The sequence below is a fragment of the Caretta caretta genome, chromosome 2 (assembly GCF_965140235.1).
Source record: "Caretta caretta isolate rCarCar2 chromosome 2, rCarCar1.hap1, whole genome shotgun sequence".
NCBI classification, from domain to species: Eukaryota; Metazoa; Chordata; order Testudines; family Cheloniidae; genus Caretta; species Caretta caretta.
In genome coordinates this window covers 22,294,926-22,583,283 of record NC_134207.1, presented here as the reverse complement: position 1 = coordinate 22,583,283, position 288,358 = coordinate 22,294,926, and the positions used below count along the sequence as shown (strand labels likewise).

Below are 288,358 nucleotides of genomic sequence, written 5' to 3'. Positions count from 1 at the left end.
GATTGCATTAAAGATGCTATTACATAAAAATATTTTGCTGGTAGGGTGCCTTGAACCTTTCAATATGTTTTTGTAAAATGGTCACCGATACTTTCCACCAGCATTACCTCATTCTGGATGCCTCTTTTTAAAATGATCCAATAGACCATTAATACTGCATTTCCATAGTTAAATATTAAACTGTCCCAGAGCTACACACTTATGTAAATAAACTGGAGATAGACCAGATGTCTGCAGTGCACCCTTGAATTCCTCAGATTAAAACACAAGCCCTCTCTTTCAAACCAAGTTAGCATTTATATTTCTAGAGATTTTATATACTTATCTGTCAATTCTCTATGGACTGAATTCTGAGGTCTGTACTCAGATAAAATTCTCATTAACATCAGAGGTGCCCAGATATTACAGTGATGGATGTGATATTAGAACCTAGATAAACAAGACTGAGTAATGGCTTCATGATTTGGCCCAACTCCATGATATCAAGCTTAACACACAAATTTTATTCCAATTCCTTATTCTGTCTATAATTTAAAACTTGTCAGTATTATTAGAGTCTACCTTAAGCTAGATAAGACATTAATAATTATATCTTGCACTCATAGTACTCCTTTAATTCAGACAGGTCCCAATTTATAAACAACAGACCATATGCTCCGTACTCCATTATGCTGCGTGGAAGGGAGCAGTTTGTAGTACATAGATGATAAAGGAGAATGGAATAAACAGTGCTGACATTAAACTATCAAAATTATTATATTTAGAATTAACATCTATTGAGATGAATGAGGCAATTCAGACCTCTCAGAGCTATTGTTTCAGGCTTCCTGCAGACTCAGGCAGACATCATGTTATTTGTTACACTTCATATTTGCAAAGGATTTCTTTGCAACCATGAGGAGGAGCAATTTCTTTTAAAAAATCAACAAAGAAAGTTTTGATTTTGTAGCACAAAATGCAGCCATCAGGTAGAAGTACTAACTGTTTAATCAGTTGTTCTAATTCAGCCCCTGATCTTGCCTATCTTAAACTATCTATTTTGATTATAAGATCTTTGGGGCAAGGAATATGTTGTAGTCTATTTTTGCAAGGCTTTGTGTAAATGCAAGGCATTTTCTAAGTGATCAATAACAATTATTAATAAAATACCACTCATTGATCATAAATAAATTATTAAAGATATGTATTTGTTAGATGGTAATTAGGTTCGAGTTAATTCATCTGTTTATCTGATAGATTGTAATGCTTCTGTAAGATTTGTTTCAGTGTAGTATCCACTTCAGTCTGTGATATCAAGTTGGAATGTTATGGCCCTGATTAACCACTGCCCTGCACCTTGCAAAGTGAGGGAAAGGAGGGTGCAAAAAAAAAAAAAATGCTGCCAAGGCTTGGTCTACATTACAGACTTCTGCCGGTGTGTGAAAAGGTGTGATCTCTGACCGACATAGCTATGGTGGCAGAAGTCCCTAGTGTAGACACAGTTACACTGGCAAAGCTGAACTTTTACTTGAATAGCTCGTTTCACTTGTAGCATTAGCATACCAGTACAAAACCAATATAGTGGCTTATACACTAGGAAAGCTTTGTAGATAAGGTATACTGTCAAGGGAGAATGGCACAGTTATAGACTCACTTTGAACAGGTGTGACTACACAAGACATGTTGCAGTGAGGAATCAGGCCCCAAGTCTGAAAATTGTAAAGAATCTGGCTAGCACAGATAATAAAATGCTAATAAGAGACAAAAAAAAATAAAATAACATAAAAGGTAATAAAAGAAGAGGCCCCAGTTAGGATACTATTCATCTTGCTTATTCTTCCCAAGATATGATGTATCTGACTTGGCAGCATGCAATATCTGAGACACCAGCAGCTGCATGTCTCTCCTCAAAAGGGAATGTATAGAAATACTGTTATTCTACAAAAAGGCACCTATCACCCTGCAGTTGGGGGGTGTGACCACATGAAGAGAATAAAATGCCTCTGAAATTTTCAAAAATATCTAGGAAAAGCTGATCTCAATTCTCCAGTGTCCCTGAGCAAGGCTCCTAGGTATGGAGAGGTGGTTAGGGAGCCAGTCATGTCTCCCTGATTTTTAGTGGCTTGGCCACAGCTAAGTTAAAGGAAGAGGGGGGCACCTTTAACTTACAGTGCTGGTAGAAATCTTTCCACCAGAAAATAATTGGGCATAGCAGAGTCCTGCCCTGACACATCCCCTCCCTGCCCCAACATGTGGTGCAGCTCTGGCAAAGGAGGCAGGAGAGCTCTGCTGCATCTGGCTCAGTGTATCCAGAAGCCTGTGTCGATTGTACAGCTCACTCCTGATGGTGACCATTCCCTCCCATAAGCAGTCCCAAGGAAGGGTAACTGCTCCTCAACATCAGTGACGTGTGCATAATCTAGCCTAAAATGTTTGTTAGGAAAGAAAAACCTTCCAGTGCCTAGAATTCAATAAACCATGAACCACTGTCAGGGCTCCTATAATCATTTGTTCAAGCTGTGTTCTCATTTACAATTCAAAAGAGTTACTTCAAGTGGTTTCACATTTACTTCCATGTAACTGAGGACAGAATATGATCAGTCAGCTCAAGAAATGATGCTAGTGGTTCATGGTTTATTGAGCTCTATGGGCTGATTCTCCACTGCCTCATACCTTTTTGGAGTCATTTTCACCTGGGAAAGAGAGAGGAAAGTGGTTGTAAAATGGTACTATTCTGATTTGTCGTGGTTTTGTTCCCTCTTTTCACTTATATTGTAAATGTCTACACAAGGTACAAGGCAGTTGAGAATCTGGCCTAACATGACTACAGTAAAACAGATGACATAGCTAGCTAGATTTTATTTTTAATTGACAGCTGTGTCATTTCATCTTTCAACAGACTTTAGGCATGTAGCTTGTTAATATATCTTGACTGCTAATACATTATGTCCAGGTCTTGAGGAGTTTATAACTCATCTCTACAAACTACAACCCATTGTGTGCAGAATAGCACTAGTAGTTAGTCAATTTGTAGCTCAAATGACTAAAATAATATTATAAATGGAATGAGTCCCATGCATTTATCAACCCAGTTTATGAATGAATAAATGAATAAAGATATTTCCTGTGAGAGAGAAATTTCATGGAGAGCTGACACAACATGAGTTTGCTAATGGTGGTCAGAATATGTTTTTTTTTTCCTGTACCAATTCCATGGATGTAGAAATCTTTTGATTCTCAGTTCTCATTGCACTGCGACCCCCTTCTGAGAACAAAAATTCTGACACGACTCCGGGACAAGGGAGCTGAAGCCCAAGCCCCAACTTCAGCTCCAGGCAGGGAGGGGGGTTGGGCTTTTGTTTCAGTCCCAGTTGTGGGGGCTTGGGCGTCGGCTTCAGCTCCAGGTCCCAGCAAGTCTAATGCTAGCCCTGGTGCCCCTTTAAAATGGGCTTGTGACCCACTTTGGGGTACTGACCCACAGTTTGAGAACCGCTGGCCACTGCACTAAAACTTTAATCTTTAAATCACAGTAAAGCATTAATTAATTAATCCTGGGAACACCCTTTGAGTGACAAATCATCAGATGGGAAATCTGAGACAGAGGTTAAGTGAACTGCCCAGGCCAACAACTGAGACAGCTACAAAGCTGGGAATGGAATTCAAGAGTTCCTGGCTCCAAGTGCCATGCATGCACACTGACAAGACATTCCTCTTCTGCATGGTAGTCCTCCTAAAGTCTTATTGCTTCCTGTACTCTTGATATAACAGATAGGTATTCCTAACCCCATGGAAACAACACATCAGCCCAGTAGCTAGTACTAATGAAATCTTCACAATGCTCCCTAACCTAAAGTGACTGAAGTCTGAAGATGAGTCACTTGGGTCACTGTGGCTCTGACACAACTCATGACTTTGCACACATTCATTTAAAACAACCTGGGCAGAGTCACTGCTTAATTTATGACATTTTTATGGTTATTACTACATTAGATAATCACTTCCTGCACTGTTGTAGTTTTGTTGGGGCAATAATACTTTGTTGACAGTGTGAGAACATAGCAAGAGTATCAGATCATCAGATTACAGGCATGCTTTCCAATGAAACAATGCTGGGAATTTTTTTCACGTTGTTCTAAGTGGCCCAGGACATTACAACTATTAGTGAGTTTTGGGGAAATAATTACAACATGGATTGTGTCTGACCTGGTTACAGAATGGTTAAAATTTGTGGTGTGGATGGGACATAATCATGTCATCCTAACTGGACTATGCCTTGGACTGGCCAGTTTCACCTTTGAACTTTAGTCTGGTGAGGCCCTATCCACACTACAAATAAGAATAGTTTATATGAAGCACATTTATGTTCTCAATTACTAAACTGATTCTCAGTAATCTGAAAAGTTGGGTTACCTCTGAGTGTACTTAGCAAAAATGTCAGGTATCCAAGTATGAAATCTGCCATAAATGTAGGAAACAGAATGCAATAAACAAGTGAAACCACATAAGATTCCTGGTTGTCCTTCATCCAAGGTTGGCACAGATCTTTTTGAATTGAATGGGATAGATGACCTCATATTAGTGGTCGAAACTGAGCTGTTGCACAATACATCAAGTAACAATTTACTAACACATTGTAAAGCAATTTGCTTGCCAGGGGATTTCAGATGAGTCGATAACAGATAATGACCCACAATACTCAGTGAATCATTTTAGGTATTCTCTTTGATCTTTCAAATCAAATCAATTCAAGCATGTATGTCGAATCTTACAGTGCCAAACCAAATGGGTTGGCAGAAAAGAATTGAATAAAAAATAAAAGCCCTGGCAGATTCAAGGGAGCTATACTTAGCATAGTTAATATTGCAACACACTTCACTTGTGTAGACACTTATGGCAGAGACCCAAATTTGGGACCAAAATCTAACAAGTTTCTTGAGCTAATGACAATAGCTTTGAAGTACTTACAAAAGAACTATAGATCGGGAAACTAGAACAGAAGAAACACAACCAAAAAAAAGGGACCCCTAATGCAAAAGAGAGGGAGAGAGTTAGATTTCCAACAAAAAGTACCTTGCAACATATCAAAATAACAACTATTTTTATCCATCCATACCTTCAAGTTTAGCGAGGTCCCACAAGCTAAACAGAAGACAAGGGAATAGCAATATCTAGAATGCTAATGACAATGATCATGCACTGACAGAAATAACACACACCCACTCAGTCATTGACAGTGTACAGCACCAGGAGCAGCAAACTCAGGCCACTGCAGAAGGACTTTTTGAGAACCAGTGCCCATGTGATGAGAAAGCCGCTGGGGTTTGGAGATCATATCTATTGGCAGATGTTTAATAAGAGTTGGAATAATCCTATCACATATTAGAGGGGCTCAGGTGTTTCACCCTGACCTTCACCCTTGACAGCTCCTTTTGAGTGCTTTATTAATTGACTGCCTTACTTTTTGATTGGTTTTGGTTGATTATATTTTATTTGCATTTCACTTTAGGGAAATAAAAAAGGAATATGTAACTGTAACCACTCAAATCAGTCTATACTGACCCCGGCCATCTGATGGAAGTATTACCTTTTATAAACCTGATCCATTAATGTGAATGATGTTAGTCTTTTACCAGTAGTCTTATGTGTCACATACATTTGATCATTATTATTATCTGCTGGGCTACTGCTGCCTTTCATTGCCCCGTGGACTGTTGGGATATACCTGACCCATTTAGCAACAGAGCAGATATATGCATGTTCAACTGGAATACATGAAAGTAGTTAGAGAATAGAGATCAAATAAAAGCCTGTTACAATTGTTGGGCCAATTCCAGTCTCAGTTTCAGAGGTACAACTCTGGTTGAAGTCAAGGGGGCTGAGTCAACAGTCTACGACAGGGAACAAAAGGCTAGTGTTTAATAGAATTCTAAGCAAACAATTTCACTAACAATACAAATCAGTCTTTATGGCTTAAAAAAAAAAGAGCTGTCATTTTCATAAAATTAAGCACAGGTAAAAAAAAAAACAACAAAAACTATGAGACCACCTCAGAAATCCTGGAAATTAGTATTTATATTCACAAATTTGCAGTATGTTTCATGGTAGCCCATCTGTCAGTTTGAGGATCCAGAGTCCTTCACACATGTCCCAGTTCCAGACAATGAACCAGTTCTCTTACTAATCAGCAATCCTGGATATTTGCAGGGTTTCCTTTTCTCTGTCCATAACCACATAATATATTATTATATAATATACTTGTTAATACTGTAACAACTAGGAATTAGGTGCTAATCTAATTAGTAAAGTTGTGTATAATACATTGTGCTCTCAGAAGACAACCTTTAGCAAATCAATGCCCACATAATTAATTATTAATTGTTGCATACATACATGGGATTAATTATTCACTGTAACAGAAGCTTCTAATGAGCTGTAATGTAACTGAAACAGTACTGAATAGAGGAGGCATTGTGTTACATCTTGAATTCTTAATATCCCATAATGTCACATGGGAAGTGCTAACACTCTGTGTTATCAAGATGAACTTTAAAGCTTTGTCTAGAAGGGATGGTTTGAATTATCAATAGCATAACTGATGTGACTCATACTTCCATGCAGATTCTTGAGTTAAGAGTAAAATGCAAAATTATACTGTTCTCTCTTAAGTCTGGCACATTTTAAAATACAGGCTGAAAATATTATACCATGTCCTCCTAGCCTTATCAGGAAGCTCATCTGTTAGCCCAGAACTAACGTAGGGTTCACTTCCCTGTAACCTAAGTTGTGTTAAACCTGCATTTACTTTAGCTTGGGCCCTTTGAACCATGGCAGTCATTGCACTATATTTAAAGTCATAAATCAAATGGGATAGTCCTTTCATTTTTAAAATATCTGAATAGAAAATGTATCCCATTGCTTCTTACAATGTACGTGTGATTGGAAAGAACAGAGATGGATGACACATTGCCTACAGTTTTGTGACATTTGGAGGGGTAGTAGGTGAAGTCAGAAAGTGCTTGGGCTCCAGAACATTAACCAGCAGGGGCAGAAAACAGTGGGAGCCTACTTGATTACCTTCATGGGGAGAAAATACAAGGTCGTAAAGGTCTCTTGGATCTAGTGGAGAAAGGCAGAATAAGAACTAGTGGCTGGAAGTTAAAGCCAAACAAACAATGAAAGGCAGCAGGAGCACAGCAGATAATAATAATGATCCTTGGCGCCTTCATGCAACTTGCAGCCCTGATTTAACTCTCCCACTCACCAAAAGGGTCGTTCACTTGACTTGGTCTTCACAAGCACTACCCTCTGCAATATCTCTTTTGCTGGGTTCCCCTCTCCAACTATCACCTGGTCACTTTCAGCATCCACCATTAGCAAACTCCTCTCCAACCCCATGCCCTGTTGTTCAGCCTTTCCATGACTTTCGGTCCATCAGCGCTGATGACTTCTTGTCTGCTCTCAGTCCCCTCCTCCTGGCCCTTTCTTCCCTTTCTTCCATGGTTGTTGATTCTCTGCATGTTTCACTCTCCTCCACCCTTGACTCTTTTGCCCCTCTCTCCCAGATCCACTCTCCCAATCCCCAGGTTTCATTCATCCCCAACAACCTCTTCCTTTGTTCCTGCTCTCATGCAACAGAGTATCTGTGGTGGAAATCCCATGACCAGGCTGACTTCCTCTACTACAGATTCATTCTCTCCCCCTTCAACTCTATCATCTTCCTAGTTAAACAACTCTACATCTCCAACTTAGTTGAATCACATGTCTGCAATCTCAGGTACCTTTTCATCCCATTGATTCACTCCTCAAACACCTCCTGCCTCCATGTCTCTCTCTACACACAGGCTCTTTCCTTTGTCTTTAAAAGAAAATTGACAAAATATGACATATCTTTCCCCCTCCCCTCAGCTTGTCCTCTCTTCTTCTCCTACAATTCCCTCCTCCCTCTCCCCATCCCACATACAAAAGCTTCCCATCTGCTTTCCTCCTCTAACCACTTCACTTGCCCCAGTGATCCCATCCCATTCCGTCACCTGATCTACCTTGTGATGGAGAGTTTCAAAGCATGGTGTTTTTGTTCATCTTTGTGATGTGGCTGAGAAACACGCAATACTGCTTTTGAATATAGTGAGCAACTGAAGGAAGGCCAGATCATGACATTACACACAAAGTCAAACCACTTTATGCTCAGGATTTGACACCGACAGTGCATAAGGAATGTTTCTAGTTGTTCCAAGTCTGTCTGTAAGAGTGTCTAGGTTTTGCACTCATAGAAATACAGGTAGTACACAGGCTTGATAGATCTGGAATTTTGTCTCATCACAAAGATGTCGCATCCATAAGCAAGACATGGAGTTCATTCAGGAAGTGGCAAGACCTATTCATCGAAGAACATCCAGTTTTCTGTGACAATTTGAACTCTGCTTGCAGCCTAGGTAGATGAATGCATTAACACTCTCCATGGTACTAAGCCCTACCTGCATTGGGGGTTCTGATGCTCCAGTTTTGAGATTCTGGACTTTGATGTTCTGCCATGAGATGTTTTATCCCATATTGAGGGTAGCATCTTGGAGACCTGAGAGAGCAAGGGCTGAAATTCTCCAACTTCTCCACAAACAAGGCAGTGTTGTTGGTGTTATCTTAGTCAGTGAACACTTCATGACCCACCTTGATTGTGATGTATAGAAGAGCAAGTCCTTATATCCATTTGATAGCTCAACAGAATAATGCAAGGTGAGAATGCATCCCTGATGCACACCTCAGGTTGAAGAAATGAGTCGAAAGCTATGAACCAATGTGCACTCTTGCACCAGTACGGTGGGAAGGTCATGGAAAAGTTTTAGCAGATCGTTTGGAACACCAACACCTTTCAATGTGAGCCAAAGTGCTGACCTGTTGACCATATCAAAAGCTGCTTTGAGATACAGTAATATGTGCCACATGAAGCGGGCAATTAAATTCTCAGTGCAGCTCAACCAGAAGCTGGAGGGTAAGGACAGTGTCCATTACTGACTGCCTAACAGTGAAACTTGATTGCTGTGGACAATGATGTCTGTCGAGAAGCAGCTGCATCATACCGAGTAGAATGTGAGCAAAGACCTTTCTTAGGATCGATAACAGTGAGATCAGCTTGTAGCTGATTCTCTTGGTGCAAGATACTTTGCGCTTATACAGGGACACTGCTGTCTTTCCATTCTCCTGGGTTAGAAGAGACTGCAAGGATCATCTTGTCTAACCCCTGCCAAGATGCAGGATTTGTTGTGTCTAAACCATTAGACTTAATCGGTTCTTCCTTTGCTTTTTTCGAATCAGCATACCTATAATTTTTTCTTTGTTTGGCCAGTTTTCTCTTTTCTTGTTATACACTGTGGCAGACAGCTACATCTGCTTCCCATAATGTTCAAAGCAATATATCACCATATCTGAATGCCATCCCCCATCTGTCATGTGGACTGTCACTGATTATCTCAAAATACAAATTGTTAAGGCTGTTTTATGCCTAATAGCAGCAGCTGCAAGTCAGCAACTGACACTATCAGGCACTATGCAGGCAATGAAGAGGCCGTCCATATGAAGTAATAAGAATATACAGTAGATACAAAGTAAAATTGCCATATAGATACATCTTTTGTTACTGCTCAACAATTCTAGCTGCAACTGAAAATTTCCTAAAAATAATCAGGTGCAAATAAACTTTTTTAAACTTGTGAGTAAAAATGCAGTTAATTAGCCATTTTAACAAAGTCAAAATATACTTATTTGTTATTTATTTTTTCAGAATAAAAAGTGCTCATATACCGGCTGAGAGCCCTGCCCTTTATTTAGAACTTCAGAATTTAAATACCCATCTGACTCAGCCTCACTCCTGCTACAAAGTAGCAGCTGTTAATTTAAAATATGAGTATCTTGCATTTATTCACCCATCATCATTTCAGCTAGGCACTCATGTCATCCTACTATAACAGACAATAAATAAAAAATGTTTATCATTTCCACTCATTTAATTTGATATTGTACAGCTCCAGTTTGACCAAATACAGTCCTGGAATATTAAATTCCACCGATACAATAGGAAAGCATTATTTTTTTATCAGTATTATTCCTGGAAGTCACCTTGTGGGGCAGGTAGAATTGTATGGCTCCAGAACTGTAGGTTTCATTACTGAGTCACATGTGTTTAGGTCAAACGCAAACCAAGGCCGCAAATGAAGGGCTTTATTCACCTAAAAGTAAGTTTCATTTCAGTTACACTAGGGATGAATTTGGTTCCTTTAATTTTGCTGATCATTTGATCATAATATACCATATGATGAGCCACTAGCGATGCTAACCACCACGAAGCATGTTTTCAGATTCAACTGACATTGTTTTAGGGATATGTATTAGTCCTGGGGGAATTCTGCACCACTGCGCATGTCCAGAATTTATGTCTGCCACAGATTTCTTTGCTTCCCCGCAGAAAAATGCTTCTCTGATGGGGAACCAAAGGGAAGCCACAAAAGTGGTCATGCGAGCCTCCCCAGCAGTGTGTTTCAGGTGCCCAGGGCAGGCGGCAGAGAGGTAAATCATTGTGTGGCAGGGGGAAGGACTGGGGAAGACCTGGCTGGTGGCTTCTACCCTGAGCCAGGCTCAGCTGCTAGTCCCGGCTAGGCTGGGGAGGACGGGACTTCTTCTTCCCTTGCATAGCATCTGGGGCTGTGTCATACTCATCCACAGGTTTCTCTCCCGGTTGTAGGAAGTTCTGCAAACTCCCCTCCTCTCCCCCGGCACTTCCTGCACCTATTGCTCCTCAGCTGCAGGGGGAGGGATCACTGTACAGGTAGCTGATCCTCACTCCGCCCAACCCCTGTGCATCCAGACCCCCTCATATCCAGACTTTCTGGTCGAACCTCAACCCCCCTGCACCCAGAACCCTCCCAATGAGCCCCACTCCCCCTGCACCTGGACCATTCCAATGAGCCACCTGCACCCGGATCCCTACCCTATCAAGCCCCAACCAGTTGCACCTGGATCCCCACCCCACTGAGTCCCAGTCCCCCAGCATCTGCCCCCCCATGAACTCCCCACACCCAGACCCCCCTTCTGAGTTCTATCCTCCCCAACCCTCGCTGAACTGCAGTCACTTCACCTGGACCCCGCTGCAGAGTCCCATTACTGTTGCACCCAGAACCATCCAACAAGCCCCTGTGCATCCAGATTCCCCCCGCAGCCGGATCCCCCATTGAGCTGCTCGCACCCAGGTTGCTCCACACAGAACCCTCTCAACCCAAACCTGGATCCGCCCCATGGTAAGCCCCTCCACACTTGGATCCTGCCTTGCTGAGCCTGCCTGCCCACACCTGGTGCACCTGGCATGGAGGGGCAAAGCTCTGGGGTGTTTCTGGGGCAGGCCCAGTCCTTGTGGTGTGTCAGAGTTGGGTGCAGCCTCACTGCTGAGTCCGTGTCCCAGAGGGGAGCTGCACTGTGATTTCCCACCTCTGTGCAGCCAGTGGCCTTTGCTCCCCAATGCCCTGCTGGAGTTTCCACATTTATTTGGCAAATAAAATTTGCAGAATTTTAAAATATTGTGTGCAGAATTTTTAATTTTTTGGCACAGAATGCCCTCAGGAGAAGTGTATTCTATCACCTTCTCTAAATCAGCATATTTTGCCTCTCTTTTTTGAGCAAAGGTACAGCTTTACCAGTCTGAGAGCTAGAGCAGACAAAGCTTATCTGTTTTCACTATTGTATCAAGAATTCTTCAAAGATTTATATACGTTATCTCACCTTACACCTGGATTTCTGTCTTGAGATAGTGCTGTAAAAGTTTGAGTCTTGTCTACACAAACACCTAAACTAATACTCAAAAAGTAAAGGGGGACTTGTGGCACCTTAGAGACTAACAAATTTATCTGAGCATGAGCTTTCGTGAGCTCCAGCCCACTTCATCAGATGCATTCAGTGGAAAGCTTATGCTCAAATAAATTGTTTCGTCTCTGAGGTGCCACAAGTCCTCCTTTTCTTTTTGCGGATACAGACTAACACGGCTGCTATTCTGAAACCTAAACCAATACTGGCTCCAGTGCAGCTGCACCACTGATGAAAAACATGTACCACAGCTGCAAATGCAGAGACACGGTCTCTGGGGTTGTAGAGCTGAATAAGGGCTGTCATGATGGTTTAGTTATTTTAAGAGAATGGCACCAGGTGGTGGCAGTGGCATAGCAAGGAGAGGTTACATTTGAACAGATGCTGTTAACATTTTTGAGGCCTCAAAATTAGAGTTTAGACACTTATTACCCCCCCCCCACAACTTCCCTTCCTCCCCCACCCCAAAACAGCAAAACCTTTAATTTTCATGTACTGTTTGTATGTCACTTTTTAAGCTGATGGAGTGATTTTCAGTTTCAGAGTGTTCCCCTGCAGGGTGTCTGACTCAAACACTGTGTAAGAAGCGTTTGTAACCCACCTCAGCATCATTCACCACTCTGCCTAAGTAGGAAAAGGAGCAATGTATATACTAGAGAAGTGGGCCCCAGGGAAGGAACCAAAATCTGTCATTGGTTCTCTCCCAACCTCCCATGGCTGAACACAAATCTATTGCACCTTCTGCTGAGATTGGGTATCTGGCCAACAACTGCCATTGAATATCACCTGTTCCTAGAAGAAGAGGCAACAAGAAGCTACTGTTGGGCTCTGTGAGAAAGCAAAACACAGTAACAAACCTCCCACTGCAATAAATAATATTTACACTCAGCAGTGGTCCCTACAGGGTTATAATTTGGGAGGAGTATGTAAAGGCAATGCAGAAGTTCATGTGATGTTTATAAATTCTGCATGAGGCTCTGAGGAGAACCTCCAGAGTTACTTGCTCTGCCAGAGTCAGGAGGTAATCCCTGCTTGGTACTTGGATGTTTTCAAACCACCTATCCTATGCCAGACTCACCCTCTCTTTTGTGTTGCTTAGAGCCCGCCCTGATGGAGGAAGGCAATTAGTCAGAATCTGAGACTTCATGAGATTCTCAAAAAACAGATCAAATTAAAAAGGAATCACTTTCCTTCCCCAAATTATTCAAAGGCACCAATACTCATTAGGAAAAATAAAATACATAAGATCTGGAGTTTCTTGGCTAAGGCATTTTTGAGAGATGACATTTGATGACAACGTGAACCAAATTTTACAAAAGTGAAAATGCCTCAGCTTTGCAAACGGTCATATCATCAGAAAACCTTTCCTGATTATCCTGAAACCTTCCCCAAAGCACCTCTACTGGCAGCAGAGCACACATGCAAAATTTTAGACTGATTGATTCCATTTGGTGTATTCTGTGTTGTTGTAGCCGTGTCAGTCCCAGGATATTAGAGAGACGAGGTGGGTGAAGTAATATCTTTTGTTGGACGAATCATCTCACCCACCTAGTCCATCTGATTCCATTTGGGGCAATTAATAGGGAAATCAAAATTACAGATAGGATGGAGGGTACAAGATTGCGAAAGGAGGAAACAGTTATAGACTTCCAAAGTATGGGAGTGTTTTGATCCAGGGTTTTTCAGTCAATTGCAGAAGCAGGAACCAGATCCTGTTCAGAGAGTGAAACCCGACTGAAGTCTGAAGATTTTGGATCTGGAATTGTGGTTCAGGCCCATTTATAGCCCAAATTAGATTTATGAAAGAATGCTAGTCTCTAGAGCTGGTTCGAAATTTTTCACTGAAACTTTTTTTTGATGAAAAATGCCCTTTTTGTAAAAAATGATATGTTTTGAAAAAAAATTGTTTTGGAACCTCCCTGTTTGAAATTAAGCATGTTGATAACATCCTGTTTCAATATTTTTGGAATGGAATGTTTCAGCTTTTATTTTCAAAATGAAATTCATTTTCTTTTATATTTAAAAGAGGTTTAAGAAGTTAAAGGTTGAAATCAGAACTAATGTTCTGATTTTATGGAAACAAAATGTTTTGATTGACCCCAAACTAATTTTTTTTAGAATTTCATTTTGTGGGAAATTTCAGCTTTTTTGGGCTTTATTCTGTTTCACAGTGGAAAAACTATTAGAAATCATGGAATTTCCTGCAAAATGGAAAATCGGGTTCCTGCTCAGCTCTATTAGTCTCAACCGTAACTAAAGAGAGAGAATAATGCATAATGCAGAGTCCAAAATAGCCAGGCTTAGGTGAGTACATGTGCTGTAGTAAAGTGTGCCCTCTTGCACCCCTCATAATAAAATTGCTTACTGGCTCATTTGCTGAAAAACTGGGGGCCCCTACTGTTGAATCCCGCAGTTTTTCTGTTAAGTTGTACGACTTGCTCTGGGGATTTAAAACACAACACACAAAGCACGAATGAAAAATATTGTGGTGAAATGTGGAAATAGGAGAAGAACAAACTGCTTGCTTAAAATCTTTTATTTACAGTGACAGATTTTAAGGGTGTTTCAGATGTGGTTCTTGGAACCAGGAGTTGAGCATATTTCCAAGATTAGTTCCAATCTCCTGGGGCCAAATCCCAAGGGAAGCTGAGCCCCTCTATTTCCCACTTGTGTAAATGGGCCAAGTCTTGAGGTCCCTAAACAGCGTGGGCATTCTACTGTTCCTACTGAAGTCAAGGAGAGTTTTTCCATTTACTTCAAATGGAGCAGGATCAGCCCTTTTAGGCTCACCTCACTCAGGAAAAATTGAAGTGATCTGCCCTTACATGGGTGCGCAGGGGTCTGTGTGTGGGGAGGAGACAGGGTGTGTACAAGAAGCCTCCCCGCCCTAGCCTTGTGCGGCCCATGCAAAGGCTGATCCAAATAGCAGTCCCTGTGAGCAAGGGCTGCTTGCTTCTTCTCCCCCCAGGGAACAAATGGCCCAGAAAGGAATGGGGAGGATGAGCAGGGGCCATTTATCTTTCCCCAGGACCCTTACAGAAGTCTTCAGAGAGGGACCGACACACCAGAGCAGCAATCTGCACTTCCTAATGGTATTGATTCACAGTCTTTCTTGGTGTAGTGCACTGGCTCCCACACAGAGCTTTGTGCAAATGGCACACTCAAGGGAGTGGATGTTTGACTGAGGCAATAATGAGTAAAGACCTCAAGATATGGCCCTTGGGCAGTGGCAGGTGCTCAGCACCTCCTGGGACATGGCTCTTTTATCAGTGTTTAACTTAACTCTATCAGAATACACAGCAGCAGAAATAAATGTTGTGCTAATTTGTGAGTTTCAAAAATACAAATACAAACCAGAGCTCCTTTTTATTACCATACAACTTGCTTAAATGACAGGTACGCTGAGCACTTGCAACTCCCACTGAAGTTCTTTGAAAATTATAGAATCAGAGAAAGGTAGGGCTGGAAGGGACCTCAAGAAGTCACCTAGTTCATCCCTTTCCCTTACTAAGGCAGGAGCACTCTAGGTTCATCCTGGCAGGTGTTTGTCTCCTCTGTTCTTAAAAACCTCCAGTGATGGGGATTCTACCACCTCCCTTGGTAACCTATTCCAGTGCTTAATTATCTCTGTAGTTAGCAAGTTCTTCCTACTCTCCAACTTAAATCTCCTATGCTGCAGATTAAGCCACTTACATCTTGTCCTACCTACAGCGGACAGTACCTACATGTGCAGTTAGATGTCTAATATTAGGAATCTAAGCATGGATATTTTGGCCAAAATTCTCTCAGTCAAAACCCTACAGCGATTCTAAGGGGTTTCAATTTATGGATTTGGATCAGGTCCCACTGTGGACTACGCAGGTCTCAGAGCACTTGTAGATGACTACTTAGTCACCCAATGACAAACTAAGCCAAAGTTTGAAAATGTTGGCCTGTGTCATTGGAGATGTTGTCCTAGACCCATATGGAGTTATTTTAGTGTCCAGCAAGTACATACACAAGTTCACAGGTTACAATGAGGTTTTCCTTAACACACCGGTTGTTGCATTTTTTTAATCCTACAATACCACCCCTATTTAACTGTGTTATAGTCACTATTAAAACACTCAGAACCTATATTACAATTGTAGTTTTATATGGATATGCAAGGATGTAAATATTATCAGGTACACACAACAAAGTCACAATACATTTAAAAACATTCTTCCGATTTGAAATCCTAATTCAGATGTATATTACTGCATTTAAACTGATAGTGCACAAATGCAATCCAAGAGGAATAATTACTTACATGAAAGTTGCCCATTTTTGCTTAGCTTGAACGTGTGGAGGATACAATTGCTTTGTTGTTCAATAAGGTAAGTATTTTCAATATCTGAGTCTTATTATAGCTTCCAAGTATAATCCCTGCCCTGATGGTTCCTGGATTAATAAATAACTTTTGACATTTTCGTAATTTGAGTCATTTATAGATGGGCGTGTGTGTACATCAATGTAAATGGACTTTATTTTCCTAAACATTTAGCAGTTAATCCTTCAAAGTGCTAGAGTTTGGATGTGCCTTTCAGGAGGCAGTCAGCACTTTATGGGATGGGGCCATTAGTCACACCGTTTTAAAAAAATATTATTATTTAAAATATATGATTATGGTAAATGTCAATATGTGCTTTCTAAACATTTAAAAAAGGATGAGCCCTGCTCTGAGTTCACAGTGGTTTGACCCAGTGAAATGCAGAGTACCCTCAGCTCCAACTGAATTTATAATCAATAATCTTAGATTATAAACTCTTTGGGGGCAATTCTGCACAGCGCCTAGCACAATGGGGTCCTAGTCCATGGCTGGGGCTTCTAGGCATCACAATAATGCAAATATAACAATCTGAGGACAGCCATATAAACAGACAGAGATTAGAGGAAGGGAACAACAGGCAGTTAATATAAATTCATTTGCATTTACAATACCTCTAGAAAAAAAAATCCAAGTTTATAGGAGTTTATAGGATTTAAGTTTATAGAAGATCCAAAAATAGTAACCAAAACCAAATTCACGGCAGGTAACAGAATGCATTACTGACTCTAGCAGTATCATTGGGAACCTCAGTAGTTTATTTAATGTTCAGTGTGCTAATTCTTAAAATGCCAGGGCACGTTTTAAAGATTTAGTCAGCTATCAGTGCACTGTGGCATATTCTGTAAAGACTTTAATGATGTTTGAATGCGCGCAAAAAGTTAAGAGTGAATTGTGACAATGAACATTTGTGTCCAGAATTTAATAATCTGTGGTAATCTATTTTTGAAGAATAAAACAGATTGTAGATGTAAGCAGTGTCAGGATGAGCTCCACCCTGACATCTGGTGGTGAGGTGTGGCAAGTTGTGGAAAAGAACTTCAGGGGCCGATCTCATTTGCATAGGCACACCCACCCTGCCTAGAATGAGGCCATAGCTAACCAAATGGTCACTTTGGCTGCTGTGGGATCCCCAGTGTCTCTGTTATTGGGGCAGGAAGAATAAATTGTTATTACCCTGATTATGGGAACTGTGCTTGGAACTGTACTTGGCCTTTTGTTATGATGGAGGGACTCACCATCAACTAAGTAGCACTCGCTAGGCAAGGGTCATGGGTTTTAAAACTCTGTGAATTGAGAGAGGCTGGGGACATGTATTAATACTTGGTGGCATAGGCCCCTTGGTGAGGGCCTTACATGCTAATTGCACTTCCTCCTCTCTCCACTATGGAATATCAGAGCTAATTTTGATTTCATTAGAAGTCTAGTTACATGCTGCTGAGCTCACTTTGGGCTAATGGTGCACTAGCACTGGGGCTCCCCTACAACAAGCTGAATTCACCAAAGAGCTGAACTGACTAAGAGCTGAAATCACTGAGCATTGTGTTAAGTAGTGGGGGAGCCTGAAGATATATTGTGGAGCAGTTTGTGGGCCGGCTGGAGTGCCTTGTGGACAGGCTGGTGGAGCAGTTTGTAGGATGGCGGGAATCATAGAATCATAGAATATCAGGGTTGGAAGGGACCCCTGAAGGTCATCTAGTCCAACCCCCTGCTCGAAGCAGGACCAATTCCCAGTTAAATCATCCCAGCCAGGGCTTTGTCAACCCTGACCTTAAAAACCTCTAAGGAAGGAGATTCTACCACCTCCCTAGGTAACGCATTCCAGTGTTTCACCACACTCTTAGTGAAAAAGTTTTTCCTAATATCCAATCTAAACCTCCCCCACTGCAACTTGAGACCATTACTCCTCGTTCTGTCATCTGCTACCATTGAGAACAGTCTAGAGCCATCCTCTTTGGAACCCCCTTTCAGGTAGTTGAGAGCAGCTATCAAATCCCCCCTCATTCTTCTCTTCTGCAGGCTAAACAATCCCAGCTCCCTCAGCCTCTCCTCATAAGTCATGTGTTCCAGACCCCTAATCATTTTTGTTGCCCTTCGCTGGACTCTCTCCAATTTATCCACATCCTTCTTGTAGTGTGGGGCCCAAAACTGGACACAGTACTCCAGATGAGGCCTCACCAATGTTGAATAGACGGGAACGATCACGTCCCTCGATCTGCTCGCTATGCCCCTACTTATACATCCCAAAATGCCATTGGCCTTCTTGGCAACAAGGGCACACTGCTGACTCATATCCAGCTTTTCGTCCACTGTCACCCCTAGGTCCTTTTCCGCAGAACTGCTGCCTAGCCATTCGGTCCCTAGTCTGTAGCGGTGCATTGGATTCTTCCATCCTAAGTGCAGGGCCCTGCACTTATCCTTATTGAACCTCATCAGATTTCTTTTGGCCCAATCCTCCAATTTGTCTAGGTCCTTCTGTATCCTATCCCCCCTCCAGCGTATCTACCACTCCTCCCAGTTTAGTATCATCCGCAAATTTGCTGAGAGTGCAATCCACACCATCCTCCAGATCATTTATGAAGATATTGAACAAAACCGGCCCCAGGACCGACCCTTGGGGCACTCCACTTGATACCGGCTGCCAACTAGACATGGAGCCATTGATCGCTACCCGTTGAGCCCGACAATCTAGCCAGCTTTCTACCCACCTTATAGTGCATTCATCCAGCCCATACTTCCTTAACTTGCTGACAAGAATACTGTGGGAGACCGTGTCAAAAGCTTTGCTAAAGTCAAGAAACAATACATCCACTGCTTTCCCTTCATCCACAGAACCAGTAATCTCATCATAAAAGGCAATTAGATTAGTCAGGCATGACCTTCCCTTGGTGAATCCATGCTGGCTGTTCCTGATCACTTTCCTCTCATGCAAGTGCTTCAGGATTGATTCTTTGAGGACCTGCTCCATGATTTTTCCAGGGACTGAGGTGAGGCTGACTGGCCTGTAGTTCCCAGGATCCTCCTTCTTCCCTTTTTTAAAGATTGGCACTACATTAGCCTTTTTCCAGTCATCCGGGACTTCCCCTGATCGCCATGAGTTTTCAAAAATAATGGCCAATGGCTCTGCAATCACAGCCGCCAATTCCTTCAGCACTCTCGGATGCAACTCGTCCGGCCCCATGGACTTGTGCACGTCCAGCTTTTCTAAATAGTTCCTAACCACCTCTATCTCCCCAGGGAGCTGCTGGTGGGACGTGGAGCAGTTTGTGGACCGGCTGGTGGAGCAGTTCGTGGGACGGCAGGAGCTGCTTGTGGGCCGCGGAGCTGAGCGAAGGAGTTCGTGGGGCGGCTGGTGGAGCGGAGCGAAGCGAAGCGAAGCGAAGGCCTATGGAGCTGTGGGGCGGTCAGCTTCAGATCATGTAAGGTGCCTCTTACCCCCGTCCCATCTCCACCTAGGTTGGGAGGTAAAGCTCCACAGATAAACTTTCGAACTCTGGGGCTGCCCTGACCAGGGACAGAGACTTTTGGGTCATTGGACTTTTGGGACTTTGGGTGATTTGGGATTGCTGGACTCAAGAACCAAAGGGAAAGGGGGATGCCCCAATTTGCTTGGGGTGGGTTTTTGCTCAAGGGTTGTGTTATGAATCCTGTTGGTGGTGTTTCCCCAACATAATGCCACATTGTTTCTCTCTGTTATTAAAAGGCTTTTTGCTACACTCAGACTATGTGCTTGTGAGAGGGGAAGTATTGCCTCTTGGAGGCGCCCAGCGGGGGTGGTATATATTTGTCCCAGGTCACTGGGTGGGGGCTCGAGCCGGTTTGCATTGTGTTATTGGAATGGATCCCCTAGATATTGAACCCGGCCCTTGTTGCTGCCAACTCTGACGGGCAGAAGGGTTACATAATATATTTTCCTCTTTGCTGATTTTGAAGGACATCTTGAACACCTGGCATTGCATGAGCGATTTAGTAGATCTCCCCTTCTGCCATAATATTTTTCAGAGCTCCTCTCAAAGTGATCCAGCACCCATTAAGTGGGGGAGCAGAATGGGGAAGAAAAGCACTGAACTTAATTGCTGAACTATATGTGAATGTTCCAGGTTTGAATGCACTCACTGCACTGCTAATTGCTGCACGTTAGGTACAGCCTTATGCGGCCATTGATTTCATCGGGAGGCACTGGGAGGAGCTCATGGGGGGCTGCTGACATATTACTGTGGCTCTTTGGCAATGTACATTGGTAAATTCTGTCTCCTTCTCAGGCTCAGGTTGGCCACTGTTATGTTGGATCATATTAAAAAAGTTCTGTATTAAAATCACAAATGAGTTTGATTCCCCATATTTTAAATTCCAGGGTATTACTAATTAAGAGGCCTCTTGGTTTTTGGTCTCTTGTTTTTACTGTTTCTCTCCCTCTCTGTGTGAGGGGCTGCTGACATATTACTGTGGCTCTTTGGCAATGTACATTGGTAAATTCTGTCTCCTTCTCAGGCTCAGGTTGGCCACTGTTATGTTGGATCATATTAAAGAAGTTCTGAATTAAAATCACAAATGAGTTTGATTCCCCATATTTTAAATTCCAGGGTATTACTAATTAAGAGGCCTCTTGGTTTTTGGTCTCTTGTTTTTACTGTTTCTCTCCCTCTCTGTGTGAAACTTGCAAGCTGCTAGTTGTGTTAGTACATCCTAAGACAGAGTCTGTTCTCAAAGCAATACTTTCTAACAACAACTACTCACACAGAGAGAGACTCAAAGCGATACTTTGTAACAACAGAAACAGCACCCAGAGACTCCCCGATCTTTTGTTGTATTCATCTCACTTTGTTAACAATTGTGATTAAAATAGAGATAGAGGATGTATGTGGATGGATGCTTGGTGTGGATAATAACTGAATGATCAGGGAGGTGCCAGCCTAAGAATGCAGTGTCGATCAGCCGAAGAAGGCGTCAAGTGGAAACAACCAGAGGACCCCCAGAGGGCAGACTGGAATCCACCCAACAGCCTCAAGAATGGGAGAACCGAAGAACAAGATAACATCTGGCAGCACGGAGCCGTCAGGAATATGCTGATTAATTCAGCAACAGCATGATGAAGCAATTCCCGTGGACTGGCATAGGAATAAATTCCTATAAAAATGGACTCTAGAAAGTGAGAACTTTGGGGTCTTATTCTGCAAACCAACTTCCAGGAGCATCAGATAAGCATCTGACAAGGCCCTGCTCCCTCCTCATGCCCAGGCCACCTGGCCAGTGGCTTGGCACGAGCAACTCTAAGGCTGGTAACTATGATAACAATGACAGGTTTCAGAGTAGCAGCCGTGTTAGTCTGTATTCGCAAAAAGAAAAAGAGTACTTGTGGCACCTTAGAGACTAACCAATTTATTTGAGCATAAGCTTTTGTGAGCGACAACTCACTTCAGACATTGATGCATCCGATAAAGTGAGTTGTAGCTCACGAAAGCTTATGCTCAAATAAATTGGTTAGTCTCTAAGGTGCCACAAGTACTCCTTTTCTTTTTATGATAACAATCTTGCAGAACCTGTGTGTGTGTGTATGAATGAATGTGTGAATAAATATGAAATTGAATGGAATGTTATAGCTATAACTAACTGCTTACTATGATTCTTTCTGGATTCACAATAAATGTGCATTTTGCCTTATTCCCTTTAATAAGATGCTGCTGGTTTTTATTTTATTGGTATAACACCCCCCTGCCCTAGTAGGAAGCATATAAACTCAGGAGGCAGACTGTTATTCCAGATAATAAGTGCCATCTACAGCAATGGTGCTACTTTAAATGAATAGCAGTACTGTTACACCGGATTTTGTTAATGGCTTCCATGGAGTCTTCAGTCCAAAGACAATCATGGACCTGGCCAAAGCCAGTGGGTGTGCTAATCACCATTCATTCAGGGTAAACTGAAGGAACAAGTAAGCTCTTTCATATAGTGAGATAGCTGAAAACAATACAGGGTACTGCCCAAGGCACTGAGCAGCATGGTGAGGCCTGAGCAAACCTGAGCTTTGTAGTCTGAATTGAAGCTGTGTGTGTCTGTATGTGTGTTAGAAGCAGAGAGCTAGAAAAAAGCAAGAAGCAGTTGTGAGCATGACCCCAAGAAGAACAGAGATACACAGTTTCTTGGGCACAGAACTCACTAAAGAGACAGGCTTGGGGATTTCTGAGCAAGGAAAATGCCTGCTGTAGTTTGTTTCTACTGTATTCAGGGAACCATGACTATGTATACATTTTTTGTCAATAAACAGGATTGTACCGAAGAATATATTTAACACATGTAATCAATTTCTCCTCCTAATGGAAACAATCTTGCAAGGCCCTAAATATTGGCTAACTGCACAGGCAAAAGGGTCAACATTAGCGTGACAGTGGCTTAGAGATTCCAAGGAGAGAAATTGTGAGCTGGTATTCCTGTTCAACCCAGGAGGAAAAATAACTGAGGTGCTTGCAGAAATCAAAGATGGCCAAAATGATTTAAAACAAGAGCGGGAGACTTTGCAAGAGGAATGAAAACAAAATCTGGAAACTTCCTGGAAGGGACTGGGAGATGTCCTGTGGTGGGAGAGAAAATCTTTGTTGGGCAGCAGCTACAAATTCTCCTAGTGGATTGGGAATTCCCACTATAAAATTCCCAGTCTGGGCTGGCAAGATGGATCAATGAGGTGACCAGCAACCTGATGGTCATGCACTAAAAGATTTTTCAGGAAATAGAAATTGAGGAGACAAGAAAACTTTGGCCCACTTGGAACTTGCTAACAGGAATGAGCTGCAGCAAGGATTTATGGAACTAAAAATTCAGCTTGAGAAGGAATTCAGATCACAGTGGAATTCAGCTGTCTCCATGGGGAATTAGGCCAGCTAGAGAACTTGGGTAAATTAGGACATTTACAACACTTTTCTACCCTGTTTGTAACTCACAGAGGCCCAGAGGAGAGAGGTTGGATTGTCCCAGCTCGGGTAATACAAAAGGCCACTATCTTTGAGTGAAAAACTCCAGGGAGGCTTATTTGGCTTAATATAACATTATAGCCCTAATGAACTATGGTTGGAGAGATGAACAGAGATGTGAGTTTCTAGCAGCCAACTTGAGTGGCCCAGCTCTGGTGGTGCTGTATAACTTACCCCCAGAAAAGAGACTGAGTTATCCACATCTGGGACTAGCTCTTGATATATGGTTTGGAGACAGCCATCAATCTGAGCAGGCCAGTGCATAGCTGAGGGCTAAAAGAAGAGGGAAAGAAGAGACACCACCCAAATTGGCAGAGGACCCATAGAGACTTGTGTTTCTGCATATCCCTATACCAATGAGCACTTCCAGTATAAATTAGCAATGGACCAGTTTATAGATACTCAGCTGGACTTGGACTTGCTGATCACGATCAGTGAAAGGTGACCAATGGCACTTCAAGAAGCTGTGAAATTTCCCAGAGAACTTGAATCCTTTCTTGAAGTTACATACCAGAGAAAGAAATAGCCACTAGTGAAGAAAATGGAAGCTGATCACCAGGAGCCCTGTCAGTACAGGTTTGTATCTCGTATGCATGATGGAAAAGAGGATTCTAGTCTGGTTTACGGCATTTTTGAATGATTGGAGACATTGTTAAATTTGGTTTGTAAAACAAGGGAGATTGGCAATCATACAAAAATTGGGGGAAGCTGCTCAGTTAAATGCTGATACTGTGGAAAAAATGGCTAGAACAGGGATTGTTATAAATTTAAAGCAGATAGAATATCACAAGTGCCTAGTAAAGATAGGCAATTTGGAAAATGGGGGCGGGGAGGGGGATCCCAAGCTGAAGGCTCAGAGCTTGGAGGTACAAGAATCAGCTCCTCTGTTTTTGTTTAGATCTGGCTAAACAGATCCAGATATACAACAATTACGGGAGTTTGGCTATTGAATGTGTAATCAGAGCTGTGAAATTCACAGGAATACTGGGTCAAACATATCAGTTGTTAGACCAGACATGCTAATAAATAGGGCTGTCAAATGATTAAAAAAACTAATCACGAGAGAATTGTGAGATTAAAAAAATAGCATTAATTGTGTGAGTTAACTGTGATTAATTGACAGCCCTACTAAGAATGCTAGGGAATAGGGGATCCAAAACTGAACTGGCTAGTTGGTCTAAAATGGAGACAGTGACTGGGGACCACATATCTATCCAAAAATGTGAAAAGTGGGTTTGAAAATTGGACCTCTAGAATTTGAGAAAAACTCTGGGTAGCTGAGATAGCGGATGAGCTAATAATTGGTTTGGCTATCATTATGGCTAATAACTGTATAATAAATACCAGGAAAGGTGTCTTACAAATTCCGTCTGTAGAAATTCCTTCAAAAGGTGTGGCCCAGGTGAAACAAATGGTTATACACAATTGGTTTGCAAGTAAGCCGGCTGTTCTACCTCCTAGGGCAGAATCCATAATAACAGCTATATGCTATGCTAGCTTTTCAGCAAGGGAAAACTGGGGAATGGTTGATACCTACTTTGAGACCGAAGGTCTTGGGGAAATTTTATCTGTTAAAGTTCTTGCAGTGCTGAAACAGGAGCGGGTTCCTGTTTATTTTCTCAATATTTTAGAAAACAGCCAATAGTAAATAAGTGTCAATATAAAAGGAAACTATAAGGGAGAAAGGGGTGAAGGTGAAATCCCAGAGTTTCTGTTGGAGCAGTTCCAAAAATAGTGATAATACACATTGGGCACGCAATCAGTGAGGAGGGAGTTTCCACCGAGAAAAAGAAAATTGAGGCTGTGTGGCACTGGCCAACTCCTCAGACACTCACAGATGTACAGAGTTTTGTCGAGCTCTGGTCCTACTATAGAAAGTTTATTTGTGTGTTTGTCAAAATTGTGAATTCATTGCACAGGTTGGACAAGAAAAGGAAACAATTTCAGTGATCAACAGAAAATTATTTAGCATTTTCAGAGTTGAAAAGGGCCCTAGTGACAGCTCCTGTCTTAGCTTACATGTTTCAACCCCTCCTCACTCCCCCCAATCGGATTAGACATAGACGCTAGTGCTTACGGACTGGGGCAGTATTGACACGGAATATCAGGGCTGCCTGAGAAGGTACCAGAGGGACAGAATCTCAGCTTGGCTGCCCCCAAAAACTGAGAATGTAGCTGTAGAAGCTCAGGCTGAAAGAATCGTGACAGTGATGAACTCAACAGAGCAGAATGGATGAGGACTCTCCCATCTAGCAGACTCCACAGAATCAACAGACTCTCTTCAGGAGCCCACTGAAATCAGCCACTCCCAGTTGGAAAGGAAATTGGACAGGGAATAGAAAGCTCCAAGATTTGGATGGGAGTAAAATTGATTTGGGTTGGCGATATGTAAGTGTCCTGACAGAAAATCATTATGTAAATAACTAAATGTGCATAATTTTTAACTTTTTAAATTACTTCTTTTCTTTCTGTCTGGGATATTACTCAGGGTATCAACATTTTAAACTCCATTGGGATGATGGGGCAGGGCTGAGATGCAGGGTTTTATGCTGAAAGTTGTTAATGGCTGCCATCAAGTGAGTCTTTGATCCAAAGGAAACTTGCACAACACTTTCAAAAGAAGAAAAGGAGGACTTGTGGACCTTAGAGACTTAACAAATTTATCTGAGCATAAGCTTTTGTGAACTACAGCTCACTTCATTGGCTAAGTGGCCAAAAATGAATGACTGTCAAAATTAGCACTGACTTTTCGCATTACAGTTTTAAAAAAGTTAATACATTGACTTTTAATAGCATACTATATTACTCTTCATTTTTTACTATACTTTTGTATTGTTGTATGAAAAGGTTTCAGTGATGCGGCCCTTGGGCCAATGTACTAGGCCTCATGTGGCCCTCGTGGTGATTTGAGATTGAGATCCCTGCTATAGATAATTACATTGTCCAAGTATGCCACCGTGTATTGATTATGCTGTTGGAGTAATCAGTCTATCAAATGTTGAAAAGTAGCCACGGCCCCATGTAACCCAAACAGCATTGTCTTAAAATGAAATAGGAAGAGTGTAGGGATGTAAATATCCATTAAAAAAGTTTACCGTTTAAATTATTAAAATTATGTCATTTAATCGGTTAACTAATTAAAAGGAGAGGGGCTGGGGCTGCTGTGGCTGGCTGGCCTGGCTGGGGTTGGCCGGTCGGCTCATGGCTGGGGTTGGCAGGCCAGTGTGGCTGGAGCTACTCTGACCTGAGGCTCCCGTGGCCCATTATACCCATTGCCCATGAGCACAATAGGACTCCTCCAGTCACCTTGGGATTCCTCTATTACCCTGAGTTTTAACATGGTCCTTTTTCAACCATCCCCCTCAATTAGTTGGGGATTGGTCACAGCCCTTCCTGTATTACTTTACCAGGTTCCACATCAATTTGATGGTGTGCCAAGGACATCTTCCCAGAGAGAGCTGAGAATACCTTTGGAAAATACCAGTTGGAATTCCTGTTCCTTTTGTTTCTGGTTTAGGTTCTCTCTGAGGGGCACTAAGCTTTCTTTCAGGCAGTTGTTAATTTGGGGTCCCAATTCTAGTTCCTCAGAATATGGCAAGATGAAGTTTTCCCTTGTTTTCCAGAGCTCCAGCATATTTATGTGGTAAATTTGTTGTTCCTTCCCCCCTCCCCAGTTGTCTGATTAAGTAGTCCATGGTTCCTACTTTCTTAACCACCTCATAAGGTCCTCGCCACTTGGCCATTAGCTTTGATTCAGAGCATGGAAGAAGTAGGAGAACCCTGTCACCTGGCTGAAAGATGCACATTTATGCCCCTTTATTATAATGTTGTTGTTGTTGTTCCTGTGCTTCTTTGAGATTTTCCTTCAGTGTATCCCTTCATAGTCTCTAGTCTCCCATGTAACTTTAAAACATATTGTACTGTTTTCAGCTTTTGGCTCCTGGCTTTCACATGTTTCCCATACCTCTGGTATGTCTCTTGACTGTCGCTCATATAGCAGTTTGAATGATGAAAACCCCGTTGATGCTTGTGGTACTTCCCTGATGCGAAGAGTAGGGTTGGGAGTAGTTGGTCTTAATATTGAGGGTCCTGGGTAATGAATTTCTTGAGCATTCTCCTGAGTGTCTTATTGAATCTTTCCACTAGGCCATCCAGACGGTACACAGATGTAATACTTTGACTTTCAATAGATCAGACCTCTCTCATTAGCCAGGAAGTGAAATTTGTCTCCTAGTCTTGTCAGGATTTCTCTGGGAATTCCTACCCATATGAAGACTTTCAGCAGCTCATTAGCAGTAGTCCTGGCATTTGCTGACTGGCGAGCCATGGCTTCCAGGTATCAGGTGGCATAGTCCACGATAACAAGTATATACTCATGTCCAGATGCGCTCTTCTCTTTGCGGGCTTATAAGGTCAATTCCTATTCATTCAAAGCGGATCTCTGCCAATGGAAGGGGCACTAGTATCAGGCCAGGATCTTAGACTGTGTTTTGTCCTTCCCAGCATGTCTGACATGTGGAGCTGCATGTGCTAGATGCAGGAGCTTGCAATGATATAGCCAGAGTACTAGTAGCTGTATCCGTGTGTCCTGTGTCTGCTTGTCCTGGTCTATGTGATATAACAAGTCCATGTTAAGGTCAAAATGAGGGTGCTGCCATGCTCTCGGGAACAACCTTTTTGTCATCTATCGCTGCCACTTGTTCAAAGAATCTAATGAATGCTAAGACATCTTTCATATGGTACAATCCAAAAAGCATGAATACAAAACAGAAATAATATGCTACAAGAATGCTCGAATCTTTCCACTAGGCCATCCAGACGGTACACAGATGTAATACTTTGACTTTCAATAGATCAGACCTCTCTCATTAGCCAGGAAGTGAAATTTGTCTCCTAGTCTTGTCAGGATTTCTCTGGGAATTCCTACCCATATGAAGACTTTCAGCAGCTCATTAGCAGTAGTCCTGGCATTTGCTGACTGGCGAGCCATGGCTTCCAGGTATCAGGTGGCATAGTCCACGATAACAAGTATATACTCATGTCCAGATGCGCTCTTCTCTTTGCGGGCTTATAAGGTCAATTCCTATTCATTCAAAGCGGATCTCTGCCAATGGAAGGGGCACTAGTATCAGGCCAGGATCTTAGACTGTGTTTTGTCCTTCCCAGCATGTCTGACATGTGGAGCTGCATGTGCTAGATGCAGGAGCTTGCAATGATATAGCCAGAGTACTAGTAGCTGTATCCGTGTGTCCTGTGTCTGCTTGTCCTGGTCTATGTGATATAACAAGTCCATGTTAAGGTCAAAATGAGGGTGCTGCCATGCTCTCGGGAACAACCTTTTTGTCATCTATCGCTGCCACTTGTTCAAAGAATCTAATGAATGCTAAGACATCTTTCATATGGTACAATCCAAAAAGCATGAATACAAAACAGAAATAATATGCTACAAGAATGCTCGATTCTTGGTCTCAAGAAGAGCAAACAGATATGACTACTGCAGTGGTTCCCAAACTTTAACAACTTGTGAACCCCTTTCACTAAAATGTCAAGTCTCTTGAACCACCTCCTAAAAATGAAAATTTCCAGGGATTTTCTCCTTTACCTGAGTATAGATTATAAAAGCAGTGATTCTGGAAATATAAAATTTGGTTTTATGACATGCTTACTACACACCGTTTATAATTAATTATTATTTAACATTACAGTATTTTTATTACATTATGAAAATGGCAACACCCTTCCAAGATCTCACTTTCGTAGCCTGTATCACTTTGAATAACCCTGTTATAAGGGTTCCTATGTTTCCTCAAGGAGTATCAGATGTGAAACAGCATGAAGGTATTTAAAAAGCCAACTCAAAGAGTTCCTCCTACACAAGCATTGAGGTCTTGAGCAGTCCAGGCAAACAACGCACGTTACAACAAAAATTTGTTGTTCATAATAATTTTAAAACCAATACTAGCTGCCTATTTAATTTTAAAAACAGCAAAAATATCCACCTCCCTTTCCATTTCTTATAAGAAGTCTTGAAGTTTAAATCTCCTCAGTGTGATAGATATGCTTGCTTTGATCTGCTTAGCTCTTGGAAGTCCAGGGGCTCCGTGCTGCTGGCCCCGTGCTGCCCGGAGTCCCTAGGGACAGCTCTGTCCGCCATTTGGGAATTTTCCCCCCGAGAACTCCCTGTAACATTTTGCAGACCCCCAGGGGTTCATGAACCCCAGTTTGGGAACCACTGGATGGTTTAAATTACGTACTTGTAACAAACTGAATAACAAGGTCACAAGGCACGACATCACATCTGTAGACAGTAAAACACAGACATGAGGAGTACAGCTGGACAGAGAAAGGTAATTCTGTTTTACAGAGGGTCTCCAAAATTTTGAAATTCTCTGTGAAAGGGAATGGAACCTGACTCCACAGCAATCCACCTGATGGGGCTACCCTGGAGCTGTGGACCCTGGAAGCCCCAAGTCTGAGCCAGGCTGGCAGATGGGCAGCCAAAGAGCCGGGTTCTGATGGAACTTCATCAAAATCTAAACCTCTCGCAGAGACAAATTGATTCAACAAATTGGTAAATGTTGACAAAAAACGTTTCATCGGAATTTTCCGACCAGCTCTAATATGTCTCCTGCCTGGCCTTCACATGGGGACTGTTTCCACTACCTCCCCCAAGCTCACATGGCTGGGAGACGGATGGACCACCTGAGGCCTGCTACCCCAAAAGTGTGTGTGTCTGAGGTGAGGGGGGAAGAGAATCTCACAGTTTCCGGATTGGGCCCAAGCAGAGGGTAATATTTTCACATGTGATGAAACATCTGTTACTCCACATTTAAAATAATTATCTAATAAATCAAACACAAAGTGCAGTAGCATTAAGAGAAGATATTGTAATGGGACAAAACTTAGGCTGTATGTGAGGAATATGTTCCAGACAGTGAGACTGATCAGGCTATGGAGTAGGCAAGAGAAGAAAAGTGATGGAACCCATGCTCGAGTCATTTAAAATTGGACTGGTCAAAGCATTATTTATTGTTATGTATATTGCAGAAGCAGCTACAAGGTTGGATTGAGAGCCCACAACATATCCTGGTGTGCTAGGTGCTATGCAAACACATATACAAATACATAGGCCCTGACTAGAGGGGCTTACAATCTAAGCCTTGGTCTACACTAGGAGTTGAGGTCGAATTTATCAGCGTTAAATCGATTTAACCCTGCACCCGTCCACATGATGAAGCCCTTTTTTTCGACTTAAAGGGCTCTTAAAATCGATTTCCTTACTCCACCCCCGACAAGGGGATTAGTGCTGAAATTGGCCTTGCCGGGTCGAATTTGGGGTAGTGTGAACACAATTAGATGGTATTGGCCTCCGGGAGCTATCCCAGAGTGCTCCATTGTGACCGCTCTGGACAGCACTCTCAACTCAGATGCACTGGCCAGGTAGACAGGAAAAGGCCCACGAACTTTTGAATTTCAATTTCCTGTTTGGCCAGCGTGGCAAGCTGCGGGTGACCATGCAGAGCTCATCAGCAGAGGTGACTATACAGAGCTCATCAGCAGAGGTGGCCATGATGGAGTCCCAGAATCACAAAAGAGCTCCAGCATGGACTGAACGGGAGGTACGGGATCTGATCGCTGTATGGGGAGAGGAATCCGTGCTATAAGAACTACGTTCCAGTTTTCGAAATGCCAAAACATTTGTCAAAATCTCCCAGGGCATGAAGGACAGAGGTCATAACAGGGACCCGAAGCAGTGCAGCATGAAACTTAAGGAGCTGAGGCAAGCCTACCAGAAAGCTAGAGAGGCGAACGGCCGCTCCGGGTCAGAGCCCAAAATATGCCACTTCCATGATGAGCTGCATGCCATTTTAGGGGGTTCAGCCACCACTACCCCAGCCGTGTTGTTTGACTCCTTCAATGGAGATGGAGGCAACACGGAAGCAGGTTTTGGGGACGAGGAAGATGATGATGATGAGGATGTAGATAGCTCACAGCAAGCAAGCGGAGAAACTGGTTTTCCTGACAGCCAGGAACTGTTTCTCACCTTGGACCTGGAGCCAGTACCCCCCGAACCCACCCAAGGCTGCATCCCGGACCCGCCAGGCAGAGAAGGGACCTCTGGTGAGTGTACCTTTTAAAATACTATACATGGTTTAAAAGCAAGCATGTTTAAAGATTAATTTGCCCTGGCATTCGCGGCTCTCCTGGATGTACTCCCAAAGCCTTTGCAAAAGGTTTCTGGGGAGGGCAGCCTTATTCTGTCCACCATGGTAGGACAGCCCGCGTCAGCGGGAACTGACCAGCCGCTGGTTTTTCTTTGCTGTGAGACACACCTTAGGAGAATTGGGGTCCCAATGAATTTGAGCACATAACTCCCTTAGGCAACTTTGGAATTTCAGCCTACATTTTTAGCAGACTGTTGAAATCTAGCCATGTTTAAAGCGTGGTTGAGCTCGAGAAGCAACAACACTTCTCAGAAGAATGAGGGGGGACTTGACAGCTGCTTTCAACTACCTGAAAGGGGGTTCCAAAGAGGATGGAGCTTGGCTGTTCTCAGTAGTAGCAGATGACAGAACAAGGAGCAATGGTCTCAAGTCGCAGTGGGGAAGGTCTAAGTTGGATATTAGGAAAAACTTTTTCACTAAGAGGGTGGTGAAGCCCTGGAATGGGTTACCTAGGGAGGTGGTGGAATCTCCATCCTTGGAGATTTTTAACGCCCAGCTTCACAAAGCCCTGGCTGGGATGATTTAGTTAGGGATTGGTCCTGCTTTGAGTAGGGGGTTGGAGTAGATGACCTCCTGAGGTCCCTTCCAACCCTGATATTCTATGATTCTATGACAGTTTACCACTTCAGGCCAGTAGCACGTACTCGGGAATCATTGTAGAACAATGCATTGCAGTGTATGTTTGCTGGTGTTCAAACAACATCCGTTCTTTATCTCTCTGTGTTATCCTCAGGAAAGTGATATCATTCATAGTCACCTGGTTGAAATAGGGTGCTTTTCTTAAGGGGACATTCAGAGGTGCCCGTTTCTGCTGCGCTGTTTGCCTGTAGCTGAACAGAAATGTTCCCCCCTGTTAGCCAAGGGGTGGGGGGAGGGAGGAGGGCTAGCCACACGGTGAGGGGAGGCAAAATGCGACCTTGTAACAAAAGCACATGTGCTATGTATGTAATGTTAACAGCAAGGTTTACCGTGAAAGAGTGTACCCATTCTTCTATAAAATGTGTCTTTTTAAATACCACTGTCCCTTTATTTTTTCTCCACCACCTGCATGATTTTCAAGGATCACAGGATCGTCTCCTTCCCGGAGGCTAGAGAAGATTAGAAGGCGAAAGAAACGCACTCTCTGAGCTCTTGCTGTCCTCCCACACTGCCAGAGCACAGACGAATGCGTGGAGGAAGACAATGTCAGAGTGTAGGAAAGCACAAAATGACCGGGAGGAGAGGTGGCAGGCTGAAGAGAGTAAGTGGTGGGCTGAACAGAGGGCTGTAGCTGAAAGGTGGAGGCAGTATGATGAGAGGAGGCAGCATTCAATGCTGAGGCTGCTGGAGGATCAAACTAATATGCTCCAGCATATGGCTGAGTGGCAGGAAAGGCAGCTGGAGCACAGACTGCTGCTACAGCCCCTGTGTAACCAACTGCCCTCCTCCCCAAGTTCCATAGCCTCCTCACCCAGACACCCAAGAACGCGGTGGGGGGGGAGGGGCCCTCCGGCCACCCAGCCACTCCACCCCAGAGGATTGCCCAAGCAACAGAAGGCTGGCATTCAATAAGTTTTAAAGTTTTAAACTTTCAAAGTGCTGTGTGGCCTTGTCCTTCCCTCCTCCACCACCCCTCCTGGTGCTTCTCTCCTCCACCACCCTTCCTGGGCTACCTTGGTAGTTATCCCCCTATTTGTATGATGAATTAATAAAGAATGCATGAATGTGAAACAACAATGACTTTATTACTTCTGCAAGCGGTGATCGAAGGGAGGAGGGGAGGGTGGTTAGCTTACAGGGAAGTAGAATGAACCAAGGGGCGGGGGGTTTCATCAAGGAGAAACAAACAGAACTTTCACACCGTAGCCTGGCCAGTCATGAAACTGGTTTTCAAAGCTTCTCTGATGCGCACCGCGCCCTCCTGTGCTCTTCTAACTGCCCTGGTGTCTGGCTGTGCATAACCAGCGGCCAGGCGATTTACCTCAAGCTCTCACCCCACCATAAACGTCTCCCCCTTACTCTCACAGATATTGTGGAGCGCACAGCAAGCAGTAATAACAGTGGGAATATAGGTTTCGCTGAGGTCTAAGCGAGTCAGTAAACTGCGCCAGCGCACTTTTAAACCTCCAAATGCACATTCTACCACCATTCTGTACCTGCTCAGCCTGTAGTTGAACAGCTCTTGACTACTGTCCAGGCTGCCTGTGTATGGCTTCATAAGCCACGGCATTAAGGGGTAGGCTGGGTCCCCAAGGAGAACTATAGGCATTTCAACATCCCCAGTGGTTATTTTCAGGTCTGGGAATAAAGTCCCTTCCTGCAGCTTTTGAACCAGACCAGAGTTCCTGAAGATGCGAGCGTCATGTACCTTTCCCGGCCATCCCACGTTGATGTTGGTGAAACGTCCCTTGTGATCCACCAGAGCTTGCAGCACTATTGAAAAGTACCCCTTGCGGTTTATGTTCTCGCCAGCTTGGTGCTCCAGTGCCAAGACAGGGATATGGGTTCCGTCTATGGCCCCACCACAGTTAGGGAATCCCATTGCAGCAAAGCCATCCACTATGACCTCCACATTTCCCAGGGTCACTACCCTTGATATCAGCAGATCTTTGATTGTGTTGGCTACTTCCTTCACAGCAGCCTCCACAGTAGATTTGCTCACTTCAAATTGATTCCCGACTGACCGGTAGCTGTCTGGCATTGCAAGCTTCCACAGGGCTATTGCCACTCGCTTCTCAACTGTGGGGGCTGCTCTCATCTTGGTATTCTTGTGCCTCAGGGCAGGGGAAAGCAAGTCACAAAGTTCCATGAAAGTGCCCTTACGCGTGCAAAGGTTTTGCAGCCACTGGGAATCGTCCCAGACCTGCAATACTATGCGGTCCCACCAGTCTGTGCTTGTTTCCCAAGCCCAGAATCGGCATTCCACCGCATGAACCTGCCCCATTAACACCATGATGCCCACATTGCCAGGGCCCATGCTTTGAGAGAAGTCTCTGTTTATATCCTCATCACTCTCGTCACTGTGCTGATGTTGCCTACTCGCCCGGTTTCGCTTTGCCAGGTTCTGGTGCTGCATATACTGCTGGATAATGTGTGTGGTGTTTAATGTGCTCCTAATTGCCAAAGTGGTCTGAGCGGGCTCCATGCTTGCTGTGGTATTGCGTCTGCACAGAAAAAAGAACGATTGTCTGCCATTGCTCTGCTGGAGGGAGGGGCGACGGACGACATGGCTTACAGGGTTGGTTTACAGGGAATTAAAATCAACAAAGGGGGTGGCTTTGCGAGAAACAGAATGGCCCCCTCAAGGATAGAACTCAAAACCTCAAGGATAGAACTCAAAACTGGGTTTAGCAGGCCATTGATTTCACGGAGGGAGGGAGGAGAAAATGAATAGAAAACAAATCTGGTCTATTTCTTGTTTTGAGCCACTTCATCTATTTTTATACATCTTGCTGGCAGCAGATTGTGCAGCATGACCGCTAGCCATCATCATCTCCTGGGTGCTCAGCAGAAGACGGTGCAGTATGACTGCTGGCTGCAGATTAAAAGACAGTGCACTGCCAGTAGGACTGAATCGCCATGAAAGAAAACTTAAAGGGAAATGACTTGGCTGAATCACTCCCATGTTTGCCCAGGCGCTCCTGACCTCATCGAGGTCGGTTAAAAGAGCACCCTGGACTACGTCGACAACGGCTACCAGTCATACTGCACTGTCTACTGCCAAAATGCAATAAACTGTTGCTGTGTAGCAATGCAGTACCGCGTCTGCCAGCACCCATACAGTGATGGTTAGCTGAGCAGGCTCCATGCTTGCCGTGGTATGGCGTCTGCACAGGTAACTCAAGAAAAAAGGCGCAAAACGATTGTCTGCCCTTGCTTTCATGGAGGGAGGGAGGGAAGAGGGGGCCTGATGAGATGTACCCAGAACCACCCGCAACAATGTTTTAGCCCCATCAGGCACTGGGATTTCTACCCAGAATTCAAATGGGCAGTGGAGACTGTGGGAACTGTGGGATAGCTACCCATAGTGCAACGCTCTGGAAGTCGATGGTTGCCTTGGTACGGTGGACACACTCTGCCGATTACATGCACTTAGAGCATTTGTGTGGGAACACACACAATCGATTGTATAAAAACGCTTTCTGCAAAACCGACTTCTACAAATTTGACCTAATTTCGTAGTGTAGACATACCCTAAGAAGACAAGTGATATTCAAATGTCTGGAGAAAGGGATATAATGATATAATTTGCATTTTAGAAAGTATAGATAGCTGTAAGCATCAAATTTGCCCCTCAACCTAGTCAGTAGTATTATATTATTAAATGTAAAGTAAGACAAAAAGAGTAGCACAGCGAAGCACAAGTAGAATGGAGAGAGGGGACTGTTCTGTGAGGTATGCTGTTATGGCAAGCTTGTGTAATGTTAGAGGGCTTAATCCTTCACCAGCTTACTTCCCTGATCCTTCTCACATGAACAGAGAGCAACAATACCCGAAGTCCAAAGGTGCAAACAATTCAATGTTTATTGGGGTGAACTTCCAGCAAGCATGATTCCAGTTTCCTTCCTTAGTGTCCCCCTTCCCAGCTCTGACACCACAGAGCCTTACCTGTGTCCCTATTCCCATTCCCCTCCTTAGCAAAACATGATTCCAATTTCCCCACCCCCATTCCCTGTTCCTATCTCCCCCCCCCCCTACTTCTTGACTGACTGCAGACTATGTAGTAAAACTTGAGTTCTGCTTAGCTATACCTTAATCAGTTACTGAAATTTAACTAACCAATCCTAACATATTGTAACATGATTATTTAACCAGTTATATCCCACCACCTTAATTAGTTAACATCCGGCAAAATTAATTACACAGCAGACAGAAACAATCACAGAACCAGACAGAGACCATGCAAATAAACAACAGCAAAATGGGAACAATAATGACAAAACAATACAGAAGTGAGGATTTCACATCTACACCTATAAAGACATAAGGGTTTCCCAGCTGTGTCTATTGATAAGTGAGTTCTTACTGAATAGAAAACTATCAAACTAAACTTCCTTTTACATCCACTAGGCTCTTCCCTTTCTCTGGAGATGATAGATCAGATCACCTTTCTAACAGCCCCAGATTGCCTTATTTCAATGTGACTAGTTTGGAATGTGAGGCTGTGACCACACACTTCCTAGCTTATGGCTGCCTCTGCTGTTTAGCCAAAGATCTTAGCCTAAGAACAGGGCCTCAGACTGTCACTGTAAGAGAAGACCTGTAAACAGGCAGACTGTGATTTTGATTCTTTCTTTTATACCTCTATAACTAGCTAAGTGATAAGAATATACCTAATTTCTTAAAGTATAGGCCTTTGCATACAGGCCTGAATATCTATATCCTAACATGTAATTCACAAGGAAAATAGTTGTGAAAGTTACTGTTGTCCAAAGAAACATTAATTTACCTTTGGTACTCCCTCAGAGGGGTCATGCATGCACACCCATGGAGGAGAGAGCCAACAGTAGTTCAGCAAAATAGCTGGCTGTGCTGCCAAAGCTGAGGGAGAAGATTGAAAACACATGTAGGCACATACCCCCTAGGCCTGATCCTTGGAAGTGTTGTGCATCTGGAACTCCCAACAGGTCTGCTTCTAAACTCATATTGTATTTTACACATCTGGTTTAGCTAACTCAGATTAGAATCAGACTGACTGACTTCAATCTGAGCTGAAGGAACTCAGCAGGTCTGAAAATCAGACTTTTATTTAGGAACCTAAATTTAGTCTCCTGTCTCCATCAGGGTATCAAAGTCCATGACAGAAGCTGGCTCCTACAGCTTGAAGAGAAAAGATCCCATAGGAAGCAAGCAGCTCCCAACCAAGACACATATATTTGCAATAACTGCCAAAGATCACAGAAATCTTGGATTGGACTATTCAGTCACATGAGACATTGCAAACCATCTACATCATAGGCTGCAATTCCCACTGTCTCTCATAGATGAAAAGATACCAACAACTGTTTGAAAACCTTGACCAAAAATACTAAATAGCTAAATGATGAAACTTCTTTTTATAACGCTTTATTCTTGCAACAGGTTAAAATCTCATTTATGTTCAAGTAAATCCATTTTTGGATTCTAATCATGGCTTTGATAGCCCAAAAACACTTTTCAGAGTAAAGCTTGAAAATTAGTCCCAATGATTTGAACACAATGCTTTTAAGCAATCTAACGGCTAGTCTACACTGGCAATGCTAAAGCCATCTCCATGGCACTGGTGCACTGTCTACACTGGCACTTTACAGCGCTTAAACTTGCTGTGCTCCGGGGGGTGTTTTTGCACACCCCTGAGTGAGAAAGTTGCAGTGCTGTAAAGTGCCAGTGTAGACAAGCCCTAAGAGGCTTTTGTACTGTGCCCACCATTGTGCTTGAGTTTCTAGGTTGCTGATTTTGCAATCTGTGTGTTACAAAGGAATAACTCACTGATGTTGGTTCACTAACATGAAAATTTGGTCCCAAATCAAAAGCTTAAAATTGCCATGCCCTATCAACAGGTGTGGCCTCTTGCTGTTATCAATTGCAAACAGTTAGTACCAGCTTAAGACTTGTACCAGGTGATGTTTTATATGATAGCAAGCAAGATATAAAGGGTTTCAGTCTAATTACTTTTCATAGGTTACTTATATACTATATAAACCTGTGATAGGATAGGACACATCGAAAAACGAAAGCCTTGATTACAAGATTTGAAAAATTGCTTTGGAGGGATGAGTGTGTATACATTAATTTATTGTAGGGACAAGGCAAGAAAGCAAGCCAATAAGGTGTTGAGTTTCTTTCTACTGTTATGGCTTTCATTTTCTTACCAATATTATCACTGACTAAATATTATTATTCATGTAAGATAATAGACACATTAAACTGAACGAGTAACCATGTGTTCCCTTTCTTTCAGCAGGTATTACTTTTATGTTCTGATTGCTCATGACATTTCAAACAGCAATCTCTTAAATATATTTTAGTAGTAATACAGTACAGCTAAAGCAAAAATTAAATAGCCCTATACTTTTATTTTCAAGAAGTTCAAAATAAGAGCACAGGGCTATTTAAACAATCTGCAACCTGCTTGAGAAAAATACTACTAAATAGAAAGTTGGTGTCCGTCTCAATAACAGTATCTATAAAATTCTAAAGGACTGACAAAACCTTACATCTAAACCTGATGCAATGCAGCAGTTAAGAGTTTTATTTCAATCGACTTCCATATTTACACTGATCCAGTGGTTCACTCTGTGTGACAATGTACAATGGAATGCTCACCAACATCAGTAGGTTTGCATAGAGATGAATGGGAGAATGTTCCGGCTTTTATGCATTAACTACACGTTTAGTTATCAGTCATTATTTGTTCAGTGCCCTAATGTCAGTTAGACAGATGAATGGCCTTTAGGCCATGATTATTTCTACCCTTCTTCCTTTCTCTCCCACTTCAGTCTTAGTGAATCTCTTGTTTTTTTCCTTTGCATTTCCTTCCATGCAACAATTACCAGCCAAGTGGGACTTCACTTCCACTCCACTGAGCCATTCCATCCATTACAATGGTTAGTGATTAAATAGCTAATGTTGACATGCCAATCAGAGATACCAGTGACACTCTAATCAGATTAATAGGATACTGGAAATTTCCCACTGCTGTCAGTTTTAAGATATCTGCAGACTCAGGCAGACAACATTTTGGTTACAAATCATTCACATTTGGAGTTAGGCTTTCGTCAGTAAAACTTTCGTAGTTCAATGGTGTGAAAAAAACACCTCCCTGAACAACAAAAGTTTTACCGACGAAAAGTGCTTGTGTGAACAGTGCTTTGTTGGCAGGAGAGCTCTCCCTCTGACAAAGCTACCACCTCTCATTGCAGGTGGAATTTTTTTGTCGGCGGGAGAACAAAGAGCGACTACACTGCACACCTTTTAGCGGCATGGCTGTAGCGGCACAGCTGTGTCGCTAAAAGGTGCATAGTGCAGACATAGCTTTATTTTGGCAGCCATGAGGCTGCGAAACTTTTTTTTTTTTAAAAGACAGCTTAAGTTCTGGAGAATCTGAGTACATCACGCAGGCCATATGGTTGACACCCCTAATTTATATCAAATGCACACTGGAGGACCTGTACCAAATTTCACGGAGTACACTCTTCGCCTTCCTCTGCAGCGTGGTCACTTGTGGGAAGTTTCTCTGCACCTTGAAGTCTTTAACCACGAGTTGAGGACGTCAATAGCTCAGATATAGGTTGGGGTTTATTACAGGAGTGGGTGGGTGAGATTCTGGGGCCTGCGTTGTGCAGGAGGTCAGACTAGACGATCCTGACGGTCCCTTTCTGACCGTAATATCTATGAGTCTAACTCAGTTCAAATAATGGAGTCTAGTTCAGAGTCCTGTGGTAGTGGTCAGCCGGGGGCAGCGACAGGAGGAGGCACCTGAACAGAGAGGGAGCTGAGACTGAACCTGAGGCATTGGAGGGAGGCGGTCAGGACTCAGCTCTGCAGCACTACTGGGGAGCGGAGGCAGCAGGGGTGGGGGCTGCAGCCCCGGAGCATTTCGGGGGAGCGGGTCGGGGCCAGGGAGTGAGATGTGGGGAGATTTGTGGGTCAGGCTGAGGGAGGCACGACAGAGGCTGAGGACGGGCTCAGGGCTGAAGCTCTTCGGGGCAGCGCACCCGGGAGCGTAGCCGTGGGGGGCCGCCGGCCGGTGGAGCGGGGCTGGTGCACGGGGGACAGCGGCTGGGGCGTGGGGGCGCCGCGTTGACGTCTGGGCTCGGCCCGAGTCCGGCGCGCCAGAGGCAGAGCGCTCGGAGACCAGCGAGTAGGAGGGAGGCGCAGGCGCCTCAGCACGTAGAAACCGAGGGCAAGGGTTAGGGGACTGAGAGGAAACGCCCCCCTGGCTGCGTCACACACTGCGTGCGCATCACCACACCCGCCTTTCCCACTGGGCACGAGCCCTGTGGAACTGTCCTCGCGTTCAAGCCCAGTTACAGGAAGTGACGTAAGGGGCCGGGGGCGGAGCTTCCGGGGGGCGTAACGCGGAAGTGGGGAGCGCCGTGTCGGAGGAGGCTGCGCGGCTGGAGGGAGGAGCCTGTGCTGGAGCGCCCCCTCGCGTTGGGGCTGTGCGCAGCGGCTGGCCGCAGCCTATCCCGGCCCCTCGCTATGAACATAGACGTGGAGTTCCACATCCGCCACAACTACCCCTGGGCCCGCCTGCCTGCCAGCGTCCGCCAGGTACCGGCATGGCGGGGGGGGGAGTAGCCGGGCCAGTCCCAACCCCCTCCCGCCAGCGCCCCACTGGGCCGGGGGAGGGGCGGCTGGGTGGGTACCAACCCCCCTCTGGCCAGCATCTGGCCGGTACCGGGGCGGGCGGGGCAGCCGGGCCGGTACCGCCTCCCCTCCCGCCCGCGTTAGACAAGTTCTGGTCCTCGCCTGGGCTGGTACCAATCCCCCTCCCGTCAGCATCTGACCGATACCGGGCTGGGGGGAGCGGTCACTGTACCAAAGCCCCTCCCCCAGCATCAGCCCATGACCGGACACCAGCCTCCCCCTGCCCGGAGTGTTGGACGGGTGCCATGGACAGCGCGGACCCCTCCCCTGCCGGTGCTACACTGCGGGGAGAGGCGGGGATCGTCAGCCACTCGCTGGGCTGCCGGTGACAGCTAGAGACATTGGGAGCCTAGTGAGAGGGGAGAGGCGAAAGCATCGTCCTGCCTCCCACCGCCAGGCGGGGCTTCTGGGGGCAACACCATTCCCTTCTTTCGGGCCTCAGCTGCCCCTTCCCCTGGCTCTGCCGTTCCTATTATCAGGCCCTCTCGCTACACCGGCAACTGGGGGGCTTACCTACCTCTGTCATCCTCCCATCCATGCTGCTCCACCTGTCTTCATCTTCCCCATGAAGGGGACTCCTTGTTCCCCAATCACCTTCTTTGGCCCCTTCATCTCTCCTATTGGTATCAATCCTTTGTCGCGTATGCCATCTTACAGAATCAACGCATCCTGTCTTCATCACCTCCAGCAGGGGCCCTGGTGACTCTATCGCCTTCAGGTTCTTGGCAAGGGGTAATTGGGGCCCCCACCCTTCTGGGACTATGGATCTCATCTGCCTCCTGTCTTGACATTGGGGAGTCGAGATTTATCAGACAGACTCCAGAGTGTCATGCGGGAAAAACTGCGCTATTTAAGCATGTGGCTTTAGTGCTGTAAGTGTCCTATTAACAGCATGTGCTTCTAAAACTAAATCTCAGCTCTCAGTAAGTGAACCGAGAGAGAGAGAGAGAGTGTCCTGTCTCCATCCCTCCCTGTGTGGTGCGTGATCACTAGGTGCTCCTGGAAAGCACAGGTGGTTCTGACACCTGTAAGGTTGAGATGAAACAATCATAACATGGAGGTGTGATTCATAGTGAAGCTTTAAGCGACTGAGGATTATTTTCTGGGGGAAGTTCAGATCCAGGGGAGGACTCCCCACTCAACACTGTACTATGTACAGTAAACCAGGAGTGGTTTCAAGAATTAAGGATTATACTGCGCTAGTTTTCAGCAGTAAGGGAAATGTCACAATAAGCGTTAATGAAAATGGAAACCCCATGAAATTTTGATGAGTGCCAGGTTTAATGGGCTTCTGACAGCCCAAGTGATAAACATTGTTTAAAGTCAAGAAGGAAAGTCTCTTTTCATCTTAGGAATCTTATGCTACTTCAAAGCAGAAACTGAAAAATAATTCCTTCTCTTACGCAGGAGAAAGGGAGAAAATGTGTTGGAAGAAAGATGAACATTGATTGTAGATCCTGGTATACGAATTATTGAGCTCCTTAGGGAGACTTCCAAGAACTAGTTTGTAGCAGGAACACAAGTGATTTTATTTCTCTTTACCTGTAAACCTGAAAATGCACTGCTAATGCTCATGTAAATCAGCCTAAAATAGTCTCTTGTTAATTTAAGTCTTGCTACTAGATAAGACATCTGTTAAACGTAACTTCTGCAATGCTTTCGGAAGAACACCTTTTTTTTTTTTTTTTTAAAAAAGGAAGTTTGAGTAAAAGTATCTTTTCCTGTTATTGAAAGTGGCAGTACTTACACATTCTCTTGTATCTGGACATCTAACAAGATGTGGAAATTGTCTGCAACGTAATCCATTTCTTTTCCAGCAGCTGATGCTTTAAAGCTGTGTGTGAATTTACTTGCTTTAAGGTTGGATCTGTGCACACTGTGCAATTATATGTTACGTTTTATCTAAGGATTTCAAAGCATTATAAAAGACTTAAACAACGAGGAGTCGGGTGGCACCAAAGTGTGGGTTTTTTTACTCACGAAAGCTTATGCCCAAATAAATCTGTTAGTCTTTAAGATGCCACCGGATTCCTCATTGTTTCTGTGGATACAGACTAACACGGCTACCCCTCTGATATAAGACTTAAGACTTTCAGTGCCATTGCAAGGTGTTACCTGACAATGAAATTTCACTGCTGCACAGCTAAATTGTAGAAGAAAAATAATTGAAGGGTCTCCAGGGCAAACCTGTTCAATGCTTGCCTTCAAGTAGTTGAAACAAATGGTTTTTTGAAATGTGGACAGTTTATATCGTATTATATTCTCTCTTGAAATGGTTACTTACTATTGGACTTCACAAAATATTGAGTGAATGTCAATTTGAAAGTGAAATTGATTTGAAATTAACATTTCTGCGGCAACACCAGATAAAATTTCTGGTGCCAAACATATTGAGAAGTGTGTGATATTAGTACCAGGTTTTTATTCTGTTCATGCATTAAAATTGTTTGATTAGCTCAGTTCATGATAATAGCCTTTGAAGACTAGTAAATATACTGTCCCGCAGAAGTAGTGACTGGCCATTAGTCTTTCCCTTGAGCTTCAAGTTATTATACTTAATCTGAGGAATAGCGTTAAGTTCTGTTATTAAGGATTATGTAGTTCAGTCCTCAGCAAGACCAGTTATACAACTATACTGGATAAAGAATTAACTCTTATTCTTACAGAAAATGGGCTTGAACTGAATAACTTTTCCTAAAATGTAACATCTGTTCACCTTCTGTAAGAGTAGTAAAAGCCTCAAATAATTTTTATCTGTTTTCTTCTATAAAACCTTTTGTTCTAGTAAAATTATAGATGAAAGTATCTGAAAATATGCTCACTACAATATTTTCGTTGTCTGCAGTATTGGGAAGGCAACAATGCATCAGTTTAAACTTGGGTCACTTTTGTAAAATTATGTTCAATCATAAGGGCTAGAAACCTGAGTCCTGTTTTTTTCAATCGTGTGTGTACGTACATATGTACACCTGTTGTCCATGCGCTGTCCCATTAAACTCTTTGGAGTACGAGACATGTAGATTGAATTGCAAGATTGGGACCTTCCTTCCTTCAACAAATTAAGCCTTTTTTTTTTATTATTATTAATTGGTGATTTTGTCCTCCAGGCTTGTTAGGGAAAGCTTCTTGCTCACTGTGGCTAGTTGATTTTTTTTTTTTTCCCGTCAGGCCCAGACTATTGTCCATGTGAGATTTACTTCTGATATCAGGACTTATTCAAGGAGCTCTGTAATGCAGCCTGTAGCTCTTCTTCTTCTTAAGTGCTTGCTTCTGCTCAGAGTTGCACTGGTTTAACTTAAGATGTGATTTTTAATTTTTTTTTTAATTTTCTTTCAAATCCAGTTTGTAGAGGGTTTGGGGGACACTTATTTCGATTTTACTTAAACCTGTTTCTAATAGCAGATCTAGGCTAAATCAAAATAAGCGACTGTGATAGGGCCAGTCACCTCACGTGAGCCCCTCCTATCGCATATGCGTGTGCCTGCTCTCTCTCAGCTCTTATGGTGCTCTCTGTTGGCAGCATCACTTTTCAGGTGGATTTTCAGTGGCTCAACCCTCCGGCAGAGTCACACACACTCCATTTGTGAAACAAAATAGACTCCTTCTGGCATAAACAGTCCAGTGGGGCCTATCACAGCACCCTTGTTCGTCTTTTGCAGTCCTCCCTGGGCTCAGACCTTCATCAGTCCAAAAAGACCTAACCCTAGTACCCTGGTTGGTATCCACGGCCACTCCAAGGCTAGATCTCAAATAGTTCCTTCTCTGGGATGGAGCAGTGCCCCCAGGCTTCCTCTCTGGAGACTCTTCATTCTATAGTGAGCCTCAAGATCTCCAGCTGAGTCGCTTTTTCAGTTCAGTTCATCCCCCTTCTGGGGTATTAAAGTTCAGTACATAATGATCCCTTTGGCGTCTTCAGCCCCTTCCCAGGGCCTGTGTAAACTCCCTTCTCAAGGCACTTAGTCACTTCCCCTCTGGCTGGTGGGGGGAACCTGGGCCCGCCCACTACACCAGGTCCCAACCCAAGGACCCTGCAAATAGCAACCACCTGCTGCATCCCTTTAACCCCAGGGTCTCAAACTCAAATGACCATGAGGGCCACATGAGGATTAGTACGTTGGCCCGAGGGCCGCACCACTGACCACCCCTGCTGTCCCGGTCACGCCCCCACTCCACCCCTTCCTTGAGGCCCCGCCCCTGCCCCACCTCTTCCCACCCCTTCCCTGAAATCCCCACCCCAACCCTGTCTCCTCCCTGCTCCCAGGGGGTGCAGGAGGGCTGTAGGGTGCGACAGGGGGCTCAGGGCATGGGGTCAGGGTGCAGAGTGGGGCAGGGTGTCAGGGTGCACAGGCGGCTCAGGGCAGGGGGTTGGGGTGCAGGAGGGATGTGGGGTGCGGCAGGGGGCTCAGGGCAGGGGGTTGGGGTGCTGGAGGGGTGTGGGGTGCAGCAGGGGGCTCGGGGCAGGGGGTTTGGCTGCAGGAGGGGATCGGGGGGCGGGTCCGGCCCGGTGCGCACTAGGGGCAGGGCAGGCTGCCTGCCTGCCCTAGCCCCGTGCCGCTCCGGGAAGCGGCTGGGACCTGGGGGGAGGGGGGGCACAGGGGTATGTGTGTTGCCCTGGCCGCACCTCCAGGTACCTCCCCTGAAGCTTCCTTTGGCTGGGAACAGGGAACCGCGGCCAATGGGAGCTTCGGGGGAGGTACCTAGAGGAGCTGCCAGGACAACACACAGACCCCTGTGCCCCCCCTCCCCAGGTCTCGGCCGCTTCCCGGCGCGGGGGCAGGGCAGGCAGGGAGGGAGGCTTCCCTGCCCCTGGTGCTCACCAGGCCAGACCCGCTCTAGGTAAATGCTGGGGGGGGGGGGCCGCGGGGAGCTGGCGGGCCTCAGAAAATAACCCCACAGGTTGCATGTTTGAGACCCCTGCTTTAACCTGTTGCTGCTACTGTTCCCTGGACCACTTTTCCCCATGCTCCCAGCATGTTCAGCTTCACCCTTACCTTGGGCTGAAGTCTTGCTTGAGTCCCAGCAGCCAGCTAGAAGCATCTTCCTTGCTCCCCTGGTCCCTTCTGGCAACTGCTCTGTCCAGGTACTGGAACTGCTGCAATGAGCCAGGAGGACCACCCATGCTCTTCTGGCTCTAGCCAGCAACTGAGTCTACTTAGGCCCAGCAGCTCCTTTCATGTGAGGCTTCTGGGCTCTGGTTCCTTCCCTGCAGCCTCTATTTTAATTGACTGCTTTTGATGCAGTCTCTCTCTCAGCCTTTTGGGAGGACAAACCTCTTCTGCTCTTTTCCTGGGGCAGGGTGTGGTAGGACTGTGAAACCTCCAAGCGGTGGGCCTTTGGGTTTAGTACACCTTATCACAGCCATTCTTAAATTTGAGTGTCTACACTGGACTTTGCACTGGTTTAACTAAGGGCTTGTCTAAATACACAAGTTTTGCACCAGTTTAACTAAAATTGTGATGTTGAACCAGCTGAGTTAAACTGGTGCAATTTTGGCCATGTCTTTACTAAGGAAAAAAGACATTGGCTAATATGTTAAAATCCTAATATAGACCAGGCAAGCTGTAGTTTTAATATGTATTAGTTGGTCAAAGTGCAGCCTAAGGGGGAGCCAAGGGTATACTTTAACCAGCTAGCACATGTTAAAACTACAGCCTGGTCTACATTAGGCTTTTTACGTATTAGCTAACATATGTGAAAAACACACCTCTTTTCTGAGTGTAAACCTTTATGTGGACATTCTTACATTCAGGTTTAAACCAAACTATGTCTATACCCAAAGTTGCATTAGCTAAATCAGTTTTACATCACACTTTAGTAAACCCTATGCAACTTTGTGTAGATATGGCCTAAGAAGTTGATCCTGCAAGGAGCTGACCACACTTCACTCTAGTGCTTAGCGCTTTATGAGATGCTTGACGCTTTGCATGATTGGGTCCTAATAAGTATATGTGGCCCGTACAGACTTGTTTTCAGGATTTGATTTTTTCTCTTGATGAGAATAGTGGTGCAAGGACACTTAAGCTTGTCTGCACTTAAAATTTATATTGGCATATAGCTATTTCAGTCAGAGTGTGAAAAAACCACATCCCTGACTGACTTGACTTAGCCAGCAAAACTTCGAGTGTAGATGCAGCTACTGTGACAGAAGAGGGCTTCTGGTGGCGTAGATAATTTTGTTTGGGGAGGTGGTGTTCTTACACCAACAGAAAGTTTTTCTGCCAGTGTATGCTGGTTTGCAGTGGGGGCCATGCCAGCATAGGCTCTGTAGTGTAGACATAGCCTTAGAAAAGTACAGTTCAAAGGTACCCTTTATTAATTCAGTTAGATGGATAATCTTGACCTCCTATTACTGTGACAGATTAGGAGAATTCAGTAGCTGTAGTAGAATATACCTGTCTTAGTACAAGTGGCACTGATTTAATTAAAGGACTATACAGTTCAACTAAAATAACATTTCTATTTTGTTTCATAGGGTCTTGGAAACTCTCAGAGGGAGTATGAAAAGCAGGTTGTACTCTATAGTATTCGTAATCAGCTACGATACCGAAATAACTTAGGTGAGTGTGGAAGACTGATAACTTCAATTTGATAACTTACTCTACTTATAAAGCCTTCGTTTGAATGTACTGTGATCTTTAATAGCTTACAAAAGTATGTCACTGAAATTACTATAGACCTGTCAGAACCAACTCAAGCCTCCAAATTTCCGCCAAAAAAGACCCCAGCAAAACACCCTTTTAATGCTAGAACCCCAAAAGTAAATTTAACTTTGAAATCCACCTAACTGCAGTGACTTCTTTGTGGAATGCACCTTTCAGACTCTGCAGGTTTCCAAGTGAAGCTTATGATGGCCGACTTAGTAAGTCTCATGTGTGCCATCTGAGCCCTTCAAACAAGGTTAGGGCTTGTTAATGGAGGACTTAACTAATTTACAGCCATGATGTCAAAGGAAGTATCCCTGTAGAGCAGTCGTTCCCAAACTTGTTCCGCCGCTTGTGCAGGGAAAGCCCCTGGCGGGCCGTGCTGGTTTGTTTAGCTGCCGTGTCCACAGGTTTGGCTGATCGTGGCTCCCAGTGGTCGCAGTTCGCTGCTCCAGGCCAATGGGAGCTGCTGGAAGCGGCGGCCAGCATGTCTTTCGGACCATGCCGCTTCCAGCAGCTCCCATTGGCCTAGAGCAGCGAACCATGGCCAGTGGGAGCCGCAATCAGCCGAACCTGCGGACGCGGCAGGTAAACAAACCGGTGCGGCCCGCCAGGGGCTTTGCCTGCGCAAGCAGCGGAACAAGTTTGGGAACCACTGCTCTAGAAGGAGCCCAGACAGGTACAAAGAAGAAGGCCTGGGGTCCAAGCTGTTTGACATAGAATTCTCATTGGATTCACACCGCTTTTACTCACTTTCTCTTCTGTAGTGGACAAAGCTCTCGCTGCTTTAAAAGGAGGTGTGCTGGCAACTCCAGGCATTCTAAATCATGAACATGAGTGTATATTTTAGCCTCTTTTCATGTCTGTTTATGCCAGAATGGCATGTCTCATTTAGAAATGAGATACATAATAAACCAAACAATAAGCTTATCTATCATTGCTGAAAATGGATTGCTCCATACAATATATTATTCAGTGCTACGTTTTAGTTAGCTTTACATTACTCTCATTGGGTTTTCACTATTTCCTGGTGAGATTATTTAGTAGCTTAATAGCTAATCTTATCACAAGTAATCTTTCTGGTTTCCAACCTTATCCTGAGAGGCTCTGAGCACCTGCATCTCCTATAGAAGTTAATAGCAGATGGTGGTGCTCAACATCTTTGGATCCCCCTTTTATTTCTTAAGTCAATTTCATAGCATTTTACGACTAACCTTTTTTGTGTGTTGCCATGCAGTTTAAGTGTAAAAATATAATCTCTGCACCATTTTGAGAGAACAGTGTAACAGAATATTAGCCTGACCTTTTCTCCCCCCAGTTAAGCATGTCAAGAAAGAAGAACGAAAATACTATGAGGAACTGTTAAAATACAGTAGAGATCATCTCATGCTGTACCCTTACCATTTGTCTGACATCATGGTAAAAGGCCTGAGGATAACACCATTTTCGTATTACACAGGAATAATGGAGGTGAGTTTGGGAACAGAATTAAAACAAAACATGTCATGCTCTGTCCTTTGAGAAATGCTTTTTGTAGCATTGTAATGTCTGCCAGCCAGTCAAATGACTGTTATTGTTTGCTCTTGGAGAGACTGCTGCTGCTAATGAGCCGCATGAAGGAAAGCTTCTTCAGAACTGTGCTGATAATCACAACTCAGCCTACCCCTATGTATATAAATCTCCCCACTGTATTTTCCACTGAATGCATCCGATGAAGTGAGCTGTAGCTCACGAAAGCTTGTGCTCAAATAAATTTGTTAGTCTCTAAGGTGCCACAAGTACTCCTTTTCTTTTTGCGAATACAGACTAACACGGCTGCTACTCTGAAATCTGCAGAGCTAGGGATTGGCAACTGCAGTTGGATGGGAAATTGTTTTCCAGTCCTGAATCAATTGAAAACTCCTAATTTTTTGCAAACTGAAAATCCCAAAAATTTCAGATTGAATCAATCAAAACATTTTATTTCAATTATGACCTTTTAAACTTTTAAGTTAATTTGCAGTAAAAAAAAAAAAAGTCAAAACAAAAAGTCATGCTGACCTGAAAAAAATGGAACTTTTTCATTCGGAAAATGTCAAAACAGCCCATTCTGACAACTTTGAAACATCTAAAAAATGTTCAAAATGAGAAATTTGTCAAAACTGACTCTCTTTTACAGTTTTGGTGAATTGGCATTTTTCATCAAAAAATGCCCAACCAGCTCTGCTGGCAACCTTCTGTCATTTCTCTTGGGTGCAGTACACATAATATTTTGTCATTTGAGTAAAAGATGCATACAGTTTAATGTAGAACAAATTGATAATTGTTATTGTGATTACTATTAGCTACTTTCATTAGTGCTTTTTTCTTCCCCTGTTTGGTTGAACATCTCCAGTTTTACGACTTTAATGGAAATAGACTTAGACCCTTAGTAATTTGCCTGTCAGGCTTTCTGGGGTTTTTACAATATAACTTTTTAAGGGATCTGATCATCATTAATAGTAAGCATATAATTTTTGGTACAGTTCTCACATCACTTTTACAGTAAGCCAGATCTCTCAAAAGTGCTAACTGATTTTAGCAGGCTAGATTTTCTTCCTCAAATTCTTCAATTTGAGGGATAGATTTTTATATTGAAAATGCACACATTATTTTAGGTTTTAAATGCTCATTGATATCAAAGAAATGCCCCTTTCTGAAATAGTGGACTACATTGGTCCAAAACTGTGTTTCATGCTACAAATTAAGCTTTTTTCTTTTCTGTGTGTTGTTTTTTAAAGGATATAATGAACAGTGAAAAAAGCTACGATTCATTGCCTAACTTTACTGCTGCTGACTGTAAGTATTTTCTGGCTGCATTCTTATGTTTAGCGAGGTAGATAAATGCAGTTTCTGAAAACAGTTTGAAGGCTTCAGTTGCATCGCAGCTTCTTTTTAAAGGTGTAGCACCTGTAAGTAGTAGTTTTGAAGTAGGGGTGTCTCTTCATGCAGAGTTATCCTCTGCTGTGTCCTCATTGGTACTGGATTCCTGTGTTAATAGGACTTCTGGGGACATAATCCATGGTTCTGTGTGCTGCCGTAATCTGGGCTGCTCTGTGATTTTCCCGGTGAATTGTCGGAGAACTTGTCTGTCCTTCTGGGCACATGGTGTGAGAGAATTGTAGGAAGGCACAGCAGGAATATCAGCACTCAAGTTAGCTGGTATCCTCACCATAGGCACCAACTTCCCCGCTGCCTGGTGGGTGCTCGACCCCGCCCCTCTTCCATCCCCTACACCGCCCTTGTCCCACCCTCTTCCCCCAAGTCCCCACCCCTGCCCTGCCTCTTCTCCACCTCCTCCCCTGAGCACAACCCTTCCCCGCTCCTCCCCCTCCTTCCCTCCCTCCTAAAAAGTCCTAAGCACCACCAAACAGCTATTAGACGGTGGGAGGGCGGGAAGTGCTGGGAGGGAGGGGAGGAGCAGGGACGCGGCGCACTCAGGTGTGGGGAGAAGGAGGCGAGGAGTGGGGAGCTTGGCTGCCAGTGGATGCAGAGCACCCGCTAATTTTTCCCTTTTTTAAAATTTTTGTAACCTTAGTCATGGAAGTGAGTATTAAATGTCTAGCCGTTTTAAAAATCCAGCTAACTCAGTAGTGTCTGGTGTTGGCATAGTTATTACTACCAGCTGACTGAAGGTAAGGCTGAGGTGATGAAGATGTTGGACAGATCTTGGTGATTCTTTTCTTTCTGTGCTGTGACTCTTGTGTCATAAAATAAAAAACATAAGTTTACATTTGTTTTTCTTCTGACTATATAAAGTAAGATGACAGGGAATCATCATCAAGTGGGTGTGTTTCCAGTGGGGTCCTGCAGGGATTGGTTCTTGGTCCTATGCTATTTAACATATTTATCAATGACCGGAAGAAAACACAAAATCATCACTGTTCAAGTTTGCAGATGACACAAAAACTGAGGGAGTTGTAAATAATGAAAAGGACAGGTCACTGGTTCAGAGCTATCTGGATAGGCTACTGGGTGCAAGCAAACATTATGTGTTTTAATATGACTAAATGTAAATATATAAGAGCAAAGAGTGTAGGCTATACTTTACTTTATCCTGGGAAGCAGTGACTGAAGAAGATTTGGGGGTCATGATCGGTAATCATGAACACGAGCTCCCAAGGTGATTCTATGGCCAAAACAGCTAATGTGATCCTGGGATGCATTAACAGGGGAATCTTGTGTAGGAGTAGAGAGATCATTTTACCTGTGTATTTGGCACTGGTGTGACTGCTGCTGGAATACTGTATCCAGTATTCCAGCAGCCCACAATTAAAGAAGGATGTTGAAAAATTGGAGAGGTTTCAGAGAAGAACCACAAAAATGATTAAAACATTAGGAAACATGCCTTACAGTGGTAGATTCAAAGAGCTCAATCTGTTTACCTTAACAGAGAGAAAGTTAAGGGGTGACTTGATTTACAGTCTATACGTATCTATATGGGAAACAAATATTGAATGATCGGCTCTTCAGTATATCAGAAAACATAACAAGTATAACATGATCCACTGTCTGGAAAGTGAAGCTAGACAAATTCAGATTGGAAATAAGGTGTGACTTTTTGACAATTTTTGCCCATTAAATAATCAGACAATTTACCAAGGATCTTGGTGGATTCTCCATCAGTGACAATTTTAAAATCTAAGTTGGGTGATTTTTAAAAAAAATCTGTTCTAGAAATTATCTTGGGGAAGTTCGATGGCCTGTGTTATGTAGGAGGTGAGACTAGATGGTCACAATGGTCCCTTCTGACCTTGGAATCTATGAATTCCAAGCAAAAGAAATGAATGGGGCCAAATTCTGCTCTTGGGCAGAGATGTAGCTACCATGAAGTAAGCAGGATCTATTTTTGGTGCTGTTTACCTCTTTCTTTAGAAAAAAAGAAGGAAGTATTGAAAACATTCTTGATATTCAGAACTACTTTTAAAAATGAGAATAATATGTTCTCACATCTTCAATTAAAAATAGACTTTTTTCCCAAGTAAAATCAAACATTTACTTTTCAGGTCTACGGCTTCTTGGTATAGGAAGAAACCAGTATATTGATCTAATGAATCAGTGCAGGTCATCAAAAGTAAGCTTTGTTCTTAATTTTCTTTCCGTGAGTCCTGCCTCTCCATGCCTGGCTCCATCTTGACAAAACTGTTCTAGATGGGGGTAGGATGCCATGTGCCTCTTTAGTAAAATTATAATTAATCAAATAATAATACACTAACATATGTATGTTTCTTCAAAGCTATTAAAATATCTTTGTTAATTGTGGTAAAAAGCAAAAAAAAAATTAGAAAAAAATTTCTGCAGCTTCTTGTTATTTTATTACTACTTAAGTGCTACATTTTGTCTAAGGCCTTCTCTAGACAAAGACAAGGGGCTAAATTCTCCGTTGACTAGTATAAATCTGAAGTAATTCCATTGGTATTGGTGGAGTTATTCCATATTTATACTGGTATAATTGAGAGCAGAATTTTCTCTGGTGTGTGTCTCAAAAAGCTTATCAAAGTAGCTAATGTAAATTCTATTTAGTTTCAGAGGAACAGCCGTGTTAGTCTGTATTCGCAAAAAGAAAAGGAGTACTTGTGGCACCTTAGAGACTAACCAATTTATTTGAGCATGAGCTTTCGTGAGCTACAGCTCACTTCATCAGATGTTTACCGTGGAAACTGCAGCAGACTTTATATACACACAGAGTGTATATAAAGTCTGCTGCAGTTTCCACGGTAAACATCTGATGAAGTGAGCTGTAGCTCACGAAAGCTCATGCTCAAATAAATTGGTTAGTCTCTAAGGTGCCACAAGTACTCCTTTTCTATTTAGTTTGTATACTAGTCACCTTGTTTGAGAATGCAGTGTTGGGTCTGATCATTCAGCCCTTTTTTTGTGTATGATCAGTTTCACTGATGACATCAAGATTAATCTCATGATTGATGTCTGCATGATCTGGCCCTTTTACAAGCTCAGTTTACAATAATAATTTCCTTTTTAAGAATGTAATAAGTAATTCATAAGTGCTCTGTCTGCAGTTACAGCATTGCGCCTTTGGCCAAAGGATTGTGTATCCAAGTTGAAAGAGATTTAGTGTAGGCTGAGGGAAGCAAAAAGGTTAGGGGCCTGCTTTATAGAATGTGAGAAGAGTAATCTTAACCATATCAGTACAACAGTACCCTCTAGCTGTTCTTTCATGAACTGAAGTTTATAGTAGCTTGTAGCTCATCTGGAACACAGTGTAATCGTTGTCTGTTGATAGAAATAAACAGAATACATGTTCTTATGATGCATTGCTTATTAGTTTTGTAAAGTATTCTGCCTACAAAAACACTCCATTTGATATGTTGTATGCTATCCTGTATCTTCAGGCTCTGCTTTTTTGCTAATAAAATGCTAGTGTGCTTTTAATAGTTAGGCCTGGACTTCATGCTAGCAGACTTGAGTACACACACAAATGGTTTGTTTTCATTTTCCCATTTTTATTTGGTTTGGAGTGGAGAGAATGTATTTTAAAAAAAAAAAAAAAAAAGTCTGTATCCCTGTGTGCTATATTCATGTGCATTCCGTGACCTTAGGGGATTAGGAATAAAAATCGGCAGCTTTCCCACATCCCAAGGTATCCTGCAATGTTTGTTTAATGCCTAAGTATGAAGTACTTAGAGAGTAATCATTCACAAGTAGCTGTTTTTATGGTGTAAAGGAAACTGGAACATCTCTATTTGTAATCAATAACATTTAACATGTACAATCTCAAATGGACTGTACCACTGCAGAAATTTTTCAGAAGGAAAACTGCTCGTGATCTGCTACCAGTAAAGCCAGTGGAGATTGCCGTAGAGGCCTGGTGGGTGGTGCAGGCTGGCTACATCACAGAGGATGACATTAAGGTATTGTGTGTTTAGCCAAATTTAGACATTGCTAATTACTGAGAAAATGGGGGAAGATTATAAATCTGTACTGTTTATCTCTTAATGCGGTAGAATCTCTTATGGAAATAGTGGTAAGGGTATTTTTTATTGGTATACTTTCTCTTTTCCTATGAATTCTGACTTCTGGGTTATATAGTATGAGGAAACTTATTTCAGCATGAGTGCGAAAGACATTTTTCCCTGAAGGAATGTCCATAAACTGTATGATGCATATGTCTTAAGAAACAAAATGAATCAACTATATTATGTTGCTGGTTTCATTTAGATTGTAAATTGTTCAAAGCAGGAATTGAATGTTTGGATGGAATCTAGTACATTTCAGATACAGTTTATTTGTATTCCAAAATCCCATAACTGTAAAATGATTTAAATAGAGGTGTTGTATTTAGATCTGAAACTTAATCTGTTTTAGAACTGTTATAGTTAAATAAGTTGTATTGAAGATACACAACCCTACTTAATGGTTGAGCACTGTATCATCAGTGAATTTTAAAATCTCTCTTTTAGTCTGAACTTCACTTGCTAAATCTTCAGCAAGCAGTAAACTAAATACAGATTCCAGAGGTGTGCATAATCTTGTGATGAGGTTACTTCTGCAGAGATAAGAGTAACAAACTAGACAACTGTGGCAAGCTTAAATCTGTGGTTCATATACTGACTTCCTTGTGTAAAGATGCCTTTATTAGTTTTCACTGACTTAAAGCTGAAAACTTTTCATTCTGAGTGACGTATGTAAAAAGCGTAGACAGATCTTACTAGAAATTAACATGTTTTCTTTTACATAGATTTGTACTACATCTGAGAAATCTGTTATTGACAAGATAATTGATTCAGGTCCTCAACTTGCTGGATCACTAGACTACAATGTAGTTCACAGTAAGTGTTTAACAAATGTGGCATTTCTTTCTACTGTAGAATTTATTGAGGAAAAATTTGAGGACTAGTATTTTAAACTAGTAATAAAAGGAAATAGGAGGCTGAAGCATTTAGGACAGCTAAGAGATGAAGCAAAATATTATGGAATAAAACAAGAGTGGAGGAAATCACCTATAAATAATGTTTTCTAAATAGTATAACACTGATTCTTAGCGGTATATATTTATTTTGGCAGCTGTCACTCTATTTCTATTTGAAATGATACAATGACTTTCCCACAGCGACATCTAAAAAGCTCATACTTATGCAATTTGTAGATATCAAGGTTGTGTTGACCCAAATGAGGGAGAGGGACATTATTTCAATTTGCTGTTATTCATCAAATGTATACTATTTGGGGAGGGGAGAGCTTTTAAAATAGTAATTGATTCTGTTGTGAAGAGCACTATTAGATAGCAAACATGGGACTCTTTTAAGAATATTATGATCTGGTGAGGACAATCTCTTGTTGATTTCCCAAAGGTCTACCACTCTATTGCTGAGAACCTGTGTGTGTTTCCATTGTTTTTGTAGAAACAACAATATTCTGAGTCATGTCCTCATGCCAGCAGAGGGAGCCCAAAATGACTAACAAACCCTCTTCCCTGAGCTGTCTGTATCTAAATCATTGGTGGCATTGATGCTGCTGATCTATACTGTATATTTCCCATAAGAAGAGCAGGAAGAAATTCAGTTTCAGAGTAGCAGCCGTGTTAGTCTGTGATTCGCAAAAAGAAAAGGAGTACTTGTGGCACCTTAGAGACTAACCAATTTATTTGAGCATAAGCTTTCGTGAGCTACAGCTCACTTCATCGGATGCATAAAAGTGGAAAATGCAGTGAGGATGTTTTTATACACACAGATCATGAAAAAATGGGTGTTTATCACTTCAAAAGGTTTTCTCTCCGATGAAGTGAGCTGTATCCGATGAAGTGAGCTGTAGCTCACGAAAGCTTATGCTCAAATAAATTGGTTAGTCTCTAAGGTGCCACGAGTCCTCCTTTTCTTTTTAAGAAATTCAGCGTTTGCTAAATGGAACAGGACAAACTCTGTAGAAAGAGTGAGGGAGATTAATTTCAAGCTTCTGAGTAGATGTAAGAACAGTAGAGGGTTTAAGAAAAGCAAAAACTATGAAAATGCTTGACAGCGACCCTCCAAGGTATTTAGGGCTAAGTGCTGCCTGTACTTGACGAAAGAAAATGGTGCAAACTCAATGTACAAATAGCAGTGTGCCCAACGTGGGTGTGCAGAGGGATCGTGCCCTGTCTCATGGGTGGAAAAAGCAAATGTGGACCACCAATGGCATGGGCTTTTAAGGGGACAAGTGTTTGGTTGGCCTAAAATCTGTTGTGTGTACGCTGCCATACACAGCAAGTGAGAGCCTGCTCCAGTAATGAACATGGCACCTTGAGAAAGCAGTAAAAAGCACGCCACTTTGGGTTATGTCAGCTTGCCGTGTGTCCTCCTGGCCTATGACAACAGGCTGTCTTGCATTACATGTGCTTAACAGCCTGCCTGGGTATGTGTTGCTCCCTACTCTGTGCAGGCTTGTCAGTGTGTAGTCCATTATATATTGTGTGTATCTTTATTTTTAGAAGGCAATGCAATTCCTAACATAAGCCAGAAGTCCAGTCTGAACTCAATTTAGTAAATCTGTATTATTAAATACGATGTACAGCTGCAACTCAAATCCCTACTGTGCTAAAACTGTATCTTATCAAGCTTGCTTGCCTGGTTGGCTGTTGACTTGGCAATTTACTTGTGAAAATTTCTACTGTTTCTCATAATATTTTCAGTGCTAAATAGTTAAGAGTAAATAAATGATTCTTGGAGGTGTTAACTTTTGAGGTAGTTAGCCTCAAATATCCTATCATGGGCTAAAGAAAACACTTGGATACAAGAATGAGTTAAATAAAAACACACACACACATTTAAAAATTGAGTGCTGATAGTGTCCTTTCTGCTGTACTGAACAGGGAGTAGATAAGTTCTCTGGCCTAAGGTCAGAGATAAACAAAAGGCAATAAATCAGACACCTAATACATTGGGTGATCAAGGTTTGTGCTTTATTCGCTCATGATACAATTCTTAGAGTTAACGGTCAGGGTTCTCAAGTTATGCTGAAATGTGCTCTCTTGGTCTTGCCCTTTGAAATCCCTCTCCATAGTTAGGTTTATGCTGCACAATTAACCTGGGTGATTGGCACCCAGGTTGAGCACTCAGGTTATGTTAGTCTTGATGTGAATATCACCACTACAAAGGCATGAGTATCCCCACTACAAAGGCATACCTTCATTACTGTGACCTCACTATTTATTCATGCCCGTGTATATTGGGGGCACATGCCATGGCTGTCTGTACTGAGACGCTGTAGGATTGGTTCCCAGTCATTTGTGAGATAACTTGTCTGTCCTTCAGGTGGGGGTGGATTGTGGGAAGGCATTGGAGGACTATCAGCATTCGAGTGAGTTAAGTCTGCGTCTTCAGTGTGGGTTCCTGCCCAATTAAAAGTAGAGCCCAGCCTCTAACCCACACCCCCAGCCAGGAAAAGAGGTCTTTCTGTGTGGATGGTAGAGGGTAAACGCTAAAACTCAAGAATCCAGATTAACTGTTGTGTAGCTATACCCCATGTTTCTGCAATAAACATAATTGCCTCAATTTCTGATCACCCTTCTTTCCACACCCTGTTACCTTCCTAATCCCTGTTTCTGAAGTAAATATATGGTTGAGAGTCAAATTGTACCTTGCCTTTATGCTGTGAATAATTTAGGATTCTGCTTCAGTGTAATGTAGTTAATGTTCTGTTTAGTCTTCTGGTCTGTGCATAGCTGTATAATTGTATATCATTCGGGAGAGTTGGGTGGGAGACGTTAAACCTTCCTGAATTGTTTGAAAAAAAATGTAGCGTCTACTAGTATCATTAGTACTTGGGTAAACATCTTTGTAAAATGACATACCTTTTTTATTTTTAAAGGTTTATATAACAAAGGATTTATTTACCTTGATGTACCAATATCTGATGACAGTTGTATAGCAGGTGAGTGTATGTTTTAGCAGTAGTAGCTATGTTTTTTGGAAGAGATTCATTCCAGATAATTTAGGTTTCCTTTTTTTGGGTGTTGCTTGTCTTTTTCTATTAAAGTGACCTATTTAAACATAATACCAAGATGGATGAAAACTCTTCTTGTTTATTCAGTGGCTTTCCAACTTGCTGCTAAAAATGTGTCCTTTATCCTGATGCTAATATTTATTTATTTTCAATTAATATTTCTGTCTGAAATAATTAAGCTGCTTTTAACATAGGTAGAGAGGAAGACATGTCCTTGAAGACATTTAAGTATAATTTAAACAATTGTCCTTGTTTTGTTGTATCTGCAGTTAACAAGGATACTATAAATGTAGAAACTTAACCATATTAAAAAAAAATCTGTCTAGAAGAGGGACCTTTTCCTTCTGATTCAGTTAATATTCATAGTACTGGTTGCTTATTCACTTCCATCGTTCATGCCTCTGTCACCTCAAAATTTGATTACTGTAATGTGCTGTCCTTTAGGACCATGTGGAAACTTGAGCTTCTACAGAATGTGGCTGTCCACTGGATAAATGGGGCAACATTCAGGGAGCAATTACTATTATTTTGAGTACTGCACTAGCTCTCAAGATATTTGGGATGGAATTTCAAGGACAAGGTTTAATTGTGTTTGGTTTAAGTGGTTTGGGAGCTGGTTACAGAGGGACCACCTCACACTGCTACAGTTTAGACCTGGCAAGACACTGAACCTGCAGTTGGGTCCTCAACTCTTTACTTCTCTCCTTTTTCCACCACAGTCCAGACATATTAACCATTCAGACATGGTACAAAGCTAGTCTCTTTCATAGACCTTTTAAGTAGACTGGGAGTTTTTACAGGTGGATTGGCTGGTGGCTGACTGCAGGATGATTTAGGTGGGGTCTTATGATACAGCTGGGCAGAATGGCTTTAGTTATTGTGGGAGAATATATCAACAGGAAATTTTTTGATTAGAAAGTTGCTGAATGAAAATATTTCATAGAATGATTTTAGATTTTTAAATGTGTTTAAGTTGTGGGAGGTGTGTGAAGTTGGAAAGGCACCAGAGAAACTGAAAGAATAAATCTTAACTTGGAGGAAAAATATTGTAAATTACCCCTGTCATAAATATAAAGGGAAGGGTAAACACCTTTAAAATCCCTCCTGGCCAGAGGAAAAACCCTTTCACCTGTAAAGGGTTAAGAAGCTAGGATAACCTTGCTGGCACCTGACCACAATGACCAGTGAGGAGACAAGATACTTTCAAAGCTGGAGGGGGGGAGAAACAAAGGGTCTGGGTCTGTCTGTGTGATGCTTTTGCCGGGAACAGAACAGGAATGGAGCCTTAGAACTTAGTAAGTAATCTAGCTAGATATTCGTTAGATTCTGTTTGTTTAAATGGCTGAGAAAATAAGCTGTGCTAAATGGAATGGATATTCCTGTCTTTGTGTCTTTTTGTAACTTAAGGTTTTGCCTAGAGGGATTCTCTATGTTTTGAATCTAATTACCCTGTAAGGTATTTACCATCCTGATTTTACGGAGGTGTTTCTTTTTACTTTTTCTTCTATTAAAATTCTTCTTTTAAGAAAATGAATGCTTTTTCATTGTTCTTAAGATCCAAGGGTTTGGGTCTGTGGTCACCTATGCAAATGGGTGAGGATTTTTATCAGACCTTCCCCAGGAAGGGGGGGTGCGAGGTGTTGGTGAGGATTTTTGGGGAAAAGACGTTTCCAAACGGGCTCTTTCCTAATAAAATAAAACCGGTTAGACGTTTGGTGGTGGCAGCGAAAGTCCAAGGGCAAAAGGTAAAATAGTTTGTACCTTGGGGAAGTTTTAACCTAAGCTGGTAAAAGTAAGCTTAGGAGGTTTTCATGCAGGTCCCCACATCTGTACCCTAGAGTTCAGAGTGGGGAAGGAACCTTGACAACCCCATAGTCTGAACTAGAATAAAATTTAGTTCGGTTATTTTAAAAAAATCTTTCAGCTTTTAAGCAGTCAAAATACTCTGAAAACTTACATCTCTTAAACCATAGTATTAAAATAATTCTTCCTTCCAGTGCCTCCACTTGAAGGTTTTGTAATGAACAGAGTGCAAGGTGATTACTTTGAAACTCTTCTCTACAAGATATTTGTTTCAATAGATGAACACACTAATGTGGCAGAGGTAAGTAATGCTTAGTTTGTTTCTGCATCAGGAGGGTGGAGGAAACTGGAAGGGCCAGTAAAACAGGCTGGTGAAGTACCTGAAAGACAGATAGAGAGAAATGCATTTCCTATTGTCAGTGTCCATCTCCACAGCCATATGACTGTATGTAGCTTTCCAGAGATGAGTCTAGGGATAAGAAATTTGAAACAATATTCAGTGCTTTATGGAATGTGCTAGTTGCTTTTTTTAAAAAAAATATTAAGAAGTACACAACTTTTTTTTTCATAAATAGCACTACAATTCCCTTGGCAAAAAGAGCAGTGCATAGGAACAACATGGGGTGGGAGTTTTAGCGAACGATCCTTGCAAATAGTTAATATTCATAGTACTGGTTGCTTATTTACTTTGTTGTCTCTACTTAGAGGTGCATTTTTACTTTGAAAAGTGATTGCAAAAAGGCATTGTGGGGTTCCTGAGGTCAAGCTGAGTTCTTCAATCTTTTGTAATAAAAATTCTGCAGACCAAATTATGTCCTTAGTTCAGGGCATATACAGCTCCATTGCCTTAAGTAGGTTTGCTCAGGGGTAACTGATAGATTAAAACTGTGATTGGAATTTAGTTGATGATGCACAAGAAAAAATAGAACCCAGCTTCCCCCTCTCATAGTTGGATTGATTCTGTTGTTTTAACAGGAGTAAAAAGTAGTACATTTTTATCTTTGTCACCAAAGTGAATGGATGGGACAGTGAAAGCACAGGGAATAGATTTTGTGAGTAAGTGTCACTTTTACACAGTCACTTCTCAAAACAGAATCAGGTTGTAAGACTAGGCTTGATTCTCCAATGCCCTCTGTACTCATTGACTGGGTATAGTGGGTGTAGAATGCTTAAATCAATCAATTGAAATGTTAGCATTTTACATCCACTTTGCATGTAATCTACACTGCTGTAAATTACTGCACAAGGAGTGTAACAGTGGAGTATTTGATCCTGAATCTCTTGCTGCTCAAGAAAGGGAGTATTGGACTGAGGTTTCAGCATTTCTTCTCCTTTCTCTTAACCACTTGTGAAATGACAATAGATTGTACAACTTGTACTAGAAAAGGTGTTCTTGGCTAGTAGCAAATGAGTCCTGGAATCACTTATCAATTATTCTTATTTTGTCTCTTATCTCTTTCCTATTTTTCAGCTTGCAAATGTTCTAGAGATAGACTTATCACTGGTGAAGGTATGTCTGCATAGTACATCCAAAGCATCTAATTGTCCAAAGTGAAAATCCTCCAATGTTTTACTACATGGCTTCTTAAATAGATACTAAAACTACATTATGAAACTTAGCAGTTTTTGATTGATCTCTTGTGTGTCTTTGTCTCTTCAGAATGCTGTGTCCATGTATTGTCGATTGGGTTTTGCTCACAAAAAAGGCCAAGTAATGAATCTGGAAAATCTTCATTCATCATGGAGGAACATTCCGTCTATAAATCGACTGAAGTAGGTATCTTGCCATGTTTCTTGAGCTACTTTAAAAGTATAGTTTTGACTACAGAGGTGGGACATTCTAAATTCTACCCTTGCGTCTGGCATTGTGATTCCTTTGTGGTCCTGACAATAATTTAATTATCTTCCTTCATTTTCTATATATAAAATGAGAATAACATATGTGTAGCTCTTGGGTATATGTGAGGGTTATTGGTGGTAAAATTCGCTCATAGATGCTGCAAATAATACTTTAAGTGTTGGCATTTTGGTTTTGAAACACAGACTGTGTACTTGCTTTAATGTCTTATGGCTGTGAATTTGTAATTATTCTGTATTTTGATTTGTGTCTTTAGGAATTTTAAGATTATTTCCTGATCTTTAAAAACTAAAAGTTGCTGTTTTTATTGTAGTACCATGACAGCCTTTCTCAGTGCAGCTGTTGGTGTGTATACTTTTAATTGGCGGTGCGTTTCTGTGGTTGGCAAGACAGCTTGCAGTACTTGGGCATTCTGGCAATCCTGTGGGCCCTTGTTTTGTTCTTAAACTTAAATGTCTGGTAATGATTTTTAAAAAAAGGAGAAATAAAACCTGTTTGAACTTTTTTGTAGTCAGCAGTTGGAGGATTCAGACGTCTTGCTGAGGGATAGTTTGAAATAGGCTTTCTACATTGGTGTGAAATGTTTTATCTGGCTTTGATAGGACTTGCAGTGGTTTTCATAATCTGCCACTGAGCATGCGTGAAGTACCATGAGATTAGCAGGCAGAGCTGCTGCCATGGTGCTACAGTGATAATAGATACAGACTTTGTTAATAGGAGTACTTTGGATCCGCAAAAGATGCTCCTTTCATGGGACAGTGGGGAAAACAGGACTTCTGTACAGGAAGCTTGTTCATCAGCTACAGATACTGACACCAACAGTCAAGATGATCCAGGTTAGCACCCATATTAAATTGATACATTAGAATCAATTGGTTAATGTTTGTAAAATGCCTTGAGGTTATAAATGCTAATTATTCATAGACCCAACCAGAATATGTAGAGAGAGGCAGATTGTGGAAATACTTCTAACATCAAATGCATTGAGTTATTTTCCCACTTTTTATTCTTATTGCATCTCCCCACCTCAAAAAAGTGCTGTATTAACCAGTCTGCATTATGAATGTTAGTAGAATTCTTCCTGAATGAAAATAAAATTACTGCAAAATTAAATTTTAAATTTGAGTTATATAGTATTGCAATAATGGCGAGGAAATATGTATAAGACTCAGTATGGCATAGTGTGGGCTTTATGCTTTATTTGTTTAGTTCATACGTAGATCTAGTTTTATGATTTTAAGGCTTGCTTAAGGAAATTGTCTTTATTCTTAAATAAAACAAATAAGTTTACAAATTCTTTCTTTGTTTTATAGCTGACACAGCCAGCGTGAGCAGCTTGAGTCTGTCTAGTGGACACACAAAGCGTATTGCATTCCTGTTTGATTCAACTCTCACTGCCTTTCTAATGATGGGGAATCTTTCACCTGTATGTCAGATTGTTCAGTTTGTCTATGTGAAGATCAAATGTGTAGAAAACACTTTAAGTCTTGGCTTTTAGCATAATGCAGCTCTGATGATTTTAGGACCTTTTGTATCAATTGCTTAGCAACTTTAATGATCATTTGTTTAGGCAAATTTTGTCTATATTTTACAAAAATATATATGTTAAATCTCCCACTCACAGAGATAAGAATCTGTGAAAGATAAAAAATCTTATATACAATATATTTGGATCATATTGTTGCAGAACTTGAAAAGTCATGCGGTAACTATGTTTGAAGTTGGAAAATTATCAGATGAATCTCTGGACAGTTTTCTTTTGGAACTTGAAAAGGTAACCCTCTTGTATACAGTCTAAAGTTTTTCAGAGCTTAAGATGTTTCTGTGTGTGTGTGTTTTACACTATCAGTATTTGATATGTATTTTTGTCTTGTGCTTTTGCTTTAGGAGCTTCTTATTACCCCTCTTTGTACATAATAATATTGGTAGGAACACATGCGTGGGAATATTCGATCCTCAGTTTTTTATGTCCCATTAAAATGGAGACTGTCCTATATGTCTGTGCCAGAAATGACTTTTTTTAAGATGACATTATCAGAAGTGCATGTATAAAAGTTCAGTCACTAAGTTAAGATATGAAAATACACTAAACGTCACAAACCCTCCTGTGCATACATCTGTAGATACATGTTCACACAACCACTAACTTGTGTGCTAGCATTGGCTTTTTGTTTGCTGGATTTGGGTATCTGTAAATATGCATACTTTTGCATTCACATGCCCTTGAAAACTTGGTCATTAAGGACTGGAATTTGCAGGCCATAATTTTCTGGACCTGTGGTTTTTTTTATTTATTTTTTTTAAACCTTTAGATCTTATATCTACCATAATTTTAAACAAACCAACCAATTTCTTAAGATGACTATACAGTTGTATACTTGTAGATTTTTTTTCTGTAATTGCTATGACTTTATTATGGCATCCTTTCACAGAAGCCCCTTTAGTGGTCAGTTATATTGAACAATGATGATACAGTACAACTGCAGTTGTTGGATATATATTTTTGGATTCCTCCCTTCCCCTAATTTTAATGTCCTACTAATATACTTAACATTACAGTATTTGACAAGCTTTGCCAGCTTTCACTTAACTTGATGGTTGCTATGGATCAGTCTTGCTGAAAAACTGGAAGGCAGTTGCACCTTTTAAATGCTGACTGTAGAATGTTTGTAATAACTTCTTAATCTCGTATTTGTGGAACTGGTATTTACAGAAACAGTATACAACATGTACACCTTTATATGATTTTTTGTTTAGGTTCAAAGCACAGGTGAAGGGGAGGCACAGAGATACTTTGATCATGCACTTACTCTGAGAAACACAATACTGTTTTTGCGGCATAACAAGGACCTAGTGGCACAAGCTGCACAACCTGAACAACCAAATAATGGTATAGTGAAAGTTACTGTTTTGGGAAAACTGTCCAGTCTCTCGGAGTTATGTTTGTTCTCTCGGAGTTATGTTTGTTCTCTTTAAAAGAGTTTTCTCATTAAGTGCCCTTTCTGAATGGGATGCTTTCCTGAAATTGGGCCTTTCAGTCCACTGCTGCCTGTGTTGAGCCTCCAGTGATCCATCCTTGTCACATTTGACACATCAGTCACTTACATGGCAGTAGGACTGGTGTTCGAAGCACTAGATTGATTTCACTGCAAGACCAAGGACAAACTGGGCTGGTGTGGGAGGGAGCTGGTTCCAAAACACACACATTTAAGGATAGTAAAGGAGGAATATTTCTGCATGACTAAATGTACTAAGTGGAGATATTTCAAAGGCACAGAGGGGAGTTAGGCAAAACTCTCTTTGTGCACACGCGTGCACACACACACACAAGTGAATGCCTAGTTGTCCTTTATGCCTGTGAAAATCCCCCTCCCCTCAAAAAAATTCCAAACATGCTTCACTGCAAAAATCCATCATCAAGATGAACCACCAAAACTTTTTTCTTGCTGCTAGTTCAGCTATCTCTATGGGCCTGAAATATACCCCAAAATTGCAATTCTGTGATGACAAAATCTATCAATAAGGTTGGTTTTTTTGGTTTTGTTTTAACAAATAAGAGCTTGATCTTGCAAGGTGCTAAGCACTCTCCATGCTAATCATAGTTGGGATATTTAGGTGCTCAGCACCTCACAGGATAAATTAAGGGAGAATTTGGAAGGCAGAATCATACTATTCAGTTGTATTGCTCTGTTCTATAGAGAGAATTGTTTGGAAGCAAGTGAACTAAGTACTGCTCTGCTATCTTGAATCAATGGTATTTCACCAGATTTACACCAATATACTTAGCCCAAGTATCTTTTATAGTGTGGTATAATGGCAGATAATAGAAAAAGTGTAATATGATTTGGTAGCAGGCATTTAGTTCTTCTTTGAGTGATTGGAGATGTGTATTCCACTCAGGTGTGCATGTGTGTGTGCACCTAGCATTCCGAAGTCAGAGAACTTTGCATAGTGGTAGCCATAGGGGCAGAGCTTGCATCCTGTGGCCATTAGCCCCATCCCCTGGCTATTGAAGGGTAGCACCACCCAACCTCCTCCATTCTTTCTCACTACCTGCAACTAGAGTTGGAGCATTTCATGTGGTATTTCCCACATGCTGTTTCTTATCTCAGTCTTTTGAGTTTTTGTTATAAATAGTTAACTAGTATTAGCTAAGAATAGTTAGATTAACTTGTCATCCTGATGGGATGCTGTCACCAGGATTCAAACACTGTTCAGTACGTGGGTTGGTTATTCCCAATAGTGATCCCCACATGAGGTGTTTATTGTGACTAGGAGAAAGGTACATTAGAGAAAGGTTCTCCATCTGCAAGTCTCTTAAAAAAAGAATGCAGGTGGCAATGGACTTGAGACTCAGGCAGCACTTGAGTGTAGACCACGAGGCCCACTTTGGTACAAGGGACCTCCACAGATCGTCTGGCTTCTCAAACAACTTCAGAGCTAGAGCCAGACTTATGTTCTTCAGACAGACTCTGATTCCTCTCGCAGGAGGAAGACAGATCATTCTCCTTCTTTGGGTCCTCCGAGAAAAAGGTCTCACAAAATGGACTGCAGCTACTTCAGAGCTGTCATCATTCTCTTTCAGGAGGAGTGTGGACTGATCTACCAGGATGTGAGATGGAGCTGGGCTATCTGCTCTGTTACCAAGGCAGCATCAGTTCGACACTATACTTGTTGACTCCGATGCCGTCCATGAGATGCTGGTACTGTCAATGTCAGCATCGACTTTTTCCCTGCTACTAGAATACCAGGCAGTGTCAGACTTGCTTTGCCTCTCTCTGTTCCTGGTTCTCCAATTACTCAGGAGCATTCAGTAGCCCAGAAATCATTGATATGGGCAGTGCTGCCTGGTGTGATGCCAAAGACATCCCAATTGCCGGCATTGCCTAACACTCACAGTGGACAATTGAGCACTGCTTTCTTATCAGTACTGAGTGGTCCGTTGGAACTGTTGCCATCTGTGGCACCAATGATGACTGTGGTACAGACCATATCTTTAGAATGAGTACTGACCCTGTCGTCTGTGCTATCTTCAGTGTTAGTACCAAATGGGAATGTGATATCGTGGCCAGTCCTCAAGGTGCTGACTCCTTTTCTTACCTCCGATGCTGATACAGCCAGTGTATTGGGTCTCAGATGAGGCGTGATGTTTGTTCACTCCATGCAGGATGGCTCCTGTGTTACCTTCTGTTACTTTGAAGGTTCATCAAGCTCAGGGACATCTTCCCCCTCTCCCTCATCCTTGAGACACACTTCTAGGAGATGGTGGAGAACTCCTGTGGACCACGATTGGTACCAGGATTTGCACTGTTCCTACATTAGATATGGGCTCTTGGTCTAGTGCATACTGGCCATTAGTGCCAAATCCCTATACCCAGTAGCTCTGTGGGATGTTCCACATTCAGTAAAGTCCTGGTCTTTGACTCACTCCAGAGTTAGGTTGCCCAACCAACCTGTAGTATCATCTGCATCTGCCTATATTGCAGACTCAAATGGAGGCAGCTTTCTTGGAGCAGGTTCCGTCTGAACCACTCATACAGGAGCATGTATTACTGCAGAAGGTTCCAGTGGCTCCACTTCTGTCGTCACCCTCATCACTGGATGACTTCATGGTACTGGAGTCTTCTTCCCAGCGCCTGAAGATTTTAAGCTCCATTAGGAGCTTCTCAGATGAATGGCTTCAGCTATGGGTATTCAAGTGGAGTTTGTGCAAGGAAAATACACCCAACTTGACATTATTCAGTCCTTGGCACAAGTAGTGTAGTTCCCTTTACATGAAGCATTATTAGAACCTGCCAAGACTTTTTGGAATACCCCAGCTTCCTTGCCTTCTACAGCAAAACATATGGACAAGTGTTATGTTCCCATGCAGGTGTTTGAGTGTGTTCAATCTCATCCTGCCCCTAACTCTGTTCTTGTAACAGCAGAGATATATATCCACACCCAAGGATGAAGAGGCTGAGAGGATGAATCTCCTGGGGAGAAAATTTGTTAGCCTCCTCCTTGCAAATGCGCATTGCAAATCACCAGCCACTTCTGTCAGAATATGATTTTGTGAATTCAGAGTGTGTAGCAAAATGCAAAAAGCCTTTGGTGGTCATATTTTGTTCTTGGACAGAACAGATGAGACTTTGCATTCACTGAAGGACTCGTGTGTGTTGGGGATTTATACCCAAACCAAAGGGTATTTTACTGGTTAGCACCAGCAATACCTGTCCCAGTGGTATTTCTGGCAGACAGCATGTCGGGGCAGACAGAAGGACCATCCTAGAAAGGGGAATAAGTCATACAGGAGAAGACCACCTGGGTCTAACTTTTAATCAGCCAGTCTGTCCTCCTTCAACTTTTGTCAAGCAGCAGTTTTGACTGTCAGATCAAGAGCAGCATTCCAGTTGTGAACTTGCAGCTGTTCGGGGATGGCCTTTCTCACTTCCACAGTGCTTGGGAAGCTATTACCACAGACAAATGGGTCTTCAGCACTGTGGGATCAGGTTATGCCATTCAATTTCTCTCCATTTCCCACATTGTGCCCCGTCCTCCACCCTATCCCTTTTCATGGACCCCTCTCACAAGTCACTGCATCTCCAGCAGCTGTGGACTCTGCAGGATTTGGGGGCCATAGAAGAAGTCCCTCTACAATATCAGGGGAAAAGATTCTACTCGCAGTATTTCCTGAGACCTATTCTTGATCTTAAGGGTCTCAACAGGTGCATCAAGTACATGAGATTCCACATGATTACCCTAGCTACTATCCTCCCCCAAATGACTAGTTTGATGCCCTAGATGTTGAAGATGACTGTTTCAGTGTGGCTGTTTCTGAGATTTGTAGTTGCAGGGGCAGCATTATCAAGACATGGTTCTCCCCTGTAGCTCCTTGAGTTTTTACCAAATGCATGGCTATAGTAGTAGCACATCCCAGGAGAAGAGGAATACATGTTTTTCCCTACCTGCACAATTGGTTGGTGAGGGGCAAGTCCAGAGACCAATTGCTCAGCTACGTCCGGTTCACTCTGCATCTTTTTAGTCATCTAGGTCTAATAATAAATAAAGCAAAATCAACTTTAGTACCACACAAAACTTAGTACATTGGGGCCCTACTAGATTGTACGAATGCAAGGGTATTCCTGCCAGGGGAACGATTTCAGATAATTGTTGTTTCTGTCTGTCCCTCCAAGTTTACCCTTCTTCCATAATTTGGGTATGCCTGAAGTTATTGGATCTTATGGCCATGTGTACTTACATGGTCCAGGATACGAGACTACATCTTCGTCATCTTCAGGTTTGGCTTAAGCTGGTGTATCACCTACATTTTTAGTAGCTGGACACCCTGGTGCAAGTGCTGCCACCCATCCTGCAGTCCATCAAGTGGTGGAGGAACCAAATCAATGTTTGCAGAGGTGTTCCTTCATCTGTTCTCCATGGATCATAACATTAGTGATCCCTCTGCCATAGGTTGGGGAACATATCTGGAGATTTTGAAAGTTCAGGGAGTGTGGACAGATAGGAATATTTCCTTCCTATCAACATCATGTAGCACTGAGCCATTTACAATGCAGGCTGGGCCTTTCGGTCACACATCAGACACAGAGGTTCATATACTCACTGACAATACCACTGTGGTGTACTATGTGAACAAACAAGGGTCCTCACTCCAACCAGCTTTGTCAGAAGATAGTAAAGTTTTGGCATTTTGCATCAGGGAGAACAACATACCCACAGCAGCTCACCTACTGGGGATGAGGAATTGCTAATGTGATCACCTCAGCAAAGTGTTTTCTCAGAATCATGAGTTGTCTCTGAAGAACAGTGTGTTAAGGTCCGTCTTCGGAGTATGGGGCATTCCAACTATCAACCTGTTTGCAACAAAAGACCACAAGAAGTGCCCATTAGTTTTGCTCCCAGGTGGGCCTCAGTCCAAGATCCTTGACAGATCCCTTCCACCTGAATTGGGGATTGGCACTCATATATGCCTTTCCTTGGGATTTCTGTCATCACACAGGTTGTTTTCAAACTGAAGTTGGATCATGCTAGACTGATTCTCATTGCACCAGCTTGGCCAAGGCAGTGTTGGTTCTCTGATTTCCTCTGATTCCCTCAACTGCTCATATCTCTTTATCCTGACCTACTGATCATTGTCAGATTTGGCATCCAATATTGAACAGCCTGCTCCTCGCGGTGTGGATGCTGTACAATTTGATGAAGAGAAGGAATGATATTTGGAAGCTGTTTGACAAGTGTGGCTTAAGAGTAGAAAGCCATCTTCTAGGGCTACTATTTGGCCAAGTGGAAATGATTTTCAGTTTGATTGCTAGCTTGGGGAGTTCAGCTGCTACTGGCCTATATTCAGGACATTTTGAAGTACCTGCTATGCCTTCAATCATTTGGTCTTTCTATCAGTTCATTGAGGGTTCACTTAGCAATGATCTCAGCATTTTTCATCTGCCCATCCAAGGGAAGTCAGTTTTTATGAACTCCATGGTAATGGGATTTCTGAGAAGAGTCAGTCATCTCCACCCACCTGTGAACGGGCCAATTCCCTTGTGGTACCATAATGTATGTTTAGCTGCCCTGATGGGGCCTCTGTTTGAGCCTCTGGTAGCCTTTTCTCAGTCCCTTTCTATGCCAGAAGGCAGCTTTCCTTGTTGCAATAACATCCACAAGAAGAATAAGTAAGCTGCAGGGTTTATTACTGGAGCCCTCGTATACGTGGTTTTTCAAAGACTAAGTGTAGCTGGGGCCACATCCAAAATTTTTTTCAAAAATTATTTCACAGCTTCACCTTAACCAAGTGATTTACTTACCAGTGTTCTTTCCTAAACTGCGTTCAAATGCACATGACCAATGACTTCACATGTTGGATGTGAGACGGTACTTGGCATTTTACCTAGAGAGGACAGTCTTTTCGGACATTTCCTTGACTTTTTATTTCCTGTGCGGATTGAATGAAGGGTCAGGTGGTTTCTGTGCAGATAATTTCCAGATGGATAACTTCCTGCATTACTACAGTTTATGGAGTAGATCAATCTGCATCCCCACAGACATTACGGACTCATTTAATGAGAGCCCAACTGTTATCGATTGCATTTTTCAGCAATGTTTCAATATTGGACATTTGTCAGGCTGTGATATGGGTTCTGTATGTACTTTTACCAAACATTATTTAGTTACCACAGCATCTCTGTCAGATACAAACTTCGTGAAGACAGTGCTATAATCATTATTTAAATAGACTTCAGGTCCCACATCTGATTACTGCTTGTGAGTTGCCTGAGTAGAATACACAACTACAACCACTGACATAAAAAATGACTACTTATCAGTTCTGTAATTGCTGTTCTTTGAGATGTATTTCAGACTTGTATTTCACAACCCACCCTCCTTTTCCTCTGCATCGAAGTCTCTGCTCTTGACATTCGGTGGGATGGAACTGTGGGGGGTCAGTTGCTGGGGAGGGGCTAATGGCCAAAGGGCACAAGTACCATCTTTATGGGTACAGCTGGGCAAAGTTCTTCGGCTTTGGTGCATTGGGCACGCACTCGCATCTGAGTGGAATACATGTCTGCACCCACACCTTGAAGAACAGATAACCATTTTTCTTTAATATTAGATATTGACTCTTGTAATTCACTGAGTAGGAAACTCTTCTTCATATGGTCAAGTAGGCAGTGAGGTATAAGTTATGCTTCTCTGTCAGAGACCAAGTTCAGGCATAGATTTGAAATACTGCTTTGTAGTAGTACATCAGTATGCCAGGGTATCCTTGAATACTTCCAGGATTCCAGGTGCTAGATGTAATCCTTTGCTGGCCAAAACATTGGCATTGGCCACCTCCATAGCATTGAGTAAAAAGCAACATAGCAGCTAGTTTTTTATGTATTCCATTTTCTCTGACCTATGTTTTTGCTCCTTAGTAAGCAGACTAGATGCCAATTTAACTTTATATTTTAATGGTTTGTTATAAAACATCTAGAACATAGTCACAAATACATGTTTAAGATACTGAGTTAGCTTAAACAGTCAAAAGCCAAACTGCTTAATGTTAAAAGTTCAACTCTGAAAAACTGGCCTGTAAAAATAATGTATCTCCTTATTCTAGTGACAGACTAGACTCTTCTACTTTCAGCTTGAAGAACCAACACATCTCGGGGAAAGAACTGGATTCTTTTCTGATTCATATGTTGTTAGAATTGTTACTGGTTGTGTATGTTCCTTTTCTAGCTGTATTCAAAGTGTCTTTTGATGCTTTTTAATGTAGGTTTTCCTTTGGATCTCTTACGATGTGAGAGTTTGCTGGGCTTGGATCCTGCAACCTGCAGTAGAGTTCTAAACAAAAACTACACACTACTTGTCTCCATGGCGCCGCTCACCAATGAAATTCGACCCATCAGCAGCTGTACCCCCCAGGTGAAAATCCACTTTGAAAGGAATCTGAGTCTGTGATATTATTGCACTTCATTTTTGAATTAATACTTTTAACATAAAAGCAGTTTTCTTTGGATCTTTTTCATAGAAACTACCTTCATTAGAATTTTTTGCTCTAAATGATTTTGCACATAAAACCGTATTATTATATTACAATTGTTTCATGAAAATCAGAGTTTAGTGAGGTATAATGTGCATATTTATTAAGCTGAATTTATTTACTAAATGTCTGCGTAGTAATTATCTCTCTAGTTAAAAAGTTCTGTGACAGATGTTCCTTTATATATATATTTAACGTTTTGAATTCATGTTCTTAGAACTCGTGAGCCCTTTGGAAATAAAGTCTTCTACTCTCTTATCAGTTTTCAGAGTAGCAGCCATGTTAGTCTGTGTCCGCAAAAAGAACAGGAGTACTTGTGGCATCTTAGAGACTAACAAATTTATTTGAGCATAAGCTTTCGTGGGCTACAGCCCACTTCATTGGATGCATAGAATGGAACATATATAGTAAGAAGATTATATTTATAAATAAAAAATGCCAGGAAACAAAATAAATATTTTGCATCCTCTAGAAGAGATATTATTTTAGAACCTACTTCACTACCCTGTACTCATGTTGAGTAGCACATAGTAAGATACTGTGCCATAACAATAAGGGTGGTGTAATGAAGCCCTTAATTTATTCCCTAAAGTAGCACTCTCTATTCTGGCTGTCCCCTTAATCCCCGCCTCCCAGGCGTGCGCGGCCGTTCTGCATGAGCCCCAGCGACCTGGAGCTGATGGCACGAGCTCTTTTAAAAAAGAAAAGAAAAGAAAAAGGGACACCGCTTTGCCTCCCTTGATGCATACCCGCATCTCCCTTGGGAGGCCCACCCCATAGTTTGAGAACTGCTGGCTTAGAGCATCTTCATTAAAGCGCTACAGTGTTTTAATTGTTGACTTGCCATCACATGACACATTCTGTCAATTTTTCCCAAATGCTGGGGCATGTCCCCCTGGGGGTGTCTGAAGAACTAAGTGTGGGGGGAGGCTGTAAGAAGATTTCTGATGTGTTCTCCAGGTTGTCAGCTTTCATTAAAAATAAATAACTAAAACAATCCTGAATGGTAAATAAATTAAGATGTATACCCCATTCACAACATATGCCAGGGCTGTGGGAGAAGGGGTGCCATAGGCTTAATTTTCCAGAAGGGGGATCAGCTTTCAATAATTTAGGAAAGTGCATTATATAATCATCTGTGAAGCTACTGTAACTTGCTTTCTGAGTTTTACTTGGTGTATTACTTAGCTTCACGTATCAGACCTCTGCAGTGAACGTTAGAATAGCAAAACGTACTGTGCGGTATAAATTAAAAGGGTAAGTAATGTCGTCAACTTGGTAACCAAATTCTATAAGACAGCCAGCTTGTTTACAGTGTTGTGTTTGAGCAAGTGTCTAATCGGTGTGTATGTACTGTACCTTTAGCAAACTTTAACAAATCTAGCTTTCAAGCAAGAGTGTCCTTCCCATCTTCTGTTATACCCAGGGAATGAAGGGACAGCTGAGTTGGAATCTTAAAACTTGGATTCACCATGTAATAGTGAGGTGTTGTAGCTGCTGGCCATGAGGCCAGTCTTATCTGCTTGTAAGGGTTACTATTTAAGTGTACCAAACTCTAGTAAAATAACAAAGTTCTGCCGTTTTTTCTTAACCTATAATTGTACTTGTAATAGTTGCAATTCAAATGATGCTTTTGCATTTTTTGATTGATCTTTCTTCAGCATATTGGACCAGCTATACCAGAAGTTAGCTCAGTTTGGTTCAAATTGTATATTTACCATATTACTGGTCAAGGACCACCATCCCTATTGCTGTCTAAAGGGACAAGGCTTAGAAAACTTCCAGATATTTTTCAGGTATGTTTATATGCTTTTTTTTCTTCTTTTTTCTCTCAAATGGAACCTGAATTTTCTCCCAACGAAGGAACTGTTCATTGCTTCTGTTGCTGTTTGTATCAGTGTTGTTCCAGCAAACTTGACGCTACTTTCCCTAGCTTTAATTTAATACATCATACTGCAGATCCTCTTAGTATGAAGTAAACACTTTAGATGGTGGTGGTGGTTGTTCAGGAGTACTATCTGGACACATAGGAGACTGCTGTAGCAGAAGACTTATGAGGAGCAAGCATATCTTTGCTGGGAAAGATTTAGGCTTCTACTCCAGAGTGCAAGGATTCTACCTTAGAGAATCAGATCTTCTCTCTTCTCCCTTCATCCCCCAAACAAAACAAAAAATAAAAATCTTTCACACGCGTGCTTCTCTCAGAGTCTGAGAAGATGGTTAAGACTATCCCCTTTATTCTGGAGACTGTTCGGGTCCTAGAACAGAGATTTTTTTTTTGAAGCACCTTGGAGATGTCTTCTGCAATTAGGATGACTGTATTCATACTGCTTTGGATTGATTAAAGGAGGTATGGCAGTTTTCTCCTACCATTTTGTCTGTGTCAAAGATGTTAAATGGAAAACACAATCCTGGTGGTGGAAGTTGCAATGGCCAAGGCAAACTTGGCTGAATTAAAATTATAGAATCTCCTCCTGGTCAAATATCAATTTAAACTGAGGTACAGGACTCTATATTCTTCATGTCCCCCTTTCCAAAGAGAATTGAAACATTTAAGAAACTGGCCTTGTGAGTGAGTGGAGATAGACAGAGAGATGCATGCATCCTTTGATGTAGCTACAGTAGCAATAGTTTCTGGCATCAGTGTTTGTAGACATCAGGAATGAAAACACAGAGATCTTGTTTTGCTCTATCTCCCTCATTTTATATTCCTATTTTTTGTTGTAAAATTGGCATGGGGAAAAGTCCTGTCTCAAAAATAAAGTACTAAAAGGTCAGGTGAGTGTGGATACCCAGTCCACAAAGAGGTTCTATAATACTAACAAACTGGATCTTGAGTCTAGCTGTGAGGCCTAACCCAAAGCTTCAATACTTCACAAATGTGTGGTGTGGCTTTTTTTTTTATATTTTTAAAAGCGCTCTATGTAGTTACTTTGTAAATTTCCTTATAGAATCAGATTTGAGGTTTGCTGGCATAGTGGATTTTCCTTGTACCAAATAGTCTCAAGTCCTATACCAATAAATTTTTTCTTGGGACATCTTATCTGTCTGCACACCCTTTTTTTGTTACCATGCAAAAATGTTGTTGTTCTTGTTTCCACTATTGCTTGTTGCAGTGGCATTTTGTTAAAAATATACACTTTTTATCGAGAGACATTCCCAGGACTTTTTAATCTTCTGAAATGAGGCTCTCTCACAGTCGTATCTTTAGAGCAAAGGAAAGTGCTTCCATGTCATTATTTTTCTCTGAAGATATACTCCACATTGATAGAACACCATTATCATTTTGAGTACTGCTGGCAGATTTAAAGTTTCTCAGCACATATTCTTACCTTCCAAATTTATATGAGAATATTTTTATCTCCCCTTCTCAAGGAACATTGTGGTATCTGCACATTGTCACAAGTCTTTGCAGCAGATATATCCTGTTCGTACTAGCATGTTAGGAAACCCCCAACCTCAAAATTCTGCCTCCATCACTAGAAGGAGCATGAGCATAAAAGTGGTGTTATAACACAATATAAATGATATATTACTGAAAATACTGGCAGTAATTTCCTAATTGTAATACTTTACTATTGGCCTAATGATTTAGCTTTTCACTTTTATATACTTGGACAATCAATTACTACTGCTTTTTATTTTGTTTCTTTCTTTTAGGGTTATGATCGCTTACTAATAACATCTTGGGGTCATGACCCAGGAGTAGTCCTAACTTCGAATGTATTGACAATGTTGAATGATGCTTTAACACATTCTGCCGTTCTAATTCAGGTACTTGATATGAATATGATAAAATGTACTTAATTTCAGTACATTTTTTTCTTATATGTAATGTACAGTAGAGGTGACTGAAAAAAAGTGACTTTTTTTTCAAAATTCTTCATTTTTTTTCAAAATTTTTAACTTAGAAAAATTTTGACCGGCTTTATTGTGTAGTTTGTTTATTACTGTGTCACTAAAATGTTGAACCAAAACCGTTGTGTGATTCATATACAGTTATATGGATTAAAACGTAGTCCATGTATTAAAATGTTGTCAACAAGTATGGTATGCATCACAATTGTGCTTTGTAGATGCCTGTTTTTTCAGAGTTCTATACTAAAAATTTTTTTATTGGTTTTCAATTATTTCTTTCTGATCATATAATATTTGTATCTTAGTACAATTTTGTGCTAACTTTTAGGGTGTTTTTGTACTCTTGCACAACTTTTTGTTCACAGACTTTCCTACAAACTGTATTCCAGACTCTTTTCTTATTATTTTAACTGTATTAACTCGGAAAGAAGGATAAGTTAAGCAACTTTAACAAAGAAAAGAGGTTTTCAAGTGAGATGGATTTGATGAGGTAGATACATGAAGGTTATTCAGATGTCGAGAGGCATATGAGAAGCACAGGCACGGGAACTAGGGATGCGGCAGGTGCTGCAGCACCCCCAGGTTTTACTGTGAAAAGTTTGGTATGCTGTCAGAATGAAGCTAGCATTATTTCACGATTGTTGAGAATCCCATGTGGTGTGAGCAGGAATTGTACTTTTTTATATTGCTTTTGAGCACACAGGGTTTGCAGTTTTGTTAGATGGCTTTCAGCACCCCCACTGTAAAAAGTGTTCCAGTGTCACTGATGAGAAGGCTCTTGAACCAAGGCTCTTGGACATCTGGGACTTGGGGAGGTCAAAAGAGAGGTGCAATATTAAAGACGAGAGAGATGAGGTCATAGACAAGAGTTTTGGCATAAGTGTGGCTAAGAGAGTGATGTACCTGAGCAATACTGCAAAGTGGTGAGATTCAGATTCACAAGTTAGGAGATGTGAGAAGGCAGTTTCAAGGTGAAGGAAAATACTAAGGTTATAGGCCAAAATGGTGTGTGATAAGAGGTAGTTCTGTTTGAAAATGTTCTCATCTAAGAAAAGCACCTCTTGAGAGACTACTTGGTGTTTAGGTCTTGTATCTAAATCAAAAACAGCTAAACATAATTCACTATTGCTTTTGGTGTGAAGAGCATTTCTATGGCTCTTCATAAACATCTGAAATGAAGGGTTCTTTAACGAAATTACTGACATTAACTACTACATTGGGTTTTTAAAAAAATATATAGGTATATTTGTCTTAAACGTTTTAGTAAAATAAATGCCATAGTATGGCATTGTGTATGAATCCTTTTTTTGTCTTTCATTGGTTTAGCTAAAATCTTTGAGATACAGAAAACAACTGAAAGAAAAAGTAGTAACTCAAATAAGCGAGCATTTAGGATTACATTAAGTAACTTTCATATTGTATATACCACCAAATGCTTCACCTGTAAGAGCCTTAGTGAAAAAGAAAAGCAATTATTTGAGCATTTCTGTGGATGAGGGTCTCCATGCTGTGATGCCACTTTGAAACTAACAATGACGCTAAACTTTGTAGTTATGATTAGTAAAACACAAAGCTAACTGTTCCTCCTTTATTACATTTTAACTTCGAGTTTGCTTACATTAAGTTGAGTTTACATTACATTACATTGCTTACATTACATTGAGTTTGAGTTTGCTTACATTAATATTTGTTTAAAATTACTAACCACAATCTTCAGTATATAAGCGTTTTATCTGGTCTACTTGTTTGTTACATTAGCGTTACCAATCTGGCCTTTCTTAAACAATAGAGAACAAGTAGAACTAAGAAATCAATGCAAGCTCTAGTAGTATATATGGATTTCTTTCCCTGACTTTAATTTCTTCGTGTTCAGGGACATGGCATGCACGGAATGGGGGAAACTATGCATATTCCTTTCCCATTTGAGGAAGCAGAACAGCAAGGAGGTAACTGTCTTTAATGTGAATTCTGCAACAAAGATTTCAGTGCTATTGTACAATTACCTTGTATGGCGAGGCTAAACTAAATATATTGATGCCCACTTTCTAATAGCAGAGGATTACAATGTTACTAGCTATTGATTAAACTTGGAAGAGAAAATTGAAGGGATCCTTACATAGTGTCCACAGGGTGCTGCTGTAAATGTAGAGGAAGATAGTCTTATTGTGACCATTACCCCAACTTCCAATTAATTTACTGGCCCTCTTTCTTTCCCTGCATAAACTTACTGGGACAACACCAGCTTTTATTGCCCATCATTGGTTGTACATGCACCTCCTTGCTGCTCTTTGTGTTGCATGCAAGTTTATTGAAAAAAATTTTAAATCTACCTTATTCTCCACAAGACTTGTCACTCCTGTGTTGCCTACAGAACACTGCCAGATGAAAACATCTAGGGAGATGGTGAGCTCCTAGTTGTGCATTCAGCTAAACGATCTTGACTATTACTCTGGAGCATGACTGTAATACAGAAAATAAAAAATTGAACACAGCGTTTTTTTGTTTTTTTTTTTTTAAAAAGCTCCAAGTTAATGATGTCCCTTTTAAATTTTCTAATCTTCACTTTCAAGGTCTGCACAAGCACAATTACTTTTAGTGAAGCAGAAATTTACTGATTGTGAAGTGCTTCTTAAACTTGTCTTAGTCAATCATTTTGAAGTTTAAAGGGGGTGGAGAGGAAGATGATGGCCATGTACAGTAGAACCTCAAACATATGAACATCAGAGTTATGGACTTACAGGTCAACCAGATACCCTGTGGACCCAGAAGTAATCAGACAGACAGCAAATACTTTACTGCCTTGGGGCTTTAGCCCTGGGGCTCAGGGCTTCAGTCCCACAACTCTGTACCCAGCTTCTGCCTGGGGCTCAGGGCTTCAGCCCCACAGGGAAGTGTCGGTTTCAGCCCCAGTGCTTTTCCCCCATAGCTAAAGCTCCGAGCCCCAGCTCCCCCCTCCCCCCGAAACCGGGAGCAGAGCTGTGGGGAGCCCCAAGCCCCAGCGTCCTCTTCTTCCCCCCTCTTCCTGCCCCCCTCCCCCCGGGCAGAAGCCAGGAACAGAGCCGTGGGGCTGAAGCTCTGGCATCCATCCTGGGGCAGAAGCCCCAAACCCTGGTGCCCCCCACGAGGCTGAAACTGGGAGTGGAGCTGCAGGGCCTGAAGCCTCGAGCCCCTGAACTCCCTCCACATCTAAATCCCTGAGCCCTGGTGCTCCTGAGAGTCAGAAGCTTTGACACATCTCTACGGCTGCAGCCCCAGTCCCCCGCTGCAATCCCCCGCCCCTCCCAGTGGCTGAAATCCGTAATGTCTTGTTCAGAGTTACGGACAACCCCCATTCCCAAGTACAAAGTATGAGATTTAACACCTGAAACTGTAGATTGGTGCTGGACAAAATACAAACCAGCATAAACCATCCATTAGTTTCCTGATCTGAGTCTAAATCCAGTTTATTTGTTTTAGGTTTACAATGAGCTATTTCCTACATTCACTTCTCCTCCTTTTGGTCTTTGGCAAAGTGGCCCACATCCTTTCACCTTGATCCTCAAGTGAAAAGTTTTTAGCTGAAAACCAGAGGGATCTTTCTCACTCCCCCTTTCTCGTTCTGGGTTTTGACGTCTAGCTGTTGATGCCAGTAGTTCCTCCATGACCAGACTCAAAACCTGGGAGCACTGCAGTATTATCTTGTGCTTCATAACGTACCTCACATAAACTCTGGGCCAAAGTACTGTGGAAGATCCAGATTGCATCTTAGTGGAAGAGATGGACATCAGTGAGGCCCAGCATTGAAATTGCTGCACTCTGCCATCTAGCTGAAGGTGTGGGGAAAATGGTACCCACTAATTCTTGCATTCTCTCTTCCCTCCTTGCCACTGTATCTTAAGGTACTATGTTGTTTTTGGAATGGGGAAGAAGAAGCGATCCATTTACCCAGTTTCCCATATCATACCCACCATCATGATATCTGAACCTAGGAGCTAAAGAAGAAAGGGAAATCTCCAAATGCCTAAATGAACCGCCATCAGAAGTCTAGCCCTGACTTCCTGGATATTAACTGTAGTGGTGCTATGGTTGTTCTACTACCTTCTTGCAGTGATGCAAAGGCAAACTTGTGTGCTTCTTTTCTCTGCTAGACTTCTCTCGTGTGAATATGGGTGTTCATAAAGCATTGAGAATATTAAGCGACAAAGTGGATTTGCAGCATTTTTGTGGGTATGTTACCATGTTGAATCCTTCCAGTCGACACACAAACAGAAAGCTGAGTGATGCTTCTGATGGAAAAGGTTAGTCAGCAGTGAAGACTATTTGTCTTTGGCGGTCAATTTCTTTGAATTCATATGCCCCTTTTAAACAAAAATCAAGGTGTATAAATTTATTGTTTAGAATATAGAAATAAGTACAAAACGAAATCTTCTCTTAAAACCATCAGCTCTTTAATGTTTTATTTTGAAAACAAAACTCTATTTAAGTAGAAGCGATGGAGATCCCTAGTTTCCTTTGATTATTTTAGTGTCAAACCAGATCCAAGTAAGATCCTTGTGTTTTTCTTTATTCCTTTATGCCATGCATCTAGATTACTGTCCTTAGGTAAATAGTTTGAGGTACTTTGTGTTCATTATCAATACATCACATATGAGTAAAATTTATATATTCTGTACATCAGGAGGTAACTAAGCTTATGTTCATCTAAATATTATTAAATATCTTAAATTTAGGTGAGCTTGAATTGGCATCAGGATCTGATGTAAATGGGAGCACAGAATCATTTGAAATTGTTGTTGAAGACACATCTGTGGATTCTGCAGCTAAGCAAAGTCCTGAAGGTAAGATCTTACAAATGACCTATATTATTTACTGGAAGATAAAATCTCCCTTAGATATTTCTGTCCAGTCAGAAATCTAGTATTAAAGTATCTAAACGCACAATACAAGCATTGCCTAATGTCTCCAGTGCTGTGTTTTAAGCAAATAGTAGACATTTAAAAAAAAAACTTAATGTATTTGACACATTGATGTATGGATAGTGCAATACTGTTAATATGTTTTAATGCAGACCTCTTAAAGAATCTTTGTTTGGCTCAGAATTGCTTGAAGTGTTCTGTCTTGTAAATACTGTGTAAGTTTTATAAAGAATGGGAGATAGGAACCTTTTGGTACAGTTTAGCTACTGACTCAATTTTTATTTTTTTTAGAGAGAACTGATCCGGGGTTAAATTTTCAGGGTCAATTTACTGTTCTCTTCAGAAAACATTTTAGTCTCTTGTTTATATCTTGTAGTTCCCACAACAGAACTGGAATGGGTTCCCCTGGAATTATGCTTTGGAATTCCACTGTTTAGCTCGGAATTAAACCGGAAAGTCTGCAGAAAAATTGCTACCCATGGACTATGTAGAAAAGAAAGGTGAGGTTTCTTTTGCACAGCCATTGTGTGCAGAACTTATCTGTGCTTTGGCAATGCAATAAATTAAAGTTTGAAACTGTAGTACTGTATCATGTTATTACATTGTAGGAGTCACTTTTAGGCTCCAAGATACTTGCTGTAATATACATTCCCATAGCTCATTGATCATAGCTCAAGCCCTAGGAATATTTGGCTGCTATTGTCAGCGTGGGCATCATACCATAATGTATGGCAGTGGTTCTCAGACTAGGGCCGCTGCTTGTTCAGGGAAAGCCCCTGGCAAGCTGGGCCGGTTTGTTTACCTGCTGCGTCTGCAGGTTCGGCTGATCGCGGTTCCCACTGGCCGCAGTTCGCCACTCCAGGCTAATGGGGGCTGCGGGAAGCGGCACGGGCCGAGGGATGTGCTGGCCGCCTTTCCTGCAGCCCTCATTGGCCTGGAATGGCAAACCGCGGCCAGTGGAAGCTGCGATCGGCTGAACCTGTAGACGCGACAGGTAAACAAACCGGCCCGGCCTGGCAGGGGCTTTCCCTGAGCAAGCAGTGGCCCTAGTTTGAGAACCACTGATGTATGTGGTGTATGAGCAGAGATTAGCCTACTTAAAATCATGCCTTGCAATCTATCTTTATTGTAGATTAAACTTCACATTGCAATTGATTAATAAAGCAAAATGTTTTTTGAAAGGAATTTTATTTTACTTTGGAGACGATGGGAAATGGGATTTCTGATGGTAATTTTTTCATCTCTTGTTCAATGAGGTCTCTGACAGACAATTTAATTGGAACAGTTTCACTGAAATGCAGCACCTTTGATTAGATTATATTTCTTAAATTAATGGTGGCTTCTCTATGTGTGAATAAATATAGTCCTTTGTAGAGGGAAAGGGCAGAGGGAAGTAGCCATAGAGAGGCTTTACACAAGCTATCCTCTCATCATCGAAATACCAGCAAAACTCAAATTCCGTAAGAGCTAATAATGTAGTAGCTTTACTGCGTTTGATTTTGGGAAGGCAGTTCTTATGCACTATAACAAAATCTTATGGACTTAAGTGATGGCCACTGATTTGTATTCCTCATTTCGAAGGTGGCTTTTCATTATAGTTCATCTTTTCTTGGCAAAATGTGTCTGATTTAGGGGCACAATTTTAGAGGCTGTGTTACGGCCATTTGAAAACGTTTCCCTAATAGCCCTCTGCAGTGAGGATCTTACAGGTAAATAGGTTGCTTGTCACCTTTTTTGGAGCTTTTGCTGTGTTGCATTTTAAGAAGTAACTTACGCTAAGAACCACTGTATAGCATACCTTTTTAGAACGGTCTAGCATAAGAAGCAAGAATAAAATTTAATATATTATTCATGCTTCATGTACATTATACATATTGAGTAAAACTTTCAACCGCACCTTTTTATCATAGTAACAAACATAAATAGCTTCAGGAAATTGGATATTCACTTGTTGAATGGAACAAAACCCAGGCAGTTAAAAGCAGGGAGTGGGGGGTTGGAGTTTAGTTAGCAATTTACCTCTTCTACAATGATAGTATTACATTATTCTGTTTTATTTTAACAAGTGGTGTTAAGAACCATTAGAGCTGCTCTTAAGATCGTGAGCCTGGTATTCTAGTCCACTACAGTAACAATATGTATCAGCACACGTGCACTTTTTTAGACACCTGCTACGTTTTACAGCTTTTCCTTTTTTCATTTTGACAGCCTTCAAAAACTCTTGCATTCCAGTAGAAAGCTGTCTCTACAGGTTCTTAACTTTGTTTATTCATTCCAGGTAAGGGAAAAAAATCAAAATGTAGGAACTTCTGCATGGTCTGTCTTTTGGTTTTGGCTTTTTTGTTAAATGTTGTGTAGAAGTTTGTAGCTTATTCATTTTTTAATTATAGAGCTATTAAAGACATTGTCATATTAAAAATCTCATTATTTTCTGAATTTTCATTGAAATAAGAGGGGAAAATACCATTGTTTGGTTTTATACTTGGTATGTTATCACTGCTCTGCTCCGTATATAATCAGTTTCCCCTGTTCTGTATGGGTTTTCACAGCAAAAGGAGAGAGAGAGATTTGAAACATGCTTATAACCTCCTAAATATTATTAAGGGACTCTGGGCAAGTGTAGCCTCAGGTGCTACTTAGTAATCTTCTAAATATCAAGTTGACCCATATCCCTTTTAAGAGAAATATTTTTATTTAAAACTGTTATTGTTTGGTAATGAAATCTCATGTCCTAAATTTAGCCAAGTCTGAGTGATAGATGAAACATGCTGTTAAATTCTAGTTTTATTACTTGAAGAAGTCTGGTGTGTTTCTTCATGTAAACAATGTAGTGATGAGTTAATGTTAAAGAGAAAATGCGTAAAACTCTTGGCTATGTTTTGGAAGACTTTTTGTTTAAGCACATTGATGTAGCATGTTTACCTTGGCATTTCCTCTACAATGCCTCAGCATTTCTACAGTTGCCATGTAAGCATCCAACTTGTTGAAATTCTATGATATGCACATGTGTATCCTCATATACAGTAGTTGACAAGTTCTTTCCTATGTCCGTTGGTACTTGTAAGGCGGTTGCAGCTGTCCCTCCATCCGTCTGGAAGAGAGGCCACACCCCCTTGCTACAAGCCCTCTGGAAGGGCACCGTTTGGGGGGAATTCGCACGGGGTCTCCGCCACTTGGCGGGGTAACACAGTAGTGAGTCTAGGGGCCATGGTCCTCCGACTGGCCAAGGCACCAAACAATTAGAGGGCTCTAGCCTACAATCAGGGTAGATCAGCAATGTCTATAAGCCCTGGCCCTCAGACAGTGCGGGGCAGCAAAGAGGCTCTGGCTGGTATTCAGAAAAGAGCAGTAACGAGTCTGTTAGCCCAGACCCTCAAACAGGATGGGGCAGCAAGTCTATATGCCAGGCCCTCAGACAGGGCACGGCAGCAAAGTCCGGATGCTCTGGCCTGTAGTCAGGACAGAGCAATAAGCGCAAACAGAGTGGGGCAGAAAACAGTCGGGGGTCCTGGCTCTGGCCGACCGCCAACAAACGCAGGCCTCTTGGCCTATGGTGGGGAGGCTGCCACCCCAGGGGTAGGGTGATGTGGGCCCACCTGACTCCACCGTGTCCCAGCCCAGGGCCCTAACAGTGGCTGAGTGGTCCGCCATTGGGTCAGTGGGGAAACCTGGCTGCAATACGTTGGCCAGCTGTCAGTCAGGAACACAACCGAACTATATTTGGCTCCCCTGGGCTACTTCCTACACTTCTGGGTCTCGGGGGTCATCGTCAGTCTCTCTGGGATAAACAGTTAATGGCAGCCCCAACAATTCCTTGGTGTCTCCAGCGACCGGCAGCTCTGGCAGTCTGTCCAGATCTCGGGTGCTGCAGCGGTTGCTGTTGGGTCTGAACTCCAGCAGCGGAGAAGAGACGTCTTTCTCCTCTGGAGGCTCCTCTCCATCTGAGCTGGAGGGCCCTGTCTGTTCAACTGATAGCTAAGGACCCTATGATTAGGCTGTTTGTTCTGACTGTCGCAGTTCCAAATCAAAAAGGCAGGGAGAAGTCAGTCACTGTCAGCAGTGCCAAATGTTGTGGATCAGATTTATTGGTTCTGTCTGATTTGGATGTCTTCTGCGGTTCAGTCTCTGAGACCTAAGTCTATTCCGCATTTGGCTTCATGTTTCAGGATTACAGAGTTGAGCCCCTCTCCAGCTCTGATGATTCCTAAGCCTGTCAGACCAGCACCATTGCCTGTATTAACTCCAGTGCCAATGTCTGATCAGAAGAAGACTATTATTGTGCTGGCATGCTCTCAATATGACATCTGACTGTTGGTTGGATCTGAGTGAGTGATTGCTCAGAGCGAGAAGGAGGAGGAAGCCTTCATTGGTTCTGAGGTCTAAATCCCTTTCACCTGAAAAAGGTAAAATGGAAGATATTGTGAGTCTTTTCACAGAGCCATCTTTGCCTCTCCCTCTTAAGACTCCTTGAGGATTGCCAAACAGATCCTTCTCAGCTTTTAGGCATGAAAAAAGTGCTGTTGCTATCTCCGGTGAGATCAATAGTGGAATAGAGGTTGAATCCACGGTTAGAAGAGGATAGAGGGAGAGTTGAAAGGTCTCAATTGTCCATATTCATGCCATCTAAGTCTGGATTTCCTCAACCTCTTGGACAGTTTCTGCTGCCTCATCCTATGTATATGTTCCCAGGTCCCAATTATTGGAGAGACTGGCAGGTCTGTGGTCTTATTGGGCTGTGCTGCAAGAGTTCTTGAGTCATCCTCCGTATGGATGAAGTAGTGATATTCCAACTAATAAGGATCCATCTTCTGGGAAATTTTTGGATCTGATTCCACCGGATATGTCTGCAGCTCACATGGTGGTGCCTGATACTTTCTGAGTAAGGAAATGAAGAGTTACTTCCTCTTTTTGAGCATGGTTAGGTGGGTAAAAAATTTGAACCTGATATTTCACCTGATGAGCATGTTGGTGTTGCTTCTCTGTCTTCTCCTTCTGAGGATGCTTTACTATTTTATGAATTAATATATCATATGGAATCTACTTTGAACTTGCCTTCAGTTGCTGTGGAAGTGGCATCACATCCAGTATTTGACATTCTTGGTGGTCCTTTCAGGAAGGGGATGTTTTTACGTATGTTGGAAGGTTTCTTGCAACCTGCTGAAGCAGTTTGGGCTACCCTGGCTTCTTGTCAGCTTATCTTTAAGAAAACTGACAAATTCTCTGAAGTACTGCATGAGGCATGTTCATATTTTCATACTCACCTGTGCCAAATTCCCTGCTGGTTGCAGCAGCCAGTAATAGATTCAGGTCTGATTAAGCCTGTTCGACTCCAGATAGGAGAGAGGGAGAAAAGGTCGGGTTTTTGTTTGGTTTTTTTGTTTTAGTGATTTAGGGTGACTAATTACCTGGCAGTAGATAACTTGTGCAAAAGTTACCAGATGATCAGAGGAGATCATCTCAGGGAGAACAAGGCTTTAAAAGCCAGCTCCTAAATGACCAAAGGAGATAGTGAATAGGAGCAACAAATGGGAATTTTGTGAGGGAGTTTAGAGAGGGAGTGTAAGAGGCCGCTACATGTAACAAACCTACTCTAAACTTAGGCCAATTCTGCCCCCGCCCCAAATAAAACCAAAAACCCTGCAAGAGTAAATATAATGCAGGCAGAAATCCAGCAGCAGAGTGGAGGCTATCCAGTTTATTGCACTGAATGCAGCATGTATGAATATCTGTCTTGTGGGCAAGTGGCATTTTTGTGCAAGCAGCTCATGGGCCTCGGATTCACTGTAGAGACACTTGAGGCCAGAGCGGCTGAACTGGAAGAACTAAGGGAGATGGAAGTACACAGACGAGACTTTCAGGGACACAGTAGAACAGTCCCACTCCCAGTCTGACAGCCTTTGTGCTGTTGAGGAGGATGAAAGTCTGAGTGGAGGAGAACATCTGGAGCCAAGGGAAACAATCCCTTAGTTAGGACACTCCTTCCAGATGGTGTCATGGTATCCTCTTGCACTGAGGACACCCCTCCTAGGGAGAGATCCTGAGATACTAGGAAGAGCCAGGTAATAGCAATTCAGTTATTAGAAATATAGATAGTTCGGTTTGTGATGACTGGGAGAACCACATGATAAATTGTCTGCCAAGTGCAAAGTTGTAGATCTCCTGAGACATCTAGACAAACTTAAGGGGAGGAGCCAGTGGTTGTGATACACATAGGTACCGCTGACAAAGGGAAAGATAGGAGAGAGGTCTTGGAAGCCAAATTTAGGCTGCTAGATAAGAAATTAAAGTCCAGAACCTCCATGGTAGCATTCTCTGAAATCCTTCCAGTTCTATGCTCAGGGCTGGAAATATAGGCAGAACTGCAGGGTCTCGATGGATGAAGACAGTGGTGTAGTGAGGGCGGTTTTAAGTTTATTAAACCCCTTTATTAGAAACTAGGGAACTTTTGGGGAAAGGAGGAGTCTATACAAGAAGGATGGGCTCCACCTAAATCCAGATGGAAGCAGATTGTTGTCATGTAAAATTAAAAAGGTTGTAGAAGACTTTTTTTTTTTTTAAACTAAGAGCTGGGGGAAAACTGACAGGTGCACAGCAGCATATGATTTGCGGAGGAGACATCCCTTAGAGATAAATTTATTAAAGGGGAAACTCTATATCCTAGTAAAGAGGATAGGAAAGAAGTTGGTAAAGTGGATGTAGGAACTAGTGAGGAACAATCAAATGTAAGAGTCCCATTGAAATAGAACACATGAAGTTAAGCAACTGAATATTGACAAAATGTAAAAGTGCTTCTATATAAATCCTCGAAGTCTAAATACTGAGATAGGTGAACTAGAGTGCCTGGCATTAAATGAGGATATGGATTGTGACAAAGTTCCTCCTCTACCTTGGTGGGTCTTGCGCTTATTAGCGGATTTGCTCGCCTTGGAGCTTCACAGCAGCCCTCAGCTTGGCTGTTTTTCTGAACCCACAGTCCAGGTCGACGACTCCTGTGTCTGACCAGGAGTTGGGAGGATTTGGGGGGAACCTGGGCCGACCCTCTACTCCGGGTTCCAGCCCAGGGCCTTGTGGAATGCAGCTGTCTAGAGTGCCTCCTGGAACAGCTGTGCCTAACTCCCTGGGCTACTTCCCCATGGCCTCCTCCCAACACCTTCTTTATCCTCACCATAGGACCTTCCTCCTGGTGTCTGATAATGCTTGTACACCTCAGTCCTCCAACAGTCCGCGTTCTCACTCTCAGCTCCTAGTGCCTCTTGCTCCCAGCTCCTCACACGCACACCACAAACAGAAGTGAGCTCCTTTTTAAAACCCAGGTGCTCTGATTAGCCTGCCTTAATTGATTCTAGCAGCTTCTTGGTTGGCTGCAGGTGTTCTAATCAGCCTGTCTTAATTGTCTCCAGAAGGTTCCTGATTGTTCTGGAACCTTCCGTGTTACCTTACCCAGGGAAAGGGGACCTACTTAGCCTGGGGCTAATATATCTGCCTTCTGTTACTCTCCTGTAGCCATCTGGCCCGACCCTGTCACAGGCAATATGGAAACTTGGTGTAATGAGGATAATCAATGGGACACCATTATACCATGGTACCAAATATATAGGAATGACCAAGTAGGTCACGCTGGTGAGGGATTTCAGAGTGGTAGCCGTGTTAGTCTGTATCAGCAAAAAAAAACCTGAGGAGTACTTGTGGCACCTTAGAGACTAAAATTTATTTGGGCATAAGCTTTTGTGGGCTAAAACCCACTTCATCGGATGCATGCAGTGGAAAATTCAGTAGGAAGATATATATACAGAGAGAACATGAAACAATGGGTGTTGCCATACCAACCGTAACAAGACCAATTAATTAAGGTGGGCTATTATCAGCAGGAGGGAAAAAAAACAAAAACCTTTTGTAGTGATAATCAACTGTTTGAAATGGGCCATCCTGATTAAGTGGGTTTTAGCCCATGAAAGCTTATGCCAAAATAAATTTTAGTCTCTAAGGTGCCACAAGTACTCCTCGTTGTTTTTTTTACTGGTGAGGGAGTGGCACTATATGTAAAGGAAGCATAGTCAAATATAATAATCTTAAATGACTCAAACTGTACCACAGAATCTCTATGGACAGAAATTCTGTGCTTGAACAATAAGAGTATAGCAATATAATATACTACTGATCACCTGACCAGGATGGTGACAGTGAAGAATGGCTACAGAGGCAAAAAACACAATAATAATGGGGGATTTCAGCTATCCTTAGAATGACTGTCTATATGTCACCTCAGGAAGGGATGCAAAGAAAATTTCTAGACTCCGTAAATGACTGCTGCATGGAGCAGCTTGTCCTGGAATCTGCAAGGGGAGAGGCAATTCTTGATTTAGACAAGCACAGGATCTGATCCAAAAGATGAATATGGCTGAAGCACTCAGTATTAGTGATCATAATGTAATTAAATTTAACATCCTGGTAGGGAGAAAATACTAAAGAAACCCACCACAATACCATTTAACTTAAAAAAGAGGAACTACACAAAAATGACGAAGCCAGTTAAATTGATTTGCCCTTTGCTGGCTGGACCTTGTTCTCAGACAAGAGTGACAACACTTAGCACTCCTGTAAGAATTCTAGGGCTTGTCTTAAACATGTTTCTATTGGGGAAATCTGCAAAGCTGCTACCTGGAAGTCAGTCCATACGTTTACTAAACATTATGCTTTGGATTTGGCTTCAAGAGAGGATGCTAGATTTGGTAGAGCAGTTAATTAATTAGGACTCTGTTCCCTCCTCCTGAGTTTACAGTATCACTTGCCAAACTACCCATAAGTGGGAATATGCAGTCAATCGAAGGAGAAATTAAGGTTATTTACTAATAACCAGAGTTCTTCAAGATGACTCTGCATATTCACACATCCCACACACAATTTCTCAGAGTCCTATCCTGGTTTCTCTGGGTCAGCCTCAGAAAGAACTAAGGCAGTAAAGTGCCAGTGCCCCCTTTTATATCCTCGCCCTCAGAACATTCAAGAGTGAGGAGAGGGCGCATGTGTGTTCCCACAGGCACTGCTTGGAGAAGGTTCTACTGTTAGGCTGCACTGGTTGGCGCATTATCCATAAATCCATCATCTCATAGACTCCTCGGCTTTAAGGCCAGAAGGAACCATCGTGATCATCTAGTCTGACCTGCACATTTCAGGCCACAGAACCACATCCACCCACTCCTTTAATAGATTCATAACCTCTGACTGAGTTACTGAATTCCTCAAATCATGATTTAAAGATTTAAAAATACAGAGAATCCACCATTTACTCTCGTTGAAACGAGCAAGTGACCTATGCCCCATGCTGCAGAAGAAGGCAACCCCTCACCCCCAGGGTCTCTGCCAGTCTGACTTGGGAGGAAATTTCTTCCTGATAGAAAGATGGTGATCAGTTATACCGTGAGCATGTCGACGAGACCCACCAGCCAGATACCTGGAAAGAATTCACTGTAGTAACTCAGAGCCCTCCCCATCTAAAGTTCTGTCTCCATCTGTTGGAGATATTTGCTACTAGCAGTTGTAGATGGGCCATGTGCCAACCTGAAAGAACTCCAGGTAAGTAACCTCAAGAAAGTAACCTTCATTTCTTCTTGAAGCAGATTCCTCCTGGAGTGTCAAACAGTATTTCCAACTAGGTGCATTAAATTAGCCTCAGCCCAGACAAAGATGGCAGCAGTGCGAGAGGTCTTTGAGGTCCTTTGGGAACTTGTAGCACACATGAGAAGATTGATACTGGTGAACTGACTTAATGTGCTGATGGACAAAGAAGAGTTTAAGATTTTCAGAGCACTGAAATTCCTTTTGTGAAGAAAGCCTATTTGGATTAGATACCTGTTTCTTAGACTGAAGAGAATTGAACTCCTACACAAGCCTTGCTTTAAACTCATTAGAAAAGGAAGAGAAGGAGCTTTTTGCTTAATTCAAATGTCCTGTGATGTAATTCCAACATACATAGCATTTCAGAAGATAAAATTTGAAGACCAAACATGAAGGATCTTAACATTCTAAATTTTGTATCCATATGCAAGGAGCACTGGAAACCAGCAAGAACTAGAAGGGGGTACTAAATGATGGAGATTATTATCTGGTGGTGTAATCAGAAATCGGTAGAACGATCCACGTATCTGGCATGTAAAATACAAATGGTTTTGTATTTATAAAATACATTGCACATGAAATCATATAAAGCCATAATACATAATGAGAGAGATGTGGGGGTGTGCTAGGGAGTTAAGTGATGAAATACTTTTGGGTAAGGATTCCAGGAATGAAAAAGTGGAAGTGACCCCTCTGCCTCCCACCTCTTCACGCTAATCAGAATGTGAGAAATAAATATATCTACACATGCATTGATATTTAAATGCCAACAATGTGTTTCTTGTACAAATTATCAAGGATGATGTGGTTCCTGCTCTGATGAGTGTATAGTCTTAAATAGCCAATACAAATCAGGTAAGAGGTGCAAAACTGACAGAGAAGGGTTCTATCTTAGAATGACTTTTGATTGGTGAGACACGATGAATTTAATGAAATGGAGCAGCATTACTAATGGGCTTTGTGGAAATGATTTAGAGGTGTTTGAATGAGAGAGGGTGATCATCTTGCTTTTGAGGGTGTTCCCAGCATAGATGGCAGTCTGGAAAAAAAGAAAGCCTAAGGATAAGAGTAGGAGACGAATATAAAGAGTCTGCCTTGCAGAGGAACAACATACAGAAATCCCAAGAAGTACAGTTCCTTTGACTTCCTTATGCTTCCTTGCAGGGCAGATGGCTCACAAGGGCCTGAAGGTAGGTTTCATGCAAGATGGGAAGGGAGCATAATTTTGTAAAGATTATTAGACTCTGACACTAGGGCAAACACCAGCTTCAGCTATGTTTTCAGTGTCTAGTTACTTACCAGTAAATGGAGTTCTCATTGAAGTTTTTTTTAATTCTACTTTGGATTTTTCCAAAAGCCTTCTTGGACCCGAGAGAGTTTGTATGTAGACATAGCAGAAGAGTCAGTTAACTCCTGACACGTTCTGTGGCACATGCACTTACCTGTATAAAAATTCAAAACTTCAGTGGTTGAAAGTAGCATTCATAGAACCGCCAGAATGCAGATCTGTGGCTTAAATGAGTCAATAGAACTCCAGTTTTATTACTAAACCACCTTAGAATCATAGACTTTAAGGTCAGAAGGGACCATTATGATCATCTAGTCTGACCTCCTGCGCAACCAGGCCACAGAATCTCACCCACCCACTCCTGTAACAAACCCCTGACCTATGTCTGAGCTATTGAAGTCCTCAACTTGTGGTTTAAAGACTTCAAGGTACAGAGAATCCTCCAGCAAGTGACCCGTGCCTCATGCTGCAGAGGAAGGTGAAAAACCCCCAGAGCCTCTGCCAGCCAATCTGCTCTGGGGGAAAATTCCTTCCCAACCCCAAATATGGCGATCAGCTAAACCCTGAGCATGTGGGCAAGACTCACCAGCCAGACACCCAGGAAAGAATTCTCTGTAGTAATTCAGATCCCATCCTATCTAGCGTCCCATCACAGGCCATTGGGCATATTTACTGCTAATAGTCAAAGATCAATTAATTGCCAAAATTAGGCTATCCCATCATACCATCCCCTCCATGAACTTATCGAGCTTAGTCTTGAAGTCTTTTGTCCTTTGTTGGTCCTTTGTTCCTATTTTAAAACATTGTATTTTTCCCTTTGTCTTTAGGAAGGTATTTCAACACTGGATCTGCTCTCTGACACCAATTCAAGTTTGTTTTCACAACCGACTTCTGCTGAAATGGGTGTTCCACTTCCTGCCAAGAATCTAATGTTCAAAGAAGGCATGTTATCCGAATGGAATGGACAGTCCCCGTCCCCAGTTCTTATTGCAAACGTACTTAAAGAACAAATCCAATAGTTTGGTTTCACCGTGCATTGCTCACTTAATGCCTTTTTTCTTTGTCTAGTACAATTAATTTATACTGCCAACCACTAAGAAGTGTTTTGCTGCTGCAGCATAACCCACATTAAAGTAGTGTTTTTAAGTGTGTTGTGTTGCAGTACTGGGGAAACACGCTGTATACAACTTGTTATTCATTGGCGCATTTCCGGCTGCAACAGAAAGCTCTTCAGCTATCAGCGCTATATTTGTATCTTGGGATAATCGCTATTTCTTTTATAATTCTAAACACACCTTTTTTAGGCTTTCTGGTTATTGTTAAATTTCTATGCTGTCACCACAAAATTGCAATAGTAATTTGATATGTTCGTTGCTCATATATAAATTAGTTTTGTATTTTATTACTGAATTCTGTTTATAAGTAGGAGATTTGGCTCTGGAAAGGCTTTCAGTAGTGTTCAAATAGTAAAAATCTGGTATCATGGTGGTATTATGGGGCATTAAGAATTGTTGCCGATGTCTGTATATTATGTAGGTCAGCCTGATGATGATGAAGGTTTGGTTTGGTAAATCAACATAACAATAATGAATTGACACTTTCTATGAGGTCTTAAGTTTTGAAGACATAAAATCCTACTGATACCTTTAGGAAATCTTAGAAAAAGATTGGGTCAATTTCATCCTCTGTGTAATTTCATGGAGAGCAATAGAATTGCACCAGGGATTAATTTGGTTCCCTCTGTTCCTAGAAAGCTGTTTACGTATATAGTAGTGTATTTCTTTTGTCCCTTGTTTTATTGGAGCACTTACATGAAACTAGGATCTTTGCGCCTTAAGCATGTTTGCTTCTGTCACATGCAGTGTTGTTGGGGTTGTGTTGGACCCAGGATATTAGACACACAAGGTGGGTGAGGTGATATCTTTTATTGAAGCAACTTCTGTTGGTGAGAGACAGAAGCATTTGAGCTTACACAGAGTAGACCTGAAGAAGAGCAGTGTGTAAGCTTGTGTGTCTCATGAACGAAAGTTGCTCCAAAAAAAGAGATTACCTCACCCACCTTGTCTTTGCTTCTGTCACTTATTCCTCACCGGAAGCTGTTCATTTATGTTTGTAACATCGCTGTGGAAAAGAGTGATGTCACAAACCAAACATGTTAATGGCAGAATAAACAGTTGGAGAAGCCTTAATACTAAAAGAACAAAGCTTTTGGTTTTTATGTGGGTGTTCTCAATAAAGAAAAAATGCAGAAAAAAGTGCCGAAAATCTGTAGGCAGATGTATTTCTTTAAACAGTTCTTTCAAGTTTTCCGTAAGCCATCAACTACTCATGACAAATATCAACTTAATCATTTCTAGGTTTAGAAGGCTTCCTCCCTAGAGGTGGGAGGAATTTGTGCAGTGTTACTTCATTTTAGTTTATACTAACTCTGCAAGGTGGTTTCCTGCCCTTTTAAACACATCGTATCCAGTTAAGCATACTAGGAAAACAAGTATGTAGAATATTTTGAAGATTAGTGTCTAAAAATTTCTGATGACTTTTTGTTTACTGGAATTCATTAATATACTATCTTTAAAATGAAATTGAACCATGCTGTCAGCACCTGCCTGCAGTTTAAGCAATTATTGGACCAAGAACCTGTGCAACATGCAGTGCTGGAAATTGTACATGGTAAATGTAGTAATGTTCAGTTTTTGTATTTGTTTGATAAGAGGGTAAGAAGAAAATATTTGATGTGATATATGTTTTAAAAGGGTGGGGGGAAGCACCCTAATGTGATAGAACAGTGAGTTGAATTAGAATGGAATCTTCAGTTATTTCTTTATTTCTCACTTGGTTAACATTCCTATTAAGTGTAAATGTGGCGCTTTCTCTCCGGCTGAAAAACTGGAAGTTGTAAGTACTTCAGCATGGTCAGTGCAATGCTCTTCTCACGTTTGTCTCTTCTCCTTTTATATTTTACCACTAGCAGCTGAACTTGCTTATTCTGCACATATTACAGAGCTTGACTTCATGTGTTGATTAGTGTGTACGCTACAATAAAAAAGGTTGACTTTTTTTTTTTATTGGCCATGTACAAATTGTCCATATTTTTAAATTGATACTGGCTGTCTTTTTGCCTTCAAAGGAAATTAAAAAGAAAAAATAGGAATGCTACATGTTCTTTATGGATATTAGTAAGGGGGGGAAATAGCATAGAAAGCAGACCATAGTCTGATCTGTCTGAGAATTAATATCCTACATGAAGAGACATTAATCCACCGTCTAACACAGTGAAGGGACCTATACTGAAGGTGATGCTTTACATTTTCAGTATCGTAGGCATTATTTGAAATACTGCAGTGAGCTTTTGTAGTTTAGCTAGCAGCAAACTTTATATCGGCTGTCACCTGTACATTGTATATATACAGATATGTACAATTATGGTAGCTCATGTAAAAGTCTGTCGTCTGCAACCTCAAAATTAATGGAAGAATTTTTTTTTAAATTTGTTTTTAATTCTCCACTATTATTGGCTTAAATATTCATACTTGAATACCTAAAGTTAGGCTTCTAAATAAAAGTAGCCTGGTTAGCAGAATTGCTGAATACCTACAAATCTGACGGTTAACAATAAGAGCTGCAGGTACTTGGCAGCTTTTCAAAATTAAGCTACTCTTATTTAGGTGCTTTAAGATGGATTTAGAAACCTAACTATAGACCCACAGGCTTGGAAATTTTACTGAATAGGTGACTACCAAAGAAAGACCTTAAACTATCATAAACTCAACTGCAACTGTGATACTGGGTATGGTCCAGAGGCTTTATTCAAGGTACAACATTTTGTTTTAAATGCGGTGTAAACAACGGCAAGACCTCCATTCAGACCAAAATAATCTTTTGATATTGTTATTAAGAATAAAGACAATATAACTTTTTTCTTCAAATGATTTATTAATTGTGGAAAATCAATAATATTTTAAATTTATTTTAGGCATCTACCTTCCAAGAAGTCTGTTAAGTTAACGAAAAAAGTGGTTTGTTTTGTGCTTTGGGAATTAGTTCGGTCAACCTAAGCAGTATTTTAGCTGGATTTATCTTGAGATACAGGAGCCAACTAACAAGATTTCATTGTGGTTTCTATCACACAATGGTTCAAAAATTCTCTCTGGCATTGTTCTCAAACCTTTTTTTCTTTTCTTGTTCAGTGTTTCTAACACAGTTTGTATTCTGAAGGTTTTCAAGTACAACTGTAACTCAATACAGTTGATTTTTTTCTTGTATGACATTGTTAATAGGATATATTGAAATGTACAAAATTTTGTGTTCAGTTAAATTATTGGCACATGTAACAAATGTTTACAAATAAAATGTGTTGTAGATCAAAACACGGCAAAATGCTTTTCCCTTTCAGGTGTGTTTCTTCTGGACATGGCAGTAAAATGTGGCACTTATGGATTGAAGGACCATTAACCAATTATAGTAATCTCCATAATATATTATCAGAGTATCTCTGGCAATATCTTGCTACTATATCTTGTAGTAGCAAAATCTTCAGACATTTAGTTTTATCAGAAGATAAGTTCAGTCATTGCAATATCTTTCCTCCTAAACCCTTTTCTCCATTGGTTTTCAGAGAGATGATCGTGGAGCATAAAAACTGCACCCTGACGCTCCCCATCCAGCCATGATTCTTCCACGAAGAGCCAAAGAACTTCCTGAGATCCAGCTTTGGCCCCATATCCTCCATTAATTTGCCCCCAGAAAAGACACACTAATTTAAGGCATCATTGAGCTCTCAAATTAGGATTCTGATCAGCAAAGCACTTACGCGTGGGTGTAAATTTAGGCAATGAGACTACTCACATAGTTTAGTATCCTGGTGACTCAGGGCCTCAGCAAAGCACTTAAAAACATGCTTAATTCCCACTGACTTCACTTCATACTTAAAATTAAGGGGATAATACCAAGCACACTCAGAACCAGCTTTGAAGAGTACAGAAAATGTTGAAATTATTACACAACTAAGTATTCAGGCGTGAATTTTTTTTTTTTTTTTTTTAGTGCTGATTCAGGCCAATAAGTAACTATCACATTATAGAATCTCAGCACTCTGGTACTTGAATCCAGTTGCAAACCCTTCCAGAAAGCTCAGGCTGGTATTGACTTTTAGAAAGTTGACCTGTGTTCTTGAATATAGGAAAGCTGTTGACCTTTTGCTTAGTTATGGAAGAAGAGAAATGAGATTCCTGCTTCATTAAAGTAATCCTCTTTGATCCTTTCTGAACTCTGTTTTATAGCAGAATGGCAATTACAAAGAAACAAGCAAAAACATTCAGAAGTGTTTTAGGTCTGCTCACATTAAATCTCTTCACTTCACTTTACCACTCTTCAAGAAGTAAAAGAATAAAACACCAAATAAATTTGCACATTCTATGTATTGCATATGTCAAGCATTCACCTGTTTGCTATTGTACATCCAGCAACTCTTACTCATTTAATCCCATAGTGAACTGTTAAAGGCCAAGAGGTCCTACACATTAGAAGTTTGCTCCACTCTATTCAGAACTGTCAAGTTCTATAAGCTGAACCAGCTGGGAATTGTCCTCTTCTACCAGACTGAAAATGTAGGCTCCAGGCCCTATTATGAATTTACCAAAGTCAGTATAATCTGCAAGGACAGAAGGTGTTTTTATTTATTTATTTATTAGCGTACAGAAGGGGAAAGGATTCAGTGATAATTCATGGTAACAAACATAGGGATTTTTAGAATTTTCTCTTTTATGCTGCTCCTAAAAATCACCCTTAACACCTATTGATTTCAATGTAACTGTTGTAATTTTAACTTTGAAACACATTATAAATTCATCTTTCTGCTAGTCTTTAAGAAAGCTCAAGTTTCATGATTTAAGCAGGATCCAATTGTGTGATTTGGGTAGGGCAGGATTAGGCCCTAAATGAATTCCCCAAAGTCTAAATAGAACTGTAAGTGGAGATTTTTTTTAAGTACAACTGTTGTCCTTTGGATGTCAGTATTTCACTTTAATACCTATCTGTCACTCAACAACAAACTATTAGAGATTTATCTTTTCTGTAAGATCCTGCATGTATCCTTATGTTTTTTAAATCCTTGGTTTGGAATCTTGCTCATTGAGTCATTTTCATAAATTAACTAAATAAACAGAGCTCTTTGACTAGTAAATAAGTTATCAAATCTATTTGAAGAATAAAACATTTTTGGAATATAATTTAAAAGTCAAAACACTGGTTGAATAACACAACACATTTTTGTCAGATATTTTATTTGAATGATGCCATTCATCAAATATATTGTTCAACTAAATAGTATTAGATCAGCTGTATTAATAAACGTTACCAGTACAGCTAGACAAATAACTGATTTTTTTGGTTTGGTGGCAGTTAAAAAAAAATCCAGTTTGGGTTGAACTGAATCTGAATTTATTTTGGAATTTTTGGTGAATTGAAAAAGTCCATTTTTGGGTCTGTTCCAGAGCAGGAATTCAAACCTAGGTCTTATATGTCCCAGGTGAGGGTTCTAATCACTGGGCTAAAGATTATAAGGGGTGGGAATAGGGGAGCAGGTTACCACCACCTCCTCCTTTGGCCATTTTGTGAATGGCCAAAAGCATTTCTTTCAAATTCACAAGTTGTTTTGGATTGACCAAAACTACATTTTTTGGCAAATAAACTATTTGAAAAACTTTGCCCAGCTCTAATTAGCAGTGCACTGTGGCTCAGTGGCTCAGATGGCAGTGAGGAAGGCAATGGGGGAGGTGACAGAACCAATGACAATAGTGATAAGGCAGCCCATGATGGTAGTGACCAGAAACCTATGACGACAATGAAACCAGGGCAAGGACAAGGACAGGGATGGAGTCCAAGACAGAAGTGACCTGGGAGTTGATGATAGTGGCAGAACCCAGGATAGTGGTGGTGACATGGCAATGGAACCCAGGCTGGAGGCATCAGAACCAATGATGGCAGTGGAGCCATGGCAATGATGAGGACTGGGAGGAAGCCAACAATGGCAATGACCAAGAAGCTGATGATGAAGATTAGAATGGCAACAGAGAGGGAGCCAGCAATAGCAGTGGAGAGCAGAACAGTGGCAACAAGAGTGTATGATGGTGATGGAGCCAATGATGGTAACAAGGACTGCAGTGGGGCTGAGGAGGGCGGTGATGAGGGTGGCAATGGAGGCCAGGATGGAATCGATATGGGAGGTGAAGAGTCAATGACAGGGATAACCAGGAAGCTGATGACCGTGGTGGAGCCAAGAATGGCAACACGTCCCAAGCCAGCTGTGACGAGGAAACCAATGATGGTGGCGGAGCCCGGGACAACAGTGACAATCAGGGAGTCAGTGATGGCAACAGAGCCCAGGATGGAAGCGACAAGGAAGGTGAATGAGCTGATGATGGTAGCGGTGAAGAGATCTGTTGATGGAGCTGACAGTAAAGCCAATGGGACCCAGGATGATGGTGACCAGGAGGCAGATGATGCGTGTGACTCTGGCATAGCCCAGGTCAGCAATGATGGTGACCAGGGATTCAATAGCAGTAACAGAGCCCAGGACAGAGGCGACGAGGGAGCAATGATGGTGGAGCCCAGGACAGTGATGAAGATGATGGCAGAGTGCTGGGTAGCACCAAAGAAGGTGATGGAGCTGGCAAGGGACCTGATAGCAATGGAGCTGATGACAGTGATGAGGTGAATGATGGAGGTAGGGATGACAATGAGGATGGTGATGGAGCTGAAGATGTTAATGGTGGAGCTGATGTCAGTGATGGAGGTGAGGATGTTGAAAAAGATGGCAACAGAGATGAGGACAATGCTCAAGTCAAGGAATATACTGGTGAGCAGGAGGACAAAAGCAAATATATCAGTGGAGCGGATTGTAATGGCAAAAATTGTGATGGAGCCAGGACACACAGGTCAGTGAGGCTTTATTTGAAAGTTGTAAAGTCTGAAGTGAGGGCCCAGGGAAAGTAGAGAAGATCAGGTACATGGGGCAGGTACATGGAGGAGAAACCAGTGAGAGAGGCGATGTAGGGGGAGAAATATAGGGCAAAACCAGAGAGAGGAAATGAGAGGGGGAGCCTGTATTTGTCACAGCAGGGAGTTGGGGGTGCGCTTTTCCCCTAGGGAGACATGTAACAAGGGATGTACTCGCACTGTGGGGGGTAGCTGGAGGTGGAAAGTGACCAGGATAACATGCTGAGTGATGAGAAAGGGACTGAGGTTGTGACCGGGGTCCCAGTGTGGGCCAGCCAAGGTCACTCAGGTTGAACTGCAAAGAATGGGGCAGATAATCCTCAAAACTGGTGGATACTTCCAATACTTAAATTTACCAAGCCAGCATAAAACAGATTCTTTATTACCTCACTGGTTGCCCAGAAGCCAACAACACAGTTCCCTTGAAGTAAGCCAGCCTCAAGCCACCATCCAGGTACCCAAGTCAAATATGATGATGATTTCTGAAAATCTTATTTCATCGTATAAAAGAAAAGCTTCTACCAATCTCAAAGGATCAGACACATTACCTTCCAGGTTAATGAATTATCCAGATCTTATCCAAATACACGCTTACCACCAATTATTATTAACTAAACTAAAATTTATTAGAAAAGAGAGTATGGTTAAAAGATCAATATACATACAGACATTAGTTCAGTTCTTGAGGTTCAGATACATAGCAGAGATGGTGAGCTTTGTAGTTGCAAAGAGTTCTTTTAGAATTTAGTCCATAAGTTATAGTCCAGTGTCCAATATTGTATTCACGGAGTACCAGCATAACTGGGATTTCAATGTGATGATTCAGACTTTCCCTGATGAAGCTTAAGCAGATCTGGGATAACAAGGATTGGGACCCAAACATCTTTTACACAATTCAGGCCTTCTTTGAGAAGTTGGAGTCCCTCAGGGAACAATAGGTCCTCATTTCCTAAGCATCGTTGTTAATTATTCACACAGATGAACATAAGGCAATTCCCTGTTTTTTCACCATTCACAGATGATTTGCTATGCATTTCAAAGAGAGATGAATACAGCGACATCCTATGTTTATAGTTCATTTAAATGTTCATTTCTTTTGATTTCTGAATTAACAGAATACAGCATAGACAGGGAGTGTTGATTACATTGTTGACCACTACCCATATATATGTAAATACACAAAAACACAAACATTATCTCCCCATATGTCTTTGATGGTTGAATTTCAGTCATTCATCCTGCAGGATGCTTAACCTTTCTGGCCATGCGTCACAGAGGTAGTGGTAGTTTAGTTTGCGGGAGGGATGGGAGGTGTCCAAGTGTTGTGTGAACAGCCAGACCTTGTCCCAGTGATGGGAAGGTTAGTCCAGTGACAGTAGTCAGTGAACCACTTAGAGTCTGGTTTGGCAGAATCCAGATGGGATCTTAGTTCCTCCTGGATGTGATGGAGATGTTCAACCAGGTCAGATGCAGGGCCATAGGAAGTTGAGGGTTGGAATGGGTGGAATTGGGGGTGGACACCATAGCTGGCGAAAGAGGGGCTTTGGCAGGTGGACTTACGCTCAGCATCATTGTAGGTGAACTGTGCGAAGAGTAGGAGTTGAACCCAGTCATGCAGTTCTGCCTGCTTGAATGTGTCTCCCATGTAAACTGAGCAAGGTATGACCAAAGACAGAGAGACATTTGCAGGTCAGGCAAACAAAGCCATCAGGAGAGCAAGTGGGGAAAAAAGTGATCATTTAACAATCTCAATGGGGGATGGAGACAGCACCCCCAGGAAGCCTTCCTGCCTCTTAAAGCAGGGTTGATGAAATTTTAGAGAGATACTTTCCAAAGGCTTATTGGACTATAAAGAGAGGGGCAGAGAACCCCTAAGTTATCCTTCATCTGAGGAGATGAGGAAAATCAGTGTCTTGAACTCTGTGGGGATCCTGACTAAGAGCTAGTTAGCTATTGCTGGAAAAGGAAGATGGATGAGGAGCAAAGACTGTAGCTTGATAAGTTAGGTCTTAGCCATTAGAAAGTTTACTTTTGTTTGTTTATAACCGTTTGTCTTTTATCTCTTATACTTGAACCCACTTAAAACCTCTTTTTTGATTGAATAAGCTTCTTTTACTTATTATCTAAACCATCCCAGTGCTTTGGTTGAATTGAAGTGATAGTTATCTCCAGTCAAGATGATAAGCTGCTCTTTCTGTCTCTCTAAAGAGGCAGAGAACTTAATATCTTTCTTGAATGTTCAGCAATAGTGGTTGTGAATTGAATAAAGACTTCACTGAGGCACTTGGTGCTGAAGTTCACTGTTACCTGCTGGCAAGGTTTGGACTGGTGGAGTCCTGAGGACTATACTGGCAAGGCAGAAAAGCTAGTTTGTCAAGGAGTTGTCATAGTTTAGGTGCAGCAAAGCTCAAACTTGCTGAGGCTGAGAGGGGTAACAGTGTCTTGCAGCTCTGGGTATCCCCAGCAGCCTGTCACATCCATGAAACTTGAAAACATGATAGGAGAAGAGATCGGCTGTCACTTCTGTGGTGGGGATCTTGTGGCAGGGCACGTAGTGGGACATCTTGGCTAGGAGGTCTATGAGTACAAATATGATGGTATGGTTCTGGGAGTCAGGGAGCTCCACAACAAAATCCATTGATATGGATTCCAGGGTCAGGAAGAAGTAAGTAGGTGTACAAAGGTGCCCAGGGGCTTATTGTGGGGGAGCTTTATATGGCAACGTACCTTGCACAAGTTGTGCGATCTTGTGGAGGCATGCAATCTGGGCCACCAGAAATGCTGCACAGTTTTATGGTCCAAAATAGCCAGTTAAATATAAATCATGGCACAGTCAGAGAATTGCAAGGCAGGGTGTACCTTCAGGGGCATAAATGCATTCCTTGAACAGAAGTATCCCATTTCTAACAGAGATGCCTGGGTTCGGCTCACCACTGGGCAATATCTGTTTAGTTGCAAATTGGTCTCTTGGCAGAGAGGATTTTACAAGGGCTAACAGGTCCATTTTCACTAGCACACTGGTGAAATGGCAAGGGTTCTGATGGTCCTTCCTTGCCATCAAGGCACTCACCCTTGTGGGAGAGTGCATCGGGCTTGCCGTTGCAGCCTCCGGGCTGATAATGTAGTGTGAACTCAAAATGGGGTAAAAACAGGACCAGTGGACCTGGCGTTGGTTGAGGAACTTCAGGTGTAGCAGGTGTTCTAAGTTTTTATGGTCTGGGAATACCGGGATGGGGAAATGTGCACCCTTCAAGTGGTGACACCACTTCTCAAAGGCAGTCTTAATGGCTAGCAGCTATTTGTCATAGATTTCATAGTTATGTGGGAGTTAGCTTTCTGGAGTAGAATGTTCACAGGTGGAGAATGCACGGTGACCCCTGTGTTTGTGATAGCACGGCTCTGATGGCATAATTAGAAGTATCTGCCTTGACAACTAAGGTCTTGGATGGGTCTGGCTGTTTCAATATAGATGCGGAGTCAAAGTTCTTCTTTAGTTGCTTGTTGGGCTTCTGACATCTAGATAAAGGTAGAATTCTTACAGTGAAGTTGTGTAATTGAGGCCACTACTCAGGAGAAGTTCATGAAGAATCTTTGATAGAAATTCACAAATCCCAGGAAGCACTGGATGTTGCAGGTGGTCTTCAGTGAGGCACAGTCCACAATACTGGTAGATACTTTCTGTGGATCCATACTGATCTCATAGAGTGAGATGACATAACCCAGGAAATCAATGGTGGTGTGGTCACACTTGCATTTTTCCAGTTTGGTGTATAGGTCATTTTTCCTAAGGTATTCCAGCACTTGTTGGACGTCATGGCTGTGCAGAGTCTGGCTTTCCAAGAAGATGAGGATGTCATCTAAGCAATGAACTGGTCTAGGATATCTTTGAAGATATCATTCACAAAATGTTAGAATGTGGCCAGGGCGTTGGAGAGGCCGAAGGGTGTAAACAGGTACTCATAGTGGCCATACCTGGTCAGAAGGCTGCCTTCCGCTTCTCGGCCCTTTCAGATGTGGACCAAGCTGTATGCATTGTGCAGGTGGGGCTCAGTGAAGACCTTTGCTGTGCTGACTTGTTCTAGAAGCTCGTTGATCAATGGGAGAGGATATTTGTTCATGGTGATACTATTCAAGGCCGGATAATCAACTCAGAGGTGCCGTTTTCCTTTTTTTAATCCTCAGGATGGGGGTTCCAGCAGGGGATTTGGTGGGCTGGATGAAGTTTGTAGTCAGATTCTCATCCAGGTAATTTTGTAGGACCTTGATCTCAGGTGCTGATAAAGGGTAAATATGCCTAACGGGCTCTTTGCCCCTGGCTGGAGATCTGTAGGCTTGTTGTAGGGTCAGTGTTGGGGTAGGACATTGGCATTCTTTTTATCAACACATCTGCGAGGTCGCTATACTTGGCCAGAATTAAGGAACCAGTATATCTCAACACTGATGTAGTACCGAGCACCAAAGATGCTTTCCTGGGTGCCATTCTATCTCCCCCCACTGGATCTTCCTAAGCACCTCTGCTGTCAGAACCGGAAGTTGAATCATACCTCCCATGCTGCCCAGGAAATCATTGGGTTGTGGAAGGAGAGGCAGGGGAAGTCTAATATAACCAAAAAGTACAGCAAAAGGATCAGGTAAAATTTCTTAATATCCTGGTGTTCCCAAATCTCAACCTGGAGAGGTGCTGTCTTGTAGAAAACAGACCAAGGGGACAACATAGTCTCCATCTGCTCTGGGACAAGCTTCCTCTGGTGGGCAAGTGTTTGGCTCAGGCAAAGGCCAAATCCATAAAGTTTCTGGATGTCTTGGAATCAATCAGTGTGAGTGGAGTATAGCTTACTTCACGTGTGACTGAGACCCAGAGCTGGAGAGGGATCTGCAAGTGTGGTTGGTGGGGGCACGTGTGGGCAGCAGAGAGGGATCTGTTTGGGGAACTTGCTCTCTGGATTATGTCCAGCTGTGATCCCTCTACTGGGGCTGGATGGGGTGGTTGCTATCAAACTGCTCCGACAAGGGGATTTTTGGATGGCACTGGCTACAGCTACTGCATGTGTTTAGGGATCGCCCATGGAAGCCACAAGGTATCCATCTGCAGCAGTTCTGCCAGGTTGCACATCGCTTGTAATATTATTAGTTTATCCATAGATTCTATATGACCCAAGGGCAATAGACTAAGAAGGAAGCCACTGGTGAAGTGATCAGCCTTGCTCTGACTGAATTATATTTTCAGAGTTCAGGATTGTCTGAATGACACACTCTTTATGGCTTTGCTTCTCTTGTGGGTTGCCTGTTGTACTGTATTCTTTGGCACTGATCATTGCGGCTAGAAATCTGCTTGAATTGTCTGTGCATTCTTAATCATTTTGATTTATCATAGCTCCTTCCCATCTGGGCAGGCCTCCATTGCCCTTTTACTTGGCATACATTGATAAATCAACACAGAAAATTATCACTAGCTTGATAACTTTATAAGCAGTTTCTTTCTTTAGATAAGAAATCTAATAATGCTACACTCTTGCTCTTTGCTGGAGAGAGACATCTTTTGCATTCTTCCCGGATAGCTGCTTGTAGGACTTCTTGGAATTTATCGATCAAAGGGACTGAATGGACAGTTTTGTTTGGGAAGTTGAAGCTGGCTTTTTCCCATGGTTATACGAAAATGGTGATGTTTCAGTGGGAAGGTATTTTGTTTCCATCTTGAGTGTTCAGAGGAGGTATATCCCAGATCCATTATTAAACCAGATGCCATGATCCAAAATTAAAGCACTATCTATGTTTGCTTCCAGGCTAGCATGCACCAGCAACCAATTTGTCCTGGGTTATAATGAGTGAAGCGCTGCAAAATATAAATAATTATAGTCCTTCTGGATAAGATAGTCCACAGATGTCTTTTGGGTTGAGTTTATGCATTAAAATTGAAAGGTATTCCCACCTAAATTTTGAACTTGGCCCTGAATGGTTAGGCTTATCTCTTAGATTTATGGGTCACTTCAGTCACTTTTTAGATTAGGCAGGAGTACTCCTCAAAGATTCTCCTCCTTAATCCCTAGCAGCATGTACCCAGGAATTACCAGACAATGAAGGAGTGTCTACAAGTAAGGAAAGATAAAAAATTAGCCTCTACGTGATCAATATTTGTTTTATTTTAAAAACCCTACTTTAGTTTCTTCACTTCTTGAGCCTAATAAATGGTATTTTGTAAAATATGAAACTTCTATGTTAGCTGGAACCAATTGAACCTAAAGGACATATCAAAGAAGGCTGTATCTCTTCTCTTATAAACTCTTTCCATTTCAGATCTGTAAATGAATTACCTCTCTGTTGCTGGTATTTCTCTAAAGACCTTAACTTCTCGGTTCACAAGAACTCGACTTGACTCTCGACTTGTCACTCAGGTTTCTTTACTGGCATTCTCTTAGCTATGTCTACACTGTGTACCTTACAGCGGCACAGTCTGTAGCGGTGATTGGCCAAGTCTTCCCCCACAAGTATTAGGCTATGTGTACACTAGCACTTACTGTGGTATAACTTATGTTGCTCAGGAGTGTGAAAAAGCCACCCCACAAGCGACATAAGTTACACCAACCTAAGCACTGGTGTCAAGGTCCCTTACCAGCTCTGAACTCTAGGATACAGATGTGGGGGGGACCTGCATGAAGGACCTCCTAAGCTTATTCTTACCAGCTTAGGTTAAAAACTTTGTCAAGGTACAAACTTTGCCTTGTCCTTGAACCTTATGCTGCCACCACCAAGTGTGTTAAACAAAGAACAGGGAAAGAGCCCACTTGGAGACGTCTTCCCCCCCCCAAAACATCCCCCCCAAGCCCTACACTCCCTTTCCTGGGGAAGGCTCGATAAAAATCCTCACCAATTTGCATAGGTGAACACAGACCCAAACCCTTGGATCTTAAGAACAATGAAAAAAACAATCAGGTTCTTAAAGGAAGAATTTTAATTAAAGAAAAAGTAAAAGAATCACCTCTGTAAAATCAGGATGGTAAATACCTTACAGGGTAATCAGATTCAAAACATAGAGAATCCCTCTAGGCAAAACCTTAAGTTACAAAAAGACACAAAAACAGGAATATACATTCCATTCAGCACAGCTATTTTACCAGCCATTTAAACAAAACAGAAATCTAATGCATATCTAGCTAGATTACTTACTAAGTTTTAAGACTCCCTTCCTTTTCTGTTCCTGGCAAAAGCATCACCCAGACTGACAGACCCTTTGTTTTCCTCCCCGCCTCCAGCTTTGAAAGTAACTTGTCTCCTAATTGGTCATTTTGGTCAGGTGCCAGCGAGGTTATCTTAGCTTCTTAACCCTTTACAGGTGAAAGGGTTTTACCTCTGGCCAGGAGGGATTTTATAGTTCTGTATACAGAAAGGTGGTTACCCTTCCCTTTATATTTATGACAACTGGTGTGCACAGCGCTATGTTGGTGGGAGAGTGTCTACTGCTGGCATCGCTACCGTGCTTGTGAGGCAGGAGTAGTTAAGTTGAGGGAGGGATAGCTCAGTGGTTTGAGCATTGGCCTGCTAAATCCAGGGTTGTGAGTTCAATCCTTGAGGGGGCCATTTAGGGATCTGGGGCAAAAATTGGGGATTGGTCTGGCTTTGAGCAGGGGGTTGGACTAGATGATCTCCTGAGGTCCCTTCCAACCCTGATATTTTTTTATTCTATTATGAGAGAGCTCTCTCCTGTCAGCTCAGAGCGGTTACATAAGAGGGCTTACAGTGGCATATCTGCATTGCTGCAAGAGTTGTCTACTGGCTTGCGAATGAGACCTGATAGCAAATAACATGTGGCTGCTCTGACTAGCCTATAAATAGGCAGTTTGATAATTATGTACCTTGGTTGTGGGCTATGCTTTCAAAAGGACTCCTGCTTTTCTGTATGATGTATTCATGGTAACACATTGTCAGGTTATGGCTAATGTTGGGGGGGTGGAGGGAGAGATACACATCTTGAAATATGTCTCGTTAGACCTCAAGAAAAAAGATATGGACTCAGTAAGACAGATTTTTAAAATTATTTTGAGTATATTTCCATTTGCTTGCACTAAAATATCCACACCAGCTTGTCTATAAATATTTGGAGTGTCAGTTTAGAAAGAGCTGAATAAATAAATAAATAATGGTGTATTTCTAAAAATATGGATATGATAAAAATACATAATTTTGGCATCACCGATCAGTGTGTGTGCTGAACACTGGGGAAATGTTTGATGTATACAATAATGTGTTGCTGTCCATAATACATTTCTGCTTGCTGAAGATCAGAAATGCATGAGCCAAAGGGAGTCTCTTAGCATCGAGAAGTCACATACAGAATATTGCTCCTTAGAGCTATTTTGTGGTGAAATAGCAATTACATAAAAGGACTTTTTAATAAAAGTGGAATAGCTACATGTTTTAACAAAAGTTGCATTTACCTTTCATTTTGCTGTATTTTTCATAGTACATGCAACACACTTTGTCTCTTACAGGGCTGCCTTTACTGTGCTATACACAAACGGATGTAGCTTAAAAGAATCTCAAACTGCACTTGTACATATTGGAAATTCTATAATCTGGGATTGCTGCAAAAGATATGTATTATATTTAACCAGCCAACCAGGAAGCAAAAAGGACTGATAACTACATTAGAATTATGGTGATTCTTTATACAATATACATCTTGTTAAACATATGCATTTGTTATTGTGCTTTTCAGAGCTACAAAGCACTTTGTGACAGCTGCAGTCTATATCCTTTCCTTTGTGCAGGAAAAAAAAAACCCCACATCTTTGTGAAAGCTATCAAAGTATTAACATTAGAGTTTACAGATTTAAAAAAAGCTCTAGTCATTGTTTTAATCTCCTAAAGCCTTTCAACTACAGTGCTGTGTTTGTGCTACTAAAATGAAGGTGCTGCAAGCATTGCCTTTAAAAGCCTAATTTCTCAGGGTTTGTCTACATGGGGAAATTGACCAGCATTGCTACAGAGGAATAATTCTGGAATAGTGTGTCCACAAGGGGGAGTTATGCCCACATATCTTTATGGAATACTTATTCCACTGTAGCTCTGCCAGTCAATTTCCCCATGTAAACAAGCCCTTATGGATTCTTACAGTATCTCATCAGTTTAAAATTTGCTTTGGGCTAAAATGTTGGCCCGCAGAGTCCAAACAAAGGAATGTCATTTTAATAGCAAACTTTTTAAAATAGCGGATCAGATTTCATTGACATTTAGGGTGCAAGAAAACTTCAAATACTTTAAGATGGGTTTGGCTGCACTCGAATTACTCAAAAATGTGCTTGTATTTAAAGCTATAAATATGGCAAGAAACCAGGGCCTGGTCTTGCAAGCTTCTGGCTGGCTTGGTAAGGGTTACTCACCCAAGAGAAAAGGAGTACTTGTGGCACCTTAGAGACTCACCAATTTATTTGAGCATGAGCTTTCGTGAGCTACAGCTCACTTCATCGGATGCATACCGTGGAAACTGCAGCAGACTTTATATACACACAGAGATCATAAAACAATACCTCCTCCCACCCCACTGTCCAGCTGGTTATAGCTTATCTAAAGTGATCATCAAGTTGGGCCATTTCCAGCACAAATCCAGGTTTTCTCACCCTCCACCCCCCCCACACACAAACTCACTCTCCTGCTGGTAATAGAGTTTGTGTGTGGGGGGGTGGAGGGTGAGAAAACCTGGATTTGTGCTGGAAATGGCCCAACTTGATGATCACTTTAGATAAGCTATTACCAGCAGGACAGTGGGGTGGGAGGAGGTATTGTTTTATGATCTCTGTGTGTATATAAAGTCTGCTGCAGTTTCCACGGTATGCATCCGATGAAGTGAGCTGTAGCTCACGAAAGCTCATGCTCAAATAAATTGGTTAGTCTCTAAGGTGCCACAAGTACTCCTTTTCTTTTTGCGAATACAGACTAACACGGCTGTTACTCTGTCACCCAAGAGAGCGTTTATGAGATTGGGATTCTAGACCCAGAGTCTCAAAGGTATTTAGGTGAAGTTCTATTTCCTACTTTTAAGCTTTCAATGGCAGCTTGCTGCTCACATATGGGATGAATGAATGACTTGCTATACAGGAGCTGTTTTATGAGTGCTATAATAGAAGAATAGCCCAGAAGATTTAGGCCTGGTGATTTGTCTGTATTTGGGTGCTGCACTCACTTTTCTCAGTGTAAAACTCTCCTTCATATCTTGTTCTACGGTTACTAGGCAGCCACATTTTATTTAGTCTGAACACAGTAATTTATTTTCAAAATGCTTTTGAGAACTGAAATGTAATTCTTAAATTTGCATAACCAGATGAGAAGGCAATGATTTGGATATCATGGGCTACAAATTCACCTTTTCATCTTGTTGCACATCTCTTTCAGGTGTGTTCTGTCTGCTGTGCTTTTGTCAGCTTTTGCTTGGAATGAATATATGCAATAGAAGATAAGAGAAATAACAGGGCTGCATTATCTGGTGATCATAGTTCTCTAAAGATTTCACACTCACATTATTCGTATGTTGCAAGCCAGTTAGTAATCCCACTCTAGGAAAAACATAAAAAAGAATGGAAATATAAACTGCATAGTAACATAACACTAGTGACTGTTAAAGAAATCCATGCCTGTCCTAGGGTTTCCAACAGTTACATATTACAAGGGATGTCCCTTATTTAAGTGGAAAATTGCCTGTCCCATACTAAATCAGTACGGGATACCTTTTATCCTGTATTTCAACAGCAGGGGGCCGGTACTCACAGGTGCATCTTTCCACTCCCCTCCTGATCCTGGCCCTTCAGTGCTGTGCAGGGAAAGCAGACTGGGCAGCGATCAAGGGCCAGGATTGGGAGGGGAGTGGAAAGATACACCCATGAGTACTGGCCCCCTGCTGACTTCGGTCCTTGAGTGCAGCCCCATGTGCTTTCCCTACTCTGTCTGGCAGGGCAAGTGGATGGGGCTGTGTGCCCTGGAGTTGCACAGAATGGCCAGGGTCAGAAAGGGGCTCTGCCTGGCAGGTGAGTCAGTACTCCTGGGGTGTACCCTCCCCACTTGCAGTCTCTGCCAATGTCCGTAGCAGGGTGCACAGCACTGCAGCAGGCAAAGACCAGCAACTGCAGCCTCCAACTCAGCTCCCGGCACCTGAGCAGAACATGAACAGGAGTTGCAGTGGTTGCTGGCCTAGCATCTGAGGCCCTGGGATCTCCGCAGCATCCAGAACTGGGGAGAGAGAAACCCTAGGAAGCATGGGGGTGGGAGGAAAGGGACTTGCCCTCAGAGGTTCAAGTCAAGAATGGGGACAGCTGAGGTCTGTCCCGGACTTTTTAAATAGAACGTTGGCAACCCTCGCCTGTACTAAAGTCTAATTTGTTCTGTTCAGTTTTTTTGTTCACTTCAAGGAGTGTAGATAAGAGGGATTTTCCACTGTGACAGAGTCCATCTATTTCAAAGCAAAACTTGTAATTTAATTGAAAAAAAAAAAAACAGAAAATTGTTTAGGCACTTTTAACAACAGAAAGGGAAGATTAGGCTTGTCCTAATGGCTTGGTGTTCATAGAATCATAGAATATCAGGATTGGAAGGGATCTCAGGAGGTCATCTAGTCCAACCCCTGCTCAAAGGTCAAGCCTGACCTTAAAAACTTCTAAGGAAGGAGATTCCACCACCTCCCTAGGTAACGCATTCCAGTGTTTCACGACCCTCCCAGTGAAAAAGTTTTTCCTAATATCCAATATCTTCCTGTTTACACAGATATGGTTTATTATTATGGTTATACATAAATTCAGACTGGAGAGTAACCACATTTATTTTCTCAAGCTCACCAAAAAAACAAAGCAAGATAGCGAGGTGAAGAAAGAGGGTGAGGCCTGGAGCCAAGCCTGAATGACACAGGGCAGAGACATGTTTCTGCTAGCTGTTAGAAAGCCAGTGCTCAGTACCAGCACAGCAGTATTGCCCAGTGTGAATGCTCTCTGGACGAGTGGCAGATGGAATAACCAGCTCCAGCCGGCTGCCAGCTCTCAAACTCCTATGGAAATTTTTTCGGCCTCCTTTTACTTTTTAACTGCATCCTTCTATGGGCCAGCAGAGTCTCTATGGGCCACCAGAGGCCTAACTATAGGGGAGGGATGTGGGTGAAGAGGGGTTTCCCTCCAGTTTTCAGGTAGATGGGGACAAGAGTGTATTTTCCCTCTTTGCTTTGAGTCTGTGGGAGAGGGGAGAGAAGGGGAGGGCAAGGGAGGTCAATCCTAGCCCCCAAAATGCTGCTACGGTGCAGTAGTAGCTGCAGAGCTCTCAGCCCTCACTCCTGTGGGACAGTGGTGAGTAGCAGAAAGAACTCCCTGCATCAACTGACAGGCACAGGAGCACCAGGAGGGGCCAGAGGGAAGAGTCCAGCCTCCCTTCTTGCTAGCTGCATACACAAGAAGGGGGAGGAAGAGCCAATGTGGAAGGGGGGCAGAAAGTACAGGTGCCAACCTGCTTCCTGACAGGGAGGAGGAAGTTACTGCTCTGGGAGGGGGGCAGGCATCCCTATATGAGAGACTGGACTCAAAGAGGGGGAGACCAAGAGAATGGATGGGGGATAGTGTGTGAGGGGACACAGATCATGGTGGGTGAAGGAGGTAACTCTGTGGGTGACAGGGGTACAACAGTGCTGAAAGGAACAGAGAGGGACCCAGGCAGTGATAGGACAGGGTACTGGTGCATATGCAACATGCAGAACACTGCGGGGATGGAGAGCTGGGGGACGCAGGGTGCTGTATGTGTAGGCACAAGTGAGGGGGAGAGGAAGGACGATCCAGTGATTAGGATGCTAGCCTGCAATTTGGGAGACCTAGGTTTAATTCCCTGCTCTGCCCAAGATGTCCTATGTGACCTTCGGCAAGTCACTTAGTTTCCTTTCAGTTCCCTGTCTGTACAATGGAAGAAAAACACTGCCTTACCTCACAGGGGTGTTGTGAGGGTAAATACATTAAAGACACTAGAGTCATTGGGCTCATATAACTACTTAATGGAGCTAGAGACACATACTTAGGGTATGTCTACACCCAAAATGTAGTCATGTGTTAACACAATTGTAAATTCTAGTGTAGACAGGACACTAATGCTTGTTGCTAGAATAGAAATGGGCTCTTCAGTCCAGCAGACAATGGCATAACAAGATCCAATAGCTGGAAGTTAAAGCTCAACAAATTCACCCTAGAAATAAGGTGCAATTTTTTAACAGTGAGGGTAATTGACCATCAATACAATTGACCAAGGGCTGTGGTGGATTCCCCATCACTGGCAATTTTTAACGCAAGATCAGATGTTTTCCTAAAAGATACGCTTCAGTTCAAACAGAAATTTATTCAAATAAGTTCCATGGCCTGTGTTACACAGGAGGTCAGATTAGATGATCACTGTGGTCTCTTCTGCCTTTATAATCTATTAATTGTATAGAGTCTGTGCTAGAATTTACAGTTGTGATGGGTAACTTGTTAAATCTCAGCTAACAATTCCAGTGGAGATGCACAGACATGCTTTTGCGGTAGAAATGTAAGATTTGATGCTAGTGGGGAGCTTTCAGATGAGAGGCACTGACTTAATTTGCAGAACGAGTTCTTTTGTGTCAAAAGTGTTCCCTGGTGGGCCACTGTCCTTCCAGGAGAGAAGGTTTGGCACTGTGCTGACTCTCCATACCAGTTGGGCCATGCAATGTTTAATAACCAATCATAATTAACCAGCATGGCATTGAGCTTGGAGGCAGACTAACAAGGCAGCAAAATATGTAGCAAGTAGATTTGGTGAGATTTAAGGCTATCAGCATGGTCATAACAAGGACTCGAAAGTCTAAATCATACTCTGGATAATTACTGGACTATCCTGGCATGCTAACACTTAGTGTTGTCTCTGTGTGATCACCTGGCTGTATTTATTTGGAGCAGTGACTTTCTCTTGATTAAAGAGCAGGTCTCTGCTGAAAATTAGAGGGTGGAAAATTGGGGGGTGAATTCTGGCAAACGGTTTCCCTGATTAGAGAAATCTTCTCTGTTGTTAATTTGCTCTAGCCATAATAGGGCAAGATAATTTATCAGAACACATTTTCCTTCAGTAATGTCTGCATTACACATGGATTTACATTAGCTAGATGTATCCAGCAATCTATTGCTCTTTCAAGTGAAAGGCTGAGACATACAGCTGTGTAGAGATGTAGAAGTTCATATTTTCTAAGTATGTTGAATGCAAGATTGCGGTAAATGCCCTCAGTCCTACATGATAAGTATGATAGCAAACACACCAAGGACAATCCACTATTAGGCAACCCATAGAGAACTGAAAGATTTTAATGTATCTGCTTAAGTTTTAATTGCTTTATTTTCCTATAGGTCTGCCTACAACAAATGGAGGGAAGCTCTGAAACCCATTTAGATGCTCACCAAATTGTACAGAGAAAACAGGGTCTCACCACCAGAATCCATTACTTTTTTCCCAGATTGCACAAAATAAAAGAGGGAAATCTCTGGGTCCATGCTACTCTACAACAGGCTAACTATCAGGAGACTCTCGTGGATGGATTGGACTGGTACATTCAGACACAATGCTGACTTCAGCGCGAAGAAGTTTATTTTCAGTGTTTTCATTTTTCCGATTAGTATAGCTCCATTTTTATTTATTTCTTTATCAGAGAAGGTGTATTTTTCAGTAGAAAGAGTTCTAGAGTGTAATCCAATTTCAGTGGTCACTGGTTATTTCAACCTGGATCAAATCTCATTTTCCAAAAGCCATTTCCTGTTGGTGCTGATGTTGTACTCTTATTGCCATCACAGGGATTTCATTTTAAAGGGTAGATTAGAAATCATTTCTTTGTTTTCAAATGTAGGAAAGAATTGCACCCCTTCCCCTGAGTGTCAGATGGCTCCAAGGGAAAGATACTGCAGTTTAAGAATGCATTTTATCCCAGTGCCAGGAAAGGTGTAGAATTTTGTCCTGTCACATACCTGATTTAGGGGTAGAAATGTCACTGTTTTATTGATACAGATGTTGCAATCATTCCAGTATGATGATCAGAATGGCAATTACCCAGAATGATCCCTACCATATTGTGTTTATATAGAATCATAGAACTGGAAGGGACCTCGAGAGGTCATCTAGTCCAGTCCCCTGCACTCATGGTAGGACCGATTGTCTATGATGTTACTTATGTAAAAACACAGGATGTATAATCTCAGGCTCTGGGTTCTCTTATTATTTTATCAGAGTTTCTGTCAGCCAGTCAGTTAGATGGATAGGTGACTCTTTGTGCCTGACAAAGGTACAGATGAGGCTGGAAGGTGGTGCCTGGATGTGATGTTGAGTTAAGTTTAGGCTGGGGCTGAGGCTGAGTCGCGGGGGGTGGGGATGGGGGGGGGGTTCAGATTCAGATTAACTGGTAACAACATCTTCCAACTGTTGCTGTTATATTTTAGCCACAAATGTCAGAAAATCTCAAACGGTCATTGGCTCTCCTGTGATTTCCATCATCTTGGGCTTGTGTGTCTTTGGAATGGTGCTCGCTGTGTGTGTGTGTGTGTGTGTGTGTGTGTGTGTGTGTGTGTGTGTGTGTGTGTGTGTGTAAAAAAAAACTATTCTGCCAGGTGGTGTTAGCAGCAAAAAGGCTCAGGTTCAAATATCCAGGGGTTCCTCTTTAAATTAACAAACACACTGGCTTGAACCCCCACCCAGAAACCTGGGAAAATTAAATGCCTTCCCTGAGCGCCCTTATTGGGCGATACTTCCCCCTTTGCCAGCACTGAGTCTGCACAAAACAGGAAAAACCTATACTCAGGGGAAAAGGAACCAGGATTAATTTAAGAACACACAACAAATCAAACACATGTTTATATGAATAATAAGTAAACACCTACCTCCACTGTATCTTTGGCAGTAGTCCTTTGCCTCAGTTTCCTCAGTGTTTCTGTCACACACCACTTCCCTCCCTTCCCCTAGTGTGTGGCTAGTGAAGTCCATGAGTGCTCAGGCAAGTCCATCTCCAGCCCCCGGAGGAAGTGCTGCCTGGCCTTTGTGAAGAGAAGCCTTGCCACCTATCTAGTTGTGCTGCTGTCTCTTGCTGCGCTGTAAACTCCAGCAGCAATGCCAAGCCCAACTTCTCAGGCATTACCCATAGCCCAGCCATAGTGATTACAGCTGTACTGATACTGTGTAGGGGCTCCTTGCCCGCTCCTCTGCAAAGCCGGATCCAGGTCCTTCTCAGAGTTAACTCAGTTCTGTCATTATAATGTGGTCGGGGTTCAGTGGTATATAGGACCCCTGAGTAGAGGGATTCACTCCTCAACACAAGGTAGGAGGCCTTTTCCCCTCTCTCTGTCTTGCTAGACTGAGGATTTGGTTATGGCAACTCCTCATTCAGGGCATATTCAATATAGATACTTTGCTCTTGTGTCATATAATAACTTTTCATTACTCCTTGTTTCAAGACTGAAAGCCAGTGGCTGATCCAGGACTTTGCTCATCTAAGCATTAATTAGCTCCCCCAGAGAAGGCCTGTTGGAAGAGTGGAGTACTTGATTACCTGATCAGACTAGTAGGGGGCTGATGAGCTAAGGAGCTACCTATCCCGTTAGCTGAGAGGGTAGCTAAAAAGCACTGGAAGGAGATACAAGGGGGGAAGGCTAGCAGAGCCCAGAGGAAGAAAGATCTCAGGATGGTGAGATATTTCTTTCTCTCTCCCTGCAGAAAGGGCTGAGGACTAGGGGAAACTGTAGACAGATTTGCTGCATGGGATCATGGAGGTGCAAACAAACAGAAGGCATCCACAGCTGTTCATATGGGATCGTAGGACAGGAGGGGAGCCTGCCCTGTTACACCCCTACACCCAAAACTGATTATTATTAATTGTGTGTATTGTTGTAGCTCCTAAAAGCTCTAGTAATGGACCAGGAACCCATTGTAGTCAGCACTATGCAAACAAAATAAAAAGACAGCCCCTGCTCCAAAGTGTGTACAATCTAATATTTAGCACAATGACCAAAGTGGTCACGATGGAACGATGGGTAACAAAAATACAAATGAGGTCCAGCTCATTTAATCTTTCCCTCCAGTTCACCATTAAATGGCAGCAGAGAGCTCCTTCCCTAGAGTTCCAGACCTGACACTGGCTTGCATATGTATGCTCTGTTGGGTTGTAATGGCTTTCAATATCTAATCAAGATCATTACGTAAGAACAGGCTATAGTAGGGCACAGTGCATGGGGTTGGCCTTGGCCAGAATGCTGGAATAGGGAGTAATCTGGGATAACAGTGGACAGCAACTCCGAAATGAGTTTGCAATGAGACATAGCTGGGAAAAAAGACATGCAATTCTGGGCTGCATTTGCAGAGGCATCTTGTCATAGAGCAAAGAGAGCATTATCTCTGCATCGCTCTGGTGTGACCATACCTGGAGGATTGCATTCATTTTGGGGCATGTCTATACTGAAATATATTGACGGAGCAGTGGGGTCCAAATATGAGCCAGGGGCTTGAGGGACTGATTGGCGAGGGAAGGTTAACAGAGCTAAATAGGTACAAATTGGCTAAGAAATTACTACGGGAGGGCAAAAGAGCTGATAAATATTTAAAGGGTGGACAGCAAACCCCAAGGGGACAGAGGAATTATTTAGCAAAATAAAAGGGGGTGTAACTAGAATCAGTGGGAAGAAATTGAGAGTGGGAAAATTCAGGCTGAATACTGGGAAAACTTGCTGGCAGTGAATTCTATTAATTTGTGGAATAATCTTCCTAGGAAAGCAGGTTCAAAATTAGATTGGACAAAACACTGTACTGGACTATATACTACAGGAAAAATTCTGTACATGCAGGAGATTGAATGGATGATTTAATGTTGTCTCTTCCACCCCTAGCTTCTGTGCTTTCACAACATGTGTATACCCCTGTTGGAGGCAACTGTCTTGTTTCCTGAAGACTTCTGGTATTTGGCCCTAAAGCTACTCACTGTCTTTAATCAAGCTGAACCTTTACAAATACAGTAGTTTTCCAATTTTTTTCTGGTCTATTTAAATAAACTTACTGCAGTGTTCACTGATGTGTGTAATTTTCCTGATGGTTTTCACTGAGATCCTCTCTAATTTAATAACATTATCATAATCTTGTTTCTAGCCTTGAGGGATTTCTCCTGAACTGGGCAAGTTTAAGATTAGTGGGTTTAAAGTAGGGTACCAAATGCCCCTATTTTATAGGGACAGTCCTGATTTTTGCGTCTTTTTCTTACATAGGCTCCTATTATCCTCCAGCCCCCTGTCCCGATTTTTCACATTTGCTGTCTGGTCACTCTCTAGTTTAAAGTGTCTTCAAACTCTGTCCTATTGGCTTGATCACCCTGGGACATTTATTGTTTGGTGTTGATCTCTGATCAGTATGAACAACTCTGAACTTTTTAATCATTATTTGGCCCTTTGAATGTACCTCTGTCAATTGCTGATGTCTAGTAACAACAAATTAGGTTTTTATTTTAGGTAAATGTTTGCAATCTATTAATAGTTTAATATTTCTTAGAGTTTATTCACTGTCACTAATTTCACATACTTAAGTCTTTTCCGTTCATGTTTCTTGGCTGTCTACAGTCTATTTCTCTCTACAGAATTCCTGGCCCTATTGACGTCAAAGGGAGTTTTGTCTTTGGAAACTAATAACCTTGCAGCTTTCTGGAGCTGCAAACTTGTCAATGCTGAAGGGAGTTGGCCTTTTATTTTTCAATTAAAATGACCTGTGCTTAGCTGAACTCTTAAATCTTGTCTATCTACCATTAGCCCAGGATTGGATGGGCATATGAAGACTGATTTACTTCTCTCCCCTAGTGGTGGTCCGTCCCGATCAAGGTTAATGAGTATTAGTGGGGTAGAGTGTGGAAGTTTACATTTCTGCTGGGAAACAGGAAATACTCCAAGAGGCCTCAGCGCAGCAGGGTATCTTAGATAAAAGGGGCTCTAGTTAGGTGGCAGGAGGCTTCTAAGGAGAGCCTGAGCAGCAGGACTCAATCCAGCACAAATTAAAAAAACCCAACAATGTTTGGGCTGAGTGGCTGAGCAAAAACAGAAGCGTGGCCTCTTAAAAGGTGACTGACCAGCAGTGATCACCAGGCACAGTCTTTACAGACAGGCACTGAATTTTTTCCTTGTTTTGCGATCTTACAAACAAGTGTTAAATATTCAGCTAAACCTTTGCAGCTCACCTTAAAATAGGAGATAGGATACACAATCATCTAGAAAGTATTACTCTGACATCACCCAGCTGTGTTCCATACTTTCGTCATTTTTAGAGTCCACTACTACTCCCTCTGCCGTGGGCTCTCAATCGAGGCCAACCAGAAACACCAGCTTGTTCAACGTGCACCAGAACATGTCCTGACATAGGCGCTGACTCTGTGCGTGCCCCAGCCCTGGAGCACCCATGGAAAAAAATTAGCGGGTGCTTAGCACCCACCTGCAGCCAGCTCCTCTCTGTTCCCCCCAGTACCCACCCCTCGCCCACCAGCAGCCCCACTGATCAACTTCTCCCCCTCCCTCCCAGCGCTTCCTACCCACTGCGGATCAGCAGTTCCAGGCACGCAGGAGGCGCTGGGAGGGAGGGGGAGGAACAGGGACAGGGTGCCCCCAGGGGACGGGGCAGAAAGAGGTGGGGTAGGGGTGGGAAGAGGCATAGTGGGAGTGCAGCCTTAGGGGAAGGGGTGGAGTGGGCGTGGGGCTGGGGTGGAGCGAGGGCGGGAAGAGGCGGGTTGGAGTGGGGGCTTGGGACAAGGGGTGGAGTGGGGGAGGGATCTGGGGCAGGGGGTGGGGGGGCGAGCACCGTGCAGGTAGAGAGGAAGTTGGTGCCTATGCGTCCTGATTAATGCGAGCTGGCAACACATCATCACAGGAGTGAGGAGAAAAATCACACCAGGGCTCTCATCTGATACAGGCCAGGGGCCTGTATCAGAGTCCTGATCTTAGTTTCTAAAGGCCTTAATGATCTGGGGTCAGATTATCTGAGAGACCGCCTCATGATCTGCAACCATGCCCAAAGAAAAGCTCAGACTGTGATCTTGTCTGGCTAGCTTCAGAGATGCAAATGGCAAAGCCAGCCTTCCAGGAAAGGAACTGTGCTGATTACATTCAAAAGAAAAGACAAGTAACCAATCTTCAGCCAGCCAAGAAGGAAGCTTACTCTAGTATTAAGTCTTTTTACTTTGCCCATCACCTTCAGATCTGAGTGCAAAATACAAGGGTGATTGGCACTCAGTACACATGCATGAGTGATCGGTATAATCGAGAATCATAGTGTGGCCCCCTCAGACTAGACTGAATCACTTCATCCTAAGACAACTATAAGGGAGATATTAAAAAGGGACCACATGCCTATCTTTCCAGATACAGAACAAGGCAAAGGGAAATGTAAGGCAATATAATACTCTTCAGCTGAGTGAAGACTAGTGCTATCATGTGAGCTGAGACAAGGGTGAGGATAATTGGATTTCAGGCTTCTTGCATTTACTGATCTCGTGAGGGTTCCAGTGTTTTCTTCCAGAAACTTGCTAGTTCCTCAAAACCTGTTTTATTTAAGTCTGAGAGAGAGAGGGTGAAGACGTGAGAATCGTGCTGTCTGATGATTTAAAAAGGGATCCCTGGGACAAAATCCTGCATCTGGTGTGAAGCTGGAGTAACTGCGACGACTTCACTGGAGTTACTCTGCTTTCACCCCAGGGTAGTAGAATTTTGTCCAGGCTCTCTACAGAAGTACGAGTGGTTTGAGATAAAGAACTGATCAGGAAAAGCTAGCCCTGGCAGCACTCCACAATGGGCACACACTCTGTGCTGTGGGTTGTGGAGGATAGTAAAGTACCACCCCCACTTTCCCCTTCTCCCCCCAAAAGCGGGAGGGGGGGAGGGTGTAGAGGGGAGGAAGCATAACAGCTCCCTTGTATTCTCCCTCATCCTTTCCAGCTAGCGCAGAAGGGAGAGGGGCTCTGCAGAGCCCGAGGGCAGTGTTGGGGCAGAGCTGGGGAGGATGCTGCAGCTCCTTAGACCTAGTCAGGTTTCCAGGCAGAAACCTGCTGGGAACACAGAGTAACTCCTGCAAACTGCCTCTTGGGGTAGGGATTTCTGAGCAGCCACTGGTGAGGGGCTGCCAGGCAGCCTAGATCATGGTGGCGTCACCCTGTCAATGGGAAGGGATGGGAGCCCAGGGAGCAGTGCAGGGGAATTGAATCTGCATAGATGCCCAGTCCCATCAGGTGTCCTCTGATCCATGCAGATCTCAGACCATTGATAGGTTCAGAGTAGCCTGCTGCAAGGGGAAAGCCCACCTCGGGTAGGATATAGACTCCAGGCTGCAGATGTGTTCCCAGCCAAGTTGGAAACAAGGCCACAGAGAAGAGATGCAGAAAGACAAACTTGATTCACCCCCCACTGGTAACAGAAGTGCAAATAGCACCTATTGCTCCACAGGGAATCCTGTGGCCTGAGGGTAAGAGAGGAATTCACTCCAGGGGAGGCAGGGCTGTACCTTGGGGATTCTGTCAGTTGAGGGCAGCCTTAAACTGAATCAATGTGTCCTCCACTATCATGCGCCATTAGTTACCGCCTCCCATTCTGAGAGCTGCGCTGGCAGCCTGGTGGTCTTGCAGGAGAACTGAAGTGGCAAGTACCTTATGCTGCTTTAATTCCCCACCATGGGGGTAACCTTACACTATTGGTGGCCCTATGACCTGAGTAACTCTGGCAGAAGCTAGCATTACCCAAGCCTAAATTTAACCCACGGTCCTTAAGGTGGGATAAATCCACTGGGAGCTCTAAAAACAAGAGGGCTAAGATAAATTATAATAAAAAAACCTAGCCCTTATATAGTGCTTTTCATTCCTAGATATCAAGGTGCTTTACAAAGGAGGTGAGTATCAATATCCCCATTTTACAGATGGGGAAACTGAGACACAGGGAGGGAAGTGAGTTGCTCAATGTGCCTTTGCAAAGCTGTGGCAGAATCCAAGCCTCCGGAGTCCTAGTGCATTGCACGATCCACTAGGCCACGCTGCCTCCCCCGTGGTTCAATAAATTAATTAATCTGGACAACTGTGCTAGAGGAGTTGCAAGTTACAGTTGAAAAAGAGCCAAGGAGGAAACTTAACTTTCAGAATTCTAACAAGTGTTCACCTTTGGGAGAAGGCAAATCGCTTTTCATGCAAATTACTTCTGAAGAGTAGTTAATCAGGAAATAGTACAGCAATGAGGATGTTTATCCTCTGACAAAACAAAATATTACATGCGCACTTACATTTTGCTTTTACCACCCAACAGCTGCTGCAATGCACACGTGCTGCTGGATATATGGCCTACTACACTGCCCTAACTTTCTACTGCTGTCAAGATAATGATGCTGCACGACAACGTAGCAGCTCTAGGGCTGGATCTGCAGCTAGTATTTATTACTGTTGTAACTATTACATTTTGTCTGCTTTTCGTAACTTCAGAAAATATTTTTTAAAAACAAGATTTCTTACCTTCCCTGAGACTTTCTAACAATAGACTCGTTCAGTTATCCAGTGATGTGCAGAGGAATCCATGTGCTGCAATCGAAGGTATAACTGCTACACATTTGTCCTTCAGCTCCAGGAACACAGCCTCACCCACTTGCGCTAAAGGAGCCTTTCTACAGCTGCCAGTAATAGTATGTCTCTTGACCTCCTTGTTGACCAGCCCCTAGACTGCCACCTCTCTGACTCACTCATACACTCACAGCCCGCACACAATGGGTATTTAATAATGTGTGTAATCACAATACTTGGGACCAGATACAATCTGAAAAAAATAAACTCCATCAACCCCACAACACCATGCACAAGATCATGACGTTCCTGGGAAAAAACAACGATTTGTCAGTCTGGTGTGGACAGCTGAGAGAGTGTTTTAAACTGACATCCACCTTTTCATGTCATTGCAGAAAGTGCCCTGATTTAACGTTGAAAGACAAAAGACCTGGACCCCCCCAAACCCTTTTCACCTGGGTTAAATCCAGAAAACTCACCACAGCTCTTGTAAGTTTGAAGCCCCCACCCTGCCCCACAACCTGTTCCACAAACTGAGTCACTGAAAATAGCAGCACCCGGGGGATGATAACCCCAACCCTCTGTGTGCTAAATTCTTCCCATTTGTCTTCACTCCAAAAATAAATTCACCTCATCCACTGCATTGAGCCCCCACATGTACAGTTTTAAAGCATACTCCAGAAGTCTCTATAGTTCTAAGGGGGGCGTTAGTGACTGCTCTTAGGTCGATTGCTAGTGCCAGGCAGGATAACTCCTTCCAAAAGGGAGCTCCAGGTACGGGTGTTCTTCACAGTGGTGGCCTTGGTGCTCCTTCCTCCTCCTAACGGATGAGCTGTTGAACCAGGAGTGACGGTGACGTTTCTTTGGGATATTATCATGGGATACTGCAGTGCTTTCTATATGAGAACGTATTGTTATCCCGCAGTGACTCTAGGACTGATGCATGTGGCTTCTTAAATTGGTTAGTCTCTAAGGTGCCACAAGTACTCCTTTTCTTTTTGTGAAACTCTACAGATGCAACTGCTTCAGAATCTAGTCTTTAAACATCTCTAACCAGCTGCTAAGAGTGCCTATGATATTTGTTTCCTCACCATGTACAGTATAATTTTGGGTTCACGCATCTCAATTCTTTGCATTTGCAGCAGCTGGTACATAAATAACACCCTTTCTGTTCTAAGTTTCTTTTGTTGTAGATGAGATTTCTGCTTTGAATGTAAGCTGCTGGTGAATGTAATGGAAGTGAAGCCCAGAGAAACTGGATCACTGTTTTACCACTGTTTCAATGGGAAAAACCAGAAGGTTCAGGTTCTCTTGCCATTTCCAATATGCTGTTCTCAGCTGCTCCTTTAACAGGCATAGGTTTGTGATTGTCTTGTTCTTTAAAACATAAATCCATTGCATTTGTTATACCGCTGCAAAACCGGCGTGCTGCTTTGCTTGTATGAAAAGAATCCTGTTGGGTGATTCACAGAAGAAATATTCCATGTTAAGTGTCCTTGTTAAATGTTTCATAAAATATATTCTATATGTGGAAGGATGGGGCTTCCAAGGGATTTTGAAATTTCCTCTGCAGACTTTGCCGGGGCAGCTGTGTGTTTGCAGAGAGAGCTCTATTTACTGGTAGACAATTTGTACATACAGCGGCCCATACTTTTATGCACCAACATTACGGGCACATTTTAAGAGGCTCTTTGAAAATGTGTCCTGCGCCCAATGAAATCAACAGGAGTTTTCCCACTTAATTCCTTGGGAGCATAATTTGGCACCAAAGTGTGTAAAATACACGTGGCATTTCATGAATTAGTATTTCCAAATATACTGATTTTCTTCACATGTACAACTAGCTTCTTACTTTAAATATATCCATATAGAGTGTGGGGAGAAGGGGGTCCAGCTATGTCAAACTTTGGGGAGTTTGAATCCAAACTTTGTCGGTCTCCTCTATCGCTGTCTGCAAATGATTTGATAAGCAGCCCCCTGGATCAGAAACTCCATTTCTCTGAAGGCGGGGGGGGCGGGATGGGGAAGGGAAGGCCATGTATGAGTTTCACAGCTAAGGAGAGAGAGCTTCCCAGAATGGTGAAGTGGTGCTTTTTTTCAGCTGGCTGGCAGGCAATGTTCCAGTTTGAATGGTTATTTTAATGCTCTTGGGGTTTTGTTGTAGTACCAATGATATATTAGAGTGCTTAGAAAAGCAGACAGGTGTTTCTTTTTTTAAATGACTATTTAAATAAAAATGCAGCTCCAGGGCATGTCTAGTGCAGTATAGATAAAATTTGCCAAACCAATAAAAACACTTTGGAAGAACAGTTCAATTTACTTTTAACTCAAAAACTGACACATAAGATCAACTAGCTTTTTATTTTTGCACGTTTGCCATTCCCAGATGCCCATTTTTAGGTGGCTTTCAAACACCCAAATGCAGTGTGTTTTTGTTGTTTAACAGAACACCCTCCTCATGACACGTGGCTTCTGTGCTTCACTAAACTACAGTAATATTGTGAGGGAGTGAACTGATTTTGCATTGATTCTGGCCGAGCGTTGATGTGTTTAAATAATTAAATTCACATCTCCATTGTGTCTTGTGCTCACTTAAAATGGACTGTGCAGACATTGTATATATTTCATTGTGTGCGGTATAACTGATAGGAACAGATACAGCTTTTTGTGCTCCTCTCTGTTTAATAAGGGCTGTAATTGAGCGTGTGTTTAGTGTGGGAAGACAATTTAGCACAGGCACATTTCCTCCCATTTATAAATCAAACCCTTCTGCTAAACAATGAGTCAGATTAAAAGCTTCTCTTGGAAAACCTCTGCCCTCCCTATGCTGTTTTTTTCTTAGCTTGGAAGTGCTTTGCGGCAGGGACTGTGTCTTTGTGTACGTGGACAGTGCCTATGAGGTTGTGGGCATGCACGCTAAGAGCAGCATGGATGTGACCTTAACAAGCACATTCTCCCATCTCTCTTACCTTTACACTTTGTGATTCCTGGATTAGGCATAGCTTGAACATGGCACCCTTGATTAAAGCATTTGGGCCCAATGGCCCCCCTCTGCACTTCTGAATTACAACAAAAAAAGAAAAGGAGTACTTGTGGCACCTTAGAGACTAACCAATTTATTTGAGCATAAGCTTTCGTTGAAGTGAGCTGTAGCTCACGAAAGCTTATGCTCAAATAAATTGATTAGTCTCTAAGGTGCCACAAGTACTCCTTTTCTTTTTGCGAATACAGACTAACACGGCTGTTACTCTGAAACAAAAAAAGGATGAAAAAACGGATGTATTTTTCGGCCAGCTCTATTCAGACCCTCACAGGGTCACATGGCTGGTAAATCAACTAGGTGACATTCCAGTATGGAACTGAATTGTGGGTCCCTCCCAGCACAAACAGGAATGTTGCTTTTATTTGTATGTGCCTAGTGCCCGGAGGACAAGATCCCATTGGTCTAGGCACTGTGACTGTACAAACATAAAACCAAAACACTGTCCTGGCTCCGAAGAGTTTACAGTCTGAGGAACAGAACACAGATCAAAGGACACTTCCCAGTGTCAGCATTTCAAGGCCCCTTGGCTGTGGCTGGTACCACTGGTGTTTCTGCTCTTTGCTCAGTTGGGGTGTCAAGGCTGGTGAGTCTGTCTGTTAGGTCTGGTCAGATGCACTAGATATTACCTGAGGAAGAGGCAGGGTGATCTTGCGGTTATTGCAGTGGCCTGGAACCCTGGAGATCTGGGTTCAGGTTTTGGTTCTGCCACAGATTTCCTGCATTACCTTGCCCAAGTCACTTAAACTTTCTTTGCTTGTCTTCATCAATAAAATAGGGATAATATTTCCTTTCTTCCACCTTCTGTGTTGTTTATTTAGATTATAAATGGCTTTGGGACAGGCTGTCTCTTACCATGGGTTACCTCTTACCTGGCACACTGGGGCCCCAGTCTTGGCCAGCCGCTTTAAGTGCTACCATAACACTATCACCACTGGCTAATATAGATACACTCACAAGCACTAAAATATAGTTCACAAAGTCCAGTTAGACAGCAAGGGCCACATATTCAGACCAGCAGGGTGGTCTGCCTTGCTTACTTGGGAAGAAGTGTATGAGTGACAGAAAAGGGGTATAAAGAACAAAGATAGAATTTGGAAAGCCACATTAGGGAACAGTTACTGAAGAACGCAAGCCCCCTTCATGCATTTATAGAAACAGTGAATTAACCCTGTTGGTTACAAAACATCTGGATATGCACATTCAAGCCTGAATTTGCAAATCAGAGCATTGCTGTTTGCATAAACAATTATCAACAGCACAAGGAGAAGTCTCATGACTGTGATTCTGAGACAACAAAACCTCCAGCAAATTAAACCGGTTGTTTTAAAACTTGGTTAAACTGGTCAAAATGCATGAAACACAGGCCCGGGGACACTCCAGCCCACATGGCACAAAGCACTGCAGTGTTTGGCACCATTATAGATTTATATAAGACCTGCCACTTAATGCTTGCTACCAGAACCAAACAAATACAATGATTAATTGACAAACTTTGCTAAAAAGAGGCCCAAATGGGAATAACAGAATTACTGCAGGTGAAACCTGAAGTGCATCCTGAGTTCTGTATGAGGAAGGTTGCACAACACATACACCCAGTTATGGCTGGATCAAATTACTCATTTTCATAAGAATTGACTAAAAAACATTGAGTCAGATTCTTTGATCTGATAAGGCTGAGTTACACAGTGCAAACCACCTTAAAAACAGCATAGTCAGCCAGACATAGATATTTCCTACATATGGGGACCCACAAGTTATTTTCTTGTTTATCAACCGTTAGGTTACAGTTGCTTAATATTTGCAGACTTTCCTCTGCAACCACAAGGGCTAGAAACTTTATTTTAAAGAAAGCTGAAATCTCATGATTCCAGCAGGTAAAGCTGTACAAATTACACCCAAATATTGGAAAACTTGCCATAAAATCATGAGTTAGCAACTCCTGGCCATGATAATACCAGTGGAAAAACCTTTAGCAAAACCTGTCACAGCACCAAATTTCTCTGCTACTGGGTCAGAGCAAATACCTATCAGTTCTTGCTGGTCTGATTTTCGGTAAACTAATGGCCTCTCCAACTTTTTATTTGAGCTGATTTAATAGAAGGGAAAAATACTTTGCAAATATTTCCATTAATTAAACCACCAAGTTTGGACTATTGTGAACTGTAGGGCCATATTATTAGTTATTTATGAATATTTTTATGACCATAACACAATTGGGGTAGGGATGCAGGAGGAGGTGAAGGGCTCCAGAAGGGGGTGCGGGCTCTGGGGTGGGGCCAGAAATGAGGAGTTCAGGGTGTGGGAGGGAGCTCCGGGCTGGGGTGCGGGCTCTGGGGTGGGGCTGGGGATGAGGGGGTTTGGTGTGCAGGAGGCGGATCCAGGCTGGGACCAATGGGTTCAGAGGATGGGAGGGGGATCAGGGCTGTGGCAGGGGGATTGGGGCACGGGGGGGGGGGGCTCCGGGGTGCAGGCTCTGGGCGGCGCTTTCCGCAAGCAGCTCCCGGAAGCATGTCCTCCCTCTGGCTCCGAGGCGTGGCCAGGCGGCTCTGCGTGCTGCCCCATCTGCTAGCGCCACCCCTGCAGCTCCCATTGGCTGGGAACCGTGGCCAATGGGCAGCAGGGGTGGCGCCTGCAGATGGGGCAGTGCGCAGAGCTGCCTGGCTACGCCTCCACATACTACATAGGAGCCAGAGTGGGGGGGTCATGCTGGCTGTTTCCTGGGAGCTGTGTGCAGCGGGGTAAGCCTCTGACCCCGCTCCCCGGCTGGAGTGGGGCAAACCCACAATCCCACTCCCTGACGGGAGCTGAGGGCCAGATCAAAAGGTCTGATGGGCTGGATGTGGCCCACACACCGTAGTTTGCCCACCCCTGCCTTAGGCAAAGATAACCTTGCATGCAAATGACCTGCTTGATAGTGGCGTTGTTTAAAATAATAATAATAAAATAAAAACAAGCCCCACCCTTCTGATACCCACTCCTAAAGTTTTCAATTGAGTTGTCTTATAATCAGAGGAAAAGGTAATCTTAGTAGCCAAACACCTGTGCGTCACTGATATTTGCAGAACAGTCCTGCTTTGTAATCCCTTACTTGTAATCCCTTACTCACATGAGCAGCTCTTACTAACTGGCATAGTCCCACTGAATTTAGAGTTTTCACAGACAGACCCAACACTGATTTCTTATTCTCTTCACCCCTTTTATACACACATTCACAAGCACTCTGCTTTGCATGAATGTATATTTCTTATAAAAAGAAAAGGTTTCTCTCAAACAAGAGCTGTACATTGTTATTTATTATTATTGAATTTTATTAGCAGGCACCCACCCAATAAGAAGCAGAAACCCCACTATTTGAAGCCAGCAGAGACCCCTCTATGGAATTACATTAGACTAGTTTAATAATTTTCTTTGTGTAAAATCTCTCTATTTATACAGGTTTCAGAGTAGCAACTGTGTTAGTCTGTATTTGCTAAAAGAAAAGGAGTACTTGTCGCACCTTAGAGACTAACCGTCTCATCAGCATCCGATGAAGTGAGCTGTAGCTCACGAAAGCTTATGCTCAAATAAATTGGTTAGTCTCTAAGGTGCCACAAGTCCTCCTTTTCTATTTATACAGTAAGTGATAATTCTGTGCATTTACATGTGAGATTCTTACAAGTCTCTCTTAATTCTTAGAACCCCGTAGAAGGAATTTGTCCTTTAAAATTTCATGTTGAGCAATAGGAGGCTGACATAACTAAAGTTTCATCAACCTAACTCTGTAAGTCTACATTAAAATGTAGCTCCTATCAATATAACTTGCCCACTTCACAAACTTAATAACTCCATCTCCGCAAGAGGTGTAGCACTTAAGTCGATGTAGTTAGATTGACACATTGTCAGCATAGACACTGTGTTGCTTACATAAGCTGTTGCTGCTTTGAGAAACCATCCCACAATGCCCCAGACTGGGAGTTAAATCGGTGTAATTGCGCCTGGTGAGCACGCGCACTGCTGACACAAGGAGTGTAGTGTGGACGTGTAAAACCAATTCAATTACTGCAGTGGCTGGTATGTTGATGTAACTTAGGTTGACTTAATTTTGTAGTGTAGACTTGTCCTGGTTGAGGACCATGAAGTCACTCTATTGCTGAAACCAGACTCAGAGCAGATTGTGGGATAGGATCAGTAGCAAATTCTGGGTCCACATAAACAGAGCTGTTTGATGCCCCCTCCCCAGATCAACAGCCCGCTGCTGAGCCTGCAGCAAACCTGGAGGAGATAGAAGCTGCCGCTGAGCCAGGTAAGTTTCTGACTCCATTTTGAAGTTTATTACTACAGTAATGGGAGGGACTTACACTCTAAGAACCAATGCAGAAGTTAGGAGAAGACCCAACTACCAGCGTGTAGCCGCTAAAGGCAGATTGTATATCAGCGCCGTGGCATCCCCCTTCTCAGTCCCTGTCACCATGGGGAGTTCAAAATGTCAACCAGGAAATGCAAATAGTAAAGAAAAGCTTTAGAGAGTATTTTTACTGGACAGGCACTGATTTTTTTCCTATGGTCATTCAAGTTTTCCTTAAAGTAATAATGGCTTTAAGATTGTTTCTCTGTAGTCACTCAACAGTCTATGGAGCCATCAGGAAACACTGATCTCTGTGTATGTGTTCTATTTCCAAATTTCAGTTAGAGGTGGTCCATGCAGTCCACAGGTGACAAAATCATGTGTCCCAGTTATGACTGGGTTGCCAGTTTTTGTCTAGAAATGTGCTGGGGGCAAGGTTGAGGAAGGCTGAGGAGTCCTGCATGTTTGCATACAGCCATAACAGTGTAAGCTATGTGAAAGCTAAAGCAGGATCTTGTTAATTCCCTCATGGATTCTGACCCCATCCCAGGGCTGTAGCTGCAACCTTTTCCTGAAGCAGGAACTCCAGATAGGGAGTCATGTTGCAGGGAAGGGCATATTTTCAGGGCAACCTCGATAGCTGACTAGCCCATTCCACTCACAGATGTGCTCTTCAGTCACTTATACGTTGGAATACTTTGGCTGCAACATCACAGGGGTGGTGTGGCCCATTCCCAGGGGCGACGCGGCTGGGGCGGCCCAGACCCTGGTCCGGACTGAGGCACAGCAGGGGCGGCATGACCAGGGTGGGGCGGCCCAGCCCCAGGCGCGGCGCAGCCTGGCCCGGACCTAGGCGTGGCCAGAGTGGCCTGGACCCAGGTGCAGCCAGGGTGGCCTGGCCAGGCCTGGACCCAGGCACAGATGATGGAGGGACACCTATCCTGCAGCCCCAGAGCTGCCGCAGCAGGGAGAAATGCCTCTCCCCTGCAGCCCAGGTGCTGCTGAGGGGAGAGAGAGCTGGGGGGAGTCCTCTCTCCCCTTCTTAGCCCTGGAACACCCTCCTTCCCCCCAAACCCCTCATCCCTGACCCCACCCCAGAGCCTGCACCCCCAGCCAAAGTCCTCACACCCCTGCGCTCCAACCCTCTGCCCCAGCCCTGAGCCCCTCATCTCTGGCCCCACCCCAGAGCCCGCACCCCCAGCCGGAGTCCTCACACCCCTGCGCTCCAACCCTCTGCCCCAGCCCTGAGCCCCTCATCTCTGGCCCCTTCCCAGAGCCCGCACCCCCAGCCGGAGTCCTCACACCCCTGCGCTCCAACCCTCTGCCCCAGCCCGGAGCCCTCTCCCACACTCCGAGCCCCTCGGCCTCACCCCCACCACATGAATTTTGTTATGTGCACCAATATGGAGGTGATGTGTCTGAAGAGCTGAAATCACGAGTGTTGTGTTAAGTAGTGTTGCGTTAAGTAGTGGGGGAGCCTGAAGATATATGGCGGAACAGTTTGCAGGACAGCTGGCAGAGCAGAGCAGAGCGGCTGGCAGAGCAGAGCGGCAGGCAGAGCAGAGCAGTTTGTGGGACGGCTGGCAGGGCAGAGCAGTTTGTCGGATGCCTAGAGCAGCTCATGGGGGCGGCTGGCAGAGTAGAGCCCCATGGAGAGGCGGGGCAATCAGCTTTGGACCACGTAAGGTGCCCCTTAGCCCCCCCCCAGGTTGGGAGGTAAAACTCTGCAGATAAACTTTCGAACTCTGGGGCTGCCCTGACCAGGGACAGAGACTTTTGGGTTGTTGGACTTTTGGGACTTTGGGTGATTTTGGGTTGCTGGACTCAAGAACCAAAGGGAAAGGGGCATGCCCCAATTTGCTTGGGGTGGGTTTTTTGCTCATGGGTTGTGTTATAAATCCTGTTGATGGTGTTTCCCCAACATAATGCCACATTGTTTCTCTCTGTTATTAAAAGGCTTTTTGCTACACTCAGACTCTGTGCTTGCGAGAGGGGAAGTCTTGCCTCCTGGAGGCCCCCAGCAGGGGTGGTATATATTTGTCCCAGGTCACTGGGTGGGGGCTCAACCCGGGTTTGCATTGTGTTATTGGAATGGAACCCCTAGATGCTGAACCTGGCCCTTGTTGCTGCCAACTCTGACGGGCAGAAGGGTTACATGACAATGTCATTTAGTGGGAACAGTGCCCCAGTCTGCCCATGAATGTAGACTCCCGATAGGTGAAAAACTCTTCATCATGAACTTTCCCAGTACAGCCTACCCTGACATTCATAAATTGGCCTGTGTGGCCCCTGTGGGACTGCATACCAGTGGAGTAGTCTATTTATGGTTTATGTACTCATACTCCTGGAGGAGAGCAAACTGTGGGTACGTGAGTCCCATCAATGGACCTGGCACAGTTCAGAAACCCCATTTTCTCAATGCCAGCAATTACCTCAGGGATATCTTTAATTCTCGCTACCTGGGGGTAAACCATAAACCTGAGTTCCTCAAATATCTCAGCCACCCATTTACTCACAGTCCATCCAACATCAAACTGGTTGGCAACAGATCTGTAGCACTCCAGGGTAGCCAGCTTCCGGATGGGCATAGCAACCTGCTTCTGGATTGACAAGGGTGACGTCATGCATGTGTCTTTATGCTGGACGGTTGGGGCCAGCTGCTCACAAAGCTCCAGAAATGTAGCGTTTGGTATGTGAAAGTTCAGGACCCGCTGCTGGTCATCCCAGCTCTGAATGACGACGTGATCCCACCAGTCTGTGCCAGAAGCACTGTCTATGGGAGATAGAATCAGCTGCTATGCTGAGCAGCACTTTCCAATGCAAGTCTGCCAGGCCAGGGTATTCTTCCTCCTCTGCAACCTCCTCCACCATGAAATCTGTCAGGCACCTTTCAGGGGGTGGGGGGGTCAGAAAATGCCACTGAAATATCCAGCAGCATCTCACGGAAGCTCTGGGCATTTCCTGACACAGGAGTGAAAGAGAAAGTTCTTTAAAAGGTGCCTCCCCCTTGTTGCTGGCTCTGGCAGCCGGGAGCGCACAGTCTGAAATGACTCATTGGCTGACTGTGCTGGTGGGCTGTTCAAAGATCTTGTAATGTGCAGGGTGGGCAGTAAAGTTTTCCCACCATGCGTCACAGTCAAAGGACTAGAGCAACCGCATTTCAGGAGGGCATTAGGGCCTCTAGAATACTTTGAGTCTGCATACTGCAGTGTGGAGACCAGAGCCCCAGGGTTGAGCCTGGGTTAGTAAAGTAGAGTTAGGAATCATAGACTATTACGGTTGGACGAGACCTCAGGAGGTCATCTAGTCCAGTGGTTCTCAAAGCTGGTCCACCGCTTGTGCTGGGAAAGCCCCTGCCGGGCCAGACTGGTTTGTTTACCTGCCGCGTCCGCAGGTTCGGCCGATCGCGGCTCCCACTGGCTGCAGTTCGCCACTCCAGGCCAATGGGGGCTGCGGGAAGCGGCACGGGCCAAGGGCCGTGCTGGCTGCCCTTCCCGCAGCCCCCATTGGCCTGGAGCAGCGAACCGCGGCCAGTGGGAGATGCAAACGGCCTAACCTGTGGACACGGCAGGTAAACAAACCGGTTCGGCCCGCCAGGAGCTTTCCCTGAACAAGCGGCGGAACAAGTTTGGGAACCACTGGTCTAGTCCAATCCCCTGCTCAAAGCAGGACCAACACTAACTAAATCAGTGTAGATGCTCAAGCCCAGGGTCTCTAACATGGGTCAGCTGACTCGCATCCCACTAAACGTGGGCTTACATTGCAGCATAGATATACCTTTAATGGCCTCCACACACAGCCAGGAAGCTAGGCATTTTTGAGGTGTAAAAAAATAAACACATACAGTGTCCTAATATTAATTAAGCTGTACAATATCGCTGTGAGATAGGTACTATCCCAACAAAAATAACCAGAGTGCTGATGGGTAAACTGAGCCATAAAGTGTGATTTATTCAAAGTAACACAGCAAATCAGAGGCAGGGCTGGAAATTGAACCTGAGAATCCTGATAGTCTCTTTCACTAATCAGTTGACTGACCACCACCCCTATTACACAATGTAAGATAATGAGTCTAGCACAGTGAAGGACAAACACAAGAGACAAGACCTTTCTTTCATCTATAAGAAAACATAACAGCCTGACCATAATAATATCCTCTTCTGATCTGATTTTTACACAGATAATTATCCTTGTTTAGAAGATCAAGTTTAATTAAAATGTTGACAAGCCAAACCAACGAACTGCAGTTGACTGCTGTATATTGTGAAGTCTGAGGTGCTACCGATGTGGTAAAAGCCCTTTCTAGCCTTGTGAATTCTGGGATAAAAGTTTTAATTTACTGGGATAACATTTCATATGGTGAGTGTCACATTTTCACTGGGTCTTTATTAACCTGCTCGTACATATCTGGATCTGAACGGCATTCATTCTACCAATGATCGTGTTATCTGCTGTGCTATTTCTAAGTGAAGAGTAAAATGTAGATGAGCTAATGAATCAGCTGTCATGTGTATAGCTACAAGCCTGTGCCTCCTAAGTGTTCAGGTATCTGAATATCACTTAGTAGGCTAGAGAAGCCATCACTGCTAGCAATTTGTAGAATTATTTTTCCACTGTGAAGTAGAAGAAAGAAGGTGGCATGCAAAAAATAGCTGAATTTGAGGTATTAATTTATTTATGGTAGAGCCATGATGTGCTAGGTGCTTCTCTAATGCTCAAGCAAGCTCCAAGGAGCTCATGTTCTAAGGGCAGTCAGAAATTTGGGGAAGGGAACAAGAAGTAATGTATATACAAGTCAGCTCAATTCGCTGGAAGCAATGTGGCTGTGACATACATAGCTAATAGGGTGGGGAGGTAGCGGGAATGGAGACCACACCAGAACTGTTGCTAATCACGCTTTGTTTACTGGGAAGTCATTCTGCTCGAGCAGATGGTGCCATGCCCAGGGAGCCACGTGGAAAAAGGCACGGATGTGATTGTGTGAGAAGCTGACAAATGGGTGGACAAGGCTGGGTACACTGAGCCAATTTAATGAGAGCCTGCATGAGAGATTTGGTTGTGGGGTTTGTTTTTTGACTGAGTATGAATGACAGCTTCCCTGACTCCATTTGGGGGAAAACTCTGTCCTCAGATACACATGGACATTACTGGGCCAAATGCAAAGGGCAGATGCAAGATGGCATGTCTTAAACTCCCTTACATTCTTTTAGGCTCCCTGGGCCTGATTATACATTCATTTATACTGGTGTAGATCAAGAGTGACACCATAGAGGTCAATGGAGTTACACTGGTATAAGAATTGGGACCTCTTGCACTAATTTAGACTCCCTTACAGTCAGCTGGTGGTGAAAATGTCAGTTAGAGTAGTCCTCACTGTACGTTAACTTCCAGACTTGCCAAATGTTCACCTTCCTGTTAGTTTTTTTTCTCCTCTGAGTCCTCCTCCATCCTCATTCGTAGTGCTTGTTACACTGCACTTGTCTTCTAAGAGTGTTGTCTGTGCAGCCCCTAGTGACTTTGTTGGTACTGTATAAATAATAATAAAACATCATACGATGTATAATATAAAACCCAAATCCAGCAGGCACCCCTGACAAGTGCTGAGATCTGTTACTGGAGCTCTCTGAAACAGCACAATTTTAACCAAGTCAGGATGTTAGTTTATATTTTGAAGGGCCAGAATTCAATGTAAAGAAATAAGATACTCCTTTTATCCAAAAACAAGTGCCAGAGGTTTCATTGCTCGTTCATATCCAAGCCGCAAGAAAGATCCTGTGTGGCTTTTCTTCCTTGTTTCCTCGTACGTGTGACCCTTTTGGCAACACTTGCAGAGTGTGCTTTGCCAGGAGGGAGAACTGAATTGAACGGACTGGCAAAATTATTGTGTGCCCAATTATTTGTATTGTCTGGTGATCTGAATCTGCCCTCTGAGTGATAATGGGTATTATTTGTGTTCGTCTGTTGATCCTTGTCTCCAAGCATCATTTCTCAATAAGTGGTGTTGGGTTTCTTCCGAAGAATTTTATATTGAAATGAAAGATGTGTGTGTTTGTTCTCACTGAGGAGACAGCTGGGTAATTGCAGTCCTCTCCTCCCACTGTGTTCAATATATCTGTCTTTGTGTTTGATCAGCAGATTGAGGCCAAATTGCTCTAGTTAAAGTAAGCAAGATAATTCCTCGTTTCTTCAAATATGTCTACACTTTGTTATGGGAGCCTGAATTTCTTAGGTCTAAGGACTAATACAAACATATTCATAATAATACTTTGGAATTCTATAGCATCATTTGTTGAATGAATTGTCTGAGGATTTCAAATTGTGTTTACAAATGACCCTGGGAAGTAGGTAACTAGAATCATTCCTATATTCCAGATGGATAAACTATGGGCACAGAAAGGCCATGTAATTTGTGAGGTCACAGTGAGCCAATGGCGAAGCTAGGAGTAGAAACCAAGATACCTATATTCTCTTCATTCCATGCTCTGAATACTACAACACTTTTATTTGAGAAATCGTTGGGAAATTGAATTCTTCGCATCTTCAGGTTTATTTACTATGCCAGTTTCAAGTATTCTGGATAAACTCCTATTGACTTTAATGGGATGTTGACATGAGTAAGGGTGGCATGATTTGTTTCTTAGTTTGGCTAAACAAGGATGGAACAAATATGTATGTTTGGGGGTGGAGAGAGATGGTAGGAACCTAACAAATATCTGAATGGTGTAACTACTAAGGAAGGGGAAAGTTGCTGAGTTTTTTTGGTTTGGTTACAAATTCACAATTTAGGTTAATCCAAAGATGCATTTTGGAACCTTTCATGTGAACCTGGACCCAGCTTAGACCAAAATGAACCCTACTAGTCAGGGGTGGTAGAATTGGGAGGGCAAGGGTAGGGGCTAGTGCCCCACAGTGGAAATATGTTTCCACCCCCACCCCAGTGTTTTCTGCTCCCACAGCATCTTGCCAAGGTGAGAGCAGACTCAGAGCAGGATCCGGCTACATTCTGCCCCTGCACACATTCATGTGTGTGTGTGGATGGAGGGCAGAGACGAGAGCAGGATGCCAAGGAGAGGCTGGAGTGTCTGCTAACCTATGGTGCATGAGATTGGACCAGCTGGCAGGACTCCTCAGTCCACCGTGGTCCTGCCTTCCAGCCACCTAGAGTCCCTGTGGAGACACCCGGCCTGAGAGAGGGGCAGAAGAACATGTACCAGCCACTGAGGTAGGGTGGGGGATGGGACAGGGCACTGACACCTGGGAAGGGGATCAGAGGATGCACAGCATGACAGCCACTGGGATGGGGTGTGTGGGGGATGGGGCAGGGCACCCTTACTGGTACCTGGGCAGGGGGCACACAGGGCACCAGCCACTGAGGGATCAGGGTGGGGGCAGGATGGAACAGGGCACCTGGGCTGCAGATAGGTATGAATCAGTGGATAGGGCTCCAGCTGCCAAGGAACTGCCATAGGAAGGAATGGCAGTAGGAACTACCAGGATGCCCCTTCCCAACCTGGAGCTACTATCCCTTCCCTTACAATCTCTAGCACCCCTTGCTCCCCCTCCTATCCCTCCACCCCCTCGTATCCCTCCGTTTCCCCTCTGCTACTGATTGCTCCACACCAAAACCATGTGAGATTCCTAAAAATTTCAAATGGAATTAGCTTTATTTTATTTGGGTTTGTTTGCACTTGAAATTCTGATACTTATAGTGGGAATAAGAAAAGGAGTACTTGTGGCACCTTAGAGACTAACCAATTTATTTGAGCATGAGCTTTTGTGAGCTACAGCTCACTTCATCGGATGCATACCGTGGAAACTGCAGCAGACTTTATATACACACAGAGATCATAAAACAATACCTCCTCCCACCCCACTGTCCTGCTGGTAATAGCTTATCTAAAGTGATCATCAAGTTGGGCCATTTCCAGCACAAATCCAGGTTTTCTCACCCTCCACCCCCCCACACAAATTCACTCTCCTCCCGCAGGAGAGTTAATTTGTGTGGGGGGGTGGAGGGTGAGAAAACCTGGATTTGTGCTGGAAATGGCCCAACTTGATGATCACTTTAGATAAGCTATTACCAGCAGGACAGTGGGGTGGGAGGAGGTATTGTTTCATATTCTCTGTGTGTATATAAAGTCTGCTGCAGTTTCCACGGTATGCATCCGATGAAGTGAGCTGTAGCTCACGAAAGCTCATGCTCAAATAAATTGGTTAGTCTCTAAGGTGCCACAAGTACTCCTTTTCTTTTTGCGAATACAGACTAACACGGCTGTTACTCTGAAACTTATAGTGGGAATGTCAACCCACATTAAGAAAAAGTTTGTATGGTGGAGTCCTTGAGCCAAACACACTAAGTTTAGCATGGCTTCACTAAATAGTTAACTTCACTTGGACACTGTACCAATCTGGGAAATGTGCTCTAGAATAAGAAAAGAGTAGTGAATGCCATTAAGTGTTTAAACAGCCCCACCCTGCAATGTCAGATATCTCAGTGCGTTAATCATGAACACAGACAGACTCCAGTGCCAGCTGTGAAAAGAGACATCCTGCCTCAGGACTAGTCACTGAAGACAAAGTCGGTAATGGATTATTGACACTGTATTGCAGTACGAATAAGGAGAATGGAGAAACTAAAAGCAAAGTAATGTGCCTTCTATATTTCCATGTTTGACTCTGAGAATGAGAGACAGACCAGAAGAGAGGCAAATGAGATCTAGGAGTGTTTTAAGTACATAGAATTGCTACTTATTGGTCAGGTGGTTCAGTGAAGGGTTTCATTTATGTTGGTAATTTTTTTGGTAGACCTTGTTTAATGTTTTAAAATGTCTTTATTTAAGGAAGAGTCATTAATTCCACTAAACTGTAAATGGGGGAAATGGTCACCTCTTTTAGGCATATTTTATTCTGCTTTAAAGATTTTTCCCCCTGTCTACAGTTATTTAAATATGTGAGATATTTAAGGCCAGGATGGGATCCCTTACCACGCTGGCAGTTATTCACTCAAGTAGTCCTGTTAAAGTAAGTCATGAGACTGTCTATGTCACTGCTCACTAGTGAGAGTAAGAGATCATAATCTAGTCCTTAGGGATGTCTCCTCCACTCTCATTGCTGTCAGTGATGTTAATGAGAGTTCTGTTCACAGATCAAGAGGATAATACAGAACAAGTTAATACTTAGAAAAGTGCATAAAAACCCCAGAACTGTATTCTTCATTTGGATGCTCATATACAGCTGTGAATGGGATGACTCCTATAGCCATTCCTTGATTTCAATGGGATGCATCCAAGGGCAAAGTGTGTCCTTTAATTTTTTTACTGACCAAGTAGCATGCAGCAGATCATCAGTTGGTGGAAATTGCCAAAATTCCAGCCCACCAGCTGAGGATTTGCACTTGTGTGTGATGTGGAAAGGATGCAAGTCTTTTGCTGGGAGACAGAGGTTTGGGGTTATTTTTCATACCTAATAACTAGACTTAGATAAAGTATCTGGGTTTTAGCATATTTCTTTGCTTTTACCTAGTTTAATAGCAGAACTGACTGGGATGTGAGGGACCAAATTCTGCTCTCAATTATAATGGTGTAAATCTAGAATAACTCCACTGACTTCAATAAAGTTACCTGGGATTTACACCAGTGTAAGTGTGAGCAAAATCTGGTCCAAGACATTCAGATGATTTGCCTGGCTATAGACTATTGGCTGGCTTTGTTTTGTTTATGAAGAAAAGAAAGCTGTATTAAATTTGCTTGGTCTGCTTTTCTAACTGAAGCATTATAGGCAGATGTAAGTTAAAACAGGGATTGTACTAGCCTAGATGAGTTTTAGAACAACTGAGTAATTTTTTTTTAATTGTTATGGTATTAAATTTGTTTTTAAAACTGAGAGAGGCACCCAGTACTCGAGTCATCTCTTGCTTAATGGGACTAGTCGAAGCCCAGTGAAGTCAATGAGAATATTTCCATTGATTTCACTGAGCTGTGTATCAGGCCGCATATTAAAGAACGTACAATATTAGAGTAGAGCAGATTTTGAGAGACTCTGAACTGTCTAGTAGTTTTGGGATTATTGCAGAAGAAGGTGATAGTAGTTTGTTTTCATGTATTTGACTTAATGTATTTCATGATGATGATGAGCAAGTGGTAGCCGATTTATAGGAAACGATGCCTGTAGGGATCTCCATGTCATCTGTCTCAAATAACTATGTGTCATAGTTCAGGGCAACTGTCCCTGTGGTCCCTCGAGGGCACCTCTGTGTCTCCTGGCTCGTCGGTGTTGAGCTGCCTTTCTCTGCAAACCTCAAGCAGTGAACTTTCTTTAGCTGTTGATAATTTATTTTCCCATTTCTTTTTTTTGCTAGTCTTTTCCTGAAAAGACTGAGACATCTGTTTTTCTTTGTGCTTTTTCCTTCTACAGTATTTGCTTTCACTGCTGTTGGCACTTACTGCAAATCACAATCATAGACCCCACCACTGCCACCATGTATGTCACAGTTCGGGGCAATTGCACCTGTATTCCCACCCCCTCCCTTGAGGGTCCACTCTAAGCTCCCCAGTTGTCACCTCTCTTGTGCAGACACCCACAGTTTTCTCCTTTGTGACTGGGGTTTTTCCTGGCTGCACAATTCCTTGCTTATGTAACCCACACACCTCATGGGTGTGGTGCACTAAGCTCCAGAGGTCCCAGGTTTGATTCCGCCTGCCGATGACTGGGGTCTGTTGGTGTTACAAGTGGGGACTTGTCCTGGATTTCAACTGGGAAGTCTCTGAAGCTTAGGACACGCTTCCTCAGCTAGGGGAAGTATGTAACCCACACACCTCCTGTAATGGCACCAAGATCACATAGAGAGAGTGATTAAGGAGTCTGCTCTACAGCCTTAGCTAAGAGCCATATGGCTTTTAGCTCATGCAGTAGATGCTCATGCACTAAGCTCCAGAGGTACCAGGTTCGATTCTGCCCGCTGACGACCAGGGTCTGTTGGTCTAACACTGTGATACCCCCAGCAAATCAGACTGTCTAAAAGGTGAGTGTCTGTACTTTGCTTTCTCTCCAGAGGCTATGAACAGCTGTAATTGCCAGCAGTTACAAGTTACCACACAGCCTTTTATAAGCAAGCACATTTATTCTTAAGGTGAAAGCATTGCAGAGAAAACATATTAAAACAATAAGAACCTGCACACCTGCTAAAAAGCTTACCAGAGATCACCTCCTATCTCCAACAAGGGCTCTGGTACAGTCAGTCCTTCAGACCCCACAAAGGGATGTTTCTGTGGTTACAAGTTCATAAGAGCCTTAGCTCAGAATTAGCACACCCATGAATAGTTCAGTCTCTCTTTATACAGCTTGAGCCTTTGATCTTGAGTGTCCGGGAACATGTAATCATGGTCCCCTCCTCCGAGTGAAGCTTCAAAAGGCTGCAATTTTGCATCACCAAAGTGGGGAATTAGCAATCACTTCCCCCTAGAGTTTCTCCAGACAAACCATTTGACAATGTTTGTCCCAAAAATCCATTCTTCTTTTACACATTGTTCAGTACAGTCTTTCGAAGTTCAGAACAGTTCCCAGGATTCACATCCCATTTCCCCACAAGAGAGAAGTTACATTCAATCTTGGCCCACAGTAATATATAAACCATTCATTTAATTCAATGGACTTAAAACAAACTGAATTCAATAAGGTGTCCCAAAGATATTACTGGGAATTACCGTATCTGTCACACTAGAAACAGACAGAGTTACTGCACTTGGTAGTTTTCTTATGACTTCCTAGAAACTTCCAACAGGATGGAAGATGGGAATCCAGTTAAAAACATATTAGAGCCAAATACTAACATCCTTGCTCCAAGACAATGTCAACTTTGCTTGCATCAAGGCCTCAGGATCTGACCCTCAGGTTGTAACTCCTGACATGTCAGCATAATTTTATACACAAAATAATACCTAGGGGCTGCTTTATGAGTCACTATAGCAAGATGAATCAGAAGTAAAGAAGAAATCAACTTCTTTGACCAAGTTCTGCCTTCAGTTTTGACACCAGCTGAGGGGAGACTTTGACCCTTTGAGGTTTGGGGATTCAGATGCATCCTGTCTATTTGGAATTTTATTGACATACACATTCTGGCTGTCTTGCATGGTGGTATTTTCACTCTGCAAGCAAATGCAAATGCTGGAGATATTTGTGAGATGTTGGTCATATGTAACCAGAGCTGACCAACACATTCTGAGCCCATTTGTACCCCTGCACGTCTGGAGTAATTCCACTGAAATTTGTAGTTACTCCAGATTTACACCAATGTAGCAGACAGCAGAAGTTGGTCCAATAAAAATAAGTGATGCAATTTATGTTTAGTAATAGGCAATGACTAATCTTTCTTTAGCTTGAAATGTTAAACTTTCTAACTAAAAATTGTATAGAATTAAAACAAACAGATACAACCACTGTCATCCCTATATCTTGAAGATTGTAAGCCCTTCAGGGCAAAGATTCCCTGTATTTCACATATAGAAACAAACACAGAACAGTGGGGAGGGAGCAGGAACTTCCTGAATCCCCATCAGCTAGTTCTGTGACCTCACCAGGAAATGTTTGGCTAACTTGGCATTAGCACTAAACTGGGCAAGGTTTCAGGTTTCGTTTTGTCAACATTTAGTGAAGTGAGAAACCCCACACGAGTCTCAAGTCAGTTCTAGTTATTCAAAGGGGTAAGGAAATAGACACGGGCTATTAACACTAAACTGGGTGACCCTTTCAGGGGTCTGAAGTCTCCACATCAGTGTAAGTTACATTGTTATTTAGCTACTTACACCCACTTATACTCAGCTGACACATGACATGTAACTTGTGTAACATTTATGTCTATACTGCATTTGGCCTATTTCTTGTCTCGCAGACATTCATAGAAAGTACAAAGCTACAGTTCTTGGTGAGATCCTTAAGTGGCACAATGTGATGAGTAGCAGATAATTAGGGTGAGGGAATTCTAGTTACAATGAGTGCAACAGGGAAGTTGCTGTAAAGAAGTATTAGAAGGGATCCATTGCTATCTTTCCTTGTATTGTCAATCCGCATACCACTCATTGCTGTGGGAGTTTGGGATATAACAGCCTTACCGTGAAAGCTCTCAAAGGTTAGTTTTCATGCACACCTCTCATTTCCGCTAGATGGTGCTGCAGAATAATTTTGCTGTGGGATTGTGAAAATGTAAGCTGTTCCAATAGATGATGGTTGTTACATTTGTGGTGTAATGGTTTGATGTGGTTATAGTAACCTATGCTGTTGATATTTACTCCTTTCCATTTACAAGCTTGTATAAATGAGACAGAGTGAAATTCACCCCTGTGGAAAGGCTTGCATCACTTAAGCCCTCAACATAGGGCTTCAATAATGTGTAGCAAGCATCTGCTGCTGGCCCTCTCCACAAGAGGGAATTTCATCTGTCGAGAGCACTTTTTGTGCACACTGAGCATGAAAAAAACACGGCACAAACTGAAAGAGTGCTTTTCAGCATGAGCAGCCAGTCTTAATCACCAAATGAGTGTCCCTTGTGGACAAGTATTCATAGAGTAGGGCACCATCATTATATTCAGCACTTACTAGCGCACTTGTCTCAACAGAGAGCCCAAAGGCTGAGTGAATATGGAGGTAAAAGTACTTCTACACCCACAAATGTGGCCCCACTACCATGAAATAGAGGCTCATTGGTGGGGTACTGTGAAGAAGCGTGCGGTGCTGCTGCCCTTGGTGTACACGTATATGTAGGGAAATCTGCCTGGATCAACTTCTTATGCTGGTTTTCTTTTCCCTGTCCTGGTCTCTGCTGCTTTGTTTTGAATTTTGTTTCTCTCATAAACAGTTGAAGAAAAAAAATCAAACTAGTGTTTTCAGCATTAACCTGGATTCCCTCCAACAGACAGTTAGTGACGGAATGTTACTCAAACCCACATGTTCCCAAACTGACACCTTGAACCACATGACATGTCCAAGCTGATCACAGAACCACAAGGTGGCATTTCCGGGCTCAAGCATTGGGAACATGAGCAGGGTTTAACTTGTCAGTGACTCCATTGTGAGTGGAGAAGGATTCATAATCCTGAACACCATGCTGGAGCCTGGTGATTTTCCTTATAATGACCCTGGAGCCGGAGCTCAAGTTACATGGTTCTTTGGAACTTAGCAGGGGACTTTCCCATTTATCCACTTGAAGTAAAACTGCCACGAAGTCACATAATATTGAGAGTCTAGGTGGCTAGGCAGATTATGTTCAGAGCTGGTAGATTTCACCCACCTGTGCAGGGGTCAGAGGAACACCTATACACCGCTGAAGTCCTTCTTTTTTTCCCTTTCAAGAAAAACCCCCAAGATTTCGTTCAAAGATCAGTATCAGTATAAAAAAGAGTTCTCTCTCTCTCTCTCTCTCTGTGTGTGTATGTATATATTTGCAAAGTTTCATGCACACTTGTCATTTTTGCACACCAGTAATCATGATGCATTTGTCACATGATGTATTTCTGTTGCAACAGGCTGTGATGCAATAAATCCCATGTTATGACTTCATTCAGTATCGAGCAGAAGGACAAGGTGGATGAGAGGGAAAAAACCCTAACAAGCACCAAAAAAAAAAAAAGTGCAATAATTGTAAGGTGAAAACATTGGCCAAATCAAGGACCTGATTCTCAACTGGTGTCAGTCGGGAGGGATAATTGCATTGAGTTCAATGGAGCTACACTGATTTACATCAGCTGGGGATCTAGCCTAAATTACTTTTTCAGTTTATGTTCTCAGTTCCAATTTGACTTCTGTGTGAAAGTCACCCTTTCAGACTGGCTTTTTCAAGCCGCACCTTTGTAAATGTCAAATATGAAGCCAAATACATTTTTCCTGCTAAGTCACTGTCATTGCTGCTTTCAGAGGACAAGGGACAGCATCTCTAGGGGCACTAGACTTTCTGAAATGTTTGATCTTTTCAGTGAGTTCCTTCCTGATTGTTTATTTGTTTTTATTTTGAATGAACGTAGCAGCCCTATTGGAGGCTGCCTGCTCTTACTCTGAGGACAGAACTCCTATGACAATGGCATTTTCCCACGAATGTGCCTGAACCCTGACTTGGAGGGTTGCTAGAAGATCCTAGTTTCCTTTCCATGGCCCATTCCTATCTGCACCCCACTTCAGAGGCTGCCAACCAAGGCACCCGTTGTGGTGGTAGTTTCCATGAAGTGGACACTTGTCCACTAGGAACTGGAATGAGGCCATCACACCCATTTTACCAAAGGCCACCTAACTGTCATTAGGCGGTAACAAACATCAGTCACTACTGACCTGAGCTGGGTTTGAAATGGTAGTCTGCTGGAGAAAGGCAGATCTCGATCTCATTTTTAGTTCCATAGTCCATCCAGGATCCTTGCGTACCTTTGTGGCTGTTTTTGAGGTAATGTTGAGATACTGTTCAAAATATGTCATTCAAATTATTGTAGTGAAGCTGGGCCATTTAGAAGTAGAAGCTGAAGGTGTCTGTGTCTATATCCAGATCTATCACAGTTGATGGTCAAAGATTTATAATACAGAGAGTTTGGAAGAATATAGTAGTAGAAGTGGAAGATGGCACAGTGCGTTAACTGTGTGGAGGTGGTGCAAGCCTACTGGAGTCTTGGTTTTTTGATTGCCCATGCTGAAACTATGCAGGCAAGGGCTATGCAAATATCTTTTTATCAAATTTGCCCATATAGCTCAATGTTCTTGTCGACTATGTCCCCTCCCAACTACCTAGTCCTTCACAGCTCAGGGTTTCTGATAGCACTAACTTAACGACTCCAGAATGTCACTGTCTGCAATAATACATAACTTAACAAGCATTATTGGAAACCCTAGACTGTGGGAGAAGTGGTCAGCAAAAGCATCCCTCTCTCTGACAAAGTGGCCTGTAGAATGAAAATGTTGAAGATACCATTAAATTAGGCTTGTCCATGTTGCATCTTAAGGTGAAGAACTTTTGGATTCTGATGCACATTGTGGCATTGTCTAAGATACATGCTTTTAGAGTGATGTCAGTCTCAGAGCAAATGGCTGTAATGATTGCAGATACCACACCCCCTGCAGCTGATGTTAGTTTATTTTAGGAGATCATTTCTTCAGGAATTATCAGAGAGCAGGAAGAGAGTTGCTATGTGCATTCTTCATGACAAAAAAGTAAAATAACCCTTTCTAAAGTGAAAATTAGCATCCATTCCTCACCTCTCTGTCACGTCATCCTTTTTACTGTCTCATAATATGGTCGTTTGAGCAGGGCAGGTGGGAAGCACTATGTTTATTACTTATATTTTTGACTGTGTCACTGACTAATTGTGTGACTATTCAGTTAGCCTCTCTGTTCCTCACTTTTGCCATCTGTAAAGAGCTGTTAATATCTACTCTTGTAAAGTACTATGAAATCCTCAGGAAAGAAGCACAATGTAAGTTGGTGTAATATGAGAACAAGGGGTCACTCAATGATTTAAAGAGAATACATATGGAACAAACTAAAGGAAATCTCTCTTCCTGCAGAACATGGTGAATATGTGGAATTCTATTCACTGCTCTAGGAGATCAATGAGTCACATATTGTGGATGGATTGTTTTTAAAGGTCTGGGTGATTTCATGACATCATTTGTAACTGTGCATGCTGAAGAATGCGTTAGGATATAAATATAACTGTTGACATCTGGAAGGGATTTAAATCCTACCCTCACTGATGCCATTAATCCCCATTAAATCCTACCCTCACTGGTGCCCATGCAAGTATTTTAATGGACTTTAGCAGGAGTTGGTTAATGTCTATACACACACTGCAGAATTGCTAGGTGGATGGGTTCTTTCACTCTTTCTAAAGCATTATGTACTGGTCATTGCTGAAGGGATGATACAAGGTTGGATGAACCAATAGTCATATTTATTCAGTCCACAAATCCCATATATGTATTTTAGGGATTGCAGTGTGGGGAAGAGGGAACTAACTCTTCAAAAATATCTTTTTGAGTTGCTGGATAAACTAGGTGGCTTGAATTATATATTGTCTGTCTTTCTTGATTTATAGGGCTAGGATATGAATTATTTTACTGTATGTTTGTATACAGGAGACACATTATTCATTTCTCCACTTATCTTTTTCATATAACATGTTATATCCTGTTTAGAGTTGCTTCATTTTTGCATCTTATTTAACCCCTTCTCCCCCCAATAAAACACACATTGAATTCCAAAAGACAATGTTTTGGTACTGATCCTTTGCAAGTAGGATCATTCAGGATTTTTCTCTTTGAACTGGTAAATGTAGCTGAGCAAAAAGTGGAATTTCCATCCTGTGGGAAATTCCAATATTTCAACATTTCTTTTTGTCCCGAATTGGATTGAAAAATTGAAAAGTTTGTGGAACAAAAAGTTCTGAAATGGACATTCCTGAATTGAAACGTTTAGTTTTGGTTTGAACTGAATTGATACGATTTGCTTTGAGTCAGTTGAGGTTTGACATTAGACTGCATGTGCCTTCAGAGGCACAATGCTTCGTAGAAATTGTCGTTTGGATGCCTCTGGCACCCATGTGCCCCTGTAAGCCGGGCTTCCTGGCTGTTTTTCATCTACAGTGGTTTTTAAACTAGTTTTGATTCCAGCCATACTGCTAACAAATATCTGAATGTCCCTGCCTCAGAACAGCTGTTGATAAATGCCATGGAAACAGAAGTGTTTGTTTGGTTCACTATCCTGTTTCCATCATTTACACAGGCTGATTCATTCTTGAGAACAGCAAATTCTTTTGAGTTTGACCCCTGCAAGGCAGGTTGTTTTTAAAAGGAGGTTGTTAGGTGGTGATTACCAATGCAGAAAGAGTCGTTAGGTGATGATTACCAATGCAGAAAGACGTAGGTTTGGGGCTGTGGTTTTACAATGCTCATTTTATAAAGCCTTTGTTTGAACAGCTTTTTTTAGCAGTGTAGTATGGAGGTGACAGCTTTGAATAATGGCACGTGGTTGTCTATGATAGAATGGGGAGATGGGAAAAGCTTCTTTCCAGAATCTTCAGGTGACCTGGAGCATTTAGGGTTTCAGTCTGCTTTGAAACTGCTTTGGGCAGCTTGGAACAATTTTTTTCCTCTTATGAGTGTTTGTATTTCCTTTCTCTGTCAGTAACTGGAAGCAGAATGGCTGCATTTCCACAAAAGAGGCTGATTTCAAGCCAAATTTAATAGGCTTCTGAGAGTTGGATAAGTTCTGGATGAAGTACCTTAACTTTTGACTGCTTATCAGCATCTAACTGCAGAACTTACTGGTTTTCTTTCTACTTTAACTCTGACATGATTGTGGCACCAGCTATTTATCTATGCTGAGGGGAGAGAGCTCTCCCACCACACAATTAAACCACTCCAATGAGTGGCGGTAGCTATGTCAGTAGGAGATGCTCTCCCGCCGACATAGCGCTATCCACACCGGTGTTCCTGTTGGTGAAACAGGGTGTTTTTTCACACCCCTGACCCACAAAATTTTGCTGACAAAAGTGTTAGCGTAGACAAAGCCTGAGAGATCAGGCATGCTTCCTGTGAGACTGAGCTGTGCAGGGGAGAGAGAAGGGCTCCACCAACCCAGTGGAGGTAGGTGGGAGTATTTGAAAGGCACCAGTTTCTCATACACTTCACTCATTACCATAGTATTGTGAACACTTTCATAATGCACAACGCCTCCTGAGCTCTGGGCAGTGTCATTTACTCCACCTTTAAATCTCTCTGCCTTAAGAACTTATGGACTTCAACACCATAGAATCTGGGAACCTCACAAACCTGAATGAATTCATTCTCACTACACCCCTGTGAGGTGGGGACATTGTATTATCCCCATTTTACAGATGGAGAACTGGGGCATGGAGAGACTAAGGCCAAGATCTTCGAAAGATATTTAGGCACCTCACTTCCTTTGATTTGAATGGGAGGGCCTGGGTCTAAGTGGCTTGCCCAAAGTCACAAAGGCTGTGTGCAGCAGAGCTCAGACGAAAACCCAGCTTATATCTACTGAGTCTCAGGCCAGCCACTTAACCACTAGGCCATTCTTCCTCCTAAGTCTTTGCATCCTACCTGGAAAGATTTAATAGTTGCTGCACTTAGTACAGCTATCCTGGTGCACAAGAGGGCAGGGCCCACACTCCCACCCAGATACTAGCCACTAAAGGTTCATCTACACAGCAAGTGGCAGCCCATGGCAGCAAGATTCAGGACTTGGGTCGGCAGACTCAGGATCACACTATGGCATTAAAACTGGCTGTGCAGATGTTGTGACTCAGCCTGGAGCTGGGGCTCTGAAGCTCACTCTGTGACATTCCCCAGGGTGCAAACTGGACCATTGTGTCCACTCAGTTCTCCAACCTGGAGTGCATTTTACACTACTTTGCCATGAGAGTAACCGTTCCTGGTCTGCTCTCACACAGCCTCCTGCAGGTAATTACTCCCAGCTCTGCTGTATGAGTGCTACTGCCAGTCACTCATAAATTACACTGCAGAGTAACACCAGCAAATTCCCAGTCCGAGACTTTCCCCTGAAATGTGTGTTTTGTACTGCCCAGCCCTTTCCTGGACAACACAAGCTCATATAAAGTCTGTCATTTTATTAATAGGAACGATATGCACAAATCCTGTTACCTCAAATGGAGTTTCCCTAATGCTTTATTCCAAGCACACTGGTTTAGATAAAACAATGAAATAAATTTATTAACTATAGAATGATAGATTTTAAGTGATTACAAGTAATGAGGCATACAAGTCAGAATTGGTTACAAAGAAACAAAAGGTAAAACGCAACTAAAACCTAAATTAACAAGCTAAGTGATTTCAAAGAAAAAGTCTCTCACCATGTGTTCTAGCAGTCTTACTGGCTGAATTCCTTTCTGGCAGGATCCCTCCCCCAGTCCAATGATGTTTCCTTTGTTCTTCAAGTATTGTTGATGCTGTGAGTAGAGATGAAGGGAGAGATCTTTTGGGGCATCTGTTCCCCTTTATTATAGTTCTTTTTTTCTTTGAAAATCATCTCCAGCTGAGGTTCAGGAGACAAGAAGTCTGTGGGGATAGGAATCTCCAGCTGTTTCTGTGCTAAAATATACATTTCTTGCTCACAACCTTTTTCCTGCCAAAGAATAGCTGCTTAACCAGTTGACAGGCCATTTGATTTTGTTGACACCTGGCCGAGGTGTCAGTTTGCCTTTTCTCTTTGAGGAACTGGTTTGTGCCTGCTTTTCTAAACTTGGAACGTGTCTCAGTAACATTATACAGTAGAATATTATAACTTTAGATACAATGTTGCCACACATTTTACTGGGACAATAATGACCAGCAAATTATGAGTTTTCAAACGATACCTCACAAGGCATACTTTGTACAAAATTTATCATAGTCTTTTAAAAGGGGTGAACATAAGGATACAGACTGTCACATGCCCTCTCCTACCCCCCCCCCCCGAGGCTTCAGAGCCAGGGGTCCAGTCTGAGCTGCAACATCTACACAACTATTTTTAGTGCAGCAGCACAGGCCCGAGTCCATCAACCTGGGCTCTGAGCCTCACTGCTGCTCCCAATGTAGACATACCCTAACATGACACCACCCAGGTGCCCGATTCAAGCCTGCAGCTCAGGCTGTGTCTTCACTGACACAAGGGTGGGTTTTTTACAGCAAGGTAACAAACACCCAATAGTTATCTTGCTGTAAATTCCTAAATGGAGACCAGGCCCTTACAGGTAGCTAGGTGTGGTCAGCACTACACTCTTATCTGTGGCTGATCTTGCCACGTTTACCTCACAGTAAAACTAGCGTGCCTTGTCTCCATTGTGCTTTTGTGTTTGGATAATGAATGCACATTAGTTATTCCCTGGTAAAAACACACCTTTTCCCCCTCAGTGAAGACATAGCCTCAGACAAAGACAGTGCCGCAGCCATAGCCTCAGTTGCACCTCATTCCCCGCTCCGGCACTCTCCAGTTCCGAGACCAGAATATGCCGGCTCCATGCATGGCTGGGCTGTGGTTGGAATGGTTCCCTACTCGCTCTCCCCTTATAACACATCTCTTCAGGAGAAGGTTGCAGTTAGTTCTTCAGGTAGGGACTAATGTCATTCTTAATAAGTGAAAAATATACTAGCATTAACCAACCCTCTCCTATCCTGGCCTCCCAGAATAAAACACATGAATTCACACCATAGACTTTAGATCGGGGTTCTCAAACTGGGGGTTGGGACCCCTCAGGGGTCGCAAGGTTATTACATGGGGGGTCACGAACTGTCAGCCTCCACCCCAAACCCCGCTTTGCATCCAGCATTTATAATGGTGTTAAATATATAAAAAAGTGTTTTTAATTTACAAGGGGGATCGCACTCAGAGGTTTGCTATGTGAAAGGCGTCACCAGTACAAAAGATTGAGAACTACTACTTTAGATACTGAAGCTGCAGACAGAAATTCCTGTGCATTTTACATGCACTACATTAGACAGAGGAAGAGATAGAGGGAAGATGTGATACAGACCAGTGTGCTTCAGTTTGAGAAATAGTTTCAGATTAAGTCTATATTGGCTCATTGTTTCCTTGTGCTCCCCCCTCTGCCTCTCTCTATACACTTAGATTGTAAGATTTTAGGGGCAAGGGCTGTCTTTTTGTTCTGTTTGTACAGTGTATGGCACAATGGGGCCCTGGTTTGTATAGCGGCTCCTAGGCACTAACACAATGCAAGTAATAATAATAATTAAAAGTAGTGTCATATGAAAGTAAAACTAAAGGCACCATCTGAGATTGGGGCCCTATTGTTCTAGACACTGTACAAACACAGAACAAAGAGCTCACACTCTAAATAGACAGGACGAGGGGTGGGAGGCACAGAGAAGTGAACTGACTTGCCCAGTGCCAGCCAGCAGATCAGTGGCAGAGCCAGGACTAGAACTCAGGTCTCCTTAGTCCCAGCCCAGTCCCTTGTGCGCTGCAATGTTTTACTCTGATCATAAAACACACATGACTAGTAAAACAATTGTAAAAAGAGCTAGGTCCATCTTGTCCTCTTGCGATCAGGTGGACGTTACTTGGGGTAGCACTCAGCCAAGTTTCCACTGGGTGGAAAATTTAATGCAGTTCTTCACTTTCACAAAGGCTTTATTTGTGAAGCATCCAGCAGTTCAAGACACTTCTAAAAAATCAATGTGCTATAAGAGTGGCGTTCATACTGATGCAGCCTTTCCCCTGCTCCCAACCAGACCCTGTCATCGTCAGCAGATCTTGGCTCTGCAACAAGCTGATATTTTGTATGTGTGTCTCATATGCTTTAGATGACTTAGTTAGGCATGGATGCTCGCAGTGCCTGAGTCTCCCTTGTCTCTGCCCCCTAGTCAGCTCTGCAGTATGATTTATAAAGGTCAGTCTGCTCAGCTTCCTTAAAGGGTCTATTTAAAAAATATTAAATGATGATCCACCATATCTTTGTGGAGCTTTCCACTCAGACTGTTAGCTGGATGCCTCTACTCTGATTACAAAACAGATTATTTCTCTTCCTCCATATGATCTCGTTTTTAGGGCTTGACCCCCATCTACTGCCAGTTAGTGTCACTCCATTGAAGTGTATTGAAATATACCAGTTTATACCAGCTGAAAATGTGGCCCATTTAAGGTTCTCATTTATTTACCAAGTGTCACTTACCCTCTGCTAACATAGTTTTAGTGCTTTCAAGAGACCTGGGAGAAGCTGTGTGTGAAGGTTCCGTTCCTCTGACATAATGAGAATGAACTAGACAAGATGGGTGAGCTATGAACTCAAATGAACTCCAAAAGAAAAAGATGAAAGATAAAAACACCCTCTCACTCGTGGATGAACACTTTTCACAAAGCAATCACTCCTCATCTGTCCTCATCCTCAAAGGAGACCTGCACAACACCTTCAAAAGATGAGCTTTGGAACTCTGCTGGACACTAAAAACCATGGACTTAACAGAGACACTGGTTTCATGGCTTATTACAATAATTTATAATGCATCCTACTGCCTGCTAACCCTTCATTTGAAATGGTCTCCTACAGCATATATGAACCTCTTATGCTTAACAATCTGGTCCACCTTGTATTTAGCTTGGACACTCTGGTTACCTTCTCCAGATCCATCAAAGATTGAAAAGCTTGTCCTTTCCACCAAAAGAAGTGGGTCCAATAACAGATATTACCTCACCTACCTTGTCTTTCTCATATCCCAGAACCAACATGGCTTCAACCAGAATTAGCGTTACAGTTGCACATGGATAGAATGGAGAGGGCATTTGGCTTGTTCTAAATTCCACAGAGCAAAAGGCAGTGGAGTTCTGTGGAGCTGAAACACAACTAGTAATAATACTTTGCAGCCAAATTTTCCAAACCCAGGTGCCTAAAGTTAGGTTCCTAAATCCATATGGAGGCTCCTAGAAAACACTTTTATTTACAAGCCTAACTATGGATTTAAGAGCTTAGCTTTAGGACCTAAGTTTGAAAATGCAGGCTTGTGGTTTTACATAGTGCCTTTCATCTGAGGATCTCAAAGCATTTTACAAACATTGCTTATGTCTCTCCACACTCTTCCTGTCAGATAGGTAAATAATTTATAACCACTAAAAGGGGGAGCCACCCAAAAGGTTACGTAACTTTTCTGAGAGGATCAGTGACAGAGCTAGGAATAGAATCCTGAAGCTCTGCTTTTGTCTTCTCACTTCCAACCACTGGGCCACCTGCCCTCCCAATAAAATCATGAGTTAGCACTAAGTCAGGAATGTTTTATGATCGAGGCCTAAGCTGAATCATATTTTTTAATTAAACGACCCAGGAAAAACCTCTCCTTTTGTAAGCTGTTTAGTTCCATTATGCTGACGATATATTATGACTTGTTGCTTGATACAGCCCCACCTAAATTTATCATAGTGCCCAAAGAAACACCTCCTTTGTAAATACGAAAGAGTTTTCTCATCTCCATTGTATGCATACAAGAAAAAAAAGCACCAGCACACTCTGGCTGCTTTGCGCTGCTCTGGACACAAAGCAACCATCAACTTGGTTTAACTGATCACTCAAGCGAGGCTAGGTTTCAGAGTAACAGCCATGTTAGTCTGTATTCGCAAAAAGAAAAGGAGGACTTGTGGCACCTTAGAGACTAACCAATTTATTTGAGCATAAGCTTTCGTGAGCTACAGCTCACTTCATTGGATGGCTGCTTTGCATTTCTGGAGAGGTGCAAAATAGCCTGAGAGGAAGGGTGAATCTGGCCTAATAGTGCCAACAATTTCACACTGATTGACTTGGTGCTGCTCCAGTGAAGTTGATGAATATTTTCCCTTTGACAACAGTGGGAGCTGAAGGGGAGGGTTGGATTCTGAGCACTGGGAAAAAAATGACTTTATTAGACTTTATTTGATGTATTTTAAATGTTATGTACAGTGTGATGATTTCAATCTACATTTTAAACATTTCTGTTCAAATTTAACAAGTCATTTGAGGACTGTTCACCTGAAACTTAAATGTGAACAATAACTAGCAAGGTATGCTTGCTTTGTGCAGACAGCAATTCAGAATTATTCTGGTGTTATTTATTACTTATATTAGAGTGGTGACCAGAGGCACAAATGAGATCAGAGCCTCGCTATGCCAGGCGCTGTCTATACGCATAGTAAGATACAGTCCCTGTCCGAAACAGCTTATAGCCTAAGTAGACAAGACAGGCAAAGGTTAAGAGAAAGGAAGCGTGTCATAAATATAAAGGGAAAGGTAAGCCCCTTTAAAATCCCTCCTAGCCAGAGGAAAAATCGTCTCACCTGTAAAGGGTTAAGAAGCTAGGATAACCTCGCTGGCACCTGACCAAAATGACCAATGAGGAGACAAGATACTTTCAAAAGCTGGGGGGAGGGAAAAACAAAAAGTCTGTCTGTGTGATGCTTTTGCCGGGGACAGAACAGGAATGGAGTCTTAGAATTTAGTAAGTAATCTAGCTAGATATGTGTTAGATTATGATTTCTTTAAATGGCTGAGAAAATAGCTGTGCTGAATAGAATGAATATTCCTGTCTCTGTGTCTTTTTTGTAACTTAAGGTTTTGCCTAGAGGGATTCTCTATGTTTTGAATCTTATTACCCTGTAAGGTATTTACCATCCTGATTTTACTGAGGTGATTCTTTTTTACTTCTATTAAAGGTCTTCTTGTAAGAAAACTGAATGCTATTTCATTGTTCTAAAATCCAAGGGTTTGGGTCTGTGGTCACCTATGCAAATTGGTGAGCACTTTTACCAAACCTTCCCCAGGAAGTGGGGTGCAAGGGTTGGGAGGATTTTCGGGGGAAAGATGTTTCCAAACAACGCTTTCTCAGGAACCCAGATAAAGTTTGGTGGTGGCAGTGGAAGTCCAAGGGCAAAGGATAAAATAGTTTGTACCTTGGGGAAGTTTTAACCTAAGCTGGTAAAAGTAGGCTTAGGAAGTTTTCATTCAAGTCCCCACATCTGTACCCTAGAGTTCAGAGTGGGGAAGGAACCTTGACAAAGCGTTATCACCATTTTACAGGGGAGGACGTACAGAGAGATTAAGTGATTTGGTTTTGTTTTCTTAAAAATATCTAATTTGTTATTATTTTATTTATGTAATTGTATTGCAGTAGCACTGAGGAGCCTTAGTCATGGACTAGGACCCCGTTGCGCTTGGTGCTGTCCAAACACAGAACAAAAAGACAGTCACTGCCCCAAACAGTTGACATTCAATGTATAAGACAAGTTAAGGCAGATACAAGCAGACAGGGAGAGCATGAGAAAAAAATGAAACAATCTTATAACTTACAGTTTATATGTCAGTGGCATCCTGTCTACTGGATGTTTATATAATGAAGATGCAAACAGGAGGGCTGTGTAATTGCACTTGTTTATTATTAGCTGATATTCCAGATGTCATTGCCACTCATTTAGGTTGCTCAGCTGGTGAAGAAGGTTAAAGCTGTACTGAGAGAACAGCCCCAGAGAAGCAGAAGAGAGATTATTATATCTTGATTATTGTGTAATGAATAAAGATGGTTAAACTGGTTTGCATAAAAACAAACATCTTTTTGAGATTCACCAAAGTCTGGTTTACTTAAAAAAACATATACCTATGCACTTCATATTGCCTGCTATACCTGGATATGCAAACACTGATGTTAGTAATAGAAGATGCTGTCCTGTCCCATTGCAGTGAAGTAAGAGCATAGATTCACAGAGTCCAAGGCCAGAAGGGACCATTGTGATCAGCTAGTCTGACCTCCTACATAACACAGGGCATAGAACTTCCCCCCAAATAATTCCTAGAGCAGATCTTTTAGAAAAACATCCAATCTTGGTTTTTAAAAGTGTGAGTAATGGAGAATCCAACACGACTCCTTGGTAAATTGTTCCAATGGATAATTACCCTCACTCTCAACAATGTATGTCGTATTTCCAGTCTGCAATAGCATACTAAAGGCCACATCAGATCCAGGTTCATCTAGTCTAATATCCTTCCTTCAGAAGTGAAGGGTGCTTCAGAGAGAGAGAAAGGTGTGACCCCAGCAAAAATTCATCTTAATGTGAGTTACTGTACAATGAGGTTGGCCGTGGGATTTCTTCCTCACCCCAGCTAGTGATCAGTGTACACCCCAAAGCCTAGGGACTGATGACGCTTATAATTTTTACATCTATCTCTCCCAACGTTCAGCCTTCTCTTTTTAATGTAAGTGGGCAGCTCACTCATGAGATAAATAAGTGAAATAGATGACTGGATGACTTAGGCACTGATTTTACAATGTGCTGCACATGGATGGATCCCAGTTAACTCAGTGGCACTCTACCTGTACACATCACATTGCAGGACATTAAATTGCAGAGATTGCTGTTTACAGTTTTCCCTGTGACTATAGGGCAGGGCCCCTTTTTCCTTTAACCTTTTCCATTTTTCTCATATTTTTCTTACAGTTGCTGTTTAAGCAATTGTATTTGGTTTAAACTTAATGTAGTGATCAGTGGATCAGGAAAGTGGCTGGTGAGGAGAGAGTATCGTGGATTGGGGACACCCTAGTCCCTGTCCTAAATTACCATGATAAAAGTGGGGTTTAAGCCTCCCAGGAATCCTGGGCCCAGCCTTGTCAGGGTTACAAGGACTCTGATACATGGGAAATTGGAAGAGGAGTCCTCGAGGTCAGGCAGGCATCTGGGTAAAAGAAGTTAGGGTGAGGACTCAGATCCTTTTGCTATCCGATTCTACTGGGGTAGTGCAGAAGCCAGGGAAGTTCCCCACAATAGCGGGACCATTCCTGGCCTTACACCAGTAAACTCTTCCTATTTAGCATCATTCTGTTGATTGGTTGGGAATGCTGTGGAAACAACTTCGAGGGAAGAGCAGGAGAAAATGGGGCCCTCTCTTTTAATGCCTTCTGAGTGATGCTTGAAGAAGCATCAACCAGATCCTCAGTCAGGGAATGGTGGGCATGTCATGGGTGTCATGATGATAGTGATGGAATACAAGGTGGGGAAAACCAAAGGATGTTTTTGTTATGTAAATAATTAGATGTGCGTGCACCACTGACTATATTCCAATACTTCATTGAAATTAATATTGCACATTGAGTTTTGATTTATCAAGTTTATATTGCAGAAAGACACAACACAGGCCAACATTTTAAAAAGGGACTAGTGATTTGGGATGCCTCCATTCTTGGATACCTAATTTAAGAATTTTTAGAGGCCTCTTACAAAAAGACATGGGAAGAAGAATAAATAACAAATGAGTGGAAAAATGGTTTTATAGTGAAGCTGCACTGGAGGAGCATTCAACTGCTGTCCATCCCAAATAAAGTACTTACTATGCATTATCCTGGGCAGAATAAAGAAAGCAGTAGATTCAAGGCTACAACACTGATGGGGAGGAGAAATCCTGCACAGATCAGACAGTAACCTTATGTATCACCATAGACCTATTGATCAAATGTCAGTCACCATTTTAGATGAATTTCATAGATTTCCAAAAATCATTTAATGTAGTGGATAGAAAGGTCTTGTGCAAGCTGCTGTGCCACTGTGGGATCCCCCAGAAATTTGTTAACATCATCCATAGTTTCTATAAAAATATGACATGACAAGTAATACATAATAGCCAATTGACTAAGCCCTTCGAGAAAGCTTCCAGCATCAGACAAAGATGTTTTCTGTCACCCACAATTTTCTTATTGGTAATGAGAGACACCACCGAGTGACCAACGGGTATACAGTGGACTCTCACACATACACTCAGAGGACCTTGACTTTGCAGACATCAATCTTCTGACTCATACCCACAGAGACATTCAACCAAAACAAATGATTTTCAGATCTATGTGCAATTAGTAAGGTTGAAAATTAACACAAACAATATGAAAACCATGAAAATCAACACACAGCAAGAAACACCCATAACACTTTCTGGGACTGACATAGAAGAGGTTTCACATGTCACATCTCTTGGCAGCATCATAAGCGAAAAGGGTGGAATTGATGAAGATGTTAAAGCCAAAATAGCAAAAGCCAGACATACCTTTGTAACTTTGAAGCCAATCTGGCAAAATAGAAGCCTTGTTCACCAAACCAAACTTTGAATATTTAACACCATTGTAAAGTCTGTCTTACTGTATGGCAATGAAATTGGAGACTTATTAACACTTTACTATCTAAACTCAAAGTTTTCATAAATGGCTGCCTGAGACAAATTCTTAGTATTAGATGTGCAGAAAAAAAATCACAGAGAGCTTTGGAGCAGGACAAAACAGAAACAAGTAGGACAGGAAATTACAGAATGAAAATGGAGATGGCTAGGACACTCATGCATGAAAGACACGAGCAACATGACAAGAAAGGCATTGCATTGGAATCCCCAGGGAGAGAGGCGAAGAAGTAGACCAAGGACAACATGGAAATGCACAGTCAAAGCAGAACTGAAAGCTATCAAAATGACATGGGAAGAAGCCAAGACTGCCACAAGAGATCATCAAAGATGGAAGGTGGTAGTGAAGGCCCTATGTTCTGTCTGGAATAAAAAGGCATAACCCAAGCCATGGTAAGACACCTTAAAGGGACCTCATTTTCAGAGGGCAGGTGCTCAGCCAGGGGCAGATTTACACCTTACGCACCCATAGGCACAGGATCTTCAGCGCTCCCCCTGCCTACAGCTGACCTTCATGTTGCACACAGTTTCAGAGAGGTAAGGCGCTCCTAGAATGCCGGCGCCCCTAGGCATGTGCCTACTGTGCCTAATTGGAAATCCGGCCCTGTGCTCAGCACTTCCTGAAATTCAGGCCCCCTTAAGGAGTCTCAAAGTGGGCATCCAAAACCACTAGTCACTTGTAAATCTTGGCTATAATAGCCTGGGCAATTTTTACTATCCTTTTGGCTCAGAAATGTTATTAGAAAACATTAGGTGGCGGGCTCTTTCTTTTCTTTTCTTTTCTTTTCTTTTCTTTTCTTTTCTTTTCTTTTTCTTCAGTAGCATTTGGTGAACAAAGATTTCAGTAGACTAAAGGAGAGTTAATGTTTACACGATCACAGAGTTCTTAGTCCTGGTGCAGTGTTTACCAATCTGACTAACCTGTCACTGCATTTTATACATGCAAGTAGATGAAACATAAATACAGATATGAAGTGGGGAGTATGTTCAGAATGTAACAGGCAATCACTGCAAGCAAAACATTCTCTAACAGGATGGAGCCCTCAGAAAGCCCACAGTCCCACAGGTATGTCTAAAAGCCTCAAGGTTTTCTTCCAAGGCTTGATTTTTATTCAGCTAGTTAAATCTTTCTTGAAGGAAAAGAAAACTATCAAACCCCTTAATGTTGTTTAATTGGCTATGTGCAATTAGTAAGGTTGAAAATTAATACCAAGTAGTAGTAATTGCCATTGCTGTTTTATATGTTCATGTTCCCCAGTTCTTGGCACTTTATCCAGTCATTTACACCTGTGCAAAGTCAGTGTAAAATTTGTTGAGGTCGGGATTGTGAAGGCTTACACCCACATCAGATGTAAATGACTACATAAGGTGCAAGGAAGTGGAGATACAGGCTCTGTGTGTATAATCTGTCTCTCTGTGAATTTGTGTGTATGTGTCTATATAATGTACCAGAGCCTCAGATGGTGTAAATTGATATAGCTGCATTCCATGGAGTAACATCGCTCTATCCCAGTTGAGGATCTGGCCCATTTTATAATATAACTTGTAACATAATATATTAGAAATATTGCATTCCTGTAAAAGTTGCTGCCTTCCTACAGGACAGGAAGAATTTTAGAGAGCCAGGATTGTGAATACAGGGGTAAATCTTGTCTCTTTGTCTGTGGCATCAGAGGGCTATAGCTGCAATAAGATTGGTGAGGTCCACTGCATGGAGGGCCAGTGTGAAGGGCTTGGTGGTTAGGGATTACATAGATCTACTGGCCACATGTCTGTGCATTTGGGAAGGTGCTAATGTTATTCAGTGGCCTGGGCCCTAAGTCTCAGCCAAGACTGGATACTCTGGCTTGGCAGCAGGCAGGGGGAAGAATTCCTCCATCATATAGCACAGATAACTCTGAGGTCTTTTCAGTGTTGTCATATTTTTAGGCTTTAAATCATCTGTGATATAGTTTGACACCTGTTCAAAGCATGTAGATTAGCCAGAGTGTGTTTTTATGGTTGTCAAAGGAAGCAAATAATGATCCATTTAGCAAGGTTGCTTTGAATAAACCTGATAGTTCAACTGTCAAATCTGTTAGTTATTAAAATACGTAAATGTTTAGACAAATAGCACTGATGAAATCAGATGATCATAGTGGCTGACCTGTAAGACATCATTCATGGTATTATATTGATTGATTAGATATTAAAGGTTCAAATGCAGTATATAGGGACATATCACTGTGTATCTAATAAAAATTAGTTCCAGTACTGGTGCATGCACATGGGCAGCAGTTAATTTTACACAATAAGCTGTCAAATAGGATCACGTATCCAAGGCATTAATCCAGCTACAAGAGGTGCAGGCAAACTTTAGGGATCGGAAGACCTCCATTTAGAAGTGGTCTTGGCACCTGCCCAAAATGATCTTCAGTGATTCCCTTTGATATGTATCTGGTTGAGTCATATGGGTTTGGTGTGTTGTGTTGTGAATAAACTAAATCTTTAATATGACAAATCCTTTGACCTTTCAAAATGCAAAAATGGTGTAGAATTAGGAGAGATGAAAATGAGCAAAGGAAGATGGCTACATCTGTGAGACTGTGCAATAGATTCCAGAGGAAAGTGGTGTGGGAATAATGGAAATCCCATTATTGAATCATAGTAGGACAAAACATTTTAAAATATACTGTATGAGTGAACAGGTAATGTCTCTTTCTAACCTCTATGATTCTATGAAAAAGAAGCATGAAATAAACTCTTCATTATACGCTCTGTTAAGATGCATCCTGGATTCCATTTGGCAGAATAGAATGGATGAATTTGATATAGTGAATTTCTTTCCTTGGACTTTCTCTAGCGGTATGAATGGAATACTAGTTTGTTGAAAATTGTTACTGAATTAACCAATAATGTTTACATTATAATTTCTAGCTGATTACTTTTTATATTCAAGTTCCTTTTTACATAGTAAGTAGGTTTTACTCTTAGAAATGATCCATTTAAATTAGGGAGATAATTTACTTTCCCTTCTAATTTCCCCCCTCCTGTTGAGAGCACTATGTATTGGGAAATGATTAAGGAAACTAGGAGCCTTCGTTTAAAAAAATATTTTTTAGGAAATGTGTGTAGATGCAAGAGAATTCCGTTCCCTTCATTTGCATTTGTTCAGCGCAGACAGAGATTAATGATTATTCCCCTAATAAAATGTTGTTTGATTTATTGGAAAATTCCATGGAAAGTTAAGCTTTTATTGAAAGAGTCAGAATTTAAAACAGCCAAAAAAAACCTATGCACAAAACCAGACTCACCTATTGAATTTCACATAAATGTGTGTGTCGAAAGTGATTTTTTTTTCTTTTTTACATTTTTTTAGGCAAATCTAGTGGAGGTCATTGGGACCATGGCAGTTAGGACAGGTTAATATATGAGCGTCACCAAAACTTTTGCTCATCTCGTGAAAACTACATTTTTTTTTTTGATGGTTCAAAAATGTTTTTTAAGGGCCACCTGACCAACAGCTACTTCTGATAAGAAAGGGCCTCAGGAGAGTAGCCAAACAGTCCTGCTTAATCCCTCAAAATTAAGCATAAGTAGGATGTAAGTAGTGCATATACCTAATGCTGACTATGCACAAGAGTGAATTCCACCCAAGCCAGCCAGCTGGTGGAAAGCACATGCAGAAAAGGACTTTAGGGAGGGAAGAAACAATCTTGTGCACTTGGTATTGGGTATTACATTCTGTGTAAATCCTGAATGAATTTGCAAAGACATAAAGAAAATCCATCTGTTTATATCAAGTTATGGCAAACATACAGGACTGCTATAGGATCTGTACTATGTATGGGCTTCACAGAGCTGACGCACAGCCTTGAGCTTCTTGAATTCTTTTGTTTTACACTCTCCAAAGGGTCAATTATAGTGGCAGTAATAGTGGAACATACAGTACAATGCGCTCATGAAGCCTCTGAGCCACTACTGGGTAGACCATACATCCTTACAGAGTCAAATTTCAGATTTCAGGAAAATAAACCTAAATTAACCCATTTGAATATGTTAGTGATATATAAATACATCAAAATGTCTGTGTTCCCGTCATGGTAAGATTATCTCAGTTGACGCTGGACACACACATGTATCCTGTTGGCTGTTCAGTGCATGCTTGACTGCATCCTATTCACTGGTCATCCTACTTTATGACAACACATTATGTTAAATAATAAAGTGTGATCAAGATCAAGCTGTTCTCAAGGGTGGCCAGGATCTGCTTGGAGCAGAGTCTGAGGGTGTGGGGAAAGGTGGCTTTTCTGGGACCAGCCAGGTCAGCCCCTGGCACTACTAAGAGAAGTCTCAGGGCTGCCCTAATTTGTGCCCAACTGCCTGTGGGCCTCAAAGAGCTGTTCCAGCAGTCATGAACAGGGGGAGCACAGCAATACTCTAGCCATGCCCCCTACATGCTTCCTAAACGGGGGATTGACAAAGTGATGAGGTGATGGCAGAGTCTCTGTGCTGGCTGTAGGTCAGTGAGGGTCTTCTGTATGCCAGCGGATTTCCTCAGTGGCCAGAACCCCTGGGTGTGCAGACCTTTCGTTCCAGCAGAGCCAACAGCAAGAAGCTGCAGCAAGAAGCTACTGTCCTTGCATATTAATTTGTCTAAGGCATAAACTCATAAAGCAATTTGATGAGAAGGGGAAATTAAGTTTAACAAGTAGGTGATAGGAAAAACTCCAATAATTTCAATTTTTAGAAAGGCTTACTCTCTTACCCTCCTCTTAACAAGATTGAAACAAATTTTTCCAGCTGTCTTCTAACATGACATGCAAATTGTAATTATCGGGTTTCTGAGAGAATATCATACAGTGCCAGATGTAATTAGAAAGCATCTGTGAAAGGTAAGGCTTAAATGAAAAAGAAAAGGCATAATATATTGTTTTGGAAAGTTTGCAAGACAATGTGAAGCTAGCATGGAAAAAGCTAATGGGGAAGCATTACAGTATATAGTTTGTGTGTACATTTCAAGGAAAGGGAGTAGTGAAACCTTCTAATCTGGAGGATTGGTTGATTTAGGGCTTTGGTAATGGCATCTGGAACCTCCCTTTTCTAGGTCACTGGCCCAAATCCAACCCAGGAGGGTAATGATCAGAAGTTGTTACTCGTCTGTTGGAGTGTTCGGTGTCCTATTATTACTGTATTTATTATTTGTATTGAGGTAGTGATCAGGAGCCCCAGCAGTCATGGACTGGGACCCCATTATGCTAAGCACTGTACAAACAAAGAACAAAAATAGTACCTGCCCCAAAGAGCTTACAGTGTAAGTAAGTATCTCATGTTAAATGAGTTGATGGTCTCCATCCACCTTGTAATGGGCAGGTGTTTCTAGATCAATGGGGATTGCTGATATTTACCTGATTTAAACAAAACACGTCAAGTGATTGTGAACCCTCAAGTTATTCACATAACTAGCCTATGGGAACACATGATACAGTAGAACCTCAGAGTTAAGAACACCAGTGTTATGAACTGACCAGTCAACCACACACCTCACTTGGAACCAGAAGCATGCAATCAGGCAGCAGCAGAGGACCCCCCCCCCAAAAAAAGGCAAATATAGTACAGTACTGTGTTAAATATAAATTACCAAAAAAATAAAGGGAAAGTTTTAAAAAAAGATTTGACAAGGGAAGGAAACTGTTTCCGTGCTTGTTTCATTTAAATTAAGATGGTTAAAACCAGCATTTTTCTTCTGCATAGTACATTTTCAAAGCTGTATTAAGTCAATGTTCGGTTGTAAACCTTTGAAAGAACGACCATAACATTTTGTTTAGAGTTATGAACAACCTCCATTCCCCAGGTGTCCGTAACACTGAAGTTGTACTGTATATTATTGCCATTGTCCTTCCTTTCCCCCACCCCTTCTTTGTTTTGTTACTCTCACTTGTTTTATCTGGTCTTAAATGAGCTTGTAAGAACCATGTCTTCCTCAGTATTTGTACAGCACTTACCACAAAGGGTCAAAATCTTGAGCCCTTGGTGTACTACCACAATACAAATAATAAATAATATCATATGATAAAATCACCATCCTAGGGGTCACACAATGTCATGCTTGCTGATAAGCTCAGCAGAGGCCAAGGACTGGAACGGCATGGAGAATGAACTAATTGCCTTTTCATCCCAGAAGGTGATCCCTCCAGGTTCCTTGTAGTTTCCCAGTACAGTGTACCTTATTTGCCACCAAAAGATCCTATGAGCTTGCTGCTTTGCTTTTCATTACTGCTTAGGTATTTTTTCATGGCATGTACTGTGTCCACAGGTGTGATGAATTATAACAAGGCATGAGCATTAAATGCTTTAGTTGACATTGTGAGAGAGTTATTTTCCTGGACAGGAGAAGACATTGGTACAGCTCTTGTGCCCTCGTCAGAAAGGTCTGACAATTTGCAATGCCATCCTAACAATGGGCATGGCTGTACGTGTGCCGGCTGTGAGTGCACCAGTTCGGAAATGTGCTAGCAGCTCTGTCTACTCAGTCTGTGCTTAAGGGGATGTGCCATCCCTGGCTGAGCTCTGGAAAGGTGTGCATTAACTTTCTGAAAATGAGTGCCTGTGGTCGCCACCATCAAAAAGGCTTGTCAATGCTCTTTGATGAAGAGTACTAATATGTAAAGAGGAAGGTGCCTCCAGTGACTCCTCCATCTCCAGAGTGTCCATTCAGTGCCCTGGCTGGTTACAAGCTGAATAGATCAGCTGTAGAAGGAAAATACGTCCCTTAGTTTATGTTTAGTAATTAACAAGTCCCTGAAGTGTCAGATAGTCTCATTTTGCAACCTCTTTTCTGTCTTTGCCTCTTTTTCATGTTGGTCACCTCTCCCCAGAGCAAACAGATTATTTAAAAGAACAAACATGGCGCCATTTTTTTGTTCTGGTGTTCTTTCACCAGAATAGGAGAGATTGTTGGGAAATTGGAGATTTTGCAAGGATATTGGTGACAATCATATAAGGACCCCTAGAATTTTAAGCTGTTCTTATCTGAACAGATTGTGGTCTTTTTTTAGTTTTCTTTTAAAAAATCTTCTTAAGAGGTGGCAAACACACCCACATGCCCTGTGTTGGTGGCAACAGATGGGAGTGAATAACTGATGGGACAAACCATAATGTTATGAAACTTTGTGTAAGAGGAGACAAACTTCTGAGTGGTCACACGGAACAAGTCAATAACATTTTTTCTTATATACTGTTTATAAATCTGATCTCCTCCCCCCTGATTCTGCTTTTGCCACATCTACCTTCCTTGGGATCTGAGAAAACCTGTAAAAAGATTAAAGGTCATGACTAGGGCCCTATCCAATTAATGGTCCATTTTGGTCAATTTCATTGTCATAAGATTTTAAAAATCACACATTTCATGATTTCAGCTATTTAAATCTGAAATTTCACGGTGTTGTAATTGTAGATGTCCTGACCCAAAAAGGAGTTGTGTGTGTGTGGGGGGTGGGGTCTCAAGGTTATTGTTGGGGGGGGGCGGGGTTGCGGTATTGCTACTCTTACTTCTGTACTGCTCCTGACTGCTTCAGAGCTGGGCGGCCGGAGAGCGGCGGCTGCTGGCCGGGAGCCCAGCTCTGAAGGCAGAGCCGCCGCCAGCAGCAGCGCAGAAGGAAGGACGGCCTGGTGTGGTATTGCCACCCTTCCTTCTGCGCTGCTGCCTGCAGAGCTGAGCCCTCAATCAGCAGCCGCCGCTCTCTGGCCGCCCAGCTCTGAAGGCAGCAGTGCAGAAATAAGGGTGGCACGGCATGGTATTGCAACCCTCACTTCTGTGCTGCTGCTGGCAGGGTGCCACTTTCAGAGCAGGGCACCCGGCCAACAGCCTCCAGTCACCGCTCTGTGGCCACCCAGCTCTGAAGGCAGCGCAGAAGTAAGGGTGGCAGTACCGTGGCCCCCCCTAAAATAACCTTGCAACCCCCCTGCAACTTCCTTTTGTGTCAGAACCCCCAATTTGAGAAACGCTGGTCTCCTCCGTGAAATCTGTATATTATAGGGTTAAAGCACACAAAAGACCAGATTTCAAGGTCTGTGATGCATTTTTCATGGCTGTGAATTTGGTAGGGCCTTAGTCATGAGCATAAACTGAATTACAGAAACTTTTAATTGCTCTAGATGTCTGCACCTGGCATATCTAAATCCAGTGGTCTTGCCCAAACAACTAACTCCTGAATCATTAAAACGGCTGGTACCAAATTAGGCTATTATAATCTACTCAGGAGTAATTGATACAGTTTTGGAATGACTTTACTCCGATACATCATCATCTCTGCCAGTCTTTGAAGTGTACCTTTTTCTTGCTGTGTTCCATTTAAAAAAAAAAAGCATTAGCTATTTTGGCTCAGGACTGATGATGCTCACATAGTATATGGCTGACACAAGTGATTTCCCTAAACCTAATTTGAATTCCTTTCCCCCAGACATGCTCTAACACTTGCAATCTGCTTTGTGCCATTCTTTCCCCATATTAGTAAGTTATATAGAGCTATTTTAACACCCTCTGAGTTAATGAATATCTGAGAGATATTTTGATTTTATATATGAAGAAGGTGGGTAAATGATTTTTTTTCTGTATGAAAAATGTAGATGAAAATGAAAGAAAATGAAAAATTTCAGTGTTCTTGCCTTTTCAGTTTGATCAGATGCTTGCAAATGTACATTGCTTGCTTCCTCAGTTCTGTATCTCAGTTGCTTGTGGAAGATTTAAAATCAAGGGGTGAAATCCTGGTCCATTGAAGTCAAATCTGAACTTCAGTGGAGCCAGAAGTTCATCACACATCTTTATCATTGTTCTTTCTGTTATGTCTCCTTCAGTTCTATCATTAATTGGTCTGAGAACCATACAAAAAATGGCAAAGGGCTGCTTTGTGTCTTAGCTGAGTTTTATAGTGGCTGTCTGGTTTGTTCATCTTCTGATTTCTCCTGGCACTATACTTTTGCTGATACTGTTCAAATTTTAGCATTTAATTAGTTTTCACTAGGTCCACGTAGAAGGAACCATACATCTGTAGTGCATTATCCCTGTAAGATGCAGTACTGCTGAGATTCCTGCTGTGTCTGGTTATTGGACTGAATCCACTAGCTCAGATAAATACATTTCAGCCTGATCAGGCAGCCTTTCCACTTTTCAGTAACATTGCCCCCATAATTAGGTGCACTTGGAGGCTCCAGGAAATTCATTTTCGCTTGTTTAAGCAACTATCACTTCCACTTACCTCTTAGATGTCTGTGTCTTTTCCCTAGCTGCTTCAGACTGTACATTTTATGAAAATTTTTTTTGTTCCTATAGCAATTTGCATACTTGTCTACACTTACCAGGGGATCTACAAATGGCAATTGATGCATCAGTGGTTGATTTAGCGGGTCTTCACTAGACCCGCTAAATCGACCACAGATCGCTCTCCCGTCAACTCCTGTACTCCACCAGATTGAGAAGAGTAGGGGGAGTCGACGAGAGAGCGTCTTGTGTCGACACCGCGTAGTGTGGACCCTGCGGTAAGTAGATCTAAGTTACGTCGATTTGAGTTATGCTATTAACGTAACTCAAATTGCATAGCTTAGATCGAATTTCCCTGTAGTGTAGACAAGAGCGAAGTTCCTCTGAGGGGAGTAAAAGAAGATGTACTCATTTTCTACTGTATTTGTTCTATATACAATGAAAGACCTGACCAGCATTGCCGTTGTTCAAGATGGCTTAAGTTAACACCATCTGAATTATTTGCAAGCCTCATTACTGACACTAAGTTCTTAGGAGCTCAGATTTTTGCCTTGGAAATGTGTGATGCCCTTTCTTTCTTGGGGGGAAAACTGCATTGTGAGACGCATGCACACAGAGAGCTGGTCTTGAATTGACATTTTAGTAATAATTTAGTAATAATTAGTAGCTTTCCTAGACCTGAAGAAGAGCTCTTGTGGCTGAAAAGTTTGTCTCTCTCACCAACAGAAATTGCTTCAATAACAGATATTACCTCACCCACCTTGTCTCTCTAATATTCTGGGACCGACAGAGCTACAATTACACTGCATACATTATTAGAGGGGTGGGCAAACTTTTTGGCCTGAGGGCCGCATCAGGTTTCTGAAATTGTATGGAGGGCCGGTTAGGGGAGGCTGCCTCCCCAGACAGCCAGGCATGGTCCGGCCCACGCCCCCTATCCGACCCCCCTTGCTTCTCATCCCCTGATGGCCCCCGGGGACCCCTGCCACAACCAACCACCCCTTCTTCCCTGTCCCCTGACCACTCCCAGACTCCCTGCCCCTAACTGCCCCCTACCGCCCCATCCAACCCCTCCTCCTTCCTGATTGCACCCCTGGACCACTGCCCCATCCAACCCCCCCTTTTCCCTAACTGCCCCCACCCCTAACTTCCCCCCCACTGCCCCATCCAACCCCCCCTCTCCTTCCTGACTGCCCCCCCGGGACCCTGCCCCATCCATCCCCCCCATTCCCTGTCCCCTGACCGCCCCCGGAACCACCACCCCTGACTGCCCCCCGCCGCCTCATCCAACCCCTCCTCTCCTTCCTGACTGCTCCCCTGGAACCCCTGCCCCAATTCAACCCCCTGTTCCCTGCCCTCTGACTGCCCCGACCCCTATCAACACCCCTGGCCCCTGACCACCCCCTGAACTCCCCTGCCCTCTATCCAACCCCCCCTGCTCCCTGCCCCCTTACTGTGCTGCCTGGAGCACTGGTGGCTGGTGGCATGGCTGCACCAGGACAGGCAGCCGCGCCGCACAGAGCACCGGGTCAGGCCGGGATCTGCAGCTGTGCTGCCCCAGGAGCTTGCAGCCCCCCCGCCCAGAGCATTGCTCTGGCGGTGCAGTGAGCTGAGGCTCCGGGGGAGGGGGAACAGCAGGGGAGGGGCCGAAGGCAGCATCCTGGGCCAGGAGCTCAGGGGCCGGGCAGGACGGTCCTGCGGGCTGGAGTTTGCCCACCTCTGCATTATTAGCAACAAGCAGTACATAAGAGCCTCCTCCTGGATCCATCTATTTATCCATCTCTCTCTCCTTTCCTCCCTCCCATTGAGAGGAGTTTTATTACTCATTCCATATATTATAATAGAATGCATCAGTCTATGCCAAGTGTCAGGTATTTTCAAATTACCTCTCTAACTAATCCTGAAAGGTCTTCGCTCCCTCCAACACCCGTGCACCCCATTTCAGATCAACTAGGTTGAACGCTGGGCTATATTCAGAGTATATGCAGTATATTTTTTTCAGGAACAAAGTATAAAGATTTCTTGCAAAGTGCAGCTTGGGATCAATCTGTTTGGCCAGCTGTTTCTAGCTTCCACCTTGGTTATGGTTTTGAAGAAAGGAATTTTTGTTTCAATGGGAAAACCACTGAACAGATTCCTCATCCCACCACCCTTCTCTCTACAGTGCATGCACTCCTGGGACACAATATTTAGCACACACTAAGGAGGAAAATGTTTGCAGGTACCACTTGCTAAAATTGTCACTGATATACCTCCCCAGCCCTAATCTCGCTTCTTGAAACAGAGATCACGCTCACACGCTGAGCTAGGTATAATTTCCAGCAATTCCACTCGGCCGTATATTCTAAAGAAATTAACTAGTTTTTATGTAAAAGACATCAGTGTGTAATCGGCATATTCACAGATTCTGAGGCCACAAGAGACCACTATGATCATCTGGTCTGACACGTGTTTCCTAGAAAAAATGGATAGGTCAGTTCCTCACGGTGGCTGGTTTGTTTTCTTGGCCTCTCCACTGCATTGGGAAATAGCTTTCCTCTGAGCTGGTCAACACAGATGAAACTTTTGGAAACTGTGAAACCCTATCTGATTGCTCGGTCTGCACCAAGGTGCTCCATTGTCTTCCAGCTGGCTGTGTCCCAGTCTGGCTGCTCACCCCTTCTGGGTTGGTGAAATGTCAGTGAACATGTGTGCCTCCATACTCACACTTTTAGCCTTTACACACCCCTGAGCTTTCCGTTCAGGATTCATTTAAGGTGCTCGGTTTCTCTGTAGGTTACTAGCAAAATATGCATCTGAGTGACTCTCTGTAGTGTGACTGGTGGTGCAGTTATTGTTAATGTTAGAGCAGTGTCTTCATTGTTTTCATTCTGAAGGAGTTCAAGGGTCACAAGTCAGGAGGTGAAGGCTTTGGCAGCGATCCAACATTTGGACCACGAGTCCACGCATCCTTACTCCATCCGTTCACAGTTTGGCACCAGTGATGTTACACCGCAGTGTGTTCCAAAGATGCTGCAGCTGTCTCATCAGCTGGTGGACACAAACTTTCCTAGGAAACTGCTTTTTGGTGCAAATGGGTTTTTTTTGCAAAAAGCATCTGGTCAAACCTTGCATGATGATGCATAATGGGGAGGTTGCTACAGTTGTCCATATTAGAATTTAAAAAATCTTTTTCCTTTAAAAAAAATCTAGTAAAGTACATAAAAATGACGTTAAAAGAATATTATTTGGGTTGCCAAGTCAAGCACTTAAAAGCTAGGACACACCAGACATACAGTTGCCCATGCAACATTAATTTGGCACCCTTGTGCCAATATTTAATATTTAACAACTTAATCGCATAGTTTCTTTTCCACAGGACATTTGCCTCATTTATTGCACAAGTTTGATGCCCAAGGGGGAGTGAATGAAAATTGTACAGACATCTGTAAATCTGGCACTTCTTAATTTTCAAGTGCTTGACTTTGCAACCTAAATAACATTTTTTAAAATATATTTTTGTATGTAATTATCTGTATACTTCTGCAATTCAGATAGCAGAGGATGGGAGAAAATGGGCCATCCTTAACCACTGCCCTTGGAACAGAAGTATAGCAAAGGTATCAAGTTAGTAACATGGGAGTGATTATGCAGATGAGCTGACATCATGTATATGGGCATGTTATAAATTCCTAGATATATAGTATGGGAGCACTATGTGAATGCCCATCGTAAGGCTTGGAGCATGCCCACTGTGAATGAGATTTTTCCAGAAGCCTGTGCAGACTTAGACTGAGCAGAGTGCTTCTACAGTTAATAAAATGTTCTGGACCTTTTTTCCTGACAAGACTGATTTCTGAGTATTTATTACATGTTATAAGGACACCAATGCTGCACTGGGACAGAGAAGTCTTGGAGTCAGCATCTAGTTATGATAAAACAGTATCACGCAGGGTCCCGAGTCAGCATTTAAAAAATAAGCTCAGGAAGAGATAGGATTTTGAAGCAGGCCACCATAAACTCACAGAGCCATGCAAAAATCTGTCTATACTCCTTTGACACCTATTTTATCTGTAGGGCAGATGTTCAGAAAATTGTGCATGCAATTATGAATGCAAATATGCACATGCATTTGCACTCTGATTTTGTACATGTGCTCACTGCAACTGCATAAATAATTGCTACAGTTGTGTCCACAAATTAGGTTTGCAAGGTTTGTACATTTTTGCATTTGCGGTCACATGTACACTTTTCTGAAATTCTGGCCCATGTGGTACACACCACTCCCCTAGATAGACGGCTTTGATTAGAAGAGGACTAAATGAGACATTTGACAAAGAACTAGTGATAGATACTTTGTCCCAGGAAAATCAGTGTCCGACTGCAGTAGAAAAATGGTTAGAGGTTGTCAGTGCAGCTCAGGATGAAAACATCTCCAAAGTTTGTAATGTTTGGACCTATTTTTCATGGCTCACTATAGAGATTAGCCCTAGCAAGCTGAAACACTAGACTGGACAACACCAGGATTACTTAGATTGTAAGCTTTTGGGGGGCACTGAGAGGAGGGGGGGTTGCCTGTGTGCCCCAGGCCAGCGGTACTGCAATGGTGATACTCCAGGGCATAACACCTAATGGCAAGAGTTCAAGGGTCGATTTCACTGGCAGTTTCAGTTTGGGATAACATCACCCAATCACAAGAGCTAAAAGGCTGCTTTGCCTAGTGGCAATAGCTCAGGGTAGCATCGCCCACTGGCAAGAGTCCAATGGTCACTTTGCCTAGCAGCTGTTGTTCCAGGGTAGTGTCGCCCACTGGTGAGATGGGGGAACCCACGCCCACCCTACTCCACTGGGTTCCAACCCATGGCCCTTCAAAACAGTGGCCCTTGGACAGGGTTCAGGGCTTGGTACCCTTAAGCACATGTAACGCCGACAGACCCCAGTGGTTGTTGGCTGGGATCAAACCTGGGATCTCTGGAGCTTAATGCATGAACCAAAAGACACATCTTTTAGCCAAGGTTGTAGCAGGCTCATCAATTTCTAGCTCTTGTAGCTGTCACTAGAGGGGAACAGAGTGCCACACCAAGTAGGCATGGTTTACACAAGCTCCCTGGGTCACTTTCTACCCTTGTTCCAGACCCTCCAATGTCATCCTGGGTTGGACTTAGGGTGCCCTCTGATCCGTCTCTGGAGTCTCTTCCACTGGCAACAGCAAGTCATCGCCCTCAGCTCCTACAGTCAATGGATTTCTAGCTGCTCAGCAATGGGGCTTAGTCCTTATTTATTTATTTGGCATATGCAGGGATTGGCCCTGGCAACGCTGAGTCCTGGAGGCTTCCCAGCAGGAGGCTGCTGCACCCAATTGGTCTCCTCCTTGGTCAGCCCAGACTGAGCTGTCACTTCCTTAAAAAGAAAAGGAGTACTTGTGGCACCTTAGAGACTAACCAATTTATTTGAGCATGAGCTTTCGTGAGCTACAGCTGTCACTTCCTTGTAATTGCTCCCTCCACTGGTAGCATGCCCAGCAGAGGTGAGGGGATGTGGCCTCTTGGGCCCAGAGCAGTCCTTTAATCCTCACCCAATCAGTGTGGGGCTGGTACACCCTGTTAAAGGCAAGGACTGTCTTTGTTCTGTGTTTGTACAGCATCAAGTACAATGGTTCCAGGCTGGAGCTCCTAGGAGCTACTGCAATACAAATAATTAATAATAATAAATGGGACAGGGTATTGGGGAGTCATGTAACCAAAAATGGGTGGATGGATGGTTTATGTTTCCCCTCACCCTTGTTGAATCTTGCTAGGGGAGAAAATGCTGTAATATTCTTTCAGCAGAAAGCATTTTCTATTACATTTGAGGAGCTTTCGGCTTTCTTTTCCATGTTTAAAAACAGTTCAACACACATTTTAAATGGCTGTGGGGCCATGAAAAAGGAAACACAAAAGAAAAAGGGGAAACAGAACAAAACTCTGAAAGCCCAACCCGGGTCTGTTCCAGAGCTGTGAGAATGGGGTTTAGCACTTTTGCTTTAACTGTTTCCCCCTGGGGACCTGAACCTGCTCTTCCTGAGGTCAGTGGGAGTTTTGCCATTGACTTCATCAGAAGCAGAATTGAGCCCTGGGTCCCCTCCATGCAGATTGCCTTTTCTGTCTTGCATTTCATAATGTCACCAAAGGCCATTGTAGCAAGAGATGTGGCAGCAGGGCAGCAGACAAGATGGTGGTTAAAGTATGCCTAAACAAACATTGTATTTTTATTGCAATTCACTGAAAAGCTGCTTTTAACTTGGAACCTATAAACTTAATCTGCTGAGAAGCTTTCAAACTAGCAAATACATCTTTGGTCTCATCATGCTCAGTAATTACGTTGTGTGAGAAGTCAACAGAAATAGACGTTTAGCTTGGCTTTCCTTTCTTGACCTCTTGACCTCCTTGGTTGCCTTTGTTTGAAATAAAGTTACCAGTATGTTCTATAAGAAGTAAATAAATCAATATATTGCTCTGTATGTTCGTAAGTTCAAAAATAGAATAAAGCACAAAAACACGATAGAAAAAGTTTCCTTGTTTGCTTTTATTACTTTTGTAGCAGGGGAAATGGAATATAAACAATCTTACTTGGATATTAACATTCCTTTTGGACAGCTGCTTAAATGAAATTGGACGTCTGTGTAGAACAAAACTTGAAGCTATCATTGCTATGATTTTTTTTAACTTCTTTTTCAGAAAGGGGCTGTTTGCTGGCATAAAGCTGAAGAAGAAGAAAAAAGGCGAGAAGGGGTTAACTATTGAAAACAGAGGTGCAGTGGGTAAGGCCTAGTAAATCAATATTACACCTGGTTAGAAAAGAGAACAAGGGTGAGATTATTTTATCCCTAACTTCCCCTGTAAAATCATGTGAATTGAGCCTTACAACTATTGGTTTAAGAAATGATAAAATGGACAGTAAATTCCTTATCAATCCTAACTAAATATAAACACAGCCTACTCCTACAGGGTTAGCTGTTTGGTCAAAGGCACTCAGAGATCATCTGAGTGCAGATTATAGCATCTGAAATTAGTCTAATGTTATAGAAGTAAATGGTCAAAACCATTTTTCCTTTAGGGAAGCACTGAGTATTGCACAATTCAATATGTTCTAGATACATATTGATTAAGTTACAGGAAATTTTGAATTCCATCCAGGTCACTGTGATTCCATCCAGAAGTTGTAAATCACAAGAGAAAAAACATAGTGGTTTGTGTGATTGTCGGAAGCCGGAGTTAGAATTATAGTCCAGTCATTTTAAATATTTTTTAAAATTTTATCTAATACATGGATCTTGCATCCATAATTTACACAGGTTCCTATTTCTCCTTTTCCTACTGCACTTCTCTCTTCCAAACCCACATGAAATTCTCCTAGGTGTCTTCCCCCACTACTTTACCCTCCTATTCCTATAGCTCTCCCTTTCACCTCCACCACATCAGCTATCTCATACAGAAGGGGTTAGTTGAGTCTCATAAATCCTAGGTGTGAGGTCATGCCTTGAATTCTGTGGGGTCTTTTCAAATGTGGATTTTAGTGTGTTTACTGCACTCTATGAATTATTATACAGTAAAAAACTGGCTGGTACATATATATATACCATGACCTTCTATTGTACAGAAACAGAAGTACTTAACTGTGACTCATAGACACTATATTGCTAACAGCTGCTACACCAAAGGCGATTCTCCTTTCACTCACATGGCAAGGGCTTGCGCTAGTGGAGCAGGAAGATCTGACTTCTGTCCACACTACTGCCATGTAGTTCTGAAGGAGCATGGTGTGCAGCATAGCAATAACCACTAAGTTCCTAGGTGGTCCTGTTTTTTTACAATATGTTACACTGCGGTCAGTGAAATCTGCTGCACTTTTCCATGCAAACACTCATATTGCAGCAACTGCTTAATACAGCCGATTCTGCCATTAGACATCTACATCACTGTTTTGCATCTTCATACGCATCATTAGTGCCTTTGATTACTAAACTACGGGAGAAATCTTTTAACATGACAGCAGGTTCCTTCTTGGTTCTGACTGAGGATAAGAGAAACTGAAGATTTCCTGGAGAGACGTCAGGATATGCTTCTACAGGCACAATGTTCTGAAGATTCAGAGCAGGCTGCGCAGCAGGGACAGGAGGACGGTGAAGAAATTTGGCAGCATGTGACCTCCAGAAGAAGAAAGGGGAGCATCCATGTACCAGCAACGCAGAGACAGGTAAGTACCGTTTTCATGTTCTCTCCACAGGTACTAATGCGGAGAGTGGACTAGATGATGCATCTGAGGGAAGGGAACAGAAGGAGACTCCGCCGATTGGAAGGCATGAGATGCACTGTCCTAGGGTTGGGGGTTCCACGACCACCGCTCCCAAGAGAAGGAGATGGGTGGTGGTGGTCGGGGACTCTCTCCTCAGGGGGACTGAGTCATCTATCTGCTGCCCCGACCGGGAAAACCGAGAAGTCTGCTGCTTGCCAGGAGCTAGGATTCACGATGTGATGGAGAGACTGCCGAGACTCATCAAGCCCTCGGACCGCTACCCCTTCCTGCTTCTCCATGTGGGCACCAATGATACTGCCAAGAATGACCTTGAGCGGATCACTGCAGACTACGTGGCTCTGGGAAGAAGGATAAAGGAGTTTGAGGCACAAGTGGTCTTCTCGTCCATCCTCCCCTTGGAAGGAAAAGGCCGGGGTAGGGATCGTCGAATCATGGAAGTCAATGAATGGCTATGCAGGTGGTGTTGGAGAGAAGGCTTTGGATTCTTTGACCCTGGGATGGTGTTCCAAGAATGAGGAGAGCTAGGCAGAGACGGGCTCCACCTAACGAAGAGAGGGAAGAGCATCTTCGCAAGCAGGCTGGCTAACCTAGTGAGGAGGGCTTTAAACTAGGTTCACCGGGGGAAGGAGACCAAAGCCCTGAGGTAAGTGGGGAAGTGGGATACCGGGAGGAAGCATGAGCAGAAGCACGTGAGAGGGCAGGGCTCCTGCCTCATACTGAGAAAGAGGGACGATCAGCGAGTTACCAAATGCAAGAAGTCTGGAAAACAAGCAGGGAGAACTGGAAGTCCTGGCACAGTCAAGGAATTATGATGCGATTGGAATAACAGGGACTTGGTGGGATAACTCCCATGACTGGAGTACTGTCATGGATGGATATAAACTGTTCAGGAAGGACAGGCAAGGCAGAAAAGGTGGGGGAGTTGCACTGTATGTGAGGGAGCAGTATGACTGCTCAGAGCTCAAGTATGAAACTGCAGAAAAACCTGAGAGTCTCTGGATTAAGTTTAGAAGTGTGAGCAACAAGGGTGATGTCGTGGTGGGAGTCTGCTATAGACCACCGGACCAGGGGGATGAGGTGGACGAGGCTTTTTCCCGGCAACTCACAGAAGTTACTAGATTGCAGGCCCTGGTTCTTATGGGAGACTTCAATCACCCTAATATCTGCTGGGAGAGCAATACAGCGGTGCACAAACAATCCAGGAAGTTTTTGGAAAGTGTAGGGGACAATTTCCTGGTGCAAGTGCTGGAGGAACCAACTAGGGGCAGAGCTCTTCTTCACCTGCTGCTCACAAACCGGGAAGAATTAGTAGGGGAAGCAAAAGTGGATGGGAACTTGGGAGGCAGTGACCATGAGATGGTCGAGTTCAGGATCCTGACACAAGGAAGAAAGGAGAGCAGCAGCATACGGACCCTGGACTTCAGAAAAGCAGACTTTGACAACCTCAGGGAACTGATGGGCAGGATCCCCTGGGAGAAGAACATGAGGGGGAAAGGAGTCCAGGAGAGCTGGCTGTATTTTAAAGAATCCTTATTGAGGTTACAGGGACAAACCATCCCGATATGTAGAAAGAATAGTAAATATGGCAGACGACCAGCTTGGCTTAACAGTGAAATCCTTGCTGATCCTGAACACAAAAAAGAAGCTTACAAGAAGTGGAAGATTGGACAAATGACCAGGGAAGAGTATAAAAATATTGCTCGGGCATGCAGGAGTGAAATCAGGAAGGCCAAATCACACTTGGAGTTGCAGCTAGCAAGAGATGTTAAGAGTAATAAGAAGGGTTTCTTCAGGTATGTTAGCAACAAGAAGAAAGTCAAGGAAAGTGTGGGCCCCTTACTGAATGAGGGAGGCAACCTAGTGACAGAGGATGTGGAAAAAGCTAATGTACTCAATGCTTTTTTTGCCTCTGTCTTCACGAACAAGGTCAGCTCCCAGACTTCTGCACTGGGCAGCACAGCATGGGGAGGAGGTGACCAGCCCTCTGTGGAGAAAGAAGTGGTTCAGGACTATTTAGAAAAGCTGGACGAGCACAAGTCCATGGGGCCGGATGCGCTGCATCCGAGAGTGCTAAAGGAGTTGGCAGATGTGATTGCAGAGCCATTGGCCATTATCTTTGAAAACTCATGGCGATCGGGGAAGTCCCGGATGACTGGAAAAAGGCTAATGTAGTGCCCATCTTTAAAAAAGGGAAGAAGGAGGATCCTGGGAACTACAGGCCAGCCAGCCTCACCTCAGTCCCTGGAAAAATCATGGAGCAGGTCCTCAAGGAATCAATTCTGAAGCACTTAGAGGAGAGGAAAGTGATCAGGAACAGTCAGCATGGATTCACCAAGGGCAAGTCATGACTGACTAATCTAATTGCCTTCTATGATGAGATAACTGGCTCTGTGGATGAGGGGAAAGCGGTGGACGTGTTGTTCCTTGACTTTGGCAAAGCTTTTGACATGGTCTCCCACAGTATTCTTGCCAGCAAGTTAAAGAAGTATGGGCTGGATGAATGGACTATAAGGTGGATAGAAAGCTGGCTAGAGTGTCAGGCTCAACGGGTAGTGATCAATGGCTCCGTGTCTAGTTGGCAGCCGGTATCAAGTGGAGTGCCCCAAGGGTTGGTCCTCGGCCCAGTTTTGTTCAATATCTTCATTAATGATCTGGAGGATGGTGTGGATTGCACCCCTCAGCAAGTTTGCAGATTACACTAAACTGGGAGAAGAGGTAGATACGCTGGAGGGTAGGGATAGGATACAGAGGGCCCTAGACAAATTAGAGGATTGGACCAAAAGTAATCTGATGAGGTTCAACAAGGACAAGTGCAGAGTCCTGCACTTAGGATGGAAGAATCCCATGTACTGCTACAGACGAGGGACCGAATGGCTAGGCAGCAGTTCTGCAGAAAAGGACCTAGGGGTTACAGTGGACAAATAGCTGGATATGAGTCATCAGTGTGCCCTTGTTGCCAAGAAGGCCAATGGCATTTTGGGCTGTATAAGTAGGGGCATTGCCAGTAGATCGAGGGATGTGATCGTTCCCCTCTATTTGACATTGGTGAGGCCTCATCTGGAGTACTGTGTCCAGTTTTGGGCCCCACACTAGAAGAAGGATGTGGAAAAATTGGAAAGAGTCCAGCGGAGGGCAACAAAAATGATTAGTGGACTGGAACACATGACTTATGAGGAGAGGCTGAGGGAACTGGGATTGTTTAGTCTGTGGAAGAGAAAAATGAGGGGGGATTTGATAGCTGCTTTCAACTACCTGAAAGGGGGTTCCAAAGAGGAAGGATCTAGACTGTTCTCAGTGGTAGCTGATGACAGGACAAGGAGTAATGGTCTCAAGTTGCAGTGGGAGAGGTTTAGGTTGGATATTAGGAAAAACTTTTTCACTAGGAGGGTGGTGAAACACTGGAATGCATTACCTAGGGAAGTGGTGGAATCTCCTTCCCTGGAAGTTTTTAAGGTCAGGCTTGACAAAGTCCTGGCTGGGATGATTTAGTTGGGGATTGGTCCTGCTTTGAGCAGGGGGTTGGACTAGATGACCTCCTGAGGTCCCTTCCAACCCTGATATTCTATGATTCTATGATTTTGTCTCCTGCTGGGGCTCACAAGATGTATCAAAGAAAGAGTACACCGAGGGATTATGTTCCACTGGCTGAATCATTTTCATTTTCTATCAGTGAATTCACACAAGGCAATATTTGTGGCTGAGTAGTAATGGAAAGGAGTTCTCAGTTATTGCAGGAACTGGGTAGAAGTATCAAAAACATCTGCTCAGATATCAAGATGACAGATAGCATAAGGAAATTTTAAAGGAAAACCATTACAAAATTATTTTAAGTTTCAGAGTAACAGCCGTGTTAGTCTGTATTCGCAAAAAGAAAAGGAGTACTTGTGGCACCTTAGAGACTAACCAATTTATTTGAGCATAAGCTTTCGTGAGCTACAGCTCACTTAAATTGAAACTGAAAAGATTTTTCTTGACAGAATATAATTCTGGCACATGGCCCTTCCCAGCTGGAAGAGAATTCTGAGTGTTTCAGCCTGCAAAGTAAACAAAGTAAAGCAATAAAGTGCAGTAATCAAACACCACATGCTAGAGTAAATAGGATAGGGGCAATTGATCATGAGACTGCAGCAATGCAGAAGCAAAACAAAAGAAAAAATGTACAGAGGGACCCTTAGGGCTAAATCAGTGCAGTTGGTCCTAATGGGAACAATACCAATTTATGTCAGTTGAGGTTAAAGCCCTTGGATTCAGTCAGAACCACACCAATGTTTATGCAGATGCCTCCATGTCCTCTGCTTTTGGGTGCATCAGTTTTACTCTTAAAGTGTTTCCAGTTGGACAGCCAACTTCAGTGGCCTTAATGTTTTGGATACTTGCCGTAACTGTTGCTGAACTGCAACATTTACCATGTTTGCATAAAAATCCTTCAAAGTCACCCCAGATTAAAACTATCCCCACAACTCACTCACCCCTTCTTAACTCCCCCCCCCCCCGCTGGGGGCAGCCTGCACAAACCGAAAAGCTTTGTGACGTGCCACAAAGAATAGCAGATTTGGGTTGTGTCAGGCCACGCATGCAGAGGCAGGGAGTGAGTTTCAGAGCTGATGTCTCTTCACGGTAAATGACTCACTTCCCACCTCTTCCCATTTATATCTGGGAGTTGTTAGCCTGAGTTCTCTGGCTGATCTTAACGGCAGGATACAGCAGAGATGTAGTCTCTAAGCTAGCCTGCATTGATTTAGAGCTTGAATTGGAAGTCAGTGCAGGCTATAGAGCACAGGTCGGATATACTCCCTGCTGGAAACACTGCCTTGTTCATTATTATCTTTAATGGAAGAAGGAGTCCGGCATCTTCAAGAAAGGGATCAAGGAAAATGTAGGTCCACCACTTAGCTGGGAAGGAGAGCTAATAACGGATGACACCAAGAAGGCTTAGGTGTTTAACTCCTATTTTGCTTCAGCCTTCACTAAAAAAAGTTAATTGTGACCAGATGCTAAACACAATTAATATTAACAACAAGGGTGAAGAAACAAAAGCCAGAATAGGGAAAGAGCAGGTTAAAGAATATTTAGATAAATTAGATGTATTCAAGTCAGCAGGGCCTGATGAAGTTCACCCTAAGGTACTTAAGGAACTAGCTGAAGCAATCTTGGAACTGTTAACGATTATCTTTGAGAAGTCATGGAAGATGGGTAAGGTCTCAGAGGACTGGAGAAGGGTAAGCATAGTACTTATCTTTAAAAAGGAGAACAAAGAGGACCTGGGGATTTATAGACCAGTCAGCCTGACTTTGATACTTAGAAAGATACTGGAATGAATTATTACACAATCAATTTGTAATCCCTAGAGGACAACAGGGTGATAACTAATAGCCAACATGGATTTGTTAAGAACAAACTAACCTAATTTCCTTCTTTTGATAAAATTACTGGCTTAGTGAATAGGGGGGAAGCAGTAGATGAAGTATATCTTAATTTTAGTAAAGCTTTGACAGAGTCCCACTTGACATTCTCATAAACAGACTAATGAAATGTGGTCTAGATGAGATTACTATTAGATGGGTGCACAGCTGATTGAGCAACCACGCTCAAGGAGTAGTTATCAATAGTTCACTGTCAAATTAAGAGGACATATCTAGTGGGGTCCTGCAGGGACCAGACCTGGGTCCAGTACTATTCAATATTTTCATTAATGACTCAGTTAAAGGAGTGAGGGCCTGTTTATAAACTTTGCAGCTGACACCAAGCTGGGAAGAGTTGCAAGCAATGTGGGAGACAGGATTAGAATTCTTGATAAATTGGAGAATTGTTTTGAAATCAACAAGATGAAATTCAGTAAAGACAAGTGCAAAGTACTGCTCTTAGGAAGGAAAAATCTAATGCACAACTAGAAAATGGAGAATAACTGGCTAGGTAATAGTACTGTTGAAAAGGATCTAGGAGTTATAATGAGCCAAAAACGTGATGCAGTTGACAACCCCTACCCTCCCCCACAAAAACTAATATAATTCTGGGGTGTATTAACAGGTGTGTTGTAATTAAGACACAGGAAGTAATTGTTCCACTCTATTTGGCACTGGTGAGGCCTCAGCAGAGTACTGTGTCCAACATTGGGCACCAAACTTGAAAAAGATGATCATGTGGACAAACTGGAGAGTCCAGAGAAGAGCAACATTAATGATAAAAGATTAAGAAAACCTGACCTGTGAGGAAGGTTAAAAAACCTGTGTATGTTTAATCTTGAGAAAAGACTGCAAGGGAACCTGGTAACAGTCTTCAAATAGATTAAGGGCTGTTAGAAAGGGGATGGTGATCAGTTGATCTTCATGTCCATTTAAGATAGGACAAGATGTAATTGGCTTAATCTGAAACAAGGGAGATTTAGGTTAGATATGAGGAAAAATTTGTAACTATAAGGATAGTTAAGCACTGGAATTGATTACCAAACGGGGTTGTGGAATCCCCTTCATTGGAGGAGTTAAAGAACAGTTTAAACACCTGTCAGAGATGGTCTAGTTATACTTGGTACTACATCAGTGTAGAAGAATGGATGAGAGGACCTCTCAGGATCCCTTCCAGCCCTACCTTTCTATGATTCTGTGATAGAAGGGGATACATTTTCTTTATTTTTTTGTTAATCAGGTGAGCACGATGAAAGTGAGAGTCTTCACCATGAGATGTCTGGAGGACAAGAAGGGGGAGATGGTGATTTCATGTATGATGACACTGCATCTTACAGTGGCTTTGCACCCGCAGGGCCGCAGAGGAAAAGGTACTTGGCTAAATCACTAATATTTCCAGTTATTCCCCATCCTGTTCTTCTTGGTGACAGCACTGCCATTGGCAGCACTTCCCATGGCTAGAATATCAACTTGCTGAAAGTACTGATCTCTCACCAGCTGTACTTCTACATGGTATATGGTGATTGTCACCAAATGCAGGGCACTGCAGAGTGTGAGTAAAGGAAGGAGAACCAGGATTAAGCTGCTAATGAAAGTGAGTTAGAGAAAGAAGACAGAAATCTTCAGAGTTGTCGTGGTTGATAATCTGGGGAAAAATGTGAGTCTGATCCAAGTCCCACTGTAGTCAGCAGGAATTCTTTCATTTACTTTGGTGAGCATTGTATCAGACCCTGTATTTATATCTGCTATATATCTATAGCTATATAATATTCTGCATGTGCAGAGTTACTTCATATATATGTAACCCCTACTTGCTCACAGTGGCATCGTGTCCCCCTCTAGTGCTGTTTAGGTCCCCTAGAGATTGATGAGCCTGCTACAACCTTGGCTAAGAGACATGCGTCTGTTACGAAATGCTGACCCACATGGGGCGTCGGCAGTGGGGATCAAACCTGCGATCTCTGGAACTTAATGCATAAGCCTCTACTGCCTGAGCTAAAAGACATCTTTCTATTAGCCGAGCCTGTAGAAGGCTTATTAATCTCCCCTGGGCCTAGACACCACTAGAGGGGGACAGAGTGCCACTCCAAGCAAGCAGGGGTTACATATATCAGTGTGTAGAGAGAGATGTCTGATGAACTTAGAAATATAATGTCCTGTGCTATGCAGGAGATCAGGCTAAATGATCATAATGGTCCCTTCCAATCTTAAAATCTACGAATCTATGAACTGGATAAGAATCAGACAGAGACCTTCAGTTCCTGGCATTAATTCCCTCTTTGCATTTTCATACTAAGCATTAAGATAAAATGTGAAGACACACAAAGCTGTTTTTGGGAGATATGAAAATACATGGTATCATTATCCCGAAGAAAGATCCTAGGGCTCACATATGAAGTGACTGCCGGTGATATAAAACCAAGTAGCCTATCTCAAAACGAGCCACTAAAAATAGTCGTTTCAAGGAAAATGGTATTAAACACATCTCTTGAGCATGTGTCAAAGAACTAAGAATGTAATGTTTTTGATGGGTGATGCATAATATTCTGTTCCATAATTTAAACAGAGCAAAACTGGAGACCAAAATTCATGCTGGTGATATAAAATCCCAGAATTATCAGGTGAGTAGACTGCAGTGCACACATTTATAATAACACTACTTATGTTTATTAAAATAACTGATGAGATTGAATCTGAGACTGCTTTCGTGCATGTGTCATATTTGTGCCCTGCAGATTGCAATAACAATCATTGAAGCCCGGCAATTAGTTGGCGAGAATATTGATCCAGTGGTGATCATAGAGATTGGAGATGAAAAGAAGCAAACGACAGTCAAAGAAGGCACAAATGCCCCATTTTACAATGAAGTAAGTACCTTGCAGTTGGGAAGATGCTGTTGGAAATGGTTGCAGAATGGTGACTGTTCATATTACAGTAACTAGAGATTAATGACTAAAGCAATCTAATCTCTCTGACAAGGAAAGTGTGTCAGCAAGCTGTTTAAATTTAAAGTATGGAAGAGCAAAAGTGACAACTGTTCCATCTTGCGTCTCTCAACCTCTCTCTTTTCACTTTCTCTCCAATCTCATCCGCTGAGGACGTGATTCGCCATGTCTCATTCCTCCTCTACCACTCCCATCTCTCATTCATGAGCTCTTCCCAGACTAGTTCCCCCCAACCCACCATCACTCTCTTCAAGTTCAAATTGTTCCGACACTTGCTTTTGCAAGTTACACAAGGAGTTTGATAAAATAACTTCCAAAGCAGACCAAATTATTTCTTCTTCTGGGCTTCCCATCTTCTCTGCCTCTAGCTTTTAGATTTAGAGCTCTTAAATAAATGTAGTGTGTGTTTAAAAATAGTCTGATAGAAGCATATGTGGAAGTATATTAGATTAGACCATAACTTCAAACTGTGTGGCAAATAGTGCTTGCTAATGACAGCATTAAGAACAATACTAATCTGCAATTTTGTTTTTCCACAGTATTTTGTGTTTGACTTCATTGGACCTCAAGTGCATTTATTTGACAAAATTATCAAAATCTCTGTAAGTATTTTGGGAAGTTTTATGTTGTTTTATTAAACAAGGATCAAATATTTGGCTGTGTGTGTTATACTAGGTCTAACAGTGATGTTCATAAAAAGAGAAACCATTATGTTTTAAATGCCAATGGTAACACGAGGTTGAAAGTGTGTGCACTAAGGTGAAGTTAGGGATGGGGAAAGGGAGAAGTGTCAACTGGTAATGACTTAAAGAGACTTAAAACAACCGAACAGCAAGATCCAGTGAATTTTCATGGACATCTTTTTGAAAGTAAATTATAAACTAGTGAACAGTGTGTTACTTGGTTGGATATTTGAGTGGTGCATTGGCCTCACATTGGCCCTCTGTAGAGGATGAATTTCACCCAATATTAGTGGAGCCCTCAGCATTGTCTTCATCCCTTTAATTTTCAACCTTCACATCAGTTTTTCTCAGTTTACTGAGCTGAAACTTTTTTTTGGGGGGGGGGGGGGGGCTTATCTCAATTCTTCCAATGCAACCCAAGTTCAAATTTGAAAGCTGCATTCCAGCTCTTTAGGCATGAGCAACACCAGTGCTCAAATAATCCTAGCATTTTAATTGTTGCTTGTTATTCAGGAGGAAAAGGAACTTAACTGTAAGTTAAATTGCTATGCTCAGCACTGCATTGACTCTGGTGCGGTGAAACCCCAAGGAGCAAATCCAACTATCCCAATCAGTCTTGCTTTGAATACTGAAATGAACAAACATACAGCTACTCATTTTGTTAAAGATGGTTTCATGCACCTGGGGAAAGCTGAATTAACTGCTAATCTCTGCCAGGAATATATTCCTAAAATAGTTGATTCTAGGAATGAAGAAGCATTTAAAGTATGCTGTGGGGAATGTGTGTGTTTCGCATAGCATTGAGAAGTTTAATATGTAAAACAAATATAGATCTAATTAGCACTTTCCCTGGAGAGAAATCAGTAGTCGAATGTTGCACAGACGCAAATGGAATGATACTGAGGAAGTACACATTTGTTTCCCATTGAAGCCCAAGATGATGAGAGTATCAAAGCAGGTGTTGGTTTGGGGGTTTGGACAAACATCTAGAGTTTAGGGATGAATCTTCAGACTTCTGTGGAGCTACATTGATTTACACCAGTGGAGCATCTGGTCCTATATATGCATCCCAAGCCTTTTCAAACCTAAAACTGGGCTAGAACTTGAGCAAGAGATATGGGCCAGTGCCACTTGTATTTGTAGCTAGAAATACCACAAGCCTGGCCTCTCATGTAGTATTTCAGCATTTCTGCTTCCAGTCCCAGCCTCATATCCAAAAATTTCCAAACCATTAAAAATGGTTCAGTTTGAATTTGGTCAGAGAAATGAACAATGGTTCCAGGTATTGGGAAAGGTTGTTTTTTATTTTTTTTATGAAGTACGTCGCCCATTTATAACAAACACACCAGGCCTATATCAGAACAGGGCCCACATTTGAGTGGCAGAACCAGATGGCTGTCTAAGAGTCACATGGATCCATGCATACAAAACCTGCTGTTGTAAGATTCAGAGATGTTCACTATGTATTTGAAGAGCCAGGATCCAGTCTCAGGTTTCATACCATCAGAAGTGCAGCACTTCAAGTGCAGTTATCTTGGTTGGGTGCACAAAGTGGGTATTTTCATGTACGAATGGCCAATTTGAGGCCCAGCAAGTCAGCTGTGTTAGCACATTTCTAATTTGTATTCCAAATTCCAAACTAATTTTGTGGTGTTTGCCTCTTTAGCTTGGGCATATAAAGGTGAAATTCACCCTATGCAGAGCAGCAACACAAGGTCTTTTGACCAGTTAAACTCTGCTTACCCCCTTAATATAAAGCTTCAGTGGGGCTCAACTAGTGCGTCGGCCCCCTTGTTGGCCTTTCGCACAGATGTGTATTTCAGCCCCAATTGCATGCACGTTTTGGTGCCTGGTGCTGTCCCGCAGGATCAAACCCATAGGGCATGGAATTAGTTCTTTGTAAAATACTTGCTGCATGTGAAGAGTAGATATTTTCCCAAGAGAAACAGTTCTTCCATTTGAAGAACATTTGAATTCTATACGTTTATCTACATATGTTTAAAAGATACAAAAGTAAGTAGAGCATATTAAATCAATATCTTGCTTATTCATTTTTTCTTCACACTACATCCCTTTCTTTGAATTATACTATAATTACAAGAAGCCTTCACCTGGTAAATGTCTGTTATTTTTACTTCCACGTCTAATCTTACTGATTAAGTTTTTCTTCGGTAGCTTAGCCATCTGTCAACATCTGGGTTGAGGGCCTGAATGCCAAGTTTCAACAGAGAAAATGGGCCAGTGCCTCAGCTGGTGTAAGTTGGCCTAGTTGCATTGAATTCAATGGAGAAACCAGGAGAGGATTTGGCCCCAAGGTTGTAATGATTAGGCCATAAACAAAATATGGCCAATCTAATACAATGCTAATGTATGCTATTATAATCAGGAATTCATTTCAGTTATCTTGGAACATGGCTTTAGAAATAAACAGCATGTCAAGGGAATAAAATTGAACGAGCGAGCAAATACGTGTCCTGGCAAGAAACAGCACCACAGGAGATGGAAAACTTCCTACATTTGCTTGGTTTGAAGCTAGCCTGAGGAGAAGCAAAGTTTAACAGCCTTCGGGACTACTAATCCCTCACACACTGAATCCGTATTATCATGGAAATGTACAGACCTGTGTTTAGAAGCCTCAGGAAAGCAAATAATGTAGCAGCACTACCATGTATCAGCCCAGCGGTTAGTCTAACTGCCATTCGATTCCTGTTCTTGGGGGAGAACAGGGCCCTTTTCTGTCTCCCAAGCCCTTAAAAATGAATAGATTTCCTTCTCATTAACCTCTTCAGACACATTATGGCAACATCCTTTCAATGCTGTAGGCATGATTGATATTGTACTTTCACTCTAAGCCCTTATCCTCAGTACTCAGTTACATTCTAGACTGATATTTCTCCTGCTCCTTCTCAGCTGGAAAGTTTGAAGAAAATCCCTTCAGTTATTTTTTGAGTTTATTGATTGTGAAAAAACCCACCGTGGGTTTTTAGCTGTTCAGCTGGTTATTGTGCTTGCTTCTGCCTTCCTCCCCCTCCCCCATGGAGAAAAGAAAAAGAGTTTGATTTGAAACGTCAAACTTGCCTGCTTTACTACATCTGGGTGGAGAGCGGGGAGGGTTGGACAGTGGGGGAAGCTTGAGAAATAAGAGTGAAAAAAATATATACAGAGCACTGCACACAAGAGCTGTTAGTTACTTATTTTCCTTGTCAATTTAAGAGCCTCATCCTGCAAGGGGTGGAGCCCTGTGGGACTTCAGTGGGAATAGAGAACACTCAGAATCTCACAGGGGCATAGGTGCCGGAACTAGGGGTGCTGCCAGACCCCCTGGCTTGAAGTGGTTTCCATCATATACAGGGTTTACAGTTTGATTCAATGGCTGTCAGCATCCCCACTATACAAATTGTTCCAGCACCACTGCACAGGGGTTCAACACTCTTCACACCGGAAGGCCCCTACGTGCCCACAAAGTGTAGTTTTCACATGGGACTATCCCGGAATATCCACTCAGACTCTGGAGAGGGGAGAGAAAATAAAAGGAGAGCAATGAGAGAACTGGACCCTAGCCTTGACTTTCACTCCAATAGATCCCTTTCTTGCCCTGACTAAAGCTTTATGAAACGTTGTGGTTTTGGTTGCGCAGGACTTGTGAACGTTTTTTATGTGGAGTGGGGCTGCCACTTTGGTTTCCATGGGTTCACGCTCCTATTGCAGCCACAAAGTCAAAGTGAAATTCATCCAAAGCTGTTGTTTTCCCTGGCTTCAAGGTGAAACCACTGAGTTTTCACAGTTTCTTGAACCCCAAAGCCTATCTTAACTTAGGTTCCTTGAAAATTAGATGGATGCTATATTAATGATTTAACTGGTCTGGCATTAGGTTGGCTGCTGCTTCAGTTTCCCAGAAGGCCTTGCTGAAGGCTACAGTCTCATGATCCTTGGGCTACAAGTCCTATGATTTGAGAGGAGACTCAAGATCTATCTCCCCCATGACAGATCCATACCAAAAGCTGAATCCAAGTCTGTATCTGGAATATATAGAATTGAAGCCCTGGATATGTGTGCTTCCAAATTTGGGGGCTCAAAATCCAGATCCAAATTTGAATTCTTCCCAAGTTTGGGGTGTGTCGATTTGGTTGTTCTAGAAACATGAACTACGAACTCAGAACCTAGCCCAGATCTAGGATTTTAGTTTCAGAGCTATCTTTCCTTCCAGTTTGGCCAAAGATTGTCTGAAAGATGTGCTAGCTCTTGTGAATCTTTTTCTCAAACATGGTTGAGTTCCAGATTTTTAATTAAACCCGAAGCCAGTAAGATTTGTTTCATAACAAAAGGTTCACACAGCTCTTCTTCCAACCCCACCACAAGGAAATGCTGCTGTCCTGCAGCCTGCTTGTCGCCAGTGGTACACACACAGGGATTTGAAAACCAAATCCAGATGTGAGGGGGAATGATCTGACCAGGAGTAGCTGGTGTTGAATCCCTAATCTGGAAGGATGGAGCAAGTGTCCCATGGACCTGATCTTCCTCTCATTTGCACCACTTTACATCTGTGTCACCCACTGACTTCAATAGAATAACATTTTGTGAGCTCAGAATTGGGCCCATTGAGTAAAATACATATTGAAACTTTGGAAAGTGACAATGTAATTCCTTCTCCTCTGTCTACAAACAGTTTTTGTACCAATTTAACTATTGGTTTAGAAACCAATATAGTTAAACAGGCGCAACCCTTAGTATGGATGCAGTTATTCCGGGATAAAACTGCTTATATCCCTCTTGTCTGTTTAAATGGACATATATAAGTAGTTTTATATTGTTATAACTGCGTCCAAGTTAGAGGGTTCCACTGATTTAACTATATTCGTTTCTAAACTCATACAATTAAGGCAGCACAAAAACTGACCAGCCCTAAGGTGTCTATGTCTGTTGTCGCATATGATCCCCACTGGTTGCTGTGGCTGCTTTTGTCATCTATATCAAGTATCTTTGCTTGGAATTCTGTTTCATATACTGAGTGGAAGGGAATCTCTAATGTGCCTTTCTTCAACAGGTTATGCACAACAAGCTGATCGGGAGCTTATTGATTGGCTCCTTTAAAGTAGATGTGGGGACAGTGTATAATCAGCCAGGTAGGAGATGCATTTTCTAAGTTCTCTTTTGTTACATGTGTGTTTTTTCTGCTGTTTGTCTTCTTCAGTCACTGGACCACCCTTCCTCTTCAGTTACCCCCACAAAGGGCATTGCCAAGGGTGTTTTGTAAATATGTAAATAAATATCCAGGCATTGAAGTGGTAGTGGTAGGAAAACGGAGCTGTAAATGCAAATGAGAAGGCACAGAAAGGAAGGCCGTAGTGCTGCATTTCCTCCATTTCACTCATCACTCTAGCTACTCAGAATATGGAAGATACTGGCCCCGTCTGCAGTCTGTTTACCAGGCTAGACAGGGCAGTGGGTTTACCCCTTATAACTGTCCTACAATATGAAGCCATTCAACAGAACTGCCCCAGTGGCTCCCTCTTTCTTATATTCCTCTGAGGTAGTCAACACAGAGGGAATTATTTCTGTCTACGTTGATCAAGAAACCCTGGTTCAAACCTGTCTGAGAGCAACCTTGCTTAAACAGGACACCCGCCATCGTTTGGAGAGCGCTGCACTGGGCCATAAACTTTGACACTGAAAGCCTCTAATAGATTTGGCTTTCAGCCTCTTCCCTTGGGGCTTCTCTTTCTCATCCTCCCACTGTTTTCTTCTGAATCAGCTGCTGTACTTGTGCCTTGCCTGTAGTTCCCAGCTAGGGCTTCACTGAGCAGCACTTCACACTGCTCCTCTGAGCGTGTTTATTTCCACTCAGCTCTGGCCTGTGCCTCTCACTCTCCGTCATCCACCGCTCACCATTATTATCACTTGCAAATGTGCTTGGTGAGTAGGAGTGTTATTCTCAGGAAAGTACAAACATTGTTTGCAGCTTTCTGACTGCTGACATGCATGCTGCGGTGGGCGCGTTTGTGACAGCTGCATGCCCAGCGTCACAGCCCTCAGAAACTGTACTGAATGGTGTTCCATAGAACCACAGAATCATAGAACTGGACGGGACCTCGGGAGGTCATCTAGTCCAGTCCCCTGCACTCAAGGCAGGACTAAGTATTATCTAGACCATCCCTGACAGGTGTTTGTCCAACCTGCTCTTAAAAATCCCCAGTGATGGAGATTCTACCACCTCCCAAGGCAATTTATTCCAGTTCTTAACCACTCTGACAGTTAGGAAGTTTTTCCTAATGTCCAACCTAAACCACCCTTGATGCAATTTAAACCCATTGCTTCTTGTCCTATCTTCAGAGCTTAAGAAGAACAATTTTTCTCCCTCCTCCTTGTAACAACCTTTTATGTACTTGAAAACTGTTATGTCCCCTCACTCCTCTCTTCTCCAGACTAAACAAACCCAATTTTTTCAATCTTCCCTCACAGGTCATGTTTTCTATACCTTTAATCATTTTTGTTGCTCTTCTCTGGACTTTGTCCAATTTGTCCACATCTTTCCTGAAATGTGGCACCCAGAACTGGACACAATACTCTAGTTGAGGCCTAATCAGCGTGGAGTAGAGCAGAAGAATTACTTCTTGTGTCTTCCTTACAACACTCCTGCTAATACATCCCAGAATGATGTTTGCTTTTTTTGCAATAGTGTTACACTGTTGACTTATATTTAGCTTGTGATCCACTATGACCCCCAGATCCCTTTCTGCAATACTCCTTCCTAGGCAGTAATTTCCCATTTTGTATGTGTGCAACTGATTGTTCCTTCCTAAGTGGAGTACTTTGCATTTGTCCTTATTGAATTTCATCCTATTAACTTCAAACCATTTCTCCAGTGTGTCCACATCATTTTGAATTTTAATCCTATCCTCCAAAGCACTTGCAACCCCTCCAAGCTTGGTATCGTCTGCAAACTTTATAAGTGTACTCTCTATACCATTTTCTAAATCATTGATGAAGATATTGAACAGAACTGGACCCAGAACTGATTCCTGTGGGACCCCACTTGTTATGCCCTTCCAACATAACTGTGAACCACTCATAACTACTCTCTGGGAACGATTTTCCAACTAGTTATGCACCCACCTTGTACTGGCTCCATCTAGGTTGTATTTCCCTAGTTTGTTTATGAGAGGGTCATGCGAGACAGTATCAAAAGCCTTACTAAAGTCAAGATATACCACATCTACCACTTCCTCCCATCCACAAGGCTTGTTATCCTGTCAAAGAAGGCTACCAGGTTGGTTTGACAAGATTTGTTCTTGACAAATCCATGCTGTTATTTATCACATTATTATCTTCTAGGTGTTTGCAAATTGATTGCTTAATTATTTGCTCCATTATCTTTCTGGGTACAGACGTTAAGCTGATTGGTCTGTAATTCCCCGTGTTGTCCGTATTTCCCTTTTTATAGATGGGCACTATACTTGCCCTTTTCCAGTCTTCTGGAATGTCTCCCGTCTTCCATGACTTGTATAAACTTGTATGTTTTACAGGTCATCAGTTTTGTGACAAGTGGGCACTTCTCACAGACCCTGCTGACATTAGGACAGGAGCCAAGGGATACCTGAAGTGTGATATCAGTGTTGCTGGGAAAGGGGACACGATACAAGCCATTCAGAAAGAAAGTGATGCTGAAGAGCAAATTGAAAAGTACTGTAAAAATTTCCTTACTTTGCATCTGTCAAAGAGAAAAAAAAATCCATGAAAAGTCCTTTTCTCCTGTTTATAGAATACATGCCTTGCTTGTGTAATCTGGCATTATTTTAACAAAAGTCTCTGTATGTTCTGCTTTGATGTGGTGGGAGGGGAGTGGGGGGCAGGAGAGTAGTTCTAATTCCACCACCAAATGAAAGGGAGGGATTATTATCAGTTCCCTGCCTCAGAGGGAGTTCATTCTCATCTCAGGATACTGCTAACTGCTTAATCATCCCTGCCTGAATGACTTTACTCTGGGGCCATTTGAAATATTTCTGAATAGCAATTTTTTGCCTGGAAAATGCACCAGATTGCAGCAAACTTCAGGTGTTTAAAAAACCTCCCACCCCAAAAACAATATGACAGGAAGATATTCCTTATCCTCCTATTGTGTGTGTGTGTATTCTTTATATACATGTACAAACACTGCCCCCATTACAAGTTACACACACTGTACAAAGTGTAAACATTTCTAGCAGGGGCACTTCATAGACACCTGCTTGCCAAGTGGTGTTGCCGCGTACTGGAGTTATGGGTCACTAGAAAATGCTTTTATTTAGTTGGAAAAACAAATGCACACTCCATGTCCCCCATTCCCATCCCCCGCCTCTGAGACACAGTATTTATCACAGGTTATGCTGTAAAATAATGGTGCGACCCCTTTGGTAAAAACATTGTCTTGGAATCACTTCATTGTCTAGCTGAGTTTTCATTCTGAGGGAAATGGCTTTTTTTTTCTTGTAGGAACCTCTTGATCCCCAAAGGATTTCCGTCTGAAAGACCTTGGGCCAGATTTTATGTGAGAATCTATAAAGCAGAAGGGCTTCCAAAGATGAACTCCAGCATCATGGCTAATGTCACCAAAGCGTTCATGGGCGACAGTAAGGACCTTGTGGATCCGTATGTGGTGGTCATGTTTGCAGGTCAAATGGTAAATTGGGACTGTATTGCTCACAAATGTAGGCCTTGTTTCCTGTCAGTTAAGTTATGTGCAAACATTAAAGCTGACGCACTTTTACTTAGGGCAGGTCTACACTTAAAACACTGCATCAGCACAGCTGCACTGTGGTATTATAATACCACAGTGTGTAATGTCTAATTCTCTTACAGTCAAGAAAGGCTAAAATTCCCAAGGTGGAACAAGCTGGATTCTAAGGCTGCATCTTTACCAATGAATTTCATAGCTCTCATTCTGTACTCTCTTCTGATGGTAGCTGTGGTGGAAGCTGTACTGCAGACACAGGGCCCTAGCGGTGCTGCTGTTTTTATTATTGTCCCTACAGATGAGGCCTGTTTGTACTGTAATTTCCAGCATTGCTACCACTGGTGGAGATTCACTCATGCTTCATTCAGGCTAGGAAGTTTGCTAGTGCAGACGAGGCCCAAGGGCCTAGTTCTTGCCTTATGTAACTTTTGGGTGAGCTAGAGTTCACTTCGCTACCCTTCTCCAGTGCCTAAAAATACCCAACTCCCATAGAAAAATAGCTGGAGACCCAGAGTTCAGTCTCTAAGGATTTTCAGGAAGGATCGCACAGGGTCAACCTCCGCACATTCAAGTCCCAAAAGGAACTAAAGAAATAAATTTAATTAAAATAACTTTATAAAATCATTTGATACAGAAACAAATAATCTAATTTTTACAGCATAACACGGCTATTTTATAATCCATGGACATTATCTTCACAGTTATACATACACATAAATGAAGAAAACAAATTAAAATCCGAACAGGTCAGTCTCCACAGAAACACAGTGAAAAGAAACTGAGAGTTCACAAAAGCTTAGGTTTAGTCACCTAAGTCTCAGCTAGAGTCTTTGATCACCAGATCTAGGCAGTCGGCTGAGTCTAAAACAACATCTTCCCTCCACGTGCTTGCAGGAATCTTCAGTTGGGATCCAGGCAGACTCTTGTCTCTGCTGAAATCACTGCTAGCCAGTCAGCTGACTGATTAACCAACCACTCAGTTAAGTCACAAGTGTATAGATTTAAAGAAAACCCTGTTACAAGAAAAAACAAAACAGAGAATAAAAGAAAAGGAGTACTTGTGGCACCTTAGAGACTAACCAATTTATTTGAGCATGTGAGCTGTAGCTCACGAAAGCTCATGCTCAAATAAATTGGTTAGTCTCTAAGGTGCCATAAGTACTCCTTTTCTTTTTGCGAATACAGACTAGCACGGCTGTTACTTTGAAAACAGAGAATAAAAAAATAGACATGACTCTTTCCCCATTAGTTGGTGACTCAGACTAATTGAGACAATTTAACTAAAACAGTTTGGCTAAAATCAAAACAACATTCAAAGCATACAATTAAAATAGAATACGTTATTTCCCCCTCCCAGTTTCCCCTTGCTATAATTAGCATTGCCCATGCTGCCCTGTTAGAGGGTTAACAATATCACTAACCTGCTGCAAAATGCCTGTGAGTTAGGGATGACAGCCTGCTTCCTGCTCCTGGGCCCAGCTTCTCCCAACCTACACAGGGCACACGGCCTTCTGCAAAGCAGCTGCCCTGACTGCTTGCCCTCATGGAGTCTGACCCCAGCCACGGGGAACCTGTTGGAGCAGACCCAAAACTACCACACCCAATTCCAGAAGCTTCTGGGTGTGGAGTGCTAAATCTGACGAGCAACAATGACCCAGAGACAATTCACTCCTATCTCCCCTCACTGGGTCTTTTTAAAGAGATAGCTCACTGCGAGGCACATGGGTTACAATTACACCAGTTTTACTTTGGTGTAACTTAATCGACTGGCATGGAGTTTGTCTTCATTACACTGGTGTAACTGAGATCAGAATCAGGCTGAGTAATTACAGCCATATTTTTTCATTAACTTTTCATATACCTGTTCATATGGAGGCTTTTGCAGAAACTCATATTTGTGATGACAAATGCATTGCGACTCCAAATGCCATTATTGCAGACTTCTAGCTTCCTAATTTGAACCCATGCTTTCAGTTCGTGTGCACAAATCTGACTTTCTGAATATGTAAAATTTTACATCTGAAAAAAGATGTGGGTGCAAATATCTGACCTATTTGTGGGTTTGTGAAAATCTTTGTGCACTTTGTTTTCTGTGGAACCTGGTTCTAATTATAGGGGTAGAACTTATCCAGTGGTGTTTACTATGGGATTTGGGGTTTAGGATTAGGGCAGACCTCCCAAGAGTCCCAGGTTTTCTAGAACTGTCCCATTTTAACCCCCAGGTGAAGTGAATATTTCCTGCATTCAGGGCCATCCAGAAAGGAGCAGTTTGCCCTTGGCCTCTTGTTTGAGAGGGCCCCCAAACTGAGTGGTGTTGCAACCTGGTGCACAGAGTTGCAGCACCTCTCAGATTTGGCCCATCCTCCCATCTGGAGCAGACAGGCCAGTCCTGAGTAATGCTGCATCCTGCTGTAGTCACTTGAAACGTCAGGAGGGATGAGTTAGGGATGGATCCAGGACAGCATGCTGTCACTTTCAGGCCTAGGGGGAGGATTCTTGCCCCTTTGGGTCCTCCCTGACATGCCCAGTCACATGGGGTGCACACTGCAGCCAGAACTTGCCCCATTCTAATTTAATTCCTCCTTTTAAAGGTAAACTAAAATGATCCTGCAAATAAATAAGTCGAAATGGGTTACAAGTGATGCAGAAAGCCTTGTCCTGGCCTTCTACACAGGAATGGATTTCACCTGACAGGAGACAACTGCACTAAAGTACCACTGGTTCCTTAGAACCAGAGTTATAATTAAAAAAGCCATCTCCATGTGTGCAGTTTTGCATAGCAGAAATATCACTCTAAGTGCACAGAGAGGAATTGAACTGGAACATTGAAGAGTTATACATCACATTAAACTCTACTAGTTCTGCGTGAGAATTCCAAGGCCAGGATGTGGCCCTTCATTAAATACTTAGGAGAAAACAAACAAGGAAACTCCCACGGTAGTTATTGCAATGTATCAGTATGCTGTGTGTTAACACTGACTAATAGAAAAGCAGAGATGCTTTCAAGTTTCGGGAAATATACTAGACTGGAAAACTGTGCTTAAAAATTATTTTTATTTAGACCACATGCTTTCTCTGTGATAGAAAAGACAGGGCTTGCTAGAGGACTTTGTTACGCTCAGCATTGTTCTCCAGAATCTGGTCTAGCCTCAAGGTCTAGAGCTGCTGGTCTTTCATTTCAGGGACGAACAACAGTGCAAAAAAGCTGTGCTGATCCTGTGTGGCATGAACAGATTGTCTTCAAGGAAATGTTCCCCCCACTGTGTCGAAGAGTCAAAATCCAGGTGTGGGATGAAGGCAGCATGAATGATGTGGCCTTAGCCACACACTTCATAGACCTGAAAAAAATCTCAAATGAACAAGATGGAGATAAAGGTAAAGGGGAAAATGTGTTAGTTATAAAAACTCTCCCCTGCCCGTAGGATAAAATTCACTAGCATGATAACTGGACCCTAGTTAAGACCCAGTTAAAGGCTCCAAAGGTTTTAGTGAGGGGTAGGCCTTTTGTTGGTTGTATGAAAAATCCTCCTACCTTATACAGAGCTGAGTCTTTTTGTGTGTTTAATGGAATGGTGTTGTGCCCTTTGTTACAAATACTCCTAAATAGCATCATGTTGATCAGTAATGAAAAGGATTCTTACCCTCTCTGGGAATGTGGCAATGAGCTGTTACCATGTGGCATTTCTAATTCAGTTAGGGTCAAGTGATGTGAATTCAGGGCTAATGCCACTGGCACCTGAATTGCCAGGCAAACAAGTATGTATCACTTTTCTGGGGCAGACCGGCCTTCTATTTCTGATAGACTCAATGGCAACTATTTGTTCCTAGTTACTCAAAAAGAGAAAAATAAACCATTTTAAAATGTCATAGAGCTAAATCCTCTCCCCAGTTCCCAGTCCAAGTAACAGGATGGGCATTGGAACTCTTTGGTCCAAGGATAGGGATCTTCCCTCCACATCCCAATCTCAATCTGCAGAGCATGAATGGAGCCACTCCAGGGCTCTGGCACCATAGAGGGAATTGCTGGAGGAGGCTCATTGTGGTAGATACTATTTCATGCTGCACCACCCCAGTCCCTAGTGACAGTACACAGGTTTCCTCTGTCGAGCAGTGCTATGTACTGGGGTATGCACACAAGTACAGCCTCCCCAAATCACATTCTGCAGCTGGAGGGACACCAGCACCCATAGAAGTAGGGCCACATTGAGCCCCTTTATGAGTAAAACTCTCAGAGAACCGAGTTCTGCAAACAGTGTGTGAGAGAGCGAGAGCTTGTAATGCAAATGTTGTAAAATATACATCATCTCCAGGGTTCTTGCCTACCTTTGGACCAGCTTGGATCAATCTCTATGGCTCACCTAGGAACCACTCCCTAATGGACGACCACCATGAGCTCAATGAAGGTTTTGGGGAAGGTGTCTCCTTTAGAGGCCGCCTCCTAATTGAAATTGCAGTGGAGATACTTTCAGGGGGAGCACAAGAGTCTAAATTTTCAAAGATCATCAAAGAGATAAAGTTACCTTCCAAAGCATCTAAAGGAAAAGAGAAAACAGACAAAGCAGAGGATGGGAAATCATCTTCTCCTTCAGACAAGGCAAACTCCACCGAGGCGGAAGTTGAGTCTTTTGATGTGCCTGCTGAGGTTAGTTTAAAATTTATTTTATATATCTATATATAAAAGAGATTGATTGATGCTTGGTTCAAAGTATGTAGCTAGTTGACAAACTAAGGCCCCAGTCATGCAGTCAGGTCTGTAACCTGGATGTGAATCACCACAGATGCAGTGGGGTCATGCGCTCACATCCAGTTACAGGGTTTGCCATGCAAACGGATCATAAATTCATATATTTCATTATCATATGCTGAATAGGATGGAAATCATTATTTACTATAGGTACTGTACAAGCACCCACATATAGGCTTTGCACACATATAGGACGACTCAGTCCCATATCTTCCTATTGTGGGGTTTCTTGTACCTTCTTCTCAGGCATCTGGTGCTGGCAACTGTCAGAGACAGGATACTGTACTAGTTGGACCATTGATCTGACCCAATACGGCAATTCCCATGTTCCTAAATCTTAGACCTGAAGTGTTCACAATCTAATGTTGAGTAGCTTTATTTAAGCTTAGTTTTTGGGTATCAGAATAGGACACCCACATTTAAAAATTAGGTTCCTCATTCTCTCTTGGAAATAAACTGTTTCTGAAACAATGGGTGGACACCAGCAGTGGCTTTACTGTGCATTCATGGGTTCAAGTGCACCTACAGAAATAATAAAACCAAGGGTGCGAAAATACTGAATGTTTTTGATACACTATTGATAGATGTGCGTGGCTTCACGCTAATCATATTTGGGTATAGACCCCAAGAGCAGAACTGCATTGATAAATGTACATTTTCACAGGCAAATATACACTCCTTCTGGCCCAGTGCAGAGGGGAGGCCCATGGGCAGGGGTGAGAGCGAGTCTTCCCCACACTCCCCCTGCAGCAGCAGATCCTGGCTCCCCACTCTGGGCTTGGTGCATGGAATTGCAGCACCACTCATGAAGATGGAGGGACAGCCAGGCCAAACCTGAGGGGCGTTGCAACCCTGTGTGCCAGGTCGCAATGCTCAGAGCGGGGAACTGGGCCCTGATCCGCAGGACAGGAACTACTGCTCCGGGGTGAGTGTGGGGCGGGCTTGCTCTCCAGCCATCCCCTTACCCGTGGCTTCTCCTCCACACCAGGCTGGGATTAGGGTTGTGGTGCTGGGGCAGAGGGTGCTGCTGCAGGTGGCTGGTGCCCCCTCAGCAGTTTACTGTAGTGCACTCATTGAATTGGGAGGCTCCATCCACCCTCAGTGGGTACCTTTAATGGGCATCTGAGCATGGTGGACAAGAGGCTCTACTGTGTTAGAAAACTTTGTGATATGAAGGGGCAGAACCTAGCCTCTCTCAGGTCTGTGGCCATCAGCATTTCCTTTCTTTAGGTCATTCAGGATGGAGAATGCTGCTTGCAGACTGCCACCACGGTAGCGAGGGCCACCTTCTCTGAACTAGGGCCAAATTGTGTGCTGGGTAAATGGACATAGCTCCATTGCCTTCAGTAGAATTTCACCTATTTACACCAGCAGAGAATTTGGCTCATAGTCATTAAGGCCACTAGCCTCTCCTCCTTTAACTCCCTCCTCGAGGCCCACTTCTGCTGCAATACCTACAAGAAACTGGCAACTAATAATAGCCAGGTATAGAGCCAGCAGGGATAGTTGGGATTGATAGGCACTGGGTCTGATTGTCTTCCTTTATTTATGCTAATCAGAAGTAGTGTCATTAAAGTCACTCGTGTGAAACTGGTGGAAGTGTGAGGAGAAGCAGCCCAATTGCATGGTTTCCCCCCCTCTCTCTTATCCTTCATAGGGCTTCTCTTCTGGAATTGCGAGCTCTTTGGAGCAGGGATCACAACTTATGGGCAAGATCTTCAGCTGCTGTAAATTGGTGTAGCTCCATTAACTTCATGCAAATTGAGTTAGGCTGATTTACATTGCCTGGGGCTCAGTCCCTTTCTGTGTTAAAAGGGCCTAGCGCACTGTGAGAGGAAGTGGGGTCCAGTGGCTAGGGTTCTAGACTGGACTTGGAAATTCAGGTTCAAATTTCCTGCTCTACTATCGTGACCTTAGGCAAGTCACTTAAGTCAAGTCTTCAAAGGTATCTAGCTCCCATTGATTTTAATGGGAGTTAGGAACTTAAATACCTTTGAGTGTCTATAACTCAGTTCTCCATCTGTTAATGAGGATAATGGGGTGTTCTGAGGATAAAATACATTAAAGATTGTGAAGTGCTCAGATAAAGTAATAGGGGCTATAGAAGTATCTCACGTGGATGAATAGACACTACTGTAATGCCAATTAATAGTAACAATAAGGATTTATTACAATCAAGATAATTGTTAGCAACTGGTGTCTGACTCAAATTCAGAATGAATAAAATGCAATAACATATCTCCATACTGTTTGATATTCTTTCCTTGTTGACATTCAGATATATTTCCTGCTGCTGTAGACAGAATCATTGTGTTACAGACATGTAAAAGGAAAGTCAAGAATGCTGGAGATTACAAATAAACTGAAAAGTGATAAAATTTGCAACATTTTTATGAGGTCTCTGCAGATTAGGGTAAATCACCGTGCCTCGTAATCTGACATTATTGACTGAGCACAACACCAAGAACATAAAGAGCATTCAAAATTAATTACTTTTTGTAAATGGGAATAGAAGAGTGTGGCACAGATTTGAGTCCTGGTTTCACTCATTGCCATACGCTTCATGGTAATGTTAAAAAATCATGTAACAGGGAAATCAAAACTGAACTTCAACTGCAATGCATTGTCTTTGGTAGTTTTACTATGACATGCTGATGTTTCTTTCAGCTTAGAGCTATCCCCTCCAGCTGTACAGTGCATACTTATTTCAAGACATATATATGTTGGGCTATACCAAGAGCGGCTTGTTCCTTTGAGAAAGGCAGGCAAACAAGTATTAAAATACACACGGTTTCTTTTATTCATTGCCCCGTTATGCTGTCTTTTAGGAGACTCACTGGGCCAACTTGTGCTCGGATTTACACTCAGTAAATCAGCATGCACACAGTGAAAGAAAATGTCAGAGAACCATCCATACCATCACTGTGCTTACAGCCTTTGAACAACTAACAGTGTACCTGGGGTCTGATCCAAAGCCAATTGAATGACAAGACTCCCGTTGATTGCAATGGGCTTTGGACTGGGACTCTAATACTGTGAGGTGCTGAGTGCTTCCTGAGATTTAAAGGTGCTCAGCATCTTCTCATCTCATTGACTTGAGAATGCTCAGCATCTCCCAGGCTAATATCATTCTGGAGTGCACTATCAGGAACGTTGTAAGATGAGGGAGGTAATTGTCCTGCTCTGCTCAGCACTGGTGAGGTCTCAGCTGGAGTACTGTGTCCAATTCTGGGCACCATATCTAGGAAAGATGTAGACAAATTGGAGAGAGACCGGAGGAGAGCCATAAAACTAATAAAAGGTTTAGAAAACCTGACCTGTGAGGAAAGGTTAAAAAAACTGGGTATGTTTAGTCTTGGGAAAAGAAGACAAAGGCAGAACCTGATAAGTCTTCAAATATGTTGAGGGCTGTTATAAAGAGGACAATGATCAATTATTATCATGCCCACAGAAAGTAGGAACTAGAAGTAATGGGCTTAATCTGCAGTAAGAGTAATTTAGGTTAGATCTGAGAAAAAAATTGTAACTATAAAGTTAAGCAATGGAATAGGCTTCCAAGGGAAGTTGTGGAATCCCCCTCACTGGAAGTTTAAGAATAACTTGGACAAACACCTGCCAGGGATGGTCTGGGAGGTTTACTTGGTCCTGCTACAGCACAGGGGGCTGGACTAGATGGCTTTTTTCCAGCCCTACATTTTCCAGCCTTACATTTCTATGATTTTATGAAGTGACTCTGAGGAGCCACAAGGAGGCAGCACAGATGTGAAAACTCTAGGGTCGGAATTCATTAGAATGCTATATACTGTAGTTTACTACATCATTGCTTGGAAGTTATATTGCCACACGAAGTTTAATACGACTTATTTCAAGAGAGTGAAATTTCACTGTAGCACTGAAACAAAAATAGTGCCCAGGAATTCTTAGAGACAGATCATTTGAATGATTGTATGACGGTAGGTGAACATGCTGAAACCATTCATAGAGACTTCTGTGCAGTGCTTAAATTTGTAATGAAAGGTGCCGGGGATCAAGCAATTAGATGCTGAGGCTCAAACAAATTTTTTATTTTCATAACTGATGTGAAAAACCCAGAGGCATCGGGGCTATGAACTCTCAAGCCTAGAGGTGCTGGGGGATCAGCCCTGGCAAGCCCTGACACAAATTAAGCACTGGATCTGTGTGCTAAGAAAATAGTAAAAGGTAAAACCTCAATGTCATTTTCCCCCCACAGATCCACAAAGAGGACTCTGAGGAATTCCTTCTCTTTGGGGCATTTTTTGAAGCCACGATGATTGACAGGAAAGTTGGAGATAAACCAATAAGCTTTGAGGTTTCTGTTGGTAAGGATATGTAAAACGCTTCTCCAATGAAGGAGTTAATTCTCAGTGCATCAAGGTGACTATGTCATTGAAGGGGCTGACTGCAGAGAAATACCTATACATTTCAATTAATCTCTGAACATCATGGCACTGGGTGTCAATTTTCCTGGTGTTTCCTTCTTCCACTCAACCTGGAAGACCAAGCCTTTGTTGTTTTCAGTTGCAGTTGGATTCCATAGGTCCAAATCCTTTCATCTAGTGCCATCTAGCATAGTAGACGGTGTCCTGGGTATCTCTGTGAGAGGCATGATCCCCTGCAGCTCCTGTGGCTCTAATGGATCCTCGCTGCAGGGGATCTGGCCAAACCCTACTGACACCCTGGCCCTTCCTGCATGCTGGTGTAGAGGAGGTCAGTGCAGAGCTGAGTCCCACACCACACCCACAGGTGCATCTCCTCTTAGAAGCCTGGCTATATCCTGCCCTCTACTGGTTCTGCTGCACAAGGGCTCCTCTGCAGCTGTGGTGGTGGGGCCAGGAACTGCCCTAAGTGCAGCATAAAGAGAAAATGAAAGATCTTTTTATAAATGTTAGCTGAACATTTCCAAACCTCAGAAAGATCAGCTCCAGGCGAAAGCCTGGATTGAACCTGATTTCACCTGAAGGACTTTGCGCATCTGTTTTTGGTTTACCACCCTAATGAGGTCTCTGTGCACAGTGACAGTCCCATATTTTCCTTATGTTCGCTCACGTGTCTGGATAGGTGTTCCTTCTGAAGGAAAGTGCAGGGAGGGACCTCACAGGCAAACAAAGCAATGTGTAATATTGACTTATGCTGACATTCAGTGGGAAAATAAGCCAAAATTAACAGCAAGCTCGTTTGTGTACTTGTGCAATAAAGGCCAAAGACCAGTTCACGTTAGAAATTAAAATTGGCAGTGGCGTCTGGATCTGAAAAATGGTTCTGGCACCCTCCAGCTTTGTGCGTGTTTGGAACTGGGATCCAAACGTGGCTAATAGCCGTTGGACTGAACCAAAATCTAGGTCGGAACATCGTAGCATCTGAGATTCAGATCCCAGTTTCAGCCTCAAGCCCATCTCTAATCAAAATTGTAATAGCCCGTTTAATACATACCCTCCTCATGTCACTGAGAACTGCCCTCTCTGGTACATGTCTATAGGTATGATACTAATGAAATTTGTGCATCATGAGTGCATGTTCCCCACAGTACTGCTGTCAATAAGGCCCCTTCTGAACCCATACAATACTAAATTAGCTTGAATGAAAACAGACTTTAACACTTCTGAGAACAGCTTTTGTAATTAGGACCCATGTGTTGCAAACAGATACAGTCACCATTGAAATCTCATGCACACGCTGGGAGCTGGGGCTACAGCTCTGTACTAGCCACTCCAAAAATTCAGGCACCGTTTAGAATTCTGTTAGCTAATGTAGGTTCCATATTCTCTCTGTGGGCCAGCTACTAGAGGGCAGCATCACCCATTCAAAGGCACCACATTGCTATACCTTATATAGCAGTCCTGTATTACCAGTTAAAGGAAGTAACCACCTTATTAATCTTGCTGAGGTGGAGCCTAGACAGGTAACGTGGCTAACCCTTGCTGCCATAACCAATAGAAACAGGGCATTGTCAGAATAGTCAGCTAAGAGATGGGGGCAGAAAGGTTCAGTTGGAATCACTTTGGTTTTTTGTACACAGGGTTTGTCCACTTCGTACTTCGCTCCAGCAATTCTACAAAAGAATCCTGTGGCTCCTTTAACTTTGTAATGAAATCTGTAAAAATATCACAAACTCTGCTGAGCTTTTAACTAAATGCATACTGTCTGGATCCCAGACATTCACCAGTCTCTGCACTCCTTGATTATCATACACATTGTAAGGAGAGTGGTCACTTTAGATAAGCTATTACCAGCAGGAGAGTGGGGTGGGAGGAGGTATTTTTCATGCTTTGTGTGTATATAATAAGATCTTCTACACTTTCCACAGTATGCATCCGATGAAGTGAGCTGTAGCTCACGAAAGCTTATGCTCAAATAAATTGGTTAGTCTCTAAGGTGCCACAAGTACTCCTTTTCTTTTTGCGAATACAGACTAACACGGCTGTTACTCTGAAAATTATCAGGACATGCTCCCTCCTATCCCCAAATTTGTCAGAGCCTAATGTTTCCATTTGACAGTCTCTTGGACAACACTATGTCTGTTATGAGCACTAAGGTTTCACACCATTGTAAAGCTCCCCAGTGTAAAACCATTGCAAGAGGACAATCCAGCTCCTAGATTCATAGATATTTAGGTCAGAAGGGACCATTATGATCTAGTCTGACCTCCTGCACAACGCAGGCCACAGAATTTCACCCACCACTCCTACAAAAAAACCTCACACCTATATCTGTGCTATTGAAGTCCTCAAATCGTAGTTTAAAGACTTCAAGGAGCAGAAAATCCTCCAGCAAGTGACCTGTGCCCCATGCTACAGAGGAAGGCGAAAAACCTCCAGGGCCTCTTCCAATCTGCCCTGGAGGAAAATTTCTTCCTGACCCCAAATATGGCAATCAGCTAAACCCTGAGCATATGGGCAAGATTCATCAGCCAGATACTACAGAAAATTCTTTCCTGGGTAACTCGGATCTCACCCCATCTAATAGCCCATCACAGGCCATTGGGCCTATTTACCATGAATGTGACCTCTATACCATCATACAGTGGTTAAACCAGTGATTCTCAAACTGTAGACTAGGGACTATTGGGAACAGATTATTCAGAGAGCTGGTCAGTAGAGACCTGGCAGGTCACTTGGTGATTGCAGCTCTTTCTACAGCTGTCAGGGCTCTTCACTACAAAGAAAAGCCCCTGTAACGCTGTAAAGAGAGCTAGAAACAAGGAGCAGGAGATAGCCTAGTATCTCTGCTAGGGGCAGCTCCTGCACAAGAGTAGGAAAGAAGGAAATGGGAGCTGCCCTCAAGGAGCGGAACAATTGAAAATATCTACATTCCTATATCACTTTTTTAAAATAGGCAAATGCCATTTTGGAGTGCCTTAACAATAAAGCAAAGAACTACAGTTCACTCAGGTTTATCACCCTATCTCCTATGTAGCCTGACTCCATTCCCTGCCCTTACAACCTTGTTTTGTATCTCTAGGTAACTTTGGAAATGTTATTGATGGAGTGTCACCGGAAGCTGGTGGTAAAAAGAAGGGACATGAGGGAGAAGAGGAAGAAAGTGCCCCATTGCTGCATGAAGGGGAGGGTGAAGCATCACATGACATTGGAATACCAATGATATCCACCACCCACCCTGAGAAGCCACTCCTCACAGACGGAAACCGGTAGAATGTTTGAACTTCATGACATTAATGTATAGTTTTCTGGCTTTTGCCCTGTAACACTAGGATGTAGGTTTTTGATTTAACAATTGCTAGCAGCATTGAACAGCCTGTTGTAGAACATGCTAAAACATAATTGGCCAGTGTAAATCAGGAAAGCCCTATGCAAGTCAAATGGATCTGTGCTGGGTTCACCAGTGTAGAATCTTGGCTCAAATGAGGGTTGGCCTTAGAACTTTTGGTGCCTTTAACAAGACTATATTACAGTGCCACATAATAGAGTCAGAGAAGGGAGAGTAGCTTTTTCAAGTCTGTTCAGTACAAATTTAGGTCCAGAGTCCAATACCCTTAATGACAGTGATTAGTCACTTACTCTGTAAGTAGCTCCGCTGAAATCAGAGAGACTACATGAAGAGTAGGTAGTATTCAAGTGAACAAGGGTATCAGAATCTGTTCCTTATTTTGTAGATAATCAGATTAATTTCCAAAACATTTCAAGATTTGGAAAATAAGAGTGAAATAACAAATAGCAGCACAGGTGGGGGGGAAACAGAAGAACCGACCATGGAGAAGATGGAGAGTTGATGGAGCAAATACAAAAAGAAGTTTGCAGATGGACTTGTTAAAGTACAGGGGTGATTTTTTCTCTCTCACACTCACACATTTCATTTCATGTCAAAGGTATCAATAAAACACAGTAGTAGATAGAACTATTCCTGACATTACTGAGTGCCAAGCAGAGGAAGTTCTAGAATACAGGAGGTCCAAAACTTGACAGTACCTCTTCCTGTAGGCTTCAAGGCACTGCCAGCAGGAGTTAAACACAGGGACCATCTCAGAATTTTGGATCTGGATCTCTGTTTTGGTTTCTGAACCTGCACAAAGTTCAGAAGTGTTTGGACCGGATCCTTCCTGACAGTAAATCATGCAATTAAATTAAATAATGGTCAATGAAATTAAGGAAGAATGAAAGACTTTGTAAGGCTTTTTTTGCTTTTTCTTTTTTCTCGTTTTCTTTTTTTTTTTGGCACTACAGAGATGAAAATCATTGCTGTCAAGAATATAGTTGCCCCTCTTGTCTCATAATAGGGCTACAGAATGAGCTCCTGCTAGGTTATTATCCTATAAAGCAGATTGCAGGATTTTTAGTTTTTCCCCTGACAGGAATTCAGGTTTAAACAGCTGCAGTAAAAGAATGAAACACTCTTGAAACCTGCAATTCCATATTTAGCTTGCTCAGATATTTATAAAGCTCTCTCTCATTAAGGATCCATTTCCCTCAAATCTGTGTAGATATAAATTGTTTTGTTTTTTTTATTTTTCTCTTCTTATGGTGTCTGTAGCCACTTGACCTGCTCGGGCCATCAGACAGCAGGAATGTCATTGGTAATTGTATTCACTGTCACTGAAAGGATATTCCTAATATTAATCAGTCCTTCAGTAGGACATTCAACTTGTCAAATAAATATTGTGCTAAAGCCCATAAATTAACAGTAAAAACAGAAACAAAAAAATCCCATTTGGCATTTCACACTGCTAGCAGATTAACAAAAGTATAGAAAATGGCTTTGCCAACCAGTTACATGCAGCCCCTCCCACCCGTGCAAACAGACACCAGTAAATTGCCAGGATTTTTCATGTTTATGTATAACAAGGACAAACTAACCATGAAAAAATGACTGTTCGGTTCCTCATAGCGAGATTAATGGTAGGATGTCAAGTCTCATTCTTTTAAGAGTACAGTGTTTTCTATCACAATAGGGCCAAATCGTCCCCTCTGCAAATACAAAAACACCACCAACCCTTGAAAGTGTCAAGAAGTTCTGGGAATCGTAATTCAGTGACAGGTTTCAGAGTAGCAGCCATGTTAGTCTGTATCTGTAAGAAGAAAAGGAGTACTTCTGACACCTTAGAGACTAACAAATTTATTTGAGCATAAGCTTTCATGGGCTAAAACCCACTTCATCGGATGCATGCAGTGGAAAATACAGTAGGAAGATCTAGATATACACACAGAGAACATGAAACAATAGGTGTTACCATACACACTATAATGAGAGTGATCAGTTAAGGTGAGCTATTACCAGCAGAAGAGAAAAAACCTTTTGTAGTGATAATCAAGATGGGCCATTTCCAGCAGTTGACAAGAATGTGTGAGGAACAGTAGGGGTGGGGGGGGAAATAAACATGGGGAAATAGTTTTACTTTGTGTAATTACACAGAGGACAGGACAAGGAGTAATGGTCTCAAGTTGCAGTGGGGGAGGTTTAAGTTGGATATTAGGAAAAAAACTTTTTCACTAGGAGGGTGGTGAAACACTGGAATGCGTTACCTAGGGAGGTGGTAGAATCTCCTTCCTTAGAAGTTTAAGGTCAAGCTTGACAAAGCCCTGGCTGGGATGATTTAATTGGGGATTGGTCCTGCTTTGAGCAGGGGGTTGGACTAGATGACCTCCTGAGGTCCCTTCCAACCCTGATATTCTATGATTCTATGATCCACTCCCAGTCTTTATTCAAGCCTAATTTAATGGTGTCCAGTTTGCAAATTAATTCCAATTCAGCAGTCTCTCATTGGAGTCTGTTTTTGAAGTTTTTTTGTAGTAATATTGCGACTTTTAGGTCTGTAATCAAGTGACCAGAGAGATTGAAGTGTTCTCCGACTGGTTTTTGAATGTTATAATTCTTGATGTCGGATTTGTGTCCATTTATTCTTTTATGTAGAGACTGTCCAGTTTGGCCAATGTACATGGCAGAGGGGCATTGCTGGCACATGATGGCATATATCACATTGGTAGATGTGCAGGTGAACGAGCCTCTGATAGCATGGCTGATGTGATTAGGCCCTATGATGGTGTCCCCTGAATAGATATGTGGGCACAGTTGGCAACGGGCTTTGTTGCAAGGATAGGTTCCTGGGTTAGAGTTTTTGTTGTGTGGTTGCTGGTGAGTATTTGCTTCAGGTTGGGGGCGCTGTCTGTAAGCAAGGTCTGGCCTGTCTCCCAAGATCTGTGAGAGTGATGGGTTGTTCTTCAGGATAGGTTGTAGATCCTTGATGATGTGCTGGAGAGTTTTTAGTTGGGGGCTGAAGGTGATGGCCAGTGGCGTTCTGTTACTTTGTTAGGCCTGTCCTGTAGTAGGTGACTTATGGGTCTCTTCTGGCTCTGTCAATCTGTTTCTTCACTCCTGTTAGTAATTCAATGAGTTTGCATCATTGAATTCTCGGGGGGGGGGGGGAATGAGTGTGGATGGATTTTTTCTTTTTCCCCCAATAGCGTGGCCTTGTGACTTTATTATGTTGAAATGTTCCCAATTAATATGATGTTGTTAAAGATAACGGTGCAATAAAAGCCCAGCTTAGTTTTCAGGGGCAAGTCTCTAGGTTGGTTACAGAAAATGTATTTAGTATCAAACCACTAGGTGACACTCTGAATGATACAACCCAACTTTATTAAAAAGAAAAATGATTAGTTAAGCCAACAGTTGTGCAATTACTACTTACACAAACACTCCTATTATACTCTCACTCAGAGATTAAAATGGTGTATCAATGGGTGGTCAGTCCATTGACAGAGTGAAGTACACCCATATAATCCTGGAAACCAAGGATTTGGCCTGTTATTTACATCTGATTCCAGACTTTTCACAGCATTTAATGTATTTTCACAGGAACTATCACTACTTGCCATATGATGAGAAGAAGCCCTGTGTCTATATAAAGAGCTATTGGGGAGATCAGACCTTCCGACTGTACTTGTCCAATGTCCTAGAGAAAATGGCAGATCTGCTGGTAAGCCTGGTGCTACATATTGTCAGGATTTGTTGGAAAATCTGTCAAAACCTTTTTTGATGCAAAATTTGTTTTTTGACTAAATAAAAACCTCTGTGGAAAGTGTCTGTTCCTCACAAATTTTCAATTTCCGCCCCCTCAGAATACTGAAAATTTAGTCAAAGACCAAAAGCATTTCAAGTGTTCTGTTTTCCACTGAAAATTTTGACAAAAGCTATATTTTGTTGTTTTTGTCTAAATTTCTATAGGAAAAAATTTTTTCCCCCACCAACTCTGGTGTCTATCTTGTCCAAATAAGACTATGTAGCTCCTGGCCTGTGGAGACCCCAGCACGTTCTTGGGCTACCACAGGCAGCTTCACCCTGTCTCCCTGAGGAAGCAGTTATGTAAAGCCAGTCTTGGCATTATGCAGCAGCCTAAACTTGCTCACTTGCCAGGGATGAGTCCCAGACTCTCCCCCAATCCTTTTGCTATATATACACACACACACACACTACAGTACAGCCATTCTGGCTGATATTCCAGATCACAATGAGTGTGTAGAGGGCAAAGGATTTCTTCTGGGTTGGCTAATTGACTGGGGTGGTATATTCTGAAGCACCCCCCACCCACCCCCAGTCCGTAGCTCTAAACCGACCTTATCCCTGAAGATGAAGAGGGGTTGTATGACCTGAAGAGCACTACTTATCCCAGAAACATCTCCAATAAGAGTACATTAGGGAAAAGGACCCTTCCCACAGTCCTTCATTCAGGGGGCTCCACCAGCATATCTGATAAGCAGGCCCCCACTGAGACTCAATGAAAGACAGATTCCCTCCTCCCTACTTGCAGGTAAATGAAGGGAGTAGATGGCTCTTTCCACTGCAGCTGAAGCAAGGGAGTTATTCCAGCTCACAGGTTGTGCAGGCACAGCAGGAGAGAAGAAACCCATGCAGGGAGCTGTGCAGCACTGGGAGTAGAGGGTCTTAGAAACACAGCAGATTACTTTGCCTTTTGCTTTAACCCTTGTGCAGTGGCACAGCCTGTCTCCTGAATGGGATAGCTCATGGCAGTCAGCATATGCCTCTCTTCAGAGTGTCTAAGCACCTACAGCTGTCAGGGAGGTCATCTCTGAAAATCAAGCCACTTAATTAAACACCTGAGGGCTCAATCCAATCCCTATTGATGCCACTGGGCATCGCATTGGGCCTTATGTATGAACGTAAGTGTGTTATTTTAGGCACCCAAAATTTAACAATTATGACCTAGATGACTTGCCTAAGACAAACACCTAGCTAATGGCAAAGCTATATATAGAATCCAGGAAGCCACAAGTCTTGTAATCTAACCACTAAAGAATACTCCCCACTCACTTACATTTATAAATTAGGTAAAGAAGCTGGCTCCTAAATCAATACTTTAGGCATAGAAAGGCTGTAGGAAGGCCCAAACAGAGTGGTCCTTCCTTTGCATGCTCCAAGCTTAGCGGTATGTCAAAGCTCAGACTTTTCAAGATACAAGTCTTCCTCTTACTGGCTAGACTCAATAACCGGAGTACAAATTATTACACTGACAGCTCTTCTTTCTACAATGTTTTTTTTCCCCCCCACATCTTGTTCTTAGGAAGATGGGTTAGAGGAAGTAAAAGATTTGATCAAGGTTTCAGAGACTGCGTCAGAAGAGAAAATGAACACCATTCTAAATGCCTTTATCAGTCAATGCAGGTAACCTAATTTATTATTGGAGCATAAAGTTACTTTATACATTGGTAGCAATTTCCAGGCTATGGACCCATAAATTGGCAAGATGCATGAAAAATACAATGAACTTAATTTGCTGTACTTTGTAGTCTGCTGTAAAAGAATTTTACAGCCTCTGGCTCCTATTTTGTGCAATTTTATTTAATTTCCAGGACTTGTTTTCCATTTGTCAATTACTGGATTTGATCTTAAGCTTTCTGGACTCTAAAAATAAAACAGTTATGAGAATAATTGAGAAGCAATAAGGTGCAAGACAGATATTATAAAAATCATGCAAAATTAAAATGAATACAGAGGGCCTCCTTGCACAAGCAGAACTCCCATTGTGCCCTGAGTAAGATGGACAGGATTGGATCCAAAACAGAGGCAAAGCCCAAGAGTGAATTAATTTATATCTAAACATTACAGTACAGATTGTATGTACTTCTTAACTCTCTCCAATATAGGTGGTGCCTTCAACATTTATATTAGTCTGGCAATTCCAGCATCACCATCTTCTGCTTCACGCACTGTGCCAGATAATAATTCACTTGCAGTCTATTTTATCAGCCATCATAATAAGGTAATCTCTCTCATAACAAATGCTTCTGTATTACTATTCCCTGATCTCAGAGCCTTCATTGCTCATGCCGAAAAGAAGCCCCAAGGGATGAACCAGACTGCTTTGGACAAAAAAAGACTTATGATGTGCAGGCAAGAACTGGTATGAAAGGCTCCCTCTTTAAGCTCTAGAGCAATATATAATGAGTTAATCTTAATCAGATGCAGTGTGTGTGTAGTAATTTGGATTTGGTTTCTTGGTGCCAGGGTGTTTCATAATGAATGTGAAAATTACATCCAAGAGCTTTTTTTTTAAAAAAGACTACTGCGCTAAGCAAAAGGTTTTAAGATATTTCATGTTGAACTTTAAAGCAAGCAATTACAGCAAAAAGCTTTGTTCTTCGTACCTTTCCTGATTTTACAGTAGTGCAACTCCTGACAGTTCAGTAGAGTTAGTCCTGATTTACACGAGTTGTAAAGCACGGATTTAGCCCATGCCTGATTGCTTTGATGGATCTGGGCCTAAGTGATAGAAGAATCAGGCCCATCATATTTTTGCTGTTTTTACATATATCTCCATATAGCAAGAGCTATAGATAGACATAAATAAATGTGTGTATATTTAAAAATATTTTTTGTTTCTTGATTTTTCAAAGTTAATACTGCTAATTTGATTTTGATTTACACTAAGCCTCATTTACACTCTGTCACATTTGCATCCATAGTAAGGCCCTTTTACACTGCCAGAGTGGCATAAAAAGCTCTTACTATAAATGAGACTCTGGCACAGAACATCTAAAGAGAATTAAATATCCATACATTTTTCCATCTCTCCCTAGATTATATGTATATACATCTGTGTTCTAGCTCTCCTGTATGGCTCCCAGTACTGTAGCATCTGAGTTGCCACACAATCTTTATGTATGTCTCTTTGCAACAACCCTGTGAGGTAGGGAAATACTCTTACCCCCATATTACAGATGGGGAACTGAGGCACCGATCCATTGAGAAGCTGAGACAGAGGGACTAAGTGACTTGCCCAAGGTTACACAAAAAAGCCAGTGGCAGAGCAGGGCATCGACCCTAAGTCTTCTGAGGCCTCAGTTACCAACCTACCCAGTGGACCATCTTTTCTCAGTATCAGAGGATCCATTTTTAATATATACACATAGGGGGACTGATCCAGAGGGTTGATGAGTACTAGCAACTCAGTGAAATTAACACCATCTTTCAGGAGCAGGATCATGTTAGTATCATAAGATATCATTATAATGCAGTATAATGCAGAGGGATCTTTACATATCCTAATAGATAGGGTGACCAGATGTCCCGATTTTTTAGGGACAATCCTGATTTTGGGGCTATTACCCCTGACCCCGTCCCGATTTTTTACACTTGCTATTTGGTCACCCTACTAATAGGCCTGCATTTTCTACTATACCTTGTGGTTGCACAGTAAATGTATGTATTATTTTTATGCCATTGTTTGCAGTACAGTATTGATCAAAGCCCTCCATCAGGATCAGGGCCCTATTATGCTGTGAGCAGTAAACACAAATTTCTGGGGACCTTCACTGCATAAACACACATACACACAGTGGAGAAAATGCACATTTTGTATAACTGGAATCATTTCCTGAAAGTTCATTTGCCCTCTGCTTTGAAATTTTGAAAAAAAAAAAATTTCATAGTGAACCTGGGTAGCTATTTCCCCTTACATGCCCAGCTGGATAGTCTGAAATAAGTTTTTCATGAACTCACCGTGTGTATGAAATACTTACCTATTGTCCACTCCTGTTCCAGGAAGCAATGTCCTCGGTTGCCAGTGGCATTGTTCAGCAGCAGAAAAAAAAGATGTCAGTAGATGAACTGATGCGTGAAACACAGAACTTCATAGAGAAAATTCGATTCTTGGTTGCTGAGGTAATTCACCATTGACACAGGATTTTACCTAGGTCACAATGTCGAATGTTTTAACGAAGATGACACAAGTCTTTATAATACAGTACAATCAGTAAAACCTTGGGCTAGATCTTGACTAGATTGATTAGCTGGTGATCCCCACTACTCTATATCTCCTCATAGGCACTGACTCCATGGGTGCTCTGGGGCTGGAGCATCCACGGGGGAAAAAAAAAAGTGTGTGCTCAGCACCCACCGGCAGCCCTGCCAATCAGCTCCTTCCCCTCCTCTCCACACCTCCTGCCCCGGCAATCAGCTCCTCCCACTCCCCCAGCGCCTCCCACCCACCAGAGATCAGCTGTTCAGCACAGTGCAGGAGGCGTTGTGGGGGTAGGGGGAGGAGCAGGGCAGGAAGGGGCAGGGCACGCTTGTGGGGAGGATCAGAACTGTGTGGGAAGAGGTGGGGCAGAGGTGGAGCAGGGGCAGGAAGAAGTGGGGTGGGGGTGGGGCCTTAAGGCAAGGGGTGGAGTGGGGGCGTGGCCTGGCCTGGAGTGTGGGTCAAGCAGCCCCAGGATAATCAGAAAGTTGGCACCTCTGCCTCATGTACAGCCCTTGGCATGGGGAATGTCCTGGAAAATGGGGTTGTGGCCAGGGCACTGTGACAGGGGCAAACTGGATACACTGTACATGCATTTGCCCAATGAAGAATGGCCTCCCTGGTGAGATTTCATCTGAAAGTAAACTGTGAATCTAGGGCACAAGAAGCACCTAAAGGAAAGGTGCAGGATGGAGGAGTGGTATACAGGGTATCCCACAGGGGATCTACACCCTCTGCCTGCCACACAGCTGTGCCTGTACAGGCTTCACTTGCACTAGCGTGAGGGGCTGTGGAAGAGGGGGATTGTGACCAGTGGATCTGTGATTACACGGAGGATCCATGGCGAATCTCTCACTCACACAAAAGAGGGTAGTGCAGGAGCCCTGTTGTAGTCTCAGCCAGAAAGTGTCTCTGCTGCTCTTCCATGTGTTGGGAGAGCTTATTCAACCAGGACCTCATAGAAAGTAGAATGGTGGGTCCTAATTCTCATTTTCCTTAAGGCCTTTGGGTAAATGAGTATCAAGCCCATAGATTTTAAGATCAGAAGGAGCTATTTTGAGTATCCAGTCTGCCTTCCTGCATAGCACGGGCCATATATTTTTTATCCAGTGATTTTTGCATCGAGTCCCATAACTTCTGGTTGAGCTAAAGCATCTGTTAGAATTGCAGGCAGTCTGATTTAAAGACCTCAAGTGATGGTGTATGCACCATGTCCCTCGGTGAGATTCTCTGTTCAAAATTTACATCTTATTTCTGGTTTGAATTTCCGTAGCTTCAACTTCCATCCACTGCAGCTTGTTATGCCTTTATCTGCTACATTAAAGATCCTTTAGTATGTGATACTTTTCCCCTGTGTAGGCCCATGATCAAGTCACCTACTAACCCTCTTTGATATTTGAACAGAGTTTAAGGTCCTTAAAAGCTTAAAACCTTAAAAGGAACAAACTCTGACTGTGCTCAGGAACTGAGGTTTGGGCAGATACTATGTATCACAGTCCGGTATATGGATTTTTAGGTGTGAATTGATAGATTTTCTAGATTATGATGCTGGCTGTCTCTTCTCAGTAAAGGCTGGCTTTGTCTTGTCAAATTGTTGAAAAGAGTTAGGTCTTGTTAGTTCATGTTTAACAAAAAGTAATGATCGTTGCTCTTAAAAAGAATATTTGTTAATGTAGCTCTAGTGTTCAAAGCATACAAGTTCTGTTCCATGTCATTTTAATAGCCACAGCATACGGTGCCTGATGTGTTCATCTGGATGCTCAGCAACAACAAAAGAGTTGCATATGCAAGAATCCCAGCAAAAGACGTGTTCTATTCCCCAGTGAATGAACAGAGAGGGAAAAACTGTGGGAAGATTAAAACCCATTTCCTGAAAGTAAGTCTGAGACATTTTGATCTTTTACAAAGATGTTTTGAGCAGATAACTCCATGAACACCATTTTTATCCATAAAAAGAAAAGGAGTACTTGTGACACTGCTCACATAAATTTGTTAGTCTCTAAGGTGCCACAAGTACTCCTTTTCTTTTTGTGAATACAGACGAACACGGCTGCTACTCTGAAACCATTTTTATCCATGTTTCACTCAGCCCACATGCATCTACCTTAAATATATGCAGAGTGAAATTATGCAGGAGAGGATTTCATTTGAGATACCAAAAATCTGAAATCTGATCTGCAAGGAATCTGTGGGTTTATCTGTATGATTTAGATCCATATTTCTCAACCAGTGAGTCACAAAAGGCAATTTGGAGGACAAAAGTGTTGAAACCATTATTGCAATCTAAAGCAAATGAAATCTCACTCCCCAACTTCACCTCACAGCCTCACTCTACAAGGTTAAGTATGCTCTGTCAAATTCTCAAAATACACACAAATAAATTCTATTGGCTTATCATTGTTGTCATGGATACATTTTTACTCTTATAGAAAAATTTTGTCTTAAAAAGGGGTCACCAACCTGAAAAGGTAGAGAAACACTGATCTATTTTATCTATATTCTCTATTTTTCTGTTTTGCTTTTAATACCATGCTCATCATCATGGTGTCTAAGTAATTCATCCCCTGGCTTCCTGCTTCTGCCAAGTGTACCATGAATCCAAATATGCACAAATAGATGTAAATTGGTAGATCACTAAACCTTTCTTCTCTGATGAATACATTAAGCAGCATTTGAAAACTCCAAGGGAAACTCCAACAGATTGACATTCACCACACTCAGACAATGAGGAAGTGCAGAGATTCAGACATAATATAAACATTTCTGTTTATAACTCCAATTTAAAATGTGCATGTGAGATATATGTTGGTACTCCATCGCTGACAATGATGACAATATTATAGCAATTCTCAGCTCTGGCTACACACATGACTCCAAAGTCTGAACCATGATGCATAGAGTTGGCTACACTAAGGCCATGGGAAGTCTGTAAATATTATGTTTGACAGTGCAGTTCTGTGGCGCTTTTCACGTGCAGCCTGGAGATGATTTCGTCAATCCTACTCAAACCTGTTACATCCTGATCTTGTCAAGAGACTACCAGTGTGTCCTGTCCTGAGCCATTTGCTCAAGTTCTTTGAGGTTGATAGTCTCCAGTGGGCTGCACTTTAGGTTAACTTTAAGCGCTTATACGGACGACACTTCCTTCTTTTGCTCCCCATGCAAGATCTGTTTTGGGAGACAGATCTTCCATTCTGATGACATGTCCAGTCTACCTAAATTGTGTTCTCAATAGCATTTCCTCACTGCTTTGTTGTGTTTGCTCTTTCAGGGACCTTAATATTGGTCACTCTGTCCTGCCAGCGAATGCTCATTATTAAGGCTACGTTTTAGTCACGGGTATTTAGTCATGGGTATGGACAGGTCACGAGCAATAAACAGAAAGTCATGGTCCTGGACCTGTCCATGACTTTTATTAAAAATACCTGTGACTAAATCTTACCTGCTGGGAGGGGGGCACTCCTGAAGACTGCTGCTGGGGGTGGGGGCAGAGCTGGGCGATGTGTCTGCTGGGTGGGGCAGCCCAGGCCCCTGCTGCAGCTGGGGGCAGCCTGTGTCCCCGTTACTGGAGGAGGGGCAGCCCGGGGCCCCTGTTGCTGCTGCTGGGGGCAGCCCTGCCACCAGTCCAGGTGGGGGGGAAGCCTGTGGCCCTGCTGCCACTAGTGCACGGGGGGCAGCCCGGGGCCCCGGCGCCACCTCCGCTGGTCCGGGCGAGGGACAGCCCGGGGCCCCACTGCCACCTCCGCTGGTCCGGGCGAGGGACAGCCCGGGGCCCCACTGCCACCTCCGCTGGTCCGGGCGAGGGACAGCCCGGGGCCCCACTGCCACCTCCGCTGGTCCGGGCGAGGGACAGCCCGGGGCCCCACTGCCACCTCCGCTGGTCCGGGCGGTGCGGCTGGCCCCAGGGCTTCCCAGATGCTGTGGTGGTCCTGGGGTCAGCTGCACCAGCCCTGCAAAATTCACAGAGGTCACGGAAGCCATGACGTCTGTGAATGAGTCACAGCCTTACTCATTATCGAGCGGAGGGAACGCTTGTTAAATTGCTCAAGCTGTTAAATGTGCCATCTATAAAGAGTCCATGTCTGAGATCCATGCAGGAAAGATGTTAGATATATAAAATATTGAATAATATACTTATCTGACAAGACCATTTTAGCAGTGTTATACAAAGAGAGGTAACATGCACAGTAACAGTATGCAACAATGGAATGTAGTCACTGTCCATCAGCAACAGCTGGAAGGAAAAGCCTGGACACTCTGGAATAATAAGCAATGGTAACATTGCTTATTAAGTGTATAGAAACTCATCACCTAAGATGGTTGTTGTTGGAACCAGGCAAATAAAACGTAGCTCGTCAGCAGATAGAGGTATCCAGACTTCTGCTAATTATCAAGAGTAATTTATTGTGCATACTACTTACTGCATAGAATAACATTTCAGTGCATTTCTACTTACAGTTTTTAAAGAGGCTTCTTGAATCTTTTTAGAGCTTTCTTATGAGAAATCTCTCCCAGGTCTATCAAAATGTTCTATTTTATTTGAATGAAGTAAAACTAATTTTAGAAGTAGTCATTTCAAACAAAATGAAACGGTCATTAAGATACTCTGGTGTAGCAATTCTATTTATCCATCAGATTAAACCTCAGAGGCACAGTACAAGTAGTTGTATTTTCACTTGAAAGAAAGTTACAACTAGGAAGCACTATGGATAACCCAGAAGGTGGGATGTTTCCCCGCTGTTTAAAATACAAAGGTTGTTGCTTACAAGACACACTGTTACACCAAGTGAAACAAAAAGGCACCAGTTAAGCCATCATCAATTGTTAGGGTCTGTCAGGAAAACATTGCAATGTAGTGACTGTCTAGTCATTTTATGTCATGAATTGCTTTAGGAATAAGCAGTATAAAAAAACTGAATTAAGCAGAGCTTGATAGAAAAAAAAATATTGTTGAAAGTATTGTCAAAAAATGTAACATTTTATGTTGGAAAAAGTTTCATCAAAAGTTTTCTGACTTGCCCTATGAAGTAATAACTTATTTAGGAGCAGCCATAATACAGTCAGAAAGCAGCATGAGGTGGACAGTGCGCAATAGGCTCGGAAATTTAACATAGCAAACACCAGAGGCAAATTTACAGCTGTTATTTAGCAAGAAAAGGCTTGTACACTATCCCACTGAAAGCAGACTTTTACAACTAGGTTTGTTATCAATTCCTTCCTTTGAATCTTGAAATACATTGTACCAAGTAGGTCACATGGCCATCCTCCCCATTATGACTTCAGGTCAGCAGGGCCTGACAAAACACATTCTGGAATACTTAAGGAACTGGCTGAAGAGATCTCTGAGTCATCACCTATTATCTTTGAGAAATCGTGAAAAAAAGGACAAATATAACACAGAATGGGAAATGACTGCCTAGGAAGAGTACTGCAGAAAAGTGTCTGGGGATTATAATGCATCACAAACTAAATATGAGTCAACAATGTAATTCTGTTGAAAAAAACAAACATCATTATTAGATTTATTAGTAGAAGTGTTGTAAGCAAGAGCGGAGATGTAATTCTTCCACTCTACTAAGCACTGATAAATCCTCATATGGAGTGCTGTGTCCAGTTATGGGCGCCACACTTTGGGAAAGATGTGGACAAATTGGAGAAAGTCCAGAGGAGAACAGCAAAAATTATTCAAAGTCTAGAAAACATGACCTATGAGGAAAGATTGAAACAATTGGGGTTTGTTAAGTCTGGAGAAGAGAAGATTGGGGTGAGGGGGAAGGGAAGACATGATAAGTCTTCAAGTTCATAAAAAGTTGTTATAAAGAGGAGGGTCATATATTGTTCTCCTTATCTACTGAGGACAGGAAAAGAAATAATGGGCTTAAATTGCAGTAAGGGAGATTTACGTTAGACAACAGGAAAAACTTCATAATGGTAAAGATAGTTAAGCACTGGAACAAATTACCTAGGGAGGTTGTGGAATCTCCATCACTGGAGGTTTTAAGGACAGGTTAGACAAACACCTATCAGGGATGGTGTAATGGGGTTTGACTCACCACTGCAGTGCCTCCTGCTGGCCGTCCTGGGAATTAGCTCTGGTTCACCAGTGCGCATTCATCTAGTGATGTCTCGCCACCATCACTTCTGCCATCAGGACCCGTGTTGCTCTCAGGACCATGGTATCCTCTTCTGGACACAACTCTTTGGCTGTGCCCCACTCGGTTCTCTCCCTCCCGCCCCATTCTGGGAGGCCAGCAGTCCTCTGTCCAGCCATTTGCCTCAGTGGTAGGCTGCAGGCCAGGTTTTAGCCACCTGCATCAGTAGCAACTGGGGCCAAAGGGGGAGAGGACTAGCAGTCATACGCTGTGTCACCTCCAACCCCTGGCGTCTGTTTCCCTGGGCCACTTCCCCGTAGCCCTAGCACCTTCTCTGCCCCTGTATCATGGCCTCAGTCTGGCAGCAGTCAGCCGGGAGCTCACTCATGCTCCCCTGACTCTGTCCAGCACTGCCTGGACCATGGTGCTGTCTCTTCTCCCTCCTTCAGGGCAGCCAGTCCTCACTCCTCAAACTCCAGGGAATGACTGAAGCTGCTCTGTTCAGCATCCCTTCCTATATGACCCAACCTGGCCCTGATTGGCTGTCTCTCTAAACCTCCTGATTGGCTGTCTCTACAAGCTCTTTCCTAATTGGCTGCCTCTTACACAGCCTTCCTGGGCTACTTTAACCCCTCTTCTGCCAGTGTGGGGCTGAAGCCCCACCACAGATGGTCTAGATAATACATAGTCCTGCCTCAGAGCCTATCAAGGTCCCTTCCAGTCCTACATTTCTATGATCCTGTGATTAAATAGGCAAGTCATTTATCAGCATATCATAGAATCATAGAATATCAGGGTTGGAAGGGACCTCAGTCCAACCCCCTGCTCAAAACAGGACCAATCCCCAACCAAATCATCCCAGACAGGGCTTTGTCAAGCCTGACCTTAAAAACATCTACGGAAGGAGTTTTCACCACCTCCCTAGATAACTCATACCAGTGCTTCACCACCCTCCTAGTGAAAAGGTTTTTCCTAATATCCAACCTAGACCTCCCCCCACTGCAACTTGAGACCATTGCTCCTTGTTCTGTCATCTGGTACCACTGAGAACAATCTAGATCCATCCTCTTCGGAACCCCCTTTCAGGTAGATGAAAGCAGCTATCAAATCCCCCCTCATTCTTCTCTTCTGCAGACTAAATAATCTTAGTTCCCTCAGCCTCTCCTCATAAGTCATGTGCTCCAGCCCCCTAATCATTTTTGTTGCCCTCTGCTGGACTCTTTCCAATTTTTCCACATCCTTCTTGTAGTGTGGGGCCCAAAACTGGACACAATACTCCAGATGAGGCCTCACCAATGCCGAATAGAGGGGAATGATCACATCCCTCAATCTGCTGGCAATGCTCCTACTTATACAGCCCAAAATGCCATTCGCCTTCTTGGCAACAACTGTTGCCTCATATCCAGCTTCTCGTCCACTGTAACCCCTAGGTCCTTTTCTGCAGAACTGCTGCCTAGCCACTCAATCCCTAGTCTGTAGCAGTGCATGGGATTCTTCCATCCTAAGAAGATGCACTTGTCCTTGTTGAACCTCATCAGATTTCTTTTGGCCCAATCCTCTAATTTGTCTAGGGCCCTCTGTATCCTATCCCTACCCTCCAGCGTATCTACCTCTCCTCCCAGTTTAGTGTCATCTGCAAACTTTCTGAGGGTGCAATCCAAGCCATCCTCCAGATCATTAATAAAGATATTGAACAAAACTGGTCCCAGGACCGACACTTGGGGCACTCCACTTGATACTGGCTTGATAGCAACTGAGTGGATGCTCCTCTGTTCAGCAGTGCAGCTTGCCCAAACTATAAATAACATTCAGTGATCTCTCTTACTTTGTATTGGTTGATGACCTATGTTTCTTCAGTTACCAGGAAAACGCCTGTCGGGTTGGAATGTACCTGCAAAAGTAGACACCTATCTGTGGCTTGGTTCCATCAAGTATGCCCATACCATTATGGAGAACTTACCTTTAGGACATGAGACTGAAGTGCCCTCCGCAGATGGTACAGGACATCCTCCTGCTCCTTCACCTGCCAGTCTGGTGTACAAAAGTAAGACAATACTTCTGCAGTACAGTAGCAAGGATACTTAGCGGTAGTATGGAACGTTGGACATATGGTGCTCTAAATTAGGAGGATAGCAAAATATCTACTTGATGTATTTGCATTTTTCCCCAAAAATGCTTAAATTAACATTTTAGCACATTGTTTAATCAGAGACACTGACTAGTTGCTGAATGCCACCTTGGCAGCTACTGAATGCTTAAAACCTCCATTGATGCTTCATGGAATCATAGACATTAGAGATGGAAAAGACACACTACATTATGCCCTTCCCTCCATATCCCTCTCAATGCAAGGTTGTTGCCCTTAGCACATGTTGCACTGTTTTTGCTCCCTAGTTTAAATGTCCCAAATGAGGAGTCTTCCACTGGATCTTTTGATAAAAGCATATGTGCTTGAATTCATCGTAGGTGATAAATATACATAGGGAGATACTATGGTCAAGTGATGAGAGAAAAGACTGGAAATTAGCAGAGCTGGTTTATAACCCTGGCTCTGACACTGTGTGAATTGTGTGAATTTAATCTTTCTGTCGCTCCGATACCCCATCTTTAAAATGGTGATCGCACTTTTCTATCTCATTGGAGTGCTGTGAGGGTCAAGGTTTTGGAATTTGTGGGTGGTCCTCTTTCCATGTATTCATGGCATCATTTCCCCAAAACTGATAACATTGTATTCATTGTCCTGACACAGCCAAGCACCTCTTCCAGTTAAGAGCCCACATGTATCAGGCCAGGGGGCTCATTGCGGCAGATAGCTCTGGACTTTCTGATCCCTTTGCCAAAGTAACGTTTGTTTCGCACTGCCAGACCACCAAGGTAAGTTGCAAAGTCTTCCTTCTCCTTGTGTAAATAAGGAACTGAGATGTCTCATTAAAGTGGTGAAAATGGGATAAAATATTGATTCTCAAAGGCAATTGGGAATTACCTTACCAGATCAGATTAGTGGTCTATCTAGTGCAGTCTTCTGTCACTCTCAGTGGCCAATATTAGATGTTTGAGTTTCCTTTTCTGTAAAATGAGGATAATGCTTAATGAAAAACTACTTAACTACCATAATGAGGTGTTGTGAGGCTTAATTCATTAGTTTGTAAAGCACTTTGAGATTCTTAGACGCAAGGGGCTCCAGAAATGTAAAGGATTATAGTGTATTATTGAGACGAGTGGTTACTTATTTGCAGTATCTCTTAGAGCCAGTCACAGTGTATATTATATCATAGCACTAATATCCAGCCATATGAATACAAGTGTGGTTGAAAACAGAAGTCCTAGCGCGGCTGTCTGTTTTGAGGACATGTGCCTGTCATTAAAGAAACACCACTGCCATTCTAGCTCTTGGTATGATTAAATTAACAAATATACCATCAGGGACAGCTGCTCTGATGGCATAGCATATATAGAATGAGTCACCAGATGCAGCCTTGTATCTGCTCTCCAAGTGTAATTGGTCTGCAATTAGACTAGTGCCAATCTGTTTTGACTCCTTTGGATGTTAGATTCTCTGAGATTATTGGACCGAAATAGCAAGTGTGGGCTGGGTTGTATTTCTCTGAAATTCTCCCTCTTTAGACTTTAAGATTAGGCCATTTCCATTGGCAGGGGGACAGATGCTGTGTCCTGCATCCCCGCCACTATTTTTGTGTGTGTTAAGAGCAAGGCTGAGTCACTTTTTAAAAAAGCCCAAAGTGCTGCTGTGGCCATGTGAGTCAGTTTGGCCCTTTGGAATGGAGTTTAGTAGAGCACAAGGATGGTTTCAGAGAGGCATTACCAGGTAAAATGCACACCAGGTGCAGAGACTCTCTGCACTACTTAAGTCCTGAAAAATAGTTGCTCATTGAGAGGCCTCCTTAGGGCTGCCTTTGAACTGGAGAAATGGTCTCCAGACCAGCCGCACAGAGATTGGCATGAAAGGCCATTTTGGAATGAGCAAGGAGTTTCCTGGGGACAAGAGAGGGGCTTCTACCCAGATCCTGTGGTTTCAGTATGCTGTGCAACCGGTACAAGGGACAGCTGATTTATTACCCATGGGGAAGGTGGGAGGGTTCTGCATGGCAACCCTGCAACCTGGCCCGGGCTTGGGTGGGAGAGTTGGATTTCACTTTCACTCACCCAGCTTGATGGGAAAAACTCAGCTTGACTCTCAGAGCCCATCTTAATTTTGCAAGGGTGGAAGTTCAGTAACCCACTATTTCACTTGTAAATAGAGCACATTTGACACAGAAATCATCAAGGATCAATAAATGTGGAACCCAAATCAACTATTTTTATAGTCACTTTTCACAGGGTAACAAAGCTTTAAGAAAAATAATGTTTATCCCCTTCTGGCTCTCTGAAGGAAGTTTCTATAGCAGCAGATTCTGGGGGCCAGGGCAAGGAAAAGGTTTCTCTATCCAGGTGGCTCTCTAGAGTCATAGGGCCTGATTCTGCTCTCACTTATGCCTGTTTTACCCTCATGGTTAAGATCAATTGAGTTAATCTTGGTTTACCCCCATTGTAGCTCTCTGGATATCAATGGAGTTGATCCTGGTATAAGCTAGCATACCTGAGAGTAGAATCAGACCTACGTATGACAGCATTTTGTACACACATAAGTGCGAAGTAACATATTGTCTGAATAAAATACTGCATGCAATCATTTGAATTGTTTTTAGAATGGTGTCCACCAAGCTCCAATAAACCACAGTGAAAGAAGACATTTCCATTTAACAGAACAACAGCAGATGATGAGAGTCAGATTTTGCAGCGGATATTTTTTTCTTTAAAATTTAACATTGGTAGATACATTTCCTGCCAAAGCAGCTAAGCTGTTGTCTTTGAGGAAGTGCCTTGACCAGCCCAGCATGTCTGAAGTGCAGCAGCAAATTGCAAGGAAAAAATAAAAAAAAATTGATTTGTTATGAATTAATCAATAAATTACCTTGTTCAATAAGAACATTGTGAGTTATTATTGGCATCTGTATTTGAAGAAAAATTACTTGGAAAATGTTTACCCCACAGAATGAAAAAGTGGAATACATTTTGCTCAAAGTTCTTCTTTAACTATACATGGCCTGATCCTGCAGTCTCCAAACAGGCAGCCTTCCCATAGATTGCAGTATGAGTTTTGCATGCACAAGGACTGCAAGATATAAAGTCAGATATCTGGTTATTTGTTCAGGAAGAGCCTGTAAGGCAAGGAGGGGGGAACATTTACAGCTCAGAATGAACAGGGGTGGTATTCATCTGTGTGGGAAAGACTTTCAATGCACTTATGAAGGCCCATGTTAAGGTTTTTAGGCCCCAGTCCAGCAAACTATTTAAGCACATGCATAACTTTAGGTCAATGAGTACCCTCACTGAAGTTAATGGGATCATAGTTACACATGCGGTTTAAGTGCTTTGCTGGACTGGGCACTAAATGAGGCTTGCATGGGTTCTGATGCAGGACCTCTGCAGAGGTGAGTGACATTTAAAATAGGCCTTGTGCTGATTCTGTATTTCACCCTCTCTTAATAGTTTAGTTTAGTCCACTGGAAAAGATTTCATCACGGTGCAGCCACTTTCTGCTGGAGCACACCAGTCAGTCTTTTACCAGCCTTCTTAAAATGCTGTTTGTTTTTCACTAGATCATTTCTCAGACATTATCTCCTACGTGGAATCAGATGCTGCTGTTCAATAACATTGTGCTCCATGGTGAAGGGAAGGAAATTGCTGAATTCCCACCAGTGGTTGTCATAGAGCTGTACGATGATGATGCAGTGGTAAAGATGAAATGCCTCTTATTAAAAAATCTGAATTGTTGCAGTGTAATGTATTATCTATGTAAAAATCAAAGCTATGTCATTTAACAGACATTTAAAAGTAGTTTCTCTGGCCATGTAAATCAGTTTCTGGCCCTTTAAAATGGAGATTAATATTGTGATGGGACATAGTCTGAGAACCAGATTTATATCCAGTCCTCAGTTACGTCTTTGTAACCTCCTGGTCTTGTTGTTCCAGTTTGACTCTCAGATCCAAAAAGGGGTTTGCAGTAGAAACATCCTTTTACTTGTACGCAGTTGTAATTATTGTATTTATGTATGTTCAGAGACCCGAATTTACCTCCAGCTCACAGAAATCTAGTGCCATCTCACTGCTTATTAGGATACTGCCTTCAGAATTGCTGAAATGTGAAATCAAGGCACTGGTAAACTTCAGATGAGTTTAAAGAACACCCTCTATCATTTCAATAGTTGCCATCCATTGTATTTTGCTGTGCACCTGACTGGGTAGTTTTGTCAGATATATTAAAAGACCATTTCCCACATTTGGATTGAGGGTGGGAGGAGCAGTTCCTAAGGCTGCTGCTATGTTTAGACTACTTACAAAATAACCCGAAGTATGTATCCTTATTTATCTAGGGTAAATCAGACTATATTGGCTCAACAGTAGCTGCCCCTGTGGTGAGACTCGCTGATCAGAAATACGAGCCACCTAAACTATCTTATCACGCAGTGCATTGTGGAAATCTGTCTGGAGGAGACCTTCTTGCTGCATTCGAGCTGCTGCAGGTGAGGGATTGAGTATTAACATTTACCTTTGGGGCATGTAAAAGCATTTAGGGTACAAAGAGACACCGTGGTCCTAGTCTTGTCCTCACTTATACAGGTGCGTCCCTTGTTAAAATCAGAAGGAGTTGCACCCAGGAGAGAGCAGAATTGGATCCTTTCTCCTTTACATCTCATATGCCTAGAACATGATGCAGTTGCCATTCCTGTTCATCCTGCAGTTGGAACAATAAACACTGTTCCTACTTCCACTGCTGCTGGCCCTCTGAATCCTCTAGCTTGGCTTACCTCGCATTTCCACTGGTTTTACCCTGCTCTAATTCTGTTGACTGCAAGGTAAAGTGTCGTTTTGTTCTGGGAAGTGACTGTGTAAAAATGGCATCTTCTTACTGCTCCCTATGTCTGTTTAGAGGTCTATGTCTTTAACAACACTAATAAATTGTTACTACTACTTACTCTTATTACCAGTATGGAGGCAATGTATAGAAGGGAGAGTTAACTGGGTTCTGTTCTGGCTGTAGCACATAAACAGAATTGTTAACCAGTTTCCAGTTGCAGGGCTGAATTCTGCCCTCACATCTGGGCATGGCTTTGCAAATGCACAAACAAGACAGCTTGACTTTCAGACCCAAAGCAGAATTTGTAGGGCTGACAGGTAGAAGAAACTTCTTTTTACTTGTAAACTGAACAAATTTGTTCTGGAATGAGTGAGACATAACATGTAAAACACACAACCCCCATGATGGCATTTTAATAATCACTTGCCAGAGTAAAATTGCATTTTAAAGCATGTGGGGCTAATTGTTTCCCCAATTAAACCTAAATAACATCAAGGAGGGGAATGCACCAACTTAGTGGGGTGTAATTAAGGACAGAATCTAGCTCCATAATCAATATTTTTCTCAATTTTTAATCTAGTCCATGTTTCTAGTGAACAGAGTGAACATTTAGTTTTATTTCACTTTTATCTGGGCGAAGGGAAACAGCACAACATACCAGACTGATCTGAAAATATCTAAGGCCTGAATAAAGAGCTGAAAATAAATGTAAAAATGACCCAGCGCTGGCATTCAGCATTCTCAGACCCTTCACTGTTTGTCTTGGTGATTACATCCTAAAGAATGCTTGTTTTCATCACAGATAATGCTCAAGAGCATGGACTTTAAAGAACCATTCAAGAAAAGATGTGTTAAAACACTATGAGAGGCTTTAAAGCATTCTCAGAGGCCTGATGTGCTGGCAGTTTCTTTCTAGTATCAAAGGATTCCTGATGATGCTCAGTGAGAAGAAACTCTACAATCTCTAATTCGCTCTGTACTTCGGAGACAATAACGCTTTTGGCCACATATACCACATTAGGTAGTTCCGATCTACAAATTGTTGTTTGTTTCAATTCAGGCTATTTTATAATTGGAGTAACAATATGTATGAGAGAAGATCCCTTTTTGAAATTACTGAGGTAGTTCTAGGTCACTGCAAAAGGGTTAAAGTTGATTTCAGTGTAACAGAACAGTTGAGACACTTAGAGAAATAGGAGATTAGAGAAACAATGACTAATAGTGGACACTTGCTAGTCTTAATATGTATGCAGTGCACATATCTCCACTGCTACAATGATCAACACCCTGGCACAAGACACCTTTTAAGATCCATGAATCCTACGCTTGCCTATCACAACATGTGGTATACCTCATCCGGGGCACTAAATACCCCAGTAAAAATTATGTGGGTGAAACCAGACAATCATTACGCTCTGCAATGCACTCACACAGGAAAATGATAAAAGACAAAAACACCCTACCACCTGTGGGTGAACACTTTTCACAAAGTGATCATTCTGTATATAACCTATCAGTCCTCATCCTGAAAGGAAACGTGCATAACACATTCAAAAGACGGTCCTGGGAGCTTAAATTCATGACTCTACTAGATACTAATAATCTTGGATGGAACAAAGACTCTGGATTTATGGTTTATTACAACAATCTGTAACCCACTGACCCCCTCTTTGTGTCTTATGACTGCAGAGGTGGTAATAGGCCACTCTACCTTGAATGGTCCCTTACAATATGTGCTAACTACTTATGCTGGACAATCTGTTCCATCTTGCATTTAGCTGTGATTTGCCTTTCCCAGACCTGAAGAAGAGCACTGTGTGGCTGGAAAGCTTGTCTCTCTCACCAACACAAGTTGTTTCAATAACAGATATTACCTCACTTGCTAGTGTTGATCATTTGAAGTCATTAACGCTCACAGGGCACCTTTCTTGAGAGCTAGGAATGCTGGCCTAGATATCTTGGAATGGTTCCCATCTGTGTAGTTACTAGAATTGTCTGGAAATGTTCCCCTGAAATGTCAGACTAAAATTTAAACCATTTCAGTTTATTTCACTCATCACATTTTGTTTTGATTCAATGACTATGTACACATCAAAAACATGTGACAATTCCAATGTTAACTTTTGAATTTTGGCTTTAGAGTCTCACAGCCACCTTTTACTCTGAATGGGCCCACCACCTGCTGAAAATGGCCTTATTTTCACGAGAAAAAAAGCTCCTTTTTAAAGAAAAATTTGGCCAGCTTTTTAACAACATTTTTACAAAAAGGTTGTAACAAGATGAAAAGAATCAGTTTTTGAATAGTTTCATCTTCTGCTGAAAAGAGTTTTAACCCTCTAGTAATTACATTTCTCCTGACCCCTAAAATTCCCCATACAATTTCAGCTAACTACAGTGTAATTCTTCACTTTCTATCCTAAACTGTGGCATGCTGGCACTGGACCAAAATCTCCTCTTCGTTATACCAGTGCAATTCCTCTGAAGTTGATGGAGTTTCATGATGGAATAGAGAAGATTCAGCCCAGTGTTTGTGATTAAACAGCTGCTGTGTTTCACCACTTTAGGGAAGGACTGGGGATATGATCCCACTTTTCAGTTTATAAAGTGCTTTGGGATTGCTTTGGATCAGAGGTGCTTCTGTATATAAATATGAGTTACTGTTTTAGTTTATTATCATTATCACCACTGTACTGTGTAATGCTGTCACTCTGAGATGTTTTACACCTTTCTGTTTTCTGCGCCTACAATGTGGTAAGGAAAATATCTCCTCTTCCTTATACTAAATGAACTTTCCACACAGCAGCACATATCAGGACACAGAAGACAGATGACTCCTATTTAAAAGAAACAGAAGATGTGAACTTTACAGGTTCCCTGGTGACTCTCTCATAGCCTTAACATTTCAGTGGTAATAATTATAAAGCACTCTAGACACTACATTACTATGACTATTTCCCAGAATCCTTACCCTTTCACTTGTGTGTGATCATTATCGCACCATGGCGCATCTAATTGATCTAATTTTGTTTGCCCTTAGTTAACCAGAAGACATTTCACATCCTTCCTCTCTAATCCTGTCCCATAGTCACCTCTTTATGTGTTGTGTTTCATAATGAAGCCAAACAGAATTTTCTGAGCAAAAGGAGGTAATCTGTGAAATAGCAATTCATAGTTTTGTCAGCGTTAGAAATTGAGTTTCTGGTAGAAGAGATCAGTGCCCCTTTGGCTCAGCCTGGAGTACTAGAGGAAGAAAAGGCATACCAAACCAGGAAGGGGCATAGATCTACTGTAGAGAGATTGTGGGGGAGTGCAGAAAAGAGGAGACTGAGAGAAGACGTGATAACAGTTTTCAAGTACAGTAACTCCTCACTTAAAGTTGTCCCGGTTAACGTTGTTTCATTGTTACATTGCTGATCAATTAGGAAACATGCTCATTTAAAGTTGCACAGTGCTCCCTTATAACGTTGTTTGGCAGCCACCTGCTTTGTCCACTGCTTGCAGGAAGAGCAGCCCGTTGGCGCTAGCTGGTGGGGGCTTGGAACCAGGGTGGGCCGGCAGCCCCCCTAAGTTCCCTGTGCAGCAGCTGCCCACCAGGCTATCAGTTGCCGGCCAGTTCAGGTATCCCTCCCCCCACTGCCATGTGCTGCTCCTGCCCTCTGCCTTGGAGCTGCTCCCAGGAGCCTCCTGCTTGCTGTGCGGGGGGAGGAAGAGAGGGGCTAATGTCAGGGTGCCCCCCTCCCCCCTACTCCTGCCCCCTGCTTACCCCTTCTCCATATAGAGCAGGGCGGGCACAGGACAGGGCTCAGGATGAGAGAGCTGGCCGCAGCTGCTGTCTCAACTTCCTGATCTTTTTAAAGGCAATGTACCTAGAGTGGGGTCAGTGTACTTAAAGTGGCAATGCGCCTCTCTCTCTCTCCCACACACAGGGTGTGTGTCTCTGTCTCTGTCTGCCATGCTGTCTCCCCTCCCTCCATTCGTGCTGCCTTGTAGAGTGTGAGGCTACATTAACAACAATGTGTTAACCCTTGAGGCTCAGCCGAATGCTAGTTCATCATTTAGCAGTAAGGTATTCCCTGGGAAATATCCCACCCTCAGACTTCACCACCTCAACCAAGCTTCACAATCATCATCGCTGTGTACAGTATTAAATTGCTTGTTTAAAACTTATACTATGTGTATATATATATATATATATATATATATATATATATAATATAGTTTTTTGTCTGGTGAAAAAAATTTCCCTGGAACCTGACCCCTCCACTTACATTAATTCTTATGGGGAAATTGGATTCACTTAATATCGTTTTGCTTAAAGTCGCATTTTTCAGGAACATAACTGCAATGTTAAGGAGGAGTTACTGTACATAAAGGGTTGTTACAAGGAGCAGGGAGAAAAATTGTTTTTCTAAACCTCTGAGGATGGGACAAGAAGCAATGGGCTTAAATTGCAGCAAGGGAGGTTTAGGTTGGACATTAGGAAAAACTTCCTAACTGTCAAGGTGGTTAAGCACTGGAATAAATTGCTTAGGGAGGTTGTGGAATCTCCATCATTGGAGATTTTTAAGAGCAGGTTAGACAAACACCTGTTGGGGATGGTCTAGATAATATTTAGTCCTGCCATGAGTGCAGGGGACTGCATTAGATGACCTCTTGAGGTCCCTTCCAGTCCTATGATTCCATGATTCAGTCTATTGAATTTAAAATAACCTGTTCCCATGAAGTGCTTTGGCCTCATGGCAAAGCAGAGAGCATTCCAAAGCATGTCTTTCTCACAATGCCGAGCATGTATTCTGTCTGCATGATGGCCCTAGTTGCTGTAAAGTACTGTATGCAATGGACAACTTACAGGGGGACCTGAGACTATATTTCACAGAGCAGTGACAAAGAGTTATGACTATTTCATTTTTCAGATTCCAGATTCTGGTCCAGTGAGCCTTCCACCAGTGGATCCACCTGACGTAAGCCAGATCTACCCAGTTCCAGCCAACATCCGGCCTGTTTTAAGCAAATACAGAGTGGAGGTAAGTTACAAAGAATAACATTTTTGACTTTTTCAGACTCCCAGACATTCTACATTTTTGCAGTGGAGCACAGGGTTTAGCAATGTGATTTTTGACATTCAAATCAGTGGGAATTACACAAATGTAACTGTTCAACTGACTGTTCAAATGTAACTAAAAGGGCCAGATCAGGTGCAATTCCTGAACACAACACATATAAGGCAGTAACTCCAACCATTGAATTAGATCTTGAAAACAACTAGGGCCAGACTTTTCTTCAAAGGACGGTCCCTACACATATTTGCTCAAATGCACATGCACTCCATGCACCCGAGACTGGAAGACTTTTCACTAGCAGTGTCCATTGGTCTATGCGTGTACCCTTCTCCTCGTGCTCTGAACCGAGGACATAAGGGATGGTGCGGACCAACAGCCTCTCCAGTTCCTTTCTACCACCTGTGACTGGAGAGCAAACTTCTCCAGTGTCTGCAGCATTAGCTTGCAGTCTTTGTTTTCTAGTGTAAATATTGTAAATAGTTCTACCTGTTCTGATTTCTTTTCTAGTGTTAGTGTGAGTCTCAGTGAGCTGTAGGGTGTCAGCTGTGAGTGTGGGCTGTCAATGAAAGGAACAAGCAAGACTAACCCAGATCTGAATCCACAGACAAGGAGGCCAAACATTTAGATCTCTTTGGGGAAAAAAACTTCACTTCTGTTTTCAGTTCTACACAGCAAACTAGTAGGCTTTAATGGAAAAGTATGATTGTATGAATTATAATAACTTTTCTGTCAACAAGCTGCCTCATGGGTGTAGACTTCAGTTCTGAGCAACCGTTGAGGAAGGTAAATTGCTAGCAAGTTCTGCCTCCCAGGCTTGGTACACACACCAGATACAGCCTCCCACTCCCTGGCAACATTTATAGTCGTGAAACAGACTTCATAGCTCCAGGCCTCTGGATTCTCCAAGGAAATCCGATCTGCCCTTCGAAGGAAAGAACCCACTCAGTGAGAAAACAGATGTTTGTTACATAACCTCAAGGGCTTGAGCGCAACACTCCATTCTCTGGGTATCAATATCCCAGAACCACAAAGAAAATATCCTAAGTGTCAGTTTTCCCATCAACAACAGCCCACTCCGCAATTCTTCACCCTCAGAGGGCTTCTGAGCCCCCAAGAAATCATCAAAGAAAGCAGCACCGAAAGCAGAACATTCCTTCTTCATTGTCCTCCCAGGCCCAGCCTCCCACTAAGCAGTCCTTTTGATGGGACCTTTCAGAGTTGCAAACCAATCCTCCCACCAACTCTACTGGGCTCAGATTTCCCCACCCCTTTTGGGAGCCATTTACTTTACTTTTCCTTGGCATGGCACCATATAGCATCAGACAAATGGGTTATGGAACTCATCATCACCAAATATACAAAGTTCGAATCCATCCACCCTCTAAAAATCCCTCCCTACTGCTGACAGGAAGTACACTCCTTGCTCCAAATGGGAGTTATAGAGCCAGTATACCCCAACATGGGGGGAAATGATTTTACTTAAGATATTTCTTCATCCCCAAGAAGAAAGGAGGCTGGAGGCCCATACTAGATCTCAGACTGCTGACCCAGGGCAAAGACAAGATCTTCCATCCCAACCCAGTATCTCTTCATCTGGCAACTTGGTATTTGGATGGATGACAAACTTAGAGGGATCGTGCTCAGTAGCTACACAATCCATTCTTGGCAATAGCAGAAAAGACTCTGTGAAAAAGTGCTATACAGCAAAATGGAGGAGATTCTCTATATGACATCAGCATCATTGACTGTTCCCAGTCTGAGATTCTACTATTCTGGACAACCTCCTCTCGCTCTGAAAAGGTTGGGGTTGTCTCTCAACTCCTTACAAGTGCACTTGACAGCTATTAGCGCTTTTCATCCTCCTGTGGACATCCATTCAGTCTTTGCTTGTCTGACTACAGTAAGGTTTCTGAAGGGTCTTGTCAGAATCTTTCCTCCAGTGCTAAAATTTACTCCAATCTGGGGCCTCAATCCAGTCCTACCTCCATTAATAAATTCACCATTCAAGCTTTTAGCCTCATGTTTATTCACCCCTCTGTCTATGAAGGTTGACTTCCTGGTTGCCATCACTTCAGCCAGAAGAGGAGGAGAACTGGGGGTCCTTATCGCAGACCCTCCTTATATGGTATTCCATGAGGATAAAGTTTCCCTGAGGTTATATCCTAAATTCATTCTGAAAGTAATCTTGGAATTCCAACTGAACCAGGTCATGCACTTACCTGTCTTCTACCTGAAGCCCCACGCCACCAAAGAAGACTGGAAATTCCGCTCTCTGTATATCTCACCAGCCTTGGCATTAGTAAATTCCCTTTGAGATGTCCCTCTTCTGCAGATCCATAGAGAAGCAACGTGGGTCTCTGTGCATAGATTTGGAAGATATTATGCCTTGGTACAGGCGTCTACAGCAGATGCATCCTTCAACACAGCAGTCTTCCAATCTGTGGTACAGCAGGGTTCCTCACCCCTCCTCCCCAAAGAATACTGCCTGAGAGTCATCTCAAATAGAATCATAGAATCATAGAATATCAGGATTGGAAGGGACCTCAGGAGGTCATCTAGTCCAACCCCCTGCTCAAAGCAGGACCGATCCCCAATTAAATCATCCCAGCCAGGGCTTTGTCAAGCCTGACCTTAAAAACTTCTAAGGAAGGAGATTCCACCACCTCCCTAGGTAATGCATTCCAGTGTTTCACCACCCTCCTAGTGAAAAAGTTTTTCCTCATATCCAACCTAAATCTCCCCCACTGCAACTTGAGACCATTACTCCTCATTCTGTCATCTGCTACCACTGAGAACAGTCTAGAGCCATCCTCTTTGGAACCCCCTTTCAGGTAGGTGAAAGCAGCTATCAAATCCTCCCTCATTCTTCTCTTCCGTAGACTAAACATCCCCAGTTCCCTCAGCCTCTCCTCATAAGTCATGTGTTCCAGTCCCCTAATCATTTTTGTTGCCCTCCGCTGGACTCTTTCCAATTTTTCCACATCCTTCTTGTAGTGTGGGGCCCAAAACTGGACACAGTACTCCAGATGAGGCCTCACCAGTGTCGAATAGAGGGGAACGATCACGTCCCTCGATCTGCTGGCAATGCCCCTACTTATACAGCCCAAAATGCCATTGGCCTTCTTGGCAACAAGGGCACACTGTTGACTCATATCCAGCTTCTCGTCCACTGTAACCCCTAGGTCCTTTTCTGCAGAACTGCTGCTGAGCCATTCAGTCCCTACTCTGTAGCGGTGCATGGGATTCTTCCGTCCTAAGTGCAGGACTCTGCACTTGTCCTTGTTGAACCTCATCAGATTTCTTTTGGCCCAGTCCTCCAATTTGTCTAGGTCCCTCTGTATCCTATCCCTACCCTCCAGCGTATTTACCTCTCCTCCCAGTTTAGTGTCATCTGCAAACTTGCTCAGGGTGCAATCCACACCATCCTCCAGATCATTTATGAAGATATTGAACAAAACCGGCCCCAGGACTGACCCTTGGGGCACTCCACTTGATACCGGCTGCCAACTAGACATTGAGCCATTGATCACTACCCGTTGAGCCCGACACTCTAGCCAGCTTTCTATCCACCTTATAGTCCATTCATCCAGCCCATACTTCTTTAACTTGCTGACAAGAATACTGTGGGAGACAGTGTCAAAAGCTTTGCTAAAGTCAAGGAACACATCCACTGCTTTCCCTTCATCCACAAAACCAGTTATCTCATCATAGAAGGCAATGAGATTAGTCAGGCATGACTTGCCCTTGGTGAATCCATGCTGACTGTTCCTGATCACTTTCCTCTCATCTAAGTGCTTCAGAATTGATTTCTTGAGGACCTGCTCCATGATTTTTCCAGGGACTGAGGTGAGGCTGACTGGCCTGTAGTTCCCCGGATCCTCCTCCTTCCCTTTTTAAAGATGGGCACTACATTAGCCTTTTTCCAGTCGTCCAGGACCTCCCCCAATCGCCATGTGTTTTCAAAGATAATGGCCAATGGCTCTGCAATCACATCCGCCAACTCCTTCAGCACTCTCGGATGCAACGCATCTGGCCCCATAGCCTTGTGCATGTCCAGCTTTTCTAAATAGTCCCGAACCACTTCTTTCTCCACAGAGGGCTGATCACCTCCTCCCCATGCTGTGCTGCCCAGTGCAGTAGTCTGGGAGCTGACCTTGTTCGTGAAGACAGAGGCAAAGAAAGCATTGAGTACATTAGCTTTTTCCACATCCTCTGTCACTAGGTTGCCTCCCTCATTCAGTAAGGGGCCCACACTTTCCTTGACTTTCTTCTTGTTGCCAACATACCTGAAGAAACCCTTCTTATTACTCTTAACATCTCTTGCTAGCTGCACCTCCAGGTGTGATTTGGCCTTCCTGATTTCACTCCTGCATGCCCAAGCAATATTTTTATACTCATCACTGGTCATTTGTCCAATCTTCCACTTCTTGTAAGCTTTTTTTGTGTGTTCAAGATCAGCAAGGATTTCACTGTTAAGCCAAGCTGGTCGCCTGCCATATTTATGATTCTTTCTACACATCGGGATGGTTTGTCCCTGTAACCTCAATAAGGATTCTTTAAAATACAGCCAGCTCTCCTGAACTCCTTTCCCCCTCATGTTATTCTCCCGGGGATCTTGCCCATCAGTTCCCTGAGGGAGTCAAAGTCTGCTTTTCTGAAGTCCAGGGTCCGTATTCTGCTGCTTTCCTTTCTTCCTTGTGTCAGGATCCTGAACTCGACCATCTCAATGTCACTGCCTCCCAGGTTCCCATCCACTTTAGCTTCCCCTACTAATTCTTCCCGGTTTGTGAGCAGCAGGTGAAGAAGAGCTCTGCCCCTAGTTGGTTCCTCCAGCACTTGCACCAGGAAATTGTCCCCTACATTTTCCAAAAACTTCCTGGATTGTCTGTGCACCGCTGAATTGCTCTCCCAGCAGATATCAGGGTGATTGAAGTCTCCCATGAGAACTAGGGTTTGCAATCTAGTAACTTCTGCGAGTTGCCGGAAGAAAGCCTCGTCCACCTCTTCCCTCTGGTCCAGTGGTCTATAGTAGACTCCCACCATGACATCACCCTTGAATAAATGGAATAAACCTAGGGACCATCACTCGAAGAAGAACAACTGGTTACTTATGTTGTATAGTAACTGGAGTTTAAATAAAAGGAAGTTCTTCTTCACACAGCGCACAGTCAACCTGTGGAACTCCTTGCCTGAGGAGGTTGTGAAGGCTAGGACTATAAAAGGGTTTAAAAGAGAACTGGATAAATTCATGGAGGTTAAGTCCATTAATGGCTATAAGCCAGGATGGGTAAGGAATGGTGTCCCTAGCCTCTCTTTGTCAGAGGGTGGGGATGGATGGCAGGAGAGAGATCACTGATCGTTACCTGGTAGGTTCACTCCCTGTGGGGCACCTGGCATTGGCCACTGTCAGAGGACAGGATACGGGGCTGGATGGACCTTTCGTCTGACCCAGTATGGCCGTTCTTATGTTTTGTTCTTATGAGTTCTTCGAGATGTGTGGTTCCGCCCCTGCCCTCCTCCTCTTCTGCATTGGATCTTTGTCCTAAGGTTATTCATGCTAAGGAAGGAGCTGGAGATGTGGTCAGTGTGCACCGTCCCTTCCACCCTTGGTTCAGAGCATGAGGAGGAGAGGGGCACAGGCGAGGACAAACAGACACTGCTAACGGAAAATCTTCTGGTCCCAGGTGTGTGGAGCACATGCGCACCTTGAGCAGAATACACATAGAACTGCAGTTACTGTACAGCATAACTAACCAGTCTTTCTAGCTACAGTACATGAGTATGGAAGATGCTTGTGTAAAATGGCAGGACAATTGGGAAGTGTCGCCTGCTCTCAATCCCACCTTCAACACTTGATGGGCAGGCAGGTATGGTCCTGCCCCGCTGCACCAAGACACCCTTTTTGGGTTATTTAGTGTTGCTAGTGGCTAAGTGTTAGCCACTCCTCCTCTGCTCCCAAAACTTGCAGCCAAATGATGGCTGCCTCCTGTGTGCATGTGTTTGTGCTTTCTCCCCAACCCCTCCAGTGCCCCTGTGAACAGTCAGCTACAATTTGGGCCTAAAGTCACTTTATTATACAGAATGTAAGGGAAATTTGGGAACTCCTCATTTGTCAGAATAATGACCAAATGCTAACCAGTCCTGTTGTGTCACTTCCTGTCGTTGGTCCTATAACTACACATAATGTGTTTAATTGCCTGTCTTTGAAGATTTCTAAATCAAGTCAGATTTTAATCATATGAACTGTGCTGAGACTGATGAGCCAGTCACTAGAAATGCTTGTGTGTGAACTCAACCACAGGAGCAGTTCTTGCTGTGACTTTTTCTGCGCAGGGGATCAAACAGTCAAATTGTTGCAAAGGGAAGTAGGAAGAGAAATGACAACCGTCCACTGGACAAAGGGAAAAAAAATCTCTTTTTCAGATGTGTTTTCTGCCTGAGGCCCGAGTCCGTGAGTTAATTAAGCACATACTTAGACTTTAAGCACATGAATTCCATTTATGTCAATGGGACAAATCATGTGCTTATAGTTAGGTATGTGCTTAAATAGTGCTCAGTCAGGGCATTACCCACAGTCTACTCCTGAATGATATGGCCGTGGTTTGGCATTCGAAGAATTTTATTTTGGATTTTCTAATTCCTAATTTATATTGTTGTAATTATGGTCATTTTAATGCTATTTTCTATACTTAGAGCTTAAATAATTGTATTGCTAATAAGTACCGGTGTGTAAGAAAACTTGGAATTCCATGAGAGTTCTAGAGGGTATGCAGTGAATCAATGCATAAAGCATCTAAAGATGATAAAACTATTCCTGACAAAATACCATGGGCTATATCCTCAGCTGGTATAAACTGATGTAGCTCTGTTGTAGGCAATAGCTGAGGATCTGACTTGTCAGATTAATAGGGACTCAGCATGTTTGTCCTGAAGAGGAGGGGACTGTTAGAAATAAAATTATTATTAACTGATTATGTTTTGTTAACAGTTTAACATTGTTAGTTGGCTTAACTTTCAGTTCAAAGACATGAAGTCTTCTTTTTAATTTCAGACTGTGACAGGTGTTTAGAACAATTTCTTACAGATAACTGGGGCCAGATTCAGCAGCGCTTTCTGGCAGCTATGCGTTGTCTGAGTGGCACAAAGTGGCAGGAGCATACTGGTGAACCTGGTCCATGATTCCCAGTGTTACCTGTGTACTCCTGTCAGGAGCATCCCAGTGAGTCTGGCCCACTATAACCTATGTTTTGCTGACCACTTTTCTTCCACTTGCCATAGGTTCTGTTCTGGGGAGTTCGTGAGCTGAAGAAGGTACAGCTCCTCTCCGTGGACCGCCCACAGGTTCTCATAGAATGTGCAGGGAAAGGAGTTAAATCTTCCGTCATCCAGAGTGTCAAGAACAATCCCAACTTCAGTGTCCAAGCAGACAGGTTTGAAGTGGTATGTACCATGCACTGCCCTCTCTCTCTGATTGTCTTTTCTTTACTCAGTGGAAGACACAAGCTATAGCACTGTTCAATTTTCTTTACTTTTTAAGCCCTTTTGTGCTGTTGCCAGACTGGACAGTTAAGTAATTGACTGGTTATGACTAAGGCTACGAGTCTGTCATGGAGGTCACAGATTCCATGATTTTTCATGACCTGTGTGACTTCAGGGCTTTTGCTGTCAGCCTCAGGCAGCGGGGGTCAGGCTGTCAGGACACCCCGGGTGGTGTGGTGAGCCCCATATGGCAGGACTCTGGCAGTGAGCCCTGTGTGGTGGGGCTCGGGCTGTCAGCCTGCCCCCTTCCCTGAGCATCAGGGTGAGCCCTGTGTAGTGGGACTCTGGCAGTGAACCCCATATGGTGGGGTTCAGGCTTTCAGTCCCCTCCCCTTGGGTGGGCAGCATGGCTCTGGCTGTCAGCCCCCCGCATAGTGGGTAGGGCAGCGGGACTCGGTCTGTCAGCCCCCTTGCTCCGGGAATTACCCTTCTGTGAATTCTTGTTTATTGCCCGTGACCTGTCTGTGACTTCTACTAAAAATAACCCTGATAAAATCTTAACCTTAGTTACGATCCATGAGCTTTGAACCTTTTACCTCTAGGTTGTTGACTTGAATTTGACCTTGGCCAGTAGTGCCTTGAAGTTTCCTAGCTGTCCATTGGCATGTGCGAAATGAACTGGTGGTTTCACTTCAGGTCTTAGTGGACAAGGATTTGCGCTAGCTGGCGACACCAACAGAGATGAAAGTCTATCTAAGTGTTTATAAGGCACAATGGTATCTAAGCACCAATAATAATATCTAAGTACCTGTGGTACCTTTAATTTTTATTGCACTTTACGCATTCAAACTGATATCCAGACATTACCTAGTTAATCAGCACAATATCCCTGTAAACTAGGGCAATATATGTTATCCCCTTTTACAGCTAGGAAACTGAGGCAGTGAAGTGAAATTACTTTGGCCAAGTCAGTGGCTGGATTAGAACTCACAAATTCCTGACTCCCAACACTGTGTTGATTCCTCTAGGCTTTACTGTTTTCCCTGACACATTTTTAGCAGCCCACCCACGAGCCAGGGTGCTTTTCTATGTAGGGTTGGCAGGGTAGTGGACAGAACTACACTGCCCATGCTGTACCTGTTTGATGGATCAAGAACATCAATAGTCAGGGTTCTCAATCCAGCACTTTTCAGGACACTTTTCTGGACACTAGTAAGGAAAACAAATCTCTCATGCTGTTGTCTGTTCTTTTCTGCCAGGAATTGCCTGAAAACGAGCTTTTGCACCCACCACTCAGTATCTGTGTGGTTGACTGGAGAGCTTTTGGTCGTAGCACTTTGGTTGGAACACACACCATCAATTGCCTTAAGCAATATTTATATAAACCCAAGGAGCTTCCTGCACCTACAGCAAAAGTGGACGTTATAGAAACTGACAAAGGTAAATGCACAATATAACTCTTGTCCCCAAATAAAAAGACAAGGTGATATTTGTTAAAATAGTAAATAATAATAGTTTACTGCACTGGGAGTAAGCACATGCTTAAGGGATCTGCTGGACTGGGGCTGGAGTGCTCAGCACCTTGCAGGATCAAGCCCTGTGAGACTTTTAAGAGATATCATTATTCATATTTTCTTGAGAACCAATACGATGACTGTCTCTTTTTTTGGCATAATCTTGCCAATTTGCTGTGTTTCTAATTTCAGCTGCTCTGGAGTCACCACAGCTGCCTGCATCACCCCAACCACAACCACGTCCAGCGGATCACATTTATGTTGATGTGGAGCATGGTTCAGCTGCATTAGGAATGCAAGAACCAGATCCAGCAAAATCTGCTTCTGCAGCAGCTGTACCTGCTTCTTCACTGCCATCTGCACTTAAATCTACATCCCCATCCTCTGAACCAGCAGAAGATGGAAAGCAGAAGGTGGACTTGGCTGAACCATCAGATAGCAAGCTATTTTAAAATAATAAAATAATAATAATAATAACTTTATTATGATGGTAATGTGTAGGAGCCCAGTTATAGGCCAGGACCCCATTGTGCTAGGTGCTGTAGAAACACAGAACAAAAAGACAGTCCCTGTGCTAAAGAGGTTACAATTGAAGTATAAGACAATGGGTGCATACAGTCAGAGAGGGAAGAACAATGAAACAATGAGACAATATTGGTCAGCATGACAGGCCGAATGCATTCTAGTTCATACAGCTGATCAGAAGAACGTTTCCAGACTGCAGAAACCTTTTTCTGATCAGCCCTATAAACTATCACTTTTTGGATGGGGAAATAACCAATCTTTCTTTCTTTCTTTCTTTTGCAAAAATGAAATGGAAGGAGTGACAAAACTATTTGACATTGTGTTCCATTTGAGCTACACTTTTTGGAGTGGGATAAAGTAGCCACTTCTTACCTGTAGCACCTAGATGCACTGGTAATTAGTTACACATTGCCAATGTTCTGCATAGTTTGAAGGACAAGGAAAGGCAGTGATGTCTCAACTCCACATTTACACACCCCTGTGTGTCTATCGTCTGTAACAACACAATTTATAGATACAAGAGTGAGTGAAATATAGTAAAGTACTCATCCAAATATAGAGCCTGGTATTGTAACTCTGTGTCTAATACAGCTCACCATTGCCACCCTTCTGTTTGTAGCTGCACTACTAAATACATGATAGCTGCAAGTGGCAACTCTTTATTCGTGTGAAAGGCCGAATGCGCAATTTAACAGGGTCCAGTCGTTATTCACATGAGCAATCCCATTGATGTCAGTGGGCCTACTTGCAGAAGCAGTTGGTTTGTGGAATCAGGCTCTTTATCTTTTCGAAGGGAAGATGGCTGAATTCTCAATGGCTATTCAGAATCCTAGTTGTCTTCAAAACTCAAGTGTTGATCATATTGAAAGTTCTGAATGTATCTGCAAATGCAGTGATATTGGAGGGAACCAGGGGATGTCAGGAGGTCTGTATCCTTCCAAATATAATTCTTCTTCTTTCTAAGGTAGATCTTCCCTTTAAATAGTTTGCTTTTGTTGCAATGCCCCAAATTTTAAAAGTATAATATTTGATACCAGCTGAAGGTACTAGAGAAACTGTACTAATAACATGATGATCACAATGGATTCTTTAGTGGGATGCAAAGATAGAAACACAAAATAATGTAGGTCTTACAGACTGAAATCCACTCCACCTACATCTGTTCCACTCGATAGCCCAGCTGGTTTTTAATAGCTGACATAAGCCTAGAGGTGAACAGCATTTCCTTATACCTTGCTAGGTCTCAAGAAAATACTCCCAACGATCCACAAAAAGAAAAAAGAGAACAATAGCAGACGAATCTGCCGAAAATGTTATTGATTGGTGGTCAAAGTATGATGCTTCTGTGGAAAAAATGAAAAAGGTAAGGGCCCCAGTAGCCCCATACTTGAATGGAGGTATGGTATTTTAAAGCTAGATTTATGCAAAATGGCTTCCTCTTTAATGTTCCATTTGTATTTAGGAGTCTGACTATTCTATTTTTATTTTGAAAGGTAAAATCAATCTATCCCAGCGAGGGGAAACCAGGCAACAGTGAGTAAAATATTTGTATATGTACTTTTTTACTTACTATAATAATTTATTTCTGTGCTAATTCAAGAACATTTTTACCCTGTTCTTATTGAATGTCTGTTCTTCCTAGAGTTGTGAGAGGGGCAGCGTTTAGGTCCTAATCCATATTAGACTATGGGTAGTTTAGATGCTGAGATACAAAACTGGGTTGAGGATTGGGTTTAACAATGTTCAAATCGCACAAGCAATTCTTTGCAGAATTCAGCCTCAAAATGATGGAAATCTTACAATGTTAGATGTTCTAGAAAGATTACCACAGTATTGGTCTGCATCTGTATCAGGTCCAAAAAATGAGCCTCTTTTAATTTTGATCCAACCGAGAACCCAAACCGGGTTCAGTTCCAGGAATCTGAATTTGAAAATAGAGTCCAGAATGATAGGCATCACAATAGCAGCTAATTCTTGTGTCAAACTCAGTCAACTCAAGAATTTTCAGCAGAAGAGCCTGATGGGATTGGACAAGAATAGATCATTAAATACACTAATGGAAGAGAATCTTCTACTGCTTTACATATCCCTGTGACAGTGAACCATGCCGTTAGCAAATTATTTTCCTAACCTGACTATTTAAATAGGCAGAGAAAGAAAACTAATATTTGTACTTTCTGTGTAGATTTGCTCCTCAGAATAAAACGGCTGGCTCTTCCCATCCTAGAGATGGATATATTTTATTAGTGGTGGAAATGATTTCTAGTTTGCAAAGCATTTTGCAATCATTCTGGATGAAAGGTACTACATAAATGTCAGTCATTATCATTTTGAACGTGGCAGCTGACCAAAATTTCAATTATCAGATTATCAGTGCTGAAAAGCTATCAGTCAAAATTCTAATTATGCATGGACCATACCTAGCTGCCTGAAAGAAATGCTATACAAAGTTCTGATGCCGCACCCATGTACAGCAATATTGTTAACTGACACCTTAACATAGATAAAAAGAACAGGAGTACTTGTGGCACCTTAGAGACTAACAAATTTATTTGAACATAAGCTTTCGTGGGCTAAAACCCACTTCATCGCATGCATGCAGTGGAAAATACAGAAGGAAGATCTATATATATATACACAGAGAACATGAAACAATGGGTGTTACCATACACACTATAACAAAAGTGATCAGTTAAGGTGAGCTATTACCAGCAGGACAGGGAAAAAAAACATTTTGTAGTGATAATCAAGATGGGCCATTTCCAGCAGTTGACAAGAGGAACAGTACGGGGGAAAAATAAACATGGGGAAATAGTCGGAGAACACTTCAATCTCTCTGGTCGCTCGATTACAGACCTAAAAGTCGCAATATTACAACAAAAAAACTTCAGAAACAGACTCCAGTGAGAGACTGCTGAATTGGAATTAATTTGCAAACTGGACACCATTAAATTAGGCTTGAATAAAGACTGGGAGTGGATGTATCATTACACAAAGTAAAACTATTTCCCCATGTTTATTTCCCCCCCACCCGTACTGTTCCTCACACATTCTTGTCAACTGCTGGAAATGGCCCATTTTGATTATCACTACAAAAGGTTGTTTTCTCTCCTGCTGGTAATAGCTCACCTTAACTGATCACTCTTGTTATAGTGTGTATGGTAACACCCATTGTTTCATGTGTATATATATATCTGTGTTTCTCTGTGTGTATATATATGTCTTCCTACTGTATTTTCCACTGCATGCATCCGGTGAATGGGTTTTAGCCCATGAAAGCTTATGCTCAAATAAATTTGTTAGTCTCTAAGGTGCCACAAGTACTCCTGTTCTTTTTGTGGATACAGACTAACACAGCTGCTACTGAAACTTAACATAGATAGAATTCTACCATCCACAAACTTTAGTGGTGACAGTTATGCCAGGGTTTTCCATTGTTTTTGACCAGGCTGGTGACTTGAGAACTGAAAAAGACTTTCCTACTTACTTGCACAAGATATGTTTTATATCATTGCCTAGATACTATGGTGACTGGCACCATATAAATGCCAGAGAGAGAGAATAAGAGAGAGATAGTATTAATAGATATTTATATCACAGATAGATGAATTAGTTTAACAAAATTAACAGGACTGATCCAAACCTCAACCCAAACACTAAACCTGAATAAGGTTTGGATAGTTAGATCCAACAAGCTCCTCCTGCCTTTGTTGATAGCTGTCAAAATCAGTGGTGGGATGTCAACCGGGTAGGCAGTTTCTGCTGAGCAGTTGCCATATTTACATCTATCTCCACTCTCTCCATGGCTTTCCTAAGGTCAGAGGCACACTGGCATGCATTTTTGGTGCCTTTGACCTGAGGAAGGCCTGAAGCATTAGAGATCTGAAGGCAGTCTGCATCTTGGCAATGGCATTCCATCTTGGTAAGACCTCAGCTTAAATTTTTCTCAACATTTGGAAAGGTAGTAGGGTCTGTTGGAGTAGATTTGACCTTGGGATGATTGAGGAAGAAGGAGAAAGAAAAGGTGTGTGTGTGTGTGTGTGTAAGCAGGGGAGTAAGAATAGAAGTCACAGGGAAGGGGATAAGTCAGACAACGATTGTATTCAGTGGTAGAGAGGAGTAAAAAACGGTGTATCAGGTAGAGAGGAGTTGTAGGAAAAGAATCTCTGACTGGTTTGACAGGAGAAATTGCAAGAGAAGTATAGAGGAGAGGGAATGGAGTAAGATCCCCCAAGATTTATGTTAAGGACTTATCTAAGCCATTAGAGGTTTATCCATTACTGCAGCTGCTATAAACCTAAATTATGTCATCAATCTCTGTAGCTAGGTCGACATCTGGCCACATAGCATTAAGCATTGAAGATGAGCCAGACAAAAAAAAGCGAAAAAAGTTGTTGAAACAGGAAAAAAAGGAAGAAGACCCAAATCTAGCAACTCTGAAGGTAAAAAATGCGTTGTTGTTGTAATTCAGGTTATTTGGGACAGACAAAATTCACTGCTGGGCAGAGGGCTAGTCTGAAGTGAGACTGCAGGGGAGTTTAGCTCTTATGCTGACCATCTTCACATGGTTGAATTTCACCCTTATGGAATACACTGTAAATATTAGAGTTACATTCCCCTTTTCTTTCCCTTTGTTCTCGTTGCACCTTGTCTATAGTTAATCACATACATGTGTACACTTTATCATACCAAAGTGCGCTTAACTTATGCACTTAATAATAGAATCATAGGACTGGAAGGGACCTCAAGAGTTGTCTAGTCCAGTCCCCTGTGCTCATGGCAGGACTAAGCATTATCTAGACCATTCCTGGAAAGTGTTTGTCTAACCTGCTCTTAAAAATCTACAATGACAGAGATTCCACAACTTCCCTAGGCAATTCATTCCAGTGCTTAACCACCCTGACAGTTAGGAAGTTTTTCCTTATATTCAAGCTAAACCTTCCTTGCTGCAATTTAAGTCCATTACTTCTTGTCCTAGCCTCAGAATTTAAGAAGAACAATTCTTCTCCTTCCTCCTTGTGACAACCTTTTATGTACTTGAAAATGTATCATGTCTGCCCCCTTCTCCCCCCTGCCCCCAGTCTTCTCTTCTTCAGACTAAACAAACTCAATTTTTTTCAATCTTTCCTCCTAGGTCATGTTTTCTAGACCTTTAATAATTTTTGTTGCTCTTCTCTGGACTTTCTCCAGTTTGTCCACATCTTTCCTGAAATGCCCAGAACTGGACACAATACTCCAGCTGAGGCCTAATCAGCGCAGAGTAGAGCAGAAGAATTGCTTCTCGTGTCTTGCTTACAACACTCCCGCTAATACATCCCAGAATGATGTTCTCTTTTTTTGCAACAGTGTTACACTGTTGACTCATATTTAGCTTGTGGTCCACTATGACCCCCCAGATCCCTCTCCGCAATACTTCTTCCCAGGCACCTGAATTCATCTGAATGTGTGAGCCTAAAATATCTTTTTATATTGATGAAAGCACAGAAATGTGGATATTAGGGGAATAAATGACAAGGCATTTCAGAAATATTAGGGTGTATAAAGAATGGGATAGAAACTAATGTTGAAAGGATTAGATACAATGATAGTAGACCCTCACTGGGAATATAAATTAGATTCTGGTCATTGTATCTTATCAAAGGTAGAACTGCACCTTGACTTGCTGGAAAAGCTTGGGTGCTCCAATGACCCTGAGAGCTATTCCGGTGGAAGTTTTTATTCCTGGTACCCAAGCAGGACACGTTAAATGGCAGGGATCAGATGCAAAGCAGTCCATTGGCTCCTCCAGGTTAGGAGTTGAGTGATAGATCAACAACCTATCCTCAAAAAAAGTTAAGTTATAGAAACACAGCCAGGTAGCCATACCAGCAATCAGCATTATAGACAGTGATAGTGGGGCCTTGTTCATGCCCCAAGCACGAGTGGCATGGGAAGGATTCAGATCCAGAAAGTCAAAGTCAAAGAAAAGATTATGACATGGAAAATGAGTAGAGACATGTGGAGGGATTGAAAAGATTAGGGCTGTTTAGAGAGGGATTGAATAAAAAGGGACATGAAACCAGTATACAAGTCAATGAAACTGTTTCCATTTTTAAATGGAAAGGTCTCCACTTGGAGAGCACATTTACACAGCCTTTTTCATGTTTGTTTATTTTTTATTTCACATAGAAACATGCTGTAGGAGTTAGAGATGGGAAAGACCTTTTTTAGGCAATCCAATCTCTACCTATCTAGGCAACCTATCTACCTATCTATCTTTTCTTATCCATCTTGCTTTCAGGTTCTTATGCATTAATACAGTACTAGAGTATTTGGATTGCTACTCCAGAGGTGAATTTGTTAAAAGTTTCCATCACTGGTGGGGAACGGGATATTTTTCTGTTGGTTACTAAAAGGTTTTACAGGTGCTTGATTTTATAAAACCTAAACACTGAGCTAGAGCTGAACTTTAAGTCACCAGTTAATGCAACAGTTGCTGTGTTTTTACTTGCTATGTCTTGTGAAATGAGCATTATCACATTTTTTCAAAGATCTATGATGGAGACCTGGAGAGTGAATTTAATAACTTTGAAGACTGGGTGAAAACGTTTGAACTCTTCAGAGGCAAAGATCACAGTGACCATGAGGACAGAATAATAGGAAAATTTAAGGTGAGTTTAAATGCTGATTGGATACATTGTAATTTAGAGAAATGCATGTTTTCAGTGATATTCCAGGTGTACAGAAAATGCATTTCAATTACATTGCCCATCTGCTATTGACATAGTTAATTCTCTTATTAGATCCAAAGACACAATGTGTTACATATGAGGATTGCTATTTATTCTCTTTTATTGTCTGACTGATGGAGGCAGTTTCCAACCCACAATGTTTACTGTCGTTTTGAGTCAGGACTTTTATTTAAAGCTGAGTTAAATCACAGATTCATAGTAAGTAGAGCCAGAATTGACCTATTACTTTATGCAGTCCAGCCTCTGCTCATGCAAGTTTATTTCTTCAGTATAATTTCTGGTACTTTATCTTATCTAGCTTAAATGATTGGCCTTCTACTTACTTCTCTTACCCAACCTAATACAACTTACCATATGGAAATCTGCAAGTATACTTCAAAGCACAATTAATATAATAGTTGTGTGATCTAAAACTGATGTATTTTATACTTCAGAGGAATCAGTGCCTTAAAGGAGCCTGTGGATTCTTCTTTCTCTATCGGGGAAATCTCTGTTAAAATGACTTGATAATTGCTTTTCGGTAATAATGGTTATTTAAGTAAGATGAGTTAATACTGTGATGTGCATGGGGGCTGAAGTTTTTACTACATAGCTAAAGGCAAATTGTGTTCTTAGTCACAGTGTTGTAAGTAGAGTTCCATTTAAGTCAATGGAATTTCTTCTAATTTACACGAGTGTGATTCAGAGCAAAATGGTGACCCTTAGAATATTGGTGTCTGGAAGATGGGAATAGCCACAACTGTTGCATTCATTTATTTAATACTGCTGTGACTAGGAGCTTGCAGGTATCTCTGGGAATGTCTTGACAAAGTTAAATACAGTTATTGAAAGGAAGTGCTTTGGAAGGTTAACAAAACAAAACAGAAATATTTTCAGAAACATGGTTTAGTGCATTTATTACACTTTTTTTCCTTTGTGCAAAATGTGGATGGGCACACATAAATATGTGTCTATGCAAACTGCATTCATTAAGTTTTGTCTGCACACCAGGATTTTGTTTTGGATTGGGTCTGTTGTTTTTTCCAGGGAAATAAAACATTGTATATCCACAGGGCTCTTTCTGCATATACAAAAGTCCTGAAGATTCCAGCTCAATGGAAGGAGGACAGCCTAAAGTTCTGCAAGGGATACCACCGAATAACTCAGTCAAAGTTCTGGTTCGGGTGTATATCGTGAGAGTAAGTGTACAGCTTCTATTTCTGCCTTGAAATAATGGGGCGGGGGGGGGGGGGGGGTTAGTGTACTACAGAGTAGCATCTGCAGCCAGTCAGGACTTCCCAGAGTAAATCACAAAGACGCCCAGTTGACTGGAGAAGAGGAACTCTAGGGGCTGTTTTGGGAGGATCATAGCAAAAAAGGGACAAACAAAGCAGGAAGCATGCAGGAGAAGGAGAGAATGGAAGAATATATCTTTAAGAGAAAGCAAAGGGGTAGGAGTCTGAATGATGAACTTGAAGGAACAATGGTAGAAATTAGGAAGGTCAAATACTGAGGAAACGTGGTGGGAAATGGAGAAGTCAGAGGAGAGAGACAGCCATTAGTGAGCTGTATTAGTGAGAAACAAAAGAGAAGCAGAAAAGAAAATCAGTTGATATAAGGTAGAAAAAACCTGGAGTTAGGGAGAGGAAATTAAATTAAAAGACAAAAGAGAAGCAGAGAAAGAAGACACTTTTTTTTCTGTGTTTAAATGCTTTCAGATCACATCCATCACAGACAATGGGCCAGTCAATGGAGCTATGACTTACACCAGCTGAGGATCTGGCCCATTGTTTATGGGAAAATCCCCTTGAATCCCACATAGATTTGGACTTGAAAACCTCCAGCAAAGTCAGCTTCTTCCTTTGGCTCTTTCTCTTCCTCTCACCTCACCCATTCCATTCTGATCAGCAACAGTGCCCGGGACCGTTCTAGTTGCTCTCTTCGGCTTTGCACTTGGGCCCTAAGCAGTCTCCAAACACTCTCTCCCGAGTGGAGCTCTCTCTATTTTAGTAGGCAGGACTAGCTTAGCATTTGTGTTTCCAGAACATCCCATGCGCCAGTGGAAAAACAGCTCCATTAGAAAACAACCACATTTAATTATTACCTTTAATGAAGCATTTGGATTTTGATGAAAGAGTATTTTCTTTTTGTCAGGCATATAATCTTAGCCCAGCTGATCCAGATGGCACCTCAGATCCCTATATTGTGCTCAGACTAGGCAAAACTGAAATTAAAGACCAGGCCAATTACATCCCCAAACAACTAAACCCAGTTTTTGGAAGGTGAGTGATGGCTTTATTTAAATGTCCGTGGTGATTTCTGCCTTAGGATTTTGCTACAGTTATTTCTGCTTGTTTTGAAGAGCAGAGTGCATTTATTATGCAATGATATGTGTGTGTTTGGAGGTTTCGTAATTAAAATCTCAAGAATTTGTGTCACATTGTATGATTACAAATTATTCAATTTTTATGCTAGTCAAACACCTCCTGAAATTCAATCTGCAGAAGGCTTTTTATTTCACAACAAGAAACGAAGCAGCAAATGATCTTGTCAGCTCAGATTAATGAGGTGATTAGTTATCTTAAAGTGAAATAGATACAGTGACAGTTAAATTTAAGAACATAACAATGGCCATACTGGGTCAGACCAAAGGTCCATCCAGCCCAGTATCCTGTCTACTGACAGTGGCCTATGCCAGGTGCCCCGGAGGGAGTGAACCTAACAGGTAATGATCAAATGATCTCTCTGCTGTTATCCATCTCCACCCTCTGACAAACAGAGGCTAGGGACACCATTCCTTACCCATCCTGGCTAATAGCCATTAATGGACTTAACCTCCATGAATTTATCTAGTTCTCTTTTAAACCCTGTTATAATCCTAGCCTTTACAACCTCCTCAGGCAAGGAGTTCCACAGGTTGACTGTGCGCTGTGTGAAGAAGAACTTCCTTTTATTTGTTTTAAACCTGCTGCCCATTAATTTCATTTGGTGGCCCCTAGTTTTTATATTATGGGAACAAGTAAATAACTTTTCCTTATTCACTTTCTCCACACCATTCATGATTTTATATACCTCTATCATATCCCCCCCTTAGTCTCCTCTTTTCCAAGCTGAAAAGTCCTAGCCCCTTTAATCTCTCCTCATATGGGACCTGTTCCAACCCCCTAATCATTTTAGTTGCCCTTCTCTGAACCTTTTCTAATGTCAGTATATCTTTTTTGAGATACATCTGTACGCAGTATTCAAGATGTGGGCGTATTATGGATTTATATAAGGGCAATAAGATATTCTCCGCATCCCGTTTGCTTTTTTGACTGCCATTGCACACTGCGTGGACCTCTTCAGAGAACTATTCATGATGACTCCAAGTTCTCTTTCCTGATTAGTTAATTCCAAATTTAATTTCCAAAATTTAATTTCCAAATTTTGTGGTGGTGTTTTTAAATCTGAATATTACTATAAAACAATCTCAGACTTTTAGGACCAAACCAGAGCCCAGTTTTCAAAGGTAGCCTTTGATTTTGGGCCAGTCAATTTCTGAGTGCCTTGCTTTAGCCACAGAGGGCCAGATTTTCAAAAGAGTTCCACACCCACGGTTGGGGCCAGGTTTGAAAATCTAAGCCACTATGGTGTACTTTGCAGAGGTGCTTAGCATGAACAGCTCCTATTGACTTCCTCAGGTTCAAAGGGTCAGTTCAGTTTGTAATCAGAGTTTATCTGAACTTAGCCACTTTTCTTTGGTCTGGGAATTCGGCAAGAAATCTCATGGAAATGGGTTCTCTCTTCAGAGTTTTAGTACTTCCTGTTTCAAGAATACAAACCATTCAGAAACAAAATGCAGATGCATAACCTCAGTTGGAACTGATTAGGTAGGGCACTATACTCCTTTTATTCAGCATGTTTTCAGTGTGTTCAGGTATTCAGTAAAAATACCTAACTGAAGAAACTATTCATGCCTGCGGGCATACTGTGCACTTGTAGCATCCACTATACCTTTTATGACTGATACTTGTAGCTTTAAAAATGATTTGTCTTATAAAATCCTATCTATTTTTGCCTCAGATCATTTGAAATTCAGGCCACTTTCCCTAAGGAATCTGTGCTCTCCATCCTGATCTATGACCATGATATGGTTGGAGCGGATGACCTCATTGGAGAAACTAAAATTGATTTGGAAAATCGTTTCTACAGCAGGCACCGGGCTACCTGTGGTCTACAAAGTCAATATGAAAAGTAAGATCCTCTTCAGTCACTTGGTTTGTACATATATGAGAAATGAGTGACCTGCAAGGAAGCTTCTTGATGAAAACTGATCTAGCCAAACATTGTACTTTTTTCAGCCTTTGAGTTTTGTAGGTTTTGTTAAACTGAATTGTTTCAGAGAAGCAGCCGTGTTAGTCTGTATTCGCAAAAAGAAAAGGAGGACTTGAGGCACCTTAGAGACTAACCAATTTATTTGAGCATAAGCTTTCGTGAGCTACAGCTCACTTCATTGGATGCATAAAGCGGAAAATACAGTGAGGAGATTTATATACACACAGACCAGGCAAAAATGGATATTTACCATACACATTGTAAGGAGAGTGATCACTTAAGATGAGCTATTACCAGCAGGAGAGTGGGGTGGAAGAAAACCTTTTGAAGTGATAATCAAGGTGGGCCATTTCCAGGAGTTAACAAGAATGTCTGAGGAACAGTGGGAGGGGGAGGAATAAACAAGGGGAAATAGAAAAGGAGTACTTGTGGCACCTTAGAGACTAATCAATTTATTTGAGCATGAGCTTTCGTGAGCTACAGCTCACTTCATCAGGGGAAATAGTTTTACTTTGTATAATGACTCAGCCACTCCCAGTCTCTATTCAAGCCTAAGTTAATTGTTTCCAATTTGCAAATTAATTCCAATTCAGCAGTCTCTCGTTGGAGTTTGTTTTCGAAGTTTTTTTGTTGAAGAATAGTCACTTTTAGATCAGAAATCGAGTGACCAGAGAGATTGAAGTGTTCTCCGACTGGTTTATGAATGTTATAATTCTTGACATCTGATTTGTGTCCATTTATTCTTTTACGTAGAGACTGTCCAGTTTGACCAATGTACATGGCAGAGGGGCATTGCTGGCACATGATGGCGTATATCACATTGGTAGATGTGCAGGTGAACGAGTCTCTGATAGTGTGGCTGATGTGATTAGGCCCTATGATGGTGTCCCCTGAATAGATATGTGGGCACAGTAGGCAACGGGCTTTGTTGCAAGGATAGGTTCCTGGGTTAGTGGTTCTGTTGTGTGGTGTGTGGTTGCTGGTGAGTATTTGCTTCAGGTTGGGGGGCTGTCTGTAGGCAAGGACTGGCCTGTCTCCCAAGATTTGTGAAAGTGATGGGTCGTCCTTCAGGATAGGTTGTAGATCCTTGATAATGCGTTGGAGAGGTTTTAGTTGGGGGCTGAAGGTGATGGCTAGTGGCGTTCTGTTATATTCTTTGTTGGGCCTGTCCTGTAGTAGGTGACTTCTGGGTATTCTTCTGGCTCTGTCAATCTGTTTCTTCACTTCCGCAGGTGGGTATTGTAGTTATAAGAATGCTTGATAGAGATCTTGTAGGTGTTTGTCTCTGTCTGAGGGGTTGGAGCAAATGCGGTTGTACCATAGAGCTTGGCTGTAGACAATGGATCATGTGGTGTGGTCTGGGTGAAAGCTGGAGGCATGTAGGTAGGAATAGCGGTCAGTAGGTTTCCGGTATAGGGTGGTGTTTATGTGACCATCGCTTATTAGCACTGTAGTGTCCAGAAAGTGGATCTCTTGTGTTGAGTGGTCCAGGCTGAGGTTGATGGTGGAATGGAAATTGTTGAAAGCATGGTGGAATTCCTCAAGGGCTTCTTTTCCATGGGTCCAGATGATGAAGATGTCATCAATATAGCGCAAGTAGAGTAGGGGCATTAGGGGACAAGAGCTGAGGAAGCATTGTTCTAAGTCAGCCATAAAAATGTTGGCATACTGTGGGGCCATGCGGGTACCCATAGCAGTGCCGCTGATTTGAAGGTATACATTGTCCCCAAATGTGAAATAGTTATGGGTGAGGACAAAGTCACAAAGTTCAGCCACCAGGTTTGCCGTCACATTATCGGGGATAGTGTTCCTGACGGCTTGTAGTCCATCTTTGTGTGGAATGTTGGTGTAGAGGGCTTCTACATCCATAGTGGCCAGGATGGTGTTTTCAGGAAGATCACCCATGGATTGTAGTTTCCTCAGGAAGTCAGTGGTGTCTCGAAGGTAGCTGGGAGTGCTGGTAGTGTAGCCTGAGGAGGGAGTCTACATAGCCAGACAATCCTGCTGTCAGGGTGCCAATGCCTGAGATGATGGGGCGCCCAGGATTTCCAGGTTTATGGATCTTGGTTAGCAGATATAATACCCCAGGTCGGGGTTCCAAGGGGTGTGTCTGTGAATTGTGTCACAAGGCTCAGAAGTAGAAAGTGAGTATTTTTAAAACCAACAGTCCTACTTACTCACAATTAGTTCCAGATAGCAAACTGTCTATATTTAAGTGTCTTTGTTTGATAAACATAAGGTGGAGATTTTACTGAATCAAAGGGTGAATAAAAATCTCTGTCTGAGGTGGCTGTGCAATAGTGGTAAGGCCAAATTCTGGTCTCAGTTACACTTGTAAAAATCCAAAGTAACTGCCTTGAAGCCACTGGAGTTTCTCTGGATTTTCGTGTGTCAATGAGAACAGAATTTGGCTGTAGATTCTGGAGATAGTGGGTAGTAAAGGCGTGTCACAAGGAGTATTGATCAGAGACTGAATTTTATTTCCTGGCCCCAGTCACCTGATCTGGGCCCGGGTTTAAAGTATAATATCCCTGTCCCATGAGTAGGGGCTTGTTTACACAGTGGGGTAATGTGCTCTACAAGAATGTGATTTCTAAAGTGCACTAATGGGTTGTGCATTAATTGGTCCATGTAGACCTTGCTGGTGCAATTTAATGTAGTGCTGTTTAAAACAGTACTATGTTAAAGCACACTAGGGAACTACACACAGGTGCTGGAACTAAGGGTGCTGCCACACCCCCTGACTTGAAGTGGTTTCCATCATATACAGGGTTTACAGTTTGGTTCAATGGCTCTCAGCACCCCCACTGTACAAATTGTTCCAGCACCCCTGGGTCTACATATATCAGGTAATGCACACCAACATTAGTCTGCCTTAGAAACCACACCCCTGTAGACTCCATTACCCACTGCGTAGGCAAGCCCAGGGTTTTGGTGTCCATTGACTCCAATGATTACCGTCACATAGTTTGTGATCACAGATCGATTGGTTTCTAGATTCAACCACCTGAAGAGAGAAATCCTCACTGGCTTTAGCTTGGTCTACGTCTGTACTTAATAAACGCATCTCTGTAGCCACATGCCAGTGCTTCCCCATGTCTATTCCTCTGTGAATTTTGCCTTTTTTCCCCCTTACAATGATAAGAAGCGTGAAATGTTGGGACTGCATTAACACTAACGGTCATATTTTCAGCTAGTTTAAATTGATTTTAATGGATTTACACCAGCTGAGGATCTATCCCTAGATGTGCCTGATTGCAGTACTTCAGTTGATATGCTAAAAATGTGGGGAGTGATTTTAAACTGCATAATAAATTGGTAAGCAGAGTTCTTGACATTTTACCTTGTTATTGCAACTTGACTCCAAAAGACCATTTTTTCTGTTGCCTATACAGTTTTTTTTATAACCAGAAGTGCCTCAGTTCTAGCTTCCAGCTGCCTTGTTATTTTAGCAGGCATGTTATGCAGTGCTTAGAATTTGTTATTTTGTTCTTAATAATGGAGTCTCAAGTACAGCATCTGAAATTAACTAATCAAAAGAAACTGGAATACTGCTTGGCTGCATAACTTCCATGACCTCTAAAAACTGGGAGTGGGGGAGGGGCAGCAGATTCCCTGCTGTGTCACACCTGCGTGACTCCATTTAAATCAATTGAATTACACCAGGGAAAATCCAATGTCACAGAGTAGTGACTCAGGCCCTAGTAAGAATCATTGTGGCAATCCTAGTATTTCAATACACTTATTGAGATATAGGGCACAATTTTAAAAAGTGTCTAAGTCCCATTTTCAAAAGTTACTTCGGAGCCAAAGGGTGCATCTGCACTTGGAGCTGGAAATGTAAATTCCAGCTCTAGAAGTCATACCTGCACTAGCTCTGATCAAGCTAGCATCCTAAAAATACATGTGTCACTGTAGTAGTGCAAGCGGTGGGAGGGACTAGTCTCCTGAGCACATACCTAGCATCTCGGACAGGATGGTGTATGGGGCAGCTAGCCCCGCCTACCGCTCACACTAGTGTGGCTACACTTTTGTTTTTAGTAGAATCATAGACTCATAGAATATCAGGGTTGGAAGGGACCTCAGGAGGTCATCTAGTCCAACGCCCTGCTCAAAGCAGGACCGATACCCAATTAAATCATCCCAGCCAGGGCTTTGTCAAGCCTGGCCTTAAAAACTTCTAAGGAAGGAGATTCCACCACCTCCCTAGGTAACGCATTCCAGTGTTTCACCACCCTCCTAGTGAAAAAGTTTTTCCTAATATCCAACCTAAATCTCCCCCACTGCAACTTGAGACCATTACTCCTCATTCTGTCATCTGCTACCACTGAGAACAGTCTAGATCCATCCTCTTTGGAACCCCCTTTCAGGTAGTTGAAAGCAGCTATCAAATCCCCCCTCATTCTTCTCTTCCACTGACTAAACAATCCCAGTTCCCTCAGCCTCTCCTCATAAGTCATGTGTTCCAGTCCCCTAATCATTTTTGTTGCCCTCTGCTGGACTCCAATTTTTCCACATCCTTCTTGTAGTGTTGGGCCCAAAACTGGACACAGTACTCCAGCTGAGGCCTCACCAATGTCGAATAGAGGGGAACAATCACGTCCCTCGATCTGCTGGCAATGCCCCTACATATACATCCCAAAATGCCATTGGCCTTCTTGGCAACAAGGGCACACTGTTGACTCATATCCAGCTTCTCATCCACTGTAACCCCTAAGTCCTTTTCTGCAGAACTGCTGCCAAGCCTTTTGGTCCCTACTCTGTAGTGGTGCATTGGATTCTTCCGTCCTAAATGCAGGACTCTGCACTTGTCCTTGTTGAACCTCATCAGATTTCTTTTGGCCCATTCCTCCAATTTGTCTAGGTCCTTCTGAATCCTATCCCTACCCTCCAGCATATCTACCACTCCTCCCAGTTTAGTGTTGTCTGCAGATTTGCTGAGGGTGCAATCCACACCATCCTCCAGATCATTTATGAAGATATTGAACAAAACCGGTCCCAGGACCGACCCTTGGGGCACTCTGCTTGATACTGGCTGCCAACTAGAAATGGAGCCATTGATCACTACCCGTTGAGTCCGACAATCTAGCCAACTTTCTACCCACCTTATAGTGCATTCATCCAGCCCATACTTCTTTAACTTGCTGACAAGGATACTGTGGGAGACAGTGTCAAAAGCTTTGCTAAAGTCAAGGAACAGCACGTCCACTGCTTTCCCTTCATCCACAGAACCAGTTATCTCATCATAGAAGGCAATTAGATTAGTCAGGCATGACTTGCCCTTGGTGAATCCATGCTGACTGTTCCTGATCACTTTCCTCTCATCTAAGTGCTTCAGAATTGATTTCTTGAGGACCTGCTCCATGATTTTTCCGGGGACTAAGGTGAGGCTGACTGGCCTGTAGTTCCCAGGATCCTCCTTCTTCCCTTTTTTAAAGATGGGCACTACATTAGCCTTTTTCCAGTCATCCGGGACTTCCCCGGATCGCCATGAGTTTTCAAAGATAATGGCCAATGGCTCTGCAATCACATCTGCCAACTCCTTTAGCACTCTCGGATGCAACGCATCTGGCCCCATGGACTTGTGCACGTCCAACTTTTCTAAATAGTCCCGAACCACTGTCTTTCTCCACAGAGGGCTGATCACCTCCTCCCCATGCTGTGCTGCCCAGTGCAGTAGTCTGGGAACTGACCTTGTTCGTGAAGGCAGAGGCAAAAAAAGTATTGAGTACATTAGCTTTTTCCACATCCTCTGTCACTAAGTTGCCTCCCTCATTCAGTAAGGGGCCCACACTTTCCTTGACTTTCTTCTTGTTGCCAACATCCCTGAAGAAACCCTTCTTGTTACTCTTAACATCTCTTGGTAGCTGCAACTCCAGATGTGATTTGGCCTTCCTGATTTCACTCCTGCATGCTCAAGCAATATTTTTATACTCATCCCTGGTCATTTGTCCAATCTTCCACTTCTTGTAAGCTTCTTTTTTGTGTTTAAGATCAGCAAGAATTTCACTGTTAAGCCAAGCTGGTCGCCTGCCATATTTACTATTCTTTCTACACATGGGGATGGTTTGTCCCTGTAACCTCAATAAGGATTCTTTAAAATACAGCCAGCTCTCCTGGACTCCTTTCCCTCTCATGTTATTCTCCCAGGGGATCTTGCCCATCAGTTCCCTGAGGGAGTCAAAGTTTGCTTTTCTGAAGTCCAGGGTCCGTATGCTAGCTCGATCGGAGTGAGCACTGGTCTGTTTCCTTAAGCTGGGATTTATACTTCCAGCTCAAAGTGTAGACATAACTAGGGTTACCAGATAGCATATATGTGAAAAAACAGGACAGGGGGTGAGTGGTAATAAGCGCCTAAATAAGAAAAAGTCTCAAAAAACGGGACTGTCCCTTTAAAAATGGGACATCTGGTCACCCTAGAAATAACCTAAGGGTTGCATGTATTATAAATAGCAGTATAGACGGGAGTGGGGGAGGAGGGGGGTAGAATGGGCGGCAGCTTGGGCTACCCAGAGCTAACACGCACCCAGGGAGTCTGGGCAAGTTTGTACTCAGGCAGCTAGCTCGAGCTGCCGCCCATGCTACCCTCAGCTGCGTTGCTATTTTTAGTGAGCTATCTTGAGCAGAGCTAGTGTGTGTCTGTGTACTCGACCTGGGAAGCATGCTGCCAGCTGCAGTGTAGACATACCCTTGGTGTCACTGAAAGTTTGATTTTCCTTATAGGGTCAAATTCGGACGTTGGTGTAAGTAACATCAACCCCACAGAAGCCAACGGAGTTACATCTGCTTATACTAGAGCCATGTAACATCCATCATGTATGACCTCCGTGATCTATGCCTGTGGCCCAGACCCCATTGCCACACTATTCAAAATAATAGCTATGGGGCCTGTCTGGTGCCCTAGTGTTAGCAACGGCATGGAGGAGACCCGGACTCTCTTCCTGTCCCAGGTACTAGTCCCAGCTCTTCAAGCTGGCTGGGGCGGAGAATGTGATGGAGGGAGTGCACTAAGTTCCCATTGATGAGAGAGAACCTCTTGTTCTGTTATAAAGAGGACTGTGATCAGTTGTTCTCCATGTCCATTGAAGGTAGGACAAGAAGTAATGGGCTCAATCTACAAAGGAGATTTAGATTAGATATTAGAAAAAATTTCTAATTGTAAGGGTGGGTAAGTTCTGGAATAGGTTACTAAGGGAGGTTGGGGAATCCCCATCATTGGTGGCTTTTAAGGAGAGGTTAGATCAGAGGTGGGCAAACTACGGCCTGCGGGCTGGACCGTCCTGCCCGTCCCCTGAGCTCCCAGCTGGGGAGGGTAGCTCCTGGCCCCTCCCCTGCTGTTCCCCCACCCCTGTAGTTATGCTGCCGTGCGGATAGCATGGCTTGCACCCCCCCACCTCCCAGGCTTTCCAATAAGCCTGTCCTGCCGCTCTGAGTGGCATGGTAAGGGGGCAGGGGGAGAGGGAGATTGGATAAGGGGCAGGAGGTCCCAGGGGGCAGTCAGCGGACAGGGGGCAGTTGGATGGGGCAGAGGTTGGTGGGAGGGCGGGGACGGTCAGGAGACAGGGAGCGGGGGGTTGGATAGGGGGTGGGGTCCTGGGGGGTTGGAGGGTTCCAGGGGAGATGGGCAGGGAGCGGGGGGGTTGGATAGGGGGTGGGGTCCTGCGGGGGCAGTTAGGGACGGGGGTCCCAGGAGGGGGTGGTCAGGGGACAAGGAGTGGGGGGGTGGTTGGATGGGTCGGGGGTCCTGGGGGCCCTGTCAGGGGGCGAGGGGGTGGATAGGGGTCGGGGCAGTAGGGGATAGGAAGCAAAGGGGGTTGGATAGGGGGTGGGGTCCCGGGGGGGGGCGGTTAGGGGCGGGGGATCCCAGGAGGGGGCGGTCAGGGGACAAGGAGCAGGGGGTGTTGGATGGGTCGGGGATTCTGAGGGGGGCAGTCAGGGGGCGGGAAGTGGGAGGGGGTGGATAGGGGGCGGGGGCCAGGCTGTTTGTGGAGGCACAGCCTTCCCTACCTGGCCCTCTGTACAGTTTTGCAACCTTGATGTGGCCCTTGGGCCAAAAAGTTTGCCCACCCCTGGGTTAGACACACATGTGTCAGGAATGATCTAGGTTTACTTGGTCCTGCCTCAAAGCAGGGGCCTGGACTTGATTGTCCCTTTCAACCCTACATTTCTATTATTTCTAAAATTCTATGTCAACCTGCAGAAATCATCTGACAGCCTGATCCAATGCCCACTGAAGTCAGTGGAAGGACTTCCATTCACTTTAGTTAGTGTTGGACCAGGTCCTGAATGATCAAGGACTAGCACTGGCCAGCTCCAAAAGGAGTCCTGCCCTGACTTTCTTGACCAAACAGCTGGTGGCTGATGTGATGTCAGACCTTGATAATGAAGGTATACGTATACAATGTGGGGAACATTCGCTGGGATGGCTCTAAGGGACTATGAAAGGAGAAGCAGAGGACATGTGCAGCTCTGGCTCCATTTCACTTGTGTAAAATTAATTCTGTTCACTTTCACCCAGTCGGGTTTAAACTCCCTTAAAGTAAATCCGTCTGCTAGGGCATCTGACCGTTGGATCGGTGCTCCTGAATAGGTACAGCCTTTAACCGAATGGAAAACCTTCTCCATTCCTCTCTTTGCTTTGTCCCCTCATTGCAGAGAAGGGTACAATGCCTGGCGAGATGCAGTTCAGCCAACTGAGATCCTCAACAAGTTATGCAAGGACAACAAACTGCCTGAGCCCCACAAGCGACCTGGGGCGATACAAATAGGAACCAAAGTATTCACTGGGAAGACAAGCTTTAATGGAGAAGAGAATGGTAATTATGCCATTTATTGTTATTTAGTCCCATTACAGTAGCCCCTAGAGGTCCCACCTTTGATTGGGGTCCTGTTGTGCTAGGCACTGGACAAGCAGATAGCAAGAGACAGTCTCTGCCCTGAGGAGCTCACTATCTAAATAAACAAGGCAGACAAAGAGTGGGAAGGGAAATAGGAGCACAAAGGTTAAGGGACTTGTATAAGGTCACACAGCTGGCCAATAGTCAATTCATGAACAGGACTCAGGCCTCCTAATTCCCAGTCCAGTGCCTTATCCACTAGACCAGGCTGCCTCTCTTCATTGTTACACTTCTTGTTTATTATTAACTATTACCACTATCATCATTAGTTCTGCGAGGGCATTGGTATAAAACCTACTCCCTGCAGTCCTGTTGAGCTTGGGGATCCATGAGTCTAGAGGTCTTTGCAGAGAGTTGCTGCTTCCACCAGGGGAAGAGTCAAGTTCCAAGAGGAGTAGATGGGCAAAGCTACCAGGGGGTTGGGTTTGTAGATGTGGGTGGTGAGGGGTGGGACAGAGTCACCAGGGGCTAGGTTGCGTATTTGAGGGAAGGAGATGGTAAGGGGCAGATGAGATGCATTAGGATGGATGCTTTGACTGGGTAGCCCAAGAGAGGGAAGCAGCACAAGGACTGTGCTTTCCCTCTTCGTCAGTGTCTAGTCTATTTTCAGAGTTTGATCTTTGTCTTAGCTCATATATCTTGCTCCTGTTTCTCCTGTGGACAAGCAGACCAGGGAAGATAGGGCTCAGCATGCTTCAGTATAAGGACAGGGCCAAACTATGGCTGTTCCCGAAAGGATACATTAGGTAAAAGAGTGCTAGACAAACAAATGACTCCAGAGGGGCCTAGGCAGAGCAGGACTAGACCTGACCCTCTGCTTACCAACAGGTGTATACTAGGAGAAGTGGCTGCAATAGTTGCTTCCCAGTATTCTTGCCCCAGTGCCAGTGGAGCCATTATGCTTTTCAGAGGCACAGTGTCACTGGGGGACTGCAGGTTGGCCCTCCCTTTCCCCTGCTTAGCACAACACTGCCCATAATTTTATCCATGGATACCTTTGGCATCTTTCTGCTCCCTACACGCAGCATGTGAATTTGGCACTCAAGGGGTCTTCCTTGTTGCCATCACAAGGCAAAAATAAAATTAATGTACAATCCCTAGCACCTATTACTGGCACTTCCTGGCAGCTCGAGGAAATGCCAAATCCCCTGTTCTTTGATTGGCTACAATTTTTTAAAGAAAAAGACTTAATTATTTAGAAGAAGAAGAAGAAAGAAAGCCAGTAAGTCTTTACCGTCCTACTGTTAGAGACAGCACTAAAATAGGCCTGTTTAATTTTGTAATGTTTCATGGTATTTTGTAATTAGGTTCCTTCTCAGCACTAAACTTTCAGTTACTCCTGTGGGTGCTCTAACTTAAAGGAATAAATGTGTTTGATTACATCTCTGTTCTTCCTTGGGATGCATTAAACGCTGCTCTAAACTCGAGCAGATTTTTAACATGTGTCTTTCACAACTGACAGACCATATTAATCAGAGGCTTAATATGCTAATTCTGCTCTGGTTGTTCTTTTTTTAATTACTCTTTCCTATAGAAGAGCCAGTTGAATCCTATGAACAACTTGCCCTAAAGGTTTTACATTCCTGGGATGAAATCCCAGGGATTGGATGTAAGCTGGTTCCAGAACACATTGAGACCCGGCCTCTCTATCACAAGGATAAACCAGGCATGGAACAGGTAGATAAGCCTACGGTGAAAGCACGAAACACGGAAGAGGTTTTCCATTTCTCCTACCACCGTTGTTTCTGTTACTATCTCAGAGCTAACAGAGAAATCTCACAAGTGCTCCTGTTTCCGTTATAGTTTGCACAAAATCATAAGTACATAGTTCAAAATTGTCAAATATGCGTATGTACAGTGAAGCACCTAAATTCATATTTAGGCACCTAAGCAAGAGTGATTCTATTTGATTACAAATTTTCATACTTTCAAATTTTGGGGTATCTTGTCAATTTAATGTTAACTCTGCATTTCATTGCATTTTAATGACTGTTGCTTTCCCTCTCCCACTATCTGCAAAGTTCTTGTAGGGGTGCTCTCAGCTTTAACTTCGCCACACAATTTTTTTTTCAGGGAATCTAATCAAGTGTCCCTTTGCTCATATCTGAAAATAACTACTTAGGAATTTGGCTGCAGTAAAGCATTTAAGCACATGTTTAAGTTACACTGACTTCATGAAGACACATTGAAGCTAATGCAATTTCAGCATATGCTAAAATGAATATATATAATATTGATTAATCACAGTTAATTCACGCAATTAACTCAAAAATTAATCACAATTAAAAAAAGTAATCTCAATGAATTGCCATTTTAATTGCACTGTTAAACAATAGAATGCCAACTGAAATTTATTAAATATTTTGGATGTTTTTGTACATGTTCATATATATTGTATTCTGTGTTGTAATTGAACTCAAAGTGTATATTATTTTTAGTACAAATATTTGCACTGTAAAAATCATAAACAAAAGAAATAATATTTTTCAGTTCACCTCATACAAGTACCATCATACAATCTCTTTGTCGTGAAAGTGCAACTTACAAATGTAGATTTTTTTTGTTACATAACTGCACTCAAACAAAACAATGTAAAACTTCAATGCCTACAAGTCCACTCAGTCCTACTTCTTGTCCAGCCAATCTCTAAAACAAACAAGTTTGTTTACATTTACAGGAGATAATGCTGCCCTCTTCTTATTTACAATGTCACCAGAAAGTGAGAACAGGCATTCACATGGCACTTTTGTAGCTGGCATTGCAAGGTATTTACGTGCCAGATATACTCAACATTCGTATGCCCTTTATGCTTCGGCCACCATTCCAGAGGACATGCTTCCATCTAATGATGCTTGTTAAAAAAATAATGTGTTAATTAAATTTGTGACTGAACTCCTTGGGGGAGAATTGTATATCTATTTTACCCATATTCTGCCATATACACCTCTACCCCGATATAATGTGGTCCTCAGGAGACAAAACATCTCACCGCATTATAGGTGAGACTGCATTATATCGAACTTGCTTTGGCCCCCCGTTCCTTGTTCCCTGACCGCCCCCTCCAGAGACCCCCATCCCTAATCATCCCCAGGACCCCACCCCCTACCCAGTCCCCCTGCTCCCTGTCCCCTGACTGCTCCGACCCCTATCTACACCCCCCGCCTTCTAACAGGCACTCACTGGCAGCGGCAGGAAGCGGAGCAACACGGCCCCAGCCCACTCCACTCCGCCACCTCCACCACCGCTCCGTTTCCCGCTGCCGGTGAGTGCGGGGAGGTTGGGGAAAGGACGCCCTCCGCACTCACTGGTGGCGGGAAACAGAGCGACGTGGCCCAGCCAACTCTGCTTTTCTTGCCCTGGCCCCAGCTGTGTCCCGGGGGGGGGGGTGGTTGGGGAAAGGTCCCGCACTCACCTGCGGCGGGAAGCAGAGTGCCGCAGCTGGGAGCTGGCGGAATGGAGTGGAGTGGGCTGGGGCCGGGCTGCTCCGCTTCCACCACTGCCAGGGAGTGCGGCGGGGATCCCTTCCCCCAAGCCCCCTCCCCTGAGCAACACAGCTGGGGCCGGGGAGAGGGAAGCTGAGCGGGCTGCTCCCATCCCCCCACTAATCCCCTGGGCCACTCTGGGACTGCAGGCCCCCCGAAAGTGCCCCCCACAGCTCCTGCCTCCCAGACCCTGGGTGGGGGAGGGAGCACCTGAGCACGCCCGAGACCCTCTGCCCCTTATCCAACCCCTCAGCCCCAGCCCGGCACCCTTAATACACTTCTCAGAGCAGCATGTCAGAGCTTTACCACGTTGTATGTGAACCTGCATTATATCGGGTCGCGTTATATTGGGGTAGAGGTGTATTTCATGTTATAGCAGTCTCAGATGATGACCCAGCACATGTTCATTTTAAGAACACTTTCACTGCAGATTTGACAAAACTCCAAGAAGGTGAGATTTCTAAAGATAGCTACATCGCTCAACCCAAGGTTTAAGAATCTGAAGTGCCTTCCAAAATCTGAGAGGGACGAGATGTGAAGCATGCTTTCAGAATTCTTAAAAGAGCAACACTCCGACGCGGAAACTACAGAACCCGAACCACGAAAAAAAAAATCAACCTTCTGCTGGTGGCATCTGACTCAGATAATGAAAATGAACATGCATCAGTCTGCACTGCTTTGGCTTGTTATCAAGCAGAACCCAGCATCAGCATGGACGCATGTCCCCTGGAATGGTGGTTGAAGCATGAAGGAACACACAAATATCTTGCGACACCGGCTACAACAGTGCCATGAGAGTGCCTGTTCTCACTTTCAGGTGACATTTTAAACAGGAAACGAGTAGCATTATCTCCTGCGAATGTAAACAAACTTGTTTGTCTGAGCGATTGACTGAACAAGAAGTAGGACTGAGTGGACTTGCAGGCTCTAAAATTTACATTGTTTTGTTTTTGAATGAAGTTTTTTTGTACATAATTCTACATTTGTAAGTTCAACTTTCACAATAAAGGGATTGCACTACAATACTTGTATTAGGTGAATTGAAAAATACTATTACTTTTGTTTTTTTACAGTGCAAATACATGTAATCAAAAATAAATATGAACTGAACATTGTACACTTTGTATTCTGTGATGTAACTGAAAGCAATATATTTGAAAATGTAGAAAACATCCAAAATATTTAAGTAAATGGTATTCTATTATTGTTTAACAGTGCAATTAATCACAATTAATTTTTTTAATCGCTTGAAAGCCCTAATATAATATATATGCATGTATTTCATTAGGAAAATATAGTTAACTATTCAATATATGTTCTGATTCCTCTCCAGACCATCTATGGAGAGGAATCAGAATTGCTCAAGAGGTGTGTCTGGATAAGTATTATTGTTATAGTGTGAACAGCTAACCGTGATTCTTCTTTGGACTTCAACTTTAAGGGCTTAAGAGTCTGCCCTCATTATTGCGCAGTTCTGATAATGTGTATCACAATGACAGTGATGAAAATTCTAGATAGTCACTGATTTGTTACAAGATGTTCTTATTTGTGATGGCCAAACTGAAAACAACTCAGAATCTGAGTTAGGTTCAATTAAGGATCCAAATAATTATCCAACCCTCTTGAGTCTCCAAAATTGGGCTGGAAGTCTCATAAGAATAGGCTTTCTTGAAAGATTTCAATTGCTACCACCTCTGGCCTGAGTTGAAAATACCACAAGAAACACCTCTCTTCTTCAAGTGCTTGTTCACGTTGATTCCAATCAGGTGTGTGCACGCCGCGTGCATGGTCGTCGGAAACATTTTCCCTGATCAGCTCCCATTGGGTCAGCTGTGGAGCCCCCTCGAGTGGTGCCTTCATGGCGCTCAATATATGACCCTGCCGATCTGACCCCCTTTCAGTTCCTTCTTACTGTTGTGATGGCCATTGGAACTGCATTTGCTTGCCTAGCAAGGGCTTCCCTTAGCTTTCTTCTGTAGTCTGTAGTTTCAGTCTAGGTTTCAGTTAATAGTTAGTTTTAGTTTGTGTACATACTGTATATAGTGTTCGGGTTAGTGTGCAGGATCCTCCCTTATACCTTACCTTCCCTCGGCTCCTGGGCATGCCTCAGGGCCAAGGGTTTAAACCTTGCGGGACCTGTGGGAAGCCCATGCCAACGGGCTACCCCCATGATGCGTGTCTGGGGGAAGAGCACCAAACACAAAGGTGCAAAATCTGCAGGTCTTTCCACCCTCGGATGAAGAAAGAGCAGGATTTCTGGCTGAAACAACTTCTGACGGGGTCCACTCTCCATCTGCAGCCCGCCACGGAGTGCCCCAGCCTCGGTGTGCAACATGGCGCCGAGCAAAGACTCTGACTCAAGAGACCCTCGGCACCAGCGCTTCCTGGCACTGCAAGTGGTGCATTCAACCAGGCACCGTTCGCACTCACCAGTGCCACACAAGTGACACAATAAGATGGACTGGGGTCATTCCCCGGTGCCGAAGGCAGTGCCAGTCACAACAGCAGTGTGTCCCATGAAGGAGCACCCAGTGCCCAAGGACCAGCAGTTGGTGCCGTTGACTTTGGTTCCCCGGAGGGGACCATTGAGTCCAGTGACTCCCTGGACAGACAGCGCCAATTGGAGGAATTGGAGTCTCCCTCCACCCCAGGCACTTTTGAAACCATGAGGGACCTAATAGCAATGATGGCCCTGCCACCTCTGGCTATCAGGGACAAGCCTCCGGTGCTGCTGCATCCGGCGCCATGTAGAGGCAAGCTGGCCATGATGCAGCGATCACCCTCTCCGACATGGCAACATTCACTTCGGCACCACTTGGGTTCATCATCGCTGAGTCACCGTTCCCCAGCTCGGGATCCTGTTTGTGGTTTCCCGGCTTAGTCTCCAGCATGGGCTAAGTGGCACTGGTCTCCAGCACCATCGTAGCAACATTGGTCTCTGGCATCTTCAAGGACTCAACCAGTTTTTGGTTGAGCTGAAGTTCCTCATGGTCTCCCTGAGCACGATCATCCCCTGCTTGGAATCGGGAGACTGGTACGCCGCCCTCGACATGAAGGACATATATTTTCACATATCCATTCGGCTGGTGCACAGATGATTTCTGCGGTTTGTGGTCAACCACAAACATTATCAGTACACGGTCCTCCCATTCGGCCTGTCGATGACCCCCCGAGTCTTCACCAAGTGCATGTCGGTGATCGCAGCCTTTCTTCGCAGGAGGCAGGTTCAGGTGTATCCCTACCTTGACGATTGGCTCTCCAGGGAACAGGCGGAGTCTCAAGTCGAACTAGTCAGAGCTACTTTCGAGAGGCTGGGACTCCTCAACGTGAACAAGTCGACTTTGTCACTGACCCAAAGAACAGAATTCATTGGGGTGGTGCTTGACTCAGGGCAAGCAAGGGCAGTCCTGCCAGAGGCATCATTCCAAGTGATGACAGACGTGATCCAAAGCCTCAGCTGATACCCCAAGGTGATGACAACAAGGGGATGCCTGAGTCTCCTCGGCCACATGGCAGCCTGCACTTACGTGGTCAGATATGCCAGACAGAGGCTTAGACCACACCAGGCATGGCTCGCTTCAACCTGTCGTCCAGCATGGACAGCCTGGACTCAGTGGTGTCGGTGCCAGAACATGTTCTCAAGTCCCTCTGTTGGTGGCTCGACCCTTGGACTGTCTGCGAAGGCCTTCGTGTCAACAGCCCACGGCCTTCTCTGTTCCTAGTAATGGATGTGTCAGCTCTGGGTTGGGGCACTCACGAGGGAGATCTCCAAACGCAGGGCCTATGGTCGCAGGACGACCTCTCACTCCGTATCAATATCAAGGAACTCAGAGCAGTGCAGCTAGCCGGCCACACCTTCCTGTCCTGACTACAAGGCCAGTGTGTGGCAGTGATGACTGACAACACAAATGCCATGTTTTCCCTGTGCCAGGAAGCCGTCCAGCTATGGGAGTTTTGCATAGCCCACTCCATTCACCTGGAGGTGTCATATCTCCTGGGAGTGCAGAACGAACTAGCAGACCACCTCAGCAGGCTGTTCCGCAACCACGAGTGGACCATCCATCCAGATGTCATACATTCCATCTTCCAAGGGGGGGGGTGGGGTTTCCCCAGGTCAATGTGTTTGCCACCTGGAGCAACAGAAAGTGCCCAACATTCTACTTCTTCAAGCAGCACAGCCTGGGTTCAATCTCAGATGTGTTCCTGCTACCCTGGGGAGAACGCCTCATGTATGTCTTTCCACTGATTCCACTTGTGCACAAGGTGCTGCTCAAGATCCACAGAGACAAGGCAAAAGTAATCCTGCTGGCCCCAGGTGGCACCGCCAACATTGGTACACCACGCTTCCGCAGCTGTCAGTGGACACCCCGATCATGTGACCACTTTTCCCCGATCTGATCACACAGGACCATGGTCGCCTTCACCACCCAGACCTCCAGTCCCTCCATCTCATGGCTTGGAAGCTTCATGGTTAAATCCAATGGAGCTCCGGTGCTCGGAACCTGTAAGAAAGGTTCTGCTTGGCAGCAGAAAACCATCCACCAGGGTCACTTATCTAGCTAAGTGGAAAAGGTTCACTTGCTGGTGTGCCCAACATCACACGTCTCCACTCCAGCCGCTTATACCACTCGTCCTGGATTACCTCCTGCACCTGAAACAACAGGGCCTGGCAGGGTCATCCATCAGGGTACACGTCGCTGCTATCTCTGCCTTCCACCCAGGAGAGTTGGGGCATTCCGTGTTCACCAACCCCATGGTAGGGCGTTTCCTCAAGGGCCTGGAAAGATTATATCCACAGGCTTAACAACCTGTGCCTGCATGGGACCTTAATCTGGTCCTCTCAAGACTAATGGGGCCCCCTTTCAAACTGCTGGCTACCTGCTCCCTTCTCTATTTATTGTGGAAGGTGGCATTCCTGGTCGCCATTACATCAGCTAGGGGGTGTCTGAGTTAAAAGCACTAACCTCCAACTCATCCTACACGGTCTTCCACAAGGACAAGGATCAACTCAGGCCTCACCCAGTCATCCTTCCCAAGGTGGTGTCCCAATTTCATACTAGCCAAATGCACCAGTCTTTACCAGTCTTTTGTCCCAAGCTTCATACTGGCGCGTGGGAACAGAGGCTTCACTCACTGGATGTCTGGCGTGCACTAGCATTCTACATCGAGCACACTAAGCCTTTCAGGAAATAGAACCAACTATTCGTGGTGGTGGCAGACCAGATGAAAGGGCTCCCAAACTCTTCCTAATGCAGTTCTTCCTGGATTACAGACTGCATCCTCACATGCTACGAGCTGGCTAAGGCCCCAGCCCCGGATATTACAGCACACTCTACAAGGGCACAAGCCTCATCAGCTGCTTTCCTGGCCTGGACCCCATTCAAGAGATCTGCAGAGCTGCAACCTGGTCATCGGTGCATACATTTGCCACTCACTATGTTATCACCTGGCATGACAGAGATGATTCAGCATTTGGCAGAGTGGTGTTCCAATCAGAGATTCCTTAACTCCGACCCCACCTCTGGGGGAGAGCTTGGGAGTCACCTGATTGGAATCGATGTGAACAAACATTCGAAGAAGAAAAAATGGTTACTCACCTTCTCATAACTGTTGTTCTTCGAGATGTATTGTTCATGTCTATTCCAATACCCACCCTCCTTCCCCTCTGTTGGAGTAGCTGGCAAGAAGGAACTGAAGGCGGGTTGGGTCAGCAGGGTCATATATTGAGTGCCATGAAGGCGCCACTCCAGGGGGCTCCACAGTTGACCCAAAGGGAGCTGCTAAGGGAAAAACTTTCCGACGACCGTGCATGTGGTGCACACGCACCAGATTGGAATGGACGTGAACAACACATCTCGAAGAACAATAGTTACAAAAAGGTGAGTAACCGTTTTTTGTAGTGTTTCACCATGTCCTGTGCTAGTAGGAACCCAAGAGTGGAAAGCAAGTGAAAATGTTAAACTTCTGAACATATCAGAATCCTACAGCAGGATCAAGTTTGAGTTTGGCTATAGAAATAGAAACATGGTTCTGGTTTAGCTCTCCGATAAACATCTGGCCCCGTATAAACACATGTAATAAAATAAGTAGAAATAGAAGTGAAGCGGTATCAGCATGGAGGTTTCCCCATTGTCAATATGAGTTACGGCACAATCACAAGACTGGGGTTTGGAGCAACCCAATTCTATGGAGGTTACAGCACACAGTGCAGGATGGGAGGCAGACAGCAGTGATGCACCAGGCCCCCCACACAGATGAATAACTTTAGTGTAGGGAGGGGAAGTCCAAAGAACCAAGCACAAAATCGTGAAATATAGGCATTGCTCTGGGACTACTGGCTGAAATAATTGATTCTTGGTGTGATCACATACACTAATATAGATTCTGTATATGAAAAAATTAGCACTAATTTTTAGTGCTATTTAAAATTCTCACTAAAGAAGGGTGACAATATTGCTTGTTTCTTTTCTTAAAGGGTCGTGTGCAGATGTGGGTGGACATGTTTCCCAAAGACATGCCTCCGCCAGGACCACCTGTTGATATTTCACCAAGGAAACCCAAAGGGTAATTCAGAGTGCATTCCTGTTGTGCTGTCAATGTACTGGCATCATCCCGCAAATCTTGAATCTTTCGAAAGGGCTTTTCTACATGACCCTACAGTGTGGAAGATCGGGGTGTGAATTTCACTGAAGTGGTGTGCTGTAACTGCCCCATGTACATCCTGCCGAACTAGTATCAGGTAAAAGGTATCGAGTTCATGTTAGTTCATAGTCTCATTTCAGACAGGACTGCAGTAACATGAAGTAGGTGCCTTTTGGTTCGTGCTAGCAGAGACTGTATGGGGCAGGTACAGCACAGCACTTCGGCGCATGCTGCAGTTCACTCCTCTGTAGTCCGCACTGCAAGGCCGTATAAAAAAGACCCAATGTCTGGTAAGAAATATTATTTAATATTTATTTTAATATTATAAAATATTATTTAAACTGAGAAACAATGCCATAGAGTCATAGATTTTAAAGCCAGAAAGGACCATTATGATCATTTAGTCTGAGCTCCTGCATAATACATGTAACCCACACACCTCTTGGGTGTTCTGTCTAGTGGCACCAAGACCACTTAGAAATTAATGACTCTACTACAGCCTTAACTAAGGGCCATGTGGCTTTTAGCTCATGCAGTAGCAGCTCATACACTAAGTTCCAGAGATCCCAGGTTCAATCCCACCACTGACGACTGGGGCCTGTTGGTGTTACAAGTGGGGGCTCGTCTGGGATTTCAACTGGGAAGTCTTTGAAGCTCAGGACGCGCTTCCTCACCTAGGGGAAGTATGTAATCCACATATCTCCAGAGTTTGGTGCTCTGTCCCCTCTAGTGGCACCGAGACCACTTAGAGATTAATGAGTCTGCTACAGCCTTAGCTAAGGGCTATGTGGCTTTTAACTCATAGCATAGAGACTCATACACTAAGCTCCAGAGGTCCCAGGTTTGATCCCGCCCACCAACGACTGGGGTCTGTCGGTGTTACACACAGGACTTAGAACCTTACCGGTAGTTTCTGCATCAATCCATAACTTCTGTTTGAGCTATAGCATATCATTTATAAAAGCATCCAATCTTGATTTAAAGACTTCACGTGATTCATTCAACAGTGGTAAAAAGATGAAAGTACAAGAGGCAGCTGCAGTGAGTCTTAAAGTTATTATCCCTCCACTGAACTCTAATTCCAAAGTTCTAATTTAGTCTCTATGTCACTTTAGCTCTCTCAAATACATAACGTACTTGACCGTTGGTCAAGATCTTCTATCTCGTATTATTGTACCTGAGGGATTTTCACTACTTTGGGCAAGAATGAGGACAAGAAGCACAAAAGGAGGCCGTAGAGAGAGATTTGTTTGGAAGAGTAAGCGTCTCTGTAATTTCAAGCAGATGTATATCCTACTCTGACATTGCATTAGATGAGTCAACCTCGCTGCTAGTGTTTGATAGATAATAAATGACAAATGACTAGGAGAATTCATGGCTCATCCCAAATAAACGTTAATGAGATATTTTAATAAGGGCTTTGTTAGGTCATCTTTATGTCTGGAACAGTTTCACAGAAGCAGTGTCTTCATTATTTATGTTCAAACAAAAGACGATGCAATAACAAAATAACGATTTGCTCCTGTCTATGCCGAATTAAGTAAGGTCCATAATTTGACCAAAAAGGAGGCTGTCTAACAAGTGCTTTCTTTACACAAGGATTTTATATGAGGCTATTTATCAGCTGTGAATTTTTCAAACCAGAAAGATTTGCACCTAATTATATTGGCAAGAACAAAACGTTGCTACCATGCTGCAGTCTGTGGAAACATAGACAAATGTTGTTGAAATGTTAATCATCAGAGGGGTTTAGATTTCTGCAAGAAACCTTGACTTTGGACGATGCTGTTTGCCAGTTAGCCTGAAGAAAGGTGCACAGAAATAGTGCAAGACAAACAGGTAGATATACATGTTCTAAGGCTCCCAACAACTACTGCATACAAGAGCACAGAAGAGTTCATTCCCTTTCCTGGGTGGTGCTATAAAATGTCTTTCCTGGAGATTACATTTATCCGTGCTTCTTAAAGGTGTTTCTGAATAGCATTTTTCCTCCTTTTTCATGTACTAGATTACACAAAATATCATATATTGTCAACAACAAAATCTCTGAAAAGGAGACCTCCCCCCCCCCCCGTCTGCCAAATGGGTTTTGCCCTCATTGGCAAGTTCCTCAGTATTTTGTGGATGCTCAGATGATGTTGCTCAGTCCAGTAGCCCTGTTTCATTGCAGTATTTTTGTGATCAGAATTAAAAAAAGAACACAGGCAAACAACCAGCGAGGAATTTTCCACTGTTCTGAGGCTGCCAGTGACACCTACTGTCCCTCTGCAGTCTCATGAGCTAAGAGAACAGCCCCTAATTCTATTATATCACAGGAGACTCCAATAGACACAAGGAGTCTGATGCTGATCCCATTCTTCAAACCAGTTTTACATCAAAATAACACTCTTTATGTTATGGAAATTGCTAATGATTCATACCAGGGTCTGATTAGACCCAGGCCATATGTGTACTCAGGAAGGATGAAATGAAATCAACTAGAAGGCCTTTTGCTACTGTGAATTGAAATATGCAAAATGTTGGTTTCTTTTTCAGTTATGAATTGAGAGTAATCATCTGGAATACAGAAGATGTAATTTTAGAGGATGAGAATATCTTCACAGGACAAAAATCAAGTGACATCTATGTAAAAGGGTGTGTTCATCTGGATATCACCTTTTGCGTCTCTTCATTTATTCCTTGAGAGGACAATTAACATCTGGTTCAAGCCATCCATTAAAGACCAGAGTCACAGAACTTATGGCTTGTATTTACAAGGCTGTGTCTCCTTGTGAGACATTTCTGGGATCTTGATAATTTGTTGTGAGTGTGTGCCAAAAATAGCCAGCCATTCTGGAAACTAGTTAGTCCTCTCATCTTTAAATATAGCCTCATTCGACCTAATTCACGACTCACACAGAATAAAATTAGGAGTAGTGCCATTCACTTGGTGTGAGTACAGAATCGAGTCCTAAACTTCATGGGTTAAATGCAAATGCCTACGGTATTTTAAACTTGAAGGGCTTATAGCATACGTGTTGGAACTAGGGGTGCTGCTGCACCCCTGGGCTTGAAGTGGTTCCATCAGATACAGGGTTTACAGTTTGCTTCAATGGCTCTCAGCACCCCCACTATACAAATTGTTCCAGCACCCCTGGCTTATAGGGATACAGAGTGCTGTTACATAATGAGTTGAGAAGAATTATAGCCACCTTAGTGAAGTTAGTAATAAAAGAAAATGAGAAGTATCTTCAGAGATTCCTGTGAGAAATCAATTCTAACCAGCTGTTTTTTGACTGGAGTATGTGTGTGAGTGAATGGCAGGGAAGAGTGTGCGTGAAGAATTTTTCATTAGCATTTTATAGCTTATCTTTCCTGTTGCTATTACACTGGTGCAAAATTACTCACGATAGTGAAGTCCAAAGCAGACTGTGAGGAGTTACAAAGGGATCTCACAAAACTGAGTGATCGGGCAACAAAATGGCAGATGAGATTCAGTGTTGATAATGCAAAGTAGTGCACGTTGGAAAACATAATTCCAATTCTACAGACAAAATGATGGGGTCTAAATTAGCTGTTGCCACTCAAGAAAGAGATCTTGGAGTCATTATGGCTAGTTCTCAGAAAACATCCCTCAATGTGCAGCAGCAGTCAAAAAAGCTAACAGAATGTTAGGAACCATTAGTAAAGGGATAGATAATAAGACAATAAATATCATAATGCCACTATATAAACCCGTGGTACGCCCATACCTTGAATACTGCGTGCAGTTCTAGTTGCTCCATCTAAAAAAAGATACATTAGATATGGAAAAGGTACAGAGAAGGGCAACAGAAATGATTAGGGGTATGGAACAGCGTCCGTATGAGGAGAGATTAAAAAGACTGGAACTTTTCAGCTTAGAAAAGGGATGACAGAGTGGGGATATGATAGAGGTTTATAAAATCATGAATGGTGTGGAGAAAGTGAATAGGGAAGTGTTATGTACTCCTTTACATAACACAAGAACCAGGGGTCACCCAATGAAATTAATAGGCAGCAGGTTTAAAACAAACAAAAGGAAGTACTTCTTCACACAACGCACAGTCAACCTGTAGAACTCATTGCCAGGAGATATTGTGAATGCCAAAGCTATAACTTGGTTCAAAAATAACTAGATACGATCATGGAGGATAGGTCTATCAATGGCTATTAGTCAAGATGGTCAAGGATGCAACCCCATGCTCTGGGTGTCCCTAGCCTCTGACTTCCGGAAGCTGGGGCCGGATGATGGGGGATTGATCACTCAAAAATTGCCCTGTTCTGTTCATTCTCTCTGAAGCAGTTGGCATTGCTACTGTTGGAAGACAGGATACCAGGCTAAAGGGACCATTGGTCTGACCCAGTATGATCGTTCTTATGTCCTTAATGCTACCTTTGAAACAGTTCATATTTTTGAATCACCTTTTTATAAAATTGCCACACATGAGTACTGGTTAACTTTTTTAGATGTGGTGCAAATTTTTAAATTTTGATTAGAAATTATAGCCAATCATCTGCAGAACTAAAAACCAAGTAGATACATTCATAAATGAATGGGTATCTCCAAAAGATATGTATTTTTAGAGAAGCATAATATGGATTTTTTGTAATATTCCTTTGCACATGATACATTGTTTGTGGTGCATTAGAAAACAAGAACAAACCAGAAGAAAATTTGGAGAAACAAGTCAGCCATGCTTACACCTGACATCCTTCACTCTAGAGCACTTGCAGATACAAATAATTTTGGTTCTAACATCAAGTGCCTAAATCAGCATCTGAGACTGTCAGAAAGTCTACCAGCTAAGGCACAAAATCTACTCATATACCTTTTATCATGGTGACTGATAATGAAAACACTCATGATAGTTTCCTTGCCCATAAAAATATTTTTAATGATTAGTCATTGGTAAATGGGCAATTAGAATTTTGCAAGTCTGACCTGAATAAAATTCACATTATCCCACTAAACTTTTGATCATGATTTTCAGTCACTGAAAGCCTGAGCCACATTTGAATGGTGTTTTAGATATTAGCCACCACCTAAGCCGTCCACTTGCTATACTAACATTGATTATGAAAGAAAGGATTGATAAATAAAAATTCTTGTCATTGAATTTGAATACCTACCATACAGCTTCCCTATTAACCTTACTTTATTCACCTGTGTGCATGCTATAGGTGGTTAAAGGGACTGGAAGATGACAAGCAGGAGACAGATGTGCATTACAACTCCTTGACTGGAGAAGGGAACTTCAACTGGCGCTTTGTGTTTCCATTCCGCTACCTCCCAGCTGAGAAACAAATGGTGGTCAGTAAGAAAGAAAACATATTTTCCTTGGAAAAGACAGAACGCAAAATGCCAGCAGTCCTAGTGCTCCAAGTTTGGGACTTTGAAAGACTTTCTTCTGATGATTTCTTGGGTAAGCAAACCGTGAAGCCAACTGAACTTCAGCTAAAATCGTCATAGACCTTTATTTTGTAAAACAGTGTTGAAGGAGGTATCTAAGGCCCAATTATCAATTGCCTTCTATGAATCCACTTAACAGCTAAAATGCCTAACACATATATGGTTTTGGCTACACAAATGGATGGGTTGGAGTGGCATATTCTTGGAGGCTGATTAAAAGTTGTCCCATTCAACCACCATGTTTAAATGAAGGTCACATTTTTCTATAATGTCAGGCATTACTTAATATGGACCAAAGTCTAGAAATTGTCAATGAAAAGAATAGATTTAGGCCAATCAGTATCTCTCTGACAATGCAGGATTTTCATCTTATTTGCCAGGAGTATGTTCTCAAGTGCTTTGTACAGTCGAGAATAAAATTGCTCTGGTGGCTGCGTTTCCCCTACACCCATTCAACGATTATTCCAGACTAACACAGGTCACTGTTAGGAAATATTTCCTGATATTCATCCCAAAGTATCTTTTACTCCAGTTCATTCCATTACTCGTTAAACCACCCAAAACAATTCCTCTCCTTAGTTTTTACATGCATCAAATATCGTATTCCTCTCTCTTATGTCCTATAAATATCATTTAGACAAATACTCCTCCCTCTTACTTATCTATATATCTCTGTCTCATCTACATATTTATATTGCTCTAGTTACTGTAGTAGGTAGGTATCGAATACAGGAGCTTCAGACTTCAGCATGGTGCTAGTATAGTGCCAATCTATTAAAAAGGGGAATAAGGAAAACCCGGGAAATTACAGGCCAGTCAGCTTAACTTCAGTACCCAGAAAGATAATGACCAGTTTCAGAGTAGCAGCCATGTTAGTCTGTATCCGCAAAAAGAAAAGGAGTACTTGTGGCACCTTAGAGACTAAGAAATTTACGAAAGCTTATGCTCAAATAAATTTGTTAGTCTCTAAGGTGCCACAAGTACTACTTTTCTTTTTGCAGAAAGATAATGGAGCAAATAAGCAATCAGTTTTCAAATGCCTAGATGATAATAAGGTGATAAGTAAAAGTTAAAATGGATTTGTCAAGAGCAAATCATGTCAAATCAACCTAATAGCTTTCTTTGACAGGGTAGCAAGCTTTGTGAATGGAGGAAAGTGGTAGATGTGGTATATCTTGACTTTAGTAAGGCTTTTGATACTGTCTGGCATGACCTTCTCATAAACAAACTAGGGAAATATAGTGAAGATGAAGCTACTATAAGGTGGGTGCACAACTGGTTGAAAACTGTTCCCAGGGAGTAGTTATCAGTGGTTCACAAGCAAGCTGGAAGGGCATATTGAGTGGGGTCCTGCTGGGATCAGTTCTGGGTCCAGTTCTGTTCAATGTCTTCATAAATGATGTAGATAATGGCATAGAGAGTAAATTTATAAAGTTTACAGACGATACCAAGCTGGGAGGGGTTGCAAGTGCTTTGCAGGATAGGAATAAAATTCAAAATGATCCGGACAAACTGCGGATGGTCTGAAGTAAATAAGATAAAATTCAATAAGGACAAATGCAAAGTACTTCATTTAGGAAGCAACAATCAATTCACACATATAGAACGGGAAATGACTGCCTAGGAAAGAGTACTACCAAAAGGGATCTTGTGGACCACAAGCTAAATATAAGTCAACAGTGTAACACTGTTGCAAAAAAAAGCAAACATCATTCAGGGTTGTATTAGCAGGAGTGTTGTAAGCAAGACATGAGAAATAATTCTTCCATGCTACTCTACACTGATAAGGTCTCAGCTGGAGAAATGTGTCCAGTTCTGGGTGCCATATTTCAGGAAAGATGCAGACAAATATGAGAAAGTCCAGAGGAGAGCAACAAAAATGATTATTGGTCTAGAAAATACGACCTATGAGGGAAGATTGAAAAAAAATTGATTTGTTTAGTCTGGAGAAGAGAAGACGGGGGGGGAAGATATGATAACAGGTTTGAAGTAAATAAAACACCTGTGAGGAATGTTCTAGATAATACTTAGTCATACCATGAATGTAGGGGAATGGACTAGATGACCTCTTGAGGTCCCCTCCTGTCCCATAATTCTATGAATCTGTGAAAAGGCTGTTACAAGGAGGAGGGTGACAATTGCAGTAAGGGAGGTTTAGGCTGAACTTTAGGAAAAACTTCCTAACTGTCAGGGTGGAAGCAGTGGAATAAATTGCCTAGGGAGGTTGTGAAATCTCCATCTTTGAAGGTTTTAAAGAACAGGTTAGACACACACCTGTCAGGACTCGCAAAAAGAAAAGGAGTCCTTGTGGCACCTTAGAGACTAACCAATTTATTTGAGCATGAGCTTTTATGTATTATTATGTATTAGCTATTATGTAGTCCTGCCTTGAGTGCAGGGAACTGAACTAGGTGATCTGTTGAGATGCCTTCCAGTCCTATGCTTCCATGATACTATGGTTCTGCTCCAGTCTTAGGAGATTAGGTTGTGGATTCATGGGGTTTTGGTTTGGTGGATGTGTGTGAGAGAGATGATGCTTAGGAAGGGCTTGTGCAAGCTGGTCTGCGTTGCACTGTGCACTAAACGTAGCAAGACCTTCTTCTTCTTGTATTATTGTTTGGATTTTTTGAGTGCCTAAATTTGGCACCTCAAAAAAATAAAAACCTGAGTGAAATCCTAGCCCCATTGAAATCAATGGCAAAACTCTCATTCACTTCACTAGGGATGGGATTTCACCTCCAGTCCCTGCCCTGAAGAGCTTTCAATTTAAATGTGACATGATACAACATGAAAGAGACTGAACTGGGCAGAAGAAAAGGAGTGATGGAGAAAGTAAAGGGTGTTTTGGAAGCTTTCTAGCTCCATGAGTCAATGGGAAGTGGGTCATCCCCATCAGTCCTGTATCCAGCTGGGAAGATGGGAGGACCATACACATTTAGTCCCTTTAACCACCTCTCGTAAATTATTTTCTTCACTCCCTTATCCATTTTTATTTCTCTTCCATGAATTCCTTTTGATGGGTCAACATCTTTCTGGTATTGAGATGCCCTGAATTGCATGAGTATTGCACACCATCTGCATTAGACTGCTTGGCTTTCCACCTCAAACTAATGCACTAGGACAGCTTTCTCTAGCCATGCTGGCCACGGTTTTCAAAAACCTGATTTCAGGTGCCTCCATTTCTCAATGTCCAACTTGTGACACTTTAAAGTGGCCCAATTTTCAGACCGTGCTGAGAATCTTACTTCAGAGAATCAGGGCCTTTTAAAGTGTCTCAAGTCAGGCACCCAAAAAACTGATGCACCCTAGATGACTAATCACTTTTGAAAAACTTGACCAGTCTTGCTGGATCCTGACAGGGTGTGTTATCCTGCTCTCTCTGTGAACTCTCTTAGGAACTCATGTTTGCTGTCTTCCTGTTCACTGATCCATTTATACTGATTTTATAACACACCCAGATAGAAACAACAATGAAATCTAGACAAATCAATAACAAATGTTCTACATCACCTTTCTTTGCCTGTCTTAATAAGGGAGTTAAAAATCCTCATTTATTATGGCAGACTGATCTGTCCAACTTCTGATGATGTTTTTCAAAAGCTTTGGTGGACCCTTCAGAGTTCACACGGTTGCTTTGCCAATATCTTTGAGAACTACTGCTCAGATCCTTGGAAGAGGTATTGGGGTATTTGCTGAGTAACAGTTTGGATAGCAAACTAACTAGGTGTATTTAAATAAGAGCCATGTGTTTAGCAGCAAAGTGAACTGTTAGGCACTCAGATACCACAGACATGGAGGCCATACATCCAGATTATATTTAGCTACATATATGATCTCAGAGTAGTTTACTGCTGTGTCCAAGCTAGGCTATGCATGAATTAATTGGTTGTTCTTTGATTGTGTTTACATCTGAAATGTCTAAGAGATGGTATATTTTTCCCTAGGCTCCCTTGAAATGAAACTGAATGAATTTCCTCGAGCAGCAAAATCTGCCAAGAGTTGTGACATCAGCATGGTAATAGCAACAAGTAAAGAAAACAAGATATCCATATTTCAGCAAAAGCGTGTCAGAGGATGGTGGCCTTTCATCAAAGCTGGGGATCTCACTGTAAGCAGATCACTAATGATTAAAATGAGCAATCTGAGATGACCAGAAGTGCCTCTCTCATGTACAGATTCTCTGATGATAGGCACCTTACAAAGAGACAGAAAAGTACTAATCTCACATAGATCAGCTGAGCAGTAATATTGTGTATTGTAACTTCCATGTAGGACAACCTAACTTTACATGACTGCACTTGTGGCTGTTATTAAAAAGAGCATTAATAATTCAAGTGATATAACTTTATGAGATGGTCCAATAGACATGATTTTTATCAGTATTAACATTTAGGGGGTGAGCCGTATCAAATTACATTGTTATAGGCTCTTCATAATAACTAAGAAAGGTAAATCAAGAATTGCTTCTCTATGCTTGTGGTTGTCAATTCTTGAATTTTACTAGCAGACTATTAATGAATATAGTTCTTTATTATTCAGTCAACTAATCTAAAACTAGGCATATCTATTTTTGTGACTGTCTCACGGGTGCTAATTGGTTAATGGATGGTTATTGGTTAATAACTCTGGATTAAATATTTGAAAAGATATTAATCAAAATTTACTCTCTGATGTAGGGCAAAGTGGAAGCTGAATTCCATTTAGTCACTGCAGAGGAAGCTGAGAAGAGTCCTGTAGGGAAAGCTCGGAAGGAACCTGAGCCTTTGGAGAAACCCAAGTGAGTGGGAGCATATTCACTAAGTGAGATGAGGAGGCTGGTATAGTGGTTAGAGCAAGGAATTTAGCAGGAATGCTTCTTATGTCTGCTTCTGTCTCTGGTACTGTCTTTTTATGTAACTCCAGCAGACTCCGTTAGCCTCTTTGTGACTCAGTTTGCCCAGATATAAAAATGTGGAGTAATGATATTTACCTAGAGTATCTGACAGGAATATCGTTAGGCTTAAATAATTAATATTTGCTAAGTGCTTTACAATTGTTATGTTAATCAATATCTGCTATGCCTGTCATTGCTAACCTATATGTCTAGGGGCTTGCTTCTCAATATTAGATGTGAAGGATTCTTTGCCCATACGTGAAGGAATCCACAAATCTGATTTGTGTGTATATGTCTAGTACTTATATGCATAAATTAGACACATGCCAATGACTGCGCACATGGGAATGGTGCAATTTTATCACATCTATCTATATTCACTTATTGAATTTCACAGTCAAAGAATGAGGCTACCTATTTTTCAACATAAGACTGCGTAAGGTTTTTTTAAAGTCCTTTCACAAAGCAAAAGGTCCAGAATGAACTTTTTATCTAACCAAATTCCACCACTCTCAAAAAATTGCCAGGTGAGGTTTTTGAATCAGAAAAACATTCATTTCGTCAGTTTAGGTTTATGCAGTTAATTCTGTTACAGGGATGAGCTATGGAAAGACAAGGAATTTGAAATGAGATTCCCTACTACAAAAGATTTTTAAAATCTTATTCCAAGTGGTAATTTTAACCGGTGAAGAATTTCATTCTCTACATCAAAAAGATGTTCAGTTGAGCTTCCAGATTTTCTGATCTTCTACAGGATGGCATTTGTGGGTGACAATGAGATTATTTACAAGACTTCAACAGTTTTATGAAAAAATATGCAGACAATATTCATGATGATATAGCATTTTAATTTTATTTCCCTTATTGTAACATCTTCGCAACCTTGGGGTATACTTGGTATAGGATCAATAAGCAATATCTCAAAAGAACATATTCTGTTACCTTGAATTATTCCAAATAGTATTTTGTACTCTGAATAGTCCCATTATACACAACTGACAGACACTGGCTCAGTTCATTCCTGAGGTAAGGCCTTTAAAGTCAGAGAGGCACAATGTCTTCCAGAGCTCCCTGGCATGCAACGGGGAGATGGCTACTACACTGTCTCTTGGTTGCGTGTGACTTGCACTTTTCTCTGCAGCCAGTCAGCTTTGCTGGGCTGCGTGAAGAGGATCAGGGCCATGGTCCTACCTCTTTTGATGAATGTGCTCTAGTCGTGGGGCAGGAAAAAGCATCCCAGCACTCAGAAGAATTTTGGGATTGCAGCTCTGGTTGCCCCCTCCATAGTGGAAAGGTTCCTCGTACCTTTCCCACCCCTGTGCACACATGCAAAAAACAACCACAATCTGGCCGCTGGGGTTTGGTGGCCAGAGATTCCCAAATAATGTTTGGTCAAGACCCAGATTTTAAAACTGCATGTGAGTGGATTCCATTCTAAGGCTTCCCAGCACTCTGCTGGGACTAACTCACACATGCCATATGTGTTTGAAAAATCTAGCAATGTGACTATAACCAGGAAAGCAGATTATTTGTAGTGGCTACTCGCTAGGACTCTCATCCTAATGCAATTGACACTGGGAGTCTTTCCACTGGGCTTTGGGTCAGGCCCAAGAAGCACAGGACCTCTAAACTTCACATTTAAAACTTGCTGTAGGTTAATATGTAAATTAGGATCCCCAGATTTGTCTTAATTTGCATAGCTATGAAATTTAAAATATAGAGTTCACTCTTCACAGTAGCACGTGGGTGTGTGTTATGAGATGTGGTGGTTAAGAACAGAAGAATGGCCATACTGGGTCAGACCAATGATCCATCAACCCCAGTATCCTGTCTTCCGACAGAGACCAGTGCCAGATGCTTTAGAGGGAATAAACAGAACAGGGCAAACATTGAGTGATCCATTCCCTGTCATCCAATCCCAGCTTCTGGCAGTCAGAGGTCTAGGGACACCCACAGCATGGGATAGTCTCTCTGACCATCTTGCCTAATAGTCATTGACAGACCTATCCTCCATAAACTTATCTAATTCCTTTTTGAACCTCACTATTGTTTTGGCCTTCACACCATCCCCTGGCAACAAGTTCCACAGGTTGACTATACTGTGAAGAAATACTTCCTTATGTTAGTTTTAAACCTTCTGCCTGTTAATTTCATTGGATGACTCCTGGTTCTTGTGTTATGTCAAGAAATAAATAATGCATCCCCTATTCACTTTCTCTATTCATGATGGATTGCTGAGTGATCCAAAGGTGCTTAGCACTTTCAAAAATGCTCTGAGTATTCAGAACTTTTAGTGGATTCCAAGGTGTTAAAAGGTCCTTTTGTAAGTGATATTTTTTACACAACGTGAGTTTTATAATGTAATATCTTTTGGAAATGTCTGGATCTGCGCTTACCAATTTTTTCTCTCTTTTTTTCCCTTCAGCCGCCCAGACACTTCCTTCTCCTGGTTTGTAAATCCTTTCAAGTGTTTGTATCACCTCATCTGGAGAAATTACAAGAAGTACATCATCATTGCGCTGATTCTGATTATTCTGATGATCTTCTTGGTGCTTTTCATTTACACTTTGCCTGGTGCAATCAGTCGTAAGATCGTTGTAGGAACTTAGACAATTACATCTCTCCTTGTAACTAATCATACACAAGTACTGCAGTTAAAAATAAAAACGTGACTTCACAATTAATGAACCTGAAACACATTCTGCCAGTTATAAAGATAAAGACATACCCATTCATTTCAGGAAAATGAAACTGACTCAAAATATTTTAACACTCTACTCCTTTGGCTGCTTATTCAGAAGCAACCACGATGTGCATTATCATTAAAGAACTGCCAGAACTTTATTAACTATTTTAAAGTTTGATTCTGTGTCCATTATTAAATGTGAAAATACATTCTTTGATATTGCACAAAAACTGTGTTATAAAGAGTAAATATTAATTAATATTATATCTATATTATCAAATATTGAGAGAGAAATGTTCAATAAACATGAAAACTAGGAAGGATGCCCTGTGTGTTCTTTGCATAATGTGGCACCTGATGAGTTTAATGTTTTTTCATGATTTTATATTGATTTTTAAAGATAGTTTGTTCATGAAAATCAAAGGTGAAATTCTCTCCTTTGTTGTCATATACACATTTTAAAATTTCTAAAATAAATGTATTATGCTCCCAAATCTCAAGATATTGCCCTCATGTAAATAACCAATGAGGGAGAGAGGAATGAGGAGGTATAGGAGAAGGGGGGGAAATCTATTTTCAGATGTGGTTTGAAAACCTATTGAGAGTTAGTGAAGGAGAGAGATGCAGGAAAGATTGTCCACTAGAGAGAAAGGGCTCTTGCATAAGTAGTGGGAACATTGTACTGAGAAGAGAATTCCCTCTACCTGCTAGATGAACAGAGAGAATGAGAAAGGAAACAAAGAGAAGGTGGAGGCTGGAACAAGTCATGGGGGATTTAAAAAACAAGGGGTAAAATCCTGTCCCCACTGAAGTCAATGGCACAACTCCCATCCCAGTCCAGAACACAGAACATTTTATACATTGTTATAACAGGAGGTCAGACTAGAATTGTATAATGTTCCCTTCTTGCCTTATAATCCATGAATATGAATAATTAACAGCCAAAAAAATCCCCATGGGCTGATAGTTGGTTAGACAGACATGGAGTAGATCTGACCTTCCAGAAATTCATTCCACCATTCTAAAGCCATACGAGTAACAATTAAAATGAAGCTCTCTGGTTAAGTGACTAGCTATTCTTGTGTGTTCAGGAAAGCATGAACACTTTAACACAGTAATACAAATGAATCATTTGGATGCAGTGTTGCCACACAGTTGAGATTGAATGGGCAAAGAGCCTGAAATGTGCTCTCGTCTCTTCAAGGTAGGTTGATCTTTCTATGTGAGGATATGAAGCACATTAGCAAGACAGTGTGGGGAAGCTTGCATTGTCACTGCTGGTGCTTTGCCTGTTCTGGGGCGCTACAGAGGACATTGGTTTTCCGGGGCTGTCCATCTGGCAAGCACTGAGGTCATTTTAAAAAATGAAAATAAATCAAACTGCCAAATAGCAAACATTTTGCGTTTAAACGGGATTAAACTCCATGAACATAGTGACAAGAAGATTTAGTATTTCTTGTGGCTTTCACATTCTAAGTGTGTTATAAACATTAACAAGCTAACTTTAAGTGTGTGAGCAGTCCTGTTAAAATTAAACATATGCTTAAGTGCTCTGCTGGACTGGGGCCTTCACATGATGTATTTTACCTTTATGTGTTTAATATGACAAATAAATAGATGGTGTTTGTTCTAGTTACTCATTAACAGGATAAGGAAGTGATGCTGCCAGGTGCCGCACACTCTCAGTATCCACTGATCACAATGAGAGTTGAGGACACTCTGCATCGTCTTTAAGAGGCCCTAACCCCGTATGGTACATGCTTGCCTGGCATTTTTAAGTATTCCTCTAACACTGCTAGTTTTTATTTCACTGTGTACTTAACTCTGTATTACACTGAAGTACAAATCCTGTTTCTCCTAATAAGCCTTTCTGTGTCTATGAACCTTTGAATTATGATGATTTAACTGAGCTAATTTTGTTATGCATAAATAAAATTATTTTAATAAAAAAGCTCAGCTGAACAGTTTCTACTGTCTTATAATAGTAGGCAACATGCTGATTCTTTAAGCAGAACCTTCTGTTTAAGTATAGGACAATAGGTCTGATCCTTCAAGGTGCCACCTCCCTACTGATTTTAGGATTAGAGTATGATTTTGATTATGTGCCAACATGAGAGAGTAAGAATTCTTCTGGCACCCATGCAGTGGCTACCATGCCCTGGGTCTAGGTATAGAGCAATAAGCAGGTGCTATGTGTCTGCTTTTTCCTTCTCGGTGGAGGTGGTCGGAGTAAGAGGTGGACAGACTCTTGACTGGCTGAAGCCTGTTCTTGCACCATTGAAATCAACAGGAGGTTTGCCATTGACTTCAGTGGGCACAGAACCAAGCCCTTGTTGGTCAGAGCAGCTGAGCTGGCACAGAGGTGTTGTAACTAGCTGCTGGTATAGGCCAGCAGCAAGTTTCTAGCCAGCTCACAGAGCAAGGAAGAAGCAGGAACAGAATTGTGACTCACAGAGGTGTCTGAGTCACAGTGTGTCAGGCACTGGTGCCCAGTAGTCAGGCCTAGGGGTTGGAGAGGAGGTTGGCACCAGATGTAGGGTCGGGACCAGGCCCAGGGACAGGTCAGGGTTAGAGCTGAGATCAGAGTCCATCAACAAGCCAAATCAGTACTCCAGCTGGAGTCCAGATATAAGGCAAAAGTCAAAGCTGAGTGATCAGTGTCCGAGGGTCCCAGGAGGGGGGGCCAGAAGACAGAGGCAGGGCTGGAACAAGGTCAGAGTAGGGCAAAGACAAGGCTGGAGCAGGCTGGAACAGGGTTTGCGCAAGAACAGGAACTAGAACTGGATCAAGAGCAGGAGCTGGAGGGTGGTCAGATAGGAATGGAAAGAAACTGAGGCAGGCAGGAGGCACAGGGGCAGATAACCACTTGAAAACACTCCCCTTCAGAGCCCAGAGTTTGCAGTCTCTATATTCCTCTGCTCTCAGCCAATAGGTGTGAAACCCACTGACAGAATGTGTATCTCATCCCTTCTTTAGTGACCGATCCACATAGAAGATAACTTACTATTGCTACCAGTTACTCCATTAGTTCAGGTGGTAGAGGTTTGTGCTGTGGCTCTAAAGGTCCAAAACCTGGCTGAGACTCAGAAGATCTGGGGCCAGAGGTAGACAGCCGGCAGGATGTGACGGAGCTGAACGTAGCAGAAAAATCCTACCCCAGCACATGGGGGTGCTCCAAGGGTGAGTGAGCCCCTGCCACAAGCTTTCGTGTGATTTGAACAAAGTGGCTCCCCACTCGCAAGTTAAATCTAATTCTGCTAGAGCGCAGGCGTCCTTATAGTTGAGATTTGTAGTGCAGCCATTTGGAGCTCAGTACAT

At 42.8% G+C, this 288,358-nt stretch overlaps 3 protein-coding genes and 1 long non-coding RNA gene across 6 annotated transcripts in view; 2 read left to right on the top strand and 2 right to left on the bottom strand.

Annotated features, from left to right (window-relative positions):
- Window positions 1-41,587, bottom strand: part of ANXA13 (annexin A13) — a 69,180-nt gene extending 27,593 nt beyond the window's left edge. The window contains exon 1 of the mRNA XM_048841610.2: window positions 41,209-41,587. Within this exon, the coding sequence (XP_048697567.1) occupies window positions 41,209-41,463 (255 nt within the window). The 5' untranslated portion in view covers window positions 41,464-41,587. The remainder of the gene's footprint in view (window positions 1-41,208) is intronic.
- Window positions 40,377-97,533, top strand: FAM91A1 (family with sequence similarity 91 member A1). 3 transcript variants are annotated; one of them, XR_007355418.2, is made up of 25 exons: window positions 40,377-40,595; window positions 47,164-47,248; window positions 48,651-48,802; window positions 50,092-50,149; window positions 52,357-52,424; window positions 54,109-54,222; window positions 55,050-55,140; window positions 58,154-58,216; window positions 60,286-60,392; window positions 61,563-61,601; window positions 61,752-61,864; window positions 62,667-62,785; window positions 63,263-63,375; window positions 63,637-63,723; window positions 64,707-64,839; window positions 72,205-72,353; window positions 74,133-74,267; window positions 76,132-76,245; window positions 78,203-78,275; window positions 80,457-80,606; window positions 81,039-81,146; window positions 81,601-81,724; window positions 83,433-83,502; window positions 85,391-85,627; window positions 92,955-93,042. XR_007355418.2 is itself a non-coding variant. In XM_075124948.1 (25 exons), the coding sequence occupies exons 1-25, from the start codon at window positions 40,524-40,526 to the stop codon at window positions 96,748-96,750; spliced, it is 2,460 nt and encodes an 819-aa protein (XP_074981049.1). In that variant the 5' UTR covers window positions 40,377-40,523; the 3' UTR covers window positions 96,751-97,533. The 3 variants fall into 3 exon arrangements, 2 of the variants coding, with proteins under 2 accessions (XP_074981049.1, XP_048697554.1); XM_075124948.1 differs by lacking the exon at window positions 85,391-85,627 and adding an exon at window positions 96,743-97,533 and having other exon boundaries at window positions 92,955-93,069; XM_048841597.2 differs by lacking the exon at window positions 85,391-85,627 and having other exon boundaries at window positions 92,955-96,494.
- A 2,329-nt stretch (window positions 97,534-99,862) lies between these two features.
- On the top strand, window positions 99,863-285,213 carry FER1L6 (fer-1 like family member 6). Its single transcript, XM_048837249.2, has 42 exons — window positions 99,863-100,061; window positions 111,065-111,137; window positions 174,648-174,730; window positions 182,869-182,998; window positions 184,195-184,249; window positions 184,364-184,495; window positions 185,113-185,175; window positions 190,301-190,379; window positions 192,780-192,936; window positions 193,726-193,912; window positions 197,149-197,341; window positions 198,277-198,608; window positions 202,942-203,050; window positions 206,190-206,376; window positions 210,039-210,159; window positions 211,762-211,862; window positions 212,511-212,601; window positions 214,242-214,361; window positions 216,161-216,313; window positions 222,387-222,573; window positions 223,279-223,403; window positions 226,190-226,324; window positions 226,964-227,113; window positions 232,362-232,472; window positions 239,787-239,948; window positions 241,247-241,427; window positions 241,694-241,914; window positions 243,267-243,389; window positions 243,520-243,563; window positions 246,354-246,468; window positions 248,557-248,676; window positions 249,810-249,935; window positions 250,891-251,018; window positions 252,799-252,969; window positions 261,706-261,866; window positions 263,482-263,624; window positions 271,905-271,993; window positions 274,607-274,705; window positions 277,253-277,494; window positions 281,426-281,589; window positions 282,158-282,258; window positions 284,780-285,213. The coding sequence occupies exons 1-42, from the start codon at window positions 99,863-99,865 to the stop codon at window positions 284,961-284,963; spliced, it is 5,847 nt and encodes a 1,948-aa protein (XP_048693206.2). The 3' UTR covers window positions 284,964-285,213.
- On the bottom strand, window positions 194,552-195,853 carry LOC142070731 (uncharacterized). Its single transcript, XR_012666683.1, has 2 exons — window positions 195,388-195,853; window positions 194,552-194,979 (listed from the first exon to the last, which is right to left on the bottom strand). It is a non-coding gene; the product is annotated as an uncharacterized LOC142070731 (long non-coding RNA).
- Window positions 285,214-288,358: the final 3,145 nt, after the last annotated feature.

Coding starts and splice junctions, on each gene's coding strand:
- FAM91A1 (XM_048841597.2), top strand. CDS start 40,524: ATGAACATAGACGTGGAGTTCCACATCCGCCACAACTACCCCTGGGCC. Junction 72,354..74,132: donor TCAGCAGCTGTACCCCCCAG/GTGAAAATCCAC, acceptor ATCTTTCTTCAG/CATATTGGACCAGCTATACC. Junction 78,276..80,456: donor GGAAGCAGAACAGCAAGGAG/GTAACTGTCTTT, acceptor TTTCTCTGCTAG/ACTTCTCTCGTGTGAATATG.
- FER1L6 (XM_048837249.2), top strand. CDS start 99,863: ATGAGGATGGTGATGGAGCTGAAGATGTTAATGGTGGAGCTGATGTCA. Junction 192,937..193,725: donor GCTGAAGAGCAAATTGAAAA/GTACTGTAAAAA, acceptor TTTTTCTTGTAG/GAACCTCTTGATCCCCAAAG. Junction 210,160..211,761: donor AGAAAATGGCAGATCTGCTG/GTAAGCCTGGTG, acceptor TCTTGTTCTTAG/GAAGATGGGTTAGAGGAAGT.